A 241,375-nucleotide genomic window follows, 5' to 3' on the forward strand; every position below is an offset into this window, starting at 1 on the left:
CTCTAGTGAATTCTGTACAAGTATCTTTAAGCAGTTGTTACATACAGCTGTTACTGGGGAATGACATGGCAAAATATACTTATCAAAATAAAGGATGGTTCACAGACCAAACTTATAAAAGATTTAGCAGTTGAAATCAATCATCAGAAAGGAAATATATACTTTATACAAGTAAAACTAGTATGTTGACACTTAAGATATCATTCTGATTTCATCATTTTGGTCAGGTTTTCCTTCCCTGAGACAGATTTTTTTCCCTGTCCTTGTAAGGGCATGTTAAATTATTAGTGCTAATGAAGAAAAGTATAAAAATGGTCAATAGCAGATAATCCAAATAGTTTGACCTGGGAGTACATATTGTTTTTACCTTTTTTTCCATCAGCTGGATGCTAAATCCAGATGCTTAATTTATAGAACCTGAATCTCTAGAAGACAGAGGGAAGAGAAATGAGTATAAAATTTCTTGAAGATTTTGGACCAAGGCTAAGTTCTCATTAAGGACAACTCATGGTGGACTATAATTTTTTCAAACATTTTATTTTCATGTGATGTAACTGTTTATATCCAGACACAAGAGCCAAACACAAAACAGAATGCAACACTCAATTTGGGGTTTGTAGTTTAAAAGGAATTTCTTTATTAAACCTGTTACAGTAAGATCTGTTTAAATATAAATACCAAAAAATTCTAGGATTGTCACCAAAAATGTAATCAATGAATGATGGTATTAGAAGTTTTTTCCTTTACATTTGCTTCTCTGAATTCTTTTTTACAGTGAATGTGTTTTTTTTAAGTTGCAAGAAAATTCTTTTGCACTTCCCTTTTCTACCAATTTTATCAAGCATATGCCTATCAACTAGGATTCTTGGACAACTGTTGACAGCATCCTTATTTCCTGGGTTTTATTTCAAACTTTTTTTAACTTCCCCTACACTAGCTTTTGTTAACGGCATTTCCTGTTAACTAAAGTTAAAAGGTGACTTTTGAGAAACTTGATTTCAGATGAAAATTATGCATAAAAAGCCAACTACCTTACAATTAGATCCTCAAGTTAGAAAGTGAATACTCTATGCAACGTAAGAAAAACCACAGCTCTTACCCTTCTATTTTCTGGTTTGACGAGAACTGTCAAATTCCTTTCTAAAAGAGTACACATATACATTTTCAATTTGGCATTCCATATTCAGTAAAAAAAAACTATTCAGATTTTATTTATTCTGGAATTTTGACAATTTTAGCAATAGCAAAGCTCAATTTCACCTTTTACCTAGCAAAAAGCAAATTAACATTTTAAGATTCCAAATGTTTAATCCGGTAAAAATGAGAATATACTTCAATCAGGAACACACCATCTAAAAAAATAGTATTGCTCTCTTGTCATATGAGTTTCTCATTACATTTCTGCAGTCCCTACATGTTTAGAATAAATGTAGCATTCACATAATACTATAGTCCATGAAAAGAGTATATTCTTTTATTGTTTTTGTTCATACACGTCGTTTCTACCTTCAATAATAAAATTCAATAAATTTGATTCCTTAATCATAAAAACTTTACACGTTATTTACATGTTGCCAAAGTCTACGCCATACAAAACATCACAAGGATTTGACACTACGCACGGTACCATCACACAGGAAGAGGGGGCTAATCCAGTAACATACATTCAAAGATTAACGTGTAGATGTACACAGTGTATTTGGCACTGTTCATCAACAATATAACACATTCCTCTCTTAAGACAGGCACTATTCAGCCTTAGTCACAATATATCAGAATTTGCTATTCACATCAAAACCAGCTTTCAAACTTTCTAACAATAATCAGTGTTAAGAAACAAAACAATCAGAATTGGGAATGGAACTCAAACCCTCAACCTCTTGCTAGGCTCCAAGCTGCCATCCATAAGGTAAGACTTAATTTGATAATTTTTCCATTGTGGAGAGTGTCAAGAAGAAACAATATATTCTTCAAAAACACATAAAGACAAACAACACCTCAGTTCTTCTTGGGAGTGCAAAGAGAGCCCTGATAATGCATAACTAGTAGGTGATTTTGGCAGGAATTATAGAATGATTGATGTCATTCAAATTGTGGAGACTGTACTGGCAGTTAACCTCATGGAAAGAAACTGGAATGCCTAATCTGAAATCAGAATCCTTAGCAACTTGTTTTAAGGGTTTCTTCCCATCTAGGACAATAACAGACTCATGTCAGATTATAGATTTACTCTGATAGGTTAACACTACACTGCTATGAAATATAAGGACAAAATAAAAATACAAAAAACTCAACTGTTAAACCTGTAGGGCTTTGGCTATATCCCAGTGGGTAATTTATTTGACTATCTTCATTTCAACAAATATGAAATCCCTTCACTTCAATTGGGCCCATTAAATTTAATTCATTAAAAGCATATATATTCCAGAATGTTTAAAAAAGACACATATATAAAAGGCATAAATTCAGTCTTCAACTAAGGCCAAAAAGCCTCAATAGAACATGGATGACAGTACAGGGGGACAGAAATAAAAAAAATTCTCTGGTCAAGTTTAGAGATATGATGTCGCATCACACAAAGCTTTGAGCAATAAATTAAGACTTGAAAAAAAAAGTCTCACAATGTACAAAAAACTATAATGTGCAAAGTAATGTCACTGAACCAAAATTTAGTTTATAATCATTTTATTTCAAGTGTATTTTTAAAATCATAAATGGAGTTTTGGAATCCAAAGTCAAAACATTTATTCTTCATAGACTCAGAATTTGACAAGCAATTCCAGACCTTGCTTTCCAAATCCAGTGTTCTCTGCTATTTTTCAGACTGAGACCTAGTATTTAAAACTACTCCGTTCTAAACATTATCATTTTGGATAACTGCTGCGCACTTGCTGTTGATAAGATTCTTCTGAAAACAGTCCATCAAATATATAAAGAATGGTTTCTGTCCAATTATCAGCAGAGAGGGGAGAACTACTAAACATTTATCAAAAAATCATCTATTCATTTAAAAAATAACAAAACCAGTGCTGTTCTCTGCCATGAAAGAGAACATGCAAAATTAAATTACTTTTGTAGACTGTGGTAATATTTTATTACCTACACAGGCCTCAATCTCACTTAAAGATCTTTCAATGCAAAGTCACCATCAGGATTTACTCACTAAAAATCCTGGGTACTAACATGGCCCTACATGTGCTATTCCAAAGAGGAACAGGTTACTTTTGAGGAAAAGAGCTGCCTTGGTAACTTCCCTCAAATGCTTATTTTAAATAAACATAGTTAATGGAAATATTTTTTAAACTAACTCTGGGTACTATCTCGCAAACTGCCCACCAAATGGAAAAGGAAATCAAAACTTTCTCTCCTTATTTGGGATACTTTCCACCTTTACTTTTCAGATTATGACTTTTTACCTTTTTCTTGACTGTCTCATACAATATTTAAAATTTTTTAAACTCTGTATTCCAATCTAAAAGTTCTTTTTCAAATGATCTTCACAACCCAGAACACAGACAACAGAGCAACATTTTCAAGTCACATTGATAATAATGAAGAGATGAAAATGGACGGATGTCTGAAAACAGGTATTCCCTCTGCTCTAAAGATGAGCAAACTTTTAACATGTGAACAACACGGAACTCCATCCCTCAAACTCAGAATGCTTCCATTTCATATGTCAATATATTATCCTTAAAACTTAAAGTTTGGTCACTTGGAAAGACTGAACAAAAATTACTCCCCCACCCCCCTAAACAACAGAATAGCTTTAATTGCCCCTTTCTCTCCCCACAAAAACAGGGAAGCAGTTAGGGCTGATGCCTTTAAATCTGAAATTTCAGCTCCTAAAACATTGCTGCAATCTGCGCAAAGGTGCAAGTTCGCCATGTTTCCTTCTCCGCTACTTCCTCATTTATAAGTTTATTTCCACACACACATGCACACACACACGCGCGCACACACACATACTCGCTCACACATACTCTTACTCTCAAGTAAGACACTTTTTTGTGTTTGTTGATAAATTATGAGGATTATGAACTAGATGTGTACAGGGCTTCATAGGTGCTTTGTAAACATCAGAGTCACTTGAGTCCTTTTCTCCAAAAGCCTGAAATCAAATCACGCGACCAGTGAATCACTATTTCCCCAGGCGCTGTTCACAGGCTGCATACTGACGAAGGGCAGAGAAAAAGTCCTCATAACTGATGTTTAGGTGGGAAGGCAAAGAGCTGGAAAAAAAAAAGGAGAAAAAATCAATTACATGACACGCTATAATTTGGAGGACGGGAACCAGAGGGTAATGACCAAAAAGGTTAAGGACAGAAGAAAGTAAATTACAAGCATACAGTACATCAAACTATTTCTACTGATTATTAAACTCGCTGTGAAAGAGTTCAAATAGAAACTAACCCCTCTATACATTTTTTTTTAAAGGGACTTGTAAAAAATAATTTTACTCTTAATGGAGTACAGCTGACTTACAATGTTGTGCTAGTTTCAGATATACAGCCAACTGATTCAGTTATACATATACACACTCTTTTTGAGATTCTTTTCTCATATACATTATTACAGAATACTGGGTAGAGTTTCTTGGGCTATAGAGCAGGTCCCTGTTAGTTTGCATTCTACACTTTCTAGGTACTGATAAGTCCCAAAGACCCACCCTTACTGTGACTTTTCATCCAAGCACCAATCTTACATCTTCATCTGCCCTCTTAACAGACCATGGCCTCAAAATCTTATTCTTGAATTCAACCTGTTCCCTTCAAAATCAATGGTTCCTTGACTTTCCCGTTTGTCTCAATGACACTGTAATTTATCCAGTGACTCAAGAGTCATTTCATTTCTACTCTAGTTTTTACTGCAATTAGTGAAGTGTTAGGCTTGCAAGTATACTTGGCAGTTAATTCTCATGAATAAGAAAATTCATTGTATATTCCTCCTAGGACCCAGAATTAAAATACATTTTTAGGCTCCTCAGTTTCTCCTTTTTTTTTTTAATTTCCTCATGTGCTTTATCTCATGCAGCAAATTCTATCAACAGTATTCCACAGTGTATATTCTTTTATGTATGTCTGGGCTTTTTTTCAATCAATATTATGTTTGTGAGATTCACCTGTGATGTATATTTTTAAAATTTGTTCATTTTCATTTTTATCCAGTTTTCCCTTCCATAAATATCCCACAAAAGCGGCATGGGACAGCAGCTGGAGCACGATCCGCCCCAGATGGAGGCAAGAAAGAGGTGAAGCATCTCATCGTCTCTCCTCCTTTTCTACCCAATGGCATCCACTTTCATGAAGTAAGTATAGCTTTTAAATGTATCAAACAGTGCATATTATTTTGCAAACTTGTTTCTTTCACTCAGTCATATTTTTGAAGGTTTATTCAGTAGATACATGCAGCTTCTATATCTGGTTTATTCAGTTTAAGTGTTACATACATGCCACTGTATGTGTGTGCCATAGTTTAACTATTCTACTGATGGACATTTGGTTCTTTTTCAATATTTATTTTTATTTATTTTGGCTGTGCTGTGGTCTTAGTTGCAGCATGTGAGATCTTTGTTGTGGCGTGCAGAATCTTTAGTTGTGGCACCTGGGAATCTAGTTTCCTGACCAGGAAATGAACCTGGGCCCCCTGCACTGAGCTTGGAGACTTAGCCACTGGACCACCAGGGAAGTCCCATTGGGTTATTTCTTAATTTTCTGAAATTACAGTCCAGGGGACTGCCACCTATTTTCGTAAACAAAGCTTTATGAGATCATGGTCACACACATTTGTTGACAGAATTGTCCACGCTTGTTTAGCTACACTGGCATGTGTTTAGTTGCAACAGAGAACAGCAGTTCTGAAAGAGACACAGCTTCCAAGATCTAAAGTATTTAGCCTCCAGCCCTTTATTCAAAAAGTTTGCCAAACTCTGTTCTAAATAAGCAGTTTCATTCTCATCCATGTACTTGCTCATAAATTACAGGTATGGCCTCTTCAGTTGTCATTTTAGCTCATTCTTACCCAGACCCAATCTACTCTAAAACATAGTTGCAAAACAAATCTTCCAAAATCACCATTCCCACTGATTTTCTACTGCCTTTCTAACAACTACACACATTCCTTATGCTTATATTTAAAGCATTCTCAATGTCAACAGTCCCAAACTATTTGATTTCACCATATACTACTAGAATCTAACACTGAGTCTCTGCACTGGTGTGGCCAGTTACCCATTTCCTTCCGTCGTGACGCTCCTGTCTTGCCCCCTAGTTTTCTTTGTCCCTTGCAGCTCACTCCCTACACTTTCTCCCTTTTCTCTAATTATAAAAATTCTACCCCCTTTACACACTTTGCATCAAGTTATATCTTTTCTGTAGAATCAACAACTCTGGCCCACAGAGATCACTCCTGATCTCCTATAATGATTAGTTTTAATACCAAATATCTGCACAACCACAAAAACTCTGTGTCTGAGTCATTTATATAGGTTTTTATTTTACCACTGATATCGTCAAACACCTGAGAGAAAGGTCCAGTATTACAATAATTCTTTGGGAATTCCCACCACATCCAGTATGGTGCTGGGTTCAAGAAACACTTGCTGGACTGAACCAAAGTGAGTACACTTTTAACTACTTACATAATCTCAGTCAGCCTGATGTGCCAGGGAAGAAAGCCTAGTGTGCTGTCCACAGGACCAAACTTCAATATTAAATCAGGGTCAGGGAAACCATTTGAACCTTGGAAAGAAAAAGACACATATGAAATTAACATACATTGCTTACCAAAAAGTGACGTATGGCAAAATCTGTTCATCCAATTGGTTTCTTATGTTTTCATGTATCTGTTCTCTTCAGAAACTTTATTTGTACGTTCCATACCCCAATCTCTTGGCACAACATATACTTTTATATCTGTTATTTCCAAATGTGGAAGTTTTCTCTAAAGGCTGTTTAACTGGACTGATTACCTGACAAGGAGGGGTATCCCAACTCCCATCCATTCTACAGGTAGTCCCCAAATCCCATCTATCTTTCAAGACTCAACTTATGTGTTCTCTTGGCACCCTGAGACCTGCACTGCTTTAAGGACTCAAATACTTATTCTGGCCACAGAACCAAGTAACTTCAGGGATGAAAAGCAACTTTAAAAGTTGTCTATTCTCCTTCCCTCCCCATGTGCCGATTTTACAGAGCAAGACCAACTCCGAGCTATACAGTACAAACGGTCTCAGCATTCCCTAGAGCCCAGGCTTCCCAGGAGGGGAAGAGGAGCCTGTACACCGGCTTCAACCAACATCTGGCCATTCTTTGTTCTGCAAGCTGGCTTCCATATGAGATCTGGCTTGAGAGGAAAAGGGGATAAAAATATTTCAACTACTAAAAAATAAAGTAAAATAAATCTTAATATAAAGAATCAATGATGTAGCAGAAAAGATGCTATAATCCAAGGGACCCAGGTTCTAAGAGTTTCTAATATCCTCAGTTCAGCCACTAACTTTCTGGTCACAAGGTAAATGGAGAATTTATCTGAATGAATGAAACATACATCTGAAACTGTATGGCTATAAAAGCTAACAATGGATATTAATTTATTAAAATTATTGCCTTTCTTCAAAAGGATCAAGGATAAGGCTAGTAAGCAGAAGGACCATAAAGTTAAGGCAAAAAGTTCCTAAGGAACTCTGGAAAGAATAAACAAACTAAAGGCTTTTATAAGCAATTGAAGAAAAATAGATAAAATATAATGTTACATGTAGTATAACACGACAAAATCAGTGGTATAGTTGGTATAATAGAATAGAAGGAATAGTAAAAAAGGAGTCACAGATGACAGTTGTATTATATTACTGGGACTGTTTCCTAAATAGCTGTTGAGTTCAAACTTAATATTCAAACTTAACAGAGTTCAACTAAGAAGAAAGAGGAATGTTGTATGTCATTTTATTTCAATAAAACTGAAAAATAAAATAAGGCAAAATAAATTTTAAAAGAAGGAGGCAGAAGTAGAAGTTCTATTTTTAAGGACTGCCCCCCAAATCCTTTTAGATCCTCTCCTTTACCAATAATTCTGAAAGCAAATGAGTTGACTACAAATTTTATTATCTCAAAACTATCGTCATATGTGGGTCTCTAAACTTTAGAAACATTATAAGTACAACAACAGAAACAACAAAATCAGGCTTTATGGTAAGAATGAGACTTAGATATTCTCCTTCATACGGTATCCCTGTGAGACAAAACTAAAAACAGACATATACAACTTACTAAGTAAACTGTCTAACATATCTACATCCAAATCTGTGGATTTCTTTTGCTGCTGGGCTACTAACTGGCAGAAGTCTTGAGCAGCTCTTACAATATCTGCTTTTCCATCTTCTGGGGACAGCACCTTCACTGCCAACTGGCAATTTAAAACTGGAAGGAAAAATAAGATATTTTTAAAAAATACCGTCTTCCAAATATATTTCAAAATCAGTTTCAAGAAAAAGTACAGTTCTTACACTAAACAAGAATCTCTGACTCCCTTCAATTTTAACATCAAAGCATACCTAGCTACTTTGCTCTGAAAGAACCTGTATGTAACATTTGTGTATTTATTTACATACAGTCTTCTTATCAAAGTGCTTAGAATGACCCTGTATCTATGAATAAATCCTCTAGAAAACAGAAATTTTAGTTATACTTCAGTTCAGTCCGACTCTTTGCGACCCCGTGAACCGCAGCACGCCAGGCCTCCCTGTCCATCACCAACTCCCAGAGTTCACCAAACTCATGTCCATTGAGTCAATGATGCCATCCAACCATCTCATCATCCTCCGTCCCGTTCTCCTCCTGCCCTCAATCTTTCCTAGCATCAGGATCTTTTCAAATGAGTCAGCTCTTCTCATCAGGTGGCCAAAGTATTGGAGTTTCAGCATCAACATCAGTCCTTCCAATGAACAACCAGGACTGTTCTCCTTTAGTATGGACTGGTTGGATCTCCTTGCAGTCCAAGGGACTCTCAAGAGTCTTCTCCAGCACCACAATTCAAAAGCATCAATTCTTTGGTGCTCAGCTTTCTTTATAGTCCAACTCTCACACCCATACATGACTACTGGAAAAACCATAGCCTTGACTAGACGGACCTTTGTTGACAAGGTAATGTCTCTGCTTTTTAGTTATAGGGTAACTTACAATTTCTGCTCACCCAAAATGCCATCTATAATCACAGTATAGTTAGCAATAACACAGATAGAAGACAAAAATGAAGGCTGTAGGAAAAAATGAACTGTCTATAGCACACGGATCTACTTCACCAAATTCTTCTTCTACAGAGCTGTTTTACATTTGATAGGATTCTAGATAACTAATAGCTCTGCTGAATTCTTGTTTATAGACATACAATTCTTTGTCTGGTAGAGATTCAATTATGTTCATTCTAATCCTATAGAAAAACAAGTTTTGTCTCTATTCACGTATTTAATATTCTCTTTGAACAGGCTATAAAATCTACTGATTCTTGGTTGTTTGAGTTAAATAAAATCTTTAACATGTGTTTATTTTTTAATATGTATGAGTCATGATTTTCTTTTTCTGAAAATTATTTTTTAACCAGATGAAGAAAGAAAAATCAAACTCTGATGATTAAAGGTAGTGATATTAAACACTAGGGCAAAATGAATAAATAAAGGAATAATAGAATCTGTCTTGAAACACAAAAAAACATTATCTGCATATGTTAGATATTCAATTTTACACTCATGCTTACCTTGATCATCTTTGTCATTACTATTTGCAAACTCTGGTGAGTATTTGGAACAATCTAAGCCCAGAAGTTCCTGCTGTTGTTTTAAAATTTCATCCATCAATCTGGAATTATTTCTTTTGAAAATACCTTAAAAAGAAAAAAAAAAAAAGTAAATGTCAACTAGGTTAATTTATCATCAATAATTAATGGATGCTTGTTATGAAAACAACACTGGATCCAGAACTGAAAAAATTCCAAATGAAGCAATGATGACTAATCCTAACCTAGTCTCTAAAAGGAAAACATGACAACAAAACTGTTATTTTAAGAGTCTGGCCTCGGACTAAAGTCAAACAAAGGACAGGAGTAACAATCCTGTGTCAGTATGAGTAGGAGGGAAAGACCGTTCACTTGACATCCTCACCTACAGGGTAAGAGACTAAGACCCAAGTCTCAGAAAGACCCTTCAGGGGTCTCTCAGAGCACTCAGGAACCGCAGCAGCAGTCCAGAGTTTCCATCTTCCTCTCTCCCAGACTACTTTCCTTGCAGATTCACTCTGTGCATGCAATACTGTTACCTCAATTTGATTAGTTTTTTTTTAACAGTAAGAATAATATGAATTATGTAAAAAGGAGAAAAACAGAAGGGGCTGAGAGCCTGGCGGGCTACAGTCCATGGGGTCTCAAAACAGTCAGACGCAACTCAGCGACTCAACAACAAAGAGAACAGACAAAAGTACAGAAATCAAAATTCAGTAAATTGAAGTAAAGCATGAAAATATACTACATAAAACTCTTTCTGATCCTTCAACCATGCACGTAAAAGTAAAAACTACAGTTACTATCACTGAGAAAGATGAAGGAACTATTAACAAACTTAACTAATACAGAGAGCTCTAATAAAAAAAACAATTTGGCTATTTTCAGAGAGGCCAGCTTTCCAGTGGCCACTGCCTCTTAGACCTTTATCAAGGGCTCCTTCTCTGTACTCTCAGTCAGCTCTGTCTTTAACAAAACAGCTCAAAGATTAACTGGGAGAAAGAACATAATAAATAAATATATATACAGTAACAGAAAATCTGCTGAATATGCTGTATAATGCCAACTTGGTTGAGTATTTGTCTATCAGTAGTTCAAAGATAAAAGCAGTCTCTCCGGTTAAGAAAAGGCTTTGTAAAAACAAGCAAGACTTAAGTTGAGCTGACCTCAGAAAGTTAAGAGAAAAGGAAATGGAGAAGATAGAGCATGAAGAAAAAAAGCACTGAATGCTCAAAAGACAGACAAATATTACTTTTGAGAAAAGGAGCAAGAGAATGGGCCTAATTTTTACTTCATTTTGCCTACCCAATGGGTAACCAACCTTTTCTGGGAGATGTATAAACGTGTAGAAATATTCATCTTTAGGAAAACCAACCTGGCAACAGTATAGAGAAGGACTGGCAAGAGACTACTGCAGTAGTCCACACATAATTTGATAAAGCAGCGAAAAAGAATTCACTGTAAAAGAAGAGCTGAGAGAATAAAGAACATGACTTGAACAGAGGTAAACACAGAAAATTCCATGGCTTTACTGTGGTACATATACACAATGGAGTATTATTCAGCCATTAAAAAGAATACATTCGAATCAGTTCTAATGAGGCAGATGAAACTGCAGCCTATTATACAGAGTGAAGTAAACCAGAAAGAAAAACACCAATACAGTATACTAATGCATATATATGGAATTTAGAAAGATGATAATGATAACCCTGAGCAACAGAGACACAGATGTATAGAACAGTCTTTGGGACTCTGTGGGAGAAGGCGAGGGTGGGATGATTTGGGAGAATGGCACTGAAACATGTATATTATCATATGTGAAACGAATCGCCAGTCCAGGTTCAATGCATGATACAGGATGCTCTGGGCTGGTGCACTGGGATGACCCAGAGGGATGGGATGGGGAGGGAGGTGGGAGGGGGGTTCAAAATAGGGAACACATGTACACCCGGGGCAGATTCATGTCAATGTATGGCAAAACCAATGCAATAATGTAAAGTAATTAGCCTCCAATTAAAAAAAAGAAAATTCCATGGCTTTAATCCTGGGAAACAGAAAATGATAATATTTTTAAAAAGTAGGGAAATTCTACAAAGAACTGGTTTGAAGGAAAAGACTAGTTTTAGACAGCTGACGATTTCTCGTGGTCTTGTATGGATGTGAGAGTTGGACTATGAAGAAAGCTGATCGCCAAAGAATTGATGCTTTTGAACTGTGGTGCTGGAGAAGACTCTTGAGAGTCCCTTGGACTGCAAGGAGATCCAACCAGTCCATTCTAAAGGAGATCAATCTTGGGTGTTCACTGGAAGGACTGATGCTAAAGCTGAAACGCCAATACTTTGGCCGCCTCATGCGACGAGCTGACTCACTGGAAAAGACTCTGATGCTGGGAGGGATTGGGGGTGGGAGGAGACAGGGACGACAGAGAATGAGATGGCTGGATGGCATCACCAACTCGATGGACATGAGTTTGAGTGAACTCCGGGAGTTGGTGATGGACAGGGAGGCCTGGTGTACTGTGATTCATGGAGTCGCAAAGAGTCGGACACGACTGAGCGACTGAACTGAACTGAATTGAACTGTAAAAGCGATTAAAGATATAGGGAAAGGGTGTTCATGACAGGGGTAGGTCGCATAAGCTCCATGGGCAGGGCTCTTACTGTTGCACCTACAAGAGCCTAGCACAGTGCCAAGCACAGAAAAGTGAAAGTCACTCAGTCACGTCCGACTCTTTGTGACTCCATGGACTATACATTCCATGGAATTCTCCAGGCCAGAATACTGGAATGCGGAGCCTTTCCTTTCTCCAGGGGATCTTCCCAACCCAGGGATCCAACCCAGGTCTCCCACACTGCAGGCAGACTTTTTATTTTTTTACCAGCTGAGCCACAAGAAAAGCCCAAGCACAGAGCAGACACTGAACAAATAAATGTCTGCCGAAAGACCACGACAGGTCAGAGACCTTCTTTCTTCTCAAAATCCGATCCTCAACCCAGACTGCTTGAATTATCTTCTCCTGGATCACTTCAATCTACTCCTTAAATGGCCTCATCACTCTGCACTGAGTCTTTTTCCTCCTTCCATCTCTAAATGGAGACTGCTCCTCAGCATTTCTGCCTCAGCCCTCTTTCTGTCCATGCGCGCCTCCTTCTCTGGTTCTTCACGGGAGTTTAAAACCCCAGCATCAGAACCAGGGTAAGATGAACGAGGCAAAACTGGGGGCAGGAGGCTGTGTGCTGCAAAAATCCGTAACTAAAATTAATAATAATGTAAGACCTTTAAAATTTTTTAAATAATGCAAAACATCCATGATGAACAAAATATTAAAATTTTAAGTAAAAAAAAAGGATCGGCATTTGGTTCCAACATTTTGAGTTTATTCAAACATCTAATCCCACCTTGAAGTTCTGTAAGCATCTGAAAATGAACAAATCTAAAACTTGGCAGCTTATCTTTCAAAAAAGCTCTCAAACACTTATATTGCATCAAGTTAAAAAAAAAAGAAACAGTACTAAAGTGTAAAACTTATATGTACTTAGGGACAAAGCCTAAAGGAGAACAGTAAATATGTAAGGTTGATGGGACAGTGGGTGATTTAAAATCACAACTGCTATAAATCTGCTCATATAATTTTAAAAAGTCACCACCAACACCAACCAAAATAAAACACAGCCCTTCTTGTTGTTGTTTTCCTTCTAATAACATCATCAATAGCTACCCAGTCATCCAGACATGGTCTCTGCTCTCTGGCATTACCACCACCAGCCCTATCAGAATGCTAACCCTTGACTCTTCTACAGCAATGCTCCCCTGAACCTATTTCCCTTTGTCCACTGTCCCCACTGTTTCAAGCAATGGTCTTCTTTATAATATTACAACCACCCTCTGATGGGTCTTCTGCCCCTTCTAGTGTGTATCACACAGACAGATCTTCCTTGGGTACATCTGTAAGCCTGGCACATTCCAACTTTAACCTCTTCAATGGCTCCCAAAATGCTTACAAAAATCTGTAGTATTAGGAACAAACTATGTAGATGTGCATTAACATTCCATGTTATGCGTCCACACTTGGTAGGTAGAAATAATTTATGTTTATAACATAATTGAACCTTCCAATTTCTCTATACTTCTCTACCCAGCAAATCTGATTATATTGCCCCCAAAACACCTGAAGTGACTCTAACCTTCAACCTTTGTTACCCCTCCAGCCCCACATCTGTAAAATTCTCCTAATTCTTCAGGCCAGTTGAAATGTCATTTACCCCCAAGAAGCTGTTCTGAATCTCTAGCCAGATATGCCCAATTCCTCCTCTGACTTACCTCACTCTTGTAAATACAAACATCTGGTCAAACTCCTTAACAAACCAATATTTCTTCTTTTATTCAGTTCAGTTCAGTTCAGTCACTCAGTCGTGTCCGACTCCTTGCGACCCCATGAATCACAGCACGCCAGGCCTCCCTGTCCATCACCAACTCCCAGAGTTCACTCAAACTCATGTCCATCGAGTCAGTGATGCCATCCAGCCATCTCATTCTCTGTCGTCCCCTTCTCCTCCTGTCCCCAATCCCTCCCAGCATCAGGGTATTTTCCAGTGAGTCAACTCTTCGCATGAGGTGGCCAAAGCATTGGAGTTTCAGCTTTAGCATCAGTCCTTCCAACGAACATAGCTTAACTCTCCCCCACCCGCACTGAACTGCAGTCTTACTTGTGAACTTGGGTCTTATTATCTCTCTTCCCTAAGGTGCCTTCCACGTAGCAAGAGTTCAATGTTTATTTAATAAACTGAATTATCAGTGCACAAAGTGCCACCTAATAACAATGAAACCTAAATGGACATGACACTGAATGGAATCTTTAAGAAGTTTCCAGGAACCCTCACAATAAAAGGAGACACTTCCTTATTGCACACAGGCAGAAATGCTGTTAAAAAGGAAAATTATTACACAGAGATGCAAATATTTTTTATAAAAAAGACCTCCAGAAAGTTATTTTAAACTGAACCTCTATCTTGGCTGATTTGGATGGAAGGATGACATTAAAAAGTAGTTTCTGAAAAGTACTTAATGCAAAAAAAGACTAAATGCAAAGACAGATTACCAGCAAAGTAATTCCTGATATCCTGCAGCTTGACCGCCATCCAGAAATCTGATTACACTCTACGGTTCTTATCTTACTGATACTTCCCATAAGCAATATTCTCGGGCTACAGTTTTCTTCAGGATTCAAAGTCCACACATACACACTTCACATAACAAGATCTGCGACAAGATATAAGAAAGCCTCTGACTGAGACAGGCAATTCCTCTGGCGATGTCGTAATACATGTGGAGAGCCTTGTTCTCATATCATAGTTCATCTTGTTTGCCTTCACAGAATCTAAAGCCAAAATGATGTAATAAAAATAAACCATAATAAAAGTCCTTTTATGCAAAAGGAAGCAGCACACATTTAGAAATAACTGATCTAAGGCAAAAACATTAGCAAATACTCAAATTCATGAAAAACCTGTGTTTTATAGAATTATATAAAAATGAACTGCAAGAATTATTTTATCCCATCCTTTTACAGATGGGGAAACAGATCTACCAAGGCCAAGCAATTGCCCTTGGTCAAGAGTCTAAGCCTTTGGATTGAAATCCAGGTCTCCTGACTTCCAATTATTCAGTTCAGTAACTATGTAATGCTGATAAACAGCGCTAAATTCATCTTACTATTAAATTCTGAATTTCCCTCCCCCAAAAGTTAAACGAAAGTTGGCCATTTTACAAATGAACAGAATCATTAAAAACAAAACAAAACTAAGACTAGAGTTCTTTTTAAGGTTTTTAAGAAGTTACAGGGTAACAGATACTTGAATTCTTTAAAGATGACTTAGGAATCTAAAGTTAGGGTTTTGCCATAATGATTTAAAGACTTTTACATTATGCTTGTTGCTCTACAACTGTATCTCATGCACAATTTCCCTCATGTAAACTATCTGGAAATATACATATATAGAAAAGATATATGAAAGAGCCAAAAATTTTAAGAACACACACATGAGCACACAGAGGAAAGTCTACAATTTCCATGAAAGAATAAAATATTATGCTAGGAAAGCAGACCTCAGAAAGACAACAATGTTTTTGGTATTTCTGATAAACACTATGCCAAATGTAGATCTCTTTTTATACCTTCAGTTCAGTTCAGTTCAGTCGCTCAGTCGTGTCCGACTCCTTGCGACCCCATGAATCACAGCATGCCAGACCTTAAGAGCCGTTTTAAATTCTAGTATTAAAAACTGTGTAAGATGTTCAAAGTGTAGACAACAAGGAAATGTCCCATAACCATCCATACTAAGAAACTGAATGTCCCTTAATCTCATCATCATAAAACGACTATTTCTGGGTTTTAATATTTCCTAGGCATACTATGGGAGAAGGCAATGGCAAGCCACTCCAGTACTATTGCCTAGAAAATCCCATGGACGGAGGATCCTGGTAGGCTGCAGTCCATGGGGTCGCTACGAGTCAGACATGACTGAGCGACTTCACTTTCACTTTTCACTTTCACACATTGGAGAAGGAAATGGCAACCCACTCCAGTGTTCTTGCCTGGAGAATCCCAGGGACGGGGGAGCCTGGTGGGCTGTCGTCTATGGGGTCACACAGATTCGGACACGACTGAAGTGACTTAGCAGCAGCAGGCATACTATGACCAACCAAGATAGCATATTAAAAAGCAGAGACATTACTTTGCCAACAAAGGTCTGTCTAGTCAAGGCTATGGTTTTTCCCGTGGTCATGTATGGATGTGAGAGTTGGACTGTGAAGAAAGCTGATCGCCGAAGAATTGATGCTTTTGAACTGTGGTGCTGGAGAAGACTCTTGAGAGTCCCTTGGACTGCAAGGAGATCCAACCAGTCGATTCTAGAGGAGATCAATCCTGGGTGTTCATTGGAAGGACTGATGCTAAAACTGAAACTCCAATACTTTGGCCACCTCATGCGAAGAGTTGACTCACTGGAAAAGACTCTGATGCTGGGAAGGATTGGGGGTGGGAGGAGAAGGGGACGACAGAGAATGAGATGGATGGATGGCATCACCGACTCTGTGGACATGAGTTTGAGTGAACTCCGGGAGTTGGTGATGGACAGGGAGGCCTGGCGGGCTGATTCATGGGGTCCCGAAGAGTCGGACATGACTGAGCGACTTAACTGAACTGAGGCATACCTGACCAAGCAATTTTGTATCCTGCTTCTCTCACTTATACAACATGTATGCCGGGAGAAATATCAATAACCTCAGATATGCAGATGACACTACCCTTATGGCAGAAAGTGAAGAGGAACTCAAAAGCCTCTTGATGAAAGTGAAAGAGGAGAGTGAAAAGGTTGGCTTGAAGCTCAACATTCAGAAAACAAAGATTATGGCATCTGGTCCCATCACTTCATGGGAAATAGATGGAAAAACAGTGGAAACAGTGTCAGACTTTGTTTTTTTGGGCTCCAAAATCACTGCAGATGCTGATTGCAGCCATGAAATTAAAAGACGCTTGCTCCTTGGAAGGAAAGTTATGACCAACCTTGATAGTATATTAAAAAGCAGAGACATTACTTTGCCAACCAAGGTCCGTCTAGTCAAGGCAATGGTTTTTCCCGTGGTCATGTATGGATATGAGAGTTGGACTGTGAAGAAGGCTGACCGCCGAAGAATCGATGCTTTTGAACTGTGGTGTTGGAGAAGACTCTTGAGAGTCCCTTATACTGCAAGGAGATCCAACCAGTCCATTCTAGAGGAGATCAATCCTGGATGTTCATTGGAGGGACTGATGCTAAAGCTGAAACTGCAATACTTTGGCCACCTCATGCGACGAGTTGACTCACTGGAAAAGACTCTGATGCTGGGAAAGGTTGGGGGCGGGAGGAGAAGGGGACGACGGAGAATGAGATGGCTGGATGGCATCACCGACTCTGTGGACATGAGTTTGAGTGAACTCCGGGAGTTGGTGATGGACAGGGAGGCCTGGCGTGCTGTGATTCATGGGGTCGCGGAGAGTCGGACACGACTGAGCGACTGAACTGAACTGAACTGACTGATCCTTCTTTGGTGCTAGTCTCATGATTATTTTAACAACTGCATTATTTAACAAAAAAGGCCTCTGAATTCAGTAAACATTTCAAGTACAATGGGAAGCCACTGGCAAGTTTAATTTAAAGTTTGAATAATATTACCAAAAAAGTTCACTTTGTTGACGGGTAAAGAATGGATTATACAGGGACCAGAACAGAACTGAAGATAAATTGAGAGGCCACTACAGCAATAATCCGGATGAAAAATAATGAAAACCCAAACTCGGGTGGCTACAATGAAGAACCACAACCAAGTGGCAAATCTGGACTATGTTCTAGAAGATCAAGGAGGCCTGATGACAGATGAGAGGTAGAACATATAAATTTTTAGCTTGAGCAGTTGGTTGGAAGGGAGCGGTTTCCCATTTTCTGAGATGAGAAAAAAACCAAGCAAGGCAGGGTCTGGTGGTGGGGGGCAGATTCAAGAGTACTGTTTTGGACATGTTAGGCTTTTTAGATGCCAATAAAATAAACATGGAGATGTTAGGTAAGGAGTTAGATACAGGAGCCTGGAATTATAGAAAAGATAAGGACTGGAGATTCAAACCTGAGTGTGAGCATACAGATGACATTTAAAGCGAAAGGACTGGGAAAACTATCTGGGTCAAGAGTCAGCAAACTACTGCAACTGAACAGTCACACCATTCATTTATGGCCACTTTCTGACTGTAGTGGCAGAGCCGAGTGTTTGTGACAGGGACCACATGGCTCACTAAGTCTAAAGTATTTACTACCTGGCTCTTTAAGAAAGTTTTCTGAGCCCTGATCTAGGAGATAGGGTGAACATCAGAAAGACAAGGGCATACAAACAGCACAAAATTCTAGGACGTCCCAACTTTTAGAAGTGGAGCAAACAAATCAGAAGGAACAGGCAGTGAGACAGGAAGACATCCAAACACACATGATGTCAAGGAAGCTAACAGAGAAAATATTTCAAAGAGAGTGGAATTAAGTATGCCCTACACAGATTATGAAAAGCTGTAACCAACCTAGACAACCATATTAAAAAGCATTACTTTGCAGACAAAGGCCCGATTAGTCAAAACTATGATTTTTCCATTAGTCACGTATGGACGTGAGAGTTGGACCATAAAGAAAGCTGAGTGCTAAAGAATTGATGCTTTTAAACTGTGGTGCTGGAGAAGACTCTTGAGAGTCCCTTGGACTGCAAGGAGATCAAACCAGTTTATCGTAAATCCTTAACACATTAACCAATCAAGAAACTGAGATTCAGAAAACCAGGAACCCACATATAGTAAGAAAAGAAAGAAAAGAAGTGAAGTCACTCAGTCGCTTCCGACTCTCTGCAACCCCACGGACTGTAGCCTACCATGGTCCTCCATCCATGGGATTTTCCAGGCAAGAGTACTGGAATGGGTTGCCATTTCCTTCTCCAGAGGATCTTCCTGACCCAGGGATCAAACCCAGGTCTCCTGCATTGTAAGCAGATGCTTTACTGTCTGAGCCACCAGGGAAGTCCTTAGACTACATATATAAGGGACAGATCTTAAATATTGCTTCTTCTAAAATATATATGAACTGAATAATCAATTCTAGAAAATGAGATTTTCAAAACACACATGTATTTCTTTTTTAAATCTGAAATCTAAACTTTTTAGATTAGCTGTGACTATTGCTTCTCTTCAAATGAAAAAGATTTTTAAAGAAATATCTAACAGCAAGTGTTTATAAGGACATGATAAAGAATGGAAAGAAAAGTGAGATAAACACTCAACCAGTCTCTCTTGTTACAATCTCCCTCTCATCTCACCAGCTAAGGAACTAAAGGAATACTTTTTTTTTTTAATAAATAAATACCCATCCTTTGAAATAGTCTACCTTTCTTTTTAAACAAGACACCTAAGTAAGTTATCTGGTGGTTATCCTCATTTAATTCTCTAACAATCCAAATGTAACACTATTAGAGGCAATCTTCAGAGAAGAAAATATATACTTACAGGACAATTTTTTTTAAACATACCAATAAAATTTTACATAACTGAAGTACTCATAACAAAATAAATCTCATAAGCCATTAAATAATTTTGTTTCAAGAGAAAGCCCCAGGATACCTCACAGAACAACAATTATCCTGGAATGAGCATGCTGTCGCAAGGGGAGAGATCCGTGTGACAGTGACACAGTTCAATGGAACGAGGGCTGGGTTTTAGTTCCAGTTCTTCAGCAAGAGAGATACGTAAAATAAACACGCCCTGTGGGTTTTCTAAGCCTCTGGCTGTACATCTTAAAAATGAGACTATCTTCACAGACTCTGCTCATCTGACAAGGAAATAGCTCAACACTGAGCAGGAGCACCATAAAATTAAGTTCAGTTGATTAAAAAAAAGTCAAGTGTGTCCTACAACTCACAGCATGAACGTTTATATTAGTGGATGAAGAAAACTCTATTTACCTCTAAATACATTTTACAAATTATCATTATTACCTATTGATAAGTAACACTTTACCAAGGCTTTAAGATGACCCAACATATTCAGGAATAGTACTAACGTGCCTGGATTATGGCTGTATTCTCTTATTAGTGGAAGTTGGTACAGCATAATGATTAAATACAAAAGCTTTGGAATAAAACCTGGTTCAAATTCTAGATCTGTCCCTTACTATGTGTGGGTTCCTGGTTTTCTGAATCTCAGTTTCTTGACTGGTTAATGTGCTAAGGATTTAATGCACTTCTTTGCATAGCATCTGGTGCATAGTAAGAGCGCAACAAAGAATAATTATTACTATTAAAGAAAGGTTTGTTTTCATACATAAATCCAATACTATGGTTAAATAGAAAGCTACTCAGAAAATAAGGTCATTTCAAAAACAGGATAGAGCTTTTCAAAGACAAAGCAAAACTGGGATAGTCAAGAGAAGCTACCTAGCAGCTAATAGTGAGATTGATTTACAAGAATCTATTGATAGTTTTTGACAGGTTGCTAGCCCTTTGCAGAAAAAGGGGAGAGGATATCACAGGATGCTAAGATAAATGTGAAATTCTGTATTATATTTGCAATGTACTATACGAAGGTGAAGATTAGAAACAGAGTCCCTTCGAGAGAAGACAAGTACCCTATTTTGTACTGTCTGTATATCAAAATTTAATCACATTTATATTTAGACTTTCAACACTTCTGGCAACTCCGTATTTCAGCGTAAGAAGCACAATACTTGATAAATTTGTATTTCCCAACAGCATCTGTGTCAGTGTGCCAAATAAGTAAACTAGGGCAAACTATGTTCATTTCCCTCCCACTATTTTAAGGCTTCTGGGTATTGGTGCTGGAAAAGAAATTACAATTCATCATCCTTACCTATAAAAAAATGCAGCCTCTTCTTTCAATTCAAGGAATACTTACTGACCTACTCGTTACATGCAAACACCAACCTACAATCTGTAGGAAAGGCTACAATGAGGATAGACACCATCTGCGGAGCTCACAATCTAGCACGAAAGTTTGAGCGCACATACAATACAACTGCTACTTCCCAAATGGAGAACTTGGAGATTTAAGGAGATCCAAGGATACAGCAAGGCTAGGAACGGAACCATCGAGAGAGAGTGCCGAAGAGTGACAGGACGGACTGAAAAGAGCAATGACAGCTTTCTGACAGGGAGAGAGCCATTTGCCAAGAAAAGGAGAAGAGGACACTCCAGAAGGAGGGGGCATCAAGTACCTAATCATGGATAAAGTAAAAGGCATATAAGAGAATGAGAAATAGGCTGGGAAGGCTGGGCGTATACAGGGCTAGTGTGAAAAATCTGAACCCCAAAACCATTTCATAAGATATCTAGTATGGATTTACAATCATGGAAATAACACTAAAGAGAGTAATACAAAAGATTTGTTTTGTTGCTAAATTCTCACATAGAAACAAATGCCTTATTCCGGATCACTCCAATTTACAGCAATAATAAGTAATAATTAACTGCAGCACTATTTACAATTGCCAAGACAAGGAAGCAACCTAAATGTCTGTCAACAGAGGAATGGTTACAAAGAAGATATGATATGTATTATATACAATGGAATACTGCTGCTGCTGCTGCTAAGTCACTTCAGTCGTGTCCGACTCTGTGTGACCCCATAGACGGAAGCCCACCAGGCTCCCCCGTCCCTGGGATTCTCCAGGCAAGAACACTGGAGTGGGTTGCCATTTCCTTCTCCAATGTGTGAAAGTGAAGTCACTCAGTCGTGTCCGACCCCTAGCGACCCCATGGACTGCAGCCCACCAGGCTCCTCCATCCATGGGATTTTCCAGGCAAGAGTACTGGAGTGGCTTGCCATTGCCTCAGCCATAAAAAGGAATGAAATAGTGCTATTTACAGAAACACGGATGGACCTTAAGAGTGTCATACCGAGTCAAGTCAGTCAGAGAAAGACAAATATGATATCACTCATATGTGGAATCTTAAAAAAAAATGGTATAAATGAACTTATTTACACAACTGAAAGAGAGCCACAGCTGTAGAAAACCAACTTACAGGGGGGAAGGGTGGTGGGAACAGATAAACTGGGAAATTGGGATTGACATATACACGCTACTATATATAAACTAGATAACTAATAAGGACACACTCAATAGCACCAGGAATGCTACTCAATACTCTGTAAAGACCTATATAGGAAAAGAATCCAAAACAGAGTGGATACATGTACATGTATAACTGATTCACTTGGTTGGACACCTGAAACAAAATATTGTACATTACCTACACTTCAAAAAAATAAAACAGAAAGTAAAAATATTAATAATTAATATTAAGACCCACCCAAGATCATCCTCACTTATGAAAAGGAACGTAAAAGATGAATGAATAATCTGATGTAATACAAGTACTGGCATGTCCTTTCATCTGTGGTAGGGTCAAACTTCAATGTGTAAATGTATCATATAAGCAGCTTAATAAAAATAAGAGTTGCTCAGGTCCCATTCTCCTAATTTGATCTGACCAATAACTCTGCTGAATCTGTACTTTTTATAAACACTTCCAAGGACTCAATCATAGATGGCCCACGGACCATGTTTTGAAAAAACTGCCCTACAGCAAGGTTCTCAGCATGGCATCAATACAGCTGAGCAACATGAACAGGTTCCATTCCTGAAGATAATGATCCATCTCCAGGTAACCTGGATCGAGGCATACCTTAAGGGAGATCCAGGCAAGTACAGCATCCCTAAAGCTAAAGCACCAAAAGCTCCAAACTCCAACTTTTGTTCCAACCCAATTATGGTCATCGCTTAAATGATAACAATGTAGACAAAACTGCCAAATCACCCTTCTAGAATTCTGAGCTCAAGAAATTCCTGAGAAAACAACTCAAATTTCTGACAGGTGGAAGAATTATTGTAGAAATTCTTGATTATAATCACGAAGCAGTGCAGGTAAATGGAATGAAAAGATCAGTGTGTCTGCAGAGTCAAACCAAGGTAAGTATTAATGAATTATTTTGTCTAAGGATTAAATACAATCGAGATCTAGCTGTAATTAGAATGAATGTATATATGTGTTCAGTTCAGTTCAGTCGCTCAGTCGTGTCCGACTCTCTGCGACCCCATGAATCACAGCACGCCAGGCCTCCCTGTCCATCACCAACTCCCGGAGTTCACTCAAACTCATGTCCATCGAGTCGGTAATGCCATCCAGCCATCTCATATATGTGTTAGTTGTGTCCAACTCTTTGCAACCCCATGGACTGTAGTCCACAAGGCTCCTCTGTCTATGGAATTCTCTAGGTAAGAATACTGAAGTGGGTTGCCAAGCCCTTCTCCAGGGGATCTTCCAGACCCAGGGATCGAAACTGGCTCTCCCACACTGCAGGCAGATTCTTTACCATCTGAGCCACCATGGAAGATGAATTAGAACGAAGGGATACAAGACAGCGAAAAATTTAAGGTGGTAAAGTGGCTCATCTCCAAGATGGCTGCCATCGTCTCCACCCCAGCCCCACCCTTTCTGCATAAGCCATTTTCTCATTGAGGTAAAGTCTGTTTCTCCATTTTTTTTGATTTGGGGGCTGACCTGCCTTCTCAGACCAAAAGGATACAGCATAAGTAACACTGCATGGTTTCCTAAGCTAGATCATGAGAAGTCCTACAGTTTTGGCCTTTGGCTAATTCTTTGGGAATAACTATAAAAGAAGTATGACTACCCTAATGCCACTGTTAAATGCGGAAACCTAAGCTAGCGCTGAAAAGAGAGATGACCAACTGCCCTCATCTATTCCAGCCATCACAAACCAGGTACTGAACGTACGGTGTGAAACCTTTTACGTCCCAGCTACTATCTGACTGTATGGTTAGAACAGACATCAAGAAAGAACTGCACACCTGAACCAAGTCAACACAAAAATTGTTTTAAAACACTATGCTCTGGGTAGACTACATAGTTAGAGATAACCAGAACAGTTGCCCAGGTCTTTATTCTATCTCATTTCTCAACTTTTCATTACATAAACACACCTATTATATTTACTGATCTCAACACACTACTCAGTAATGTTGTTCCAGCTTCTCTAATGGGAATGCTTGCCAATAAGGAATTCCCCATTCTCTCTGCGTGTGTCACATACTGAACACTGTACTGATTATGGTAATCCAAATTCTACCTATTTTTGCAAGGTCCATCTCAGATGCCACCCACTTCCTTACTATGCACAGGGGTAAGGAAGTACTGTGTTCTTGGGAATACTTCTCAAGCATGTATGTTGAGAAGTAACCCTGTTCCTCATGGATTTTTCCCTTTTTCTCTCTTTAAAGTATCTGTCATCCACTAGCATTTATACACTCAGTTCAGTTCAGTTCAGTTGCTCAGTCGTGTCTTTTGCGACCCCATGAATCACAGCATGCCAGGCCTCCCCGTCCATCACCAACTCCCGGAGTTCACTCAAACGCATGTCCATCGAGTCGGTGATGCTATCCAGCCATCTCACCCTCTGTCGTCCCCTTCTCCTCCTGCCCCCAATCCTTCCCAGCATCAGAGTCTTTTCCAGTGAGTCAACTCGTCGCATGAGGTGGCCAAAGTATTGGAGTTTCAGCTTTAGCATCAGTCCTTCCAACGAACACCCAGGATTGGTCTCCTTTAGAATGGACTGGTTGGATCTCTTTGCAGTACAAGGGACTCTCAAGAGTCTTCTCCAGCACCACAGTTCAAAAGCATCAATTCTTCGGTGCTCAAGCTTTCTTCACAGTCCAACTCTCACATCCATACATGACTGCTAGAAAAACCATAGACTTGACTAGACAGACCTTTGTTGGCAAAGTAATGTCTCTGCTTTTTAGTATACTCTCTAGGTTGGTCATAATTTTCCTTCCAAGGAGTAAGCGTCTTTTAATTTCATGTCTGCAATCAGCATCCACAGTGACTTATAATAATCTTTAGTAACTATCCCTGACTTCAGAATGAACTCTTTAAGAGACACAATCTCTTGTACTTCTTTGTATCCTAATGCTTTATATCACAGCAGGTACTCAATAAATGTGACATTAAAGAGTATGTCAAAAGGCTTTTTAAAATAAGTTAAATATTTACATCAAGTGAAAGTTTGAGAAAACTGAATAGAGCTTAAGTATCTATACAGTTCCCCGGAAAAAGGATAAGTTTTCTTACATAACCACATGGTTTCCTCACCAACCTCCTTCATGTCTACTCAAAAGTCAATGAGGCTCAAGAGGAAGGAGACATACGTATACTCATGACCGATATGGCACCCCACTCCAGTACTCTTGCATGGACAATCCCATGGACAGAGGAGCCTGGTGGGCTGCAGTCCATGGTGTCGCACAGAGTCAGACACGACTGAAGCGACTTAGCAGCAGCAGCAGCATGTTGCTATATGCCAGAAACCAACACAATACTGTAAAGCAATTATCCTTCAGTTAAAAATAAATAAATTTTTTTAGAAAGTCCATGAGGCTTTCTTTGGCCACTCTTTTTAAAACTGTACCCCCTACTCCACCATTGACGTTCAGCATTCCTCTCCCCGTCCTCTGCTTTACTTTTCCTCACTGCATTTATGATCTGGTACATTTTTCTCATTTATACTATTTGCCACACTTTCACCAAAATGTAAGTTCCATGAGCATAAGAATTTCTGTCTTTTTCACTGGCCTACCTAGCTGCCTCATGCCTAGAACAGCATCTCCCAATTTGTCACCTGTTAAATGAATGAATCAATCAGTCAATACCAAGGATGAGTAAATTCAAAGTCTCTTATTTCAAACAATGAAATTAACCCCATCCCATTAAAAACTCATCAAAATTGCTTTTACAGTAGGACAAAAAGTGCTCTGAGTCTGTGCACTGAAAATGCTCCATAAAACTCTTTTTGATTATCAGTCAAGACTGAAGTTAGCTTGACTTCTTCCTTTTCATTACCAATGGTTTCTTTGGCAAATAGGATATTTCTGAATCACACCAGCAATTCAAGAACAGGAATTTCCAGAACAAGGAAGTGTGGCAATACTATAAACTGCAGTTCTATTTAATTATTCATTTTCCTTCTCTACCAGAACATAATGGTACTTGCTTTATAAGAATTGCTTGAATATAAATGATTCACTTAAAGTCAATTCACCACATTGCTCAACAGCTTTAATTAATTTCCCCTCTGCTTCACTTACTTTTCCCTCAGACAATATTTCTGTTGCATTGCTCAAGCAAAGACTGTGTCGCCTTATTACAGTCTTGTGATTTCTACTGGTCTTTTGGCAAGTTCCATAAAATCTCAGTACCTGAATATATTAACTTTAACCTTACAGGGTAATCTATTATTTGATGACGATGGGCTATGAGTCACCATGTTCCTTGCTGGCTGCAAGGAAGGTGATCGGTCAATCAAAGATAACTCTAATACCCTGCAAGAGTTGCTGTCTGACCTCAACCTACCCTTTCTGAAAAACTGTCACACTTAAACCTACCTATGTGGTAAAGATTTAAATGCTAAAAATCAAGTTGTAGTTCCTGTGAGCATACCATTACTTTAAGGTATTGAACGGAGACTAAAATATTAGTTTTCTTTCTTTCATACCAACATTCCTCAATCATTCTTACTTGGAAGGCAATGCTATCACTTTCCGCATTTGACTGAGACCCAAATAAAACATTTATCTTCTACTCATTCCTCAAAGCCTGGCTTAAACACTATCTCCTCTGCAGGAACTTCGGGAGTTCATCCAATCAGAATTTCTCTTCCTAAAGGAGATCAGTCCTGGGTGTTCACTGGAAGGACTGATGTTGAAGCTGAAACTCCAACACGTTGGCCACCTGATACTAAGAGCTGACTCATTGGAAAAGACCCTGATGCTGGGAAAGATTGAGGGCAATCTTTGAGGAGAAGGGGACGACAGAGGATGAGATGGTTGGATGGCATCACCGACTCAATGGACATGGGTTTGGGTGGACTCCGGGAGTTGGTGATGGACAGGGAGGCCTGGCGCGCTGTGGTTCATGGGGTCACAGAGAGTCGGACACGACTGAGCGACTGAACGGAACTTCTCACAGCAATTGCTAACCCTCAACATCTGTTGCTCACCATGCCACTCCTGCCAATGTGTCTACCCCCAACAAGCCTGAGTCTATGGAACTAAACGTTAAGAATCCAAAGAATATGCCTAGCACTGGGCTTCAACTTTGTAGCTACCCATTAAATGTTCAAGTTCTGTACCTACAAAAATTCCCTACAGTGAAAATTTCCTCAATCAAAACTTATGGGAGAACAAGTACTGTGTTGGCCCCTGAGGATTAAGGATCGCACAACATCCCAAGCAGCTGAAAACAAGGTGACCACTTTCCTGGCCGCCTATCCAGGCTCTCAGGTACTTTTCATAAGCCTACTTCAAATGCCAATTGTCCCCAACCACTGAGCTGTGACTTAAAAACAGTGCGTTGGGCCTCTCTGAGGAACCACTGCGGTTTAACAAAAAGGTAAACCCGAAGGAAAGTTCAGACTGGCTAAAATATCAATCCTCCTCTTACTACCTTTCAAACTTTGGACAAATTTGTAAATGTTAGCGACCTCAGCTCCCGCATTTGTGAAACAAGGGTATAGACCACCATCCACTTTACTAGGGCGTGACAACGAGTACGAAATATCTTTAAGTATGTAGAAGGCGATGAATCGAGTTCAGAGGTTTAGCAGGTGTTCAATTAAGCCTATCTCCCCTCCTCGAAAGCGCCAGCACCGTACTTTGCATTTCAGGGCCTCGGGGCACAGAAACTCGCGGAGCCGGGAGGGCCGTGCCGGGAGGCGCGCGGCGGTCCACCTGCCGGATGTGCGGGCCCCGCGGCCGGAGAGGCCCCGGTCCCCCGACCCGCTCCGGCTCTCACCTTGATGGTCGTAGACGCTGATGTAAGAGATGCCCACGGCCATACACCACACCACGAGGCTGGCGATGTCCGAGAAGCTGGGCTCCTGCTCCTCCGCCGTGATCACCAGGGCCGTGTGCACAGGCAGCTTCTCCAGGGAACGGCCGTCCGCGCGCCAGCGTAGTCGCCGGTGGGCGGCGGCCGCGGCCGGCGCCCCGCGCGGATGCCGGTGGTGACGGCGGTTCCTGCCGACCGCCGGGGGCTTGCGGAGCGTGAAGCCGAGCGGCGCTAGGACCGCGGCGGAGGCGGCGCGACCGCAGCGCCGCCAGATCCAGTTCCAGGTGCCGAACCGAACGCGGAGCCAGGAGGTGAGCGTGCGGTGCAGGCAGAGCAGCGCGTGCAGCACCCGCCACACCAGCTCGTACAGCCCCGTCATACTCCCGCGGCGCCCGGGCGCCCTCCTCTCTCCCTCCCACACCCGCGGCGCGACCGCTTCTTATCCGGCCCTGCGGCCGGCGCGGGCCATCGCTCCGCGCTCCCCCGCCCCCTGCACCCGAGCCCCTTTCTACTGCCAACACCTCACCTCGCCCCCGCCGCCATCTTCCTCCTGCCTTGGCAGCCCCGCCCCCGCTAGTACATGGACAGTCCTGATTGGTCGACGTGGCACTCTGACGCGGCCTTTGAGTCCGAGGATGTGGCCCAGCCCGGCGCGGGGAGGGAGGGCATGGGCCTGCGAACTAACTGGGCCGAAGACCGAGGGCGCCCCCTGGTCGTGTGGAGGCCGCGGAGCAGTCGCCCGCCTGGCGCGCGTCTTCTTGATTGGAATGGGCAATTCCTGGAACCCCGGGACCCTCGGATCCTGGACGTCTTTGTGCGGTCTGTCTCTTCTCACAGCCCCGCCAGAAACGGCTGCCAAAGAGTAAAAATGGCCCAAGTGGATAGGAAATTACCAGAAAGAACCTAGGGGTAGAAAGTAGCCATCAGCAAGTGTTGATGCTGGAGGTCAACCAGGGTCGCCAGAGGGAAGTGCCTGAAGAGGCGGAAGCGTGCTCCATAGAGAGGTCTGGCTATTGTGCTTCGGTCGTCTTCTGCTGCTGCTAAGTCGCTTCAGTCGTGTCCGACTCTGTGCGACCCCATAGACGGCAGCCCACCAGGCTCCCCCGTCCATGGGATTCTCCAGGCAAGAACGCTGGAGTGGGTTGCCATTTCTTTCTAGCCGAGGCTAATCCTTCCAAGAGAGACAGTGAGGATATTTCGTAATGCCCCTGAAACTCAATGCTTTCTGTCCGCTCATTCCTCTGTAGACTCTATCCTTACAGGCTGTTCATTGCTTAGCACGATACATAAAAGAGGCTCTGTCGTCTGGCACTCCAGTCGTTTCTTACTAATTTTTTATTCATTCACCGATTATTAAAGTACCAGCACAACTGAGCTCAGTCACCACCTCTTTTTGCTGTGAACTGCCCATGCAGCAGGATCCTTCCCGTTCACACAGGCAGTCTGGACTAGAGTGGTCCTCCAGGTCAGTTCTGTTCTTCCTTGCAGCTCTCTGTACCAGTTTTTACCCCTTTTGCACAAGCTCTTCTCGTCTCCTGAATTCCTGTTTCCCTGCTGCTGCTGCTGCTGCTGCTGCATCACTTCAGTCGTGTCCGACTCTGTGCGACCCCATAGACGGCAGCCCACCAGGCTCCCCCGTCCCTGGGATTCTCCAGGCAAGAACACTGGAGTGGGTTGCCATTTCCTTCTCCAGTGTGTGAAAGTGAAAAGTGAAAGTGAAGTCGCTCAGTCGTGTCCGACCCTTAGCGACCCCACGGCCTGCAGCCTACCAGGCTCCTCCATCCATGGGATTTTCTAGGCAAGAGTACTGGAGTGGCTTGCCATTGCCTTCTCCGGTTTCCCTGTTAGGTCTTGCCTAAATCCCAACCCGTTTCTCAAGTCTCGTCCAAGCCGCCTCCTCAGTGAAACTTCCCTGATTCCCTAGCTTTAGTTCTCTCTCCCTCCTTGTAAATCTCAGAGCTCCTCATAAATTTTATGGCTCTATTAATAGCACTTCTCATTCCTATATGTGGGTCTAGATATAATATTATTGCATGTTATGTATTATATAATTGCATATTATTTATACATGTAAGTAACCTGGGTCAGGAAGCTCCCCGGAGTAGGCAGTGGCAATCCAGTCCGGTATTTTTGCCTGAAAAATTCCATGAACAGAGGAGCCTAGTGGGCCACAGTGCATGTGGTGGCAAAGAGTTGGAGACAACTGAGTGAATAAGCACGCGCGCGCACACACACACACACACACACACAGCCTATATATGAAATCAGTTGCATTTTTGTGATAGCTACCTAATCTTTGTTCTTTCGGCCCCCTTTGCCTACTGGGAAACATCTGTTAACATCTTGGCTTCATGACTTAATGTGTCAGCCAGTGTCACTTTTTCAATTAATCTCATTTTCATTTCTAAGACTGTCTTCATCTTATTTTAAAACTTGAACCTCCTATTCATCTCAAAATTTTCCTCCCTTTGGCAGCTCAGCCCAAGGAAGTGAGGGCTGGGCAGCAGGCACTTCCTGCTTTGACGTCTCTTGGTCTCCTCTGCACCTGCTTCTCTGGTGATGGGCAGCGAAGCAGGAGCGAGGAAAGCCTGCAGTCTTCTTCCCCACTGGCCCTGCTGTCGAGTACGTGCCTCCAAGGTGCCCTGCTAAGGAAGCTGTCCGCGCACCAGTGTCCCTTTGAAATTTGGCTACATAGTCCACAGGACACCTGCCACATTTCTCTGCTGTACTCACCTTTTTGCCCTGCCGTTTGCCCCTTCTGCCACGATGAGAACCATCAGTCTCATCCCCCCATGGCCAACTCAGGTGTGAAAGCACACGCAGGCTGCAACTTCTTGGAACTGAAAACTTTAGCGAACTGTCTCCATCTGACAGCCCCCCCACTGCCACCGCCCCCAATGTGCAGGTACTGCCATCTCTCCTGTCGTTTGTTTGTTTCCTCCTAGAGAAGCCAGAGGTAGATTAGCAGGTCTCCTGGCTTAAGGGGTGTTCAACCATCTAAGAGGAGGTGGGAAGATAGGGGGACCCATTTCTCTCCTTTGGCACCTTTTAGTGGGGTAAGAATGAAGGTGCCCGGTGGTTACTCCCATTTCTGGCTGCATTCTGGAGGTAGATTCAATGGCCTTTTCAGACATAAGTCTAGGACAACAGGAAAACTGCACTGCATGTCCTATTATATATATATATATATATATCCAAACAAATTTATGAACTTCTTTTCTAAATGATTTCTTATTTTGACATTTTCCTCCCAAAAAGGAGTAAATGTGGCACTTTCAGAATGTGAACAGTTCAGAATACAAATTCTGGGCTTCTTCTGCTGCTGCTTCTGTTAAGTCAGTTCAGTCATGTCCGACTCTGTGTGACCCCATAGGCAGTAGCCCACCAGGCTCCCCCGTCCCTGGGATTCTCCAGGCAAGAACACCGGAGTGGGTTGCCATTTCCTTCTCCAATGCAGGAAAGTGAAAAGTGAAAGTGAAGTCGCTTAGTCATGTCTGACTCTTAGCAACCCATGGACTGCAGCCTACCAGGCTCCTCTGTCCATGGGATTTTCCAGGCAAGAGTACTGGAGTGGGGTGCCATCGCCTTCTCCATCTGGGCTTCTTACGTATATCTAAACTCAAATTCTACCATGGAGAGAAAAAGGCAGAAAGAGTTCCACAGCCCCAGAAAGATGTTAAGTCCCAAGTATTATGGGAACAGTATTTGATTTCTTTTCAGTTAAAAAAAAAAAAATAAAGTTTGGCTTAATCTTCACAAACATATGATCTGTGTAGGTCAGGTAGAAACATCTCAGTTTTACAGAAAAACTGCTAGAGATGAGCAATTCAGGATAATGTGTAAGAGAGGCTGGGCTCTCAGGAGGGTCCTTTCAGCTTGCTCATCCTCGTACTCCCTTCACCGGATCCTTAACTGTAGTGTGGTGATGGCGCCATGGAAGTGATGCTATTCCAGTCCTCATTTGATTGTTGTAAGGATCACAGCAATAGTGTCCTTGAAGGATTTAGCATAATGTCTGGTCAATAGTGAGAGCTCAGTAATTTAATCTACTGTGGGAAAAAAAATTGAGACAAAGTTTCGATTACTTTTTTTTTTTTAGAACATTATCATTTACTACATTTTTCATTATTGACAGTTGTCACCTTATGGTAGAGCTTATACAGATAGCCCTTTAGATTATTTTCTAGTAAAAGATGACAACAAAGGTCCGTCTAGTCAAGGCTATGGTTTTTCTCGTGGTCATGTATGGATGTGAGAGTTGGACTGTGACGAAAGCTGATCGCCGAAGAATTGATGCTTTTGAACTGTGGTGTTGGAGAAGACTCTTGAGAGTCCCTTGGACTGCAAGGAGATCCAACCAGTCCATTCTAGAGGAGATCAATCCTGGGTGTTCATTGGAAGGACTGATGCTAAACCTGAAGCTCCAATACTTTGGCCACCTCATGCGACGAGTTGACTCACTGGAAAAGACTCTGATCCTAGGAAAGGTTGGGGGCGGGAGGAGAAGGGGACAACTGAGAATGAGATGGCTGGATGGCATCACTGACTCTGTGGACATGAGTTTGAGTGAACTCCGGGAGTTGGTGATGGACAGGGAGGCCTGGCGTGCTGTGATTCATGGGGTCGCGGAGAGTCGAACACGACTGAGCGACTGAACTGAACTGAAAAGATGAAAGTCTCTTGAAGTAAAAATACCGAAGCGCAGTCCAAGTTGAGCTGCTGGATCTTGAAGCATAAAGAATGACAATATGAAGAAAAAAAATGTTGACTCAAAGGTAAACTTTGATTTCCATCGAGTCACCTTCCAAGAATAGAGCTAGATATGAAAATTTTAAATGAAAGTTATTTTAAAACATATTTTTGTCAAATACGTGAGCACCAAGAATGAGACCCTGAACTTTTAAAAATATTTGTAATGATACTTTGCAAACAAAAGTATAAAACCTTCAAAAAAATACTTGGAAGCATGCTGAATTTGTCAAGAAGCTTCTTAAAATTAAACAAAGGAAAGAAAAAGACAAATAGTTATGGGAACAATTTCTTAGCTATTCAAGAGAAAACTTTAATATCACCACATTTGGTAGCATATCTATTATAGAGCAAAAGAGAAAATGATCTATATAGCTGTTGGAAAGTTATTCTTCAAGCAGTTATGGATCCAGTACATAGAGTTTATATGATCAATCAACTGATAGATTAAAAATTACACCTGTTCAACTGAAGAGCATTTAGAAGCGGTGCTTAACATTCCGTTAAAAGCTACTATGGAGAGTGCAGACCAACATGACAGGATGGATTTTGCAAGCTGTATAACATTTCAATTTATGTCAGATAAAAGAATGTGGCAAGGCATTTTTATGTAAGATGATTGTGTTGTCTATATTTAATCCCACATCCAACTAAATTAGATATATGTGTTTAGCTTGAAAAAGTGCACTGTAAGTACATATTAAACTGCAAAAAAAGTAAGGAAGTTACAAGTGACAAAGAAGCAAATATGACTGGAAAGGTAGTATAGTGGAGTTTGTTTAACTTTTACGTGAACAATTTCAAATATGTTAAAGCGTGATGAACTTCATATAGCATCACACAGCTTAAACACTTACTGATTCATGGGCAAACCTATATCCCCATTCACTTCTCCTCAAATATAAAGTTAGTTCAGTTCAGTTCAGTCGCTCAGTCATATCCAACTCTTTGCAACCCCATGGACTGCAGCACTCCAGGCCTTCCTGTCTGTCCGTCACCAACTCCCGGAGTTTACTCAAGCTCATGTCCATTGAGTCAGTGATGCCATCCAACCATCTCATCCTCTGTCGTCCCCTTCTCCTCCCACCTTCAGTCTTTGCCAGCATCAGGGTCTTTTCCAATGAGTCAGTTCTTCGCATCAGGTGGCCAAAGTATTGGAGTTTCATCTTCAGCATCAGTCCTTCCAATGAATATTCGGAACTGATTTGCTTTAGGATGGACTTGTTGCATCTCCTTGCAGTCCAAGGGACTCTCAAGAGTCTCCTCCAACACCACAGTTCAACTGGAAAGTTTTTCCAGCTTAGACTAGAAGGACCTTTGCTGGCAAAGTAATGTCTCTGCTTTTTAATGTGCTGTCCAGGTTGGTCATAACTTTTCTTCCAAGAACCAAGTTTCTTTTGATTTCATGGCTGCAGTCACCATCTGCAGTGATTCTGAAGCCCCCAAAATAAAGTCTGTCACTGTTTCTGTTGTTTCCCCATCTATTTGCCATGAAGCGTTGGGACCAGATGCCATGATCTTAGTTTTCTGACTGTTGAGTATTAAGCCAACTTTTTCACTCTCCTCTTTCGCTTTCATCAAGAGTTAAGTCCCTCATAATATTTTAAAACAAATCCTACACATCATTAATTTTCATCCTACCTCAAATAATAGCTCTTTTCAAATCTGTCACCATAATAGATTATCATACTTAAAAAGTTAAGAATATTTCCCAAATGTCATTAAATATCAAATCAGTGTTCAAATTTTCAACTGTTTATATAATCCTCAAATTTTTAAAATTTTTGTATTTTTGCAGTTTGAATCAGGATCCATGTGAGATCCACGTTTTGTATCTGATTAGTAGGTCTGTTAGGTCTCTATCAGTCTGTTCATCTCATCGCCTTCCCTGTTTTTCTTTCCAATTTATGTTTGAAGAAACAAGGTTGTCCTGTGGAGTTTCCTGCTATCTGTATGTTGGTGTGGTTTTACGTGTTCCTCCCTTGTCTGTAGGATATTAACAGTTAAGACCAAGGGTCAATAAACCATGACCATGGACCAAGTCTGCCCGATTCCATGTTTATTTATTTCTTTAATTGACTTTAGAGTAAGTTTAGGTTCACAGCAAAATAGAGCAGAGAGTACTGAGGGTTCTCTTCTCACTTTAATGTGTTTGAAATTGTCTATGTAAAAAGTGAAACAACAAAAAACAAACTCCATTCTTTCTGGCATTCCAGATGAGTAATATTTCATTATCCTTTAATTACAAATATTTTATTTCCAACATGATGTTTTCAAGCATGCCTTCCTTCAGAAACGTATTGCTTAATTTCCAAGCACTGGGAACAAAGAAAAAGCTCCCAAATGCTTGGAAATTAAGCCATGCTTGCATGCATGCTAAGTCGCTTCAGTCATGTCCGATTCTTTGAAACCCTTTGGACTGAAACTCGCCAGGCTCCTCTGTCTATGAGATTCTCTAGGCAAGAATACTGCAGTGGGAGGCAACTTAATTACCACGTTAAGAAACACATTTCCATGATCTGACATGCTTTGATCCGACATGTAGTCAATCTTGATAAATATTCCTTGTGCATGTGAGAAGCACGTGAGATGTCCAGTTTGGCCCGACATCTGTCCTGTCCTTCCGCAGCTTCCTCCCTATGGCCCCTCACAGGCCATGACCTCACGGTTCTCCTGCGTGGCTACTCCGGTCTCATGATCAGCTTTTAGAGGACCTGGACTAACATAAACCTGCTCACCCTCTACTGCCTTTCCTGCAAGTGTGCAATGTATTTACTTGCACATATGTTTTATACCCCATAAGACATTATTATATTTTGCATTATTATGAAGACTATTTTTAGAGCAGTTTTAGGTTCACAGCAAAATTGAGAGGAAGGTATAGAGATTTCCCATCCGCTTCCTGCACGCACTCATGCACAGCTTCCTCCATGACACCAGCCCCACCAGACTGGTCCATTTGTTACCAGTGATGAATGTACGTCACACCCAAAGCCCATAGTTTACATTATGAGTGGTTCCTGGTGTTGTACATTCTGTTCAGTTCAGTTCAGTCGCTCAGTCGTGTCCAGCTCTTTGCGACCCCGTGAACCACAGCACGCCAGGCCTCCCTGTCCATCACCAACTCCCGGAGTTCACTCAAACTCATGTCCATCGAGTCGGTGATGCCATCCAGCCATCTCATTCTCTGCTGTCCCCATCTCCTCCCACCCCCAATCCCTCCTAGCATCAGACTCTTTTCCAGTGAGTCAACTCGTCGCATGAGGTGGCCAAAGTATTGGAGTTTCAGCTTTAGCATAAGTACATTCTGTGGGTTTGGGCAAATGAATAATGACCTGAGCCTATCATTATGGTATCATACAGAGGACTTTCACTGCCCTAAAAATCCTCTGTGCTTTACCTGTGTATCCTTTGCATCCCCCACCCCCAGCTCCTCACAATCACTGATCTTTTTACTAGCTTTATCAATTCAGTCGCTCAGTCGTGTCCAACTCTTTGCAACCCCATGGACTCCAGCACCAGGCTTCCCTGTCCATCGCCAACTCCCAGACCTTGCTCAAACTCATGTCCGTAGAGTCGGTGATGCCATCCAACCATCTCATCCTCTGTCATCCCCTTCTCCTCCTGCTTTCAATCTTTCCCAGCATCAGGGTCCTTTCAAATGAGTCAGTTCTTCACATCAAGTGGTCAAAGCATTGGAGTTTCAGCTTCAGCATCATTCCATCCAGTGAATATTCAGGACTGATTTCCTTTAGGATGGACTGGTTGGATCTCCTTGCAGTCCAAGGGACTCTCAAGAGTCTTCTCTAACACCACAGTTCAAAAGCATCAATTCTTCGGTGCTCAGCTTTCTTTATAGTCCAACTCTCACATCCATCCATACATGACTACTGGAAAACCCATAGCTTTGACTAGATGGAGCGTTTTTGGCAATGTAATGTCTGTGCTTTTTAATATGCTGTCTAGGTTGGTCATAACTTTTCTTCCAAGGAGCAAGCGTCTTTTAATTTCCTGGCTGCAGTCACCTTCTGTAGTGATTTTGGAGCCCAAGAAAATAAAACCTGTCACTGTTTCCATTGTTTCCCCATCTATTTGCCATTGAAGTGATGGGACCGGATGCTGTGATCTTAGTTTTCTGAATGTTGAGTTTTAAACCAACTTTTTCACTTTCCTCTTTCACATTGATCAAGAGGCTCTTTAATTCATCACTTTCTGCATAAGGGTGGTGTCATCTGTGTATCTGAGGTTATTGATATTTCTTCCAGCAATCTTGATTCCAGCTTGTGCTTCATCTAGCCCAGTATTTCACATGATGTACCCTGAATATACGTTATGTCATTATAACGTATATTGACAATATATGGGTGACAATATACAGCCTTGACATACTCCTTTCCCAATTTCTAGATCATGTGATAAGAGCATCTGTAGCTTTGTATCTTTCAAAGTGACTGTACCATGCTGCATTCCCATCATTTAAGGATGAGAGTCGCTGATGCTCCACACTCTTCTTCTCTTTCTGGAGTATAGTGGATTAATAATCTTGTGTCAGTATCTGATGTGCAGCAGTGTGATTCAGTTAGACATATACATATTCTGTTTCATGCGCTTTTCTTTTGGTTTATTGTAGGATGAATATAGTTCCCTGTGCTATACAGTAGGATCTTGTTGCTTGTTTATTTTATATATAGCAGTTTGAATTTGCTAATCCCAAACTCCTAATTTATTCTTCCTCAACCCCGTTTCCCCTTTAGTGACCATAAGTTCGTTTTCTATATCTGTGAGTCCATTTCTGTTTAATAAATAAGTTCATTTGTGTCATATTTTGAATTCCACATATAAGTGATATATATGGTGTTTGTCTTTCTAATTTTTTAGTATGAAAATCTCTTTAAAAAAAAAGAAAATCTCTAGGTCCATCTGTGCTGCTGCAAATGGCATTATTTTATTCTTTTTATGGCTGGGTAGTATTCCATTGTGTTTATATGCCAATTATTTCTTTTTTGGATGGATCATAGTGTTGTTCACTATCTAAAAGGTCATTGCCATACACAAGGTTTACTATGTTTTGTCTTGTGTGATATTCTAAGCATTTCATAGCTTTATGTTTTAATTTAGGCTTATCATGTCCATCTAGTAAATACATATTTGGATATATTTCTATATCTAAAAATTTAAATCCAAGGATTTTTACTGGGATTGCACTGAATCTATAGATCAAGTTATGAAGAACATCTTAACAATATTGAGTCTTGCTGTACAAAAATCAGAGATATTACTTTTCCAACAAAGGTCCATACAGTCAAAGCTATGGTTTTTCCAGTCGTCATATATGGATGTTGGACATGGACCATAAGGAAGGCTGAGCACTGAAGAACTGATGCTTTTGAACTGTGGTGTTGGAGAAGACTCTGGAAAGTCTCTTGGACTGCAAGGAGATCCAACTAGTCCATCCTAAAGGAAATCAGTCCTGAATATTCATTGGAAGTTCTGATGCTGAAGCTGATACTTTAGCCACCTGGTGCGAAGAGCTGACTCATTGGAAAAGACCCTGATGTTGGGAAAGATTGAGGGCAGGAGGAGAAGGAGACGACAGAGGATGAGATGGTTGGATGGCATCACCGACTCAATGGACATGAGTTTGAGCAAAGCTTCAGGAGATGGCGAAGGACAGGGAAGCCTGGTGTGTTTCAGTCCATGGGGTTGCAAAGAGTCAGACATGATTGAGCTACTGAACCACAGCAACAATACAGGGACATGGAATGTATCTCCCCGTTTATTTAGTTCCTCTGTTTCTTTCATCAGTGTTTTGTAGTTTCTCTCATAGAGATCTCATATGTACTTTGTTAGATTTATACCTATGAACAAAGCTAGTGGAGGTGATGGAATTCCAGTTGAGCTATTTCAAATCTTGAAAGATGATGCTGTGAAAGTGCTGCACTCAATATGCCAGCAAATTTGGAAAACTCAGCAGTGGCCACAGGACTGGAAAAGGTCAGTCTTCATTCCAATCCCAAAGAAAGGCAATGCCAAAGAATGCTCAAACTACCGCACAGTTGCACTCATCTCACATGCTAGTAAAGTCATGCTCAAAATTCTCCAAGCCAGGCTTCAGCAATATGTGAACCGTGAACTCCCAGATGTTCAAGCAGGTTTTAGAAAAGGCAGAGGAACCAGAGATCAAATTGCCAACATCCCCTGGATCATGGAGAAAGCAAGAGAGTTTCAGAAAAACATCTATTTCTGCTTCATTGACTATGCCAAAGCCTTTGACTGTGTGGATCACAATAAACTGTGGAAAATTCTGAAAGAGATGGGAATCCCAGACCACCTGACCTGCCTCTTGAGAAACCTGTATGCAGGTCAGGAAGCAACAGTCAGAACTGTACATGGAACAACAGACTGGTTCCAAATAGGAAAAGGAGTGCGTCAAGGCTGTATATTGTCACCTTGCTTATTTAACTTATATGCAGAGTACATCATGAGGAACGCTGGGCTGGAAGAAGCACAAGCTGGAATCAAGATTGCTGGGAGAAATATCAATAATCTCAGATATGCAGATGACACTACCCTTATGGCAGAAAGTGAAGAGGAACTCAAAAGCCTCTTGATGAAAATGAAAGAGGAGAGTGAAAAGGTTGGCTTGAAGCTCAACATTCAGAAAACAAAGATCATGGCATCTGGTCCCATCACTTCATGGGAAATAGATGGAGAAACAGTGGAGACAGTGTCAGACTTTATTTTTTTGGGCTCCAAAATCACTGCGGATGCTGACTGCAGCCATGAAATTAAAAGACGCTTGCTCCTTGGAAGGAAAGTTATGACCAACCTTGATAATATATTAAAAAGCAGAGACATTACTTTGCCAACAAAGGTCCGTCTGGTCAAGGCTATGGTTTTTTCAGTGGTCATGTATGGATGTGAGAGTTGGACTGTGAAGAAGGCTGATTGTCGAAGAATTGATGCTTTTGAACTGTGGTGTTGGAGAAGACTCTTGAGAGTCCCTTGGACTGCAAGGAGATCCAACCAGTCCATTCTAAGGGAGATCGATCCTGGGTGTTCATTGGAGGGACTGATGCTGAAGCTGAAACTGCAATACTTTGGCCACCTCATGCGATGAGTTGACTCACTGGAAAAGACTCTGATGCTGGGAAAGGTTGGGGGCGGGAGAAGAAGGGGACGACCGAGAATAAGATGGCTGGATGGCATGACCGACTCTGTGGACATGAGTTTGAGTGAGCTCCGGGAGTTGGTGATGGACAGGGAGGCCTGGCGTGCTGTGATTCATGGGGTCGCAGAGTCGGACACGACTGAGCGACTGAACTGAACTGATTTCATTTTGGGAGTGCTAGAGTGGGCAAGAGAAGGCAATGGGAAGCCACTCCAGTACTCTTGCCTAGAAAATCCCATGGATGGAGGAGCCTGGTAGGCTGCAGTCCATGGGGTTGCTAAGAGTCGGATACGACTGAGCAACCTCACTTTCACTTTTCACTTTCACGCATTGGAGAAGGAAATGGCAACCCACTCCAGTGTTCTTGCCTGGAGAATCCCAGGGACGGGGGAGCCTGGTGGGCTTCCGTTTATGGGGTCTCACAGAGTCGGACACGACTGAAGCGACTTAGCAGCAGCAGAGTGGGCAAGAGTTGGGTAAGTCACCCCTCAGTATTCACGGGAGTTTGGTTCCAAGACCCTCTTAGGATACCAAAATCCTCAGATGCTCAGTCCCTTATAGAGAATGGCATGGTATAACCTAAGCAATTCTCCCATACACTTTCTCATGTCTAGATTATTTCTAGTACCTAATACAAAGTAGTGTTATGTAAATAGTTGTGAATACAGTATAAATGCAATGTAAATAGTTGCTGGAGTGCAGCAAAGGGTCAAGTTTTGCTTATGGAACTGTCTGAATTAAAAAGATATATTTTCAATCTGCAGTTGGTTAAATTCATGGATGTGGAATTAGTAAATACAGAGAGGGCCAACTGTATTTCCCTTCCCCCATGTGAAAGGCTGGAATGGGCTGAAGTTGAGTATTTCCCTTCCCCTAGGTCAGTTAGGTTCTGATAAAACCCCAGCAGTTTAGGCTCTGGCAAAATAGCCTGTTGAGAGCAAATCTTGTTAGGAGTAGAATTTCTGGCACATTTCAGAATGGTCCTTTCCCCCTCCTCTTGCCAGAAGCCTGAGGGACTATTCCTCCAGTATTCAGTTGTGAACCTGGTTGAGTTCCTGAAGGTAAAACTCTCAAAAAGAGGGGCCTCTGTATATCTGGGCCTCCCCCCAGAGTTTTTAATTCTCAGACTTGTCCACTCTGAGCCTCCAGCAATTCATCAATTACAGGTCAGGTGTTCCTACCGAAGCACTGGTTCCCGTGGAGGTGTCGGCTCCAATAAATTGTCATTCTCTGTTTTCTGCTGTCTGTCTCTTCAATTTGGGGGCAGCAGTTTGCCCTGTGACCTCACTGCTCTTGTGGATCTAAGAAGAGTTGTTGCTTTTTGCAGTTTGTTTAGCTTGTCACTTGTTGTTACAACTTCCAGATGCCTTGTATGCTGAACTGTAAACTGGAAGTCTACCACCATTTTTTTGTTGTTGTTTTATTGGAAGGTAGCCACGTCCACTCATTTATGAATCGTCTCTGGCAGAGTTGAGTATTTGCAACAGAGACCATATGGGCCATAACATCTAAAATTTACACTATCTTGTCATTTACATGAAAAGTTGGCCAGCACCTGACTTAAATTATAAAGTCTCTTAAGTAAAAGGAGCTTTATTCTGATTGGTTTACAGAGGCTAAGAAGTACTTACATAAATCTAATATTACTAGAATTTCCAGAACATATAGAAAGTGAACTATATACTAGCTTTTGCAGGGAAAAAGAAATCACTTTCTCACAGAAACTGCTAAATCATAATCATTTTTATACAGGAATCCAAAATCCTTGGGGAAATTATCCTTGTTTGACAGTTTGGAATTTTTTTTTTTAATCTGTAAATTTATTCCCTGGATTTGTCTTCTCATAAAGAGACTAGTTAATCTGAACTTCCTGAACTTTTTATACCATGTTATTGAATAGATAAGTTTATCACCACATAATGTGGAAATCAGGAAAAATGTAAACTTGTATGTTCAACAACTTAGAACTCTAGTCCCTCACTATCCATGGGGGATTGGTTCCAGAACCTACCATGGAAACCAAAATTTGACAGTGCTCAAGTCCCATAGCTGGCCTTCCATTTCCATAGTTCTACATCTGTGGATTGAACCAACCATCAATCGTGTAGTACTGTATATATTTGCTGAAAAAAATTCACGTAAAAGTAGACCCACACAGTTCAAACCCATGTTGTTCAAGGGTCAGCTGGATGTAAATTCTGATGAACTTATTATGTCAACATTTAGTGTGTCATTTTAAATAGAGTTTCTAAGACTCTTAGTTAACTTTAGCAGTTGGAAATAATATTAAATAGGGTTAAGTGATGAATCCATTTGAGTTCCATAGATAATTTCTAAGTAATATAGAATACTGAAATATAGGTCACTACGTTTCATAGTAATATATCTATACCATAGAAATAGATACAGATTGTATATATACACACTATATATATGTGCATATATACAATATATTTCGGAGAAGGCAATGGCACCACACTCCAGTACTCTTGTCTGGAAAATCCCGTGGACAGAGGGCCTGGTAGGCTGCAATCCATGGGGTTGCTAAGAGTTGGACACGACTGAGCGACTTCACTCTCAGTTTTCACTTTCACACATTGGAGAAGGAAATGGCAACCCACTCCAGTGTTCTTGCCTGGAGAATCCCAGGGACGGGGAAGCCTGGTGGGCTTCCGTCTATGGGGTCACACAGAGTCGGACACGACTGAAGCAACTTAGCAGCAGCAGCATATAATATATTTGGGAAAGGAAATAGCTACCCATTCCAGTATTCATGCCTGGAAAATCCCATGGACAGAGGAGTCTGGCAGGCTACCGTCCATGGGGTCACAAGAGATGGACATGACTTAGGACTAAACCACCACCACCATACAATATATTACATATAAACACACTAAAATATATCTTAGTGTATGTATATGTTTATATATCAATAAATATATGTGTATACTTTATGTATGAAAGATTGACTAATTTGACTATCTAAAGGTTAAAGGAGAAGGGGACGACAGAAAATGAGATGGCTGGATGGCATCACTGACTCGATGGTGGTGAGTTTGAATGAACTCCGGGAGTTGGTGATGGACAGGGAGGCCTGGTGTGCTGTGATTCATGGGGTCGCAAAGAATCGGACACGACTGAGTGACTGAACTGAACTGAACTGAAAAGTTAAAATTTTCTGTAAGTTAAAAGATACTATAAACCAAGCTGAAAGAAAAATGATGGTCTGGAAGAAAATATTAGTAATATAGCTGACAGAATAGAATATTTCTGCTATACAAAGAAACCCAACACGTTGATTTTTAGGATAAAAACAACTGAATGTTAAAAAATGAGTCAAGTATGTGAACAGGTCATAGACGAGGAAATGCAAAGGGAAACAAATATATAAAAACATGCTCAACCTCACTAACAGTCAGGAGGGTGGGAATCAAAACAATAAGATACAGGTTTTTTTTTTTACCAATCAGACTGGCCACATGTAAAGACTGAGGATAAATTCTGATTAGAAATAAGTATCTATGCAGATGCTGATTGCAGCCATGAAATTAAAAGACGCTTGCTCCTTGGAAGGAAAGTTATGACCAACCTTGATAGTATATTAAAAAGCAGAGACATTACTTTGCCGACCAAGGTCCGTCTAGTCAAGGCAATGGTTTTTCCCGTGGTCATGTATGGATGTGAGAGTTGGACTGTGAAGAAAGCTGATCGCCGAAGAATCGATGCTTTTGAACTGTGGTGTTGGAGAAGACTCTTGAGAGTCCCTTATACTGCAAGGAGATCCAACCAGTCCATTCTAAAGGAGATCAATCCTGGATGTTCATTGGAGGGACTGATGCTAAAGCTGAAACTCCAATACTTTGGCCACCTCATGAGACGAGTTGACTCACTGGAAAAGACTCTGATGCTGGGAAAGGTTGGGGGCGGGAGGAGAAGGGGACGACAGAGAATGAGATGGCTGGATGGCATCACCGACTCTGTGGACATGAGTTTGAGTGTACTCCGGGAGTTGGTGATGGACAGGGAGGCCTGGCGTGCTGTGATTCATGGGGTCGCGGAGAGTCGAACACGACTGAGCGACTGAACTGAACTGAACTGAACTGAAACATTGCTGATAAGCTTATATGCCATTTGAAGGAAGTAATCTTTGTAAAATAATCTGTTGGTATTAATTTTAAGTAAAAATACACATAGTCTCTCTTCCACTCAAAAGTTTGTGCCTCCCACCCCCATCCCTATATTGCCCCTTCCCTCTCCCCACTGATAACCACTAGTTTGTTTGTATCTGTGAGTCTGCTTCTTTTTTGTTGTATCCACTGATTTGTTGTTTTTTTTAGATTCCATATATAAGTGATATCCTATAGGACCTGTCTTTCTCTGTCTGACTTATTTCACTATAATGCCCTCCAAGTCCACCCATGTTGCCACAAATGGCCAGATTCTATGCTTTTTTTAGTGACTGGGTGATAAGATAGGCTCAAGGATGTATTATATAACTCGGGAAATACAGTTAATACCTTGTAACGACTGTAAATGGAAAGTAAAAAACACATAGCCTGTAACACAGGGATCTTATTTTGGAATTCCATTACATTTCCAAGTGCATAATTATTATGATCTACTCTTCATATGGGCTTCCCAGGTGGTGCTAGTGGTGAAGAACCTGCCTGCCAATGCAGGAGACCCAACAGACACAGTTTCCATCTCTGGGTCGGGAAGATCCCCTGAAGGGGGCGTGGCAACCCACTCCAGTATTCTTGCTTGGAGAATCCCATGGACACGGGAGCCTGGCAGGCTACAGTCCGTAGGGTCACAAAGAGTTGGACATGACTTAGCATGCCCTCTTCATATAATATATGTACTATATTTTGACTATTCAGATAGTATTATTTTCAGTGGCATTTGTGATTTCTAAACAAAGGGAGGAAAAAGAGATTGATAAGTCCTAAAGCAGAAATGAATACTGTAAGCCTGAATAACAGTGATCCAACACTGGGTCAGGGAGCTTGGGAGGGTTTGTGTTGTGGGGAGAGGGGAGGGGAGAAGGTGGGAATATATTAAGTATTTTCCAGGAACTAAAACAGATTTGGATAAGAACACTCTTAAGGCAATTGTCACTTACTATTTTGAACACTGAATGACGTCTATTAAATTAAATCCTCTATATTAGGTTCCTTAAAATAGTGTTTTGTGAAAGCTTACAGAGAATATTAGAAACAGTATTTTGCCTTAGAGAGAAAAAAGATAGGGAAATCCATCATACCAGCTTTTTTCTGTCAAAACCAGATAAGGCAATCCTAGTGCTCAGAGATAGTGCAAAATGTTAAGATAAGCCATTATTATTACTGGAATGACATCAGTTCCACATAAAACTGTGCTTTTGGACACTTTAACCATCTCATAAGGTTTCAGACTGATAATTGGGCAAACATCCAATTTAGAGCATTCACTACACAATTATTGATGGAAAAACATTAAGTTTATGGCTGACTTGTAAAGAAAGTAGTTATTTCATTTGGGTACATATACCCTCTGGATCATTGAAAAAGCAAGAGATTTCCAGAAAAACATCTACTCTATTGACTACGTCAACACCTTTGACTGTGGATCACAACAAACTGTGGGAAATTCTTGAAGAGATGGGAATACCAGACCACCTGACCTGCCTCCTGAGAAATTTGTATACAGGTCAAGAAACAACAGTTAGAACTGGACATGAAACAACAGACTGGTTCCAAATCAGGAAAGGAGTACATCAAGGCTGTATAGTGTCACCCTGCTTATTCAACTTCTATGCAGAGAGTACAAGGAGAAGGCAAAGGCAACCCACTCAAGTACTCTTGCCTGGAAAATCCCATAGATGGAGGAGCCTGTGTGCTGCAGTCCATGGGGTCACGAAGAGTCAGACACGACTGAGCGACTTCACTTTCACTTTTCGCTTTCAGGCATTGGAGAAGCAAATGGCAACCCACTCCAGTGTTCTTGCCTGGAGAATCCCAGGGATGGGGGAGCCTGGTGGGCTGCCGTCTATGGGGTCGCATAGGGTCGGACATGACTGAAGTGACGCAGCAGCAGCAGCAGAGAGTATATCATGCAAAATGCCAGGCAGGATGAAGCACAAGCTGGAATCAAGATTGCTGGGAGAATTATCAATAACCTCAGATATGCAGATGACACCACCCTTATGGCAGCAAGTGAAGAAGAACTAAAGAGCCTCTTCATGAAAGTGAAAGAGAAGAGTGAAAGAGTTGGCTTAAAACTCAACATTCAGAAAACTAAGATCATGGCATCTGGTCCCATCACTTCATGGCAAATAGAAACAATGGAAACAGTGACAGACTTTATTTTGGGGGGCTCCAAAATCACTGCAGATGGTGACTGCAGCCATGAAATTAAAAGACACTTGCTCCTTGAAAGAAAAGTTATGACTAACCTAGACAGCGTATTAAAAAGCAGAGACATTACTTTACCAACAAAAGTCCACCTAGTCAAAGTTACAGTTTTTCCAGTAGTCATGTATGGATGTGAGAGTTGGACTATAAAGAAAGCTGAGAGCTGAAGAATTGATGCTTTTGAACTGTGGTGTTGGAGAAGACTCTTGAGAGTCCCTTGGACTGCAAGAGGGTCAAACCAGTCAATCCTAAAAGGGAATCAGTCCTGAGTGTTCATTGGGAGGACTGATGCTGAAGCTGCAGTACTTTGGCCACCTGATGCAAAGAGCCGACTCATTTGAAAAGACCCTGATGCTAGGAAAGATAGAAGGCAGAAGGAGAAGGGGACGACAGAGGATGAGATGGTTGGATGGAATCCCTGACTCAATGGACATGAGTTTGAGCAAGCTCTGGGAGTTGGTGATGGACTAGGAAGCCTGATATGCTGCAGTCCGTGGAGTCACAAAGAGTCAGACATGACTGAGTGACTTAACTGAACTGAAGAGCAAAATAGCTAATTAACCAAGTAATGAATGATATAACTTAACCATGACTCCTGGTAAACTAGAACTTAATAAAAATTACTATTATTATTCAGTTTCTCAGGGCTGGCGAATTCTATATAACCTATATATAAAAGGGGTGAAACAGTCAAATGTCAATGGATGCCCATATCCAACCTTCACCACACACACACACACACACACACACACACAGCTGTTTTATGAGAAGGAACATTTTTGGCTACAGCCTCAATACCAGAGCATTTTTTTTTATAATGGGATCTAATAAAACAAACAAACCTTTAAGAGAAAGAAAAGGACACCTTCAGAGGAGGAGGCTTCCCTGATAGCTCAGTTGGTAAAGAATCCACCCTGCAATGCAGGAGACCCTGGTTCAATTCCTGGGTCGGGAAGATCTACTGGAGAAGGGATAGGCTACCAACTCCAGTATTCTTGGGCTTCCCTTGTAGCTCAGCTGGTAAAGAATCCACCTGCAATGTGGGAGACCTGGGTTCAATCCCTAGGTTGGGAAGAAACCCTGGAAAAGGGAAAGGCTACCCACTTCAGTATTCTGGCCTGGAGAATTCTATGGACAACAGTCCATGGGGCCGCAAAGAGTTGGACACAACTGAACAACTTTCATTTCCAAGGAATAAGGGTTTTCTTAGCATCAGCCTTGAAAACGTGTGTGTGTGTGTGTGTGACAGTCTCTCAGTCATGTCTGATTCTTTGCGGCCCCCATCGACTGTAGACCACCAGCCTCCTCTGTCCATGGTATTTTCCAGGCAAGAATACTGGAGTGCGTTGCCATTTCCTTCTCCAGGGGATCTTCCTGACCCAGGGATTGAAGTGCGGTCTCCCGCTCTGCAGGTGGATTCTTGACCATCTGAGCCACCTGGCAAGCCCTAGTTTCTGTCTAAAACCAGGACATAGTTCCCGTCTCAAACCAGTTTCTCCATGTGTCTCCTCCTTTGGAAGTGAGAGAGGCATTCACAGATGTAACCAAACCAAAGATTTTTGAAAAGACTCTTGAGCCCCTTTGCCACGGCATAGACTGAAATCCTACACATTAAAAGAATACAAGTCTACACTTTCCTGCTATTACACATATGGCATAACAGAAATTTATAAAGTCTATGAGGAAAAACTCTGTAAAGTTTATGAATTCTAAGCAGTTCTGAGTAGAAACTAGAAATGGTCCTGATGAAAATATCAGCTGTGATAAAAAGCAGTATATTCACGTGTGACCTTGTCAGTGTGTGCCAGAAAGGAGCACCGGTGCCCTCTTTCCCTCATTTTCAGATTATTCAGTTCAGCCTTTCCTTCTCAGGTTCCAAACTAGGATGAACTTCTCACTGCCTTCCCCAAGGGCTGAGCGGGAGACTGGTCTTTCATCTAAGAACAGTCAAGCCCTTACCAGATGCTTTAAATTGCACCTTTAAATAGGCTGCCACCATGATTTGTATTACTGAGGGAGCAACCAGTAGGAGGAGTGTGATCGGGCAATGAGTGGCTTGGTTGTGAGGCTTGGTAGGACTAAACAGCTGTGTTTTGAATTGTTGGGAGGATTTAGTGAGGGAAGAGAAGGGCCTTCAGTATGGATACATGCTGGTCACTGCAAAGCCCTAGTGGACGGACGCCATTTACAGATGCCACCATATGGTTGACAGTTGGGGTATAGAGCAAGGTCTCCATTTGCAGAGAGAGGCAGATTTGCAAATTAGGGAAATATCTTTCTTCCATATATTAGGTTTAATTCGAAAGAACTAACTCTGAGAGGTTGTATGTAATCCCCATCTTATGCATGAGGAAACAGGCACTGAAAATTAACAGAATAAAAACTGGTCTCTGACAGTTTATCTAACTTCGTCTACCAAGTAATTATTTCCTAGGCATTGAATGTACCCTGTGCTAGGATGACCACCCCTGCTCAAACTCCACTCACATTCACCTTCCAGTTGAAGCAGCCTCTTACATTTCATATTTCATCTTTCCTTCCCAATTTCACTCATCTTATATCTCAACCCTGGTCACCAGCTGTTTTCCATGATTAATACATAATTGTCTGATCTTTTAAAATGTGTACATTAAGTGTAAATGTGTAACAATCGGGCCTTAGAATTTCCCTTTCTTGGCCTTTCAACCTTCTATCCTTTTCTTTTTTACGTAAATTCATCAACGAACTTAATCAAGAGTCAGAAATTTAGATAAATTGATGGGTAGGTAGGTAGATAGAAAGTTAGATAAATACTGTCTGGACTGAATTGTGTCCCCAAGTTTCCTTCATATGTTAAGCCTTAACCTCCAGTGTGATTGTATTTGGAGACAGGACTTCTAGGGAGGTGGTGGTTTAGTCGCTAAGTCGTGTCTGACTCTTGCGACCCCATGGACTGTAGGCTGCCAGGCTCCTCTGTCCATGGGATTTCCCAGGCAAGAAAACTGGAATGAGTTGCTATTTCCTTCTCTAGGGAATCTTCCTGACTCCGGAATCAAACCCAGGTCTCCTGCATTGCAGGCAGATTCTTTTACCAACTGAGCTATGAGGGAAGCCCTTAATTACTGTTAATTGAGGTCACAAAGGTGGGGCCTAATTTAATAGGACTGGTGTCCTTATAAGAAGGGATGTCAGAGATACCTCTCTTCCCATGTGTGTGCACACAGACAAGAAGCCATGTGAGGACACGGTGAGAAGACAGTCCTCTTCAAATCGGGACGAGACACCAAAACCCAACCCTTACAACACCTTGACCTTGGGCTTCTAGCCTCCAACAGGTTTTCTGTTACTTAAGTCACCCAGCCTGTGGTATTTTGCTGTGGCTGCCCAAGCAGATGAATACAGATACTTTATTGAACCTATTACCACTCGAGACATTGTGAATAGAATGTGCTAAGGGAATCTTAACGTAGTTTTGAATGCTGTAGTAGAAAGAGTACTGAAGTCAAAAAGCCTGGATGCAATCAAGTTCTGGTTCTGCTGCTTCCTATATGTGTGGACCCAATCGTCACAATGGCCATCTGATGTGAAGAACTGACTCATTTGAAAAGACGCTGATGCTGGCAAAGATTGAAGGCGGGAGGAGAAGGGAATGACAGAGGATGAGATGGTTGGATGGCATCACCGACTCAGTGGACGTGAGTTTGAGCAAGCTCCAGGAGTTGGTGATGGACAGGGAGGCCTGGCATACTGCAGTCCATGGGGTCACAAAGAGTCAGACATGACTGAGAGACTGAACTGAATCCTCACTTCACCCCTGTGAGCCTGAATTCCCTCACCTGTACAAGACTAGATTCTTTCTCAAGGTCTTCATTGCATGAGACTTCTGATTATCAATATCCATGCAGTCAGCGGGTATGAATCATTACACATCAAACATCATTCATCTTTGTTAGAGAGAACTGTGGTCTAACTCATCAGAAGAATTGAAGTTCCACACAATAGAGAGGAAAACAATATGACTTTCCTGATTTCTACACATCTGTGTACATGTATTTGGGATACTTGTCAATGTGCCAAGGAGTACTAGAAATGACAATATTAGTAGGCTCTTCTCCAAGGAATATCATTAAGATCTGGGGAGAAGAAAATATGGATATAAAGCAAGTAATGCAAAATTTGCCAAAAGATTAACTTAAAACATAACATTCTCAAGAAAGTTTTAGCTTCCTATGGGCATCTTTGTTCATCCACTCAATCGCTACAGTTTCTTTCTTTGTCATTTTGATGAAAATCTTTGTAGAATACTATAGCTGATAAATTTTATTGTTTAGAACAGCAACTGATTTTGATGGGCTTTTAAATTTATTTGCAAGTAGATCATTTTCACAAGTCCCCACAGGAGGAAATGGCAACCCACTCTATTATTCTTGCCTGAAAAATCCTGTGGACAAAAGAGCCTGGCAGGCTACAGTCTATGGGGTCGCAAAGAGTCGACATGACTGACCGACTAAACATACAGCACATTTTCACAGGTAAGCTGATAGAAAATTATCCCACAGTCACACCTATATCCTCTGTCAGGCAGCTCTCAAATGCATACAGTTGATCAAAAGGGAGGCACAGCAGAGTCTATGGTCCCCGGAAAGGAGATCAGTCCTGGGTGTTCATTGGAAGGACTGATGCTAAAGCTGAAACTCCAATACTTTGGCCACCTCATGCGACGAGTTGACTCACTGGAAAAGACTCTGGTGCTGGGAGGGATTGGGGGCGGGAGGAGAAGTGGACAACAGAGAATGAGATGGCTGGATGGCATCATCGACTCGATGGTCATGAGTTTGAGTAAACTCTGGGAGTTGGTGATGGACAGGGAGGCCTGGCGTGCTGTGATTCATGGGGTCGCAAAGAGTCGGACACGACTGAGCGACTGAACTGAACTGACTGAAAGCATGCTCTTTTCAGGGGCCTGGTATAGGGACATCTGTGGTAATTACAGTGCCAGTTTACATTTCCCTTTCTGATTTCCCTTTGGTCATGGGGAGACTGTCAAAGTAGCCTTGGCTTCCGTCCCTTAGTTAAAGGCAAACATGTGACTCAAGCTAGAACAATTAGTCTCTCCCTCTGAGGATGTGACTCTTGAGAAGAGGGGAGCTATTAATAACATTGATAATAGTGGAACATTTCCTTCTGCAGAGAGAACCCTGAAAAAGCTCAGGGACTCTCCATTACGTTCTTTTCCCTGGGGCCCTGGGGGTAGACCAGATCTCCATCCTTACCATATGCTCCAGTTTTTCCTTTGATTCTGTGAGCTAGTCCCAGTCTTTCCAATAAATTCTTTTCTGCTTGAAGTTAGAGTCAGGTTTTATTTCTTGTAAGCAAGAGTGTATAGTGTAGGCCTTTAGGTACCAGCTTCATATATGAAATCATCACTTTTTATTTGATAAAACGATCTGCTCAACTTACAGGAAGTTACATGGTAGTTTTATTGGGCATTACTGTTTGTCTCGGTTTCAGTATAAAACACAAATTACTTTTAACATGGTAGGAATGTACATCTTCTTCTGACCATTGATCTTTTCTACGTTACTCCTCCCACCTCAGCTTATGTTAACCATCATTTCAACTTAACTGTCATTTCATTCATTAAAAAAAAGAAAAACTTATTTAAAAATCTTGCATATCTAAATGTATTATATATTTCTGCTTAAGAGATTGAACATTAAAAAGCATTTTTTGTGGAGCAAAGAGGACTTTAGGGCAGTGAAACTACTCTGTGTGATACTATAATGGTGAATACATGTCATTATGTATTTGTCCAAACCCATAGTATGTACAGAAGAATTGATGCTTCTGAACTGTGGTATTGGGGAAGACTCTTGAGAGTCACTTGAACAGCAAAGAGATCAAACCAGTCCATCCTAAAGGAAATCTGTCCTGAATATTCATTGGAAGGACTGATGCTGAAACTCAAATACTTTGGCCACCTGATGCGAAGAACTGACTCACTGGAAAAGACCCTGATGCTGGGAAAGATTGATGGTGGGAGAAGAAGGTGATGACAGAGGATGAAATAGTTGGATGGCATCACTGACTCAATGGACATGAGTTTGAGTAAACTCTGGGAGTTGGTGATGGACAGGGAGGCCTGGCGTGCTGCAGTCCACGGGGTCACAAAGAGTTGGACACGACTGAGTGACTGAACTGACTGATAGTATGTACAACACCAAGAGTGAACCCCAATGTAAACTGTGGACTTTAGGTGATTATGATGCGTTGATACAGGTTCATCAACTGTAATAAATGTTCCACGTCTGGTGGGACATGTTGTAATGGGGGAGGCTATGTTTGTGTAGGGGTAGGGGTTAAACAGGAAATCTCTGTACTTTGCTCTCAATTCTGCTATGAACCTAAAACTGCTCTAAAAATGAGGTCTACTTTTAAGAAAGAAAGAAACAAAACCTTTTTCTAAACTGCAAACAAAGCTCATCCTTAATCTATCTCATAATCATAATAATCATCATCCACGCTGATTCTGATGCTGGCGTGCTCCTCCAGCTTTGGTTTCTTTTTGGTCTCTTTGCTTTTCTCGGTCAGACGTAAGTGATGCTCACATTGCTTCATGATCTTCTTGGAGGACATCCAGCTCTCCCCTTGCCGTTCAGCTGGTGCCGCACACTGTCCTCCCCTCACATCTGTGCCCTTGGCCTTGAGGACCTCCCTGGCTCTCAGGAGGCTGCAGGTGCAATTCCACGGATTTCCATCCAGATACAGGTGCCGGAGGCGAGGCAGCACCTCCAGGGCTTTGAGGTCTAAAGCGGAAAGCTTGTTGTTCCTGAGGTTTAGAACCTGAAGCTGCTTCAGATCCTTGACCTCCCTCTCAGCAATGTCCTGGATGGCATTGCCTTTTAGGTCCAGCCTGGCTAAGGTTCCTGGGAGCCTGCAAAAGCATGGAAACAGGATGTGAGAGGAGGCTGTGACCATCATTCCAAACTGCCAAGGCAACTCAGACTGAGCAGCATCCACCTTTGCTGTGCCGTTCTGTTCCCTCTGAAGCTAGAAAATAAGCTTTATTTTGAAAAGTTAATTAAAAGTACAAACCTCAGTCTTACCTGTTGGTCTTTAACCCTTTCTCATAGGACTTATCTTCTAACCCTCTGATTTCTTCTATTTTATATTCATATATTTTTCTCTTCCAGTGAAAATCTTGAAAAAATGGCTAATTCCATGTCTGGGGCAAAGTAAGCTAGAACATCTGAACCAGAATGCAATGAAGTGTTCAGAGATTAGTGGAACACCCATCATGATGGCTGCTATCAACAATACAGAAAATAGCAAGTGTTAACAAGACTGTGGAGAAATTGGAACCTTTGTGCCCTGTGGATGGGAGTAGAAGTGGTACAGACGATATGGAAAACAGTATGGTGGTCCTCCCCAGATTAAAACTACAATTGCCATATGATCCAGCAATTCCACTTTTGTGTATATATTCAAAAGAATTGAAAGGAAGTTCTCAAAGAGATAGTTATGTACCCATGTTATACTCCCATGTCAAATTCACAATAGTTAAAATGTGGAAGCAATCCAAATGTCCATTGATTGATGAATGAGTAAGCAAAATACAAAATATATGTACCTACAATGGAATATTATCCAGCTTTAAAACGAAGGAAATTCTGACTCATGCTCCAACATGAATAAGGATACTATGATCAGTGGGAAAAAAGCCAGTCATAAAAGGGTTACTTCCCTGGTGGCTCAGACATTAAAGAATCTGCCCCAATGTAGGAGACCCGGACTCAATGCCTGGGTCAGGAAGATTCCCTGGAGAAGGGAATGACAACCCCCTCCAGTATTCTTGCCTAGATAATTCCACGGACAGAGAAGCCTGGTGGGCTACAGTCCATGGAATCACAAAGAGTCTGACATGACTAATGGACAAGCACTTCACTTCAAAAGAAAACCACTGTATGATTCTACTTATATAAGATGTCTAGAGTAGTCAATTTCATAGAAACAGAAAGGAGAATAGTGGTTGTCAGGGATTTAGGGGAGAGAGGAAATGAGGAGCTGTTTAATGGTTACAGAGTTTCAGTTTCACAAGATTAAAAAGTTCTGGACACTGGTTGCACAACAATGCAAATATACTTAATATTGAACTGTACATTTTAAAAGGGTTAACGTGGTAAATTTTATGTTATGTGTGTTTTACCACAATTTAAAAAAAAAAAAGAGAGATAATGGAATTGTGTCCCATGAACACAGGAACCAACTTGGAGAGGCTCCTACTAATGAAATTTGAGCATCAAAAGAGACTAGCAAGTATAAATAACCATAACTCACTGAATGAATTAAGATCTCTGGGTCCATTTATAAAATTGGATATTTATTAAAACAAAAATAAACAGAAAAAGAAAAAAGCTACACAATAATGTTAAATGGGGAAAACAGAAGACAAAATTGACTGATATGAAATACATAACAGCAACTTATGGCCAGACATGAGTTCTGATTGAGCAGTTATGCATGACTCCTTTATTTCTCAGCATACAAAGCTTTCAACCTTGAACAGGTATTGTTGTATAATCAGGGAAAAAATTTTAACTGTGGATACCAATTTGAAAAATTTCATGCTAACAACTGTTGATAAAAATAAAAAAGGATCACAGTTGTGAACTGAAAATTTTTCTGTGAGTCAAGAACTTTCCATTAAGTGCTATTCTCTTTATGAAGTGCAATAAGTAAAAAAGTTTTATGGGAAAAAAGTCCTGCAAAATACCCCCCAAATGCTATCTTCATGCTGTGTGAACCTATTCTATTTCATGCTTTTTAGTATTCACTGGGATTTTTTATGGTGGTCTCAGTCCTATGATTGCTATGCCAAAGAGAAAGAAACAAATGGATTTAACCATATTTTACAACAATATTACCTTTTGTTTGTTATAGTGTAATTTTTAGATGAATTTAATTCTAAAAGGTTAATCTTTTAGTTTACTGGAATGGGTAGCCATTTTCTTCTTCAGCGGATCTTCCCAACCCAGGGATTGAACCCTAGTCTCCTGCATTGCTGGCAGATTCTTTACCATCTGAGCCACCAGGGAAGCCCACGGTACTGGCACTTAGCCTAAATTTTGCCCTTGGTTTTTTTCTTTGATATTTACATTTTATAGTTGTATATATTTATGTTTATTAATTTTATATTTGTATTCATCTCCTAAACCATATAATACATATACATACATAAGTGTTTGTGCTTTTGAATATTTAAAAGTCATGCTTGTTTAAAGTGACTTTTTTTAAATTTGGAATTAAATTTACCTAACAAAATAGGTTAATTTACCAGGGAAAATCACTTCATACATTTTAATAGTGTGGTATAAGCTTCTGCAAAGACATTTTCTCTTAATAAGTTTGTTGTTAATACAATTAACAATTTTCAAATTGATATCCACAATTAAATTCAGTTTGAAATTAATCCCTGAGAGAATGTAACTTTGTGTACACACCAGCTTATCCAGCTTACATCTCTAAAAGTTATACAGAAAATCTGTGTGTAGCTATTTTTTTTCCCCAAGAAAAAATGGACTGTTAATTGGTGATGATGCGGCAACCAAGGCTCTGTAGCTATTGAGGGTACAAGAGGCACAGCTGAGGAAAGATATGGTAAACTCAAGAGTCAAATCTACTTATTGAGACTTTGAGTTCTAACTCTGGCTATTCTATCTACTAGTGTGTGACTTCAGGTAAATTATTTAGCTCGTTTTTTGGCCACATCCACAGCACGTGGGATCTTTGTTCCCCGACTAGGGATTGAACCCACGCCACTTGTATTGGAAGTGGAGTCTTAACCACTGGGCCATTGGGGAAGTTCCAGTTATTTAGCATTTTAAAGCTTCTGATTTTCCAAGTGTTCACTGCACAGAAGTCACATAAAAATGTTAACTAAAGACAATGAGCAAGCCAAACTTTTCTTTTAAACAAACACAGTTATTCAGTTATCAGCTGGGTAGCCAAAAACTACCTGTTCTTAGGAGTATCTTTTTTTTTCTTTCATGTTACTATGGATAATCAAAATGGTATTGTAAGAGAAATCAGTGATTTCCTGCTTTTGTGATCTTTTGGCAGTCATTTATTTCTTTGATATAATTTGTCTTTATAAGTCTGATTTCTATAAAAATGTAGCCCTGATTTTAAGACAAACAAGTGTCTAGAAATACTGTTTGTTCTTTGGGCAGTATCCCTTTTTAGAGTAAAAAGAGGCACACCCCCATTTTGTCAGTAGATGGCACTTGAGTGTAAGAGAAAATGCTAACTGGCTTCGTTAGGTTGTAGAAAGCTATTCTGGATTTGAATTATCCAAACTGTGAATAATGAAGAAGTGGTGTAACTTATCTTTGTTCCCTGAGCTGCAGACTGGTGAAATGAGAAGCAGTAAAAAGTGAGACCCAGATTCTGCGTAGTCTAAATTCTAAGTTGTGGTTGAGTCGCTCGTGTCCAGCTCTCTTGCGACCCCATGGACTGTAGGCCGCCAGGCTCCTCTGTCCATGGAATTTTTCAGGCAAGGATACTGGAGTGGGTTGCCATTTCCTCCTTCAGGGGATCTTCCCAACCCAGGGAACAAAGGCACATCTCCTGCATTAGCAGGCAGATTCTTTATGGCTGAGTCACCAGGGAAGCCCAAGGAATAGACAGTATTGTATTTTAATTCTTTATAGGAGGGAAACCATGGAAAAACTTTTTTGGATCCTTCCAAATTTCCAGTTCAAAGAAAAATTGCAGAGTAGGGGTTTGGTGGCCATGATGGGGAATTTAAAAATCACTTTCTATAAGAACACAGGCCAGGTTTTCTCACAGAGTAGAGAGTGGCGTGGCTTCATTTATGCCTCGTGGGCATATACCCCCTGGTAGCTCATTACTTGCCCCATTGTCCTTTTCTGGTATTCATCTGGAGAGCTTTTTAAAAATACTGATGCCTGGGGTGATGACATAATTGGTTTGAAGTGAGGTCTAGGCATGAATGGGCTTTTTAAAAGTTATCCAGATAATTCAATTGTGAAATCAGATTTGAAAATTAGGGTTAGCTCAGGCATACAAGGGCTTCCCTGGTGGATCAGTGATAAAAAAATCTGCCTGCAATGCAGGAGTAAGTAAGTAAGTAAGTGAAGTCGTTCAGTCCTGTCTGACTCTTTGTGACCCCGTGGACTGTAGCCCACCAGGCTCCTCCATCCATGGGATTCTCCAGGCAAGAATACTGGAGTAGGTTGCCATTTCCTTCTCCAGGGGGTCTTCCTGACCCAGGGATCAAACCCAGGTCTCCTGCATTGCAGGCAGACGCTTTAACCTCTGAGCCATCAGGGAAGCAATCCAGGAGACCTGGGTTCAATGCCTGGACTGGGAAGATCCTCTGGAGGAGGGCATGGAAACCCACTCCAGTGTTCTTGCCTGGAGAATTCCATGGACAGAGGAGCCTGGCAGGCTACAGTCCATAGGGTTGCAAAGAGTCTGACAGGACTGAAGCGACTGAGCAGTAGCAGCAGCAGGCTTCAGTTCAGTTCAGTGGCTCAGAAGTGTCCAACTCTTTGCGACTCCATGGACTGCAGCACTGCAGACTGTTTCCCTGTCCATCACCAACTCCTGGAGTTTGCTCAAACTCATGTCCATTGAGTCAGTGATGCCATCCAACCATCTCATCCTCTATCATCCCCTTCTCCTCCCGCCTTTAATCTTTCCCAGCATCAGGGTCTTTTCCAATGAGTCAGTTCTTCGCATCAGGTGGCCAAAGTATTGGAGTTTCAGCTTCATCATCAGTCCTTCCAATGAATATTCAGGACTGATTTCCTTTAGGATGGACTGGTTGGATCCTCCTGCAGTACAAGGGACTCTCAAGAGTCTTCACCACAGTTCAAAAGCATCAATTCTTCGGCACTCAGCTTTCTTTATAGTCCAACTCTCACATCCATACATGACCACTGGAAAAACCATAGCCTTGACTAGACGGACCTTTGTTGACAAAGTAATGTCTCTGCTTTTTAATATGCTGTCTAAGTTGATCATAACTTTCCTTCCAAGGAGTAAGCGTCTTTTAATTTCATGGCTGCAGTCACCATCTGCAGTGATTTTGGAGCCCCAAAATAGAAAGTCTCTCACTGTTTCCATTGTTTTCCCATCTATTTGCCATGAAGTGATGGGACCAGATGCCATGATCTTAGTTTTTTGAATGTTGAGTTTTAAGCAGCAGGCTGCAAACCCATTATACACTCTGTTGGGTAAAAGCATTGTGCTTTCTATAGTCACTTATTAAAACACAGATACTCTGTCAGAAGTAATTAAGAATAACTAAGCTACTTTTCACTCATTAAACTTAGCAGGATTACTTCCCCAAATGCTTTCTAAAAGTCACCTCAGTAGAAAAATTCACCAAGTTCACAGTTTTGTCCATGGCTGTCATAGCCCGCTGAGAATCCTTAGGTGATATAGTCACTCCCTAACTTGTTTTGTGACTTTTTATTTGATGTGTATTTTTTGGAGGAGCATGCAGTAATCAAAAATATAGTAGAGAAATTATTTAAATAACAAGAATGTTGTTGTTCAGTCTGTCATGTCTGACTCTTTGCAACCCCATGAACTACAGCACGCCAGGCTTCCCTGTCCTTCACTGTCTTCCAGAGTTTGCTCAAACTCATGTCCATTGAATTGGTGATGCCATTCAATCATCTCATCCTCTATCATCGCCTTCTGCCTTCAATTTTTCCCAGCAATCAGCGTCTTTTGCAATGACTCAGTTCTTCACATCAGGTAGTCAAAGGGTACTGGTGCTTCAGCTTCAGCATCAGTCCTTCCAATGAATATTCAGGGTTGATTTCCTTTAGGATTGACTTATTTGATCTCCTTGCAGTCCAAGGGACTCTCCAGAGTCTTCTCCAACACCACAGTTCAAAAGCATCAGTTCTTCAGCATTCAGCCTTCTTTATGGTCCAACTCTCACGTCTGTACATGACTACTGGAAAAACCATACCTTTGACTATACAGACCCTTGTCAGCAAAGTGATGTCTCTGCTTTTTAATAACGCTGTCTAGGTTTGTCAGAGCTTTTCTTCCAAGGAGCAAGCATCTTTTACTTTCATGACTGCAGTCACCATCTGCAGTGATTTGGGAGCCCAAGAAAATAAAACCTGTTACCATTTCCATTGCTTCCCCATCTATTTGCCATGAAGTGATGGTACCGGATGCCATGATCTTGGTCTTAAGAATGAGAGTCTTGAAATACTGCCCACATGCTCTAGCCTTAGGGCCTTTGTACTGACTGTTGTGTCTAGAACATTCCCACCCCCCCCACCCTGCCCACCGACCCACAAATAGCATTAGAGCTAAATCTGTCACTTTCTTCCAGTCTTTGCTTAAAGCTTACCTTTACAAGGGGAGTACCATTCTTACCTTATTAGAAATTACAACCAGCTACCCCCACTCTTTATAGTCTTGAACCTGGTAACCCTGCTTGTTTTTTGTTGTTAATTAAAACACCTAACAATATCTAAATGCCATATAGTTTACTTATATATTATGTTGTCATTCTTTCATTGCTAGAATTTAAGAGCAAGAAGCTTTATCCCTTTATTAGACTGATGTATCCCAAGTGCCTGGTAAAGTACCTGGCACGTGGTGAGTGCCAAAACATACTTGTTAAATTAAATTGATTGTATATGCATGCTTACTCATTAAGAGAAATTGATTACTTTCAAATCATTCTCACTATAGAATTTTAAATACAGATTTCAGTTTGAAAAATCACCTTTTGATGTTTTGCACTGGGGATAGTTAATAAACCATATACTTAAATCCCTTTTTCAACTAGGAGCAAAATGAACATCTGTCCATATAAAAGATAATTTTATTCCTTTCTCATTGATAAGAAAATTTATCATAATGAACAATGACAATAAGTAAATCTAGTGCCACAGGATCCTACAGAAGCCCGAAGTTGATATATTAATTGTGAGAAATTTGATAATGATAATAGTGTTCAGTTCAGTTCAGTCGCTCAGTCGTGTCCGACTCTTAGGAAGCCTTTTTTCTATAAAGTGCTGAAAAGAAAAAGAATCTGCTGATAGGCACGTTTAATAAACAACATAGTATCTTTTTTAGGAGAATAATAGTACTTTTCTATTTCTATTCTACTTTAAAAGGTGAAACATGGGATAAAAGTTAAATAAACAGAGTCAATTAACATGAACATATTAGTTACAGATTATTTCTGCTTCATTGACTATGCCAAAGCCTTTGACTGTGTGGATCACAATAAACTATGGAAAATTCTGAAAGAGATGGGAATACCAAACCACATGACCTGCCTAATGAGAAACCTCTCTGCAGGTCAGGAAGCAACAGTTAGAACTGTACATGGAACAACAGACTGGTTCCAAATAGGAAAAGGAGTATGTCAAGGTTGTATATTGTCACCCTGCTTATTTAACTTATATGCAGAGTACATCATGAGGAATGCTGGGCTGGAAGAAGCACAAGCTGGAATCAAGATTGCTGGGAGAAATATCAATCACCTCAGATATGCAGATGACACCACCCTTATGGCAGAAAGTAAAGAGGAACTCAAAAGCCTCTTGATGAAAGTGAAAGAGGAGAGTGAAAAGGTTGGCTTGAAACTCAACATTCAGAAAAGATCATGGCATCTGGTCCCATCACTTCATGGGAAATAGATAGGCAAACAGTGGAAACAGTATCAGACTTTATTTTTTTGGGCTCCAAAATCACTGCAGATGCTGATTGCAGCCATGAAATTAAAAGACGCTTACTCCTTGGAAGGAAAGTTATTACCAACCTAGATAATATATTAAAAAGCAGAGACATTACTTTGCCAACAAAGGTCCGTCTAGTCAAGGCTATGGTTTTTCCCGTGGTCATGTATGGATGTGAGAGTTGGACTGTGAAGAAAGCTGATCGCCGAAGAATTGATGCTTTTGAACTGTGGTGTTGGAGAAGACTCTTGAGAGTCCCTTGGACTGCAAGGAGATCCAGCCAGTCCTGGGTGTTCATTGGAGGGACTGATGCTAAAGCTGAAACTCCAATACTTTGGCCACCTCATGCGACGAGTTGACTCACTGGGAAAGACTCTGATGCTGGGAGGGATTGGGGGTGGGAGGAGAAGGGAACGACAGAGAATGAGATGGCTGGATGGCATCACCGACATGATGGGCATGAGTCTGAGTGAACTCTAGGAGTTGGTGATGGACAGGGAGGCCTGGCGTGCTGTGATTCATGGGGTCGCGGAGAGTCGGACACGACTGAGTGGCTGAACTGAACTGAACTGAACTGATGACTTGGCTAGAGGGGAACAAGTACAGTGGGTTGGGGATAGAAGGAGGGATATTTGGAAAAAAATTATTAGGTTCCAGAGTATGAGGATACATCTGTGTTTGTGTGAGAGAGAAAGGGAGTAGAAGAAACACCTGAAAACCCCAAGTAAGACCGACACAAACTGACTCCCACTCACAAACCGGCCCACAGAAGACTAAGCAGCACCCCACAGCACTGAGAAACACATCAGGCTCCTGAATACATCATTCACAATAAATACAACATTACATTTCAAGGTTTTGATTTTTCCCTTATATACTATTTCAATGCTTTTAAAAATATAAATGTCTTACTACATTTCCCCCCTCCATTTTCCCTGGGATCCTTGCTTTGCTAGTGGTTAAGCACATGCCTTGCTTCCCAAATGGTGCGGTGGAATCTGCCTGCCAATGCAGAAGATGTAAGAGACACGAGTTCCATCCTTGGGTCAGGAAGATCCCCTGTAGTAGGAAACGGCAACCCACTCCAATATTCTTGCCTGCAAAATTCCATGGACAGAGGAACCTGGCAGCTACAGTCCATGGGGTCGTAAAGAGTCAGACAGGACTAAGCATGCACCCCCTTGAGCACATGCCTAGTCAGTCTGTTGCTGGATCTAGGCCATAGTTTAGAAAACCAGGACACATTTTTACAAGTAACAGCCCCCCGTGATGTTTATTACCATACTTCCCTGAAGCTGCAGTTGCTTCTAATATAGATCTCCTGTTGGTATCTTGTCCCACAGGCAAGGTAAGTTAGTGTAGGAGTCAGCTTGAGGGCTGGAGATTCCAAACCCTTGTTTAAAACTTCTGCCTCTGAACCCTTGGATAGCTTTAATCAGATAAATTATGTTTACTTGGACTACTTTTCTTATTGTATAATGTACTTCGTTGCCCCCATCTTTGGAAGACTTCTCTGGTAAGTTCCATAGATGATAAGGCTCACTTACCGCAAAGGTATAGACAGGAGTAGGTTCTGCTCCAAGGCCAGATTGGAGAGCTGGGAACACTTCTGCAGGGCTCCAGCTTCAAACAAGCTGACAATGTTGTTGTCCAGAAACAAGTGTTTCAAATCTCGGAGGTCCCGAAAATCTTGGGCCGTGACTTTCCGAATCAGATTATTGCTGATATCCAGCTTTTGTAGCCGGGCTGGTAGTCGGAGGGGCAACGTCTGAAGTTGGTTTTGGGACACCTCAAGGGTGGTTAAATTGGCAAGGAGTTGTGCCCCCTCGATGGAAGAGAGTGAGTTTTCTGACAGGTAAAGGTGGGAAAGATTCTCCAAGTGTTTCATATCTCGAAACCTCACCGCTTTGAGCCGGTTTCTCTCCATTTTTAAAGAGAGCAAAGATTTGGGCAGGTTAATAGGAATTTTAGTCAGAAAGTTACTGCTGAAACTGAGAAATTGCAGAGACTGAAGGGAAGTGAAGAAGCTAGCTGGTATGAGATGTAGCTTGTTATTCTCCATGCTCAGGTGTTTCAGGTGGGGAAGTGCCAGCGGTCCCTCCACATTCTCGATGTTGTTGGCATCTAACATCAAGCTTTGGAGACTGACAAGGGAGGAGAGCATGGTGGGAGAGACGGAAGAGATCAGATTGTTTTTCAGTTCAAGGATTTTTAATTTCTTCAGTCCTTCAAAATCAGATCCGTGAAGGACATATATTGAATTATCATTTAGTTTTAACACTTCAAGACTGGCCGGGAGAGCAGGGGGGACCCGTCTTAACTTATTTTTCCAAAGTTCCAAGGTCTTCAAAGTACTCAGAGTTTTGAAAGTGTCGTTTTCTACTGACTCTGTTCCACTGGCCAGCAGAAGAAAATCTTCTAGAGCTAACATTTGGGTAAAGTTAGATAGCTATTTAAAAAAAATAAAAGCAGGGATGGGGAAGAGAGGAGAAAAGCAGTAAATTAGGATTATTATTTTTAAAAAGGCATATACATTATCATTCAATACTAATGATACTTCAGCTTTTTCCTTCAGGATCTATTTTATTTTATTACTAGAATTACTTAAAAATTTTTTTAATTGGAGGAAAGTTGCTTTACAATATTGTATTAGTTTTGTAGTACAACAACACAAATCAGTCATAATTATATATTTCTATGTATATATATTCCCCTTCCCTCTTGAACCTCCCTCCCCACCCTATTCCCTCCCTCAAGGTCGTCACAGAGCACAGGCTGGGCTCCATGTGGTTTTAAATGATCTCTTTGAAAAGGATAGAAACTCAGGTCCTGACCATTTTTATTCACAACTGCTAGCAGTGTAAGAGGTCTAAAATATTTTAAGCACTTTCATACACTATTGGTAGACATAAAATCGGCCAACTTTTGCTGTGTATTCTTTGACCCAGCAAGTTTACTTCTAGGTAGAAGTGCTTACAAATTGCACAATGATGTGTGCGACAGGATGTTCTTTGTTGCATTATCGTGTAACAGCCAAAAAGGAAACGATCTGGAAATTTCACCAAGCTGTTAACTAGAGTTGCTAACTCTTAGGGGATAAAGTTATAGGGAATTTTCATTATCTATCTACATTTCGCATTGTTTAGATTGAAAAGTAAAAGAAAAAAAAGAATGTCCTAGATAGTGCTATCAGTTGGATGGGCCTATCAGAAAGACATTTTCAAGTATATTATAGTTTGGAAAACTAGTCTCCTTGTTCCCACTCCCCAATTTTTGTTTCATTGATGAAAAAGATTCATGAAGAAACAAATAGGATACATGTGTCTCCATGTCTGTAGAGCAAGGAGTCCATTCATGCATATACCCCAGATCTAATGCAATTCCTCTCCTCGATTTTAGAAATTACCCAAATCTGATACACTTTCTCCATGGTTTGCAAGTTCAAGCACCCATATCTTTCCACATATCCTCCAAACACCTACTTGACATCTACCTCTTTTTTAGGATGATGTAATTTTTGGTATTTTTTTCTCAGAGTAAAATCATGTTTAGGTAAATGAAGAATTGTTCCAGATTTTCCTCAGCTTGATAAATCTTCACAAAAATTTCAACCTGATTTAGAATTCAGTTAAGCTGTAATTTTCAATGCACAATTTTATGTCTTACTGTCTACAGTTTCTAGATGTTGATTTAACTGTGCAGTTGAACCCTTTTGTAATACCAGTATATGGTTAATACCTTCAAAGTGGGTTAATTCTGCAGCACATATTTGTTATATGTGTTTATAATATAGGAGGACCTGTGATGTGAATTATGGTGTATTTTAAAGCATCTCCTAAAAAAGTTGAAGAATCTCATGTTAAAAATTCAATAAACAAATATTTTTAGTCATAAATTTTTTGGCAGCTGCCTTGGCTTATATATTGCTGCTCACATTTGATATTTTCTTAATGACTAATCAGATGCATTAATTAGTCATAATCCCAAGAACAATACTTTTATTTTTTGCATTTGTTGAGCATCAACAAGTTCCATGTGATTTTTTATATGTTATCATTAGTTCTCCTTATAACCCTGCAAGTTTGAATTTCAACAAGGTCTACAGAACTCCAAAGCCCTTTCTTCCTCAACTCATCATTTTCTAATACATTTTATGCTGCCTGTGGTCTATAATTAATGTTTTTCAAACGAGACACAATATCTGAACACAGATCATATTTTTAGAAAAGCAGAAATTTTAGAGATTATATAGTACAAATCTTCCATATAAGGGATGGTTTAAGCTGGAATCAAGATTGCCACGAGAAATATCAATAACGTAAGATTTGCAGATGACACCACCCTTAAGGCAGGAAGTGAAGAAGAACTAAAGAGCCTCTTGATGAAAGTGAAAGAGGAGAGTGAAAAAGTTGGCTTAAAACTCAACATTCAGAAATCTAAGATCATGGCATCCGGTCCCATCACTTAATGGCAAATAGATGGGAGAACAGTGAAAACAGTGACAGGTTTTATTTTCTTGGGCTCCAAAATCACTGCAGAAGGTGACTGCAGCCATGAAATTAAAAGACACTTGCTCCTTGGAACAAAAGCTATGACCAACCTAGACAGCATATCAAAAAGCAGAGACATTACTTTACCAACAAAGGTCCACCTAGTCAAAGCTATGGTTTTTCCAGTGGTCATGTATGGATGTGAGAGTTATACTATAAAGAAAGCTGAGTGCTGAAGAATTGATGCTTTTGAACTGTGGTGTTGGAGAAGACTCTTGAGAGTCCCTTGGACTGCAAGGAGATCCAACCAGTCCATCCTAAAGGAGATAAGTCCTGGGTGTTCATTGGAAGGACTGATGCTAAAGCTGAAACTCCAATACTTTGGTTACCTCATGTGAAGAGTTGACTCATTGGAAAACACCCCGATGCTGAGAAAGTTTGAAGGTGAGAGGAGAAGGGGACGACAGAGGATGAGATGGTCATGAGTTTGAGCAAGCTCTGGGAGTTGGTGGACAGGGAAGCTTGGCGTGCTGCAGTCCATGGAGTCGCAAAGATTTGGACATGACTGAGTGACCGAACTGAACTGAACTGAAGGGATGAAGCCAAAAAATAAAATAAATGACCTGTCCAAGACTCAGTGTGTTTAATCTATTCTTCATTCTAATATGTCTTTTTCTAGGCTTTCTTTCATATAAAGTAACAAATGAATTTACACATAAATTTGCACCTCTGGGACTGTTGATCTCTTGAAAAAAAGACCTTGATGTTGCAAATCCTTCCACTTCTATCTGCGTGATGACAAACCCTGAAAAGACTGCTGACTATGCAGCCAGTCTCAGAGATGACGTGAACCTGAATGGACAGTTTCTTTGAGGACAAAGTGTGGTGTCGGAGCTTAAATTTGTCTCCATTTTTATTTACAAAGTATATAGACTAGCCTACATAGTAAATACCAGTCATATTCTTAACTGAATCCAAGGAATAGTCGTTTTCAATTATTAAGCATAGAGAACCTTTTCCCTTTATCAGGTGAATGCAGATTAGTTTTGCCAAAGCCAAAACAACACCCAGTTGTTGATGTGACTGGTGATAGAAGCAAGGCCCGAGCTGTAAAGAGCAATAATTTATAGGAACCTGGAATGTTAGGTCCATGAATCAAGGCAAATTGGAAGTGGTCAAACAGGAGATGGCAAGAGTGAACGTCAACATTCTAGGAATCAGCAAACTAAAATGGACTGGAATGGGTGAATTTAACTCAGATGACCATTATATCTACTACCGTGGGCAAGAATTCCTTAGAAGATATGGAGTAGCCATCATGGTCAACAAAAGAGTCCGAAATGTAGTACTTGGATGCAATCTCAAAAACGACAAAATGATCTCTGTTCGTTTTGAAGGCAAACCATTCAATATCACAGTAATCCATGTCTATGCCCCGACCAGTAATGCTGAAGAAGCCGAAGTTGAACAGTTCTATGAAGACCTACAAGACCTTCTAGAACTAACACACAAAAAACATGTCCTCTTCATTATAGGGGACTGGAATGCAAAAGTAGGAAGTCAAGAAATACCTGGAGTAATGGGCAAATTTGGCCTTGGAGTACAAAATGAAGCAGGGCAAAGGCTAACAGAGTTTTTGCCAAGAGGACCCACTGGCCATAGCACACTCTTCCAACAACACAAGAGAACACTCTACACATGGACATCATGAGATGGTCAATACCGAAATCAGATTGGTTATATTCTTTGCACCCAAAGATGGAGAAGCTCTATACAGTCAGCAAAATCAAGACAGAGAGCTGACTATGGTTCAGATCACGAACTCCTTATTGTCAAATTCAGACTTAAATTGAAGCAAGTGGGGAAAACCACGGAGAAGGCAATGGCATCCCACTCCAGTACTCTTGCCTGGAAAATCCCATGGACGGAGGAACCTGGTAGGCTGCAGTCTATGGGGTTGCGAAGAGTCAGACACGACTGAAGTGACTTAGCAGCAGCAGGGAAAACCACTAGACCATTCAGGTATGACCTAAATAAAATCCCTTACAATTATACAGTGTAAGTGACAAACAGATTCAATGCATTAGATCTGATAGAGAGCCTGAAGAACTATGGACGGAGGTTTGTGACATTTTACAGGAGGCAGTGATCAAGACCATCCCCAAGAAAAAGAAATGCAAAAAGGCAAAATGGTTGTCTGAGGAAGCCTTAAGTATCTGAGAAAAGAAGAGAAGCAAAAGGCAAAGGAGTAAAGGAAAGATATACCAATTTGAATGCAGAGTTCCAAAGAATAGCAAGGAGGGATAAGAAACCCTTGCTCCGTGATTGATGTAAAGAAATAGAGGAAAACAATAGAATATGAAAGAGTACAGATCTCTTCAAGAAAATTAGAGATACCAAGGGAACATTTCATGCAAAGCTGAGCACAATAAAGGACAGAAATGGTATGGACCTGACAGAAGCAGAAGATATTAAGAAGTGGCAAGAATATACAGAAGAACTGTACAAAAAAGATCTTTATGACCCAGATAATCACAATGGTGTGATCATTCACCTAGAGCCAGACATCCTAGAATGTGAAGTCAAGTGGGCCTTAGGAAGCATCACTACAAACAAAGCTAGTGGAGGTGATGGAATTCCAGTTGCGCTATTTCAAATCCTAAAAGATGATGCTGTGAAAGTGCTGCACTCTATATGCCAGCAAATTTGGAAAACTCAGCAGTGGCCACAGGACTGGAAAAGGTCAGTTTTCATTCCAATCCCAAAGAAAGGCAATGCCAAAGAATGCTCAGACTACCACACAATTGCACTCATCTCACACGCTAGCAAAGTAATGCTCAAAATTCTCCAAGCCAGGTTTCAACAGTACATGAACCGTGAACTTCCAGATGTTCAAGCTGGACTTAGAAAAGGCAGAGGAACCAGAGATCAAATTGCCAACATCCGTTGGATCATCGAAAAAGCAAGAGAGTTCCAGAAATGCATCTATTTCTGCTTTTTGACTATGCCAAAGCCTTTGACTGTGTGGATCACAACAAACTGTGGAAAATTCTTCAAGAGATGTGAATACCAGACCACCTACCTTCTTCCTGAGAAATTTGTATGCAGGTCAAGAAGCAACAGTTAGAACTGGACATGGAACAACAGACTGGTTCCAAATTGGGAAACCTGACATCACTCTTACGGCAGAAAGTAAAGAAGAACTAAAGAGCCGCTTGGTGAAAGTGAAAGAGGAGAGTGAAAAAGTTGGCTTAAAGCTCAACATTCAGAAAACTAAGATCATGGCATCTGGCCCCATCATTTCATGGCAAATAGATGGGGAAATAATGGAAACAGTGAGAAACTTTATTTTGGGGGGGCTCCACAATCACTGCAGATGGTGATTGCAGCCATGAAATTAAAAGACTCTTGCTCCTTGCAAGAAAAGCTATGACCAACCTAGGTAGCATATTAAAAAGTAGAGACATTACTTTACCAACAAAGGTCCATCTAGTCAAAGCTATGGTTTTTCCAGTGATCATGTATGGATGTTAGAGTTGGACTATAAAGAAAACTGAAGTCCAAAGAACTGTTGCTTTTGAATTGTGGTGTGGAGAAGACTCTTGAGAGTCCCTTGGACTGCAAGGAGATCCAACCAGTCCATCCTAAAGGAAATCAGTCCTGAATATTCACTGGAAGGACTGATGCTGAAAGTGAAACTCCAATACTTTGGCCATCTGATGCGAAGAGCTTATTCATCGGGAAAGACCCTGATGCTGGGAAAGATTGAAGGCAGGAGGAGAAGGGGATGACAGAGGATGAAATGGTTGGATGGCATCACCAATGCGATGGACGTGAGTTTGAGCAAGCTCCGGGAGTTGGTGATGAACAGGGAAGCTTGGCGTGCTGCAATCCAGTGGTAGCAAAGAGTGGAACATGACTGAGCGACTGAACCGAACTGATTATTAGTTAAAATGGGCTGCTGTTGCTGCTGCTGCTAAGTCGTCGCTTCAGTCGTTTCCAACTCTGTGCGACCCCATAGACGGCAGCCCACCAGGCTCCCCCGTCCCTGGGATTCTCCAGGCAGAACACTTTTCTAAATATTTACTATGCATATCTTTTATCTTTTCATTGAAGGATCCTTACTTTGCAATTTTGTATTGGCCTCTGCCATACAACAACGTGGAACAGCCGCAGTATGCTTACGTCTCCTCCTCCTTGAGCCTCCCCCCACCCCTCCCATCTAGGTCATCACAGAGCCCGGGGTTGAGCTCCCGGTGTCACACAGCCGCTTCCCACTGGCTACCTGCCTTGCATCTGGTAGTGTATATGTGTCAGCGCTGCGCTCTTACCCTTGTCCCACCCTCTTCTTCCCCTGCTGGGTCCACAAGTCTGCGCTCTACGTCTGCGTCTCTGTTCCCGCCCCGCAAATAAGATCATCAGTACCATGTTTCTAGGTTCCATATATATGCGTTAACACACAATACTTGTCTTTTCTTTCTGACTTACTTCACTCTGTATAAGCCTCTAGGTTCATCCATGTCACTAGAACTGACACATATGATGGTTATGTTTACAAAGCTCTGTGTGTACACATGATTATTCCCTTTTCACTGAGGGAATCTAAAGCTCAAGAAGGCAGAACAATTCGTCCAAGTATTTCATGCTAGGAAGTGGAAAGATGGGGCTTCCAATCCAGGTTTATCTTACCCTGACACATATATTTTATTTTATTATTTTATTTTTTTAAAATTTATTTTATTGGAGGCAAATTACCTTACATTAATATATTGGTTGGTTTTGCCATACATTGACACAAATCCGCCCCGGGTGTACATGTGTTCCCTTTCTTGAACCCCCCTCCCACCTCCCTCTTCCCCATATCCTCCCTCCAGGTCATCCCCGTGCACCAGCCCCAAGCATCCTGTATCATGCGTCGAACCTGGACTAGTGATTCATTTCACATATGATAATACACATGCTACAATGCCGTTCTCCCCAATCATCCCACCTTCACCCTCTCCCACAGAGTCCCAAAGACTGTTCTATATACCTATGTCTCTTTTGCAATCTCGTATACAGGGTTAAGGTTACCATCTTTCTAAATTCCATATATATGCATTAGTATACTGTATTGACGTTTTTCTTTCTGGCCTACTTCACTCTTTATAATAGGCTCCAATTTCATCCACCTCATTAGAACTGATTCAAATGCATTCTTTTTGATGGCTGAAAAATACTCCATTGTGTATATGTACCAAAGCTTTCTTATCCATTCATCTGCAGATGGACATCTAGGTTGCTTCCATGTCCTGGCTATTATAAACAGTGCTGCAATGAACATTGGAGTACATGTTACCCTGACACATATATTTTAAAAAATTAATCTATTTATTTTAATAGGAGGCTAATTACTTTACAATATTGTGGTGGTCTTCGCCATACATCGACACGAATCAGCCATGGGTTTACATGTGTCCCCCCATCCTGAACCTCCCACCTCCCTCCCCACCCCTTCCCACCCCGCTGGCTGTCCCAGAGCACTGGCTTTGAGTGCCCTGCTTCATACATTGAACTTGCGCTGGTCATCTGTTTTCCATATGGTAATATACATGTTTCAATGCTATTCTCTCAAATCATCCTGCCCTCACCTTTTCCCACAGAGTTCAAAAGTCTGTCCTTTACATTTGTGTCTCTTTTGCTGTCTCTCATATAGGGTTGTAGTTACCATCATCTTTCTAAATTCCATAATATGTGTCAATATACAGTATTTGTCTTTCTCTTTCTGACTTATTTCTGACTTATTTCTGACTTATTTCATTCTTATTTCTGACTTATTTCTGACTTATTTCATTCAGGCTCCAGTTTCATCCACCTCATTAGAACTGATTCAAGTGTGTTCTTTTTTATAGCTGAGTAATACTCCATTGTGTATATGTACCACAACTTCCTTATCCATTCATCTGCCGACAGACATCTAGGTTGCTTCCATGTCCTGGCTATAATAAACAGTGCTGCAATGAACACTGGGGTACATGTGTCTCTTTCAATTCTGGTTTCCTTGGTGTGTATGCCCAGAAGTGGGATTGCTGGGTCATCTGGCAGTTCTATTTCCAGTTTTTTAAGGAATCTCCACACTGTTCTCCATAGTGGCTGTACTAGTTTGCATTCCCACCAACAGTGTAAGAGGGTTCCCTTTTTTCCACACTCTCTCCAGCATTTATTGCATGTAGACTTTTGGATAGCAGCCATTCTGACTGGTGTGAGATGGTACCTCATTGTGGTTTTGATTTCCCTTTCTCTGATAATGAGTGATGTTGAGCATCTTTGCATGTGTTTATTAGCCATCTGTATGTCTTCTGTGGAGAAATGTTAACACATATATTTTTAACTTTACTGTTTATAACATGAATTTAGCTGACGTGTATAGAGTACTGGTGCCACAATGAGGAAGACACCCATTGATTTTCAACTTATCAGTTGAGTTTGCAGAGCTGACAAAGGCCAAAAAATTCTGCCAGACTTGTTTTTTCCATTTCTGTGGCCTGAGTAGGGTTGTGCTCAAGAGATGTGGAAAGAGATGCTTTTGCCCTGGAGCTAACCTTGGGACTGTTGGCCATTTGTCAACATTGGTTAAAAAGCAAGGCAAGTGTAGCTTGGTGTTAAAAATTAGGCTTAGGGAAAAAAAAGAAAAACAGGCTTAGAAAGCTTAGCTAAGTAAAATTCCTGCCATCATAGTTTTACAGTTTGGTGAACCTAATACTTATGGAGATAAAAGTTAGCATATAATATAAAAAGTTAAAGAAAAAAAAAGCAAGCCAAGTAAAATGAAACAGAGTAGAGGGGCCAATTCTGCTAGTCTCTCCATGAAAAGGCTTTGTTTCAGTTTTCAGTTCTGGGAAGCCCCCTGTGCAAGCACTAGAGGGTCACAGAACTTCCTTAGGCTCTTAGGTCCAGTGCACACAGGAAACTGACACGTTCATGGTGACTGCCTCAGACATATGTGAACCAAGCCAGCAAGGAGTTTTCTAAACTATCTTGGAATTTTTCCTGATCATCGAAGCAACATTTGTTCTCTGTAAAAAATTTAAAAATTATGGAAAGTATGGAGAGAATATAAAAAGAATTTGTAACCTCTCCCTTGTTGATAAACTATATATTTCTTATTTAAATATATGTATTTATTTATTTGGCTGCAGTAGGTCTTAATCGGGGGGCTTCCCACGTGGGGTAGTGGTAAAGAATCTGCCTGCCAGTGCAGGAGAGCCAAGAGATGCAGGTTCATTCCCTGGGTGGGGAAGATCCCCTGGAGGAGGAAATGGCAACCCACTCCAATACCCTTGCCTGGGAAACTCCATGGACAGAGGAGCCTGGCAGGCTATAGTCCATGGGGTCACAAACACCCAGACACAACGGAGAGGCAGCACTGAGATTGCAGTTGCAGCACCGGGTATCTAGTTCCCTCACCAGGGATCAAACCCAGGACCCCTGCGTTGGGAGCCCAGAGTCTTACCCGCTGAGCCATCAGGGAAGTCCCTATATATTTCTTATGCAAGAAGAATTTGAAGTACCTTCACTCTTCCACAAAAGATGTAAAGTATAGTTATTTTCACTGACTGCCACCAGAAGGACATTTCTGTGTGCATGCTAAGTTGCTTCAGTCGTGTCGCTATGGACTGTAACCTGTCAGGTTCCTCTGTCCACAGAATTCTCCAGGCAAGAATACTGGAGTGGGTTGCCATGCCCTCCTCCAGGGATCTTCCCATCCCAGGAATTGAACCTGCATCTCCTGTGGTTCTTGCATTGCAGACAGGTTCTTTACCACTGAGTCACTGGGGAACCCCAAAGACATTTCTATTTGTCCTTTATATGTTAGAGCTAAACCTGTAAAACTCTTAGAAGAAAATACAGGCATGCGTTGTCGTGACCTTGTGTTTGGTAAAAGTTATCTTGGGTATGACACCAGATATGATCTTCTTCAGCAGCACCAGCTGTCCAGGTTTACGAGAAACAAAGGAAAGTGATCATGCTAAATAGAGACTGAGGCTTTGCTGAATAAGTGTTGAGATACTTAATTGTGGGATGCAAAAGGGGAAGGGGTAGGGAAACAAGATAAGAAATGAACTGATTATCTGAGAGAATGTGGGTCGATCTAGGATTAGAAGTCTCCTTGGAGTAGAATGATAAGTGCAGCATATGGCATCTGAATGGAAAGGAGATAATGATAGAGTGCATATGGGAATTCAAGATTTTTGATTAGAGAAATTTCAGGTATAATAAGGATTATGATATAAACAAGAGAGCAGACAGCTGTGGAGAACTAGAAATGTAGATAGATAATTTTTATGAGTTCAAGGAAGTGTGGGACTAGGATATTGAACACTAAAGGCACCCCAAAAGATGCAGCACTTAGGATGGAGAGGAAGGAGACTTATGATGAAAGAGACAGGGGCACAGTATAAGACTCACAGAGGAACAAACAGAGTTATTGTCTGATGGTGTGCACCTCAAAGAAGTAGGGATTTTTACAGATAAATGGACGAATAAAGTCCCTCTTTTCTCAAGGGCAGGAACTGTGAATTTTTAATACTTTTTCTTTTATTGACTGTGCTGTGTGGCTTATAGGATCTTTGTTCCCCGACTAGGGATTAAGCCTGGGCCACATCAGTTGAGAGCCTAGAATCCTAACCACTAGGCCACCAAGAAACTCCTGGAACTGAATTTTTCATCTTTTATCTGCAGTCTCAACCATAGCATCCACAGACCCAAAGACAATGGAATCATATGAACAAGTAGTAGAAATATTTAAAACTGTGGTATATATACACATACACATATATCATATACGTATATATAAACATGCTATGCATGCATACATATACATGCTATGTGTGTGTGTGTATGTACGTATATGTGTGTATACATGTATATATAGTTTCTATTGTTATTCATCTGTATCCTTTTTAAGTCTTTTTCTTTAAAATACAGGCACCCAATTCTATAGTTCAAACCAGATAAACAGAATAACATTGCATTCGCTAAATGCAAGTAAAATATGGTCATTTAAAGCCTAAGGATTTTTAAAAGGGAAAAGAGAAGTATTATTGCTCAGAACTTTCTACTTGCTTCACCAAACAGTCCTCCCTAGAGATAATTAACTAGGTTAAAGTCAGGTAAGTGGCAATATTGATATTCAATGAACCTAAGCCAATCAATATTGCTGTTCAATGAACCTAAACCAATGACAAATGAAGTCAATCAGTAAGTGAATTTGACGAGAGACATAATTTCATCTTATTGACTGCAGAGCAACAGTGGGGGATCATTACCCGGCTTAGTTGACACTCTACCTCTCAGTATCTCAAGTCCTCAGGACAAATATTTAAGCATTTTGCCCTTTAACCAGGTGTCTTGCTTGAATGCTGAGACCTGACAGGCATCAGGCACGACTGGATTAGAAGAGGAAAGTAAACAGGTGACGACTAGGCAGTGGTGCGCGTTGAACCTCGACATAGATACCATGCCACGTATTTCAAACTCCCAGTGCTTGCGTGCACCTACATTAAAATTTCTTGGCCAAATAAAACAGGGGGATAGGGAGGTGTCTCTGTTAGAAGGAAAAGTACATTCACCTGCTGACTCTCTGCACCTGGATCATAGACAGGTATTTCCTTATCTTAAGGTTTGGATTGATGAGGGGGAAGCAGTGACCAGAGAGTCATAGAATTTCCCTCTAGAAAATTCCTGGGATCCTCAATCTAATGCAGCCTTCTCTTCTTCTTTTATTGTCATAAAAGTAACAAATAAAGTCCAGGGATTTTTTTTTAACTGCATGTCTAACGTAATGGTATCTCTAGTGAGAAAACTAAAATGAGAACTCTAGTCTCTTGATACCTTTCAAAATACCAAAGGTCAAAAACAAGTTTCTTTATGTTATACAAGTCAGACAGATCTATAGCACTCTTTTCAAGTGCCCTCTGAATAGGAAAGCATGAAAATAAAAGCCATAATTAAAAGCACATAGATCAACTAAAAATAAATAAATTAAAAAATAAAAGCACACAGAATGAGAATTTCAGTAATGTGGCAAAACAAAAATGTGTATTTTTTCTGTATAAGTTTCCATAAAGACATTAATGCCCGGCTGGTTTGTAGGATTTGTATGAATAATTCTCACATGCTGTGTTTATCTTGATAGCCTTATAATGTTATAAGTATCATCTGCCTTCTATGGCATAAACAAAAGTAGGTATTTTCCCCAAAACAAATTCTTTTTAAAATGGGGACATGAAGGAGACATATGCTCTCAAACTCTTTTTGTTAAGAATCATTACTCTACTTTTACTCTGCAACAACATAATTAAAATTTTAAAAAACTAAAACAAAATATTATTTTATTATGGGGGGGCACTCTTTCCCTAAAATGAAATATCCAGGGGCATATACCCATCTCAGTACACAGAGCAAACAGGTAGCTAGTACAGCGACACAATTTCATAATCATCGCTTTTAAGTTTCAATTATTTACATTAAGTTTAACAACCCCACAGTCACCCCTTCACCCTGTCTCACAAAATAAAGTTGCAGGAGAGTGAGTGATTACCTGAAGGTGTTGAATTTTGCTGTGGCTGATGTAGAGCCTCCTGGTGGTGGAAGGAATGCCCGATGGCACCTCCATTAGCTTGTAGCATTGCACCAACTGCTCTGAGTCACAGCTGCATCGTCCAGGACAGTGAGGATCGAAGCTGTAGCCGAGAGAGAGCAGAGCAAGGAGAGCACAGAGCAGACCCATCTCCCAAAACAGGGCCTCTCACGTAGCAGGCGCGTGTTCAGGCGATGTCTCACTTTTTATACCGTGAAATCTGATCATAGACCCTTATGGATGTGTACTCTGTCAATGTAAGAAGACAGGAGAGTAAAACTTCCCAATTTGCCTGGGTTAAAATGTTAGCGACTGCTACAAAGAGGAAGGCACTTAAACATTGATAAGCTGCCTTAATATTTGTAGGTGAGCAAAACCCTATGTTATTTATGGCTTGAAAGGCTAATCTGCAAACACCTCTATTATCTGTAGTTTCCTTGTTTTGTTAAATGTGACACTCGGGAATTTGGGGGGAAAGACAAAGAGCTGTTTTATAGTGGGCTATAAAACCATTGAATTTTCTGTGACCCTGTATTAAAACCATTTTTGTGGGACTGCAATGGGCAGGTGTTTTCCCCTCACATTAACCAGTATGGGAAAATAGCCAGGTTTTCTGTTTATTATTGTTGTTTCAGTATTGTATTGCTAGTGAAACAGTGGGGGTACAATGGAGAGATGTTAGAGCCACAGGTAACTTGTTTGATTCATCTGTCACTTGATCACCCTCATATCACGTATAGAAAATATTTTTGTTGTTCAAAAATGTTACTGACTCAGATGAAAATAAAATGTCACTCTAGGTCTGTTATCTTTGTTTGTTTGTAATAATGGAAAAAAAGTTCTTCAGTTTCTTCAGAGGAACTTGGTCGTGAATTCCTACCAGTGAGGGAAAGCTTCCTATGTCCTGGGGGCCCCATAGTTGTGACTTCTTGTCTTGCTCTGTTCATCCCTGCTGAAGGAATTTGAAAGCATTTTAAGCAAAAGATTATATGGAGAAACTCTTTCCCCCAATATGGAAGACCTAAATTTCCCCATGTGGCTTCAGCAGATTGCTCTTAGAAACCCTTTCTAATATTGAAAATCTCTGATCTCCTCTTCAACGTTGCTGCTGCTGCTAAGTCACTTCAGTTGTGTCTGACTCTGTGTGACCCCCATGGACTGCAGCCCACCAGGGTCCTCCATCCATGGGATTTTCTAGGCAAGAGTACTGGAGTGGCTTGCCATTGCCTTCTCCTCTTCACCTTACTTTGCTACAATTGTCATTTCAAAGTCAAAAGTTTCTTGGCTCTAATAATCAATTCATTCTATTTCCAGAGTAAGGATTTTGTGTGCTTTTCCCAAAAGACTTTTTCTACTCCTCTTTTCTAATTGTTTGTCCTTTGTTTTCTTTTACTATCAGAGACAGGAAGTGATAAGAAATTTCTGTCAATATTCTGATTTTCAAGAAGCTTTATTATTTATTTATTTTGTCCAGTAATATAATTTTTAGAATAGAATTTTTTTTAATTTTTAGAATTTTCGAATAGCAAAGCAATGCTCAGTAAAAGAAAATTTGGAAAAAGAAGCAAGGAGGAGGAAAAAAGAAACTTTAGTCCTATCTCCAAAACAAACCTTTTTTTCCATTTTTTTTTTCTCTGCCTAGGCTTTGAAATGGCAAAAAGAGGGTCTCAATAAATGACAGTTGTGGGAATTCCTTGGCAGTCCAGTGGTTAGAACTCTGTGATTTCACTGCAGGGGGCACGGGTTCCACCACTGGTTGGGGAACTAAAATTCCAAAAGCCACATGTGGCCAAAGAAAAGAAAGAAATGGTTGTATCTGTTTGTGTTATTAGTTGCAAGGAATGGAAACAAATTCTGACCAATTTAAGAAGAAAAGGAATTATTGAAAGGAAGTTGTGTAGCACACAGAATTGTGGGAAAACCTGGAGAACCAGATTTTAAAGTGGACAAGACTAAAGGAAAGCTACATACCCAGAGGGCTTCCCAGGTAGCACTAGTGGTAAGGAACCCGCCTGCCAAAGCAGGAGATGCAAGAGACCCAAGTTCAATCCCTGGGTCAGGAAGATCCCTTGGAGGAGGGCATGGCACTGGGTCGCAAAAGTCAGATACAACTGAAACGAGTTCGCATGCATGCATGTATTCAGCCAGAACCACACACTTCAGTGTAGTGTCCACACAACATAGATGTCCTTGCTTCCACCACTGAGCTGGAAATTGGATATGCTTGCTGACGCTGTGGCTACTGAAAAAGGATGCTGCTACCCTCACCTTATCTCTACTCCCTATCAGCAAGAATTCTCTCAATCCCTGCCTCACAATCTGCATGTTAAAAATTTCAGGTGGATGATTTTTTGGTTAGGTGAACCTGGTTCATATGTGTGAGCTCTAGCTGTCACAGAGCTGGGAAAGTGTTATCTGATGTTTTCAGTTCATTATGGAAGGAGGACTAAATTTCCAGTATTCTAGTCACATAAGGAGACAATTCCCTAACCAAAGGAAAGTGTTAGTCACTCAGTCGTGTCTGACTCTTCGTGACCACATGGATTGTAGCCCACCAGGCTCCTCCATCCATGGAATTCTTCAGGCAAGAATACTGGAGTGGGTTGCCATTCCCTTCTCCAGGGGATCTTCCCAACCCAGGCATCAAACCTGGGTTTGATCTGCATTGTAAGCAGATTCTTTACCATCTGAGCCACCAGGGAAGTCCTGGGGTTCAAATACGGACAGCCCCCATTGTTAGTGACAAATATCCACACTAGAAGTCTTTTCACCCTCACTCTTGCTCATCATGACCACAAAAGTCAAATGAGTTTTGAGTGAGTTGCAACCACCTGAGGGTCAAACAAATTATACTTTTAACAATGGTTGTGACATGGCTTTTTGTGTAATTGTTTCCTATACCTATTTGACTTGCTCATTTAGAAGGCTATAAAAATTCTAATGAGATCATTTTTTTAAAAGTGTGTACTTTTAAATATACATTAAAAGAAAAGATAATTAATGTTAAATGGTGTTCAGAATCCAATTGTTTTGGGTCCCTTTTAGAACTAATCCAAAAGAAATATAAATGACAGGCTGATGAGGGGGTAGTGTGTTTGATCTGTAAAGTCTGACAGTCTGAGATGTAAACAGTAAGTTGACAGTGGATGAATGAGGAAGGATCAATGATTAGTAGACTCTGATAGCATTGCTGATAAATGGTGGTTTTAAATAGTGCTCACCCAAACCTGGAGCTGTGGGAGAGGGTAAACGATGAATGTAGATCAGGTAACAGTGGGAAAGCAACTAGAGTGAGTCTTTGAGCATATAAGGGAATACAAATATAGTAATATGGATTTTTGTAAACTTTATTGAAATATAGTTAATTTACAATGTTGTGTTAATTTCTGCTGTACAACAAAGTGATTCAGTTATACCTACACATGTTCTTTTTCATATCCTTTTCCATTAGGGCTTAGCATAGGATATTAAATATAATTCCCTGTGCTCTACAGTAAGAGCTTGTTATTTATTCATCCTATAAATAATAGTTTGCATCTGCTAATCCCAAACTCCCAACCCTTCCCTCCTCCATTTCCCTTCGCCCTTGGCAACCACAAGACTGTTCTCTATGTCTGTAGGTCTGCTTCTGTTTCGTAGGTATGTTCATTTGTATCATTTATTTTTAGATTCCACACGTAAGTAATATATGGTATTTATCTTTCTCTGACTTACTTCACTTAATATGATAATCCCTAGGTCCATCCATGTTGCTATAAATGGCACTACTTCATTCTTTTCATGGAGAAGTAGTATGCCACCGTACGTATGTGTACGTGCATGTGTGCCGAGTCGCTTCATTCATGTCTGACTCTTTACAACTCTATGGACTGGATCCCACCAGGCTTCTCTGTCTGTGGGGTTTTCCAGGCAAGAATACTGGAGTGGGTTGCCTTTTCCTTCTCCAGGGGATCTTCCTGACCCAGTGATTGAAACTGTGTCTTTTACATCTGCTGCATTGGCATTGGCAGGCAGGTTCTTTACCACTAGTGCCACCTGGGAAGCCATGTATGTGTGTGTGTGTGTGTCTATATATATATATATATATATATATATTTGATATATGTATCACATCTTCTTTCTTCATTTATCTGTAGATGGACGTTTAGGTTATTTCCATGCCTTGGCTATTGTATTATAAATAGTGCTACTATGAAAATAAGGGTACATGTATCTTTTCAAGTAATAGTTTTGTCTGGCTATATACCCAGGAGTGGGATTGCTGGTCATATGGCAGCTCTATTTTTAGTTTTTTAAGAAGCCTCTATACTATTTTGCATAGTGGCTGCACCAATTTACATTTCCAACAGTGTAAGTGGGTTCCCTTTTCTCCACACCCTCTCCATCATTTATTATTATAGAGTTTTTAATGATGGCTATTCTGATTCACGTGAGGTGGTACCTGATTGTAGCTTTGATTTTCATTACTCTATTAATTAGCAATGATGAGCATCTTTTCACGTGCCTATTGGTATCTGTATGTCTTCTTTGGAGAAATGTCTATTTAGATCTTCCAGTCTAAATAGATGGCATCTATTTAGTTTGGATGGCATCACCAACTTGGTGGACATGAGTTTGAGCAAGCTTCGGGAGGTGGTGATGGACAGGGAAGCCTGGTGTGCCGCAGTCCATGGGGTCACAAAGTGTCAGACACGACTGAGCGTCTGAACTGAACTGAGTCATTTTTTTATTGAACTGTTTTTTGGTTATTGAATTGTATGAGCTATTTGCGAATTTTGAAAATTAATCCCTTGTCATTTGCATCATTTGCAAGTAGTTTCTCCCAGTCTGTCAGTTGTTGTTTTGTTTCACTTAACCGTTTTTTTTTGCTGTGCAAAAGCTTCTAAGTTTGATTCAGTCTCATTTTTTTTACATGTTCTTTTATTTCTATTGCCTTAGGAGACTGACCTAAGAAAACATTGCTAAAATTTATATCAGAGGATGTTTTGCTTATGTTCTATTCTAGGAGTTTTATGAGGTCATGTCTTATATTGAAGTATTTAAGCCATTTTGAGTTTATTTTGGTGTGTGGTGTGAGGGTATGTTCTAATTTCATTGATTGGCATCTGGCTGTGCAACTTTCCCAATGCCGCTTGCTGAAGAGACTGTCTTTTCCCCCTTGTGTATTCTTTCCTCCTTTGTTGAAGATTAATTTACCATAGGTGTGTGCGTTTATTTCTGGGTTCTCTATTCTGTTCCATTGATCCATATTTCTGTTTTCGTGCAGACACCACACTGTTTTGATTTCTGTAGCTTTGTAGTATTGTCTGACATCTGGGATGATTGTGCCTCCTGCTTTGTTCTTTTTCCTCAGGATTGCTTTGGCAATAACAGGTCTTTCATGGTTCCATATAAATTATCAAATTATTTGTTCTAGTTATATGAAAAATGTCGTGGGTAATTTCATAGGGATCACATTAAATCTTTAGGTTGTTTTGGGTAGTATGACAACATTAAAAATAGGAATTTTTAAAATTACTTTTTGCTGTTTTGTTTTAGATTTGGGTACACCATGCAAAATTAGTATCTTACAAATTTAAACTATAGTCGCTCAGTTGTGTCTGACTCGAAGTGGCCCCATGAACTGCAGCCTACCAGGCTCCTCCATTCATGGGACTTTCCAGGCAAGAGTACTGGAGCGGGTTGCCATTGCCTTCTCCAAAATTTAAACTATAGAGTAAGTAAAATAATTCTTGAAGCCTAAATTATACTGGGTTTATTAGTGAAATCATCCATCACTGTTAAATGAACTTTTCTCTTTCGGTTGGGAAAAATATTCCTTGGATTTTAAAGGAACATATATTTTATAGATATTCCTAACTGTTGAGCTAATATGAAAATATATTTAGTTTTACTCTCTAGCAGGTGTCAAAGGTATGTCTTAAAACGTGACTGTATTTAGAATTTTCAAAGTAGACCATTGTAACGTCTTAATTTTTGAACTGATCACATATTTTCAGCATTCCTACTAGATTCAAGGCCCTGTGTTAGGATCTGGGATTCAAAAATAAGCAAGATACCATTATTGTTGCCAAAAAATGTATGGTAAATGCTGTTAACGGGCTTCCCTGGTGGCTCAGAGGTTAAAGCATCTGCCTCCAATGCGGGAGACCCGGGTTCGATCCCTGGGTCGGGAAGATCCCCTGGAGAAGGAAACGGTAACCCACTCCAGTATTCTTGCCTGGAGAATCCCATGGACGGAGAAGCCTGGTAGGCTACAGTCCACGGGGTCGCAAAGAGTCGGACACGACTGAGCGACGGAACGGAACGGAACGGAAATGCTGTTAACAGGTATTTGCAGAAAACCAGACAGGGAACACATCCACAGCCCCACATGAGAAAAAAAAGAAGGTTCTTCTTGGAAGAGGTTTCTGAGCTAATCCTACATCACTGCACCAAAATTCTCAAGTTTTAAAAACAAGAGGAAAAAAAAAAAAAACAAGAGGGCAAACAGCTGTTCCATTTGTGTATAAAAGAGAAATAACCAGGAGGATGAGGTTAACAAGTCACTTTGGAATGCCCAAACTTCTTCAGCATGTGTATCAAAGTTTCAGATTACTAGCAAATATGACTAAATAGAAATAATACATGCGTATGCACTTTCCTCCCACTACTCAAGTAAAATGCTAATGGATTTCCCCCCTGATTCATCATACAACTGTTTCCAGTGACCAATGGTACTTAATACCTTTTTCTTTTCCTGGTAGGATTACTGGAGAATAAATGAAACCTGTGAAGCTTAGTACAGGGCCTGGCACACAGAAGCATTCAAAAAATGGTAGTCTCCCCCTACAGTTCAAGGTAGGTTTCTAAGTCCATTCAACTACACTGCCTTTGCAATTAATGATGTGCTAATTAACGTTTGGGCTTCCCTGGTGGCTCAAATGCTAAAGAATCTGTCTGTTGAAATCTACACTAACCTCACAGCTAATTACCGCTACCCACTGAAGAAATCTTTAACATCTTCCCTTTTTTCCCAGTTTTCTCAGTCCCCCACTGTACTCTTGGTGATATCTTATGGTAAAACTCTGTAGGGATAAGTTCTTAACACAAGACTGTCACATATAAGTTATGTAAGAAATTTTTTTATCACATAAACATGATTCATGAAACAGGTTTTAGAACTTTCTGCCAATGCAATTGCAAATAGAAGTATGAAGATTTTATTATCCCAGGAAATAAAGTCCCACAAATATTGAGATTATATACAATTCCAAAGACCAACACAAAGCAACACATGCAGATAGGGCACACTGACAACAGATGGCAGCACTAGAACGTCAAACCAGGCCTTTCACGTCCGTGGTAGGCTTTGACTTGCAAAAGTACAGAACCCCAGTCAAGGTGGGCAAAAGACAATGTCTACCAAAAGGGTGTTCATGAGCATTTGAAATAGTCACATAACACCAAGGAGCAGCACACAGGGATGAGGAAGCTGCTACATAGCATGGTAATGAAAAGGGACAATATGGGATGACAGTGTTCTGAGTCACAACGGTATGACTTGTTGGAGTGGTTGTAAAAATTGTACACAGAAGCAGAGTCGGGTTCTTCAGTCCTGAAAATGGAGGTATTCACCAAGGATCAGAGCACTGGATACATATAAATACTTAAAATTCATTTTGGTTGTACCCATACAATATGAAGCTGAATTTTTTAAAAAAAATTAAATTTATTTTCAGGTGTAGTTTATATAAATTAAAGAAAGTGCCAAGCAATAGAATGGGCTTCCTGAGTGATGCAGTGGTAAAGAATCTGCCTGACAGTGCAGGAGACACGGGTTCAATTCCTGGGTCAGGAAGATCCCCTGGAGAAGGAAATGGCAACCTACTCCATATTCTTGCCTGGGAAATCCCAGGGACAGAGGAGCCTGATGGGCTACAGTCCATGGGGTCATAAAAGAGTCAGATATGACTTAGTGACTGAAAAACAACAACAAAAAGAAATAGAAAATGAGTATTACACTTAATTTTTGGGATAAATAGTTCTTATATATTTCTTACATGTTAATCTGTTTGTATATGGCTTATAACTGGGAAGGAATTTAAAAAAAAAAAAGCTTTGGGATTGATTTGCCAACTTATTTAACTTATACATGAAGAGATGGATTTCTGCATCCTTCTATACCCCATGATTAACAGCTAAGACTTTGGAGAAAAAGACATCTAGATTGAAATCTCACCTCAGTGGATTTTTAGGTATATACCAAGATACTTAAATTCTCTGCGACTCATTTATAAAAAACTGACAACAGCTAACTCACAGGATTTTGTGAGTCAAAGAAGCAAAGCAAATAACAAAATACTTAACACATAGTATGTATTCAACAACTAAAAGCTATTATTGTGATTTCATGTGTAAGTGGTCCCTCAACCCCAACTTAACATTATTTTTATACTTTAAATTCCTGGAAGTGGGATTGCTAACTGTACTATGAATAGGGAAAGTGGCTGGGAACTTGGTGGCTGTAGTAATGATGTTCTTGCAAATTTTGCAGATAAAAATTAAGTTAATTTGGGAGCAGAGGTTGGGGGGTGGGAAATGCAAATCTTAGTTTTACATTATTTCCGGGTAAAACTTGTGTGAATGTGCCTAATTAAGCTCAAGGAAAGGATCTGAGTAGTTTTGCTCAGCCAAGTTTGTTGAAGCCAAAAAACTTTATTGACTGATAGGTTGAACAGTCTGCCCTGACCCGGAGGGCAAACTAAAGCTATGATTTTTTATTCCTCACTGGCATTAGTGAGGGACCCACAGTGCAGACTTTGATGGAGAGTAACTGGGAGAGTCTGTAGTTAGCCAGTGAAATATTCCCTTAGGCAATCTATGAGAGAGTTCTCATCAGCCTACCATATCAGACTACTTTCTCGAGACTTCCTTTTCAAGACTGGGCTGGAAGGGGGTTGAGAGTGAGTAAGTGGAATGGTAAAGAATAGCTGCTCAACACTCCCAAAATTCACATTAAAATTGTAGCTATGTGCTCTGCTAACGGAAGGGTCACGTCTCATTCATTTTTGTGTCTCCAATGCCTCAACAGGGCTCTGCATTCAATCTTCCTGTGAATATGTAAATCTTCATACTTTTGTTTCACTGAAATGTCATGTGTAGGAACACTATGCAAGTTTTTTTTTTTAAAATAAGAACTCTTTTTAGGTAGTTGCTTTGGAAATGTATAACCTGTGGTGTGATAATAAGGAATATCAAGTGCCAAGCACTGAAGCTACGCATTTTACCTTATTACTGAGCGAAATAAAATTTGGAAACTGAGCCTTTGAGGTTAAAAAGTACAATTAAGACGGCACAGCTAATAGGGGATAGGACTTAAAACTTGAACCCAACGCTGCCTGACTTTTAATCACAAGAGGAAAGGACTCCTCTTAATTAAGCAACACCTGGTGAGCCGCTGTCCTTCAACTTGCAGTTCTAGGCAGTTTCGATCCAGAATTTAAGGCCTGGTTTACCGAGAAGATCAAGTGTGTCCAACCACCCCACCCACATCACCCACATCACCAGTAACAGGAACTGGACTGGAAAAGGGACAACGTGGCCACTGCGCATGCTCACACGGCCCTTTCTCACTCTTCCTTCCCTGCCACAGAATGTCACCGCGGCAACTTTGTCGGACGACTTTAGAACGGTTCCTGCCCACTATGAACTCAAAGGGGTGGAACCTGTTCTCTCTGCGACATGGACACCCTTCTCTTCTCCGGGCCTTTCCAACTTGGAAGCCGACACCATGCGTCTCCACGTCTCGGGGAGTCAAGCGGGAGTTTGCCAGTTCTCAATATGGCCGTTGACAGGCCGGTCCCTAACGGAGGCTTTTCATAGGCCAAGGTCGCACCCTAGCCCCGCCCACTTCGTCCCTCAGGGCTGCGTCTGCCTAGGTCCTTTCTACGCACGCGCGGCGGGGGCGGGCCGAGAGGTGGGACGGCCCGCGTCTTCCGTGTGGCACCGCCGCCGCCTCTGCTCTGCTGCTCTTGCCCCTCCGGGGCTGCGTTGCCGGCGTTAGCCACGCGAGGGGAAGAGAAGGGACCGACGGAGCGTGCGTGCGCGGGGCTCCGCGCAGTCCCAGCAGTTCCTCTCGCGGGGTGGACGACGGGGTCAGCAGCAGTCAGGGGAGGCCCTAGACGGCGCCATGTCGGCGGGCGGTCCGTGCCCGGCAGGGGCCGGAGGGGGCTCCGGGGGAGCCTCTTGCGCCGTGGGGGTCGCCCCTGGCGGGGTATCTATGTTCCGGTGGCTGGAGGTGCTGGAGAAGGAGTTCGACAAGGCCTTCGTGGATGTGGATCTGCTCCTGGGCGAGATTGATCCGGACCAGGCGGACATCACTTATGAGGGGAGGCAGAAGATGACCAGCCTGAGCTCCTGCTTTGCGCAGCTTTGCCACAAAGCCCAGACTGTGTCCCAGATCAACCACAAGCTAGAGGTGAGCCTTGAGCCCTGGTGGAGGGGGTGGCATTCAGCTCCAGCCGTCAGACTTCATTTAACGCACCGGTGAAAACTGCCAACTGGGGCACCTGGGCTTCCTATGTGACGGGGTAGTGAGTGTGTGTGAAGGAAAAGAGTGAGGTGAGGTGAGGGCAGGAAGAGGTGTGTAGGTTGACATGTAGGTCTCTTGGGGTCCTGAAAGCCACCTTCCTGGTATCTTTATGAGGAGGAAACAGGATCTAATTACACCTGTCTACTTGTGCCTTTTCGTTAAGAAGCCTAAGACTTAAGAGAAGCTCAAAGATGCTCTGTCGTAAGAATATTTTAGCTCAGCTTTTAACATTTGAGTTTTTAGATCTACTTTCACATTGCAGGTTTGTATAACACCAGTCCTGATTATTTTGAACTATTTCAGGTCAGTTTTCATTGTTGCACACAGTGCTATTCCTTGCCTGCATGAACTATTTAGGGGAATTTGATCAAAGCTCTTAGGAAAATGGGATGAACAAGATCGTATCAATGTCTAACTCAGTTTACAGTTAGTCCTTAAATTACAGACAGATACCTCCAGAGTGCCCTACGGTTATTCAGGTGACTTCTAATACTGAGGTTGTGTCTGTACTTTACCACATTTCCCAAAGTCTGGATTTCTTTTTGAAAGTGTGTGAAGACTGACCATTATTCGCTTAAGTCTCTCATCTTGGTTGTGGGTGTGAGTGCAGTAGTAGTTCCCAAAAAACCTACCATGTTTTGCAGAAAATTAAATTAGCACATTTTGAAAATATTTAGAAATCATGATAGATTAACATTATTATATAAAGAGCATTTTTAAATTAGATAATGTAAATAAGAGAATGGGTCTTTCATTTTTAAGTGGATAAAAATAGGGTCATAAATGATATGCAGAGCTCTTTGACATTAGATTTCCTCAGAAATCATTACTATCAGTTGTGATGATTGAGAGTGCCCACCGAATCCAGATCGATATGAATATCAGAAATGCATTCTCTCCTTGCTTAGTAGTTAGTTAGCATTCTTTCTTTTTCCTGTCTGTCATGAAAAAGATAGTATAATTTATCTTTGATGAGCATAGAATTGTATATGGGAGATTTTGTGACTCTTCTTCACTGAAAGAACTGTTAATTTCTTTTATCCTTTTTGAAAAGGTTGGAAATGTTGACATAAAGCTAATCATTCATTAATCTACATATGTGAAAATGTCTCTTGATTTTGTGATTCAGTAGTACTTTCCAGAAGATGGTTATTTATTCAGGTAGTGACATTGCATTTGATGGTCTTCAGTAGCTTCTGCTATTCATCCTATTCAACTGAGAGCTTTTACTGAGGACAGAAGAGCCTGGCAGGCTACAGTCCATAGGGTCACAAAAAGTTGGACACAACTGAGTATACACACACACACTGAGGATAAACAGATTTTCAAAAATGAAACAAAATCTAATTCATTTTTTAAATGGTTTAAGGAAACTTTGATATTTTGATGTCAGATTTTAAAAATTTAATTTTGGAGAAATGTTTGTTCTGTGAGCAGGTGATGCTCAGTTTTTTCATCTTTAAATATTTTAAATGAGTATTTAGAGTTATATTAAATTATGCATTTTCTTTTTCAGAAATCATAATTATGTATTCTGATTCCATGTCCTGGCTTAGAAGGTGGCTTTATTTCTCAAAACAAGAAATGCTAGCCCATCACAATGTGAGCATGTTTTTTTCAACATCCTTGAAGCTTTTGATTTAAAGATTTTAGAAAATAGGGGTTGTGTGTGTGTGTTTTCAGTTACAGTTGACTTCTTTGTCTTAGGTTATTGTTTCCCTGTTTAACAGTTTCTGCAGTTTTCATGGAATCGGTTGTGGATTTTGCTGAGGAGAGGGTCATTGTCAGTAGTGCCTTTCAAGTAGACCTGCCATCCTATCATATGCAGATTTCAGAGGTTGCTCTGTGTACCTTTAGCAGTCTTTTGAGATCTTGAAATCTTAGCAAAGATTTCATACTTTCTTGCCCTGTTTTATTTTTTAATAAGTGAATTAAATTCATTTTATTGCTTTGAGGATATGGACATTAAGACATAATATTTGAGGTCACTTATGGTCTGATATAGTGCACCAGATGTGCACCAAAGTTCAGTGGTTTTAGAGATTAATACTTAAACCATATTACCATAATAAAATATTTTTATAATCAAGAAACAGATACCTCCAAGAGTAACTTAGATTTAAATTGATCATCCTTCCAGATTGCCCTTCTTCTGCTAAGTTACTGTCTTTCAGTTCAGTTCAGTCGCTCAGTCGTGTCCGACTCTCCGCGACCCCATGAATCACAGCACGCCAGGCCTCCCTGTCCATCACCAACTCCCGGAGTTCACCCAAACTCATGTCCATCGAGTCGGTGATGCCATCCAGCCATCTCATCCTCTGTCGTCCCCTTCTCCTCCCACCCCCAGTCCTTCCCAGCATCAAGAGTCTTTTCCAGTGAGTCAACTCGTCGCATGAGGTGGCCAAAGTATTGGAATTTCAGCTTTAGCATCAGTCCTTCCAATGAACACCCAGGACTGATATCCTTTAGAATGGACTGGTTGGATCTCCTTGCAGTCCAAGGGACTCTCTTTAGGTAGTTAATTTAATATTAATATAGTAGTTAGGAAAACAGTTCTGCTACAAAAAAAATCAGAGGTCGCACTTAAAAAAATATATAAGTTGCATCTATATGACCACTTTTTTCCATAAGTTGTATTTGGAGAGAGGGGAAGGGGAGGGCAAAGAATGCAGAATATTTTGAGGTAGTGCCATTTTTAATTACTCACATCTCTCATACGTCCCACCTGCTTGAGAATCCCTGCTATGGTGAGCCACTTGGGAACAGCGGTGCTGGAGTCACAGGTACTGGTTGGACAGTAGCACTGCTAATAGTAGTCGTAGCAGGAGTAGGTGTTGGAGTCGAACAAAGGTCAAGAACCAGTGCTTTATGAAACTCACCTCTCTGCCTTGAAACACGGTTTTCTGCCTGTTCACCCCTTCTTTAAAATAACAGCTGCACAGCACATCTTCTGTCACATCCTCTTTTCCCTCAGCAATTGCTGAGTCAGTATCATTTTTAAAGTGATTTACTGTTCAGAGCCATCTAGAGCTTCATTGAAAATGAACTGATACACTGTCCTTTTTACTGCTTTAAAGCTATTCTGTTTTTGTTCTTTTGTTTTTAAGTGTATCACTTTTATTCTAGTTTATTTAACTTTGGCTGTTAACTGCTCATGAACAGTTGTAGTGCCATAAAATGATAGGTTTCAAAAATAGTAACCAACTTTCCCCCCCACCAAAAAATCTTGCCCCCATTCTCACTTGGCCATCCTTGCTCTTTAGTTCTTTTTTTTTTTTTTGGTCTATAAGGGATATTAGTTCCCTGACCAGGGATCAAACCCAGGCCCCTGGCAGTGAGAACACCAAATCCTAACCACTGGACCACCAGGGAATTCCCCATCCTTGCTCTTTTCAGTAATTGCTACATTGATTTCCCTTTGCCCAAGGCCGTTCATATTTAGTTTCTAGTGCCATGTTCCATACTTGGATAAACTGGGCAGCATTCTAGACTATTGCAGAAGTATTTTGTTTTGAACTTGAAGTTTAATGTTGATCCAGTATATATTTATTGAGTGCTATGTGCCATGTGCTGTGTTGGGCACTTGGTATACAATGGAGAGCAAAAACAGATATAGTCATCACTGTTACGAAACTTGGATTCTGTTGGGGGAATTTGTTGAAATAATTATCATATAAATGTGAAATTCCAACTTTGAGGAACATAGAGTAATGAGAACCTGTTCTGGGAGATCAAGGAAGGCTTCTTTTGAGGAAGTGACCATTTGGTTAAAACGTAAAGGCTGAGTAAGAATTAATTAGGCCAAGAGAAGTAGGAGTGTCATTCAGCATTCCAGTAGAGAGAACAGGAAATGGAAAGCACTGGTGATAGGTAAGTGCTAATCCATTTGAAGAACTGAGAGTTGATATGTGTTATAAACAGAGGGCAAAGGAAGTTTGAACAAGTATGTAGGGACCACATCTTTATGATTTTCTAGACCATGTAGTAGATTTGAGGGCTTTATCATAACAATGGGAACTATTTTAAATTAGGTGGTAATCTCAGATAGGAAATTAGAATAGTTCACTCTGGCTGTGATAAGGAGAGAGTTTGTGGAAATAAAGTGAATAAATGAAGAAAACCATTGGGGGCTCTTAATTCTGATCCATGTGAGATGATGGATGGAAGTAGAAGATGGAAGTAGGATAGCAGAGACAGAGGAGAGTGTTCAGAACAAGAGAGATTTGAGAAGGGAAAATAGAGTCTAGGGATGGGTGCGGAGAAGGCAATGGCAAGCCACTCCAGTACTCTTGCCTAGAAAATCCCATGGATGGAGAAGCCTGGTGGGCTGCAGTCCGTGGGGTCGCTAAGGGTCGGACATGACTGAGCAACTTCACTTTCACTTTTCACTTTCACACACTGGAGAAGGAAATGGCAACCCACTTCAGTGTTCTTGCCTGGAGAATCCCAGGGACGGGGGAGCCTGGTGGGCTTCTGTCTATGGGGTCACACAGAGTCGGGCACGACTGAAGTGACTTAGCAGCAGCAGCAGCAGCAGGAATGGGTTGGAACAGAGGGATGAGGGAATTCAGGATGATTCCACGATGTCAATTGGCTGGATAAATGGAAGGATATGAGCAATATCAGCAATGACTATGTTGCTAACTGTTGGTCAGTTACTAAGGGCCCTGCTCTGTCCTGCGTCTTCTATGTATATTGATTCACCTACTTCTCACAAGTCATGTGGGGTAGGTTTATTATTCCCATTTTACAGGCCCAGGACTACAGAATACGAAAAATCAGTCTCTCCAAAAACACATTTATGTCTGGTTGGGAAAAAAGGGAGAGAGAAAAGCAACCAGAAAGAGTTGAGTGTGGCTGGAGTGCCGGAAGAGGGAGTTCAGGGGACGTATTGTTTTCACTTTTTTTAATGGAAAAATGAAGTTAAACATGTTTGCAAGCCAATGAGCAGCATCTAGTTGAGGGAAAATCTGAATGTTCTAGGGAAAAGAGGGGGATTATCAGTAAGTAGCAGTAAGGTTTCTGAATGAAGATGAGGGTCAGAATACAGGTCGAGAGACTGACGTCATGTTGAAAGGACAGCTGTTACACTTAAAGGAGAGATGAGCACAGAAGTGGGAGGGAGTGTTTTGTGTGATGGCGTCTTTATTCTGTATAGAATAGCAGCCTGGGACAACAGCTGGAAGTGGTTGAAAGTAAAAGCCCAGGGAGAGTGAGCAAAATCTGAAATAGTAATGAAGGAGTGCGATAGCAAGTTGGCCAGTCAAATAGAAGGACTGCCGGGCGGTGCTGAGGTAATTTAGTTACCATGAATTCACGGTACAACCAGTCTGCCCTGTCGTATGACTTTCCCCTGTAATACAAACATAGTAATGAGAGTAATAATTGGATTCATCCAGTGCCATAGCAGGAAGTTTGCTGTACACGCAAGAGTGTTATTGAGATGAAAATGGTATTGGGGGTGAAGAAAAGGAGATAATCTTTAAAGCAGTTTAACTCGTATTTGATAATCACGTAGATGTAAAGGAAGAGGAAGGGTTATGGGTGACATCCCATTTCTGTTTGGGAAATGTATTGGTTGATACCTGCAGTGGCTTTAATGGTGCTTCCCCCAAAATTCATGTCTACGCAGAACCTCAGAATGTGACCTTATTTGGAAACAGGGTCTTTGCAAATGTAGTTAATGTAAGGATGGAGATAAGGTCATAGCAGATTGTGACTGAGTATCCTCAGAGGATGCACAGAGACTCAGAGAAGAAGGCTATGTGAGGATGGAGTCAGAGATTAGAGAGGGACAGGTATACAAGTCAAACTCCCACGGCATTAGGAGACTGCCATGGGATAGTTTCTCTTTCAGGGTCTCCAGAAGTCATGAGCCCTGCCAGTACCTGGATTCCAGGCTCCTGCATCCTGAGCTGTGAGAAAATAAAAAGTTTTGTTCTTTGAAGCCACCTAGTTTGTGGTAATTTGTTATGACAACCATAGGAGACTGATAACCATTCACTGAAGTAAGGAATCCAGAAGATGGAGCAGGACTGGCAGGAGAGAAAATGGGTTGTATTTAGGAGACTGTGCATTGTTAAGGTCTTTATCCTTTTTTGCATATTCCTAATGTGCTGTGATTCATGGGGTCGCAAAGAGTCGGACACGACTGAGCAACTGAACTGAACTGAACATAGTTTCCTGGGCTTCCCTGGTGGCTCTGACAGTAAAGAATCCACCTTCAGTGTGGAAGACCTGGGTTCGATCCCTGGGTTGGGAAGATCCCTGAAGGAGGGCATGGCAACCCACTCCAGTATTCTTGCCTGGAGAATCCTATGGACGGAGGAGCCTGGTGAGCTACAGTGCATGGGGTTGCAGAATCGGACATGACTGAGCAGCTAAGCACAACACAGCGACGTGGTTTCCTAATTACTTCTTAACCCCTCCAAATCATCCTTTCGTTGCCAAAATTCATTCTAAAGTGATTCATATTAAGGTTCATATCAAAAAAGACAGCTCTGACTGTCACTCTTTGTATACCTCTGTATCACTTACTGGGCTTCCCACGCAGCACTAGTGGTAAAGAACCCACCTGTAAATTCAGGAGACATAAGAGACGTGAGTTTGATCCCTGGGTTGGGAGGATCCCCTGGGGTAGGAAATGGCAACCCACTTCAGTATTGCCTAGAGAATCCCATGGACAGAGGAACCTGGCGGGCTACTGTCCATAGGGTTGCACAGAGTTGGACATGACTGAAGTGACTTAGCAGGCACATTATCACTTACTGGCTAAAATTCATACTCTGGCACATTGATCAGTGCCCAGTCTGTCTGTCTTTATCTCTTCTCACCGCTTGTTAGCTGCTTGTCCCTCAGTAAAACTGGTCTAATTTCTTTTCTCTAAATAGGCCTGCTCTTTCTTGGCATCTCTACTTTGGCATAGACTTGTGTGTATAGTAACTTCTCTGTCCCCTTTGTCTACAGGATCAAACACCCTCATCTTTCAAGACACCGCTTACATCACCATTTGTTTTGAAGGCTTTCCTCACCCAACAAGCCTTAGTCATAACACCTTGAAACTCAAGCTGTTAGAAGATTTGTTACATTGGGCTGCAACTAGTGGTTGCCACATTTCTCTACTTCTGTAAAGTAAGCTCCTTGAAGGTCAAGATTTTGTTGTAGGTGAAATTATCTGAACTATCAAATGCTTGTGAAAGCTGACTTTTGAGGGTAACAGTATCCCTTTGTGAACCCATTTTGGTTTCTGAAAATTGGTTGGTAGTTTTTTCTCTCCATGGTTCTTCCCATACCATACTGAGAAGTAATTAATTCTTTTCAGTGTGGTTATCAAATTGACTTATATATGTGGGTTACAGAATTGGCCCCTTAAGGGGGCCAATTTTTGGAAATTTGGAGCTCACACATTAATACCAACCTTTCTGACCTGCTTGCCTCCGTATCTCACCCGCTAGGGGTTTTCATATCTCAGACCTTCCCCTTCTGTGTGTATTAGCTGGTCTCCATTCAGCATTCCCGTCTTTCTGACTCCCTTTGTGTCTTCTTGAATTGGTGCATCACACATGCCTCTGTACAGGCGTTTACAGCACTTTACATCATAATTGGAAGTCTATTTTTAATCTGATTCTATTAGATGTAAAATCCTCAAGGGCAGAATCCATGTCTTATTTCTCATTTTTTTCCTCCAGATCCTGGCACACTGTATATACTTTACAAATGTTTATTTGAATGAGTAAATAATTTGAAACAACTTTAGTTATTTTGTTCTGCCATGAATCCTCAAAGATTACCAGTAATCATTCTGTAATACAGGTTTCATGAGAGCTGGGATGGTGTCTCTCTGGACAACTCTGCTATCCATTGTGTCTAAGATGGTGCCCACCACATTACTGAATGACTGAATCAGTCACAAAGATATGATTTCTGAGTTACTACTTCATGGTATTCCATTTTAAGAACAAGTTGAAACTGACTGAAAGTAACTTTAAATATCACTGTATTAGAGTACTGAGTGTGGCTTTAGTGTACTTGTAATGTTTCTAATATATTGGGTAGGTTCATTCTCTTCATTCCACCTCCAGTTTTATCATAGAGCAACTGAATTTTTTACATTAAAATGAAAACTGAAAGCATTTTATATTGTTTGGAACTTCATTTTGAAGTTTAAAATACTTTAACTTTTAAAAATACACCACAGATTTATCTGCTTTCTTCCATTTCAGCTCCCCTAACTCTAGTTCAGTCACATTGTCTCCCATATTACACATAGCTGCCATTTAAAAAACATAAATAGGATCATGTCATTCTGTTTTAAATTCCTCAATTGTACTTTGAGTTAATTCAGGCTCTTTATCACTGATGAACTCTCTGTGATCTGACCTCTGGATAGCTCTCCAGTGTCATATCTTATCATTCTTCCCATTTTTTTGGTATGGCCCAGTCCACATGGGTCTCTTTTAGAAACTAAAACAATAATTCTTAAAGTTTTTGATCTCAGGACTCCTTTACATTCTACAATTATAAGGTCCTTAGAGAGCTTTTTATGAAGAAAAAAAAAAAAAAGAAATACAGGTTATATTTACTGGTATTTACTGTATTGGAAATTAAAACTGAGAAACCTAAATATTTATTGGGTTGGCCAAAAGATTCATCAAGCTGGAATCAAGATTGCTGGGAAAAATATCAGTAACCTCAGATATGCAGATGACACCACCCTTATGGCAGAAAGTGAAGAGGAACTCAAAGGCCTCTTGATGAAAGTGAAAGAGGAGAGTGAAAAGGTTGGCTTGAAGCTCAACATTCAGAAAACTAAGATCATGGCATCTGGTCCCATCACTTCATGGCAAATAGATGGGGAAACAATGGAAACAGTGAGAGACTATTTTGGGGGGCTCCAAAATCACTGCAGATGGTGACTGCAGCCATGAAATTAAAAGATGCTTGCTCCTTGGAAGGAAAGTTATGACCAACCTAGACAGCATATTAAAAAGCAGAGACATTACTTTGCCAAAAAGGTCCATCTAGTCAAAGCTATGGTTTTTCCAGTGGTCATGTATGGATGTGAGAGTTGAACTGTAAAGAAAGCTGAGCACTGAAGAATTGCTGCTTTTGAACTGTAGTGTTGGTGAAGACTCTTGAGAGTCCCTTGGACTGCGAGGAGGTCAAACCAGTCAATCCTAAAGTAAATCAGTCCCGAATATTCATTGGAAGGATTGATGCTAAAGCTGAAACTCCAACACTTGGGCCACCTGATGCGAAGAACTGACTCATTGGAAAAGACCCTGATGCTGGGAAAGATTGAGGGCAGGAGAAGGGGATGACAGAGGATGAGACGGTTGGATGGCATTACTGACTTGATGGACATGAGTTTGAGCAAGCTCCATGAGTTGGTGATGGACAGGGAGGCCTGGCATGCTGCAGTCTATGGGGTCGTAAAGAGCCAGACATGACTGAGCAACTAAACTGAACAGAACTGAAAAGATTCAGTAAGTGTTTCCTGAACGAACCTTTTGGCCAACCCAGTATTATATCAGTTAAAAATAGTGGCAGTATATAGCACAGGGATAGTTCAACATCTTGTAATAACCTATAATGGAAATAATTTCAAAGATAATATATGTGTATGTGTATAACTATATATACATATGTATATGTATAATCTTGGCTGTGCATGTGAAACATTGTAAGTCAACTATATTTCAATAGAATGTATATATTAAAAAAAATAGCAACAGTAAATCACTGCAGATGCTGATTGCAGCCATGAAATTAAAAGACGCTTGCTCCTTGGAAGGAAAGTTATGACCAACCTTGATAGTATATTAAAAAGCAGAGACATTACTTTGCCAACCAAGGTCCGTCTAGTCAAGGCTATGGTTTTTCCCGTGGTCATGTATGGATGTGAGAGTTGGACTGTGAAGAAAGCTGATCGCCGAAGAATTGATGCTTTTGAACTGTGGTGTTGGAGAAAACTCTTGAGAGTCCCTTATACTGCAAGGAGATCCAACCAGTCCATTCTAAAGGAGATCAATCCTGGATGTTCATTGGAGGGACTGATGCTAAAGCTGAAACTGCAATACTTTGGCCACCTCATGCGACGAGTTGACTCACTGGAAAAGACTCTGATGCTGGGAAAGGTTGGGGGCGGGAGGAGAAGGGGACGACGGAGAATGAGATGGCTGGGTGGCATCACCGACTCTGTGGACATGAGTTTGAGTGAACTCCGGGAGTTGGTGATGGACAGGGAGGCCTGGCGTGCTGTGATTCATGGGGTCGGGAGAGTCGGACACGACTGAGCAACTGAACTAAACTGAACTGAACTGAACTGAACTGAACTGAATGTCTCAATAGATAGCTGGACTCTCGTATCTGCTTTTACATTCAAATAGTTGTGATATGTGGTTTTGGTTATAGAAAGAAAATTTGACCTCACAGAAATAAGTACTTCGATAAGGGAGCAGTATTTTAAGAGCCACTTCAGATAATTGTGGATATTCTTTGATAGTAAAAAGGAGTTACTTAAAGGTTAGTTACAATGTGGAGTATGAAACTATCAGTGAACTTTTTATATACCGTCACATTAAAATACATTGGTCTATCTTTGTAGCCTTTGAATGAATCTTTTACCAAGGCATGATTTTAACATTGTGTGTGGTCATTTTGAAAACATTGGTTTGCTGACTCATCCAGATCTTCCAAATGTGGACACACCTCATAATACAATATCAAAAAATCACATTTGTTAATATCTCCAATCACATGAAGAATATTTAAATATTGGGAAGCTGTCAGGTTTATGGTGATGGATTCACATTTTCCAAAATTCTAATTTTCACTTGAAAGTGTAAATTTTTACCATTGGCAACAAATGCTGTCAGTTGTTTTCCTTGGAATAACATATTCACTTTATTTAACTTTAAGAATGTGTCTGCCAGATATAACAATCTTAATAACCACAGTTTGTTCTTCTTTCAAATAAAAATGGTGTTCCAAGAAAAAAGTGTTCAGCTTTGCAACTCAAGCAGTTGCATAAGTGCTTTTTCTTGAGACAACATAGTTTGATATGCAGCAAAGTGAAAAAAAGGCAAGTATTCATCTCTCAATCGTATCTGACTCTGTGCGACCCCATGGACTGTAGCCCGCCAGGCTTCTCTGTGGAAATTTTCCAGGCAGGAATGCTGGAGTGGGTTGCTATTTGCTCCTCCAGGGGATCTTCCCGACCCAGGGATTGAACCCAAGTCTCCTGTATTACAGTCTGATTCTTTACCATTTGAGCCATCAGGGAAGCATCAGGGATGCTTTATGCATGCTTCCCATTTCATCCCACAAAACATTAAAAACTTACTCAAGGGTTGAGATTTTTAGGAAATGATAATTTTGCTGCTCTGTTGGGACATTTTGAAGTGTTTTTTGTATTGTTTGTTTTGTACTGGGAGTGCATGTTAGTGAAGCATTCATTGACTACTGGTAGTTTGGTGCCACTCCAGTACTCTTGCCTGGAAAATCCCATGGACGGAGAAGCCTGGTGGGCTGCAGTCCATGGGGTCGCTACGAGTCAGACATGACTGAGCGACTTCACTTTCACTTTTCACTTTCACATATTGGAGAAGGAGATGGCAACCCACTCCAGTGTTCTTGCCTGGAGAATCCCAGGGACGGGGGAGCCTGGTGGGCTGCCGTCTATGGGGTCACACAGAGTCAGACACGACTGAAGTGACTTAGCAGCAGCAGCAGTTTGGTGCCACTGCCTTGACCTGTTGTCAGCCTTCTAGTCATTATTGCTTTAACATCTTTGGAACGAATGTCAACACAATGAAAAGGGCAAGTAATACTTTATTATTATGAAAATAGTTTTGGCTTTGCATATGCTCTGAAATGGTCACACAGACCAGTGAGAACTACTGCCCTTATAATAACTGCAGCTGTTCCCAGAAGGATAGCCATACACTCCCACCCCACTAATTGTCTTTGTTTAGCTCCTTTCAGACAGCTTATTGTGGCTTTTAATTATGTATACTACTACTGACTTTGTAATGACCTTGGACAAGTTACCTAAGCTCTCTGCTTCACTTCCCTTCGTACAAAAAAGTATCTTTGAGGATTATTGTGAGGATTTGGACAATTAAAACATGGGTTTGTTCACAACAGTGCCTGGCACATGGTTAATGCTATTATTATATATGTCATTCATTTTCTGTATGAGCCGCCTCCTGCGCAAGGCCACTCTAAGCTTTGAACAGCAGGATCTACACTTGTTTCATCTAGCAGTGTATCCCTTGGGCCCAGCCCACTGCCTGGCATATATTGATGCTTAATAAATACTTGTTGAATAAATGTGTGATGATGTGGGAGACTGAAAATAGATGTAGAATACTTTGGGGAGAAATGATGAAGTTAGTGGTCTAACTAACTTCAGATGAAGTTAGTGGTCTTTATGCTTGGATTGGAAATTGGAGCAGAGAGGTAGAGTTTTCTCATAGAACTTTCATAAGCCAAATGAACATATTATTTCAAGAGCTGATATGTAATTTAAAAAGAGAATATTATTTCCTATCTTGAATTAACATCTTCATGTTTAACCTTTGAATATATTTTCTGTTTGGTCGCAGTCTTTGCTTTAGAACAGGACTCATTGGCTTTTTATAGTCTTGGATATTAGAGCAGCGCCAAGTATGCTGGTCACAGGAAGAAAAGAGAAAATAGAGAAAGAGTCTTTATAAAGGTATGGGTTAAATTAAATGAGCTGTAAGACTTTGTTCGGCTATTTTGAAGAAGTAGAAGAAAAGAAAGAGAATGGATCAAATGCTTTCATTAGTAATATTATCCCCTTGATTCTTATCACAGAGGGGAAAAGGCCGTGTGAAGCAATGATGCTCTTGTCTGTCAGATAGCTTACGACCTTTTATATAAGAATGATAGATTCTTTTAAAAGTTTAGACCCTGGGGGAAAAAAAGACAGTCTTATTAGATAAAATAGCATTGTTTGTTTAAATGAGGCGAGGAGAATTATATAATCTGTAAAGTTTCTCCTATTAATAGGACGCTCAATATTTAATACTCAATAAACTGTAGTAAGGCTTTTATCTTTACCAGTCATATCCCACCATCAGTGTATGATTTTTATTTTTTTACATTTGTTTGATTGATCTTATGAGCTTTAAAACCTTTGAGGAAAGTAGGGTGGGTATAGATGATAAATTTCAGACATTGACATTAAATGGTGTTATTGCTGGAGATTTAAATTCCAGTCTGTACTTTCATCCTAAATTGCATTTGCAAATAGTAAAAACATACATTTAAAAGCATAATTGTTTCTTTTTAAAGATGTAATTACATTTTATACACATATTTTAAAACAGTATAGAAGCATTTGCAGGGAAATGTGGTCTTTATCAGTAACTTTGTGTGCTGTGGTTCGTAACAGTCAAATTGCTATTTGAAGTCAACTGTTTACTTTGTAATTCTTACAAAGAACAACTCTGAGTGTGTGTGCTTTTGTGTGCATGCCTGTCCATGCCTACATGTGTGTATGTGTGTGTGCACATGCATTTGGATGTTTGGGGGGTGAGGCTGGCTACGTGGTGTACGTTCAGAGTAGTCTCTTGCTTCGAGCTCTAATTCTGAGCTTTGGGATGTGACCTCGTTTGGAACTCATGGACTCCTTTTCCTGTTGCTTCCAGAATTATAAAGGCTGTCAGGAGGTCTTGAGTTTTAATCCCATACAGTTTGTAGTTTAGGACAACTCACCTAATCTCTTTGGACCTCAGTTCTTCATGTGCAAAATAAAAATGTTTTACCAGATTTTTAATTTAGATTCTTAGCTTAGACTTTATAAAATTTTATCAAAAGAGCTGTACAAAATGCCCAAAGTAATGAATGACCTGGATCCAAGTTCCCTGCTGTTGGATATTTGCTAATTTCTTGTCTTAGTTTAATCCTCCCCAGAACAAGAGATTTGGGGGGATGCTTAAGGTAAAGTAATTGCCTTTTTTTTCCCATAAGACAGTTAAATAGAAACTAGCCTACATCTAGAAAGAAAAAGTACATCAGTTGTATATTTTTACAAACTTGGTGGACAGAGGATTAAAGTCTAGACAGTGTGGAATAATAGGAAACCCTGAATAAAACATTGCTTTGATTTTTGGTGCCACAGAATGGAATCCAGTAGTTAAGAATTAGAAAGGAATTAACCTGATGGAAAAGAATTTGAGGTAAGAAAGAGAATAGTAATGACTATATATACAAATGAATGGTAATGATAATCCTAAAAAAATCCTAAAAAGTTATTTAGATACACTGTCTTTCTGTCTTTTTTTTTCCTGAGAATACTGCATTCCTATGTTGTAGAATATGCCCAGAATTCTCATACATCTCCCCACTTCATTCTAGCTGATAGTGGAGATCCAGGGACTATATTTGAGAATCACTGCCTTAGAAAATCTCACCATTGGTTGATTTAATGACCTTTAAGTGAAAGTCAAGGACCTAAGGCTTAGAGATCCTCCTAGAGTGAAATCTTTTTGTTCTTTATGAGTTCTAGGGAAAGAATATCCTGATGGTCAGCTTTTTTTTTCCCCTCCCATAAATGAGTCTAAAATCGAATGTAAGAAGTGAAAAGAATGAATCCCAAATAAAATCTATATGTAAGGTAGTCTTTAACTGGTTTTGATTTTGCTTTTTAAAAGATTTTTTTTAATATCAATGTAGAAATGTAAGAGTTGGAGGTTGAAATCAACTACTTATTTTTTTAATTTTCATTCTTTCCTGGTTATTGTGTGGCCAAGGTTAGTGATTTGAAAGATGCTCAGGTGTTTTTTATGATCAAGCTAGTTTTGAGTCTTATTTACTAGCTGTGTGATCTTGGACAAATTGCTTAAGCTCTGATTTCCAGTTTCCTTAACTATGAAAAAAGAGAGAGAAAGAATGATGATAAGAATTACAAGTGACTCATGGTACATATACGCCTGCCGTATGGTAGGTAAATGCTCGTTTTGTGGTAACTGTGAAGATTGTTAGTAGTTAAACAGGTATTGTAGCAGTAGAAACATTTTCTCCTTACAGCTACCTGCTTGATAACACATCTTCCTTGCCCCAGGAGTAAGGATTGGGTTCAAAGGGCTGTTCTACCACTGTCTGTTCAGATAGCCATAGAAAGAAAATCAGCTTTGATGGGTGTTGGTTTTGTTTTCTAAACAGCAATCATCATAATCGTAGTCTTTATGTTCTCTAAGATCTCTTTGATTATAAAATCCTCTTGTATTAGGAGTGTAGCCATTGAATAAAATATGGAAGTTTATAATCTTCACATAAAATGTATCACTAACTTTTCTTACCTAAAATGCTTATATGATAGACAAGACTTATTTAAATATTACTAAATTTAGAGTAAATATGAAGCACTCTGTTTCAAAAAAATTAACTTGGGCTTTGAATTTTGTTACCGCATCCTGGCTTTGTAAAGAATTTTTCTTTCATTTTTTTTACAGTTGAGCAGTCTCTTGAGAAATCATTTCACTTAATGAACAGTTCATGTTTATACTAGGCCACTTTCAAGAGACCTCCATACTACAGGAACAACAGGGTAGTATAGAGGTCTTTTGAATATTAATCTGCTAACCTAGGGCTTCCCCCGTGGCTCAGCAAGAAAAGAATCCGCAGCCAATGCAAGAGACACAGGAGACCCAGGTTCTTTCCCTGGGTCGGTAAGATCCTCTGGAGGAGGGCATGGCAGCCCACTCCAGTATTCTTGCCTGGAGCATCCGCATGGAGAGAGGAACCTGGCGGGCTGCAGTCCATGGGGTCACAAAGAGTTGGACAGGACTGAAGTGACTTAGCATGCATGCACAGTATCCCAAGATATCCTGCTAAATTAATTCATGAATGCCACTTATGCCTCTTTGTATCTTTCTTAATGCCAGAAGTTTTGCTCAGCTATTAATAAATAATGAGGTTTTTTATTTGAAACATAAATCATAGTGGGAAAACCAGACATACCTGTTGAAACACATTATGTACTTCTTGCCACAAGCATTTAAGTACCGTTATTCCTCAGTATTTGTAGGGGATGGTTTCAGGCCTCCCCAACCCCTCCCCTGCAGATGCCAGAATCCATGGATGCTAAAGTCCAATATAAAATGTTGCAGTATTTGCATATAAGCAGTGCACATCTTCCCATATATTTTAAATCATTTCTAAGTTAACCTATAATACCTAATACAATGTGAATGCTATGTAAATAGTTGCCAGCGTGAAGCAAATTAAGTTTTACTTTTTGGAACTTTCTGAAGTTTCCCCCCGCCCCTCCCCCCCACAAATATTTTTGATCCACAGTTGGTTGACTCTGTAGATGCAGAATGCATAGATACAGAGAGGTGACTGTAAATCCGATTAAACCTATAGGTTTATATTATAAAAATTTATTTCACTTGTTTAATTTTACTTTTCTAAATGTGGCTACTGGAAAAATTTTAATTACACATGTGGTTCATATAGTAAATTTTTCTTAGGCAGTACTGATCTAACCTGTCACAGCTTTTCTATTGCAGTGAAAACGTGAGATAAAGATTTCTGGTCTGAGAACGATCACAATGGATTAAGTTTTAAATTTTAAAACGTCTTTGGTAAAAACAGAAGAACTAGAATTACGAAAAAAGAAATCCAGTCATAGCCTCTTAAGCAAAACTAGATGAAGAGAGGGTGTCCTCATAAGCCCCAGAACATGGGTGGGTTGAGGCAGCAGGCCCCACACAGATCATGTGACTGAGCACCTGTGTGGCAGAAGGGATGAATAGCAAGGGGACCCAGACATGGAAGTCACTAATAGAGCCCAAAAGGAGAAGACATCCCTTTGGATGGGAAACTTGAGCACAGGGCCTGAGAACAACTATCAAAACTGCCTCCAGGTTGCAGAGGAATGCAGAACAACCACGGGGACACACAAAGATGCTGCAGGAAGAAGATTAGAAAGTACTGGGCTGGACTTGAAGAATCTCAGAAATTTCTAACAAAAACCGCTTTTGAGAAAGCAGGTCCAATTGCAAAGAAACATTGCTAAAAAGTAGACTCCTGTTTGTGCAGGGCAGAAACATGAAGTCTGAAGGGAGGCGAGTTAGGGATGGAATACATACATAGGAGGCTGATTTCAAAACAAGTGATTCTGGCCACAGAGGCCGTGGTTTTAAGTTCACTTTAAGACCAGGGGAGGTAGCCCACTAGCCTAAAGCTAGGAAAGCTACCCATGCTCACCTTAAACCCCCACATGAAAGTCTCCTCCCTGACAGGTGCTATGTGAAAACCCATTTCATTTCAACATGAGTAACAGAAAAGGATTTTCTGTGAACCTCATATAAATGTACTATATGCAGAAAAGGTAGAAGTGAATAGAAGAATATGACAAGAGACAGTGAAAGCATGTTAGAGAAATAAGGCTACAAACCAATTGGAAACTGTAAAATATAAAGGAAATTAATAATGTTAATTCATCTATGAATAAACTAGAATGATTCAGAGATAGGAAAACTCAGAAATAAAGTAATGAAAAGAATACTTGCAGAACTTTGGGGGAAAATAGGGGAACATTATTTTAGAATGGAGCCTAATTTGGAAGGCACATAAAAAATAGGCAATACAATAAGTATAGCAAGGGGAAAACAAAAAGAATTTAAGAGGAAATTGCAGATATAAAAGATAGGGAAAGAGTTTCATATTAGTATAATTAGAGACCCTGAAGAAGCATGTGAAAGTCGCTCAGTTGTGTCCAACTCTTTGTGACCCCATGGACTATACAGTCCCTGGAATTCTCCAGGCCAGAATACTGGAGTGAGTAGCTGTTTCCTTCTCCAGGGGATCTTCCTAACCCAGGGATCGAACTCAGGTTGCCTGCACTGCAGGCGAATTCTTTACCAACTGTTGCAAGGGAAGCCCTGAAGAAGCATGAGACAAAACAAATGTTTAAAACTTCTGTCAGCAAACCCTCATTTATTGCTGGTAGGAATATAAAGTGGTTCAGCTTCTGTGGCAGTAATAAAAAGTTTTCATTAAAACCACAATGAAATGCCACTACATTCCTCCCGGAATGGCTAAAATTAAGAAGACTGACAATACCGAATGAAGGCAAGGTTGTGCTAGGCACGTCAGTTGCTACAGTCATTTGGAAAACTGTTTGGCCTTTTCCGCTGAGGTTTAACATAGTCATACTCTGTAACCCAAAAGTTTCCTTCCTACGAATGTACTCATCAGAACTGTATTCCATATACATCTGTGTAGAGTATTGCTAGTGTCCCTGTCTTCACCTCCTTACCTGCAAATATCATGTGGCTGAAATGTCATTGAGAGAAAATGTTCCATGGTTATATGGTGTTAATGGTTGCATAATTCTGTGATTATACTAAAAATCACTGAATTGTACACTTTTAAAAAGTGAATTTTATGTGAATTATATCTCAAGCTGCTATTAAAAACAAAAACAAAATGTCATTGGGAACATGTAGTGATTTCCTGTCAGATTCAATCTCAGTTTTGGTTTATCAAACAAAGCCATTTGTTGTATCTAGCCTCACTTTCCTCTCCAGTCTTGTCCAGTCTTTCGTGTACAGTCCACTCAATAGTCTTGATCTTGCTGAGAACATCTTCATATTCTAGTAAGTGCTTTCATATATATGCTTAATAATATGAAAATAGTCAAAGCATGGGTATTATTCCTATTTTATTTACTTAAAAATTTTATTGAAGTGTAGTTGATTTATATCAATTTCAGATGACAGCGTAGCAATTTGACATTTTTATAGACTATATACTCCATTTAAAGTTATAATATTGTATATATTCCTTGTTGTTGTATATTATATCCCTGTATCTTATTTATTTATACTTAGTGGATACTATCGGAGAAGGCGATGGCACCCCACTCCAGTGTTCTTGCCTGGAGAATCCCAGGGATGGGGGAGCCTGGTGGGCTGCCGTTTATGGGGTCACACAGAGTCGGACACGACTGAAGTGACTTAGCAGCAGCAGCAGTGGATACTATCCTATTTTAAAACCAAGGAAACTTGAGACAGAATGATATATCTGAAATCACAAGGCTAGTATTAGAATTTGTTTCAACTTCAAGGTACTTACTGAGCATTTTATATACTAGGCACTAGTTGGTGCAGTTGGGAGACTGAAATAGGCTCCTATCCTCTGGTCTCTATACTCAGGGAATTTACCTGTGTTACTTCTAGTCTTGGTCTGTCCCTGCTGGTCTTTTCAACTCTTGTCTGCTTTACTGCTTCTATTTTGTTCTTGTCCTTTAACTTCAAAGCCCTTCTAAGCGCTCTTTTCCTCACTAACCTTTAAACCTTCCTTTACTTTGAATTCCTGAGAACCTGACCAATTCTAAATATATCTGTAACTTGCCACATTTTTTTTGGTTGATTCAAATGCATATTTATTACCTCAGTTGATAAGAAAGCTTCTCAAGGGCATAAATAAGTATCACCTATAATTTAGAAAGTATTCTCCACAGTTTTACCTCATTGGGCCAGCATGCTTCTTGGCTTTTGAGATGCTTAGTGGCAAAGTTTATGTTAAATAGAAAACTAAGGCCTTGCCTTGGTCGTTAATCTACTTGTGAGCTGGAAAGATGAAACACGCACAAGGGATATATCCTGTGTGCTATTGTAAAATTCTGTGTATCGGTTGTGAAAAATGAAAAGCTTCAGACTGAATAGCTGAGTGGTTCTGATGGGTGGTTCTGCTGCGCTGGAACAGTTAACTGCAGCTCACGGGTAGCTCTGGTCTTTGGACCCACTGTGGCCTCAGTAGTTTGTACGGAAGCACCTAAAGTAACTACTAGGTGGTGATTAGGTTGATTTGAACTCATATTCGCTGAAGTGAAGGCAGCACCTCTGATTGACCTCTCCTGTTGTCCAGTCACTTGAGTTGTGTCCAGTTCTTTGCGACCCCATTGACTGCAGCATGCCAGGCTTCCTTGTCCTTCACTATCTCATAGTTTCCTCAGTCTCTGTCCGTTGAGTCAGTGATGCTATCCAACCGTCTCATCCTCTTCTGCCCTTTTCTCCTTTTGCCTTCAGTCTTTCCCAGCATCAGGATCTTTTCTAGTGAGTCCACTGTTAACATCAGGTGGTCAAAGTATTGGAGCTTCAGCGTCTCCTGTAACATAATGTTAGTAAACCACTGTAGAACATATTATCTCAATAGGATAATGAATCATCCCATACCTGTGTATTTTCATAAACTTTGCAGATAAACAGTGAAAAGCCTTCTTAAAGAGAGCAAAGTAAAATGGAACTAGCATTTTATGTTCTCTTTCCACTCAAATGTCTTACTTGTACTGTTGATATTATGTCAGTTTAGGTGGATATCCTATAGCTTGGCCAAATAGTGGTCTTTTAGTGTTCATCTCCTCATTGCAAATAGTCTCTCTCTGTCATTCTTGAATAATATAATCAAAAATAAAGAAAACTAAACATACTTAATGTTTTTTATTGTTGCTGTTTTATTTTTTAAATTTTTAAAATTCAGATATAGTTGATTTACAATGCTGTGTTAATTTCTGCTATTGTTGCTGGTTTTTAAGGCACAGTTGGTGGATCTGAAATCTGAACTGACGGAGACCCAAGCAGAGAAAGTTGTATTGGAAAAAGAAGTACATGATCAACTTTTACAGTTGCACTCTATTCAGCTTCAGCTTCATGCTAAAACTGGCCAAAGTGTTGACTCTGGTACCATTAAGGCAAAATTGGTAAGTAGTTTAGAGGATAACACATACTTATATGTATTTTAGAGGGTGAAAAGAACAGTCTTTAATGAGGCTTTTTAATTATAAAAATTAGTGTATGCTCCTGGAAAATTTGGAAAATACAGGAAATGTGAAGATTGTCCTAATCATCCTTGATCTCATTACCTGGAGACGACCAGTGACAACATCAATAACCAGTTGGTACTTAGAATAAAATCTTATTCCTATTTAAAAAGATCTATATAAATATATTTAAAAGATATTTGTGATTGTAACATGTAAGCAGGTTTTTTGCCAGTCTGCTGTATCAGTTAAGATTTCATTTAGCTACATATAAAACAGATCCCAAGTAACATGAGAATTGTTCTTAAATAGTACACATTATCAGTCTTTTCTCTCAGTTGAAGAAGGCTTGAGACAGGCAGTCCAGAGCTGGTAGGGCAGCTCCACAGATACCAGGGATCCAGCTTCCTTTTGTAGTTCTGCTCTGTCATCTTCAGCTCATGGTTTCTGCCTTCAGGATTTCTTCCTACCTACATTCTAGGATCTTGCATTCCAAGATCTAAGGGCAAAACGATGCTTCCTAGCTGCATTCATTTTCTTTAATGACCTTATCCTCCTCAGCTTTTTGCCAATCATTTAGCTGTCTCATTGGCCTTCCCTAGCTGCATGTCAGGCTCTTAGTTGGTCACATGACCACCTCCAGTAAAATCTGAGTTCTTCTAATAAGGAAGAAAATGGAGGAAAGTGCAGTTGGGTGTCAGCCAGTGGCACGTTTTTTCTTTTGCTCTTAAAGTAAGTGTTTTCCCTGCCACTGAGTGCTTTCTCGTGTTTGCATAATGTTTGTTTTTATAAGTGTTACATAATTAACTATTGCCCTCTTAATCAATGTAGGTTGTTTAAAGAGAATTTTTTTTAAGTCTCATTTTGATTTAACCTCATATGTATTAAGTGTACTATAGGGAACACAGCAGTGTTGGGAGAGGGATGCGATAAGATGACGTTGATGATGACAGCAATGCAGTTAAAGTTTTATTCCTTTTCAGTTATTTCTGTTTAATTGGTTGATTAGTTTCTAATACTGGTGTGTTAGAGTTTATTTAAATGAATATTTACATTCTCTTAAAGTACTTTTAAGTTTTGAAATTCTCTAAATATAAATTGTTAATGTTTTATTTAACTGAGATGAGTCAGATTCATAACTGCTGCTTTGGAATATTTGGTATTAACAGTGAGAAACAATGTACATTTTCACTAGAATAGAATTCATCTGAAATGTTAACGTTAGTTTTGAAACATGGTGCTTTAGTGGAAAGACATTGAACCAAGTGTGTTAACCAGTTTGGATAAAACAAAAAAAAAAATTAATCCTGTACGATTACCATTGCTTGTGGATTTACAAATATATTTATTTTAATGAACTTGACCCAAGTGATACTCAACATATAGGAATTTTCCTTGTAATGATTGTACCACTAAATACATTTATTTGTTTGATGTTTTTCTAATTATAAAACTTTTTTCTTATATCTTAAGTCTGTCCCCTCTGTGGAGGAGCTGGTAAGTATGCCATTTCTGTTTTGCTTTAATATGTTGTGCTGAAGTGTCCTTAGTGCTTTTTTTGCATAGTACATGTGGTCACCTTGTACATATCTGAAAGTGATGTTAATGATGGTAATTTTTTAATGTGCCAATACCTGACAAATTCAGTCAGTAGCCCATTGCTCTTTTTTCACCTCATGTTGTTAAAAGATGTTTCTTTTGTTTGTGATTTATTGCCATTATTTGTAGAACCCGTTAAGTTTTGACAACTTCTGAGCTTTGTAATTTGCTTGTACCGCTGCTTCAAAAGAACAATTGGTTTTCCTTATGCAGGCCTAGCTCTTTCCTCCTTTTCTATTTGAATTTATTCCCAGAGAAAGAATGTGCATGTTGGTTTCTTATTCATCCACTGCATGTGTTATAACTTTTCAGCAGTCTTGAGAATAATTGTGTGGCCTTTGAAACAATTGATTTTTGAAACCCTTTATTAAATTTACCTTAGAAAATAACAGTATAGATAAATTCTTAATATTTTTCCCACTACCTAAGCCTGATCAGGTTCGAAGTTGTCATATGACTTTTCTTCTTTTGGAAATATAGCGTGTGGATATCAGAATACAAAATTAACTTCTTTGTTGTTACCTAATGATGAACAGGTTAACTGAAACAAGATTCTTTCCTTTAAATCTAAAGGTGATTAACTTTGGGTTCTGAGTCCTGTTTTTGCTTGCATCTGTTCATTTCAGGCTAGAGAGTTTGTCCCATTCACTCGGAGTTTAATCTTTAAAGCAAAGTAGTGACTTAGTATGTTTCTCATATTTCATAAATATTGTATAAATAGCTCATTAAAGTGATTGTAAGTAGATAATCCTCAACATAAAATTTACTTAGCCCATAAACAATTCTTGGTCTTCTAGGAACTCTTTTTTTCTGAAACAAAAGCATTAAACTCCATAAATGTCGTTAAAAAGACTTTGTTCATGTTGTCCGAACCATGGTTTCTTCTGGAACTGATAACCTGCCCTTTTAGGAAAGAGATTCTGAAATAAATTGAGATTTTAAGAGTTCCAAAGTTTTTGTAAAAGGATGCTAGATTATTAGTTCTTAAAAAAAAAAATCTAGACAATTGTGATCTACTTGTTATATTTGTCTTTTTACCGAAGTTGAAAAAGCATGGTAATCTTCCTTGTTATCACATATATAATGACAAAAGTTTAATCAAGGAAGTGATAAGTATATTCAACATTTGGTAATTGTCATTCATTTTAGGCTATTTTTTTTAATTGTTTTTAAGATGGTGGTACTCACTGCCTTGTGTTGGAATATATCATATATTGATGTTTAAATATATTGTATATTGATGTGCTGTTGTTAAAACAGTAGATCAATGCAGACATCGAAATTAGTATCAAAATATTTTCCATTAATTGTTAAAAGTTTGCTTACATTTGTTTCTCAGTTTATTATTTATAGTAAAAGGGAAATAATTACAGTATTCACTACTTGAACATTAGAAACAATATCCTGTGCCATTCACTCAAGAGAAGCATTCTTCCTGGTGCTGAGGTGGAGCTTTATTTAAATCTCCTAAAGGGGACATGGTATAGTGAACAGTGTCTTCTGCCTGTCATCAGTAAATATAACTACATTTTCATAGGATTTATAGATTCTATAAATTAACGAATCTGTGAAAGTAGCTCTAAGTCAGTAAACACTTCCACTCAAATTTGGGATGGTTCTCTTGATCCGAAAATAACATTTAAAAGATCTCTCAGGGCCCTTATCCAACTCTCAGAAGGGTTTATTTAGTCATATTGTGTGTGTGTGTGTTTGAGTTCAAATTTGAATTTGATTGTCTTTAGGCATGCAATGGCAACCCACTCCAGTGTTCTTGCCTGGAGAATCCCAGGGACGGGGGAGCCTGGTGGGCTGCCATCTATGGGGTCACACAGAGTCGGACACGACTGAAGTGACTTAGCAGCAGCAGCAGCAGCAGGCATGCATTGGAGAAGGAAATGGCAACCCACTCCAGTGTTCTTGCCTGGAGAATCCCAGGGACGGGGGAGCCTGGTGGGCTGCCGTCTATGGGGTCGCATAGAGTCGGACACGACTCAAGTGACTTAGCAGCAGCAGCAGGAGGCAGGATTTTTACCTTCTCTTTTCCCCTCCACTTTCCTTTGTACCTACCTGCCTATTCTGTGCTTGGATCCCAAAGGTATTTACATTTGTAACCCTTGATGTATAGTTGGTACACTGTACTTTATACTTTGAAAGTATATTGGAAATTATTTCTCTCACATGTGAGTTGGTGATAAAAACTTGGTGGCAAAAATCTTAAGGTTTTATTCTCTGGCTGACACCTATAAATTCATACATATGAGTTACCTACCAAGTGAAGCAAAGGATAGCATCCTTTTTTGAGAGATAAAAATGGATATCTATCCAACCTCATAGTAGGCAAGTTAGGCCAGTATTTTTTCTCAGAAAACAGTTCTTCAGTCACTTTAACGTTTGAACAAATAGATGATTCATTCCAGATCCCAAAGTTCAGTGATAATCTGCATCATGAAAATACTTATCTATAGTTAGTTTTTCCATAAGCTATATTTTTTATTGAAGTATAGTTGATTTACAATGTTGTGCTAATCTCTGCTATACTACAAAATGACTCAGTTATACACATGTATATATTTACTCTTTTATGTTTTTTTCCATTGTGGTTTATCCCAGGAGATTAGATAAAGATCCCTGTGCTGTACCTTGTTGTTTATCCATTCTAAATGTAATAGCTTGCATCTACTAATGCCAAGCTCCCCATCCGTCGCTCTCATTCTCCCCCTCCCTCTTGGCAACCACAAGTCTGTTCTCTATATAGACATGTTTTAATGTGTAAATATTTTTAATGCAGTTATTACCAACATTTCTCCATTACTGTAAAATGTTTTTAAAAAATTAGAGTATCTGTTCTAATTTAAGCATTGTAAGTTTCTTACAATCCTGTAAGATAAATTGGCTATAAAATGTTTCTCTTTGTAACCGAATTTATAGTTTATAGAATTGCTGCATTAAAGTTAATGAAATGTTCGGGCACAGTTACCAGAGTGATTATTTTAGTCTAGTTTTAGAGTCATTTTAGAAAGTAGAGAGTAGATTCAATTATCCATTGAAGCCGTTACTATTAGTATGTGATAACATGTGCTTAGAGAAGGCTACTAATCTTAGTATCCTCAGGATCAGGGTGCCTCAAGCTATGTTATCTTACCTAGAAGTGGTTCTAACACCTCTGGTACTAGTTTTGAAAGAAACTGGATCCAAATCATTGTGCTCCATTTTATAGAAATAAAGTGGTAATTTTTATCATATGCTTTCATCGTTGGTATCATAGATTGTATGCTTTTGTGTCTTTTAAGGAGCATGGTCTATTGCTAAAACATCTTGAAAGTATTTTCATTGCATTTTTAAAAAATTGCAACAGGAGAGAGAGCTCGAAGCAAACAAAAAAGAGAAAATGAAGGAAGCTCAACTTGAAGCTGAAGTGAAGTTATTGAGAAAAGAGAATGAAGCCCTTCGCAGACATATAGCTGTTCTCCAGGCTGAAGTTTATGGGGCAAGACTGGCTGCTAAGTACTTGGATAAAGAGCTGGCAGGAAGGTGTGTGGAAAAGGGGTACCATTGTACCCATTTGCTCTTAGGTGACCAAGTGCATAGTTAAAGAGGTGGACTCTTATCTCTTTTGGTAAACAATTTATTAATCTTTATATAAGAGTGATTTTATGGCTGATTGTAGCTTACTGTTGTTAACTTCGTAGCATTACATATTACAGATTTAATTAGCCATACTAAGCAAGTGTTTCTGGTTGACATACACACTACTAGTAAATTACTGTGAAATGCTAACAACTCTTAGAGCTATACTTGTCACCATTTCCTGTCTTCACACCATAACAGATGATGTTCCCGTGTACAGCAGGACTTTCATAGGAATTCTTTCTGTGACCATCGAAACCCAGTCTTTCTTGTCCCTCAAAAACATTGGAATGACACTGATTTTACCATAATATAGAGTTCTGCTTTCATTAACTTTTATGGTAAATTATTCACAAACTCTGGTGATTCACTATTACTAAATAATTTTCTGCTTGTTTGTATTAAGAACTGATGAGCAAATAAAAATAATTTACATTATCTCAAAGTACACATTTCTAATAATTTTACCACATTTAAAAAAAGTAATCATTTTGTGAAAAGAAACTGTCATTGGAAAAAATGTTTTGTACAGTTAGCCTCATCTGAAGACTAGTATGATTGCATGTAAGACATGAAACATGTTGACATTAGTCTCCTAAATTGTTTCTAAGATGTATATGAATTAGATATGTGACTAAAGAAGGTCATAGTCATTCTTTTTTTTAAACTAGTTTTCCCTTGAAGATGCCTTTCAGAATTTTCATGTCTTTATAAATCTGAGGAAATTCCTGAGTATTAGTTTCATTACTAAATCAGGAAATTCCTGAGTATTAGTTTCATTACTAAATTAAATTTATGTGAAAGCTACTTGTGTTCAGTAATTCTTCTGAATTCTTTATATATATTTATATATATGTGTGTGTATAAATATTATATGTATGTATCTATATTTATATATGTGTGTGCCTTTTTATATATATATATATGAGGAGCCTGGTAGGCTGCAGTCCGTGGGGTCGCTAAGGGTCGGACACGACTGAGCGACTTCACTTTCACTTTTCACTTTCACACATTGGAGAAGGAAATGGCAACCCGCTCCAGTGTTCTTGCCTGGAGAACCCCAGGGACAGGGGAGCCTGGTGGGCTTCCGTCTATGGGGTCACAAAGAGTCGGACACGACTGAAGTGACTTAGCAGCAGCAGCAGCATGTGTGTGTATATTTATATGTAAAATGAAAAACTAACTGAATTAATTCTTTTCCCAAATGAAGAGTCCAACAAATACAGCTACTTGGACGAGATATGAAGGGACCTGCTCATGATAAGCTTTGGAACCAGTTGGAAGCTGAAATACATTTGCATCGTCACAAAACTGTTATCAGAGCCTGTAGAGGACGCAATGACCTGAAGCGACCGATGCATGCTCCACCAGGCCATGTATGTTTGCTTTGCTGCTATTTCTCACTCAGTTTTGTCCTTTCTTTAATCACAAGTCCTTTGCATTTTTAAGAATTCTAGTAGAATTAAAAACCTTTATTTAAAAGTGAAAGTGGGATTAAACTTATTTTAAAGTAGATACATATTTAAGGTTTCAGCAGCCCATATAGCTCCTACACTTAATACCCCAAAAATGGTATTTCTGAAGACACTGAACTATTGATAGCAGATGCATGTTTATTCAGCTCATATTTCAGAATTTTCCTGGATCTCAGTTAGGCATGTTTACAGAAGTTCTAAGCTTAGCAGAGTGTGTGTGATCCTATTGATATATTGGCAAATATTTGGGGGTAGTTCTATATAAGGGGACTCTTGGTAACTAGCTTTATATATTGTTTCCAATCTAACATTTATACCTGTTTGGTTTTGGATTAAGATGGAATTTGAGATCTGTGTCCGGTTGTCTGCTTCTGTAGCCACCACTGTACAGGAACTTTTCTTTCTCCCTACATAAAAGTTTATTAAATTTCACCACAACAGCAGCCTAACAGTACAAGCCTTAATATAATAAAATCATATCTAACTCCTGTCCAGTGGATCACATATTTTAGTATCAGGTAAAGCCTGGCCTCGAATAGTAAAATTATTTGTTGCCTTTGAAAAGATTATTGTAAGAAGAATTGATATGTATAAAGGCATTTGAATCTTAACCTGATGGTCAGGGGATTTTCAAATAAAATAGTGGACTTAATAAGATTTAGCATTTTTTGACAGTTGCTTTGGGTAGTGAGGAGGATATTTTGGAAGAGGGCCTAATTGAAATCAGAGAAATACATTTAGAAAGATAATAAGGAGAAAGGGATCAGAGGAAGAACAGGTTGGAAAGAATTAGAATCAAAAGGAGTTAGTGAGTAACTGCTTTTGGTTAAGTAGGTGAGTAAGAAGGAAACTCTGGGTTTTGGTTTGGGCAGTCGAGTGAGTTGATGGCTTGAATTGATAAACCAAATAAAGGGAACGGAAGGTTTTGGTAGAAAGATGATATCAGTTCTAGGCATGTAGTGTTTGAGGTGCCAGTGGGACAGCCAGGTTATATCCAATTATATATATGACTCTAGAATTTCAGAGAGAACTCTTGAGTTGAAGATTACTAGGTAAATCGTCTTTTGAAACCATGGGATTGATTAAGTCATCCAGGAAAAGTATATAGAAAGTAAAAAGATGGAAGGAAACCATTAAGAAATGGGGGAGGGAAATGAAGCACCAAAGACAGAAGCCTGAGACAGAGCTGTCAGATACGGGCCTTCTAGAAAAGTAGTGTAATGGTTCAGTTCCATCCAGTCGCTCAGTCCTGTCTGACTCTCCGCGACCCCATGAACCGCAGCACGCCAGGCCTCCCTGTCCATCACCAGCTCCCAGAGTCCACCCAAACCCATGTCATGTAATGTACAACAAAGTGTAATGGACACCAAAGAAAAGGGGTTTCAGGGAGGGGATTGTGAACAGTATCAACTTCTGCAGGGCTCAGAAGGGCAGTGACTAAAAAGTACTCGTTGGAAGCAGCCACATTGGTTACCAGTGACTGCAGAGAAGACAGCTTCAGTGGAGCAGGTGGAGCAGAACCCTAGTTACAGGTCAGACTACTGAATATGGGAGGCAAGGAAGTAACTACAGTGAGGATTAACTTTGTGTAAAAGGTTCAGGAAAGTTGGAAGGTGGCTAGAAGGTAACCAAGATTGTGGATGGTTTAAGGGTTTTTATATGTTTTGTGTTTGTACATGGTCTGTGTTTTATAGCTTGGTGAGACTTGACATTTTTTCTTTTTAGGGAAGGAGCTTGTAGAGAGAGGGAAAAAGTAAAGGTACCAGAGAAAGAATTATTGATGGAGCAAGGTCATTTAGTTAAGAAGTAGATTCCAGAGCTCAAATAAATGAAAAAGTAGTTAATGACCAATTGACATTTTGTTTTTTCAGTTCTATAAATCAGTTGAAATGGATATAGATCTTAAAGCTATTTTCCAGTGAAGATAAAGTTACCTCCTTTTATTTCTTAAAGATATTGTTTTTCAGTTCATGGCAGTAGTTTCTTTTGTAATGTCATGTATAAGTATTAAAGAAATTAACAAGAGGGTGAGAAAATCATGTACATTCACTGTATTACTACAACTATTATTTTTGCTTTCCCATGTTATCTGTTACTTTCTTAACATTATGCTGTGTATCCATTACAGGAAAACAATAAACATTTCTAAAAGCAAGTTACTCTGTATGGTATATAGTTTAAGTACTACTAATTTTTCTTCTTTTTTTTTCTCCAACAAGGATCAAGACTCTTTAAAGAAAAGCCAAGGTGTTGGTCCAATTAGAAAAGTTCTCCTCCTTAAGGAAGATCATGAAGGCCTTGGCATTTCAATTACAGTAAGAAGTAGTGCTTCCAGTCTCCTTTTCTCTACACTTCTCTAGTATAATCACACTCCTTTGTTGAACATCACTTTATTTTCTAAATAACTAAACTTATCCCCATGGGTAGTAACACTTTTGTGTAAACTTTTTTTTTCTGGTATGTAAATCTTCCTGATAACTGTTCATTATTTCTTTAAAGTATTTTTTCAGTAATCATTGTTTATCATTTTCATTATGACTCATATCATAGCTCTGCACCACATCTTGTGATGCCTGTAGGAGCCTTTGGGATTGGGTAGGACTGTTTTCTTCTGTGTTAAATAACCCCAGATTGTATTGTTCTTCTCTCTAAGAGTGTTTGCTGTCTTTCTCTTGTCTCATTTCTTGGCTGTCAGATTTCACGGGCTCTTGGGTCCAAGTATTCCTCTTTTTTAATATTAATTCCTTTACAAACAGTTGTCTTGGACAACCTTCATGGGAGCAATCTATTTTAAAATACGTATAACTAGAGCATTTTGCTGTTTAGTGCTTTGTTCCAAATCAATAAGTAAGCTGGCTTTTTATACTTAGGCATTGCAGAACTTTATTTACTTTCTGGTGTTGTTTACTGTAGAAATGTTTCTCATAACAAAAAGTTTATCTAATATTTATTGAATATACCTACCTTTTTGAGTATACTTCCCTCAAAGAGCATAAGTTTAGTAAGAGAAATAAGACGCACACATAATTATGATTACAGCTAGAAAGTGAAAGGTACCAAATGCAGTATTTCATTAATTTTGCATTGCATTCACATTTTCACATCTGTGAAATTCAGATTCTTCTTACAGTTATTTTTGTGGAACATAAAGTAATGGGTTTTTTTCTTATGGTTCATTGGGACTTAGGTTTGATAAAATCTGATAATACTATGGACTAGGACTACTAATACATAAAATATTTATGTTTAAGAGAGTTAAGCCAATTGTTCTTTCGGTTTTTCAGGGTTCGTTTTTTTTTAATTCTTTAATGCATTTTAAAAAGCACATATGTGTTATTAATCATTTTACTTAGAGGTAACTCTTTGATATTCATGATAGTTTGATTTACCGTTACCTAAGTAGCAAATAGTATATCACTCAGCATTTATAGAGACAGTATAGGTGCTTATTGAAATGTTTTTAGAAAAATATTTTATCAGAATAGTGTGTGACTTCACAAAGTTAAACTAGTTTGCTGCTTTTTTTCTTTTTGACTAGGGTGGAAAGGAACATGGTGTTCCAATCCTCATTTCTGAGATCCACCCAGGGCAACCTGCTGATAGGTGTGGAGGGCTGCATGTTGGAGACGCTATTTTGGCTGTTAATGGAGTTAACCTACGGGACACAAAGCATAAAGAAGCTGTAACCATTCTTTCCCAGCAGGTAAGTTCCCTTTATATAATTAAAATAGGATCTCTCAGTTGTTCCTTTTTGAGTCTATTGAATAGATGATGAGAAACCTCCCGAGGAGTTTTCTCAGGTAGTAAAGTGTTTATCTGTAGATACTAGTTTCCTTTGACTTGACCCTTTTATAGAAGACATTCAGCCAGATTTACTGAAAAAGATTTTGTTTGCTCTTCTTCACAGCTGTATAGCTTTGAGCAAATTACTTAAGTCCTTAGTGCTGCAATGTCCTCATCTGAGAGCTGGAAGGATTAAGTATGTTAATACATATGAAGTGTTCAGAACAGGACTTGGTTCTTGGAAAGCACAACATCATTAATGACTAAAACACTATATAGATATGAAATATTATAGAAAAAACAGTGCTAGAAGTGGATTGATTTTATAGTTGTAAATGTTAGAAGTCAAGCATCGTTAGAAATCTTTTAACAAACCCTTTTATTTAAAATGAGTGAAATAAAGTTCTTAGAAATTAGTTTGCTCAAGGTTGCAGAACAAGTAGATTAAAGAACTGAGATTCATATCCAGAAGTCATATTTGTTATCCAGAAAAATTAAGATGTAAAATATGTTTTTCTTTCAGGAATAGGTTTGAGGGAATTAGAGAGGTGTTGGTTAGTACATTGATATGTTCATTGGATGATCAGTATAGTATGCCAGAGCAGACTTGAATTTCAGAGTTGAAAGTGAATTTATAGCTCATTTAGTTCAATTCTACTTGATGCATAAAAAACTACAGTATCACTAAATGAATGTGTGTGTGTTGTGTGTTCAGTCGTGTCTGACTCTTTGCGACCCCAAGGACCCACCAGACTCCTCTGACCATGGAATTTTCCAGGCAAGAATACTGGAGTGGGTTGTCAGTTCCTATGCCAGGGGATCTTCCCGACCCAGGGATCGAACCCATGTCTCTTGCATCTCCTGCATTGGCAGGGGGATTCATTACTATTGTGCCACCTGGGAAATAATTGTATTCAGTATTAAAGGGAGGACTTGTTGGTGATAATGCAGTCCATTTCATTGTTTTAGACTGCCGATTTTTAGAAAGCTCTTCCTCATATTAAACCTAAAATCTGTTTCTTCATGACAGCTACCACAGACCTGATTCTGTCATCTAAAGAACTTTACTGAAGACCACTACAATGTGGGAGACCCAGGTTCGATCCTTGGGTTGGAAAGATCCCCTGGAGAAGGAAATGGCTACCCACTCCAGGATTCTTGCCTGGAGAATTCCACGTACAGTCCATGGAGTCATATAGAGTTGGATATGACTGAGTGACTAATACACTGCATTTACCGACTCCCCAAAGTGTTATTTTTAAAGCATTGTCTGATGAGGGAGATTTAAGAATGCAGCACTACTTACTTTAAGTTGGTGTTTTCTCAGTCCAGCTTGGCTGTCATCCTGCAGTGTAAGAGTGGGATGAATGGCTGCTGAGGTAAAGGGGACATAAACAGGCAGTTCATGAGATACAAAATTTCATGGAGATGCTGAACACACGTTAAAGTTCTGAAGGATAACCTTAAACTGCCGGGAAAGAGGAGCACCAAAGAGACTTAGTGGGTAACAATTGAAAACAAAAAACAAAACGGCATTCTTTCTTTTGAGCAAAGGCAGGCCACAATTTTCAGAGAATTATAAACACTGGTCTTGTGTGTAGTGATTGTAGTCTCTTATTAAGTGACAATTATAGCTCGGAATTTTTTTTAACAAATATAAAATAATCTATAACTTTTTACTTAACATGAAGCTGTTGTTAAAGAATAAAATATAAATATTACACATTTAGTCTGTTATAGGAGAAAGAGCAAGGACTTGGGAGTCAATTTCTGTTTTTCTATTTTACTTGTTCATCTTATTGAGAATTACCAGCCCTCTCCAGGACTCACTCAGGTTTCTCATTCATGTGCAGGGGACTGCAATAGAGCTGTTCTGATAATTGAAGGGTATAATTTTGAACAGTAAACGCAGTAATTGCTGTTATTACTCAACAGAATACCTTGACCAACAGCTATGTCTGGCACTCAGTGACACTTAGGGAAATGCTCAAGACCTATTGAGTAAGAAGCAAGAAATCATTGTGTCGAGGTTTCTTGAGTTAGTCAAAGAAAAGTTTGTGTGGTGTCCTTAGCTGCAACTTTAATATCTGACTGTTAGATAGATGTTCTGAATTGCTACTTTGTAAAGTATAAAATGACAAAATGACTTTTAAACTGAACACTTTGTTCCAAAATTCTGTAAATTGAATGATCATCCTTTTTTGTTTTAGGTCTTTTGGGGAAGATATTTTGATCAGGAGAAAGATCTGTAATACTGAAAGGAAATTACGTGTACCTCTTGAGAGTCTAAAATTTCACTATTTGTTGTCTTGAAAGGAGCTCCATCTGAGGCCCAACTGTTGCTTCTCACCTCAAAGAATTTGGAAATCTTTTAAAGTTACAGTAACTTGGTTTTCTCATGTTCTTTCCCCCATTTTAGAGAGGAGAGATTGAATTTGAAGTAGTTTACGTGGCTCCTGAAGTGGATTCTGACGATGAAAATGTAGAGTATGAAGATGAGAGTGGGCATCGCTACCGTTTGTACCTTGATGAATTAGAGGGAAGTAGTAATCCTGGCGCTAGTTGTAAAGATACAAGTGGGGAGAGCAAAATGTTGCAAGGTAAAAATCCCCGTGAATGTGACAATTAAGTATTTTTACTGTCAATAAACGTAAAAAACATAAAAGACTTAGATGTTCTTTGTAACACTTTTAATGATGGGGAAACCACTATTAACAGATAGCCCTCCCTTGCTAAATTATAGCTTTATTATACACCAGTCATTATGCCAATATTTTACTTACATGTCAGTTCTTCTAGATTCACCTTGGGCAAATATATGATCAGTTACTAAACTACAGCTAATCCTTGAAATATAAATAAAATTCAACTTTTCTAGACAGAAACAAAGGCCAACATGACTTTTAAGAGTAGATACATCTTAACATCTTGCTGTTTTAATGCAAATTCTTCTCTCATAATGCAGTGGTTTTACAGGCTGAATTTGAATAAGTAATTACACTGTTATCTCTTGATTGTTATTAGAATCAGGATATGTAATCTTGAGGATTTTGGGTTTAGTTCCTGTGCTATCATCTATACATATTTTAAAGAACAATTCTAGCACTTTTATATGGAGCAGTGGTGCTTAAATTGTGATCCATAGGTCTGTAGGGGACCCTGAGACCTTTCAGGGAGTTCTGAGATCCAAACTTTTCATACTAATAAATACTAAGGCATTGTTTGTCTTGTATTGATACTTATACTGATGGTACAAAATCAATGGTGGTAATACTATTGGTGCCTTACTATGAGTCAAGTCAAGTAGCACTGCTTTACTAGTGATCACTGTGTTCTTCCTTGTCATCTGCTCAGAATAAGAGAAGGAAATGCCAGTTTCTTAAGAATGTCCTCTATAAAATAGTAAAAGTTATTCATTTTGTTAAATGTTGAGTATGTGACTTTTTAATTATTCTGTGTGATGAAATGGGAAGTATGCATAGCACTGAGTTTATATGCTGAACTAAGATGCTAGTCTTGAGAAAAAGTACGTAAGTGATTAACTTGCTAGCTGAATTAGCCATTCTTTTCATGGATGACAGTTTTTACTTGAAAGAATGACAAATTATGGTTGTTCAGACTGTTTGGCAGCGTTTTCTTTAAAATGAACAAGGTGAATCCATCACTTCAAGAACAACTGACAGTATTTATTGCCAGTGATAAAATGTGAGCTGTCGAGTGGAAATTGGAATTTTGTAAAACACCTATCAACCACCATGAGCTTGACAGCTTCCTGACACTTAAAGAGCTTTACTAATGAGATTGGTGGTGATATTCATGAGTATGATTTTTTTGATATTGTAAAATGAAATGTGTCAGCTTTTGCAATTGTTGCATAACTCAGGGATCTAATACTTTTGAAATGACCAGCGTGTAATATTACTGAATCCTGCATGGGTGAAAGAGCCATTCAAAAGTGCAAGAGAGACAAATGATTTTAATGCATCAGAGTGTGAAAGTTCATTGATATGGTTTTAGATTCTATATTGTAAAATTTGGTATAATATCAAAGAAGAATATTGACAGTTATTTGAAAAGGCTAAGTTACTCTTCCCTTTTCAGAGTTATACATCAACATGAAGTGAACTTTCTTCACATGCTTCTAACTGATTGAGTGAAAGCAGATATGAGAATCTAGTAGGCTTCTGTAAAGCCAGACATTAAAGATACTTGCAAAATTGTAACATTGTGACTTTCTTCTGACTAAGTGTTTTGGATATTAGAATTATTTTCACTAAACAGATATTTATGTTAACATTTATGGAGTTTACTACCGTTTTTAACAAAGTAATTTTTTTTTAGATTTCTCAGTTTTAATCACTAATATGGTAAACATCAGTACATCACTTACTGTTAATAACCCACATGAAAAATAGCTCTTTGCAGTTCTCAGTTCTTAAGAGAGTGAAGGCATCCTGAAATCAAAAAGTTTGAGAACTAGTGGCATAGAGTGTTACAGTAGACTGATGAACTGTTGTCCTTTTGGTCAGCCTGTGTGTTGTAAAGTATCTGTACAAAGACAGCAGTTGCATTGGTCTCCTTGTGCATCTTGAACAAAACCATTGTGTCAGTATGTCAAGACCTTGCACTACTGAGCTGCTTTTCTTTTGATTTTGTTGTCTTTTACCTTTTCTTCTGTTTTTTTTTTTTTTTTGTCAGGATTAGAAGGCTTATCCCTTTTTGCAGCTGAGGCATTTTTAAAGGGTTTCCCTGTCACCTATATAAATTACAAACCATTTAAAATGTGACCCAAATAACCAAACATGTATACTCTTAGGATACATTACTATTAACTGATCACAAATCACAAGAAATGTATCCATTGGTTATCTTTTTAGCATGTATCCATGTTTCATAGCTCACTAAGCAGATTGCATAGTCAGTTTTCATTTATTTGCAAGCCTTATTATCTGTTTTGTAGATTAACCAAAATTAGTTTTAAATTTTATCTGAACATTGTCTTACCAACAGGTTATTTAGTAAATAAACTAGTATGTGCCTCAGTGAGCTGAAGTTAAATAATTTGATAGCAAAATGTGAAAGAAGAATATACAGTTCCGTAGGTATTTGTGTTAAGTAAAACTGATTTAATTTTGCAGTTCTGTGTATCACTTCTGAATTTCATGAATAATTTGGTAGGAAATTTTATATAATTTTTAGATAGGTCCAATAGATAATATTAAAAACATCTGTACAGTGTTTGATATCTGCTATAAGAAAGCATTCCTTTGTCAGAAATTGCTGTCTTGATTAATGTAGACCCCATTATTTGCTTCATACTACTATTATTAGTTACAGTGGACTTTCCTTTGTTATTGCTCAATAGAAGTATGATTTTTTTTAATTAGAAAGTATTTGCTTATTTTCTCTTTCAGGATTTAATAAGAAGGCAGTTACTGATGGACACGAAAATGGAGACCTAGGAGCTTCAAGTGAAACTCCTCTAGAAGACAGTGCTTCTAAATTAGATGATCTACACAGTCTGTATCATAAAAAGTCTTATTAAATTGACTGTATCTTCAGACAAGATTGTTAATCAGACTGTTCTGAATTTGGGGCACTAGGGAAGATGGTGACAAAGACTATACAAGATTTAAGGAGGCTGTTTATTGCCGAAATGAAAGGCGGGTACCTCAGGGCTTCATGTGAACAATTCTAAATGCATAAAACTCCCTGTTTTCTGTGGTATATCATAATTAGCTATTGCATGAAAAGCAGTTTTGATTTTCTTCAAGTTTATAAAGTACCAAAGCATGTGTTTCCCAAAAGGGTAGTATTAGGCTCTTGAGTACCAAATGAAGCACTACTGTTTTATGTGATTCCTTTTCCGTTTAGTAGAAGGACAGTGCTAACTGGAATTTTTTTTTTTTTTTTAAAGAATAGCCTTTGAATATAAGAATAAATGAATTCATGTCATATGTTCCAGAATGTTAAGTGTGATGTTTCAAAGGAGAGAACTTGACTCAGTGAATTGCAGAAATGTAGGCTTGACTTAAATTTGTTTTTTAACTGAAAGAATGGTTTTAGTGTTTTTTTTTTTTAATTTAATGTGCTTCCTGATGTCTAAATCAGTTCTTAATGATCATTTATTATAATGAGTTTGCTTTTCAATGTTATTCATGCAGTACAGAATAGTTTTCTTTAAGCAATCCTGTATCAATCAATGCTGCACTAGAAATAGTTTCAGTTATTGTACTTTTCAGGTTTTTTAAAAGAAATGCAGATGAGTGTGAAATATCTTTTCTCAATTATGTTGATTTGTGTGCGCGGTATTGGAGCATTACGTTATTAATGTTTAGTCACAAATGCTTTTTTTCTGGAATCCACGAAAGACAGTTTTATACATTTTGAGTTGTTCATAATGTTTGTATTGTGATAGTCCTAGCATTTAAAGGTACATTTTTTTTCTGGCAGTAAAAGCTCAAATTTATTACTATGTCAATGAGATACATTTAATTCAAACAGTTTTCTCACAAAGTATTGATAACTAACTGATTTGCCAATAATCTATAAATCTGAGGCACTGGTGGTGGGCAGGATAAAGTGAACACGTTTTGATATGATAATTTTTTGGTTGGCTTTTCAGTGTTAAATTTGACTAAAGTGCTTTTCATATGCAAACTAGGTTTGCTACTTCTCTTATCCCAGGAATAAGCTTGGAGGGCCTGCTGTCTTATGTGCTGTTCCGCAGGCCACTGTACCCTGCAGGGAAAAGTGAAAAACATTGCATTTGAAGAGATGATAGTTTTGCCAATATCATTGTTTTAAAGAATATACATTTACGGGAATATAAATTGGGAGAAGGCTTTTAGAGCATTATCAGTATCTCATTTCTAATATTCAGATGTTATGTGATACAAAACACATTCTCTTGTCTTTCCTAGATGCACTATATATTTGTTCATAGGTAAATCTATAAAATGTATATACTTTATTTGGTGGTTTTGCTATTTATAAATTTTATGTTTCAACTGTTACTCATTTATGGTTTGTTTTGGTAGTTTTGTTCATCTGTATATCACCATGTTAATTTGTAATAGGAAATGCACTTCGTAGTATATGTGGTTACTGATATTAAAATACCTTTTAGCATAATGTTGCCTCTGAGCAAAAACTAGTATCTAATTGTACAACTGAATAAGGAAGCCACGTGTTATTGTTTGCTCCTGACAGGCTAGGACTCTTAAAAGAAAAATGTTTCCTCCTTATGTGTTCCCCATGCATGAAATGAGATCTATAAACTGGATTTTAACCAGTACATTCATTCAGTCAAAAAAAATTTCCATTGTTACTTATCTGAAAGCTTTTTTGTTATGACTTGAAACTATGTTATTCTTATCTTTTTTAAACACCGTTTAGGATGGAATGGCCTTGGCAGTTTTTCAGAGAGTATCTTTTATCTACTAAAACCGAATCCTTAGGAAATATTAACCAAAGCCTTTTGATTTTCAAGAACTAATATGTCTATAAAGAGTTTTTTTTTTTTAAGAGCCTTGAGTTGGCATTTCTTTGAGGACGCTATGTAATGTAAAGGATTATATGAGATGGTTATGATAGAAACTCCCTTCTTGGACTGATAAGCGAAATGAAAAATGTTCCAGTTAGTTTAAAATTGCAGAGGCCAGTTCCCATTTCATTCCTGCTTCACTTTGGTTTGCAGCCTATGTGAGAGCACTGGGATTACTGGGATTACTATGAGATTTCCATCTGGTGTTTAGAAAGTACTTGGTTAAAAGTTCCTTTTAGAATATATGGTCTTTGGAAGATGAACTGAGAATTACAGACTCTTTCCAAAGGTCTAAATGAGAAGCAGTTTTTATGTTTTCACATTTGTAGGAAAGAAACTTATTTCTAGGACAAAACCAGATAAGGAGAGAACTGTTGCAAAGCCATTACAACTAAAAAGGAAAAAAAAAAGTATAAAGATGCACACATAAACAGAATAGCTGAGAAAAAAAATTCCAAGAGTATGAGGGTTGTATGTATGTGTGTATATATTTACATTTAACTTCTACAGTTCTAAGTGTCTGTGACTTTGATGGCAAACAGCGTTTGGGTTATGAGACTTAAAATAGGTTGAAAAGAGATGAAAATTTTGAGATCCTTGGTAATATAAACAAATGGTTTTGGCTGACTTAACAGTTGTCAAAAGTTAGCTCAGCGTTTCTTTGGTGCTGGTTTTCACACACACACCCCACCCGTAGACTTTGTTTTCATGTTTAGAAACAAAACATGTGTAAGTTGCATGTTTTTGATGTCCTTATTATGTAATGCGCTATCCTAGCTACCCAGTTTCCGTGTAGGGTTGGCCTCAAATCTATAGGATTTTTGACAAATGTATCATATCTAGTTGTGTTGAGTTTTAGTATTTTTTTATTAGCCTGTAAATAAAGATGGCATCTCTCCTATATTAAAATGGTATTAATCTCATTTAAAAATAAACATTTTACAAGTCTTTCATGTTAAAGCTTTTCTTTATTTCCAGTAGCTTCGGTCATTTGTATCAGTGAGTTGTGAAGTCCATGGTTGAGACTTCCACGCTCCCAGTACAGGGGGCTCAGTTAGATCCCTGACCAGGGTCCCTCATGCCGCACAGTGCAGCAAAAAGAAAAAATTGATAACCAGTGTTGTCCTTAAGGATAACACTGATAAAAATTAGACAATGAGGGATTTCCCTTGCGGTCCAGTTGTTAAGACTCCACACTTCACGTGCAGGGTATAAGGGTTCAATCCCTGCTCGGGGACCTAAGATCCCACATGCCATTCAGTGTGACCAAAAAAAAAATAATAATAATAATAAAATTGTTTCTTATTAGATATTGTGTAAGAGGATGTTCATCCATTTTGTCATCTAAGCATATATAATTTAGAAGTTCTCAAATTGTGTCTAATAATTTTTAGACATATCTATAAACTTTGTTCAGTTTGCTCCTCACAAGGTTTACATGTGGTCGTTTATAGTCAACCTAAGAACTAGGTGTAAAATATGTAGGAATGCTATTTCTTTGTCAAGGGTATTTGAGGTCAGTCAGGAGGAAAAACTCAAAAATGGTATCTTATTCTTAAGTATTAATTAATGTAAATCATATTTCAGAAATTTACTTGCATGATGAACATTTGGGGCTTCCCTGGTGGCTCAGACAGTAAAGAATCTGCCTGTAATGCAGGAGGCACGGCTTCGATTCCTGTGTTGGAAATATCCCTAGAGAAGGGAATGGCTACCCACTCCAGTATTCTTGCCTGGAGAATTCCATGGACAGAGGAGCCTGGAGGGCTATAGTCCATGGGGTCTTAAAGAGTTGGACATGCCTGAGCAACTAACACTTTGACTTTTTGAACGTATAAACATATTTATTTATTTTTTTGACATTGAGTAATTTTGATTCAGTCCTAATACTGTATGCTATGTGTCAGTTCCCAATTCACCAGTTTGGAAAAGTCTTTTCCCCAAAATTCATCTACATAGGATATTGTTCAGTTTATGAAATAAAAAAGAGTGTTTTCATTATTAATTAGTTTTCTAGATTAGGGGATTTTATAATGAACTTTTTTTTTTTTAAGCTGAGAAGTATTAATGCAAATTATTACGTGCTGTTGGTGCTAAATATTTGTCTGATAGGTCTTTTTCAGGTGTATTTTGAGAGCTACAGTCATGGTTATAGCAGCCAGAAGAATGCACCTCTCAGCTCTCCAGCAGGAGGGAACATAAGGGACTAAAGGCCCTGCAGGCGCTGCACTTGGTCATCCCCACATTAACGCACATGGTCTCTGCCTCTTGCCAGCCGGAGACTGAGCCTGGCAGGGAGATGACTCCTTCACTCTGGTTTTAAGACTACCTGACAGTCTTGCCAGACTCCCTTAAGATTGTGTTACAGTCTCTAAGCCACTTTCTCTCAACCTTCCTTCTTTTAATTACCTGCATCAGGGCCTGGTTGCCTCTCACCAACCCCAGCACCACCACTGTTTTTCCTCACCAGTGTTGCCCCTGGTAAATCTGTTCCATAGCTGATCCCTTCTTGGTCTAGGTGTCTGCTTCCTGGAAGATCCAGACTAACACAAGTAGCCCAGGAGTGAGATCCAAGAAAACCGATTAATATGGAGAATAGGAGCTGATTCATCTCTGTTCCAAAGAATGAAGAGGATGACAACCTGGCTGGTAAGTGGCGTCCATATAGGCCCAGGCACAAGGTTATGGTCAGTTATTAAATATGTCACAGATGGTGTGCGGAAGAGTTGTCAAAGCAGGCCTGAATCTGTTACCCTTGGAAAGGCCTGCTTGCAAGATTCACATATGTCCAGCAGTTTCGATTTCATAGGTGTTCCCCCATTCTCTTAATTGATAAGGGTGGTTTACTCTGCCTGAAGTGTTTGTACAGACAATAGGATTTATGTCAAACGCCTGCTTTCCGTCTGGGAATCATGCATTTTGGTACATGTTAGGCAAAGAGTGCCTGCTTAACTGGGCACAATAAAAACCCTGGACTCCTCTGCCCAGGCTCAGGCCAATTTCCTTGGTGGATGCTATTTTATACATATTATACATCTTTGCTGGAGGAATTAAGTTCATGTGTGACTCCATGGCTTCCTCTATACTTTGTTCATGTACCTTTTCCCTTTGCTGATTTTGCTTGGTGTTCTTTTTCTGTAATAAATCATAGTTGTGAACACAGGTCTGCACTTAGTCCTGTGGGTCCTTCTAGCAAGTTGTTTAACCTGAGGATGTTCTTAGATACCCCAGACACAGGTGGTTACTTAGGCAAATATCCCCATGGAGAAGAATTCTGTAGAAGTTCAGTGAGGCAGGCATTTGATAAGTATGGAAAGAGCAGTGTCTACGAGAACAGCAGAATTGGCTGGTTACTGCTAAGTTGTATTGATGACCTACAGAAGGATATTGAGAGACCCCAGGCTGTTATCAAGCTGGTAATACTGAAGTGACTGCCGAAGGACCCCTGGGGAGCTCAGTTTAATTCGGTCTCTCAGTCATGTCCGATTCTTTGCGACCCCATGGACTACAGCACGCAAGGCTTCCCTGTCCATCACCAATTCCCAGAGTTTACTCAAACTCATGTCCATTGAGTCGGTGATGCCATCCAACCATCTCATCCTCTGTCGTCCCCTTCTTCTCCCACCTTCAATCTTTCCCAGGTCAGGGTCTTTTCCAGTGAGTCAGCTCTTTGCATCAGGTGGCCAAAGTCAGCTACAACATCAGTCCTTCCAATGAATATTCAGGACTGATTCCCTTTAGGATGAACTGGTTGGCTCTCCTTGCAGTCCAAGGGACTCTCAAGAGTCTTTTCCAACCACACAGTTCAAAAGCATCAATTCTTTGGTGCTCAGGTTTCTTTATAGTCCAACTGTCAAATTCATACATGACTACTGGAAAAACCATAGCTTTGACTACACAGACCTTTGTTGGCAAAATAATGTCTCTGCTTTTTAATAAGCTGTCTAAGTTGGCCATAACTTTTCTTGCAAGGAACAAGCGTCTTTTAATTTCATGGCTGCAGTCACCATCTGCAGTGATTTTGGAACCTAAGAAAAGTCTGTCACTGTTTCCACTATTTCCCCATCTATTTACCATGAAGTGATGGGAAGTTTTAAGCCAGCTTTTTCACTCTCCTCTTTCACTTTCATCAAGAGACTCTACTTCCTCTTCACTTTCTGCCATAAGGGTAGAGTCATCTGCATATCTGAGGTTATTGATATTTCTCCCAGCAATCTTGATTCCAGCTTGTGCTTCATCCAGTCCAGCATTTCTCATGATGTACTCTGCAATAAGCAGGGTGATAATATACAGCCTTACAGACTCCTTTTCTGATTTGGAACCAGTCTGTTGTTCCATGTCCAATTCTAACTGTTGCTTCTTGACCTGCATACAGATTTCTTAAGAGGCAGGTCAGGTGGTCTGGTATACCCATCACTTGAAGAATTTTCCACAGTTTGTTGTGATCCATACCGTCAAAGGCTTTGGCATAGTCAAAAAGCAGAAGTAGATGTTTTTCTGGAACTCTCTTGCTTTTTCAATGATCCATCCAATGTTGGCAATTTGATCTCTGGTTCCTCTGCCTTTTCTAAATCCACCTTGAACATCTGAAAGTTCACAGTTCATGTACTGTTGAAGCCTGGCTTGTAAAATTTTGAGCATTTCTTTGCTTGCATGTGAGATGAGTGCAATTGTGCAGTAATTTGAACATTCTTTGGCATTGCCCTTCTTTGGGATTAGAATGAAAACTGACCTTTTTCCTGTCCTGTGGCCACTGCTGAGTTTTTCAGATTTGCTGGCATGTTGAGTGCAGCACTTTGACAGCATCATTTTTCAGGATTTGAAATAGCTCAACTGGAATTCCATTACCTCCACTAACTTTGTTCGTAGTGATGCTTCCTAAGGTCCACTTGACTTTGCATTCCAGGATGTCTGGCTCTAGGTGAGTGACCACACAATGATGATTATCTGGGTCATGAAGATCTTTTTTGTACAGTTTTTCTGTGTATTTTTGCCACTTCTTCTTAATATCTTCTGCTTCTGTCAGGTCCATACCATTTCTTTCCTTTATCGAGCCCATCTTTGCATGAAATATTCCCTTGGTATCTCGATTTTCTTGAAGAGATCTTTAGTCTTTCCCATTCTATTGTTCTCCTCTATTTCTTTGCACTGATCGCTGAGGAAGGCTTTCTTATGCCTCCTTGCTATTCTTTGGAACTCTGCATTTAAATGGGTATATCTTTCCTTTTCTCCATCGCCTTTCACTTCTTTTCATAACTGTTTGTAAGGCCTCCTCAGACAACCATTTTAACTTTTTTGCATTTCTTTTTCTTGGGGATGGTCTTGATCCCTGCCTCCTGTAAAATGTCACGAACCTTCCTCCATCGTTCTTCAGGCATTCTGTCCATCAGATCTAATCCCTTGACTCTGTGTCACTTCCACTGTGTAGTCATAAGGGATTTGATTTAGGTCATACCTGAGTGGTCTAGTGGTTTTTCCTACTTGCTTCAATTTAAGTCTGAATTTGGCAATAAGCAGTTCATGATCTGAGCCACAGTCGGCTCCTGGTCTTGTTTTTGCTGACTGTATAGAGCTTCTCTCTCTTTGGCTGCAAAGAATATAATCAGTCTGATTTCGGTGTTGACCATCTGGTGATGTCCATGTGTAGAGTTTTCTCTTGTGTTGTTGGAAGAGTGTGCTATGGCCAGTGGGTCCTCTTGGCAAAAACTCTGTTAGCCTTTGCCCTGCTTCATTTTGTACTGCAATGCCAAATTTTCCCATTACTCCAGGTATTTCTTGACTTCCCACTTTTGCATTCCAGTCCCCTATAAGGAAGAGGACATGTTTTTTGTGTGTTAGTTCTAGGTCTTGTAGGTCTTCATAGAACCGTTCAACTTCAGCTCCTTCAGCATTACTGGTTGGGGCATGGACTTGGATTACTGTGATATTGAATGGTTTGTCTTCAAAATGAACAGAGATCATTCTCACAAGGGGTCGATCAAAAGGAGCTCTCAAGGGGAGCTCACAAGGAGGCCTTTTCTCCTGCAATGGAAGGGTTGAAACAGCCGAGATTCAGGTCAAACATCTAATTGTTATAGTCACAGAGCTTCAGGGACTTGAATGTTCAGCCAAATTCTATTTTGTGAAAATTCAGGGTGCTGGTAGGGAAAACCTAGGACCTTGAAACATGCCATGGGGACATCTGGATGGATGCCCCTGTGGATGCTGGCTCTGCAATCCCTACTGCATCCTGTAGTCTTGTGAAAGTAGCCCACCCTTCCTACTAAGTCACCTCAGCTTATGCTAGAAGATGCTGCAGAGGCTGCTACCCATCCTTCCTCCTCTTCCCACCCTCCTCCCCTCCCCCACCCCTCAGAGAGTAACTGCCCATCTCCTTTCTTTGCTGCCAGGTCTATAACTAGGGTTAATTCCTGGCTGCAAATGTGCTGGGCTTGGTAAGGGGGAACAAAGACTAGATATCAAAAATGTAAGAATTAGCTAGCATATCCTGGCAGAAAGCAAGAGAGTGCTACTGGGATTAGATTTTGAAAGTGCTTGATCAAGGACTAAAACTGTCCATTAAGAGAAAGAATTCAAATTAGAAAAACGCAACGAAAAGTTGTTTATAAGGAACACACGTAAGGATACGGAAAGTTTGAAAGTGAAAAGATGAACTGGGTATATAGTCTCGAAAGGCAAGCTGAGATAGTTATATTCATCTTAGAGAGAATAGACTTAAAGGAACAAAAGCAGTATCAGGCATGGAGAAACGATCTATATTCTTATTGTTTTGTTAAAGTATAGTTGGTTTACAATATTGTTTTAGTTTCAGGTGTACAACAAAGTGATTCAGTTATATATGTTTTTTCTTCAGGTAATTTTCTATTATAAGTTACTACAAGATATTGAGTATAGTTCCCTCTGCTATACAGTAAATCCTTATTATCTATTTTATATATAGTAATTTGTATTTGTTAATTCCATACTCTTAATTTATCCCTCCCCTTCCCTTTCCTCTTTGGTAATAACCGTAAGTTTGTTTTTTATGTCCTTGAGTCTGTTTCTGTTTTGTGTTTAGATTCGTTTGCGTTGTTTTTTAGATTTCACATTTAAGTGATATAATATTTGTCTTTGACTTAGCTCCCTTAGTGTGATATTCTCTAGTTTGATTCGTGTTGCTGCAAATAGCAATATTTCATTCTTTTTATGGTGAAATAGTATTCCATTTTATACATATACCACATCTTAAACCATTCAGTTGTTGATGGGCACTTGGGTTGTTACCATGTCTTGGCTGTTATAAATAGTGCTGCTGTGAATATTGGGGTGCGTGTATCTTTTCAAATTAGTTTTCATAGTTTCTGGGTATATGCCCAGGAGTGGGGTTGCTGGATCATACGGTAGCTCTATTTTTAGTTGTTTAAGAAACCTTCATACAGTTTTGCATAGTGGCTATACCAATTTACATTTCTACCAACAATGTAGGAGGGTTTCCTTTTCTCCACATTCCATCCAGTATTTATTATTTGATACTTTTTGATGATGGCCATTCTGACTGGTGTGAAAGTGAAACCACATTATGGTTTTAATTTGCATATCTCTAACAATTAGCAAGGTTTAGCATCTTTTTATGTGCCTTTTGGCCATGCGTATGTCTTTGGAGAACTGTCTATATATCTTTTTTGGAGAAATGTCTATTTAACGTTTTTGTGCATTTTCAATTGGGTTTGATTTTTTTGATATTGAGTTACTGTTTGTATCTATTTTGGATTCTACTGTCAGTTGAATTGTTTGCAGATATTTGTTCCTATCCTGTATGTTGTCCTTTGTTAATGATTTCCTTTGCTATGCAAAAGCCTTTAATTTGTTAATTTTTGCTTTTATTTCTTTTGCCTTGGGAAACTGATCTAAGAAAATACTGCTACAATTTATGTCTGAGAATGTTTTGTTATCTCCTCGGAGTTTTATGATGTCATGGCAAACCATTTTGAGTTTATTTTTGCATGCGGTGTGAGGAAGTGTTCTAATTTCATTGATTTACATATGGCTGTCCAACTTTTCCAACAACCACTTGTTGAAGAGACTGTCTTTTACTCATTGTATTTTCTTGTTTCCTTTGTTGTAGATTAATTGACCATAGGCGTGTGAGTTTATTTCTGGGCTCTTCTTTTCCATTGATCTATGTCTGTTTTTGTACCAGTACCATGCTGTTCTGATTCCTGTAGCTTTGTATTACTGTCTGAAATCTGGAAAGATTATACCTCCACCTTTGTTCTTTTTCCACACAATCGTTTTGACGCTTTGGGGTCATTTGTGGTTCCATATAAATTTTACTATTATTTATCCTAGTTCTGTGAGAAATGTCATGGGTGTTTTGATAGGGGTTGGATTAAATTTGTATAGTATAGCTGTTTTAACAATATTAATTCTTCCAATCCAAGAGCGTGGGATATCCCCCTATTTCTTTGGATCATCTTAAGTTTCCTTTATTACTGTTCTGTAGTTTTCTGCTTTTAGGTCTTTTACCTCCTTGGTTAAGTTTATTCCTCTTTTTTGTATCCTTCACATTGCAATGTTAAAGTAATTCTGATCTGTATATACCAATTTAAAATAACCTCAAATTTTATAAAGTAAAAATAGAACAATAAAAAATTATAAAAATCCATCCCAATAGTGGAAATTGCAACAAAACTTTAAAAGACATCAGGGGAGAAGGAAAATTTAAACAGCAAAAGTAACAAGATTGTTTTAAAGTTCAAGAGGGTATTTGGTTCTAAAAGAAAGACCTCTGGCCTTTAAGTAGGATGATAGATGAATAGACTGTAATAAGGAAAATTAGATACACAATGTGAGAAACAGACAACTAAAACTTAGATTCTGTGTGTTGGAAAGGTAAAATCTGAAGTTTGATAAAATGCCAGCAGAGGGCAGAAGATTCCAAATGGGATATTCTACTTTGACCTATTGTTAGAGCTGGAAGGATTATCAAATAAAATACTCTCTTTTATGAGAATGAACATACTGAGCACTAGGAAAGATATTACTTTCCAGAGTCATACAGATAGTATAAATGTCAAAAGCAGGACTCAAATCCCTGTCTTGATTCATCTTTAATAGGCCATAAAAGGAAATACAGATGAAATTACCAATTTTTCAGTCTTGCTCTCCCGACAGTTATTTTTATTTTTCTTAAATGGTGCAGGGATTAATGAAACCTATGATTGATTCTACATTGATTTTTAAAAACGGTGGTTGGAAAAAAAATGATTGAGCTGGATTTGAGTTTCAATAGAAATACTTTTTTTGTATTTGAATGGCTGTTGAATGCAGGAACCCCCTAAAGTTATAAGTAGATTTCTAAATCCTTAAGACTGTAGCATTCTCCCTCCCCTGACACACAATCTCTGAGTGTGCTCATGGTCCCCATATTCTTCAGTAAGTACTGTTTGTGACATTCAAGGAAGGAGTCATTGTCACTAGGTGCCTTTCTGTTGTCATCCTCACCATAGTTAAGGGGATTTTTACCTTTGCCTACAGCTGTAAAAAAGTAGATTATCAGCTTCTGAAAACAGAAAACAAATAGAACAACAACGAAAAAAAAAAACCCTGATTTTTCAGGGGCAAAAGACAATGTGCTGGCCATACTAACCACGAAAAAGAGAGTACTAAAGGCAAATGTACAATATAAGAAATAAAGGAGAACTAGCCATAAAAACAGAGGGAACTAAAAGGATAATGAAAGACTGTTTGTTCAATTCCATATGAATAAATTTGGCAGCTTTTCTAAAAGAATATAACTTACCAAAACTGAAGTTTTAAAATCTAAACAGATATCCATAGGAGAAGGAATAGAAAAAAATCATCAGATTGCTACCAACCCCAACAGATTACCCCAATATATGGTTTCACAGGGCAATACTACTAAACCTTTAAAGGGCAGATACTTCTAATGCCTAGCAAGAGAAGAACCTAGAAAGGAAGACTTTTAAATTCTTTTTGTCTAGCTAAAATAAAACAGGAGAAAGATGAACACAAAGAAAAATGAAAGGGCGATTTTGAAAAAAGTATTAATGCAAAAATTCTAAGTAAAATATTATCACTGTGATTTCAGCAGCACTTTGATAGACTCATACACCATGACCACATGTGTTAGGGCATCAAATAAATCATTTGGCTGAGTCTAGACAGGGATCCTAGGGAAGAAAATCATTTGCTTCTAATTCCATAGATGCCGAAAAGATATTGGTCAAAATTCAACACCCATTCTTGGTGTGGGGGAAAATGGAACATAGCATAATAACATACAGCCCAACATAATCTATGCCCCAAGGCCAGCATCATGCTTAATAGGGAGATATTTCTTCTCGTTACTGTTATTATTTTAGTCGCTAAGTCATGTCCAACTCTTGTGACCCCATGGACTATAGCCCTCCAGGCTCCTCTGTCCATGGGATTTTCCCGTCAAGAATAGTGGAGCAGGTTGCCATTTCCTTCTTCAGGGGATCTTCCCAACCCGGGGATCAGACCCATGTTTCCTGCATTGGCAGGCAAATTCTTTACCACTGAGCCACCGGGGAAGACCATAAATAAAGGAGGTTGCGCCAGCACTGTCTGCATGCATTACGATCACATTTCCAAAAAACGGAGTCAACAAAAACTACTAGAGATAAGGGATTTAGTAAAGGAGCAGTATGTAAACAAATCGATCTGGACAAGAAATTATTTCCATACTGAAAGATATCTCTGTAACTGCTAATACCAGCGTAGTGCTTGTCATGGGGCAAGGTACAGTTCTAAAGGTTTTACGTGTATTAACTCATAATATTCACTACACTCCATGAGGTGTACGCTGTTATGGTATCCATTTGGAAATAAGGAAATGGTATCAGAGAGATGTAGAATAATATATTTTTGGTCATCCAACTAGAACAGAATTATGCTTTTCTCCACAAGGGCCTTATTGATTCTTGATATGTAAAAGGAGGGATGTGGGACCATTTACAGTAACTACAACAAAAAATACCTAAGCGTAAATTAAACCAAAAATGTGAAGTACTTATATGAAAACTATTTAAAATGCCCTTACTTCAGTTCAGTTCAGTCGCTCAGTCATGCCTGACTTTTTGCGACCTCATGGTCTGCAGCACGCCAGGCTTCCCTGTTCATCACGAACTTCTAGAGCTTGCTGAAATGCATGTCCATTGAGTCAGTGATGCCCTCCAACCATCTCATCCTCCATCATCCCCTTCTTCTCCCACCTTCAATTTTTCCCAGCATCAGGGTCTTTTCCAGTGAGTCAGTTCTTCGAATCAGGTGGCCAAAGTCAGCTAAAGCATCAGTCCTTCCAATGAATATTCAGGACTGATTCCCTTTAGGATGAACTGGTTGGATCTCCTTGCTGTCCAAAGGACTCTCAAGAGTCTTTTCCAACTACACAGTTCAAAAGCATCAGTTCTTCGGTGCTCAGCTTTCTTTATAGTCCCAACTCTCACATCCATACATGACTACTGTAAAAACCGTAGCTTTGACTAGATGGACCTTTGTTGGCAAAGTAATGTCTACTTTTTAATATGCTGTCTAGGTTGATCATAGCTTTTCTTGCAAGGAACAAGCATCTTTTAATTTCGTGGCTGCAGTCACCATCTGCAGTGATCTTGGAGCCCAAGAAAATAGTCTGCCACTGTTTCCATTGTGTCCCCATCTATTTGCCATGAAGTGATGGTATGGATGCTATGATCTTTGTTTTTTGAATGTTGAGTTTTAAGCCAGCTTTTTAACTCTACTCTTTCACCTTCATCAAGAGGCTGTTTAGTTCCTCTTCACTTTCTGCCATAAGGGTGGTGTTATCTGCATGTCTTAGGTGGTTGATATTTCTCCTGGCAGTCTTGATTCCAGTTTTTGTTTCATCCAGCCTGGCATTTTTCATGATGTACTCTGCATATAAGTTAAATAAGCGGGATGACGATATACAGCCTTGACGTACTCCTTTCCCAATTTGGAACCAGTCCGTTGTTCCATGTCCAGTTCTAACTGTTGCTTCTTGACCTGCATACAGATTTCTCAGGAGGCACGTAAGGTGGTCAGGTGAAGAATTTTCCATGGTTTGTTGTGATCCACACCATCAAAGGCTTTGGCATAGTCAATAAGGCAGAAATAGATGTTTTTCTGGAATTCTCTTGCTTTCTCCATGATCCAGCGGATGTTGGCAGTTTGATCTCTTGTTCCTCTGCCTTTTCTAAATCTATCTTGAACATCTGGAAGTTCTTGGTTCATGTACTGGTGAAGCCTCACTTGCAGAATTTTGAGCATTACTTTGCTAATGTGTGAGATGAGTGCAATTGTGCAGTAATTTGAACATTTTTTGGCATCGCCTTTCTTTGGGATTAGAATGAAAACTGACCTTTTCCAGTCCTTGTGGCCACTGCTGAGTTTCTCAGGTTTGCTGGCATATTGAGTGCAGCACTTTCACAGCATCATCTTTTAGGATTTGAAATAGCTCAACTGGAATTCCATCACGTCCACTAGCTTTGTTCATAGAGATGCTTCCTAAGGACCACTTGACTTCACATTCCAGAATGTCTGGCTCTAGGTGAGTGATCACACCATCATGGTTATGTGGGTCATTAAGATCTTTTTAAAATGCCCTTAAAGAATGTAAAAGAACACTTGAAACAGTGGAAAGGACTACTATAGAAAATAAAAATTTCACTGGAAAAAAGAATGAATGGGAGATAAGGCACATGAAAATTCTAGGCTTAGGTCACTATTTACTAGAAGCACTTGGGATACTAAGGGAGAATCCTGTTACACTTGTGAGAGATTTGAACACATTTATAGGTCAAGAGGAAGATATCAGTTCAGAAACTGAAATTAAAGATAAAGGAAATGGAAATAATTGAAGCAAAATCTGAAATGAGGGAGAAATTGGTGCGTGAAGATTTCAAACATTTTTTCCATCGACACAGGAGGGAAGGACTGGAGTAGATGCAGCTTTTTGTGGGGAGAGGATGGACAGGGAGTTGTCGGATCTGATTTTAATGACTTGTTAGATGAACGATGTGGCAAGATCTCTAGAGGGAAATTGTGCAGAGATGAGAAAAGAAGTAGATCCAAAATGTGTAAAGGGTAAGGAACAATGAGCCCAAGGTAATTGGGATTTTCCTGAGAGGCTCCATGTGAACGGTATGCCTTGTTCTCCTGCTGCTCTGATGGAGATGGGAAGATGGCATCCTGAAGGGGAGTTCTGTCATTGGGGCCTTAAGGTTGTCAGTCCTGGGAAGACCATGGAGTGAAGATGCTCAGACAAAATAGTTTAAGTGATGGATGGGGAAGGAAAGAAAACCAAAAAAGTTTAACAGCCAGAGGAAAGTGATGGGATCTAGGCATTAAATACATTTTAAATCTCTTCTTGAGATCAGTGAATCTGTAGGATGAAAGCTAAGAAATCAAGAGAACAGGAGGTTTTGAGCAGAGAGAGAAGTATTAAGATTTCAGAGCTGGAGTTCTTGCTGATAACAAGTGTGGACATATACGGAGGTGGTTTGAACGAACTACCGGTTTCTAGAGTAGATGTCAAAAAAATCATAAAAGTTACCATGGTGACACTGAACTTTTCCACATGATTATGGAGAAAGATCGGAGAAGAACTGGGCTAGGTGATGTCCTCAGTGAATGGGGGAAATGGCTTGGAAGATATTAGGTGACACATGGAGAAGAAAAGCTGGTAGAGCTAGCTGGCTGAGTCATAAAGGAAGCGAGTTTTGCATGGGGCTGAAGCAGAGAGTGGATGGGGAAGTGGGAATCAGGAGGAAGGTGTGTAATGCACAATTTTTGAAAAGTTAAATCCAGAAGTTAAAAATTGGTGCAAGGTGGGTGGTACTCCTGGTACTAGAGTTGCCAGATTTAACAAATACATATTATAGGACATGAATAACTTTTTAGTATAAATCTGTCCGATTGCACAGAACATACTTAAACTAAAAAATTACTTGTTTATCTGAAATTCAGACTTAGTGGGGTATCCTTTATTTTATCTGGCAGCCCTACCTGGTGTACCTGACAGATACAAATTCAAAACCCCTCAGAAAGACATTATCACAAAGTTTTCACCAGGAGGAAAAAGCCCTGCTGAGGGCTGACTCACAGACGGAAGTCTGAAACCACACAGACACAAACCATCACAAACAAGAGTTGGTAGAAACGACAAACAGGACAGAGCCTCCGGAACTTCTTCAGTCACTGAGCAGATCCTTTGTGAAAACTGTCCTGAGTGCTGGGAATATACATGGGGATCAAAAGAGACAAAAGTCATTTCCTTCATGGGATATGATCTAGTGGGAGAGTCAGATAATAAGCAAGAAAATAAAACTGTGCTAGATTAGACAGTGACACACATCAAGGAGAAAAGTGAAGCAGGAAAGGAGATAGAAAATGTGTTAGGGGAGCAGTGTGCAGTTTTCCGACAGAGAGAAGATGTTAAGGGGCTTTCACTGGAGTACAGACTTGATGGGGCTGAGAGAACAAACTATGCAGCGGTCCAGGAGAAGAGGGTTTCCAGGAAGAGAAGAGCAAATGCAGAATATGTCCCTGGCATGGGTAGGTGACAGCCAGGGGCTCCGCGTGGCTGGTGTGGGGTGAGCAAGATGGGGGGTGAAGTCAGGTGACAGCCCGATGGGTGTCCTGTCCAGCACAGTAGTCATATCTGGCTGTCTACATTTAAATAAATGAAAAGTCAACAAGATTAACAAAATTTTTCTTCAGTCACTCCAGCCACATGTGACTCTGGTGGTTACCCTACTGAGCAGCTCAGAGAATATTTCCTTTCTTGCAAGAGTTTTACTGGGCAGTGTTGATGGAGCCTTATAAATCATTACACAGACTTTGTGGCTCTTACTCTCAATGAGATGAAGATAACAGAAAAAAAGAATGTAAAATGAGTAGGTTTCACATGATTAAAAGAAGGAATCAAAGCCAAAGAAAGTACCAAGACACTGTAGAAAAGGGAAGACTTGATAAAGAATCAGTAGACCCTCCAGAAATTTTTTTAATTGACATTAAAATCTCAATGATTAAATAGCAGATAGCAAAACTTGAAATTGGTAAACTGGAGTATAATATGTAATCTTATACAGTGCTTCATGTGGGTCAGACAGTGCTCTGAAAGCTTCATTTAATACAATAGCTATAGATAGGGGGAGAGTATATTTTTTCCCCAGGTAACAAGCACAGAAACAGGTGCAGAGAAGTTCTGGTTCCTTGCCTACCATGCACTCAACCACAATGCTATATTGTCTTTCAGGAGTTTACCTGGAATGCAACAAGAACAATAAAGAGAAAATAAGAGGGAAGAAGAGACATGATGGAATGAGAAGGCCCAGTGAGCATCCACAGGAATCCCAGGAGTGAATAAAGAAAACAGAAGAGGCAAGTAGTCTTGGAAAAGGGAGGCTGAGACTTTTTCATCGTTCATAAAGATGAATCCTGAGATTCTGGAAGCACAAGTCCCAAGTGAATACAAATGAATTTATAGCAACCCCAAGTGGTAGAATTGCAGAATACCAAAAACGGAGTGAAAATCTTTAAAACCTCCAGGGGAATTTATTCCCAGAACAGGGAGAGGCTGGGTGAGAGATCCATAGTTGGAGGTGAAAGATCAGTAGTGGGCCATGAACACAGCCATATGGCTTTGAGAAGGGCACTACTAGGTGACTGGATGGGCCGGGTTTGCGGGCAGAGACCGCTAGCTTCTCATTGGTGGGACTCAGCTTCTCCCAGGTCCTGGTGAGAGCCCACGCTTGTGCTTTCTCTCAAGGAAGTACGGGGTGAGCGTGGCTCTCAGAACCTTAATAGTTGGTGCGTAAACAAATGCAAGAAGCATTTTGAGAATAATGAGGCCAATCTGGTGGCTACACTTGGATTGCTAAACTGATGTATTTATGAAAGGCCTTGTGATGATGTTTTTGTGAAAGGCTATTCATGATGATAAAAATGATTTCAGTTTCTGCTAAGAATCTAAAGCAGTGCAAAATAAACAAGAGAAATCTCTAGCATCCTTTCTAGATGTTTTCTAGGCTGATTATAAATATCAGTGCACATGTAAATTATAGTAATAGGAGCCAGAGCAGCATCAGCGACCTCTGTGGATGGGATACTATTGTCTGTCTGAGTAGATCTCTTTCTGTCACAATTGTAAGAAGTGACAGACTTCAATCTTTGCCTCCCAGTAGAATTTGATAACAGAAAAAAACACAGTTGCCTTATCATAGGTGCTAATGTTGCAAAACGGAAAAGAAAAGCATAGTATTTTCCTGCTCTTATCCTGTAGTTTAGGCTTGGCTGTGTTGGCTGTATCAGACAGACTTTTCCACCGACCATCCTGGGCTCTGCAGTGAGGCCATCCTGAGGAAGTGGTGTTCCAAAACAAAGTCCTGTCCTCACTCTTTCTGTCATGATTGGATCATGTATACGGGAAAGAAATGGGATAGATGGACACTGCTCCACTGTAGAGAAGTGTGGTTTTTGGACTAGTATTTTAATGTTAAAAATATATACAGCCCAAATGTCACAGTTCTTATCGGTAAGCCTTGGAGGAAGGCACACTCACATCGTTTTTATGCATGAGGAAACTGAGGCTCAGGGTTAGGTAATGACAAACTGGATATACAGATGGGTCATGGGCAGACCATAAATAAAACAGAACTCTGGCTGACAGCCTACAGCAATAAGCATAGGAAACCAACTCATTATCCAGAGTAGCCAGTAGAGGGGCCAGCCTGCTGTAAGTCAGGCTTGTAGGAAGTTGGACCACTACTTCTGGAAACAATGCAGGAAACCAAATTAAAATGCCTGAAACAACTGACCCCAGATTGCTAGAACTTTATTCATAACTGACAGCCTCCCTAATTTCTGTTCCTATTTCCAACTTAGGACCAACCAGAGGAAGCCACGTATGCTCTTCCCATTGTACCACTTTGCCTTTTATGGAGGCTGAGCCTCCAGTGCCTTCAGTAGGCCAGCAAGCAGGATACCAATGAGAGACAGGTATGTACATTGGTTTGGCATAGTTTATTACAATTAGTGTGCATAGAAAACCATGTAAACTCACAAGGTAAATGATTTGTCCTCCATAGTAACCACAGATAGTCTGCTGTGACCTTCCAGGACCTCAGTATCACAGAAAGTGTCATACAACTAGTATTATACATTTTTAGGGAAAGAATTTTTTGGTCCACATTTTCTATTAAAACAAAAACATACACTTTCCTCTTTGACAAAAGAGGTTAAATTCGCATCCCCCCCCCCCCCCCCCGCCCACAGTGAACTTACAAAGCAAACTCAGCTAAAACACTGGACAATGAGGTACAGCTGAAGTCAGGGCCAATCTGGAATTACAGACACCTACTTGAGGGAAATTTTTTTCTTACAAAATTAGCTGTTTCCAGCCATCTCAGTTGAAAAAGCCGTATGTAGATTTGGCTTCGGTCATTTTTAACAAGAACACACTTCAAATAGCTTTCTTGTGTTTCAAATAGTACAGTGTGCTGTTTCCAACGAAAGTCATGAAAAGTGTGGGCATCTGACCTCAGCAATATTTTTCGTCTGAGGTACAAAAGCATCTGACACAGTAATTTAGAGCGTAATCACCTTCACTCTCTGTTGAGAGAGCAGTTTTGGTTGCTCTAAGTCTCGGCATTTGGCTTTGCAGACAGTTTGAAAAGGCAGATTTGCATGTGAAAGCAAGTTATCTGCCAGGCCTGAGGTGAACAAGAAGCAAAGTGTCAGGAAGGCCAGCTGCCCAGAGGGCCAGGTTCCGCAGGCTGAGGGAAGTGAGGTCCCCTGCAGGCCACGGAGACCTGGTCCTTGCACACCTTGACAGGCCACTGCACATCCCCACCTGAAGTGGGGTCTAAGGAACCGGCAGCTGCCGAGGTGCCTGTATTTTGTTTGTTCTTTTTAATCTACAATAGTAATTGCAAACAACCACCCTGGTGTGCTTTTCATGTTTCAAGTAATTTCATTCCTTCCAGGAGAAGAATGTTAACAATGCTTTTAGTTTTCCATATATCAAAGGAAAGGAAATGAGCCATAATAACAAGATTAAGTTTAAACAGACCTGCTGCTAACACAGTATCAGATAAAATATATTTAAAAAATGAACATACTATTATATGTTTTTGCAACAGCTGCATTCTCCCACTCAACCTCCCTGCAGAACGAAAATCTGCTAAAGCAAACTTAAGTTACTTTAATTCTTGTTAAATACAACTCTGTACAGATTGCACATTTTTACACCGAAGCAGCTCAGTATCACAGTTAGAGAAATGGAAACGGCATCTGAAAAATGTTCATCTTTCTAGCCCACAAAACCCAACAGACGCTGGCCCTCGGGGTCAGAACAAAACCAGCTGCACAATTCTGTAAACAGTGTGGAGGGGGGAGCTCCCCGCAGGATCCTGTTCCACTGCGCACACACCGCACTCACACGCACACTCTCCCGAGCGTCTCGGCTTCCAGGGCGGCGTGCGGCCCGGCTGTAGCGCAGCGGCAGTTTCGTTCACAGTGTGTGTGTTCACAGGAGAGCGGTCACGGCCGTCGGGTTGAGGGGTCTGAGGCAGTCTCTGGGGGCCAAGTAGGCAGCGCTGCTCGCGGGGCTGACCTGGGGCTTCTGATAGTCGGGAGGGGCGGGCCCCGCGGCCAGGCCGCCGCCCTTGGGCTGGTCGTAGCCCGGCTCCGCGGGCGCGGGGCTCGGCGGCCGCTGGCAGCCGGCGGCTGGGGAGAAGGCACCGGAGGAGAGGGAGTGCTTGTGCGCCGGCCGCGGCCCCGGCACGCGGCAGCCGCTCCGCGCCGAGAAGGTGTGCGCGCGGGCCAGGTGCCGCTCCACGATGGGCGTGGCGTACTCGGGTTCGGGGTTGGTCAAGGGCAGCGCATACTCGTGGCGGCCGGCCGGCAGGGGGCAGTCGTAGTGGCCGCCGGCCTCGGTACCCGGCCCCGCCGCGTCCGCCTCGGTGTCCATCGGCCGGAAGGTGGAGCCCTTCCTGGTGACCGTCCCGGTGCCAATCATGAGAGGCTGCTGGTAATCTGAAACCCAAAAAGTAGACTTTTGGTACTCCAGCCACACCCCGGCTGTCCGCAGAGGGGGTGCTCTGCCCGGTGCCTGACGTGTACCAGGCGGAAGAGAAAGACAGGGATGGAAGCAGCACAGGTACCACGCCTGGAGAGGCGGAGATTACCTCTAACCACACCTAGGGGTATGCGGGGACATCATGTAGCTCAAACTGGCTCTTGAAAGGCCAGATTTTGGAGTTGAAGATAATACTGCCAGGAAAGGGAAAAGTGATTGAACAACCATGAACAAAGTGTGTGGTGTGACCAGAGTATGGGAGATGTGGAGAAATTTAATAGAAAGCAAAGACCAGAGTAATAGGTTGGGAATTAATGACAACTGGTAATGGTGATCATGAGCTTCCCAGGTGGCACTAGTGGTAAAAAAACCTGCCTGCCAATGCAGGAGACCTAAGAGAGGCGGGTTCGATCACTGGGTCAGGAAGATCCCCTGGAGAAGGGAATGGCTACACACTCCAGTAATGCCTGGAGAATCCCATGGACAGAGGAGCCTTGGTACAGTCCATGAGGTGAGAAAGAGCACACAACTGAGCGACTAAACAACAACAATGGTAATCATAAAGCTCACATTTATTGAGTCCTTTCTTGGCACCAGGCACTATTCTATAACATTAATATATCAATTAGTTAAATCCTCTGGAAAAAAGTATTATGAGGTAGTTTCCTCATAGTACTTTTACAAACGGAAAGCAGAGTGAAATTTAAGTTTTTCCAGGATCACACAGGTAGCAGCCAGTGGGGCAAGAATGCAAACACATGTCCCAGGTGCGAGTTGTTACCTATACCCTAGATCATGGAGGGCAGTGAGTGCCCTGCCAGGGAGTTTGGTTTAATTGTGTAGAAACCTATGGAGATTCTAAATAAGTGACTGGCAACAAGAGGTAACAAGGAGACAGAAGAGGGAAAGATAAAAAGCAGAGAAATGAAACCAAAAACGTCATAAATTGGGGGACTAGCAGCAGCTTTGGAAAGACCACACTTTGGGGACAGACATCAGAAGAACAGGGCCTCCTTCATAGCTTAGTTGGTAAAGAATCTGCCTGCAATGCAGGAGAGCTGGGTTTGATTCCTGGGTCAGGAAGATCCTCTGGAGAAGGAAATGGCAACCCACTCCTATATTTTCACCTGGAGAATCCCATGGACAGAGGAGCCTGGAAGGCTACAGTCCATGGGGTCACAAGACTTAGCGACTAAACCACCACCATCAGAAGAATTGGTCACCAACAATGTAAGTAGGATAAGGGGAAAGAGAACGCTTCCTAGCTGTTAAGCCCTGAAAAATGGGATTCACAGATGGAAGCCACTTAGAAAAGGAGTTCCTGGAGCATATGGGTTAGTAAATGATTGTTCTGGAACTTCCCTGGTGATCCAGTGGTTAAGACTCTGCATTTCCAATGCAGGGGTTCAATCCCTGGTAAGGGAAAGAAGATCCCATGTGCCACAGGGCATGGCCAAAAAGCTTTTTAAAAATTAAAACAATCTTTTCAATTTCTGTTTAAAATTTCACTTACTATTTATACTGTATTTTACAAAAATATTGGTCCTTGATGGATTAGACATTTTGAAAAACCAAACAATAGATCCTTCTTCATAAATCCAGTGACTCCACAATGGCTTGTCAAAACTCTGAGGCCATTCTAACAGATTGCTTCATCTCAGTCTTCCTCTTTCTTCAGGGCAGGAACTATGCTGAATTCATCTTTCTAGTCCCTCTTTCCTAGTGCCTTAATCAAAACATTAATAACAAAAATGAGGGCATCCCAATTTCAGTGGTACTTCTGGGTGTCATTAGAGGCCCTGCAGGTGATGAAGTCGCTCAGTCATGTCTGACTCTTTGCGACCTCATGCACTGTAGCCTACCAGGCTCCTCCGTCCATGGGATTTTCCAGGCAAGAGTACTGGAGTGGGTTGCCATTTCCTTCTCCAGGGGATCTTCCTGAGCCAGGGATTGAACCCAGGTCTCCCACATTGCAGGCAGACACTTTACTGTCTGAGCCACCAGGGAAGTTCCCACCAGGTGTAAGAGTCCAGGCTAAATGGGGCTTTGGGGAACTATTTCAGTGCTAGTTTGTGACTCTTTACAGAGCACAGAGAGAAAATGTCACACATTACTGATTTACTAGATCCTGTCTAAACAAAAGATTTTTAGTCGTACTTCTCTTCCTGGCCTCCCATCTCCCATAAGCAGCACCTCATAGCACGGTCACAGAGACTTGGTCCCTACCTGCTATGTCACTTATGATGAGATCCAATTTTTGTGTCATCTCCTTTTCATTATCGTAGCTGATGGTAAACTCAGCTGACTGATGCCTGGCAAAGGGATACTTGATCTGCTTCCAACAGTCTGGAATAAAGATAACAGGAAACAAATATCTCAGGAGTATATAACAGTTACTCTACAACAGGTTCCTCCTAAAGTCAGAGGTGAGGCTGCCTTTTGCCAGCTGACTGTGACACATGCACAGCCACACTCTCCAGGTGTGTGGTGGAAACAGCATGCTGAGGAAACCACGCTTTCCACTGTGCCTGTAAACTGTACTTGTGTACCCATCAGCCCCCAGATGGTCCCCAGTTTAGACCACCTGGGCATGAACTTCCCTCATCTGAGCTGACAGGGCATTTGTGACGTTGAGGAGCCCACATAGCTGGCGGTTCAGAGCCTTTGAAAGTGGCACCCTAAGGTGGCCTTGAGATTCTCAGGGGTCCTGCCTGCTGCCCTTTCTCTGGACCACAGCTGACTCACTTCAGGGCATCCCGTGTCCTAAGGAGTCTCTGAAACCTGCCCAACCCAGTCCTTCCCCTGATTTCCCAGAATGAGAAACACAAGGCCTGAAGGTACTGGGGGTGCTATCTTCTCCCTGGTGACAGGCAGTGTGGTGACCCAAACTCCAGTTGCCAAAAAAATAATTTTGACGAAGGGATGATGTTGAACAAAGGTAAAAGTAAACTGGCTATGAAGATTCTGAATTAAGAGATAGGATACAATATATTCTTTCCTGTTAGATTTGCTAACTTAAAGCTATTAAATCTTATTTCTTTAACCATATAAGTGTGGCTTTTCATGTCCTCAAAGACAGAATAAAACTAAGTTTTTTCAACCAACCTGTTTTCTGAGTCTTAGATGATCCATAAGGATTTCCTTTCTTCTTCTTCCTATTAAAACAAAAAAACCCCACTGAAAATATTTCTAAATGATAAGTACTGCTCATGAAATAATACTTGATACTTTCTCCCGCTCTCCAACTTGTTTTAAATATGTAAGTTAACATTTTATCTTGGAAGAAGTGATGCTGTTTTCTACACATGAACATATGAAGATCAGTAAACTTTTGTGATTGTTGACATAATTAGAATAAAAATGTTTTTAAATGTGAAGTCACATACTTTCTAAGGACTGCAACGATTCCCACTCCAGCAGCCAGCACGAAGAAGAGCACCAGTGGAATAACAATAGTTGTGATGTTTAATCCTAAAAAGGGGGAAAGCCACCACATTACAACAGAAATGAAGAGTGACCAAATTCCGTGATCTAAAACTGAACACTGCTTTGAAAAGTCCTCACTGGTGTAACATGTGGGGAAAAAGAATACATGCTAGACATGTAATGATACTGGAAACCAAAAAGAGAGGACTCACAATCTCAGCTAAAGTTTAGGAAAATAAAATTGATCTTTTTTTCCCCGCCAAAGGCACTTTCCAACGTTCCTTGAGATTAACATTTACTCTGAGTTTGTTGCCTGGATCATATTAGACTAAAAATCAGAATGGTTGGGGAGGTGTATAGCTGGCCTTATTCAGGCAGGTAGATGATGTAAGCACAGTGCAGATCTCAGCGTGGCTCAGGTAAGCACTTCCCCGAGAAGGGGGCAGGTTTGCACCTGTAGGGTAACAGAAGCCCGGGGAACCAGACCCTTGGAACTGTGGACTGAAAGGAGATGCAGCCCAACATCGGTCTTCCCACAACTGTCAGTTTTAAGGAAGGTCACTTTAACAGCCACTGAAGACCTCAAGCTTGTAGAAACTATGAAAACTAAACGAGAAATGTTTCTTCTTAACCCTTCTTTTTTCTGTGTTCCCTGGGAAGAAAATAAAGGAATGATCAGGAGTGGAAATGTGTAGTTCATGAAATGGAGGACAAGGAACTTAGAAGGGAACAATATTTATGTAAATAACAGTGGTGTTATTTATAGGAGGGGAATTTGAGAAAAACCTAACAGTTCAAACATCCAGTAACAGGGGAATGGTTAACTAAATGTCCATATGAAGAAATACTATAAAGATATCAGTAACTGTGTTTTTCAACTATTTAATTGCATTGGAAAATGCTCATAATACAATGTCAGGTAAGAAATATATGCTACAGAACAAAATGTGTGGTATGCTGCCATTTTGTTTTGAAGTTACAAAAATAAATATAACTGGATATACAGTGGAATATGGTGACCATGGATGCTGATTTATGGATGATTTTTATTTTCTTATATATATATCTCAAACCTTCCAAACTGTATAAAATTAATATGCAAATTATTTTACATTCTGAAAAAAATAAGTGTATTTTTAATGTTTATTATTTTAAGTTGTCAGTGTGTCTCAGAGAACTTTCTCTAATATACGTTTTTGTGGTTGTTAAGAGTATTTCATGGCATGAATGTGCTATTGGTTTTTTTTTTTCTACAGAAGATTTATGTAGTGTTTGAAGGGCACATACTTTTGTTTCTAGTCTGTTTCTACTTACAACATCGCAATGAAAAGTGTGGATACATATTATCTTATGCATATGCAGATACCTCTGAACCATCTGCCTCCAAACACTTACATGACAGAGGAAAAGAGAATGTTGTTGAAGCTACTGCATTATTGGCTGGAATACCAGTTACATTCCTTAAAAAACCACAAAACGATCCCTGCCATACCTTTGGGCATTTCTTCAGGGGGGATGGGTTTTGAGATTGTCTCATCTTCTTTTGTTGAACCAACAGTATTCACACTTGTTTTGTGCCACACCAGTGAGTCGTTACCTGAGTGAGAAGAGATGTTGGAGAAAGCACACTGGTAACAGCAGTTTGTGAAAGGAGGGGACCAGAATTCAGTAACTCCTGCACTCACCCTGAGTCCTGCTTGGTGCAATCTGGCAGCCAAGGAGCTCCACTTTCAAGGCTATCCTCTGGTGCCACGTCTGGGGGATGACACGCACATATCTGGCCACAATGGGAGGGATGAAATTGTTCCGCACAGGGTCCCGAAAATTAGAGTTGCCCTGAAACACCTGTAGGAACAAGTAACTTTTACCTGAAGATTCTGTTAGTTTCTAGGTCTTGATCAACCCACTCACACCTGGTGATAGGAAATCAAAGCCAGGATTCTATGTCCGTTGCGTTTGTATAGACATGCCTGATACTGAAGATACAAGTCTTTTCACTCAAAGGCCAAGCAACTGGATGTGGTGCTTTGCATCTGCTTTCTGGAAACACACTAATGAAAATATCCGGAGGCCCACTCTCCGACTCAGCTCCTCCCTCCAGAGTGTCTCTTACCTTTTCTTCATCATTCACAATTCCTTTATAGGTCTTCCACTTGGAGTTGTTGTCTCTGAAGTTCATTACAAAACTCTTTACATAGAAGTTGAAATTTGACTGTGTGGATCCTGTGGTCCTGATTCCTTGTAAGAAGATATTTATGGGTTAGTTTTAAAAATATGTTATACATAACTTGCTTTATTATTTTCAGGTTTCTTTTCCTTTCCTCCCCTCCCCCATCCGAAATTTCAAATCATTTTTCAGGCCTGCTTTTCTTATCTGCATTTAGAAACGTGATGACAGATGAGTTTTCACACTGACAACATGCCCTAAAAAGGTTTCCGCAAAGAGATACCCGCTCTCTTATCCACACATCCATCTGTATACCCTCCACACAGGTTCTTCTCACAGAGACAAGGGGAAGATTTGCTGCTGCTGCTGCTGCTGAGTCACTTCAGTCGTGTCCGACTCTGTGTGACCCCATAGACGGAAGCCCACCAGGCTCCCCCGTCCCTGGGATTCGCCAGGCAAGAACACTGGAGTGGGTTGCCATTTCCTTCTCCAATGTGTGAAAGTGAAGTCGCTCAGTCATGTCCGACCCTCAGTGACCCCACGGACTGCAGCCTACCAGGCTCCTCCATCCAAGGGATTTTCTAGGCAATAGTACTGGAGTGGCTTGCCATTGCCTTCTCCGGGGAAGATTTGTTACTTTTAAACAAAACATGATATTCTGAGATGGGGACACCCATGCAAATTCAAAACAATTTCAATGGCAAGTCATCTTGTTTCATGAAACTGCACTTGTGTCCATACCTGTTATTTTCTTTTTCTCTCCCAAATCTATCCTCAGCCACTCTCTCTGTTTGTGATTCTTGCTCCTGTCCCCTGAAGCCCATGACGGGCCTTGGTCCTGAAGTCGGGCTTGGCCAGGAGACCAGCGGACCTGGTCTCCAGTCTCATTGATCCACTCCCAAGAAGAAGAAGCTCTGATTTGCCTGTCAGGTTCCAAACTCAAGGATCCGCTGCAGCCTAGGATAAAGGGCAGGAAAAGATTTCAGATATGGACATAAAATGAAAGCAAAGAAGCAAAAAAAAAAAAACCCACCCCATTTCACCTAGAATGATTCAGTTGATTTACTTCCGTTCTGATACTGAACCAACTGTTTAATTACTAGTTTTTAATGATCCAGAGTTCCATTTGACTTGTTGGTCCTGTGGCGTCTTGAAATTGTTGCTGTTTTTTTTAACAGAATTTATATCCCCTAAAAGTGATATCTCTTTGTCCCCACTGTAGATTTTCCTCTCTATCCTCCTAAATTCACCCTACTTTCAGTGAAGTGCAAGGTGTCTTAAAAGCTTAATGCTGAGGTTCTTCTCAGTCGATTAGAAGGGGGACTTCATGCTCTGTACCCTTGAAGAGCAGGTACACCAGGTGCTCAAAGATCAGTTCATCATACCCAATATCACCCCGAGGCACTTAACTATAGCATTGTCCAAAACAATGCAGAGGTAGCAGATAAAAGGCCAGTCCTCTTCCTGGGCAGAGAAGACAAGTTTACAGTGTTCTCCCCAGATATTTTGTATGAGGGAGACTATTTCCCCAGAATAAATTCCATGATGGAGGGGCTAAAAATAGCCTTTATACTATATATTCATTTTCAATAACTTGATCACAAATACAAATTGTACTTAATCAAAAGCTTTTTCTGTTAAAAATTGACAAAGGAATTTATCTTAAATGTCATTTTAAATTTTCATTCTTTTTGGCAACAGTTTGAGAGACTATAAAGAAAAATATTTTCTTCCTAGTGCTGATTTGGTTTATTCTCTGATGTATTTTTAAGTCACAGCATATTGGTGCTACGTAGCCTGAGGGGAAAGAAGAAGAATCCTTTAAACTATCTCATCTGAGGGGTATGGAAGAATAAACTACCCCTGAAGATTTTTAAATTATCAAATTCTTAAGGAAAGCATGATCCTTACCATTGGAGGTAAACAGAAATCGCTTGTCTGACAGGGAACCACTGAAATAATAAACACAAATACGAGGAGGTGAGTGGCTTGACTGGATCTCAATCACTGGCACAGCGCTACCGCGTGGGGCTCGGAGCCTTCCCACACCTCCCGTGGGCCTCAGAGCATGGCGAGGCCACTCCTCTCCGTCACTGGTATTTCATAGACCGAGAAACTCAGGCCCTATGAACGTAAGCAACTTCCCTAAATTCATGCAGGTGACAAGTGGCCAGGACTCTTGAGGCACTGCTTGTGAATCAAAATTCTGTGCTGTTTCCATCACGCCACACTGTACTGGGAAGGAAGGTACACATATACGGTCTCCAGAACACCCTGAAATCCCAGTTAATGAGTTTGTGGTGACGGAGGCAGAAAGGATGCCTGCCCTAGACATGCCCTTTGCTTCAGCAGGCACCCCCACAGCGCCCCACTCGCTATCAACCGTCAAGGACCACTGAGACGTGAAGATGCCTGCTCACTTTTAGAAGAATGAGCATGTTATCTGCTGCCTTTGCTACAGACTTCACTCCTTCCCGAGTGGGAAGGTCCTCAGCCTGAGGGACCTCCTTGGCCTGGTCTCTCTCTCCAGTCCTACTCCGATCTCCTGCAGCAAAGACACCATGCCATGAAGCAGTTCCTTCCTCTGGATGGCAAGGTGCAGCTGGAGAAAACTCAGAGCGCCTCACTGACAGGTCCTGAACCGGGCCCCCACTGCTGCTGGACAGTCCTGCACAGCTGGCGTTGACCCTCGGGGCTCTGGGCCCCCCACTTCTATAACTTGTATTACTCTCCTGGTGAACTTATCCAATCAGACTTGCTCTGCAGTTGTCTCCTGCAGAGAAGAGGTTCCTAAGGCCTAACATCACATTTATATTTTTGTAAATCCCTTATCAACTCAATGCTGTGACAGTACAGAGAATGAATAGAAAACTTGAAATTCTCAAGAGTCATCTTATATGCTTCATACTTTATGTATTAGATACTAGAGGTAAACAAAAAAGGTAGCTATCACTGTCCAATTATTTTACAATCTGAGTACTGCTTACAATTTTAAATGTTTGACTCAATTACTGTGGCAATAATGGACAGAGTACTGAAATGTGAAATCCACAGAGAACCCAAAAATAGTCTGGACAAGGGTATTGGCACATTCACATCAAAGGTTTGTTTTTTGTTTTTTTCTTAAGTAACGGGTTTTTCTTTCAGATTCTTTGTCCACGCTTATAAAGAGACTCTGTAAGCCTTGGTTTTCCACATTCAGGTTCTATCATGATCCGTACCGAGTATAACGCAGGGACCACCCATATCATACAAGAGAAAGTGCAGGCCCATGTGGATCACCGGCCCTCCTTCAGTTCACAGTTAGTGGCTGAGTGGGGTGAGGACCCAGTTCTCCTAACCTTTAAAGAAAGGTTCACCCTGTTGCAGTTCACATTTTTGTGATTCATATTTAAATTAGTTAAGATGTATTTAGAACCTCTTCTTGATTTTTCCATTTCCTCGAACATTCCTGCACTAAGTATTACACTTGAAGTTTGGCCGGATAAGCCCAAATAATACTGCCTCTTCCCCTATCGCCTCAATGTGCTCTCACTGCCATGAGTCATTAAAAGATTTATTCTGTGACTGAAAAAGAGAAGTTAAAGCAAGAAGGTTAGCTTTGGAGTTAACCCTGAGATGATGATGATGCTGGGGAAGGCTGTGCTTCTCAGATCTCTCTGCCTGGCTTTGCTCTATAATCAGCTAGAATATGTTTTTCCATTTCACCCAATTAAACTAATTAAGTACAACCACCTATAAAATTTTGTAGGTAAATAAGCTGCTGCTTTTAAAAATGAAAACCCCCTAGGGAGGATGGGATTCTGAGGCATTTGCACACTAGGGTGAATGAATCAGATTCCAGGAATTGCCAGCCTTCCCAGAGGGCTGTGGAAGCCATCATGAATCGTCTGATGTAAACACAAAGCCCTCCCTGCAGATGGTCTGAGCCATCGTCCTCTGTGTGAGGTCAGTGGCTCTTCCTGATTCCATTCTGGTCTCCGCAGATCAGGGAAGTGACCTGACCCGGGATGAATCCCAGAAGAACCCTAGATATTTACTTTAGGGACCCCTTCTTCCTCAGCGGCAATGCTTCCTTCTGTGTGTCTTCCTGAACACCAAACAATCATGCGTGGGAACAGAAGTTCAATGACCGCATGTACAGTGCTTCCCCAACAGCAAAACAGCACCGATCAAAACAACAGCTCCCTGAAGACCTGGGAATGGAAATCAGTGGAAGGGATGGTGTGAGCACACAGTCTACCCTTTTCTGTTAGGCACAAAAAGAAGACCACAGAGCCAGAAGGGAGAAGGGACCTTGATATAGTTCTAGATTTTCTATCTATGCACACCAAAGCAAAAACCATTCAATTAGTTCAAATAGCTATATAGAATGTGGAGCAAAACTTTGCTAATTCATTTATGATTTAGATTTCTGGACTCTTTATTTTTTCCCTAAAGTTTAATATCAAATTATATAAAGTGACTTCTAATGTAGTAAGTCCAGTTGATGTAGGAGAAGTAATTGAGGACATTATGTCTACTTTTATTCAATAGCTTAAATAACTTTTCTTCAAAAGTAAAATCCAAGTAATACAAGTTTAGCTTTTTCCTATCCTGTTTTTCTAAAAAAAGAAGCATGCAAATGTATTCAAACATAGGCAAGAGATCCAAAAACAACAGACTTAAGGTCAAAAGCCAGTTCTTTGTTCCTATTTGGAGAAGGTCACAGCTGGATACCTTCCTGATAAATAGTACCCTAGTATCAATAGAGCAAACCATAAAAAACATAAATAGATCTTCAAAAGTCAAAGTTGAGCAGACACTTAAAGCTTACTGTGCAGAAGCAATACTCTATGCTATAAACACTATAAATCAGGGTGCCTGCGTGCTCAGTCATGTCTGACTCTTTGACACCCCATGGACTATATATAGCTCACCAGGCTCCTCTGTCCATGGGATTCTTCTGTTCTCCTGGCAGGAATACTGGAGTGGGTTGCTGTGCCCTCCCTCAGGTGATTTTCCTGACCCGGGAATTGAACCCGCGTCTCTTATGTCTCCTGCATTAGCAGGCATGTTCTTTTCCACTGTGCCACCTGGGAAGCTCCCCATAAATCAGGGTATAAATTTATAAATCAGGATATAAATTTTAATGTTCCAAAGAGTTTGAGGTAAATATGTAAGTGAAAAAAATGTATATACTTATGTGTGTGTATATATGTGAGCATATATTATACAGGTATACATAATATAAAGTGTTATTTATGTTTACAGTACATATGTATGGGCACATACATGTGTATATACAGTCAACCATATCTGCAGACTCTGCATCCCCAGATTCAACCAACCAGAGTAAAAATATTCAGGGAAAAAATTCCAAAAAGCAAAATTTGAATTTGCCACATGCAACTCTTTACACAACATTTACAGTAGTATTGACAACTATTTATATAGCATTTACATTGTGTTAGACTCTGATGCTGGGAGGGATTGGGGGCAGGAGGAGAAGGGGACGACAGAGAATGAGAGGGCTGGATGGCATCACCGACTTGATGGACATGAGTTTGAGTGAACTCCGGGAGTTGGTGAAGGACAGGGAGGCCTGGCGTGCTGTGATTCATGGGGTTGCAAAGAGTCGGACACAACTGAGCGACTGAACTAAACTGAACTGAGGTATTATAAGTAATCTAGAGATGATTTAAAGTCCATGGCAGGATTGCATAGTTAAATGTAATGTTATGCCATTTTATATAAGGGACTTGAGCATCCCTGGATTTGGTATCCACAGGAGTCCTGGAACCAACCCCTGAGGACACTTAACTGTATAGTGGCTCAAGGAGCACTGTTCCCGCACATTCCAAAGGGAGAGTCCCTCTGGATCAGTCTTAGCTGCCTGTTTATACGGATGGACATCTGGATCACAAGGCTAGCCTATTTTAACAGTTCTAGTTTTCCTCTCTAGAAGCTGAGGAAACCTGAAAGCATTAAAAACTGAGGTTGAAGTGTTTAAAGCACTGACATACTTTTTTAGTAAAAGGCTAAAAGATCAGAGGATAACACAAACCGAAGTTAACAATGTTAACAAAAGCCATCTTTTTTTCACTTCTCAACTATTATTCATCCTTAAGAGACTGTCTCTAGGGATCCTCTAGGGATTTCTGTGGTTCTGCCTGGGTTTATTTCAGTCCTGTATCTCCTTCAGTATCTTTGGTAATATTGGCGATAATCAGTAATTTACATAAACAGGAGAAACTAGAGAGGAATAAGCCTTTATTCCCTCCCACTGAAGCACCTGAGGGTAGAATGTTCTGCTGCCCTGGGACTTTAGAAATGTGCCATTTTAACTAACTTGTCAGCATTAACAGTGAACTATTTTATTGCTACAAGATAAGTCACTTCAATTGTGTTGGACTCTTTGCAACCCCACAGACTGTAGCCCATCAGGCTTCTCTGTCCGTGGGATTCTCCAGGCAAGAATACTGGAGTGGGTTGCCATGCCCTCCTCCAGGGCATCTTCCTGAACCAGGGATAGAACCTGCATCTCTTAAGTCGGCTGCATTGGCAGGTGGGTTCTTTACCATTAGTGCCACCTGGGAAGCCCAAATGGACACTATAAATACTACTCTAAGCATTCAAACATATTTTTCCCAGTTGACAGGCCCTTGGTATCACATGCTAGCTGTCTTTAAAAAATTGTGAGCTGATTACATATGCCTGCAGGGGTACCTTGCATTCAGAACAAAAACTAAGTACTTACTCCCTTGAGAGAACACCATTGGCCAGGATTCCTTCATATCGACTTATCCCTTTGCGCAGAAACACGCTGATCTGACCACCCACTTCATCTGCAATCACTCCTGCATGGATGGCGGCTTTGCACAATAAAGAGGTCTGAAACACAGCAACATCATCACTTATAAGTGACTCAACAATGCACTTCACATATGGTGGGAGTTTTCCATTTTGTTGCAACTTGTGGTCAGGATGCCTACATGACCCATGATATGGCTAAATTAAAATTCATTTAAAAAGTAGAAGGGAATTTAAAAATAGTATTAGATAACCGTCTCAGAATGACATCTGAGTCATATATTTATGCTGACTAACTTGGGAACCTTTCCACTAGGTAGGAAGGAAGGGCGGTAGTTTACAGTATCCATGGCTCTCCAGTGAATAATGCCTCCTGGTGGCCATGCCCATGCGTGGTCACCTCCCACACTGAATCTGAACTGGGCCATGTCACTTGTTCTGTTCTGCTGCAGGTAACGTGGCCCTGCCAACGGTCAGTGAGGCCACCTGAGACTCCCACCCCAGATGACCTGTCACACAAATGCAGCTGCGATTCTGGGCAAAGGGAGCTGAAGAACCAACCAAACCACATTGTTGACCCACAAACTGGTCAGCAAAGAAAATGGCTATCATTTTAAAACATCACTTTTAAGTTCTGGGGAGACTCGTTCAGCAAGAATAGATAGCTGCCCAGCTTCTTACAAATCCTGAAAGATGATGCTGTTAAAGTGCTGCACTCAATATGCCAGCAAATTTGGAAAACTTAGCATTGACCACGGGACTGGAAAAGGTCAATTTTCATTCCAATCCCAAAGAAGGGCAATGCCAAAGAATGTTCAAACTGCCGCACAATTGCACCCATTTCACATGCTAGCTAAGTACTGCTCGAAATTCTCCAAGCTAGGCTTCAACAGTACGTGAACTGAGAACTCCCAGATGTTCAAATTGGATTTAAAAAAGGCAGATGAACCAGAGATAAAATTGCCAACATCTGCTGGATCATCGAAAAACCAAGAGAATTCCAGAAGAAACATTTACTTCTGCTTCATTGACTATGCTAAACTTTGTGTGGATTACAACAAACTATGAAAATTCTTCAAGAGATGGAATACCTTACCTTTGCCGATAAGGTGCCCAAGAGATGGGCACCTTACCTGCCTCCTGAAAAACCTGTATGCAAGTCAAGAAGCAACAGTTAGAACCAGACATGGAACAACGGACTGGTTCCAAATTGGGAAAGGAGTATGTCAAAGCTGTATATTGTCACCTTGCTTATTTAACTTATATGCAGAGTATATCATGCAAAATGCCGGGCTGGATGAAGCACAAACTGGAATCAAGATTGCTGGGAGAAATATCAATAACCTCAGATATGCAGATGACACCACCCTTATGACAGAAAGTGAAGAGGAAGTAGAGTTTCTTGATGAAAGTGAAAGAGGAGAGTGAAAAGGCTGGCTTAAAACTCAACATTCAAAAAACTAAGATCATGGCATCCAGTCCCATCACTTCATGACAAATAGATGGGGAAACAATGGAAACAGTGACAGACTTTATATTCTTGGGTTCCAAAATCACTGCAAATGGTGACTGCAGCCATGAAATTAAAAGACACTTGCTCCTTGGAAGAAAAGCTATGACAAACCTCGAGCATCTAAAAAGCAGAGACATTATTTTGCCGATAAAGGTCCATCTAGTCAAAGCTATGGTTTTTCCAGTAGTCATATATGGATGTGAGAGCTGGATCATAAAGAAGGCTGAGCACCAAAGAATTGATGCTTTTGAACTGTGGTGTTGGAGAAGACTCTGGAGAGTCCCTTGAACTGCAAGGAGATCAAACCAGTCAATCCTAAAGGAAATCAACCCTGAATATTCATTGGAAGGATTGATGCTGAAGCTCGTTTGAAAAGACCCTGATGCTGGGAAAGATTAAGGGCAGGAGGAGAAGGGGACGACAGAGGATGAGATGGCTGGATGGCATCACTGACTCAATGGACATGAGTGTGAGCAAACTCTGGAAGTGGTGAAGGACAGGGAAGCCTGGTGTGCTGTATTCCACGGAGTCACAAAGAGTCGGAGACGACTGAGTGAATGAACAACAACAACATCAACGGTTTCTGACATTTGCTTTGCTAAATACACATTCTGAGGATCATTTGAGAAGGTGAAACTTCCATACCACAGTTTCATTTTAAAATTAGACATTTAACAAGGCATCAAAACCAAAACTCCCTTCCCCGGGGGATCTTCCCAACCCAGAGACTCCTGAGGAATTCCGTGGACTGTATAGTCCATGGGGTCACAAAGAATCGGACATGACTGAGCGATTTTCACTTTCAAAACCAAAATGGTAGTATCAGCCACAAAACACTCAATGGACAAGAAAACGGGATGAAGGTCTCAGAACGAACGAAGAGCACCCCAGGGCCAACAGCCCCCTTCTCATTTCCTGAATCTCCTCTGAGTGGGTCTAACAGCTGGCTCAGCCCTCCATGGCTGCTGGCGGGGTGATGAACCTGGAGCAGGTACCTGGCTGCCTCTGATTAGCAGGTGGCCCTGTGATTAGAAGTGGGGCTGGGGAGAAAGAAATGGAACTTTTTCACAGGGTACCCAGACCCAGAGGCCCCCAAAAGCCCAGATTGGTGTGGGAGGGTGATCTGGCTATTAGCCCAGGACTGAGCAGTCCAGAAGGATCTTTTCCTAAATAAATTTTAGCAATGCCTCACTTCTCTGTGATGGCTAGTGCCAAAAAGATAAAAGCAGCTCATGAAAATGTTTTTCATAACTGAACTTGGGAGTTTCTCTTCGTTTTAATGCCAACACTGTTTACCTTACTGCATTGGACAGTTTTTCTCAGGTTTAGATTACGATACTAGGAGGACCAATGAGACCAACCATATTTTTGTGACTAATGTGAAGCCTCTTGATGAGGGTGAAAGAGAAGAGTGAAAAACCTGGCTTAGAACTCAACATTAAAAAAACGAAGATCATGGCATCTGGTCCCATCACTTCATAATAAATAAAGGAGGAAAAAGTGGAAACAGTGACAGATTTTATTTTCTTGGGCTCCAGAATCACTGCAGGCGGTGACTGCAGCCATAAAATTAATAGACGCTCCTTGGAAGGAAAGCTATGACCAACCTAGACAGCATATTAAAAAGCAGAGACATTACTTTGCCAACAAAGGTCCATATAGTCAAAGCTATGGTTTTTCCAGTAGTCATGTAAGGATGTAAGAGTTGGACCATAAAGAAGACTGAACACTGAAGAACTGGTGCTTTTGAATTGTGCAGGAGAAGACTCTTGAAAGTCCTTGGACTGCAAAGAGATCAAACCTAGTCAATCCTAAAGGAAATCAACCCTGAATATCGTTGGAAGGATTGATGCTAAAGCTGAAGCTCTAATTCTTTAGCCACCTGATGAGAACAGACAACTCATTGGAAAAGACCCTGATGCTGGGAAAGCTTGAAGGCAGGAGGAGAAAGGGACAACAGAAGATGAGATGGTTGGATGGCATCACCAACTCGGTGGACATGAGTTTGAGCAAACTCCAGGAGATAGTGAAGGACAGGGAAGCCTGGCGTGTGGAGTCCATGGGATCAGAGAGCTGGACTGGACTTAGTGACTGAACAACAGCAACAATGCGGTTGCAATAAAATTGAGAACTTTTGTGATCTTTAATTTAGAGAGCTCATATTTCCTGAACTAGATTAGATTTGGCAAAGTGAGTTTTCCAATGGCTACTATCATAGTGAAAAAAGGGGAGGATTTCATGACAGAGAAGAAATAAGAGAAGAGAATGCTGAAACAGATGCAGATACTACCCCCTTCTTGATATGGGGGGAAAAAAGAATTAGAAGATAGTAATCTTTAAAAGGGACTTCCCTGGTGGGTCAGATGGTAAAGCGTCTGCCTGCAATGCGGAAGACCTGGGTTTGATCCCTGGGTTGGGAAGACCCCCTGGAGAAGGAAATGGCAACCCACTCCAGTACTCTTGCCTGGAAAATTCCATGGACGGAGAAGCGTGGTAGGCTACAGTCCATGGGGTTGCAAAGAGTCAGACACAACTGAGCAACTTCACTTAATCTTTAAAAAGGCAGCTTGCCTTTTCATCTTTTATGAATTTTCTTTTTTTTTTTTTTAAACGTGTCTTATTATGGTTTTAGTCTCTTCGGGCACAAAATAGAGGAGCTAGCTATAATGGAGACATCCTGAATGTAAATTCAGTAATTTAGCGCATCACCCCGTCTCTGCCTCCAACTCTACCAGATGTGAAGTCATCTCACTGCTCTGGACCCAGCTTCCCAGTTCTCCTGGGCAATGAAAAGGTTGGACTGGGTTATGTCCAGAATCGCTTTGTGATTCTAAAGGGCACCTTGTGTACTATTAGAGGGTCGATGCAGGGCTGCTTCCCTTTCTCAGCTGCAAATGAAAGGCAGATTGATCCAGGGGTCAGCTGGGCAGCTATTCCCACTGTCTCTGGGATCACCTGACTTCCTCTGAATTCAGCCTGGGGATAGGATGGTCTTCACCCCAGGATCCCTGCCCTGTGTAGAGCTCTCAGTGGACTTGGCATGTCCAAGGGCCTCCTTGGTAACAAGAGGACAGGTTTATGGGCCAACAAGCAATGGGACCTATTGTTATCATTGACAACAAATATTCTCATTTCCCACAGTCCCTAGCATTGATGTACCCAGTGGTATGTGCCCCTTTTATGGACTTTATTTCATTATATTATTGCATATTAAATTACATGTATTTGTTTAATATTTTTTCATTATATTAAAGGCAGGACATAAGATACATCCCCAAGAGAATAACCACCAGATCTGGCTACCATAATATCATGATAAAATTGTAAGCCCTTTCCCGGGTTATTTCCAGGAAGGAAGGTTATTGCCTTAAAAAAATAATAATAAAATCACTCCACCAACTTAAATAAAACTGATAGTTTTCTAAGGGTTTTTCGTCTTGTTGTTCAGTCGCTAAGTCATGTTTGACTCCATGACCCCATGGACTGCATCATGCTAGGCTCTCCTGTCTTTAACTGTCTCCTGGAGTTTGTGCAAATTCATGTCCACTGAGTTGGTTATGCTCTCTAACTATCTTATCCTCTGCCACTCCCTTCTCCTTTTGCCTTCAGTCTTTCCCAGCATCAAGTTCTTTTCGGCTCCATGCAGCAGGTGGCCAAAGTATTGGAACTTCAACTTCAGCATCAAACCTTACAGTGAATACTCAGGGTTGATTTCCTTTAAGATTTACTGGTTTGATCTCCTTGCAGTCCAAGGGACTCTCAAGAGCGTTCTCCAGCACCACGATTAGAAAGCATCAATTTTTCAGCACTCAGCCTTCTTTATGGCTGAACTCTCACACCTGAACCTGACCACTGGAAAAACCATAGTTTTGACTATATGGACAAAGTTTTGCTGGCAAAGTGATGTCTCTTCTTTTTAATATGCTGTCTCGGTTTGTCATAGCTTTCCCTCCAAGGAGCAAGTGTCTTCTAACTTCAAGGCTGTAGTCACCATCCATAGTGATTTGGAGCCCAAGAAAATGTCACTGTTGCCATTTTTTCTATTTGCCATGAAGGGATGGGACCGGGCTTCCCTGGTGGCTCAGAGGTTAAAGCGTCTGCCCCCAATGCGGGAGACCCTGGTTCGATCCCTGGGTCGGGAAGATCCCCTGGAGAAGGAGATGGTAACCCACTCCAGTATTCTTGCCTGGAGAATCCCATGGACGGAGAAGCCTGGTAGACTACAGTCCACGGGGTCGTAAAGAGTCGGACACAACTGAGCGACTGAATGGATGAACGGATGGGACCCGATGCCATTATCTTAGTTTTTTTTAATTTCGAGTTTTAAGTCAGCTTTTTCACTCTCCTCTTTTACCCTTATCAAGAAGTTCTTTAGTTCCTTTCACTTTCTGCCATTAGAGTGGTATCATCTGCGTATCTGAGGTTGTTGATATTTTTCCAGGCAATCTTGATTCCAGCTTCTGATTCATCCAGCCCAGCATTTCCCATAATGTACTCTGCATATCGGGCTTTCCCAGTGGTTCAGCAGTAAAGAATCTGCCTGCAGTGCAGGAGCTGTAGGACATGAGGGTTTGATCCCTGAGTTGGAAAGATGCTCTGGAGAAGGAAATGGCAACCCAATCCAATATTCTTGCCTGGAAAATTCCATGGGCAGAGGAACCTGGTGGACTACAGTCCATGGGGTCACAAAGAGTTGGACACAACTGAAGCAACTTAGCATGCATGCATGCACTCTGTATATAAATTAAATGAGCTGTTAAATGGACAGCCTTGTCATACTCCTTTCCCAATTTTGAACCAGTCCATTGTTCCATGTCCGGTTCTAACTGTTGCTTCTTGATCTTTAAAAATTCATACTCACTGAACTGGGATTTTTAAAAATTTTCCTTTTGAACAATAGATTTATACTTTGTTTTCTAGCTATTTGGGGATCTACACTTCACTGAAATGTAAATACAGGAAAGCCTATATTAATCAGTGATTGCCTTAAACAAAAAATTTAAACATCAGGAAAGGGAATGCAATGGACAGCTGAGGAAAACACCTGCCAGGCTCAGGAACGTGGAAGTTGGTGGAATTAAACCTCTCTCAAGTTCTCGGAGCCACAAAAGATGACCAAGCAGATCAGCATGAGAAAACTCAAAGAAATTATCAAAGCATCCCAGAACTGGAGCATTTTCTTAAGTCTTCCTTTAGGAAAAAACAACTTGTACTAAAAAGTATTGACAAAGTATTAAAACAAAATTTAATATGAGTAAATTTAATATGAGTAAAAGTTTTAGATTCACTTTAACATAATATGGAGATGGCTTCCCTGGTGGCTCAGTGGTAAAGAATCTACCTGCCAATATAAGAAACACACGTTTGATCCCTGGTCCGAGAAGATCTCACATGCCATGTGGCAACTAAGCCCGTGGGCCACAACTACTGAGCCTGTGCTCTAGAGCCCATGCTCTGCAACAAGAGACGCCACCGCGATGAGAAGCCCATGCACTGCAACTACAGAGTAGCCCCCCATCACTGCTACTAGAGAAAGCCCTGGCACTTCAACAAAGACTCACCAGAGCCAAAAATAAATAATTTTTTTAAAAAGAAAGCGCATGTTCAAAATTATAAAAATGTATTCCTCAGTCTATTCAGTGAATTGTTTTAGTGTCGCTACAATCTTCATAATTACCATGATAACATTTTCCTTAGAAAAGTAATATAAATTTTAGAAAATATGAAAAATAAAATCACTATAATGTCATCAGTCAGAGATAAGCGCTCACCTATATGATGTATTTATTTGCCTCTGGCTTTTTCTGGGTGCATGCAACTGGGTTTCTCCCTGTCTCTGCTAAATCAGGAACACACTTTTTGCACTGTCTCCCTTTAACTTACAGTACTTCTTGAGTATTTGGGGGGAATGGAGAATTGCTGAAACAAGTTAGTTAAGGGATGTGTTCCGCTTGAAAGCAGATGGTACAGGCAGCAGGCTTGGGAGAAGCTGCCAAGAGAAAAACTGTTCTGAGCACTTTTTATTTCTGGTTTCCAGGTGAGGCAGAGCTTAAAGTCTGTATTTCTTAACTGGCATGTTGAGCCTACACTGTACGATGCCTTAATTCACCAGCCAAAGAGACAGAATCACAGAATCTTCAGAGTTCTAAATGATCTTGAAAGTTTTCTGTGACACCTCCTGACAGACTGTCCCTTTCTCCACCCCACAGCAGCTTCCCACACACATCCAGGCCACCATGATGAAGGCTGGAATCTCCACACCTGACATTTTCAGTGATTGGGGCCCCACTGTTTCTGGAGACACCCTATCTCATTTTGCATAGTTCAGTTATTCTTTACATGCTATGGAAACTGGCCTCCCAGATCTTTGGTCTGCCTTTTGAAACAACACAGAATGAACCAATTCCTTTTTTTTTTTTTAATTTTTATTGGAGTCAGTTGCTTTACAATACTGTATTAGTTTCTATTATGTACACCAAAGTGAATCAGCTGTACGTACACCTCCCTCTTTTTTGGATTTCCTTCCGATGTAGGTCACCAGAGTACTGAGTAGAGTTCCCTGTGCTGTACACAGTAGGTTCTCATCAGTTATCTATTTTATGTGCGGTGTTGTGTTAGCCACTCAGTCATGTCCAACTCTTTGTGAACCCATGGACTATTAGCCCCCCAGATTCCTCTGTCCATGGAATTCTCCAGCTACAACACTGGAGTGGGTTACCATTTCTTTCTCCAAGGGATCTTCCCAACCCGGGGATCGAACCCAGGTCTCCTGCACTGCAGGCAGATTCTTTACGTCTGAGCCACCAGGGAGCCCTGTCTATTTTATACACAGAATCAATAGTGCATATATCAATCCTAATTTCCCAGTTACTCCTATCACCACCGCTTTCCCCCTTGGTTGTCCATATATTTCTCTCTGTCTGTGTCTCTAGTTATGCTTTGTAAATAAGATCATCTATACCAATTTTTTTTCATATGGATGGACCTAGAGACTGTCATACTGAATGAAGTATGTCTGAGCCACCAGGGAAGCCCATATAATTATATGTTAACTATACATCAGTAAAATTTAAAAATAAATAAAGATGGTACACAGGAGATGGAAAGAAAATTATCAGGAGGGGAAAAAAAGCAAGTAGACATGTTGGAACAGCCCACATGGTAAGAAGCTGAGGACAGCTTCCAACCAAGAAGAAATTGAGGTCCTCTATCCAACAGTCCATCAGTAACTGAATTCTACCAACACCACGTGAACTTAGAAGCAAATATTTTCCTAGTGGAGCCTCAGATGAAACTGCAGCCTCAGTGACACCCTTGTGTCACCTTAGATACAACTTGGTGAGTGAGTGTTCCTGAAGCAGAGAACTCAGCAGTACATGCTCAAACTCCTGACCACAGAACATGATAGGTAATACATGTGCTTCAAGCTTCCAGGTTTTGGTAATAGTTATGTGGCATTAGATATCTAATATACCCACAATATCAACATATGCAAAGAAGAGACACTAGTCCAACTTCTTTGAAGAGATGTGTTTTCAAAATACAAATTTTCCCTCCAGATAAAATCATACTAACAGCAAATGGTGTTAAACCAGCTAGTACGTCAAACGGGAAACCTGTTTGTCAGCATTTCCAGGTCACCCACCACCCAGGAAACCATTTACCTGTTACTCTGAAAAGGAGAGCTCTGTCCAGAGCAGGCAGGGTAAACAGCTAAAGTAAGAAAGAAACAAAGCTATTTCTCTTGCTGCGTGGAATTCTTAAGTTTCTTAGGACAGGAAAATAATAAATTAAAACTATACATTGCTAGGAGGTGAAAACTATACCTCAACTTTTGTATGTCTTTTGGTCCGCTTCCTAAAGTCATTTAGTACTTCAGCCTGTGCCAAGTAATTTTCGAACTGAGGTAGTATAAATCATTTTAAGATTCAGTTTCTAGGCCAAGTAAACATTCTGTGTCAAGCTTCTAAATAAAACACATGATAAAGGAAAAAATCACAGACCTGCTGCTGCCAGAATCAGGAGGTACTGAAAGCAAAATTAAAGCCAATTTTTCCTCCTCCTGTAGGAGATAAATGATCAAGCTCCTAGAACATGTATATCTCCCCTGTACATAAAGACATGTCAATAAATCTTAGGAAAGTTCCATCACTTACAGATTTTCATATTTCTAATAACTCAAGCCCCTTCCCATAAGCTATAAACCCAATCATTTGAAATAATAATGTAAATTTTAAAAAATCAGGTATCAAATTTCCAGGATAGAAATCTGTGAATAATAAGAAATGAAGATTTGTGAATCTAAAGTAAGACATATACTTAAGAAAAAAGATTTCTGGTGAGTTTATTTTTTTCTGGGAACAATGTATATCACCCAGTTTCAATAGGCCTAAGAAATTGGGGTGCAAGGAGGGAGGGGAATAATATAAAAGAGCAGGGAAAATGGCTTCATTGGTCCCAAATACAATGTCACTAATCTGCGCTGTAAAATGTTCATGTCCTTGGCTGTATTACCTGAAGCAATTGGAGTAGTAAAATCAATAAATAAATTATAAGAAAAGGATGATCTCTTATTAATATTGGATGGAATTACACTCTTAAGTTATAATAAAGGGTTTTGTTTACCATGTCATTTATAGTATGCTTAATTGGAAATGCTAAAAATAGGAACGAATGCATGAATAACCTTGGTTTTTATACTTATTTTTCATTTATTCTCAGAAAAAAGAACTGTGCATCTATCTACAAAGTTTTGCATCTTATTTGACTTTATTTTGTAAAGAATTTAGGCAGAGCAACAAGCACACACTAACTTTTTCAAGTCTTCCCTGCCATAAAATTACCCTCAATTACTTACATCTCTATAGCCATCCACCACATTCCCAGAAATATCTCCTGGTATGTCTCTACAACCAGCTGGGCAGAACTTGCTGAAAAAAAAAAAAATACAGTATATATTTTATTAAGGTTTACTTAAAAGTATTTTCTCTCCATGCAATTTGCAGGAACCTCTTCCTCTAATGACAAATCAGAAACTTGATTTGTGAAAACACAGATTAATCTAAGGGCTTCCCTGGTGAGTCAGATGGTAAAGAATCTGCCTGCAATGCCGGAGACATGGGTTCAATCCCTGGGTCGGGATGATCCCCTGGAGAAGAAAATGACAACCCACTCCAGTATTCTTGCCAGGATAATGAACAGAGGAAACTGGTGGGCTACAGGCCATAGGGTTTCAGAGAGTCAGACACAACTGAGTGACTAACACACATACAGAGATTAATCTAAGATGTTAATCTGAGGGCAAGTTTTACACAGCAACTATTTGCTTTATATCAGAATTCATTATAAACTCTATTAAACAATGAGCTTCCCTAAAACATCTTAATTGATTTGAAAATGTCCAAGAAAATATGTTTTAAGGAAAAAGATAAAGTTTATAAATACTATATATATAGTGTAATCTTGTTTTTATAAAAAGAAATGTTTAAATAACAACTTTGTTTTCTATGGATAAAAAGAAAACAAGGAGGAATATCTCTGGATTCCCTTCACTTTCAGTATCGGTAACTCTGTAAATTTGGATTCACTCTACTAGAAGGAAGTGGCAGCCCACTCCAGTGTTCTTGCCTGGAGAATCCCAGGGACGGGGAAGCCTGGTGGGCTTCCTTCTATGGGGTCACACAGAGTCGGACACGACTGAAGTGACTTAGCAGCAGCACTATCCAGTTAGAACAGAATGAAAGCCATACATGTAAATTTAAATGTTCTAGTAGCCACATTAAAAAAGTCTAAAGAGACAAACACATTAATACTATTAATACATTCTATTTAATCCAATATATCCAAAATTTATCATTTCCACATATAATGAACAAAAAAATTATCAAGATAGTTCTAGTCTTTTGAAAAATAAATCTTCAACATCTGCAGTATATTTTCTATTTATAGCACAACTCAATTTGAATTAGTCAAGTTTAAATGCCTAGATAGTAAAGTAATGGTCTACATTAATTACAAATTACTTCTGCAATCAGAAAAAAAGGTGTATTTTTTTCAGTTTTATTGGGGTATAGCTGACAAATAAAGTTGTAAAGTATTTAAAGTGTACATCATGATGATTTGATATGTATATACATTGTGAAAGAATTGTTCCCATCTAATAAAACACAGCCATCATCTCGTACACACACACACACACGTACATATATATTTTGTGGTGGGAACATTTAAGTGGAGGAAATGGCAACCCACTGCAGTATTCTAGCCCGGAGAATCCCATGGACAGAGGAGCCTGGCAGGACTCCTGCCAGTGGGTCACAAGAGTCGGATACAATTTAGCGACTAAATCACTACCATCACTCTTGCTGCTGCTGCTGCTAAGTCACTCAGTCATATCCGACTCTTTGCAATCCCATGGACTGTAGCCTGCCAGGCTCCTCCGCCCATGAGATTTCCCAGGCAAGAATACTGGAGTGGGTTGCCACTTCCTTCTTCGGGGGATCTTCCCAACTCAGGGATCGAACCCGTGTCTCCTGTAGTGGCAGGTGGATTCTTCACCTCTGAGCCACTAGGAAAGTCCCTCTACTCTCTAGGCAAATTTCAGTTATACAATGTGGTGTTATCAGCTATAGTCACCATGTTACACATTAGATCCTCAGACCTTATTCATCTTTATAGCTGAAAGTTTATATACCCTTTTACTAGCCTTTCCCTATTTCTCCTAACCCCAGCCCCTGGCAACTACTTTCTGTTTCTATGAGTTTGACTAAAATAGGTACATTTACAATTAGGATTCCACTTACTTAAGAGTCATTTTTCAAGAAACTTTCCAGAAACATGTCATGACATATGGTATGGTTGAAGGGATTCAGGGTGTGGTGACCTGGGCTCTGGTACTACCTAACTAGCTGTGTGACCCCGAATATTGCATATAATCCCCTTTAAATTCAGTTTCCTCTTCTGTAGTTCCTTCCAGCATCAACATACCAATAGGCTATGAAAGACAACTATACATCTAAAAAACACACAAAAGAAAACTCAAAACATTACATGAACATTGACAGCTTTGAAGACAAATACCATAAGCCCTTGTTTCTATATATACCATATTACAATAATGTTTGTTTGGTTTGCTCAAGAAGAATGTACCAGCCCAAACAGATTCCAAAATAGCAGTTGCTTTTATTTCCTTTCCTCTCAGTTTCCTCCTGCTGACTTAGCAAGTTAGATGTGTGACAACACCTAATTATCAAAACTACCCAAGGACATGGTTTATAATTCTTCCCCATTGACCTAATGGAATCCAGCACTGCAGCAATAATCAAGGAATTAAGAAACAGAAATAACAGAAATCCTATTACAGGCTTACAGTTCCTTATCCTAGCCCTTAGAGCCAGACATATTTCAGAATTCAGAATTTGAAGGATTTTGGAAAAGTAAAACAGTGCTAACAGTGTATATGATGTAAAACCCTACTGAGGTCTGCAAATATTAATCAGAACTTCAGTATCTCTATCAAATACATGGAGGGTTGTACTGGGCCAAAAGGATAAAGATAAAACAGCCTCATGTTTAATTTAGTCCAATTTTGCTGTCAGATGAATCTACGGTCACATTAATCAGGTGCTGCCACCCAGTGAATTACAAAAATTATTTGACTTTTCCTACTTCCTACATTTTCTACATTTCATGACAGATGAAGGATTATGGCTCTGTATCTTTAACTAAACACTACAAATCGGCTGGGCCACAGCTTAGATGATCTGGCACCATAATATCACACTATGGGGCTGAATATATTCCTTTCTCTAAGAGGATACGAAAGGACTACTGATGCCTGAAGGCCTCGGCACCACTGGGGCTATACACAGATGGCTGGAAAGAAAATGCTGGTGAATGTCCACAGTGGATGAACAGCAACTTTAAGGGCAACATTTAATTATTGGTCATTTTTGTTTTGTCTTTTCTGAACCAGACTTCATATTAGTAAGCAGTAGGGCTGTTTCTAACAAAAGATTCTCATTTATTAGAATGTTAGATGGATAGGACCATGGACTCTTGAGCTTGACTTTTGGAGTATACATTTATTGTGTAGCTATTGATATACGAAATCCAGAGAGTTGTACTTGGCACTAAGAAAACACTCTAAGGAGTTAAGAGTTGTTGTTAGTGTTTTTGTTGACAATGACTTCTAGACCAGTGGTTCTCAGCTAGGGTGATTTCTGCCCACCCAGAAACACTTGGAAATGTCTGGAGACCTTTATCACAACTGGCACACACGGGCCAGGGATGCTGTTAAATATCCACGATGCACAGAACAGCTCTTCACAAGAACAAATCGTCCAGTCCAAAATATCAGTAGAGCCAAGGTTGAGAAATCCCCTCTAGACTCTTGTTTTAGAAATGAGAAAATGTACATCAAAGAGATCAAGTAATTTTTCCAGTTAAAGTAAGGCTGGAGTGAAACTTTTCATCTCCTATTCTCAGTAGGTCTCTTTCCTGTGGGAAAGAGAAAATGAACCCCCTCCAGAATCACAAAAGTCACTCCCAAATGCTGGCCAGGTAATAAATGCACTCTAGACTCCATTTTGGCACACTGGTACTAGAGTAGAACTCGGGTCAGCAAACTATGACCCATTGGCCAAATCCAACCTGCACTTTTTTTTTTAATAAAGTTTTATCAGAATACAGCCATGTTCATTCATTCACACACATACTGTCTATGGCTGCTTTTGTACTACAAAGGCAACAGAAACTGCATGAACAGATGTGAAAAGACTGCATGGCCTGCAAAACCTAAAATATTTACTACCTGGCCTTTGACAGAAAGTTTGCCGATTTCTGCTGTATAAGAAACCATTTCATATATTCCTGATTCATTACAACACAGATGATTTTTTAAATTGATACAAATAAAGGTACTTTATCTGGCTTAATGTCAAGGAAAACAAAATATTCAGCAACAAATGACAAATGACACAACTACAACTCTGTATTTACCTGTATTCTGTCTTCAAATAATGGTTAGCTCGTTCCAAACACGTTATTAAATCTGTCGTAAATAAAGACAACTGCAATTAGCAGACTGAATAGAAGTTAAGACACTCGCATTCTAAAGATTTCTTTTAAAATGAAACAATTTCTGAAAAGTATTTATTTATTCTCTAGTTATCTGAACTTTTCTGTTTAAAAATAAATAAAAACTGATATATTGTCCCCAGGATTTCATTAGATCCCCTTCATCTTTCTTTTCTACCATCAATGATGGTTCTTCACCATTTATCCAGTGGATGGTAACAGAATCTTTTTCCAACCAAAAAACAACATTGGCTCATTACTATTAACTACACACCTACAAAGATCATGTACTTCCTACTGGCAGGTACAAAACAATTTCAAGAGCCCATGTGAAGGTTCAGGAGAAGGTTCAGGAACATTTTAATTTGACAGTTTATCTAGTGGCATTTAGCTGAAACACAAAGTGCCTATCAGCTTTGATCAATGAGGTCCAGAGACTTACAAGAAAGGTGCTCTCTGAAGCAACTTATAGAACTGAACTTATACTAAGAATGGAAACTAAGAATGCTGTGGATTTGTGTGCTTTTAGATGCAGCTAGGATAGCTTCCAAAATATCCTTGCTGCAGGAGTTCTTTGCTTAATCTTTCCAATGGTTCTTAGGAAGCAACCTATGCTACTCACTGGCCATGCAGGGGCCTGCTAGGATTGCTCAGATCTGATTGACTGAGCAGGAAATAAATGGAGAACCCTGTTCCCAGAGTTCTTTCTGCTGGAGGGAACTGAGCAGAAACTCTGGGCACCTGAGGCCCTGGAGAGACACCGGGCTGCACGGAAATGACTCTGGAGTTGGAGACCTGGAACAGAGGCCATGTTTTCCTTCCCCGTCCGTGTTCATGCTCCTCTTCTCTCCTCTGAGGTGCCAGCGTGATGAATGGGGCCCTCCGTGACAGTGACGTCATCCTTCTCGCCTTGCAAGCTCCCAGGCGGGTGTACTGGTGTGTGTGAAGGCTGGGGCAGGGGGTATCACTGCTTAAAAGGCTTGTCCCCTGGACTAAGAAAGGGCTTGGAGGAGAGCTCCAGAGACAGCCAGACCTCAGGAGGGTCAGGCGCATACCCCTAAAAATACACAATCTAAGGTTTCTAGGAAAACTAAGTCAACCCTCTCCCATATAAGTCAGTGATCAATCTAACATGTGCTATGAAAGTATTCAGTTCAGACCGAACTAAATACCTACGAAGACACTGTGTTCCACTCTTCCCTCACATCTCAATTCTGATTCTGAGGTCACAGTTCTGTCCAGAGATGGTGACTAGCAAGAGGAATTCTAAGACAGATAAAGGTTTACAGATTCATGGTGGTTATTCCGCCATACCTGGATGGTCGCTGCTGGCATAGGTTAGCAAAAAACCCCGCCCAGAAATGTGGGATCCGCTCTCAAAGCGCACAGTTACTTCATTGGTGTTCAGCAAAAGCTCTCTGGGCATGGTCATGCTTCCACAATACGGACCTAAAAACAAAGCATGCTGGTGGCTCATTTCAAAATTTAGACCAGTACAAAGAATTTGCTTATGCATTGTTCTTCCTTACAGGTCAAATTTACCAAACAACACACACATAGGATTATCATCTTTACCAACTGAAATTTTGCTTTGTACTGAGGTTGAGAGGTAGAGACAGATGGTAAACTTAACTATATGCACAAACCAAGGTGGCCAGCTCTACATACGCAATAGGCTGGAACTAGTTAATTATGAACAACCCAAGACATAGGTTTTTATTTTCGTAAGAACACTACTAACAAAAATCAAATATATTAGGGGACTTCCCTGGCAGTCCAGTGGTTAAGACTCAGTCCTTCCAAGGCAGGGGGCATGAGTTCAATCCCTCATGAGGGAACTAAGATCACCCATGCTGTGCAGTATGGCCAAAATTAAATAAATAAATACATAAATTGTTTAATAAAATAAAATATAGTAGGGGCTTCCCAGGTGGTGCCAGTGGTTAAAAAAAAAAAAACAAAAAACATCCACCCCAACGAAGGAGATGCAAGAGTAGCAGGTTTGATCCCTGGGTTGGGAAGATTCCCTGGAGAAGTAAATGGTAACACACTCCGGTATTCTTCCCTGGAAAACTCCAATGACAGAGGAGCTTGGCAACTGCAGTCCATGGGGTCGCAAAGAGTCAGACAAGACTGATCGTGAGTGCACACACACACAAATATGTTAGATAGTAAAGAAAATGTTATTACAAAAGTGATATTCTAGGAACCTCCTAAATTTGCTTAAAAGAAAAAAAAAGTGAAATGAAAGTTAGTCAGTCGGCTGAGTCCGAATCTTTGCGACCCCACGGATTATAGCCCGCTAGACTCCTCTCCTCTGTCCATGGAATTCTCCAGGCAACAACACTGGGTGTGTTACCATTCCCTTTTCCATGGGAATCTTCCTGACTCAGAGATCGAACCCAGGTCTCCTGCAGTGTAGACAGATTCTTTACCATCTGAGCCACCAGGGAAGCCCAAATTTGCTTAAAGTATGGTTTAAATAATTGTGTCCCAATCAAATTCATATAATGAAATCCTAATGTCTGATGTGATAGTATTAGGAGGTGAGGTCTTGGGGAGGTGCCTAGTTTAACAAGGGCAAAGCCGTCCTGAATGGGATTAGAGCCTTCATAAAGAAGGCGCCAGTGAGTTGGCTTGCCCCTTCCAGCAGGTGAAGGCAGCAAGATGGCGATGAACCAGGAACTGGGCTCTCAGCAGCCACTACACCATATCCACTGGCACTGTGATCTTGAACTTCCCAGCCTCCAGACTGTGAGAAATGAATGTCTGCTGTGCATAAACTACCTGGTCTATAATGTTTTGTTATAGCAGCCTGGAGAGACTAAGAGAGATAGCAAAGAAAATGTTGTCACAAAAATATATTCTAGGGGCCTCCGAGGGCTTCCTTGGTGGCTCAGCTGGTAAAGAATGCTCCTGTAACGTGGGAGACCTGGGTTTTATCTCTGGGTTGGGAAGTTCCCCTGGAGGAGGGCATGGCAACCCACTCCATATTCTTGCCTGGGGAATCCCCATGGACAGAGGCGGCTGGCAGGCTACTAGTCCACGGGGTTACAAAGAGTCAGCCACAACTGAGCAACTAAGCACAGGGGCCTCCTAAATTTGTTCAAAGAAACTCACAAATTCCCTTTTTCCAAGAAAGTTCCACCACTGTATAGCACAGGGAACTATATTCAATATTTTGTATTAACTATAAGGGAAAGTATCTGAATAAAAAATGTGTGTGCATAACTAAATCACTCTGCTGTACATCTGAAACTAACACAACACTGTAAATCAACTATACTACAATTTTAAAAAAAGTACATAAAGAAAAGAAAGTTCCACAATTGAAAGACTGTCCCATACATGGTAAAAATCTATGTTCATGCAGTTTACTCATTTCTTTCTCTTCTCTACCACTCTTAACAGTAACTTCTGATTAACTTATATAATTTACTTTGATTTGTAAAATGAAGTTTATAAGAAAGCAGAGTAATTTCTAAAGGCTTTTGAAATACCACAGTATATATTATACAGTTAAGAGTATAACCTATTGTTTCTAGATTATGCTGCTTGAAAAGCAATAAGAAGTTCTATGAACTTTTAAGAGACAAAATTCGATTTGGAGCTTAAAAAAAAAACCTTCCTAAGACTACTTAAGTAGAAGTTTAGTTTGAAAATTGTCATCTTGAAAGTCAAGTATGCAAGACATGATAATTTCTCTGAAAACAGGGATAAGCAAACAAATGTTAAAGGGACGTACTCTTCATCAACTTCTCCCAAAATAGAAGAGCAACAGTGCAGTTCAGTTCAGTCGCTCAGTCATGTACGACTCTCCACAACCCCATGAATCACAGCACGCCAGGCCTCCCTGTCCATCACCAACTCCCAGAGTTCACTCAAACTCATGTCCAGCGAGCTGGTGATGCCATCCAGTCATCTCATTCTCTGTCGTCCCCGTCTCCTCCTGCCCCCAATCCCTCCCAGCATCAGAGTCTTTTCCAGTGAGTCAACTCGTCGCATGAGGTGGCCAAAGTATTGGAGTTTCAGCTTTAGCATGAGTCCTTCCAATGAACACCCAGGATTGATCTCCTCTAGAATGGACTGGTTGGATCTCCTTACAGTCGAAAGGGCTCATTACAACAACAATGCCTACATCAGGTTAAGGGAAGAAGACCACTCCAAGTCAGCATGAGTACAACTGGTCACACCAGCCAAAGCCAATATAGGGACCAAACAGCTTAAACAGGCAAAAGAAGATTGTGAACCCAACTCAGCCTTCCTCTCTTGATATAAGGGATCGGATTTCTCTTTGTCCGGTCCAGATGTTATATTCTGAAAATGTGACGAAATGAGAGAGATGCTGTGTGTTTACATGCCACACATTTCTGTTATTCCCTATTATTAAATGATAATGAAATCCAAATAAAAAAGATTGTTTCTCTCTTTAGAACCACTTGTATATAATTACTTACATGAGTTAATACTCACTAATTATTTAGAATGGAACCTAGGATATAAAGAGTTACTCGTGCATTAAATACCTGTTAAATGAATACACAAAAACAAACAAATAATGCCTGTCTTCCTTTTAGACTATATTCCTTGGGGTTAGGGACTTTCCTATCCATCACTTTCTCTCAGACAGCTTGTACAAGTGGCAGCTTTCCAAATATTGTCTGAATCTAAATGAAGTTAAATGTTTTTCTACTCGCAACAGTTGGTTTTTAAAAACAAAACATGATTATAAAGATATATAAAATATTTAATCTTGTCATTACAGAATATCATGAAGAAGTAAGGAAGAAAATTATAGAAAAGAAAGAAAATCATTAGCGTGGTAGCTATATGGATAAGAGTGCTCGTAAGCACAGAAGATAGGCAATTAATACTAAATCCATTTTTGCATAATAAAGTAGAATGAGAAGCGTTTTTTCAAAATTAAAGTGAGTCATTACTACGCTTGACTTTTGCAACTGATTCTCAGTTTTAAATATGTTTCAAATTCATTTGTTCTTTACACAGGTTAAGTGAGATACTTGCTTTGCAGATCTAACAACAAAGATGAAATAACTAGTTACTTGTTGCTATTAACAAATCAGAATATTTTCCTAACCCATATTTACTTTCTCCAAGAAGAAATAACAACATGAAGACTTCTCCAAACAGTGATGATGACCCCGTACCAATCTCTCCTTAAACTTCTATTTCATTCCACTGAGTTCCAACAAAAACAGTGAGGAAAAGCAAGTCTAAACTGATCATCAGTGGGAACTTGACATTTTTCTAGTTGAAATACATATAACACTAATTTAAGGTAGACAACATGTTAGTTTGATATCGTTATGTATTTTAATACGATAGTCATCGTAGGGATAATTGGCACGTGTGCTCTTGTGTTAGTTGCTCAGCCGTGTCCAACTCTGGGCGACCCCATGGAGGTCCTCTGTAGCCCGCCAGGGTCCTCTGTCCGTGGAGTTCTCTAAGCAAGAATACTGGGTTGGGTTGCCATTTCCTTCTCCACATTTGCATATCTCTCATATTACTTATCATTTCTTCTGAGTGGTTGCAATAATTAAGTAGCAGTCTCTCAGCACGTTAACGATTACAGTAAAGTTAAATCTCTAGGGTTCATTTGTTACTCACTGCAAGTTTGTGCCCTTAAAGGACACCAATTCTATTTTCCCACCCTCCATCCCCTGGAAGCTACCATTTTGCTTTCTGTTTTTATGGTCTTTTTTTAGATTCCATATGTAAATGGAGATCACACACTATTTGTCTTTTTCTATCTGACTGGACTCACGTAGCATTATGTGCTTATGGTCCATCTACATTGTTGCAAATGACAGGATGTCCTACTTTCTCACGGTTGAATAATTGGAGGGTTGTTTTTTTTTTTTTTAGATTTTTATGGAACAATTGAAAGGAAAGGCTGCAAAATTATAAATACTCTACATGTATAGATAAGAGTGCATGCCATCATGCTAACTTGCTGTGCAATACATATAATTTCCTAAATCAAAAACACATAGTAAAACTCGAACTTGGCTGCATCCCCCCAAAGTCCCAGTAAACATTTCTGGAAGAAGTTCAAAGAAAGAAAATGTAAACACACACATCCTTTAATCACCCTTAACCCACCAATACCATCCTTCCCACATTCTCATTGATACGCTGCAAAAACATAACTAAACCTTGGCAGGGATAGGCTATGCCCTGTCTACACACATGCCATCATTAAAAGTTATTTGATAGGTTCATCAAGGCACAGCCACCACACACCAGGAGGTGGCTTTACTCCAGAGCAGGGAATTGAAGCTGGGGACTGGCTGCTCTACTGCCTTTGGCAAAACATTCAAATTATTGCCTGTCTGAAGGTTTGACAGATAAAGATTCCTTTTCACAGACTTAAAGTTAATAACTGCATTCCTGGAGTTAAAAGGGAAAAGCGATGAAAACAGAAAAGTGTGACTGGCAGTAAGAAGGAAAAATAATTAATTAGAAACCACAGAAGGATCCTACAAGCCTATCCTGAGTTCTCTCTTGCAGTTTTTTTAAACTAATTATTAATTTATTTTAATTAATTAACTTTTTGGCTGCATTGGGTCTTTGTTGCTGCGTGTGGGCTCCTTCCAGTTGCGGAGAGTGGGGGCTACTCTCTACCTGTGGTGCACAAGCTTCTCACTGTGCTGGCCTCTCACTGTAGAGCACAGGCTTAGGCTCATGGACTTCATAAGCTGTAGCTCACAGGCCCTTGAGTTTGGGCTTCAGCTGCTGTGGCACACAGGCTTAGTTATTTGGCGGCATATGGCATCTTCCTAAGGCAGGGATCGAACCCAGGTCACCTGCATCGGCAAGTGAATTCCTGACAACCGAGCCACCAGCAAAGTCCTGCGTTCTCAGTTTTCAGCCAGACTTCCTTGAGGATGATCTTTTTCTATGAAAGACTTTCTCTACCCACACCTGCCCAAAAGATGTATACTCTTAGGTACTCTGTCTCAATTTTTAAAAAGGATCTACACCTGTAAATGAACAATACACAATGCCAGTGTCGCTGGAAATTCATTAAGAGTTCAGAGGTGACTTCTAGCTTTGACTGTGATTATAGTCTCTTCCTGCGCAGTGTTTTCTAGATTGGTAAAACTGCCTTGATTCACAGTCAAGGCTGAACCCTAACCCTTTTGAGTGGTTCTTAAGAACTCTGCTGCTGCTGCTGCTGAGTCACTTCAGTCGTGTCCGACTCTGTGTGACCCCATAGACGGAAGCCCACCAGGCTCCCCCGTCCCTGGGATTCGCCAGGCAAGAACACTGGAGTGGGTTGCCATTTCCTTCTCCAATGTGTGAAAGTGAAACGTGAAAGTGAAGTCGCTCAGTCGTGTCCGACCCTTAGCGACCCCACCGACTGCAGCCTACCAGGCTCCTCCATCCATGGGATTTTCTAGGCAAGAGTACTTAAGAACTCTAGCAGACTCAAAAGCAAGACTCACAATCTGCATGGATGTTTGCTTTACAACTAGAAGTGCTGTGTGTTTCACAGAACTTGGACTTGTTGTCTAACTCCGACCTCCTCCCTACCTCTATCCTTGTCTGGGAAGCAGGTTCCATCTTTGTAGTCACAAATTCCCATCCAACAGGGAGACAGCAGAAAGGCAGTTCATCAAGTAGTAAGAAAATCACAAGAAATAAATCCTTCTACCTTTTGTGGTTTGTAGTGAGTCACCCTGGATTGTGGGAAAAGCCATCAGTGATACCAAATGGAGTAGCAATGTGGTGTTTGGCACCAGACATGAGACCAGGAGCTGGCAGACAATGGACTGACTCCTTGGACAAAAGGAATAAGGGCCAGGAACCCTAGGAGCTGCCTGCTTTGAGCACAGTGGGCCAGTTCCTCTCAGCACATCCCCTGTGCCATAAGCAGCTGAGAGGGGAAACCCTTTATCTTCCCACGTGTGAATAAAAGCAAACTGTCCAACCAGGAAGAATGAACTGTCTGCCTGGAGCCAGTCCTCTGGAATCTCTGGCAATCTGACAATCCGTGCAGCAATTCATCCTCACGCTCCATTCTCCATGGTCTGTCTGCCTAAGTCTCCGGATACAAGGCAGTATTTTGTTTAATAACTGTTCCAAGTCATTTCAAATGGGTCTATGTTTTTGATCTTGAAACTGATGGCACTAAATTCTTGTTTCATCTGTGAAAAGATGTGTTTAAAAGATGCTATGCATGCTGTTAAAAGAAACCAAAGAGGAGATCTCTCCCTCTCCAGCTCCAGTGGTGAAAACAGACCAAATGAAAAACTAACTCGCCAGAGATTTGTCATAAATCAAATTGAACAACCACCACCAAAAAACTCCTAAAAGCCTCCATTAGCCTTATGGGCACCATCTTACTCACACATTTAATTTTTCATGGCAGACAAGAACATGCCAATGAGACGAAGTGATGCTCCCTGGGCAAACCACTGGCAGAGCCAGCCACACGGTGTGCCATCGGCTAGCTGCCGTGAAAGTGGTACCTGATGTGGTCCAGAGGGTGTAGAGGCACACTGATAAAACAATCTCCAGAAATGCTGAAGCTGCAAATGCCATTGGACTTCTGTCCATTTTCCTTTTTTTTTTCTGTGCAGTCAAATGGCAGGGTCTGTCCTTGCGAGCTAATTGCAATAGGCCACTGTACAAAATTACAGACATTTCAGGGCCATTTTCTTTGAAAAGGAGGGAAATTTGCATAAAAAAGAGATATTCCTGGACTGTGCCATTAAAACCACAGTCACGTAAGAATGTAAGTGGTATCCCTGGAGAGTTTTGGTCTCTGGTTCCCAGACAAAAATCAGTGACAGATGACAAATGAACCAGGCAGATTCCTAGACAAAGGTGCAGCTTTCCTTGGGGCTACAGGACTTGGGTCAAGAAGTGCCTTCACTCCAGAACCTACCTAGGTAATTACTTTTCGCCCAACAAAAGATGGCAATTTGCTGAAATGAATCACAGTGTATCTCGGGGGAAGTGCTTGAGGAAACGGAGAAGGAAGAGGCCAGTATCTTTTCTCCTTGGGGCTTATGGTTATGTTAACGAGACATCTAGCATGGAACATTCTGGCTGATACAACTTTTTTAAGAGATACGTTTTATTTGTATTTTTAAAAAAATTTTGTCCATGCCACGCAGCATGTGGCAATCTTAGGTCCCCAACCACGGATGGAACCAGCACCCCCTGCAGCAGTGGAAGTGCAGAGTCTTAAGCACTGGACTGCCAGGGAAGTCCCCTAACTTTTTCATATGCTTACAATTCTTTCTGAATTCTATCTTGGTATAAAAGGCAAAACAAAGCAAAAGAAAAAGCAGTCCATCTTAAGCATTTCCACCAAAGCCACCCCACTTATAGAAGAGAATGCATTTCTGGGGTGTAGGAAGTCCCAAAGTAATTTTCCAAGAGCTTCTTCATAGGCTTTTGTTTTATCTTCAGAAGTCATAAGAATTTTGCATTCTCCATAATATGGCTTTGAGACATAAACCATGTATAAAATAGAGGCTGCCAATCTTGCGTTTTTCTCTATTTGGAATTTTCTTAAATCAACAGGGAAGTCATAATGATTAGATCTTATTGCAATATGCCAGATACGTATCATTCTAAACTATTATCACAGAAATCTTGTAGTTCTGAGTCAAAACACTCAGTATTATTTCCGACTTCTCCCATTTCTCTTGTTCCTGGTGTAATATAAATATTAATGGCTGACTTCACATCGTTGTATTTCTAACTCACTGACAATGGTTAAAAAAGTACTGGGGGTGGAGGTGGGAGTACAGGAAATGTAAGAGAACAATTCTGGAACTTCCTGGGTTTTCCACAGTCCAAGTCATTTAGCAACACCGCTAATTTAACTGACTATAATTAGGTTCACTGACCATGATGTCTCCCTTAATTTCTTGACTAAGAAGCACTTTTTTAAGCCTTAAATTTATACTAGCACTCTGCATGTGAGTGATTTCTCAGAATTCCATTTGGTCTCAGCATACCCACCCCTAGGGGAAGGCCTGCAGAGGTCTCCATTTCTTCCAGCAAATAATGAACAAGAACTACAGTTCACTTCTGCACAAACCACGAGATCAGATGGCTTTTGTCACCCTGAATGGGAATGGTGTGGTGCTTAAGAATGGGGTCCCTAGAGCCAAATGTCCAGACTTGAATCCCAGATCTAGTTAAGTGATTATAAGCAAGTGACTTGACCTCTTTGAGCTTCAGTTTCCTTCTGTGCTGATGCTAATAATAGGCCCCCTCTTGCAGGGCTATTATGAGGGTTAAGTGAGTAACTCTAGAGCCCCAAAGCCCAGTGTACAGCACAGCTGAACGCTCTATTGCAGGCACCTTTTATACAGTTTCATGGTCTTTTGTATATAATAAGTAGCGTCCGAAAACTGTAAGTAAATCAAGTCTTTCTTTAAATGCAGAGCAGATATATATTGATAGAGGAATCTTAGTATAAATCTTCCTATAGTGTGAGTAAAGATACTCAAATTTATAAGATTATAGACTTTTAAATGTATGCTTGCCAAAATCAAGCTGCATGCAATTTGATTCATTAAATGTTGATTGAGAGTCTGCAAGTGTAAGATTATGACAAGTAACAGGGGATGTTCAAAGGGTGAATCAAATGCAGTTCCTTCCTCAGGAAACCCCGTATCAGTTGAGAGGCTAAAATAATGGTCTCCACCTGAGACTGGAGCTCCACTGGCAGCTCAGAAAAACCACGTGAGCCCAAGAGAAGGAGTATCTGCAGCTGCTGAACATCAGAGGAGGTTCTAGGGTAACTAGCATTGGAAAAATAGGGGGAACAGGAAAGGGACACGCGGAAGAAATGACATCATCATATGTACTGAACATCAAACTGTGTGATGTGTTTATTTGGAAAAGGCATAGAGATGCGGAGACTCAGATGTGGCTGGAAATGTGGGTGGGGGAGAGTGAGTGAGTCAGCCTTTAACACCAAGCTAGCAATTGTCTGTAGACAGTGGGGCACAATTAACCGTTTTTGAAATAAAGAAAGAAATTATCACAACAGTATTTAATAAGATAATCTTAGATGGCCTGGAGGGAATGGAGACTGGTGAAAGAAAAGAGGAGAAAATCAGGAAGTTTTTTTCTATAAGAAATAGACACGAAGATGTGAACTGGTGGCAGTGGAAAGAAAGACAAAATAAGCCAAACTGAGTGAACTATGGGCTTAGGGAACACGGGTTCTCTGCACATCTCATGAAGCTGGATGGAGAAAAGCTGTCCATTAAGCTACTTCTGACTCAGGGAACCCCTGCCACAGGCTGGGACTGATTTGGATAAACTTGGGCTACCAGGGATGCACCAGGAGGGGTAGATGGCAGGTCCCGCTGCAGCTTAGCCTCTTCTGGGTGAAAGGAGAGCGTGTGGAGTAGCAAGAGGGACTGACATGTTAGACAAACAATAGACTGTGTTCCAGCCCACTGAGGAGGAGGAGCAGGTGGAAAGGGAAGGGAGAGGCAGGAAGAAAAGGGGAAGGAGGCAGGGAATGATGATGGTAGCTAACGCTGACTGAGTGCTTATTATGGCCATACACTGTACTTTAATGTTATATATATAAGTGCTTCCATTGCCCATATGTGGCAGATATTGTTATTTTGCCCATTTTGAAGAAGGGAATATGGAGACACAGAAAATTAAGGCATTTGCTCAAGGTCAAAGTAATTTAAAAATAAGCAGTAAAGCAGGAATTTGGAGTTAGGCAGTCTAATTCCAGAGTCTGCACTCTCAAGCCCAAGTGAAACCTCTGCACAGAAACAGAAGTGTCCGCCTCGGTCCCTGCTGAAGGCCTGCTTTTATTGGTCCACAGAGACCTGGGTGTGGAAGTCTTGAAACTCTATCAGAAGAAGGTCCTTTGAGATCCCAAGGGACCAATATTCCCACCAAGATTCTTCCAGCAGGTCCTTCAGGGCATCGAGGAACAGCCCTAAACTCTACCCACTGGGGGGAAGATCAACTTTCATGGAAAACTGGGACCTAGTAAATCGTGAAATATCAGGAAACAGAAATGACAGTTTCTCTGGGATTCCCACAAACAGGGGTGGCAGAAACAAACCTCTGGGTGACTTCTTTGTGGTCAGCAAGACTGGAAATGGAACTTAACATTAAGTTCCATTACATTAACTTAACATTAATTTAACCTTCACTTAAGGTTACAGGGTGCCTAACAAGCTTTAAAGTTGAGAATAATGATCTTTAGTATGAATCCACAGTCTTCCCTCTTCAGTGTCATGAATAAAACAACATGAGACATTTCATATTTTAAATGTCAGTATATTGGTACGACACAAGGCCTGAATCAGCACCTATTCTCCCCACAAGTTCAAGATATTTAAATATTTTAAACAACTAACTTCTTATTATTTTACATCAGAAATATAAAAGGGAGGAGATTGAGAATCAATACCGAAGCAGCAATCTGAACTCAAGTATACAACTAAATGCTTAATGATTCTGACTGGATTCTAGACCAGGAAAGGGACATTGCTCTTTCTTTTGAAGGAAGTCTCTGTTACTTTGGCCTCAAACTGAAATGCAAAATGCCCTTAGTAACAGTGGAAAAAAAACTCTATTAAAATTTTTTTTTGCCAGGATATTAGTACACACAATCTTAAAAGTCAGTATATATGTTTTATATTCAAAAATGTTTATAAGTTTAAAAGTTTATGTTTAAAAATATCTTGAGGATCATACTCTCATGTACAGATGTGAGAGTTGGTAAAGAAAGCTGAGCGCCAAAGAATTGATGCTTTTGAACTGTGGTGTTGGAGAAGACTCTTGAGAGTCCTTTGGACTGCAAGGAGATCCAACCAGTCCATCCTAAAGGAAATCAGTCCTGAATATTCTTTGGAAGGACTGGTGCTGAAGCTGAAACTCCAATATTTTGGCCACCTGATGCAAAGAACTGACTCATCGGAAAAGACCCTGTTGTTGGGAAAGATTGAGGGCAGGAGGAGAAGGGGACGACAGAGGATGAGATGGCTGGAAGGCATCACCAACTCAACGGACATGAATTTGAGTAAGCTCCGGGAGATGGTGATGGACAGGGAAGCCTGGCGTGCTGCAGCCTATGGGGTTGCAAAGACTTGGACACGACTGAGCAGCTGAACTGAACTGAAGAATCATACCTCATTCTTATGTTCTAAAGTAAGGCTGATAAAGTTGTTGATTCCTGGCTGTTTAAAGAGTATTTTAAAATGGAGAATCAGTGTCTTAACTCAGCCACAGGTATATAAGTGCACTCTTCTAGTTGATGTTGGATCTAAAATATCAGTCATAATTATAATACACGAGAAACAGAAAAAGAATCATCCCACTTTATTTGTATCAGGTCAATTAACAATCAGTGAGATCAGGTGTATATTTTGCTTGATCACTGTGAAAGCTGATGTGGGTCACACCTGTTTACAGTACATTTTGCTACCATGAATGAAAACATTCAAAGTATATGCACCAAACCTTTAAAACAAAATCGGTGTCGGGTGGGCAGGGAGAACCATTATAAATGCATAATCATTAAAAACTGGACAACCTCAGCTTATTCACAGTGGTTAATGAATCACATTCCAGCTATGTCCACTCTTGGCAGAGCTTCCAAACATGAATGCCAGAAGACATAATTCTTTTTCAAAACATTAACTCCACATTTAAAAGTCTGACAGTGTTGAGTCTTAAAATCTCTTGGCAATGGGTTTTAGCAATTAATTGAAAAAAATCTGAGCTGGATAAACCAAAACTATTTAGCTGTTTCAGCCACATAGGTAACTGTTAGAGCCCAGTATACTGGAATTGCAGGCGGTGTTCCAGAGCATGTGTTTCTGCCCCAACTCCCCCGCAGGGGGACTGCAGTGTGCATTCCCCTCCAGGTGTTGTGGGTCCCTGGGACCCTCCCTCCACAGTCTTAGGGCCACACTGGCTGCAGAGGGGCCTCACCTCCTCCAGGGAGTGGGACAAGAGCCCCACAGGAAAGCCCACTCCCTCAGCTCACCCAGGCCAACAAAGCACTCCAGGCTCCTCTTCCTTCTTGGCAGATGCCAGGAAGTTCAAATTGACCAGAGGACTATTTGAACTAAATTAAAATATAGGTCTAAAGTCAATGATCTTAGTCAAAGAAAATCTACTTGTTCTTATTAAGAAACAAATGTTTATTAAAGAAAACAAGATTCAAGGGAAGACAAAACAATACACCAAGTTGAACCTTCTAAAATCCTCCTCCTAACAATTTGTTGCAGTCATGTTCTCACACTCTTTAGAGGCTTTTTTCTATTACTGTAACATTACTATGTATTCATACTTTACCTAACACTACATCATGGCTCAGCGGTAAAGAATCTACCTGCTAACGCAGGAGACTCAGATTCAATCCCTGGATCAGGAAGATACCCTAGAGAAGAAACTGGCAACCCACTCCGGTATTTTTTCCTGGGAAATCCCATGGATAAAGGAGCCTGGTGGGCTGCAGCATGTGGTGTCACAAAAGAGTTGGACACAACTTAGTGACTCAACAACAACATCATCATAAGCAGCTTTCCATGTTAACTGTCTTTTTGACAGATAGCTGTTTAATATTGCAAATAAGTATTACATGCTTTACTTAACTGCTTCCTTGCCACTGAACTTGCCCATTTACTTTTTAAATCATTTATTCACAGAGTATCTATTATATTCAAATCACTGGATGAAATATTATAAATACAAATATAAGAATAAGCAGCTTCTCCGAGAATGCGATCCAGAATTCTTACACAAAGACACAAATATACAGATGCAACATACATGCATATGCATGTGTATACGCGCTCTATGTGGCTTAAAGTCATTTAATTCTTCTAAAATATGCTTATAGGATTGAAATATTCTAATTTCCTTTCCGTGTAGTGCTTTTATTGCTAACTTCATTATTCTTGTCTACTAGATTTGCCTTAATGTGACTGATTAAGAAATCTTCAGTCTCAAAATAAACTAATTCTAAGCATCAATAAGTATTTTATCTTAAGAACATCCCGAACCCAAAATATTAACTACACTTGTGTAATAGGCAAAATTGCTGTCTGATGTAGAGATCTCTTCAGGAAAATTAGAGATATCAAGGGAGCATTTCATGCAAAGATAGGCTCGATAAAGGACAGAAATAGTATGGACCTAACAGAAGCAGAAGATATTAAGAAGAGGTGGCAAGAATACACAGAACTGTACAAAAAAGATCTTCGTGACCAAGATAATCACGATGGCGTGATCACTCACCTGGAGCCAGACATCTTGGAATGTGAAGTCAAGTGGGCCTTAGAGAGCATCCCTACAAACAAAGCTAGTGGAGGTGATGGAATTCCAATTGAGCTATTTCAAATCCTGAAAGATGATGCTGTGAAAGTGCTGCACTCAATATGCCAGCAAATTTGCAAAACTCAGCAGTGGCCACAGGAATGGAAAAGGTCAGTCTTCATTCCAATCCCAAAGAAAGGCAATGCCAAAGAATGCTCAAACTACCGCACAATTGCACTCATCTCACACGCTAGTAAAGTCATGCTCAAAATTCTCCAAGCCAGGCTTCAGCAATATGTGAACCGTGAACTTTCAGATGCTCAAGCAGGTTTTAGAAAAGGCAGAGGCACCAGAGATCAAATTGCCAACATCTGCTGGATCATGGAGAAAGCAAGAGAGTTCCAGAAAACCATCTATTTCTGCTTCATTGACTATGCCAAAGCCTTTGACTGTGTGGATCACAATAAACTGTGGAACATTCTGAAAGAGATGGGAATCCCAGACCACCTGACCTGCCTCTTGAGAAACCTGTATGCAGGTCAGGAAGCAACAGTCAGAACTGGACATGGAACTACAGACTGGTTCCAAATAGGAAAAGGAGTATGTCAAGGCTGTATATTGTCACCCTGCTTATTTAACTTATATGCAGAGTACATCATGAGGAACGCTGGGCTGGAAGAAGCACAAGCTGAAATCAAGATTGCTGGGAGAAATATCAATCACCTCAGATATGCAGATGACACCACCCTTATGACAGAAAGTGAAGAGAAACTCAAAAGCCTCTTGATGAAAGTGAAAGAGGAGAGTGAAAAGGTTGGCTTGAAGCTCAACATTCAGAAAACAAAGATCATGGCATCTGGTCCCATCACTTCATGGGAAATAGATGGGGAAACAGTGGAAGACGTGTCAGACTTTATTTTTTGGGCTCCAAAATCACTGCAGATGCTGATTGCAGCCATGAAATTAAAAGACGCTTACTCCTTGGAAGGAAAATTATGACCAACCTAGATAGCATATTAAAAAGCAGAGACGTTACTTTGCCAACCAAGGTCCGTCTAGTCAAGGCTATGGTTTTTCCCATGGTCAGGTATGGATGTGAGAGTTGGACTGTGAAGAAAGCTGATCGCCAAAGAATTGATGCTTTTGAACTGTGGTGCTGGAGAAAACTCTTGAGAGTCCCTTGAACTGCAAGGAGATCCAACCAGTCCATTCTAGAAGAGATCAATCCTGGGTGTTCACTGGAAGGACTGATGCTAAAACTGAAACTCCAATACTTTGGCCACCTCATGTGATGAGTTGACTCACTGGAAAAGACTCTGATGCTGGGAGGGATTGGGGGCGGGAGGAAAAGGGGACGACAGAGAATGAGATGGATGGATGGCATCACCGACTCGATGGACATGAGTTTGAGTGAACTCTGGGAGTTGGTGATGGACAGGGAGGCCTGGCGTGCTGTGATTCATGGGGTCGCAAAGTGTCGGACACGACTGAGCGACTGAACTGAACTGAACTGTAGTACTGGGCAGAGCCACCTGGGAAGGCCAGTAGAGCATGAGTCTTTCTTTGGGTGTTGGGAGTTGGGGAGAAACAGACATCTGGAAACAGATGTCTTAAAACCACAGAGTCATAGACATAAATTTTCCTTTCAGCCCTTAACCAGCTGTGTGATCTTCAGCATGTTAGTTGAAAAAAAAAAAAATCTTGGGAACTCCCTGACAGTCCAGTGGTTAGTTAGGACACAATGATTTCACTGCCAGGACCCAAGTTCAGTCTCTGGTTGGGGAACTAAGATCCCACAAGCAACACAGTGCAGCAAAAAAAAAAGAAAAAAGAAACAACAAAACTCACCATGCCTCAGTTTCTCTGTTTGCAAAAAGAATTTATAGTAACAACCTTGCAGGGGGGCATATGAGGATTCCAGAAAATCTACCTAAGGCCAAACCTATGCCTGGCATACAATGAATATGCTTACTTCTATAATGAGCATACATTTTGTTTCTAAAAAATAAACATAACTATGTAGGAAAAAAATCTGAAGACAAAAATGAATTTACTGGGGTTTACTGAAATGAATGGCAATTCATTACTCACTTCCAAGTGAAGTGTCTAACTCTTGAAAATTCAAGAAGCTAGAAACGTGCGCTGGAGTGCCCTGATGCCAACCATCAGCACCTTGTAACCCAGCTCCTAAAACGCAGTTAAATGCTAGTCACTCAGTCATGTCCTACTCTTCGAGACCCAAGGACTATAGCCCGCCAGGCTCCTCTGTCCGTGGGATTCTCCAGGCAAGAATACTGGAGTGGATTGCCATGTCCTTCTCCAGGGCATCTTCCTGACCCAGGGATCAAACATGGGTCTCCTGCATTGCAGGCAGATTCTTTACCATCTGAGCCACCAGGGAAGTTCTCAAAATACAGTTAAATCCCAGGCTTTTCCTCTTTTCTGTTTGTGAATATACATCAAAAATGCATGGGAAAGCCACATCCATTCTCCAATCATGCTTCAGGACAATCTGCCCCCCTTTCTAGTTCTCACCTCAGTCCCTAAGCTGAGACCTAAAGCAACAGAGACGATCAGACTGCTGCTCTGTCAGTTGGTGGAATTAACTGTTCATCTTCAGGGAAAATAGATGCTTCCCCAGAGAGATGAGCTATGAGAGAGCTGTCCTGGCCCTGTAGCACCTTCCCTCGCATTCTACGTGGGAGCTCTGACACTCAGTGCCCGCTTCTGAATCTGGAGGGAATGTCCTGGCTAGTGAGGGAGTCCCTAAAGAGCACCTCTGTAAATAAGTGCTCCCAGCAACCCTGGAATTTGTATTTTTCCCCTTTGAGTCAAACCAGAATTAAAAACTTGCAACTTGTTAATTGCAATTTAATTTTATGAAAGTCTTTTCACACTATTCATGGGGTTCTCAAGGCAAGAATACTGAAGTGGTTTGCCATTCCCTTCTCCACGAACTGTGGTGCTGGAGAAGACTCTTGAGAGTCCCTTGGACAGCAAGAAGATCAAACCAGTCAATCCTAAAGGAAATCAACACTGAATATTCACTGGAAGGGCTGATGCTGAAGCTGAAGGTCCAAAACTTTGGCCACCTGATGTGAAGAGCCGACTCATAGGACATCTTTCCCTGATGCTGGGAAAGACTGAAGGCAGGAGGAGAAGAAGGCGACAGAGGATGAGATGATTGGATGGCATCACCGACTCAATGGATATGAGTTTGAGCGAACTCAGAGAGACTGTGAAAGACAGGGCAGCCTGACCTGCTGCAATTCATGCCATAGCAAAGAGTCCGACATGACTTAGTGACTGAACAACAACAAATTTTATGAAATTGACCATCTTTACTGTCACAGTAACTGAACCATCATTACAACAGGTAATATTCCCAGGCATCAAAAAAAAAACAAAACTTAGGTTTTTTTTTTCCTCCATGTTACAGCTGCTGCTAAGTCTCTTCAGTCGTGTCCGACTCTGTGCAACCCCATAGACGGCAGCCCACGAGGCTCCTCCGTCCATGGGATTCTCCAGGCAAGAACACTGGAGTGGGTTGCCAGTGCCTTCTCCATTCCTTCGTGAGGGCTAGGTAAGTTTAGACCTCTGAATGGTCTCTGGTCTGGTCTGGGTTTTCACGCTGGGAGGAGGCAGCACACTGGGAGGAGTGCAGAATCTCTGGGTACAAAGGTAAAGACAGCCCAGAAAGCTGTGTGCTTGAGAGAACTTACCTATGAAACTACCAGGTGGACAGGGTTTTGCTTAAAACCTGTATCATTTTCAGAGTTGTATGGACAGTGAATTTCAGAAAAACTCTAACCTCGGAAGAACCTGTATATAAGACTGTTTTTGTTTTCTAGTCATCTAAATCCAAGTTGTCTCCTTGGGCTAAGGAGGCAACTTAGTAGGGTCACTGTTAATGTGAGTTCAGACACCAGTAAGCTAACAGCATATTGAAACCACAAAGAGCTTAATTTCAAAAGATTCCTCTGAAAACTGTCCTTTACACTTGCCATTCCCCTACCCAGAAAACTGACCATAGACATCGGTGTATTGTGCCTTCACTCAGTCCACTTGGCTCTCTGCTCTAGTGCCCTCTTGTTGGAGAAGGCTTCTTGACCATCCCATCTGAACACAAACACACTCAGAACCAGACTCGATATCATCTTAGGATGACTTACTTTTCTTATTCCTTATTTTCCTTCCTCACTACCTCTCATATTATAGATGCATTTGTCTGCTGTTTTCCACTTGTCGCTCCACCAATACAAGCGCCACGAAAAGAGGAACTCTGTCTTTCCACTGCTATATCCCACCTAGTCCTTCAGAGTACTGGAACACATGACCACTGTTCAGCGAGTATTTGTCACATGAATGAATGAACCGTAGATATTTTAGCCAAATGCTACACACCTCCAGTTCTCTTCCCAGCAAGACATAAACTCCCACTAAGCTCCTGAGACCCACACAAAATGCTAATACTTCCTCCGTTGTCTTTGTTGCGGCTCGTGAAGCAAGGGTATCCATGTGAACTACCCTGAGAGCCTACAGAGGGCAAGTTTCTCTTCTGATCTCCCCGGGCTGTGACACTAACGAACACGCCACTTGCCTCCACTCCACATCTCAAAGTTTCCCACACTCGCAGAAAGCGAGAGCTCTTTTCTTACCGTATTGATCAGAAGAGCTGGTGAAGAGAAGGTAGCCAGAGGCACAGGTCTGGGATTCAATATCCAAATCTCCCAACCTCAGAATCAAGCTCTTCCCCTTCGGGACTGTGATCGTCTTTTCACAAACAGTGTGATTGGGGTACGTCCCTGGATAATTCTTAGATGTCATGGTGCCACTGTCCTTATAGGTCACTATGTGCCCACAGCCGTCACCTGGTAAAGAAAAAACGGATACAAGAAGTAAGTGAAATGAATTCTTACCGAGAGCTGAGAAAGTTCACTATAATCTTCACCTTATGTATTTTATTCCTTCTATGAAGAGAGACAGAAAAGCTAAAAATAAAAATTGTTTTAATTATTACTCGGTATTTGTTATTCCAGGTTATTTCATCTCTTGTTTCTCAGCTTAATCTTCTGAACATTGTTGATCAAAATGTTTCATGTATTAGCATGGTAAGCCCTTTGCAAACACATTATTTAATCAAATTACTTTTTTCTAATCATCCACCCATCTACACTTGCACAGTGGGCCCTTGGCATTCACAGATTTGCCATTAGTGGTTTTGTCTATTAGCAAGCCAATGGTATGAAAAAATTTGCAACTGAGGGAAAAAAAATAATCACTCATTTTGGGGGTAATTGTCCTGATTAAATGGGGTCAGGTATGCAAAATGCTTCTGGAGAATCTGAGACTCATGCTGAGTAGACTATCTTTAAGAGCCTGTCATTCAACTGGGGATTAACAATCATCCCACATTCATATCTCAGTTAATAACAGCCACAGATTTGGAGACTTGGAGGCTTCCCAGGTGACTCAGTGGTAAAGAATCTGCCTGCAAATGCAGGAGATGCAGATATAACCCATGGGTTGGGAAGATTCCCTGGAGGAGGAAATGGCAACCCACTTCAGTATTCTTGCCTGGAGAATGAATCCCTATGGATAGAGGAGCCTGGCAGGCTATAGTCCATAGGGTCGCAAAGAGTTGGACACAACTGAGCATGCACACCCAATAGACTCAGGACGTACCATGAGTTTCGTGCTTGCCATCTGCCAGACATGACGTTGTTGGAGACACATGCAGGTAGCAATTGCTGTTCACCACTCAAAGTGAAATGGGAGACAGTCACAGGCTCAGAAAACTATAATTCTAGGTGCCCCTGCCATCGCAGGAGCTTAAACAAAGTGCCAAAGGGGGCAAGAGAGAATCTATTCCAGTGAATTCTCACTAAAATAAGGAATTCGCTAAAGGTTTTCTGAATAGGGAAGTTTAATCAATTGACCAACAAGTTGCTCCAGTAAATTAAAGCAACCAACTTATCTGACAGCATGTAAAACTGGGTGGGCTGCAAAATTAAGGAGCATACATTGAATTCAAAGCACAAAATGCCTATAATTAGCACACTTTCAGAGAAACAAAACCAGAATTTTTGCCCTTACCCAGAGGGAGAGAAAGCAGAAGTCTGTTGGAGAAGAAACTCTGTGCTGGTAACAGAAGGCAGACCAAAGCCTCCTATAAGCAGAAGCCCCAGCAAGGGCATCATGGGGATCTGAAGCCCTAGGCAGCCTTCTCCTGCTACAGGATTCATCTGGAGTCTTCTTTTATCCCACTTCCTCCTTGCCCTGAGGCTTGCAACCCAAACAGTGATGGTTGCCATTTAGTAGCTCAGTCACGTCCGATTCTGTGACACCACCGACTATAGCACACCAGGCTCCTCTGTCCATGGGATTCTCCAGGCAAGAATACTGGAGTGGAGTGTCATTTCCTTCTCCAGGGGATCTTCCTGACCCAGGGAAAGAACTCAGGTCTGCTGCATTGGCAGGTGGATTCTTTTACCACTGAATCAGGGAAGCCCAAAATGGTATTGGAGGCCTCATTAAAATAAGGGGTGGGAGAATCTGTGCCAAACCAGCACTCAAGGTCAAGGGACAGCCCCACCCAAGTGAAGAAGAACTAAAGAGCCTCTTGATTAAAGTGAAAGAGGAGAGTGAAAAAATTGGCTTAAAACTCAACATTCAGAAAATGAAGATCATGACATCTGGTCCCACCACTTCATGGCAAATAGATGGGTAAACAATGCAAACAGTGACAGAATTTATTTTTGGGGGCTCCAAAATCACTGCAGATGGTGACTGCAGCCATGAAATTAAAAGGAGCAAGTGACTGGACTGAACTGAACTCTCAAGATTCCAAGCTGGGAGGCTGGACTGGGGGAAAAGTGGAAGTGTTAAGTTACTCAGTCGTGTCCGATTCTTTGCGACCCCATGGACTGAAACCCACCAGGCTCCTCTGTCCATGGGATTCTCCAGGCAAGAATACTGGAGTGGGCTGCCATTTCCTCCTCCAGGGGGTCTTCCCCATCCAGGGATTTAACCCAGGTCTCCTGAATTGCAGGAAGATTCGCTACCATCTTAGCCACCAAGGAAGCCTTGGATTAGAGGAAAGTTGACCTAAAGAAGCAGGAAGTTAGTTCCAAGGGGAAATGGAGATAGACAGCTAAGATAAAACTACTCTGAAACCTGGAGGTCTAGGCAGAAGTTGTGGAATTTATATGACTATGTAATAGAGGCCCACAGAGGATTTTGAGAAGAGAGATAATGAAAGCGGTATTTGAAAAAGACTCGAGATAGGAACTAGAATGCAGGAGAACGTGCATCACAGAGCAGGAGGAGGGTTAGAAACAGGGTAGCTGGGGTGGAAAGGGAATGAAAAACAGGAGGAAGTTCACAGGAAAAAAATCAATGGACTTGGGTTTCAACCTATTAAAATGGGAAAGACAGGAGGAGAAAAAAACAACATTGAGATTTTGAGTCCAGAGATGATTGGAACACTGAGGCTGATAAGACAAAAAGAGAAGCCCAGAGGGCAAGCAGGTTTGGGGACAAAGGCTGTAAGTTTGGTTCTTAATGCTTGAGGTGATAGCTGTAAAATATATTTCTGGATGCGGGTCCAATCCCTGCTTTGGGGAGATCTCCTGGAGAAGGGAATGGCAACCCACTCAAGTCTTCTTGCTAGGAAACGCCAAGGACAGAGGAGCCTGGTGGGCTACTGTCCAAAGGGTTGTAAAGAACTGGACATGACTTAGCAACTAAGCAAAAACATGTTTCTGGAGCTCTCTGGCAGTCAGTTCAAAATCGTTGAGAATTTGGCAACCCACTCCAGTGTTCTTGCCTGGAGAATCCCAGGGACGGGGGAGCCTGGTGGGCTGCAGTCCGTGGGGTCGCTAAGAGTCGGACACGACTGAGCGACTTCACTTTCACTTTTCACTTTCATGCATTGGAGAAGGAAATGGCAACCCACTCCAGTGTTCTTGCCTGGAGAATCCCAGGGACGGGGGAGCCTGGTGGGCTGCCGTCTGTGGGGTCACACAGAGTCGGACACGACTGAAGTGACTTAGCAGCAGCAGCAGACGAAAATTATACTAGAGTAATGCATATGCTGCAGAAGCACATAGGGAACAAAGTTTTGATTTAAAACTTGAATCATTTACCTGCTCTTAAAGGCTTTAGTAAAACAAACAAAAAAATCTAATGCATAATTTCTCTTGGAAACCAGAAGACATGGCAATCACACCAGCAGGCATTCTAGCTGTCCTTTTATAGAGATAGATGCCCTCACTCCCCACCAGGTCCTGGTCACTCATTTCTATGACTCGCCTCGCCTTAGAAGGCACTGATTTTGAGCACTCTGATAAAACAACACTAAGGTAACTAGTGTTGTTGTTCTTAGTTGCTCCATCGTGTCCTACTCTTTTGTGACCCTAGCGACTATAGCCCACCAGGTTCCTCTGTCCAAGGAATTTCCCAGGCAAGAATACTGGAGTGGGCTGCCATTTCCTTCATCAGGGGATCTTTCAAACCCAGGGATTGAACCTGAATCCAGAAATATGGCTATCACCTCAAAGGTAAGAACAAAACTTACAGCCTTTGTGCCCAAATCTTCTTGCCCTCTGGGCTTCCCTTTCTGTCATAGCAGCCTCAGCCTTCCAATCATTTCTGGACTCAAAATCCCAATGCTGTTTTTTCTCTTCCTCCTGTCTTTCCCATTATGATTACTCAAAACTGGAGTCTGTTGATGTTTTTTTTCTTGTGAACTAGTTAGTGTACAATTCTGCATAAAAATGTACATATAAATAATGCTCTCGAAGCCACCAAGATATCACTGGTCAAACATTTAAATGTCCCTTTTCTTAGTACTATGGAACTCTGCTTTTATAAGAGAAGAGAGAATTTCCTGGCAGTCTAATGGTTGGGGCTCTACGCTTCCACTGCAGGAGGCTCGAGCTGGATCCCTGGTCAGGGAAGTAAGATCGCGCATGCTGCGTGGCATAGCCATAAAATAAATAAATAAGAAAAAAGAAAGCGAAAACTTTTCCTAGACAACATAGCTACATATAAAATGAGGATCAATGACAGGTGAATCAGCCTGTACATGATTATTGTATTCTAAGTTTTAAGTGACATGTCATGACAAAGGAAAATCCCAGGGGGTCACTTTTATTCAAGGCTGTAATTATGCTTCTTTTTCAATGCCTTCTACTCTAAAGCCCAAGAGGAAACTCCTTTCACCCAGTGACACTGGCAGAATAGGAGCAAGTTGAAGTTTTCAACACTCCCATCATTACTTTACATGGGAGATCTGTGCCTTCCTGGGAAAGTTTCCCCTCTCACAATCTAGCAGAATGAAACTAGGTCTGTGTTCTCCCAAAAGACCTGAAAAGGACTGCTAAGTCCTAATTCCTTAGAAAAGCAAACAACTGTCATCAGAAGTTGCAATTTCACTCTTACCTATGGAAGACTATTTATGGAGTTTTCTGGGGCAAGCGCTAATAAATGTATTTCACGGATACTGATGACATCAGGAATTTTCAACCAACTGTCTTTCCATAGTTTTGATTACTTCAAAGGACTAGACAGAGTTAACAATACTATAGTATATAATTGGAAGTTGCTAATAGAGTAGATCTTAGATGTTTTCACCACAAAAAGGAAACGTCAATTATGTGAGGTAACAGCGGTTGTTAATGAATGCTATGTTGTTAAATAACTCTGAAATATATGAATATATAAAACCAACTCATTGCAGACTTAAACTTGCACAACGTCATATGTCAATTACATCTCAATAAAGTTGAGGGGGAAAAAAGAACTAGAAATATGTCAAAGAGGGACTAGGAAGTGCCTAGGGAGAGAAAATGCCTATGGTATCATATATTGAATAAAGCAGAACATAAATAAAGCATATGGCATCATATATTGAAAAAAGCAAATGAAAACAACAGATAAACACTATTCCCACGACCTCATCCTAACACTCTGTCACTTAACTCAGAACCTAGCTCTAATTAAGAATCACAAACAGGGAAGATGTCAAGAGTTAATTAAAAGTCTACCAATTCATGTTCCATATATAATGTATTAACTTCAATATTGTGGTCATGATATTATACTACAGTTTTGCAAGATACTATCACAGGGAAACTAGGTAAAGGTACACAACATCTCTTTGTATTATTTCTTACAACTGCATGTGGTCTACGACCATCTCAGAATAAAAATTCCAATTAAATTGGGGAAAAAAACCCTATCAGTCTGGTTAGATTTGACTGGCAGTGGGTGAAAACAAAGGTGTTTTTATTTCCTATGTTATACTTTTTTATACTATTTAGATTTTGTGATCCTGTATGCTCTTCCACTTATCTTTAATTAAAGAATTTATAGAAGCTTGCATTAAAAAGATCACTATGGAATGATAACCAATAAAGGAGAATTTTTGTTCTAAAATCTTTTTGTACTAAATCCACTAACCAAGTTCTCATATTTGTCTAAGGAGCATGGAGTGTTGAGTTTGAGAGTTTAATAATGTATGACCCAGTTCACAGATGAGAACACAAGATGTATATAGACTTGCCTTAAAGCTATTTAACCAATGGTGGATGCCAGATGACAATTCCAAGATTATCTAATTCTAGAATTTTGAAAACACTTTTGTCTCACCTCTTTATTTTATTTTGCAACATAAGTGTATTTGTGTTTAATTTTGGAAAACTACCTGCACTGCTATCTTATCAGAGTTCTCTTTGGAGTCTTTCACATCTGTCTATTAAAACAACTTGCTGATAAGATTATCTGGCAACGGTAACAAATAGATGGAAAATCGTTGGGTAGAAGGTAGAGGAAGAACTTCAGAATCAAAGAATCAGGCAGGGCACCATCTAAACTCACTGATGGATCTCAGCATGAGGACATGAGGCCATGAGATGTTACAAGTCTCCTGAGGGATAAAATGTGCTCAACACACCCTCACCTATGACGCATACTCTCAGCAAAAAGCAAAACATGCGAGTCAATAACTGAATCTCATCAAGCCTTTACATCTAACTTTAGTCTACAGGAAACGCAGAGGGTAGAAACACAACTGTACCGACACCACAAGCAGTCATTAGCTGAATCCAGGCTGCAACATTCTAGGTGAAACTGAAGAAACATTGTTTCTTCAACAATGAATTGCACAAAGAAATGTTTATAAAAGTGTTTTAGATTAAAGGAAATTTAAACACCACAACAACCATGGGAATCTTATTTGGACCATAATTTGAAAAAAACCAATCTTACCAAACTATTTTAAAAAGATAACTGGGGGCAATCTATAGACCCAATACAATTCCTATCAAATTACCAATGTCATTTTTCACAGAATTGGAGAAAAAAAATTTTTTTTGTTTAATTTGTATGGAAACACAAAAGACCCCAAATAGCCAAAATGATCTTGAGAAAGAAAAACAGAGCTGGAAGAATCACGCTGTCTGACCTGACTATCCTATAAAGCTATAGTAATCAGAACAGTATGGTACTGGCACAAAAACAGACACATGGATTAACAGAACAGGATAGAAAGCCCAGAAATAAACCCACACACTACGGTCAGATAATCTCTGACAAAACAGGCATGAATATACAACAGAGAAAAGACAGTCTCTCCAATAAGTGGTGCTGGGAAAACTGGACAGCAACACGTGAAAGTGTGAAATTAGAACATTTTCTAATACCATAAAGAAAAACAAACTCAAAATGGATTAAAGACCTGAATGTAAGACCACTCCTAGAGGAAAACACAGGCAGAACATACTCTGACATAAATCACAGCAATATTTCTTTTCATCCATCTCCTAGTGTAATGTAAACAAAAAAATAAAGGGTACCTAATTAAAGTTAAAAGCTTTTGCACAGCAAAGGAGGCCATCAACAAAATGAGAAAAACAACCTATGGAATGGGAAAAAATATTTGCAAATAAAGCAACCCACAGAGGTTTAATTTCCAATATATACAAATAGCTTATATAGCTCAATATAAAGAAACAAGCAACCCAATCAAAAAATGAGCAGAAGACCTACATAGACATTGCCCCAAAGAAGACATACGGATATCCAACAAGCACACGAAAAGATGCTCAACATCACTAATTCCTAGAGAAACGCAAATCAAAACTACAATGAGGTATCACTTCATACTGTTTAGAATGGCCATCATTAAAAAGTCTACAAATAATAAATGCTGGAGAGAGTGTGGAGAAAAGGGAAGCTTTCTACACTTTTGGTGGAAACGTAAATTGGTACAGCCACTATGGAGAAGAGTATAGAGGTTCCTTAAAAAAACAAAGTTACCACATGATCCAGTAATCCCAGTCCTGGACTTATTAACCTGAAAAGACAAAAATGCTGAATCAAAAAGATAAATGCATCCCAATGTTCATAGCAGCACTATTTACAATAACCAAGACATGGAAGCAACCTAAATGCCCATCAACAGATGAATGGATAAAGATATGGTATGTGTATGTGTGTATACATGTCTTTGTATATATATATATGAATATCACTAGTTATAACAAAATAAGGAAATAATGCCCTTTGCAACAACATGGATGGACCCAGATATTATCATACTAAGTGAAGTAAATCAAAGACAAAAACCATATGATATCACTTATATGTGGAAACAAAATGATACAAATAAACCTATTTACAAAACAGAAGTAAACTCACATAGAAAACAAACTTAAGGTTACCAAAAGGGAAGTGGTGTTGGGGGATTAAATTAGGGATTTTAGATTAACAGATACATACTACAATATATAAAATAACAATAAGGACCTACTGTATAGCATAGGGAATTATATTCAACATCTTGAAACCTACAACAGAAAAAAATCTGAAAAAGTATATATTTAGTTGATTTACAATGTTTCAGGTGTACAGCGAAGGGTGGTTCCATTCCTGGGTAGGGAAGATCCACTGGAGAAGGGATAGGCTACCCACTCCAGTATTCTTGAGCTTACCCGGTGGCTCAGATGGTAAAGAATCCACCTGCAATGCCTGGGTTCAATCCCTGGGTTGGGAAGATCCCCTGCAGAAGGGAATTGCTACCTCCTCCAGTATTCTGGCCTGGAGAATTCCATGCACTGCATAGTCGGTGGGGTCGCAGAGGACACACTTGGCTCTGAAAGGCTGACCAACTTTGACTTTTCAAGTCTTCCTTAAAAGAGGCAAGAGTCGTTTCTCACCATCTGCTCCTAATCTTTGACTGAGATGAGAAGAGGACCGACTGTGAAATACTTCTTTTCATTCTGATCCCAGAGAGCAGCTCTAGAAACTAAAACTCAGCCTCAGATGTTACGGGCCTGGGTTCTAATCCTGACACTCACATATAACATTGTACTTTGCTGCACACCTGAAACACTGTAAATCAACTATAAGTTTAAAAAGTTAGACTTTCAAATGCAATGTATTTCTATTAATAAGTGTGTGCTTTCGGGCTCAGTCATCACCTCCGCTGTGTTCAATCTTTTGTGACCCTATGGACTGTACCCCAACAGGCTCCTCCATCCATGGGCTTCTCCAGGCAAGAATACTGGAGTGGGTTGCCATGCCCTCCTCCAGGGGATCCTCCCAACCCAGGGATCGAACCAGCATCTCCTACATTGCAGGCGGATTCTTCACTGCTGACTCACAGGGGAAGCCCATTAATAAATGTTGCTGTTGTTCAATTGCTCAAATGTGTCCAACTCTTTGTGACCCCATGGACTGCAGCACTCCAGGCTTTCCTGTCCTTCAGTATCTCCCGGAGTTTGCTCAAACTCCTGTCCATTGAGTCAATGATGGCATCCAACCATCTCATCCTTCTTAATAAATGCTAATGCTAATTTTAAAAAAGACATTGGGATATTAAATACTATCAGGGGAGTACTATGCACTTTTTTCGGTGTGATAATGGTATTGAAGTTATATGAGAAAATGCCTTTCTTAACTGCAATACTTTGGCCACCTCATGCGACGAGTTGACTCACTGGAAAAGACTCTGATGCTGGGAAAGGTTGGGGGCGGGAGGAGAAGGGGACGACCAAGAATGAGATGGCTGGATGGCATCACCGACTCTGTGGACATGAATTTGAGTGAACTCTGGGAGTTGGTGATGGACAGGGAGGCCTGGCGTGCTGTGATTCATGGGGTCGCAGAGAGTCGGACACGACTGAGCGACTGAACTGAACTGAACTGACATATGTAAGGCTGAAATGACATGATGACATGAAGTATGGGATTTGCCACATAGCACTTCAGCAAAAAACGGAGGGAGGAGAGATAAATAAATGAAAAATATGGGGGAAACGTTGATGGTTACTGTAGCTGGGTGATGAGATATTCATAGGTGTTTTGGTCTTTTTTTTTTAATTAAAATGAAGAAAAATAAAGGTCAATCTTGAAGGGAAAAAAAATACGATCAGGTTTAGAATGGAGCTACACATGGTGTTGGGAGGACTCCGGGACAATGAGCCGCTGTGATGCATTGGTGGGAGCGGAGAGGGACACTGACCTGCCACCTACCCACCATCAAGGGGAGAAGAGGGCAAGAAGAGGGAGGAGGAAGTTTGGCCACAGGGAATTTGTTTACTCTTAAAAGTTCTACCACACAGGGTTTATCTTCTTCTTCCTTTGAACTGTAATTTAATTGCCAAAGCACATGATGACTAACTTTGTATCATTTCCTCCTCTCTTTAGGCTGAAAACTTCTCCCCTATGAAGAATATGTGAAGGGTTCATGAGGGGCCTAAATCCTGGGGTTTGCCCGGAGCCACCAACCCTCTACCTCCTCAAAACAACTCACAGAAGTAAAATTGGATATCTGAAGCTTCGATTTTGGAGAAAGCTGCAAATATTCATCAATGCTTTATAAACCCCGAAGGAATCTCGACCCCAATGTTAAAACATTTTAACTCTAAGCATTTGGAAACAATCTACATAAGAGTCAAACTATGATGTCTTCAAGCAAAGTGATATTAAGGAAAAGCTAAGACCTTGTTTTAGAAAACTAATTTTAAAACAATATTGACCACATACATAAGTATGAAGGGAAAAAAAGGTTTAAAGTGTTCATTTTTATGGTGTGGGATTAGAATTGATTTCTATTATCTTCTAAACTATGAGTAAAATTATATATAAACCAGAAAAATAACATAATTAAAACTACGCAATCCATCTAATGTTCTTTGCAACATTAAAGGCTCTGTTCAGCATTAGTCTTAAGGTATGCTGCTGCTGCTAAGTCACTTCAGTCGTGTCCAACTCTGTGTGACCCCATAGACGGAAGCCCACCAGGCTCCCCCATCCCTGGGATTCTCCAGGCAAGAACACAAGTCTCTGTAAACCAACATACCGAAACTGGCACTAAAAACTTAAAGAACTTAGTATAATGTGATTCCCACTTGAAGGAGCTCACAGTCAGAGGGAGAGAGAGGTGAGTTAACAATAATTCCTGAGAGTCAAGTGACAGATCCAGCGGACCCCATATCTGCTCTCCAAATGCCTGAAATGAACGGATATGCCTTTTTCAGACTTTAACGGCGTCTACTTAGGAAGTATGGCTATACAAGGTATTTTCTAAATAAGCTTAAGACAAATCCCAGATGCTTGTCTACACGAGTCCACCATTTATTTAGTCTACTGTAATTCCAGCCACTTAGAAAGGAAAACAATAACTTCCTTAAAAGACTATTTCCCTTTGATAAGAAGTCACGTTCCACTAACAGCAAAGTGAAATTAAGACATATCTGATATGGACTAAGTTCTGCAATACTACAAAGAATTATTCAGGCTTTAAAAACATTTTTTTAAACTGAATTGCACTTGTTGGAAAATTATCTGGATGAAGTTAAACAACTAGTACAAAAATACCTTTAAGATGAATTACTAACTCAACCACAGAACAAGACAGCAGTCTGCAAACTTGTTTTATTATGACCCATAGTTAGAATAAAGATTTTTTTCATCACAACCTAAGCAAGCGCACATGCATACACCTGCGTAAATAACAAAAGCCTAATGTTATAGTACTTTTTATTATATGTAATGAACTGTGATATTTCCTACTCTATTCCATTTCTTTCTTTTTTAAAATTAAAAGCATACTGGTTGTGCCAAGTGAACTAAATGTACCACCTACAGATGGGTCCTAAGTTGCAATTTGGGAAAGAATGCTCTAAAATATCACAAATGAAACCATTTCTAGAAACATGATTTAATTACAGTTGTATCTTTGCTCTTTGTAATATTCAAGTTACTACAGGTCTCAACGCATATACCATCACCCCTGTGTGGGTGTGAGAAAATTTCTTCCTATGTCTGAGATCAAGTGAGCTCTTGATGACTACAATCTTTTCAACCACAAAAGGGAGTTTGCAATTATTACAAAGCTCTTTGTCTGATGGTAAGGCGAACAGCTTTCCCAAGCTATTACTAATTTCACTGTCAGCCATCCTCTCTTGTAAACTTTGTTACCCTCCAATTGTGCTTAACTTTTTTACTTTATGTGTTGCCTGGAAAAGAATGGAAGAGCAAAGGGAGAAGAGTCTTTTTATTCTTTGTGAGAGTAGAGTAAACAGAAGTTATGATGGTACAACTTCAATTATTCTAACTCTTTAGTTTTCCTGAAAAAATAATGGATGATAGTCACAGTCATAGACTAGAAACACATGACTAACTGCAAAACAATTCTGCAAACTTAAAGAATCTCCTTAAACTTTACTCTCACTATGTATAAAATAGGTGCTAAAGGTATAACTATTAATGTAATGAAGATGACACTTTTGTCTCAGCAGATGAAAGGCATATGGAAGTAAAGAAAAAGCAGGGGAACAGAAGGGACCTGTCACAAGTCTCTCCATGTGAACTCTCAACACTATGCTTCCTATCAGCTAAAGAAAAAATCACTTAAATCAATATGAATGCATGAAAATTAAATAATTTCAAGAGGTCCTATCCAAGAGCCCCTACATAATGGGAGATTATTTCCATCAGTGTGCAAAGACATCAATAATCTTAATATTGACACACTAAAAAGCATCATTTATGCCCAATGGAAATAAAAATCTCAAAACCTAGTTTAATGCTATTCTTTAATGTGGTATATGTGAAATCAGTAACAACGCCATCATTCTTTGGTCACCCCCCAGTCTTGTGACTCCTATGAAAAGGAAAAAAGATCATTGTAAAGGTTGAGGATGTCAGGGGAAGACACATATTGTTTTTCTAGTTTCATAAACTATTTCCGTATACTTGGGAAGTGGCAGAGCACAATGCGCTGGGTTCCTCTGTCCTTGGAAGCTCTGTGGCCTTGAGTGAGTGCCCTTACCTCTCCAAGCGCCAATTCACCATCTGCAACACAGAGGCAAAGATAGCGCCCAACTAGGGTTATCATGAGCATTAGATGATACAATGCTAGTAAAGCACTGAGCATACAGGTAAGCATACAGTGAGAATTCAGTGTTATAAATACTATATTTTTATTTTAAAATACTATACACAAAGTATCAAGAATATTATTTTGAATTAGCTGGCTTCTTCCAAATTGTAACACTCATTGGCTCTATGATTCTAAGAAGTTTGTATCAATCTTCCTTCAAAATGACCAACCAAAACTGGGCATGATAAAGATGAATAAGGCTGTGTGTGTTAAGTGCTTGAAATTACTGGAAAGTCTAACTGGAATGCATTCCTCAAGATGTATCCAGGGCCACTAACTGCCAGCTCAGCATCTGTCAGAGTAGGCACTATGGACCCCTTGGTCCTAGAAGGTTTACAGAGATCACACCCATGTCACCAAAAAAGAGTTACAAGGCAAATAAGCTCCCAGAATCCTTTTCTTCACCTCAGGGCAATCTCAAAGCCCTTGCTCTAACAGAGGACACAGGCTATAATACTCCCAAGGAACTCCTTGCTCATTGGGTGTCTCCTGGGAGTGGTGGTCTGTGGGACACATGTGCCAACTCCTAGGCACACAGAGATCCCAAAACAGTGCTTCTGGGATCGAAGATAGTTGTGGAGAGATGGATCTGAGACTTTGGAGGTCTAAACCCAGATGCTGAAATTGTAATACCTGACTGATATTCAAAGTCAGACTTCCCAAAGTTGTTATTAAGTTACAAGTGCTTAAGTTACAAGAGAAATTGGTAACAAATTGGACACACTGTATGAGAGAAGTGTCTCAGTTTCACAGACACAAATGTAAAACATAAAACAAAACCCTTGTTTGTAAAGCAAAGTAAACCTAAGATGACCGCTTTATCCCTATTGAATAGATGCTCAGGATAAGGAAGTCAGAGAAAAGTAGCTCTGACCTTTACTAATAATGTCAGGATGTTCATGTAATGTCCACGCTGCAGTTGCTCAAGCTGAGGATAAATAAGAGCAATCCTTCCCATCTCAATGTGCTATATTTTCTAAACTTGGTTCCATATTAAATATGTATACTACTGATACCCACATAAATTGTAACCAGACATTGACTTTTCTCTCAGTGTCCAAAAATTCCAGTATTACCAAGTACAAAGTTTGTCTGAGTTTTTGAAGTTAAAACTGTGGATAAACAAGGTCCTACTGTATAGCACAGGGAACTATAATTAATAACCTGTGATAAACCTGTGATAAACCATAACGGAAAAGAATATGAAAAATTCTCTGTGTGTATATATATATAAATGATCACTTTGCTGTACAGCAGAAATTAACACAACATTATAAATCAATTGTACTTCAATAAATTTTTTTAAAACATAACATGGTAAATGTTTCTCTCTTGCTTCCTCATACACACAGGTATTTTTACTTTGACAGATTTTTTTAAAATTATTAAGAACCAAAAAGTTACTAGAACAAGAAAAAAAACCCATAAAATTAATTGTGAAAGGCTGTTACTAATAGGTTCAGTTCAGTTCAGTCACTCAGTCGTGTCCGACTCTTTGCGACCCCATGAATCACAGCACGCCAGGCCTCCCTGTCCATCACCAACTCTCGGAGTTCACTCAAACTCATGTCCATCGAGTCGGTGATGCCATCCAGCCATCTCATTCTCTGTTGTCCCCATCTCCTCCCGCCCCCAATCCCTCCCAGCATCAGACTCTTTTCCAGTGAGTCAACTTGTCGCATGAGGTGGCCAAAGTATTGGAGTTTCAGCTTTAGCATAGGTAGCTTTTATCAAACATCTATTGTAAAAAGTGACATACTGAGTGTTCTAAGGGCCTTTATATTAATTTTATTTAATCTTTAGGATCACCATATTTGGTTAATATGTTATTAATTCCCTTTTTAAAAATTATAAAACATTTCATACACACAGGCATACATACAAATAGCTGTGTATAAATAGTAAAATCTCAAACATCCAAGTTCATACCCCATATCGTTTAAGACAGGACAATTCCAGCACAACCCAAGAAAGCACACAGCATCCTTTCTTCGTCACATGCCCTTCCTATTATCCCTGTTCTATGTGTGAAGAAGCAGAGGCTCTGAGAAGCTGAGCTGTCAGCCCCATGGAGGAGCTGGCATGTGAACCTCTCCTGTCTGACTCTGGAGACCATGAAACTCAAGCATTTAGGCTGCAACTGCTAAAGTTACACATTTTGTGGGTGAGGAAACAGAGATTTAAGACACGCCCAGGATCACACTACTACTGCTGAGGAGCACAAATGGCATTAAAACCCACATTACAATTATTTATTTATAGTCCTTCTTTTAGTCTCAAAATTAACATGAGGAAGAGAGCCATATTTTAGTCAGGGTTTCTCATAAAACTTATGAGAAATTCCACCACTCTCTCTTTTAAATTATTTAAGTAAGTGCTTTTTACTAGACTATAAAGGAATAGTCTGAGAGGAGACTATTTCACTTTCAGCAAAGGTTGTTCTATTTGATTGCATCAGAGTAGCTCCCAAAAGCTGCTCTGTAAATGAAGGTTTCAGTAGATTAAAGTGCTGCTTCTCAAACTTCAGTGGGCACAGCAATCACCTGGAAATCTTACTCATATGCAGGGCCTGAAATTTCTGCATGTCCAAAAATCTCTTGATAATGACTATTCTGCTGGTCCTTTTAAGATTTACTCTGAGTAGCAAGAGACTCGGGAAGGAAGTGAAGTATTAGTTGCTCAGTCATGTCTGACTCTTTTTAACCCCATGAACAGGGGTGCTACAGCACACCAGGTTCCTCTGTCCATGGAATTCTCCAGGTAACGATACTGGAGTGGGCTCCCATTCCCTTCTCCAGTGAGTCTTCCCAACCCAGGGATTGAACCTGGGTCTCCTGAATTACAGGCAGATTCTTTACCATCAGAGCCACCAGGGAAGCCTAAGAGATTTAAACGGGCTTCATTATTAACAGGGATCTTGCCATGAATTTTTTTAGAAATAAAAAATCCTTAACATGTAAGCTTTGTATGGCTTTACTTTAATACCTATTTCTAAAATTGGAACACATCTATTTCTGACACAGATTTACTCTAGATTTCACTTATACACCTAGGACAGAAAATAATAAATTTCAGGATCTATATTTAAGCCAGAGTGATATTTCTGACACAAGAACAAGAGCATATTCTGATATTCTGTGATTAAGCCAGAGTGATATTCTGACATGAGGATAATTTAGGAATTATTTGAACATACAATGGAAAAAATATACAAAGAAATAGGATGAGAAGATTTGTGGGAAAACATATGTATGCACCACATACAAGGAAAAAGCAATCAATGTTTACCCACCAAAGAACAGCAAATCTCCGTTGGGAAAGAGATGGTATTTTATCATACATCTAATGAGGTATGAAACATAAGACTTGTGAGAAAAAAGTAAACCTTATAAAATTCATGTCACATTGCATGGTCATAAAAATTATACAGCCATAGCACATTCTGTGTTCTGCACTGCTGAATGTATCACAGTGGATTAAAGCCCATGGTTAGCTACTAATTGGAACTTTTTGGTGGTTCAGATGGCAAAGAATCTGCCTGCAATGCAGCAGACCTAGCTTTGATCCCTGGGTGGGGAAGATCCTCCGGAGAAGGGAATGGCAACTCACTCCAGTATTCTTGCCTGGAAAATTCCATGGACAGAGGAGCCTGGAGGGCTACAGTTCATAGGGCTGCAAAGAGTTGAATACAACAGAGTGACTGACACTTTTCACTTAAAGGTCTTAATAATTCTGCAGCAAATGTAATCACCTCTAAGAGAAAGCCAAAGGCTATTAATTTAAAACTTTATTACATAAAACCCCCCTGAAACTGCGTTCCTCCAAGGCTTCCTTTCTTGAACTTGATTCCATCTGGAAGAACATCTCTTGAAGATGAGAGTCAGGAGACCATTGTAAGGCACTTAAAATTGTAGGACGTGCTCCCCAAGTCCACTTTAGGCAGAGAAAGTGAATGTGCCTGAGGTAAATGATCCAATCTCTCTGAATCTCAGTTCCTTCAATAGCTCTCAGAATTGTCAGGACTAAATTAAGTTAGAGGCAAAAAAAAAAAAAAAACTGATTAAAAAATACAAAGGTAAGGTCGTAAAATGTTATTCACATCGAAAAAAATCGGATTGGGTAACAATGATCAACAGACACTTAAACCACTAACTGAAATACTGATGGGGAAGAGTCCTGTGAGTGAACAAGAAATTACTATCCCGCAGATACTTCCAGGTCATATGGGAAAAGGCAACTTTATAACGGAGGGATCGAGTTGTAATTTCCGGAAGTCACTGATCATTCTTGGCATCATTCAAACATGGGGCAATAAAATAACAGTAATAATAAATGCATCTTGTTGTGATACAATTAGCAGTACATGGCACTCTGAGGTACCTTTATCAAAACATTTAGCCTGAGTCTAATCACAGTTGTAGGTCTAATTCAGCTTTGTACTTTAGGCGCTGGTGCAAGTAAAAGACACACCACTCAGAAGCAGTAAGTCAACTTAAAATGTGAGCCATGTCACCAGATAACTGAATCTGACTTCCTTTCAGGAAAATAATATGTATGCGGGTGGGGATCAGCCATAGACTAAAAGTGACTTAACAGATGTAATAACGAACTGCAAAGTGTGAACCTTGTTTGGATCCTTGTTTGAACAAACCAATAGCCCAAAGGCATGTTTAGGTTCACAGGGGAAATATGACTTGAGGATTAGATGATATTAAGATATTACCATTGGTATTTTCAGGTGTGCTCAAGCCATTGTGGCCATGTAAGAAAATGTTAATAGATGCAAATTAAATCTTTAGGGGAGAAATGCCATGAAGTCTTTAATATACTTCAATACCTCAGGGGAAAAGCAGTGTGTCTGTTTAAGATCTTAACAATATATAGCACAGTAACTGCAGCAAAGAGGATGAAAAAGGAAAAGAAGAAAGATGGGTTGGGGGAAGAAAAAGGAATTTCCTACCCAAAAGGCAAGAGGGTCTCAAAGATTTTTCGACCTTTCTAAGCTAGCCCTGACAGCAGGTACAGGGCCATTTCTTTGTTGTTCTATTCTAGACTCTTGGCAAAGCAGCGGCTTTCTAGGGGCAAGTGGAAAAAAAGGCACATCGTGGGCCATGGAATTCTCAGAGTAAGCAGCCTCCATTCTAAACTCGGAGCAGGAGCAATCCAATAAACAGATCTCACGTTCCAGTGGGCCCATGAGCTATTATGTCTCATGAGCTATTATGTCTCAACAGTTTCCTCCTTGGGACTGAAATCAACCACACTTCAATCTGAAGTGAACCTGCTTTTGTGAAAAGCAATAAGAAAGCTGCATTAAACCTACTCAGCCACTTAAAATTTAAGTGAGACCCACAGAAATGTTTACCATTTTCCCTGTAGGAAATTTTATATACTGGTACTCAAAACTGAACTGGACTTCATAACTCATAACCTTTATATTCATTGGTCTTAATGTTCATCAGAAAGAAAAGTGAAATAGTTGTCTTTTCCTTTTCCTTTTTTCAAGAATAGAGTGCTCCATAAAAATCATTTACACACAACCTCTAGGTATATTCATGAAACACTCTCAGTTATGAAATGGAGCCATATAAAATTAAAATGACCATATACAAGCGTATACAAGACAAAGACATTTCTGCAAATATGGGGAATTACATCTTCCCTGGAGACAGTTCATGAAAACTAGATAAACAGATTAAACAGAAGGGGCATTAATCTTCAGGGTAAAGCAGGGCCCTGCGTTCCTCAAGGTACAAATACTCGCAGATCTTAGGGGACCACTGACTCACTTTGTCCAAAGTGGTATACCACCTGCTCCCCTATTATCAGGACTGCCAGCACCTAACATGGCAGCTTTGCCAGTGTTGTTTGGAAAGGAGTCTCAGATTCCCAGCCCTTTTCAGGATGAATTCAGTTATTTTCTTGAACACATGTAAGGTATCTCTAAAGACATCACAATAGTCATGTGTGCAATTTCCTCTGAAAACACTTGAGTGACTATTACCCTTCACCTCATTCTCTCAGACCTCAGCCAAAGCGTGCATGCACTGACTCAGGAAAGTTATCTGGAAATAGTTATCAGCCAGGCACTGTATTGGTGCTGCTGGCGAATAAAAAGGCTCTGTTTCATTCCTTCCTAGCATCAGACTCTTTTCCAGTGAGTCAACTCTTCCCATGAGGTGGCCAAAGTATTGGAGTTTCAGATTTAGCATCAGTCCTTCCAATGAACACCCAGGATTGATCTCCTTTAGAATGGACTGGTTGGATCTCCTTGCAGTCCAAGGGACTCTCAAGAGTCTTCTCCAGCACCACAGTTCAAAAGCATCAATTCTTCGGCGATCAGCTTTCTTCACAGTCCAACTCTCACATCCATACATGACCACGGGAAAAACCATAGCCTTGACTAGATGGACCTTTGTTGGCAAAGTAATGTCCTGCTTTCCTGAATCTCAGACTTTCCTCCTCTTTTTCTCCCATCCCTGCCCCCATCCCAAGACTAGGACTCAGTTTGAATTTATTTCCACATTGGGTTAAAAATCACCACGTGGTTTCTCCCCCTTATCAATTAAGTCTCTTCCATTTCCCCTACGACGAAAAACTATTTTTAAAAATTTTATATACAAAGCAGAGAATGAACATCTGGAAGATGATATCAATAGGACTCTTCAGTTGCAAAAAGGCAAAATTACTCCTTAGTCCATCTTACTCCAGACCTGAAAAAGTATGGCAGTAGTTTTCATTTCATCTTCAATGCTTTGGAATATACCAGAAGTTCAGTTTAGTCCAGTCACTCAGTCGTGTCCAACTCTTTGCAACCCCGTGGACTGCAGTACGCAAGGCTTCCCTGTCCATCACGAACTCCCACAGCTTACTCAAACTCATGTCCATCGAGTCAAGGATGCCATCCAACCATCTCCTCCTCTGTTATCCCCTTCTCCTCCTGCCTTCAATCTTTCCCAGCATCAGGATCTTTTCAAATAAGTCAGTTCTTCTCATTGGGTGGCCAAAGTATTGGAGTTTCAGCTTCAGCATCAGTCCTTCCAAAGAATATTCAGGACTGATTTCCTTTAGGATGGATTGGTTGGATCTCCCTGCAGTCCAAGGGACTCTGAAGAGTCTTCTCCAACACCACAGTTCAACAGCATCTATTCTTCAGCATGCAGCTTTCTTTATACTCCAACTCTCACATCCATACATGACCACTGGCAAAACCATAGCTTTGACTAGATGGACTTTTGCTGGCAAAGTAATGTTTCTGCTTTTTAATATGCTGTCTAGGTGGTCATAGCTTTTCTTCCAAGGAACAAGTGTCTTTTAATTTCATGGCTGCAGTCACCATTTGCACTGATTTTGGAACCCCCCAAAATAAAATCTGTCACTTTATTATAAAGTCCATTATTTCCCCATCTATTTGCCATGAAGTGATGGGACCGGATGCCATGATCTTTGTTTTCTGAATGTTGGATTTTAAACCAACTTTTTCACTTTCCTCTTTCACTTTCATCAAGAGGCTCTTCAGTTCTTCTTCCCTTTCTGCCATAAGGGTGGTGTCATCTGCAGATCTGAGGTTGTTGAGATTTCTCTTGGCAATCCTGATTCCAGCTTGAGCTTCATCCAGCCTGACATTTCGTATGATGTACTCTGCATATAGGTTAAATAAGCAGGGTAACAATAGACACCCTTGACATACTCCTTTTCCAGTTTGGAACCAGTCTGTTGTTCCATGTCTAGTTCTAACTGTTCCTTCTTGGCCTGCTTACAGATTTCTCAGGAGGCAGGTCAGGTGGTCTGGCATTCCCATTTCTTGAAGAATTGCCATAATTTGTTGTTATCCACATAGTCAAAGGCTTGGCGTAGTCAATAAGTCAGAAGTAGATGTTTTTCTGGAACTCACTCGCTTTCTCGATGATCCAGCGGATGTTGGCAATTTCATCTCTGGTTCCTCTGCCTTTTCTAAATCCAGCTTGAACATCGGAAAGTTCATGGTTCAGGCACTGTTGAAGCCTGGCTTAGAGAATTTTGAGCATTACTTTACTAGCATGTGAGATGAGTACTTGTGGGGTAGTTTGAACATTCTTTGGCGTTGCCTTTCTTTGGGACTGGAATGAAAACTGACATTTTCCAGTCCTGTGGCCACTGCTGAGTTTTCCAAATTTGCTGGCATATTGAGTGCAGCACTTTCACAGCATCATCTTTTAGGATTTGAAATAGCTCAACTGGAATCCCATCACTTCCACTAGCTTTGTTCGTAGTGATGCTTCCTAATGTATACTTGACTTCAGATTCCAGGATGTCTGGCTCTAGGTGAGTGATCATACTGCTGTGGTTATCTGGGTTCTGAAGATCTTTTTTGTATAGTTCTGTGTATTCTTGCCACCTCTTCTTAATATCTTCTGCTTTTGTATGAGTTCCTCTATTTTAAATCCATATTTTTAGACTTTCTGTTTACAAATAGCAGTTGGACTAGACATACAAGTTCAATACTTTGTCTTGTTCAGGTTGTGATTCTCAGCTAGAGTCAGCTCGGATTCTTCAACCACAGGGCAGGAACTGGTTCCTCACTGCCTTCTCACCCTATTCTCACTGAGCAACCATTTCCTACCAGGCACCCACCGTGTGCTGGCCACTAGTCACGGAACCAGGCCTCTCATGGCATTCTCATGGCGCGGGCGGGGGGAGACAGACAAGAATGAAAGGTATAAATTACTCTGTTAGAAGAAAGGAAGTGCTCTGGAGAAAACTGCAAGCAGGAAGCAGATCATGTGGATTTCTGGGGAAGAAGAGAGGGCTCCAGGTGGTTAGGGCTGGTCTCCTTCCAAAGGCGAGGTCCAAAGAAAGACTAACGGGGAAGGAAGTTGTGTGGACATTTGGGGACAAGCCTGTTCCAGGCAGAGGGAGTAGCACATGCAAAGGCTCTGACTAGAAGGGAGCCTGATACCACAGAGAAATAGTGAGAAAGTCAGTATGGCTGGAAACATGGAGTGTGGAAGAGAATGAGGTTCAGGAGGCAGTGGGGGAGGCAGAACAAAGGGTCCCTGTATGTGTCAATAGTAATAAACAGTAATGATTAATAAGGTAGCTGCCATTTATTGAGTTCTCTGTGCTAAGAGCAAGTCCAAATAGGTATTGTGTATTATCTCCTTACCTGGAGGAGGGCATGGCAACCCACTCCAGTAGTCTTGCCTGGAAAATCCCACAGACAGAGGAGCCTGGACAGACAGGCTCACAGACAGAGGGCTACAGTCCATGGGGTTGCAAAGAGTCGGACATGACTAAGCACAGGACATCATCTCCTTAAATTTTCAAAACAACTGGTTGCTCTAATATGCAGAGATTTGACTTCATGATTCAGGACAGCCATAGCTGTAAGTAAGTCCAAAACTCTCTAGGAAATATCTCCCTTAACAAGTCCCTCTCCCCTGTCCTGTAACCCCACTGCCCTAACATGACTAAAATCTTTGCTACATGCTGCAATTAATTTCCCCTTGACCTGAAAAATAAAAACTTAGTTTCTTATAAATGTCAAATGTCTTTCTTATTTTCAAGTTGTGATTTTTAATATGATTTTCTAGTCTGTTCCAGTACCCTAAGGTGAAAGGGTTCAATTTATGAAATTTGGTAAGTACAGTTTGAGACACTTCAAAGTTCAAGTCCTGGTTTAATAACACCCTTTGAGGTGTTTAATTAATCCTTCAGCACAATTTTTTCTCCCCTGAAATATATGGTATAACTTAATGTTTCAGAGTGCCAGTTACAGATTGCACCTGCTAGTGCCAAAAGACATATTGTTCTGGTGGCCCCCTCCCTTCTTTCTGCTGCACTTGCATTTAGAAGGCATCCTGACATACAGAAATAAGCATGCCAAGAGAGCTGGGCTTGCGAAACAGAGTTAATTAGTGGAAGCATCAGATGTGCCTTCATAAGAGCTTTGATAGACCCTTCATTACTTAGTTTCCTCTAAGGAAGACAATTTGAAAATACCTCCAAAATAAAAAGACACTGTTCAGTTCAACTCGAGAAACATTTATTGGTCAGGTGCTATGAAGATAAAGACAATCCCAGTCACTGCCCTCCAGAACTTAGAGTTTATCATGTTGACCAAATGGCAGACCTTCAAGATGAAGGAAAATCTGGGATAACTGCACACACTGATGCAGAAGGTGCCAGAAGAAACTCAGGACTACTTTTTAAAAAGCCACTCACCCAAAACATCAGACATCAGCTGTCCCCTGTTGAACCAAACGTAAAGGACGGACGACTTAAAAGTAGAACTTCTGAAAGTAAAAAGTTAGAGTTGGGCAGAATCTTATAATCAAATTTTCTGTATCTAATTGTATGCTTACAAGTTTCCACAGAGATTAACTGCTTATTTTTATTCTTCTAATACTTAAATCACAAGAAGGAAATCTTTAATATCCATTTCCAAACATTTTGGTGAAAAGAGAATCAGAGATTTTTAGTTAGCACCAATTTCTCACATGAATAAAAGGTATTTTATTTCACAAAACTGATAATCAAGGTAATAAGACCTAAGCCCAAGCCTATGGATTTATACAAACTGAACCAATGCTAACGATCAACATACATGTGACATTACTGTTGTTGTTTTAGTCACTAAGTCGTGTCCGATTCTTTTGCCAGGCTCCTCTGTCTATGGGATTTCCCAGGCAAGAATACTGGAGTGGGTTGTCATTTCCTTCTCTAGGGGATCTTCCCAACCCAGGGATGGAACCCACATCTCCCACACTGCACCAAGATTCTTTACCGATAAGCCACCTGGGAAGCCCCAAATGTGATATTATGTAAAGTCAAAATCATGTGAAACAATCTGTGTAAATACTTAACGTTAGGTAAGTGGGTCCAGAGGAGCAGGGCATAAGAAGGAGCGAAAATCAGCCCATATTCTGCTCATCAAGCCCTAGTGCCTGGGGCCTGCCTGGCAGTGAATATAGAAGAATGCACTTAAAAAAAAAAAATATATATATATATAGCAAAAACAGCACAAAGGCAAGCAACAGCCTTACAAGGAACCAGTATAGCTTCAGGGGTCACCAGACTCTGACTTTTTTAAAAAATGAATAATTTCAGTGACTAGGCTTATAAATATTCAGATTAATTTATCACATTTATTTCCTGAAACAACACAAGGAATAAAAGTCTAATATTAAATGGTCTGTGACACAGATGGTAGTAGCACTTTATCATATTATCATTGTACAGTATATGATATATGTTATAATAATATATATGATATATATAATTAACATTATACAATATCAGATGTTTCCACCATTTCAAAGCTGATTTGAATCAGAATTACCTGTGGGAACTTTTTAGAATTGCATCTTCCCAGGCCCCACCCACTGGATGTTCTGATTCACAGTATGGGTTTGGGGCTTTACAAAGCTTCTGGAGACAGTGGTGATCAGGCAAGCTGGGGAGCCAAGAAGCACCAAACTAAGCTGCCTTCAAAAACAATGATGGTAAAATGCAATGAACAGTGTCTTCTCAACAAAACTAGACTCAAGCTAAGGCACAAGTCTTACTTTTTAAACATTAAGAGTACTAATATCACTGAAGATCACCATACAACTATATACCCAGTAGCATATTTCAAAACCTAAAATGGGTTTGCATACTTAAATTTACGAAAACTTGAAAAACAGGTGATCAAGGGCTAATCTGAAATACCACGGACGTGATAGATACTCAAAAATCCTTGATTATGCCTCTTCACTCAAGAGATATCAGAACTCGAGTTCCTGGATTTTTTTCAATAAATGTGCCAAATCTAAGTTTTACTTCTTTTGTGACTGAATACCTATGCCTGCACTGGTTCTTTTAACATCCTAAATATACAGGATTCTTCATGGAAACGTGACATCGGTCTTCCAACAATTTTGTGCAATAAAGCATCAAATGTGAAGCTCTAAGAATCTAAGCAATCACACTACTTCCCCAGAGACTGCTCTATAAAGCACCCAGTTAACAGTCTGGATGCCATATAACAACTAAAAAAACTGCATTTGGAAAGATGGTGACAGCTGTTGCCAGACTAGTATAGGAACAGGTTGCTGGATCTATTCATAGATGTACAATACTGAAGGTGCATCTTCAAACAATGACCTGAGAAACATTTTCTAAGGGCTTAAAACACCCATGATCAAAATCCTACATATTTAATAAAAGCACACACATTTATCAATATTTTACAACATACCTAGCATTCTGCTACAGTGCCAAGACACAGTTTGTCTAAATTTTAGGGTTTTTTTGTTTCGTTTTTTCCTTTCTTTCCTAACAAATAGGTATGTAAGCTAATTTAGGAACCAAAACCAACATCTTGAGTATCAAAGTTTCAGACTTCTGAGAATACAGGGTTCAGTAACCAAAATACCTGCCTTTGGTTTAGCTTTGATTCTTGTCCCATTAGAAAACATGGGGTGGAGGGCCGTCAAAATATTCTGGATAGATGCACTGCCATTAAATCATCTGAGTTGCAGAGGGGCAAAAGTAAGGCAGGAGGGAAACCACTGGAAAACTCCTCAGAAAGCTGTCCTTCGCGATCAATAAAGAACTAAATTTCAAGGATTTGCCTACAGCTGGTAAAACGGCTTACTGCTTTCATCTGCTGGATAAGTAGCAGTAAACTCGCCGGTGGGCTAATTAGGTCCAACTTGAAGGTAAGGACCAGGTCCAGAGAACGATCAGCCAGGTCGGGAGACTCGCTCAGACACCCAGGAAGGAGCCGAGCCACACAGTTCCAAGTCGGGGCGCAGCAGCACACGCTAGAGGGGCGGCCTGTTTGGGGCTGCCGGCTTCCCAGGGCGGACCTCGGGAAATCATTCCCCAACCATTCGTGCCAGCCAGAAACTCACACGCCGCGCAGGGACCAGAGGCAGCCGACTGTGGGCTGCTCTGTCAAAAGACTTGAGAGGTGCCTCCCCCGCTAACACCCTCCCGCTAAGGCCGGGGTCTTCAGCTCGCCACCCCCAGGCCATGTCACTTCTCACAGGGCCCGCGGAGTCAGGAAGTCTGGAAACCAACTGAGGGGGGCAGAAAGTGCGGAGGCGCGAAGTGTCTGCGGGCGAAGGAAGGAGTTTGGTGGGGAGCGACCGGAATGCAGTAACTTATTTTCGACCCGAGCCGCCATCGGCCGGAGAGAGCCGGACTCCAGGCGCAGGCTGCGACTCCGACTTCCCCCGCGCGCTGTCCCTCCAGGCCCAGCCCGCCGCCCGCCGGACGCGCTGCACTCACCCAGCTCCTCCGCCTGCAGCCAGAGCGGCGCGGAGACGGCGAGCAGCAGGGCCAGGAGGCCGCGCCGGCCGGCCCCCGCCTGCGCGCAGCCGCCGCGGGCGCCGGCCACCATGGCCCCGCCGGGCGCCAGCTTGGCAGGCTCGGCTTCCCCTTGGCGCGCGCAGCGCCGCCGCCGCCCCGGCCGGCTGCCTCCTCCGCGGCCGAGAGCAGCGCCTGCACTGGGGGCAGCCGCGGCCGGGCACCGAATCTCATTGGGGCGGCCCGCGGCCCGGCCCGGCGGGGGCGTCTCCTGCCCCGCCCCGAACGCCGGCCCCCGAGGAGGAAGTGGCTCCCGGGTGGCGGCGGGCCGCCGGGGTGGGAGCGCACCGGCGCTCCCAGCAAACGCTGTGCTTTTCCTCCGCCCCGCCTCCCCGGTGCACGTGAACCTGGAAGCCCGGAGGACTCCAGGCGGTGAGACCCGCCCCGAGCCGCCCTGTGCCCGGGGCGTCCCCAGAGTGCCGAGCGAGGGGTGGGCGCGCCGCCTACTCTCCTCCAGGGCGTTGCTAAGCCCACGGGGGGTGAGCATGCCATTGACAGCAGCAATGGCGGGACTCGAAATGTTGTCACGGTAGGATGATGGTGGTGACAACATCCAGTTCAAGTTCCCTCATTCATTCATTCATTTAAAAGGTACTAGGTTTCAGAAGTGTGCCTTCCAGGCACGGCGCTAAAACCTTGTGACACTTGGCAGACATTTAAAAATAATCAGGCAAGTATGCAATGCAAATTGCAATCGTAGCAAAGAGCGCCAGTGGAAGTACACCCAGGAAGGTCTAATTAGATGGCAGGAGTCGAGACTGCAGGTAGGAATTAGACACGAAAGGCTTCACTTAAAAAGTGGCATCTAAGCTGAGGCTCGGAGAGTGAATGGGACTCGGGAAAGCTGAAGGCGGGGGACAGGAGAACTTACCTGTTGCGCAGAAGAGCTGAGGGAGGAAAGGGCCTGCGTTGTAGGGGAGGGCGGGGAGCAAGGCGAACAGGTGAGTTCATGGCCGGGAGTGGGAAGCCAGAGTACTGAGCAGGGGCTAACGCGGAGGGCCTGGAAGGGTGTTTAAACTTCATCCTCGGAGCAAGGAGCAGCCACGGAGGGTTCAGACGAGAGGAATGACAGGAGCCGATATCTGACGGGTGAAGGGTTTGGGGGAGGACAGTTTGGAAGAGGGGAGAATTACAAGGTTATTAGCGAATTATTGGGTGGGAAAGAGGTAGTGGAAGTGAACGAGGACAGATTGAATACACATTTTAAAGACTGACGTCTCCAGATCGCTAGACCTCGGCTCTCTACCGTAACCTTCTCGCTACCGCCCCGCGCGCTGCGGTTTTCCTGGGTAACAATTAACACCTGCGGAAGCCGAGTGCGGAAGTATTGGGGCGGGGGTGGGGGTACGGATAATCTCTCTAAGGTCCAGTATCTGTCCGTCACGCGCTTTTTGGATACCCCCGATAGAGTCTGTTCACACATGCGTTCCTTTTTCCCTCTATTTTTAGATTAAATAAAGTTAGTAGAAACTTCCAATGAGATTATCTTTGGGGCTTTGCTTTGTGGAAGGCAGCAGAACTTAGAGGAAAGAATATAGGCTTAGAAATGAGGTTGATCCAAGTCTGGATCTTGGATCAGCCACTGACTAGGACTGATTCTCTCTGGGCTTCTCTTCACTGGGGAGTATAATACCTTACTTTTCTGGTTGTCACGAAGACAAGATAAAATATGTATAAGAAGTTCTAGCATACTTCCCTCGTGGTCCAGTGGTTAAGAATCCACCTGCCAATGCAGGGGACATGAGTTGGATCCCTGTTCTGGGAAGATTCCGCATGCCATGGGGCAGCTAAGCCCGGGCGCCACAACTTCAGAAGCCCTTGTGATGCGCTGTGCTTAGTCGCTCTGTCGTGTCCAACTCTTTGCTACCCCGTGTACTGTGGTCTGCCAGGCTTCTCTGTCCACTGGGATTGTCCAGGCAAGAATACTGGAGTGGGTTGCCATGCTCTCCTCCAGGGGATCTTCCCAACCCAGGGATCAAACCTAGGTCTTCCGCATTGCAGGCGGATTCTTTACCATCTGAACCACCAGGGAAGCCCAAGAATACTTGAGTGGGTAGCCTACCCCTTCTCCAGGAGATCTTGCGGGACCCGGGAATCAAACTGGGGTCTCCTGCATTTCAGGCGGGTTCTTTACCAGCTAAGCTACCAGGGAAGCCCCACAGAAGCCCTTGGGAGCCACAAATAAAGAAATAAAAAGGGAGTTTGTTTTTTTTTTAAGTTCTAGCATGTGAGTAATCAGGAAATAATAGGTTTAGCATATTTGTATTGAAAGCAAATTCACAGCCTTGAAAATATTATATATCCTTGCACACAAAACACAAAAAGATACTTTGAAACATTGAATCATTTCCTAACTCCATTTTTTCCTTTTTTTTTTTTCATCATTCTTTCTAATAAGGTGGGTATGGGCAGCTTCTGGCTTCTACCCGGGTGTGGCTCTGAGAGTAATGAATGAAATTGAACAATGGGAAGCATTGTTCACCCTGAGGAATTCATAGGGTGGGGCAGGTGGGCTCCCTTAGGGATCTTTTCTGTCTAAGACAGTTTCTTGATGGGAATCCAGTAGTTTATTTTACACCAGAATCCTGAGTCAGATCAGGAGAAATAGGAAAAGAAGTATGTCAAGGTTGTATATTGTCACCCTGCTTATTTAACTTATATGCAGAGTACATCGTGAGGAACGCTGGGCTGGAAGAAGCACAAGCTGGAATCAAGATTGCCGGGAGAAATATCAATAACCTCAGATATGCAGATGATACCACCCTTATGGCAGAAAGTGAAGAGGAACTCAAAGGCCTCTTGATGAAAGTGAAAGAGGAGAGTGAAAAGGTTGGCTTGAAGCTCAACATTCAGAAAATGAAGATCATGGCCTCTGGTCCCATCACTTCATGGGAAATAGAGGGGGAAACAGTGGAAACAGTGTCAGACTTTATTTTTTGGGGCTCCAAAATCACTGCAGATGCTGATTGCAGCCATGAAATTAAAAGACGCTTACTCCTTGGAAGGAAAGTTATGACCAGCCTAGATAGCATATTAAAAAGTAGAGACATTACTTTGCCAACCAAGGTCCGTTTAGTCAAGGCTACGGTTTTTCCCGTGGTCATGTATGGATGTGAGAGTTGGACTGTGAAGAAAGCTGATGGCCGAAGAATTGATGCTTTTGAATTGTGGTGCTGGAGAAGACTCTTGAGAGTCCCTTGGACTGCAAGGAGATCCAACCAGTCCATTCTAAAGGAGATCGATCCTGGGTGTTCATTGGAAGGACTGATGCTAAAGCTGAAACTCCAATACTCTGGCCACCTCATGCGATGAGTTGACTCACTGGAAAAGAGTCTGATGCTGGGAGGGATTGGGGGTAGGAGAAGAGGGGGATGACAGAGTATGAGATGGCTGGATGGCATCACCGACTCTATGGACATGAGTTTGAGTGAACTCCGGGAGTTGGTGATGGACAGGGAGGCCTGGCGTGCTGTGATTCATGGGGTTGCAAAGAGTCGGACACGACTAAGCAACTGAACTGAACTGAACTGATTGAGAAAGCTAAAAGGCCAGGTGGATCCTAGTACTTTCAGATGTCATTCTTTCCTTAAAAAGTAAAGTCTCTAGTCAAAAATAAAAGCATAGTGAAAGGAAAACATGAAAATGCAACAGATTATCAATTATACTTTTGTATATAATACAATAAATAAGCCTCATTGAATTGATATACTTCAGCCAACTTTTATGTTAGGCATGTGCACCTGTTTTATTATTGAGTTTGTACCATTTTGATTTTTCTTTTATAATACATCTCTGAAGTTCTTGTAAAATTCTAAGATGCAATTAAAGATGCTGATTGCAGCCATGAAATTAAAAGACACTCCTTGGAAGGAAAGTTATGACCAACCTAGATAGTATATTAAAAAGCAGAGACATTACTTTGCCAACAAAGGTCCATCTAGTCAAGGCTATGGTTTTTCCCATGGTCATGTATGGATGTGAGCGTTGGACTGTGAAGAAAGCTGATCGCCGAAGAATTGATGCTTTTGAACTGTGGTGTTGGAGAAGACTCTTGAGAGTCCCTTGGACTGCAAGGAGATCCAACCAGTCCATTCTAGAGGAGATCAATCCTGGGTGTTCATTGGAAGGACTGATGCTAAAGCTGAAACTCCAATACTCTGGCCACCTCATGCGATGAGTTGACTCACTGGAAAAGACTCTGATGCTGGGAAGGATTGGGGGTGGGAGGAGACGGGGACGACAGAGAATGAGATGGCTGGATGGCATCATCGACTCGATGGAGATGAGTTTGAGTGAACTCCAGGAGTTGGTGATGGACAGGGAGGCCTGGCGTGCTGTGATTCATGGGGTCATAAAGAGTCGGACACGACTGAGGGACTGAACTGAACTGAACTGATTAAAGATTATAATTGTTAGAATCATCTACAACATCTCACAAACTAAGATCTAAAAATTACTTATCATGTGAAACATTTTCCAGAAGGGTCTCTCACAGGCTATCTAACCCCTACTCCTACTTACTATCTTTCTGTATTTTGCATGTCTAATTATAATTTATGCTTATATTTGCTAGCCCTTCTGTAAAAATTGAGAACGGCTGGTTAGGGCTCCTTTGTTTTATGTATAAAAAATGTATTCTGTATTGCTTAGATAAGACAGAATTTAAACAGAACTGCAAGGCTAGTTTTATTCTAAAGTAGTTACAGTTCTTCAGATTGTCAATTTGACGACCTAATCAATTTTATCCTTAATATTTAATAACCCTGATTGTGAATCTTTGGAGTAGACCAAATGAGATATATTTGAAACCTTTACAGGCCACTGCTTCCTTAACACTCTTCCTTTTCTGATTCAACTCAATAAATATATTTTGCGTATTTTCTATATGTGAAACAATGTGACGGACTCATTAATGATCTACTGATAGAAATCTGAGACAAGTAATTATATAGGTTGATACGTACAATGAATGGAAGAGATCAGAGAGGAGAGAAAGGTTCATAACTTGGGAGGACTTGGGAGGGGTAAAGGTGGGAAATAGGAGAAATAATTTTTGTCAGATGAGAAGAACTTGTGAGAAAGCAGAGAAGTAGACTTGACAGGCGCTTACAGAAATGGAGTCTAACTCATGGGGGCTGAACAGTGAGCCTGAGACAGGAGTGGGTGCCTGAAGGCGAGGAAGGAGACAGCAGCAGGATCTGAGGCTCTGAGGCTCTGAGGGTTACGGGAAGCAGGAAAACTGGCAGAACTCGTTTCGATTTGCATTTTTGAAAGACCACACTGGTTGCAGCATGGGGAATGGATTGGAAAAAGAGGCAGGGAGACCAGTTAGGAGTTTATACCAATACTCTAGACTAGAGACAATGACGCCTCACCTCTTATACTCTATGTGCCCCGAACCAGCAGCATCTGCAACACTTGGGAGCTTTCCAGAAACACAGACTCCTGTCTCCACCCCACCAGGACCTCTGAACCAGATTCTGCATTATAATTATATTTCCAAGTCAGGATAGAGCCATGGGCAAATCTGAGCGATAAAGGGTGACAATACAAGATGTATATTGAGTCTTAGAATGTAAACAGTGCGAAAAAAGAAAGATTAAAATTTGAATGCAATGGCCAAAATAATTTGTATTATCCACATTATTTCCTCATCTCTAACTGCCTATTGACTTTTCAAAAACTGGTTGCTGATGTTCACTAGTAGCTCCGTCATCTAAGCTCCAGCAGTAATTCTTAAATGCTGTAGCTCACCGTGGCCAGGTCTCACCTTCTGGGCCTCTCTTTTGCGGGCCCAGAAACTTGTTTTCTATCAATGTGCTTGCCGTGGGTATACTGCTCTGTGATTAAGTTAGTCACAGAAGTATACAAACCAACACCAAGGCCAGTATGTTAAATATCAGTGAGAACCATAAGATGGTGAAGTACAGTCTCTTCAGCCTGAAAACAACTTTGGGAGCTAGACTCCATCAGAGGTTGTTAGGTAAACATAAAGAAAAGCAAAGTTGACTGAGGGATTCTAATGTTAGAAGCAACAAAGGAAGGATGCTTGTCCTTCCCGCCTCTCAATCCTATTAAAGTACAATCTTGTTTGGACTCTTATTAAAACTGTAAGGAAGACTTCGTTCAGGACTATTACAATAGGGGTCAAGACTGTGGCCGTAGTGGAGAGAGATCAAGGTTCGCCTCTGAAGATGGCAAAGACAGCAAGAATGATTTCCAGGCAAGCAGCAGAATGACAAGGAGTTGATGGGGCAGTACTAGGAGGAGACATCAACTCCAGGGGGATTCTTGTTGAACCCACTTAGCAGGATTCCTGCTGAAGGCAGGTCAAGGATTCATATGTCAAAGGTGCAGAATGAGGAACTCGGTCAGATATCAGGGGTAATCAGATATTAAGGATGGGGGATTCTTTCTAAACTGACTTAGCAGAAATCTTGCTAAAACTGGACTAAGCAGGCCAGAGAGGACTCGAGGATGAGGTTTGATCAGAAGGGGGCTTGGAGGAGTTTGACGTTAGTTTGAGCAAGGAGAGAGTCTTTGTTATCCCCATCTGTGCAGTTCTGCTGCCAGCGCTGAGTGAGTGAGTAAAAGTCACTCAGTCGTGTCCGACTCTTTGCAACCCCATGGACCATACAGTCCACAGAATTCTCCAGGCCAGAATACTGGAGTGGGTAGCCTTTTCCTCCTCCAGAGGATCTTCCCAACCCAGGGATTGAACTCAGGTCTCCCACATTGCAGGTGGATTCTTTATCAGCTGAGCCACAAGGGAAGCCACCGGTGCTACACAGCTAGAATAAGCTGGCCAAATCCCCTCCCAGCACAGAGCCTGACGGAGCACTGTCTAGCTTGCCTCCTAAGCTGGCCTTTCTCTAATTTCCATTTCTTCTTTGGATGTTAATGAGAGAGTCGGGCTTTCTCCTGCTGAGACTTTTCCCCATATTCCCTTCATTATCTGTTGATTTACAGTGTTAACTTTCAAGGAATATCCCTGCTTTCAAGCTTTAGCTGCCTGCAATACATTTGTGTAGTTTAAAAAAATAGGTTTGGAAGAACGTTCATATACTTGATCTGAATGGGTTCTTAGTTTACTTAATTGGGGGACAGTCAGAGAGCCCCTGAGGCTGGAAAAGTTGTGAAGCCAAGAAAATAATTTATTGAAACGATCGTCTCCCAAATGGATTTGAATTTTTATTTCTGTTTCCTGTGGTGTGTTGGGTGAGATTTAGGGTAACTTCATAGTTTCTATGTTGTTCTTTTTCCAAACACCTGCAGAAGGGGCACAGTGGGGCAGCTTCCCCCTCCAGGCTTACAAGAGACCATGACTAAGCAGTGGGCTGTTTCCACTCTCGTGGGAGACTGAGATGGAGGGGAAGGTCAGTGTGGATTTCTGGAGGAGAGTTCTAGGTTCTGCCGTCATCGCAGTTGCCACCTGCGGTCCAAAGACCTTAGTTGTTTGCCTGGCTGAGAGGCAGGGATGGGGAATTTTGAGGCTGGCTCATTTCTGCAAGCAGTCTGAGCCAGGGTCCTCTTACTTATTCTGGAACTGCATGTCTTTAACAGCTGTCATGCAGACACCCCACTCATAAGAACCACAAGCCCTTAACTTGAGTGTTGAAATTGGTCCTGGGAGCTGAGTGTCAGGCTTAGCTTATGGGGCTAAGATCATTAGGGCTCTACCCTCATGACCTGATTACCTCCTAAAGGCGCCACCTTTGAATACAATCACACTGGGGATTAGGGCTTCAACAAGTGAATTCTGGGGCAGAGACAACAATTCTGTCCATAGCAGAGGAGGTACTGAAAACAACAGTATTAAATTCAGCTTCCTGGGCCAATGTTTCCTGGCCCTACTTGAAGGGGAACCCAGTTGGCTTTATTCCTAAGACATCTCTTGAGGACAAGGACACACTCAACAGTGGGACTTGACATTATGTACTGCTTATCAAATTTGGGGGCTGGTGACCGATCACATCTTTACACCCATATTCTTAAATTTTCTTCTCTGTTGAATGTAATTGAGATTCAATGCACCAGCTTGCAGTCACCAAGTTTTCAATGGGAAGTGAGGTTGGTCTTACTTTTCATTGGAAGGAAACGAATACACCTGATTTCCAGCTGGAGACGTGACAGGGAAGTATCAAAGACAAAAGAGAGCAATGTTAGGGTCACTGAGACGAAGTAAAAAGTCAAGACTACAAGCCAGAAGCACTACCAGGATGAGGGTCTCAGAGCCAAGTCAACAAACCAACCTGATTTGAAGACAAGGTCTACTAATGAAGGATAGCAAGTTCTCATCATGCTGGTCATGCCCATCTGACTGAGGTGTGAAAAACAGCTTTGGTGCTCAAAGAATAGAAGTACAACAGTGGAAATGACAAGCCGAGGAACTGAAGATTTTGTTGAGGTCTCAGCTGCTTGCTTCTGCACAGTATACCGGGTCAGTGGCTCACTTCTATCAGCGTACAAGCTTGATCACATTATTACCCTGGAGAGAACTGTCTCTTTTCCATCTGCCTGGCTTTGATGACAGTAAGGCTTATTTCTTCCTAGTCTTCTGCATGTTCAGATATTATATAAATTCTATAAGCCTCTTAATTTACTCTGCAGAAAATCTGCTCTAGAATGTACCGTGTGCTCTGTTATCAAAATGTGTTATTTAAAAAGAAGAAGCAGGTTCGATCCCTGGTCTGGGAAGATTCCACATGCCAAGGGATAGCTGGGCCTGGGAGCTGCAACTGCTGAAGCCCAGGCACCCTGAAGCCCATGCTCTGAAACAATGGAGATCACTGCAATGAGAGGCTCCCATTCACCGCAGCTAGAGAGTAGTCCCCACTCTCCACAACTGGAGAAAGCCTGTGCACAGCAATGAAGGGCCAGAGCAGCCATAAAATAAATAAATAAATCTTAAAAAAAAAGAAAGGATTCAAGAAGGTGAATGGATCTCAAACACTATAAATCCAAAGAAGCCCACAGAATGGCATGTCATAATTAAACTTCTGAAAACTAAAGACAAAAAAAAATTAGAAAATAGAGAAAATAATACCTTTCTATGGTGGGGGAAAATATCAGAATGACAGCAGATTCTCATCAGAAATCATGGAGACTGGAAGGAAGTTGAACACTATTTTCAAGTACTGAAAGAAGTCAACCAGAATCTTGCACCCAGAGAAAATGTCTTTTAAGAATGAAAATGAAATCAACACATCCTCAGAGGAAGGAAAAATAAGAACTTATCTCCAGTAGATGTACTTAAAGAATGGCTGAAGAAATTCCTTAAACAGAATGGAAACTTTCATGGAAGAAACCCTAGAATATAAGGAGGGAAGGAAGAACACAGAAACCAAAAATACAGGTAAGTACAAACTAAACCCATAGCAAGAAGAAGCCAGGAAATAATAAGGGTGAAAACAGAAATCAATGATAGCAAATTTTTTTTTAATTACAGAAAATCAATAAAATAGAGAGTTGGATCTTTGGGGAAAAAAACAAAATTTGACAAATCTCTAGCAAAACTGATAAAAGATACAAATTACCAATATTAGGAATGAAAATAGAGATAGCAGCACATATTCTTCAGACATCAAAAGAATCACAAGGGAATATTTACAGTATAAACAACTCTACACACATATATTTGACAACTTAGATGAAATCAACCTCCTTTTTTTTTTTAAAGATGTGGACTACTGTAATTCACTCCATATGAAATACTTTGTAGATTCCTGTAACTATTAAGGAAATTCATTTCATAAGTAAAAATCCTCCAAAAAACAAATCTGCAGGCCCAGATGCTTTCACTGGAGAAATCTACCAAACATTAAAAAAAATTAAGATCATGGCATCTTGTCCCATCACTTCATGGGAAATAGATGGGGAAACATTGGAAACAGTGTCAGACTTTATTTTGGGGGGCTCCAAAATCACTGCAGATAGTGATTGCAACCATGAAATTAAAAGACGCTTACTCCTTGGAAGGAAAGTTTTGATCAACCTAGATAGCATATTAAAAAGCAGAGACATTACTTTGCCAACAAAGGTCCGTCTAGTCAAGGCTATGGTTTTTCCAGTGGTCATGTATGGATGTGAGAGTTGGACTGTGAAGAAAGCTGATCGCCAAAGAATTGATGCTTTTGAACTGTGGTGTTGGAGAAGACTCTTGAGAGTCCCTTGGACTGCAAGGAGATCCAACCAGTCCATCCTAAAGATCAGTCCTGGGTGTTCATTGGAAGGACTGATGCTAAAGCTGAAACTCCAATACTTTGGCCACCTCATGCAAAGAGTTGACTCACTGGAAAAGACCCTGATGCTGGGAGGGATTGGGGGCAGGAGGAGACGGGGACGACAGAGGATGAAATGGCTGGGTGGCATCACCGACTCGATGGACATGAGTTTGAGTGAACTCCGGGAGTTGGTGATGGACAGGGAGGCCTGGCGTGCTGTGAGTCGCAAAGAGTCGGACACGACTGAGCAACTGAACTGAGCTCAACTGAACTGAATATCAATTATATACAAACTTCCCAGAAAAAAGAAAAGGAGGGAATAATTTCAATTCATTTCATAAAGCTAATTTTACTCTGACTCCAAAATGGACAGCAAACAAAGAAGAAACATCCCAGAAACATATAGACCAGTATTCCTCAACAGTACATATTCTAAATCCCTAACAGTATAGAATTAGCAATGTACAAAAAGAATTATATTTCATAACCAAGTGGGGCTTATGCCAGATTTACAAGGCTGGTTTAATATTTGAAAATAAATCATTGTTATCACCATATTAGAAGGCTAAAAAAGAAAATGTACATGCTCATATCAATTGAAGCTGGGAAAATATTTGGTAATTCAATATTCACTCACTCACCAAAAAACTCAGAAAAATAGAAATAGAGAGGAAATCCCTCAACTTCATAAAGAAAATCTATCAGAACCCTTACAGTTAACATCATATTTAATGTGAAAGTCTTATGCCTTCCCACTAAGATTGGGAACAAGGTAAGGATGTCTGCTCTCACCATTAGAAGCTCTAGGCAGTTCAGTAAGACCACAAAAAAAAAAAAAAAGAAAAGAAAACAAAGGGCGTAAGATCAGAAAGAAAGAAAATAAAACTATTCTTTTTAAAAAATTAATTAATCTATTTTAATTGGAGCCTAATTACTTTACGATATTGTAGTGGTTTGCTGAAAACATGACTGTCCACGTAGGGAAGACCCCAGGAATCTATCAAAACTTCCTAGAACACAAAGGTGAGTTTAGCAAGGAATGGCTTGATTTGTAAGTTTTGGGGCAGGTTCAGACAGTCCTCTCTCTCTTCCCACTTATTAATCTACCGGCAGGAGTAATTCCGTTTGTATTCACTGTAGGATTTGGGGGATATTTTCATTCAACTCATATTCTGTACTTATCAAGTCTGTCTGCCCACACTACCCCAATACTAAAACAAAACAGCTTTTTTGTTGAAAGCAAAAAGCTACTGTTTTTATGTAGCTAAAACAGGTCATATAAATCTATTCACCTTGATTGTGTAAGGAACAGCACATATAGGTAGCCTAGACCAAACTGCCATAAGAAGAAATATGGACTCATTTAGGTTTCAGAAAGAACTAAAGCACAGCCATAAAGCAAAAATAATTTAGGAGTTTGAAGCAAAAATAAGGATGTCTGTTTTGCAAAGGACATACTGGACAAAATCTGGTAGATGGACATCCTGGACATAGGGTAGATGAAAGATTGGGGGAAGATATTTGTGACTCCTACACAGACAAGGAACCAACATTTGGAATACATTCATTCATATATATATGTATATATATAAAAACCACCCTGAAAAATCTAGGACTTGTTTCAGAAAACAGGCAAATTGTGTGACATATCATTTACAGAAACCTAAATGCCTAACATGTGTATTGACAGTTGTCCAAACTTAATAATGAATTTTTTTTAAGTTTTTATTGCAAGATATTTGTTTTACAATATTGTACTGGTTTCTGCCATACATCAACATGGATCAGTGATAGGTATACATATGTACCCTCCCTCTGAAGCCTCCCTCCACCTTCCACCCCGTTCCACCCCTCTAGGTTGTCACAGAGCCCTGGTTAGAGTTCCTTGAGTCATACAGAAAATTCCCACTGGCCAACTGTTTTGCATATATTAGTGTATATGTTCCAGGCTACTCTCTCATATCTGTCCCATCTCCCTGTGTCCATAAGTCTGTTCTCTACGTCTGCCTCAATAATGAATTTTAAATGCTATGAAACACCAACTTATACTCTGTGAGAATGGCACAAATAGAAAGTTAGATAATATAAAATTTGGTGGGGACATTGGATAATAGGGACCCTCCTGCACTGCTGGAAGAAGTGTTCAGTTCAGTTCAGTTGCTCAGTCATCTCCAACTCTTGCGACCCCAGGAACCGCAGCACGCCAGGCCTCCCTGTCCATCACCAACTCCCAGAGTCCACCCAAACCCGTGTCCACTGAGTTGGTGATGTTATCCAGCCATCTCATCCTCTGTCGTCCCCTTCTCCTCCTGCCCTCCAGCATCAGGGTCTTTTCAAATGAGTCAGCTCTTTGCGTCAGGTGGCCAAAGTATTGGAGTTGGAAGGAGTGTAGACGGGTGCAACCACTCTGGACAGTAATTTGGCAGTGCTCAATCAGATTAGGTACCCACAGCTCTGTGACCCAGCTGGGAAAATAATGGGACATGCGTGAGGACGTAGAGGAATCAGGACATCCATTACTTGAGGGATTGAGCGAAGTGAAATGTGGTGTTTGTACACCTTGGAGCACCATGCAACATTTAGAATAAATAAACTTGATATGCATATAACAACATAGATATTAAAAATGGAAAAGTAAGACCCAGAATAGGACTCTGTGTGTGCCAATTTATATAAAGTTTTAAAACACACACTCAACAACAGTGCTTTTTATAAAGTTGCATGTAAACTCAAGAAAACATATAAACTACATTAGTTTTGTTGCCTGTAGTGGAGAAGAAAACAGGGGTGGTGTGTAAATAACTAAGCATGCTGCTGCTGCTGCTAAGTCACTTCAGTTGTGTCCGACTCTGTGTGACCCCATAGACGGAAGCCCACCAGGCTCCCCCGTCCCTGGGATTCTCCAGGCAAGAACACTGGAGTGGGTTGCCATTTCCTTCTCCAATGTGTGAAAGTGAAAAGTGAAAGTGAAGTCGCTCAGTCGTGTCCGACCCTTAGCAACCCCACGGACTGCAGCCCACCAGGCTCCTCCATCCATGGGATTTTCTAGGCAAGAGTACTGGAGTGGCTTGCCATTGCCTTCTCCGAAATAACTAAGCATAAAGGGGCTTTTATAGACTCTTGACGTTGATGACACTGTGACTTGCAATGAGTATCTTAGCTCAATCCTCTGAATCTAATTAACGAAGAAAAGATGAAGGAGTAACGGAAGGCTGGTTGTATAGAAGAGTGAAAGCTGAGATGATTTCTTGTAACATCATCTAAGTGGAGCTGATAAATCAGAAAGTCACATTAGGCATGCACAGCTCAGCTGTTTCCTGTTTTCTTGGGAGAGAGGGCTCCATCACGTAAGCCTGCTTCCGTCCAGGGCTGTCTAGGATTGGGTGGGAAAATTTTTCTAATTTTGTAGTTTAGTCAGCAGGCCTAGTTGGATCTCACATTTGCAACCAAGGACTATTGGTAATGGCTTCCATTTTTACTTTAAATTGTTTAAAATGGGACAGGGCAGAGGGCTACTATTTATTGGGAGCTGACACAGAGACTGTGACTGTCACAGGTACTCACAAGGAGATCGATCCTGGGTGTTCATTGGAAGGACTGATGCTCAAGCTGAAACTCCAATACTTTGGCCACCTCATGCAAAGAGTGGACTCACTGGAAAAGACTCTGATGCTGGGAAGGATTGGGGGCGGGAGGAGACGGGGACGACAGAGAATAAGATGGCTGGATGGCATCACCGACTCGATGGACATGAGTTTGAGTGAACTCAGGGAGTTGGTGATGGACAGGGAGGCCTGGCGTGCTGTGACTCATGGGCTCGCGAAGAGTTGGACACGACTGAGTGACTGAACTGAACTGAACTGAACCTGAACTGCGTTGCTTTCATTATTTGGCAACTAATTTTTCTACCATCTTACCAACCTGGATCAAGATACAGCATGGACTTGGCAAAAAGCTGTGGAGTACGGAGTTGAGTCGTAAAGGTCATGATGTCACCACTGGAGAGGAATGAAGCCATTAACAGAGCTTGACATTGATTCCAGTGGTGAAGCGCTGAAAGACAGACTTCAGTTCTTGCCTTCTTTGAAGAAAGAATTCAGCCAAGACTGTGAAAAAGACAAAAGCATTCATTAGAAGCAAAGTATGTCTGGAGGAAACAAAGTGCGTGGAAGAGCATGCAGGTGACCTCAGAGTGAGTTACCCACAATACGGGCGGCTTAGGTTGCTTATAGAGGAGCAGTTTTCTGGGTTGTTTCTGGCCAGTCACCTCTATATTTGGTCCTGGTGTGAGCATGGTGGGGCTTCCCAGGTGGTGCTAGTGGTAAAGAGCCCGCTTGCCAATTCCGGAGACATGAGACACGGGTTCGATCCCTGGGTTAGGAAGATCCCCTGGAGAAGGGCATGGCAACCCACTCTGGTATTCTTGCCTGGAGAATTCCCATGGACAGAGGAGCCTGGCAGGCTACAGTCCATGGGGCTGCACAACTGAAGTGACTTGGCAGGCAGGCGGGTGGGCATGGATCTCTCAGTCCAGATGGATTCCAGCCTCTCCCTCCTTCTGACCTTCCCCTGGACTGAGGGCCTTCTCTGTGCGTGTGTCAGGGAAATCCACAGGAATGCATCCTGTCAGGGTCCACTGCTGGGAAGCCATCTCAAAGCTTTGGCAAGAGACCAGGTGCAGCTGCTCGGACTGGGGCCTGGATATCTCCTACCTCAATATCAGAACTTGTTGACTCAGGTTTGTGAGTAAAATTACATGAGCTTGCTTATCAGTCTTTTTGCTGGCTACTTTCAATGATAACTGTGTTCGGGTGTGGCATACTGGGAGGAAACAGGAGACGGGGGCTGTGGCATGCTGGGAAAACAGGCAGCAAAGGAGGTAACAAGGGAGCCAGACAGCATGTAAAACCCTTAGTCATCGTGGCGTGCCTCCCACAGCACAGTCCCTGGTGTCCCTGAACCTTAGCACAAAGGTGAAGCGTTCCTCCATATATTCTGTTCAGTGAGGCAAGAAAATGTCTGTTATAGCTTTAATAGATTGCCATTAAAACTATGAGGCTATTTAATACAGTTAACTTCAGCTATCTTAAAAATTGCTCATGTACCACACCTACTTTCCCAGTCTTGTTTGATAAAGACTTATAACTCGATAGTACTATTTTAAAATAATTATTATATTTACAGAGTCTACTCTTGGTACTTTTCTAAAAATGTATGTCTTATTCTTCTCCACAGTTGTCGAAGTAATAAATCCAAGTTCATTATTATGAGTTCCAAGTCCTTTCCTAAAGCCAATGAAACGTGTAAGAGTTTTAAACAAAAGAGGTATCTGTAGTTTGTCATTATTTCAAGTTCTCTATTGTTTTAGGGAATGTTGTGAATTTGCAACATATGTATTTTGCGTTATGTAATTGTACACTTTGATCAGAAACACAGTTAATAAATAGTAACCTGTAATACATTTATATTACATATGTAGCTAGGTTTGCAAATTCTCTGTCCAACTTAGAATGATAATAACTTTTAATTCCTTCAGTTCAAGTTTGAGGAAACTTGGTGTGTTTGAAAACCTGGGCCGGCAGTAATGTTTCTAGTAGGACTGTGTGTATGTGCTTGGTCACTTAGTCATGTCCAATTCTTTGCAGCCCCATGGAGTGTAGCCCTACTGGCTTCTCTGTCCATGGAATTTTCCAGGCAGGAATACTGGAGTGGGTTGCCATATGCTACTCCAGGGGATCTCCCTGACCAGGAATCAAACTCATGTCTGCTGCATCAGCAGGCAGATCTTTACCACTGTGCCACCTGGGAAGCCCGTCTAATAGGACTAGAAACACACATTTTGCAGTGTCTGTACTCTGATCTCGCAGCCCTTGTATTCACTCAGTTGCTTAAATCTCCGTGTGCACTGAATTAGAGGAGAAGGTGATGGCACCCCACTCCAGTCCTCTTGCCTGGAAAATCCATGGACGGAGGAGCCTGGAAGGCTGCAGTCCATGGGGTCGCAAAGAGTCGGACACGGCTGTGTGACTTCACTTTCACTTTTCACTCTCACTCATTGGAGAAGGAAGTGGCAACCCACTCCAGTGTTCTTGCCTGGAGAGTCCCAGGGACGGGGGAGCTTGGTGGGCTGCCGTCTATGGGGTCACACAGAGTCGGACACGACTGAAGCAACTTAGCAGCAACAGCACTGAATTAGAAGGAATTGCTATGAACGAGAAAACATCTTTATAATGCAGAGTAGAAATTTGCTGGGATTTATTTATTGATCATGCAAACTCCAGAAGCTGAACATAAAGTTTTAAATTATTTTTCTGCTTAAAATACAGTATGTGATTATTGTAAAAAGGTAGAACATTCCAGAAGTATAGGACAGAATTAGGACTTCGGTCTTCTTCATTCCTTTTCCCTACCCACACCAGAAAACCACTGTCAGGTTTTTGTGTGAATTCCTCAAGAATTTGCAAAATTGAGTTTTGATTTTGCCTCAAGAATATCACTATTTACATATAATTCATATTTTGTGATTATATTGCCCATCACATAGATAAAATTTTCAAAAGCAGATGAAATTTGGTTCACTCTCTGTAAAGTTGTCATAGGGACTTTAAGGGATCACTTCCTAGTGTTAGACGTGACTCATTTTAGATTCCATTCTTTGGAACAAGAAGAGCTGGTTAGGCCTGTTTCTCTTGGTTCCCACAATCTTTTCGTGACCCAATCCAACTTTACCTCAAATTGTTACACACCCAGTAAAACTTGCTTTCACATTATTGGTATATTTTTACTTTTGATAGTTCTTGGATAAATTACTTTTTTGGCTTCTTTTCTTTGTAGGAAAAAAGTCAGCTGGTGTAAAGTACTAGCAGTTTAAACTTTGATGAGCGCCTCTGTCAAAGCAAGAAAAGCTTTCGGGACAATTAATTCCAAGTTCTTTGTATCCTGTGCTGTGCTTAGTCGCTCGGTCGTGTCTGACTCTTTGCAATCCTATGGACTCTAGCCCTCCGGGTCCTCTGTCGATGGGATTCTTCAGGCAAGAATACTGGAGTGGGTTGCCCTGCCCTCCTCCAGGGGGGTCTTCCCAACCCAGGGACTGGACCCAGGTCTCCCGAATTGCAGGTGGATTCTTTGCGGTCTGAGTCACCAGGGAAGCCCTTTTTGTATCCTAGATAGACAAAAAAGCTTAGCAATTTGTCATTTTACACTTTCCAGTCCATTAAAGCGGAGAAGGCAATGGCAAGCCACTCCAGTACTCTTGCCTGGAAAATCCCATGGACGGAGGAGCCTGGTAGGCTGCAGTCCATGGGGTCGCTACGAGTCAGACATGACTGAGCGACTTCACTTTCCCTTTTCACTTTCACACATTGGAGAAGGAAATGGCAACCCACTCCAGTGTTCTTGCCTGGAGAATCCCAGGGACGGGGGAGCCTGATGGGCTTCCGTCTATGGGGTCACACAGAGTCGGACACGACTGAGGTGACTTGGCAGCAGCAGCAGCAGCAGCAGTCCATTAAAGAGGTAGATAATTGATCTCTGTTGATTTGCAACAGAAATTCTTGGCACATTAAATGGATGAATAAAAGTAGGAGAGTAATTCTCAATCTTATGTTTCTAACTTAATTGAAGTGACAAATGCTTCCTAAATAAGTGGATAAATGTGCTTTTAAATTAATGGTTAAATACACGGCTTTAACAAAGATGTGGTATTATTTTCTCATCAATAATTGAAAAGCTAAACAGTCCGAGTCCATTCGTTAACTCATTCACTCATTTGCTGTTTGGTTAATATATCCAGCCATCTACGCATCTATCTTTCCCTTTATCCATCTATCCTCTCAAAAAGTACTTTGTGGAACACCTTATCTGGAGGTGGCACTGGGAGAATAAAAAAGCAAACAAAAACATCCCATAAAACATCAAAGGTATCCCCAGAGGCTAAACAGCAAAGCTCTGGATATAATTCTTGAAGTGGATTTTTTGGTGGTAGTGTTTCTCTTTTAAAAATCATAATATTAATTTATAAGGATCTGAAGGGGATTTTCTAAGAAACTAAAATTAGAGGTAAAAATGTATACTTTCAAAGCCCCACCCTAGAAGATCTTGATTTAGGAGGTCTGGATCTGTCATTTACTAACTGTGAGCTCTTGTTCAAATAGTTTTATTTTTCTTTGCTGGATTCCTCATCTATAACAGAGAGATAATAAAACGTACTTTTCAAGCTCATCAGGAATATTAAGGGAGATACTATACATAAGAACCTTTGCAACTCCAAAGTGTTATACAGTTCTAAGGTAAGTCATATATAAGGTGCCTCAATGAAGCACAAACACATTTTTCAGGGGCATAGAGCCTTTTTCTTAGCTTTGACAAACACTGTTAATGGCTAATGATATTCTGTTCTAAGTAATCAGTCAATGTTTGTGAGTTAAGGAAAATATGTATCTAAAATTTTTTTCTGATTGATTCCAGTGTGGGGTGTGGGGAGGACTGGGAGAGAGGCAGGATGGGCAGAGGAGAGAGGAGGTGTGGAAAATGGGGTGAGAAGATGGAAGTGGGCAGGAAGAGTTGGTGTGTGGGATGGTGGTTCTGCAGACCAGGGCTGACCATGGGTGGGCCTGTGCTGGTGATCCTTCTGAGGATCTCAATCATCCTGAGAGCCCTTGGAAATTTTGAAAGTACACTTTGAAACCCTAGAGTGTTAGCTCTAGAAAAGAATGCACAATTATCCATTCCAATGTTCCCAGTTTTGAAAGAGGAAATAGTACCAGAGAGGTTAAGTGACTTGGTCAAAGTCACACAGCTAGTTAGCAGCAGGGACACACGTTAATCAGCATGAGTTGATTTGACACCAGGCCATTTCAGAATTCTAATGCATAAAGTGGTTTAGTTGCTAAGTCATGTCCAACTCTTGTGAACCCGAGATGGCCAGGCTCCTCGGTACGAGGGATTTCTCAGGCAAGAATACTGGTGTGGGTTACCATTTCCTGCTCCAGGGGATCTTCCTGACCCAGGGATTGAAACCAGGTCTCATGCATTTCAGAAAGTCTCCCGCATTGCAGGCAGATTCTTTACTGACTGAGCCACCAGGGAAGCTCTACAACATAACTGCCCATATCACATCGGTGTCAGGATTAGTGAGGGACTGGGATGGTTGAGGCTCAGATGCGTGCTACTGGAGCATATGTTATTAGCACTAGCCTGCAGCTCTTCCCAGATTTTGGCCCCCATTCTATGAGAACGCTCTTATTTCCCCATTGGGTTACATCTTACCTTCTATGATTTCACTTTTGAAATTACAATATTTTTTATTTTTTATATTTAAATGTGTGTTTTTTTATTGGTGATGCAAAAAAACAAAATATTGATACTTGAATCCAAAGCTATATGTATTCACTTGCTTTAAGTTCTCCATTTATGGAAATGTCACTTAGCAAGTGGAAAGCACCCCAAATATGTACATTTCAACTCTGCCTCTTACTAGCTGGATGAATTTTGGCAAATAACTGGGCCTTTCTCTGTATTGGTTTCCTTACTAGAAAAAAATTTTACATAATAAAAATAGTAATATTTACATAGAGGGCTATAGTGAGTACTGAAGCAGAAAAATGTATGGTAAATAGTCTGTCTTAAATAATAGGTCCTCAGTGCAGACCACTTTCTTTATGGAATTTTATCATTTTATCACTTTGTCTCAGCAAATGGTCTTTAATTTTATGAGGTAAGATTCTAGTACATTTGAATTCTACCTTTCTAAGCAACTTGATTATAGATTTATGCAGAAGTGTAAGTTGGCAGGAGAACACGTTTATTTTTATTTACTTTAAATTAATAAATGTATTTGTCCGCATCACAAAGGAAAGGGATGTTCACTTGACAGTCCAGGACATGCCTTAGCTGACGATAGTTTTTCTAACAATGCTGATCTTACTTGAGTGGGTCTAGAGAAGACAGGTGATGATGGAGAGGTATTTGGATCATAGTATGATCTCCTAGACTCAGTTCCACGTTGTTCAGAAAAAATCTACAATTCTATTTTATCATTTCTCTCAGTACTCAGTAACACATATGCTATACTCAAAGTTATCAAATGCCTAAATAATGTTGGTTTTGACCAACCTTTCTGCAACAGATTTTTAAAAAATGTATCTTCACTGCCTTAAATATTATAGAAGTAACAGATGCATAAAAAATTCAGACAAACAGATAAATAAAATGGAAAGAACCTTGAAATGGGGCAAGGTTAGGGAAAGATAAGAGTCAGAGACATACATAATAAAAAATAATGTTGCCACTATTAAAAAAAAACAGCAAATAACAAGTTTTGGTGAGGATGTGGAAAAATTGTAACCCTTTTGCATTGTTAGTAGGAATGCAAAATGGTGCAGCTGCTGTGAAAAGCAGTATAGAGTTTCTGCAAAAAATAAAACAAAATCCAGAATTAACATATGTTCTGGCAATCCCACTTCTGGGTTTGTATCCAAAAGTGCTGAAAATAGGATCTTAAAGAGATATTTGCACATCCATCTTCATTACAGCATTATTCACAATAGCCAAGAGATGGAAGCAACCTGTGTCCATCCACAGATAAATAAACTGTGACATGATACAGGTGTTAATGCTATAGTGAAAACCATACTGCAGCATACAAACTCATCAATCAAACCAACACATTGTATACCTTAAACTCACACAATGGCATATGTCAATTATCTCTCTTTTAAAAAAGGGGAAATGTGGTCTATACATATAACAAAACATTATTTAGCCCTTAAAAAGGAGGAGATTCTGTCATATGCTACAAAATGGATGAAACTTGTGTACATTGTGCAAGTAGAGGAAGCCAGTCACAAAAAGACAAATATGGAATGATTTTAAAATAGTCAGACTCTGAGAAGCACAAAGTAGAAGGCTTGTTGAAGGGGTTGGGGGGAAGTGAAAAAGGAGAGTTGTTGTTTTATGGCGTTTGAGTTTTGTAAGATGAAAAAATGTGAGCTCTGTTGCACAGCAATGTGCATATAGTTAGCACTAAGAAATGGTTAAGATGGTTTTATGTTATGTGTTTTTTTTTTTAAGTACAATAAAAAAATAGAATCCACATGTTCTTCAAACGAACAAACCCCAGTGATTATATTTTGATGGAGGGCAAATGCTCTGTCTTAGTAGTTCTGGGGCTGGAGCTAGCGTTATCCAGCTTTCTAACTTGTGAGATGGAACCCGTGTCCCTCTGCTATGTTGCCTCTTAGGCTAGAGATACAGGTGTTTCCCAGGGAAGCCCCGTCATCCATGGGGAAGGAGCCCCTGGACAGCAGAGTGCTGCTGGAGAATCAGCCCCAGCTTCGGAGTTCTCTGCGCTGAGTACATCTCTGCATCTCTCAGCCTCAATTTCCTTGTCTGTACCTGTGGATAATATCTACTTTGCTCTGTTGTAAGGATTAGACCTTGAGCATTCCCAGGTAGCTCAGTGGAAAAGAGCCTGCCTGCCAATGCAGGAGATGAGGGTTCGATCCCTGGGTCTAGAAGATACCCCTGGAGGAAGAAACGGCAACCCACGCCACTATTCTTGTCTGGGAAATCCCATTGACAGAGGAGCCTGGTGGGCTACAGTCTGTGGGCTCGCAAGAGTTGGACAGGATTTAGTGATTAAACAACAACAACCCGTTAGCAAAGCATTGTAGCTATTTTGATTGCTACCCCCAGGCTGTTCTAGTTTGATTTTCAGGGCCCCTCTGTTAGCAACTCAGATTCTCAGTGATCCAAGCAGACAGTTCCAGGGGAAGCTCTTGGGGACAAACCTTAATGAACTTGGAAGGGGGTCATTGCTTTCCAGAGCAACCAACAATACGCAAGTTATCTGAATGGGTCTTTGAAATCTGTTATAAAGGTGAGCAACCATCCCTAAAAGAAACATCAAAGACACAGCTCTCAAAAGATTCATTCATAGCAAAACAGTGCTTATACTGCCTGTTTTATCAAACAGGAAGTTGTTATGTAAACTTCAGGATCTATTGAGAAACTGTAAGTGGGAAGGGCCTGGCTTCCTGTGGAAGAGAGTGATGGAATTAACTAATTAGTGACTGAGCCCCCTACACATATCAGGCAATGCGATTTAGAAGAAAGTATTAACTTAAGCAATATATTCCATTTTTGAGAAAAGAAGTTTTCAGGGCCTAGATATGTGCTTTAGGCCTCAAAGATCCTCTGCCACAGTGGATAGCCGTCCTGGAGGGCACTTGTTAATACAATAATAAAAACAAGACTGAAAACAAAAAATGATTCTATTCAATCTAATTATAGCTATTCAGTGTCCATTTTTACAAGAGTTATAAAAGTGGGCATTTAGAATTTCCAAACAGAAGTTCATAGACAGAGTAGGACAAGAATTTAAACCTATGCTACCTTCTCTCTTAGAGAATTCGATAGAATTAGAGAAAATTAGATAGTCACTGTCTACCTGTTCAAATTTCAGCAATGTCATGATAAATATCTGAGTCAAACATGGGCAAACAAGAGACAAATAAAACTAGGACTGAAGACTCCTAGAAGAAAACAGATTGCAGCACGAGGCACCCTCAGAGATCAGAGTGCTGTTTATGCCATGAACACTGGGACCTGACTTTAAAAAGTGAGAGAGCATATATGTCTCTAGATCTGTGTTTAGTCTGTGTTTTCTTTTTCTCCTTTAGTTTTATTCAGTTGTTGAATCTATGCTGCTGCTGCTGCTAAGTCACTTCAGTTGTGTCCGACTCTGTGTGACCCCATAGACGGAAGCCCACCAGGCTCCCCCGTCCCTGGGATTCTCCAGGCAAGAACACTGGAGTGGGTTGCCATTTCCTTCTCCAATGTGTGAAAGTGGAAAGTGAAAAGTGAAAGTGAAGTCGCTCAGTCGTGTCCGACCCTTAGCGACCCCACGGACTGCAGCCTACCAGGCTCCTCCATCCATGGGATTTTCTAGGCAATAGTACTGGAGTGGCTTGCCATTGCCTTCTCCGGTTGAATCTATAGTGCTGCTTTATTAACAAGAGGTGAACGCTGGCCTGGTGCATGACTTAGAAACTAAAACAGGGAAATGGTTTTTCTCAGTAATTTTCTCAGTGTTGTCTTTTCATCTTGCAAAAGAGAGCCTTCCCTTTACCCCTACCTTTAACGATGTGAACAAAGTTTCCAAACTCCAAGTCTGCTGTCGTTTGCAGTAAAACG

At 40.6% G+C, this 241,375-nt stretch overlaps 4 protein-coding genes across 5 annotated transcripts; 1 reads left to right on the plus strand and 3 right to left on the minus strand.

The window, feature by feature from the left end:
* Positions 1-1,057: 1,057 nt before the first annotated feature.
* NUS1 (NUS1 dehydrodolichyl diphosphate synthase subunit) lies at positions 1,058-28,794 on the minus strand. Its single transcript, XM_055433250.2, has 5 exons — positions 28,216-28,794; positions 9,751-9,876; positions 8,268-8,417; positions 6,641-6,740; positions 1,058-4,232 (listed from the first exon to the last, which is right to left on the minus strand). The coding sequence occupies exons 1-5, from the start codon at positions 28,628-28,630 to the stop codon at positions 4,142-4,144; spliced, it is 882 nt and encodes a 293-aa protein (XP_055289225.2). The 5' UTR covers positions 28,631-28,794; the 3' UTR covers positions 1,058-4,141.
* Positions 28,795-53,028: 24,234 nt separating this feature from the next.
* On the minus strand, positions 53,029-86,183 carry LOC129561248 (nephrocan-like). Its single transcript, XM_055433761.2, has 4 exons — positions 85,921-86,183; positions 76,359-76,500; positions 62,834-63,735; positions 53,029-53,476 (listed from the first exon to the last, which is right to left on the minus strand). Exons 1-4 carry the CDS (start codon positions 85,989-85,991, stop codon positions 53,029-53,031), a joined length of 1,563 nt encoding a protein of 520 aa, XP_055289736.2. The 5' UTR covers positions 85,992-86,183.
* Positions 86,184-86,350: 167 nt separating this feature from the next.
* Positions 86,351-126,751, plus strand: GOPC (golgi associated PDZ and coiled-coil motif containing). 2 transcript variants are annotated; one of them, XM_055433872.2, is made up of 9 exons: positions 86,351-86,856; positions 107,549-107,713; positions 109,247-109,270; positions 112,728-112,903; positions 114,210-114,375; positions 116,694-116,789; positions 118,013-118,177; positions 120,677-120,857; positions 123,672-126,751. In XM_055433872.2, exons 1-9 carry the CDS (start codon positions 86,569-86,571, stop codon positions 123,800-123,802), a joined length of 1,392 nt encoding a protein of 463 aa, XP_055289847.1. In that variant the 5' UTR covers positions 86,351-86,568; the 3' UTR covers positions 123,803-126,751. The 2 variants fall into 2 exon arrangements, with proteins under 2 accessions (XP_055289847.1, XP_055289848.1); XM_055433873.2 differs by lacking the exon at positions 109,247-109,270.
* Positions 126,752-143,078: 16,327 nt separating this feature from the next.
* Positions 143,079-218,198, minus strand: DCBLD1 (discoidin, CUB and LCCL domain containing 1). Its single transcript, XM_055433869.2, has 15 exons — positions 217,881-218,198; positions 191,830-192,042; positions 173,192-173,326; positions 171,800-171,851; positions 167,658-167,730; positions 157,235-157,368; positions 152,407-152,447; positions 151,237-151,452; positions 150,442-150,566; positions 150,014-150,173; positions 149,821-149,925; positions 148,289-148,373; positions 148,008-148,057; positions 147,129-147,248; positions 143,079-144,859 (listed from the first exon to the last, which is right to left on the minus strand). Exons 1-15 carry the CDS (start codon positions 217,990-217,992, stop codon positions 144,351-144,353), a joined length of 2,130 nt encoding a protein of 709 aa, XP_055289844.1. The 5' UTR covers positions 217,993-218,198; the 3' UTR covers positions 143,079-144,350.
* Between the last annotated feature and the right edge of the window lie 23,177 nt (positions 218,199-241,375).

The sequence above is a fragment of the Moschus berezovskii genome, chromosome 10 (assembly GCF_049115385.1).
Source record: "Moschus berezovskii isolate FMDL1 chromosome 10, NW_MosBer_1.0, whole genome shotgun sequence".
NCBI lineage: Eukaryota > Metazoa > Chordata > Mammalia > Artiodactyla > Moschidae > Moschus > Moschus berezovskii.

Bases quoted from the DNA above. Each gene is read 5' to 3' on its own strand.
- LOC129561248 (XM_055433761.2), bottom strand. From the start codon at position 85,991: ATGCGCAGTGGCCACGTTGTCCCTTTTCCAGTCCAGTTCCTGTTACTG. The intron at 63,736-76,358 runs GTAATCACTCAC...TTTTTTAAATAG, and splicing joins GCAAAATTCAACACCTTCAG to CTATCTAACTTTACCCAAAT. The intron at 53,477-62,833 runs GTAAGTGAGCCT...ATGCTTTTGCAG, and splicing joins CTCCTGTCTATACCTTTGCG to GCTCCCAGGAACCTTAGCCA.
- GOPC (XM_055433872.2), top strand. From the start codon at position 86,569: ATGTCGGCGGGCGGTCCGTGCCCGGCAGGGGCCGGAGGGGGCTCCGGG. The intron at 86,857-107,548 runs GTGAGCCTTGAG...CTGGTTTTTAAG, and splicing joins AGATCAACCACAAGCTAGAG to GCACAGTTGGTGGATCTGAA. The intron at 116,790-118,012 runs GTAAGAAGTAGT...CTTTTTGACTAG, and splicing joins GCCTTGGCATTTCAATTACA to GGTGGAAAGGAACATGGTGT.
- NUS1 (XM_055433250.2), bottom strand. From the start codon at position 28,630: ATGACGGGGCTGTACGAGCTGGTGTGGCGGGTGCTGCACGCGCTGCTC. The intron at 8,418-9,750 runs GTAAGCATGAGT...TTTTCCTTCCAG, and splicing joins TAATGACAAAGATGATCAAG to TTTTAAATTGCCAGTTGGCA. The intron at 4,233-6,640 runs GTAAGTAGTTAA...TTTTTTTTCCAG, and splicing joins ATCAGGCTGACTGAGATTAT to CTCTTTGCCTTCCCACCTAA.
- DCBLD1 (XM_055433869.2), bottom strand. From the start codon at position 217,992: ATGGTGGCCGGCGCCCGCGGCGGCTGCGCGCAGGCGGGGGCCGGCCGG. The intron at 173,327-191,829 runs GTAAGAAAAGAG...CTTTGTTTTTAG, and splicing joins CAGCTCTTCTGATCAATACG to GTCCGTATTGTGGAAGCATG. The intron at 151,453-152,406 runs GTAAGGATCATG...CCTTTATCCTAG, and splicing joins ATTTCTGTTTACCTCCAATG to GCTGCAGCGGATCCTTGAGT.